The sequence below is a fragment of the Dermacentor albipictus genome, chromosome 10 (genome assembly GCF_038994185.2).
Source record: "Dermacentor albipictus isolate Rhodes 1998 colony chromosome 10, USDA_Dalb.pri_finalv2, whole genome shotgun sequence".
Taxonomy (NCBI): domain Eukaryota; kingdom Metazoa; phylum Arthropoda; class Arachnida; order Ixodida; family Ixodidae; genus Dermacentor; species Dermacentor albipictus.
Window position 1 is genome coordinate 20983116 of NC_091830.1, and position 288358 is coordinate 21271473.

At 47.1% G+C, this 288358-nt stretch overlaps 2 protein-coding genes across 6 annotated transcripts; both read right to left on the reverse strand.

The window, feature by feature from the left end:
* Nucleotides 1–3359: 3359 nt before the first annotated feature.
* LOC135919705 (inositol 1,4,5-triphosphate receptor associated 2-like) lies at nt 3360–225376 on the reverse strand. 5 transcript variants are annotated; one of them, XM_065453557.2, is made up of 36 exons: nt 225222–225376; nt 177615–177955; nt 176863–177029; nt 175886–176088; nt 171039–171114; nt 169483–169641; nt 167499–167667; nt 164626–164760; nt 164261–164320; nt 160689–160753; nt 155993–156248; nt 152580–152675; nt 150036–150082; nt 149068–149120; nt 148311–148384; nt 146391–146503; nt 131025–131065; nt 128859–128890; nt 128016–128060; nt 126404–126505; nt 124030–124126; nt 117363–117441; nt 113390–113734; nt 104276–104309; nt 102841–102931; nt 100956–101017; nt 58505–58644; nt 29180–29210; nt 26494–26634; nt 25516–25650; nt 22959–23114; nt 14214–14291; nt 10046–10245; nt 7420–7563; nt 5484–5729; nt 3360–5119 (listed from the first exon to the last, which is right to left on the reverse strand). In XM_065453557.2, the coding sequence occupies exons 2-36, from the start codon at nt 177912–177914 to the stop codon at nt 4852–4854; spliced, it is 4440 nt and encodes a 1479-aa protein (XP_065309629.1). In that variant the 5' UTR covers nt 177915–177955; nt 225222–225376; the 3' UTR covers nt 3360–4851. The 5 variants fall into 5 exon arrangements, with proteins under 5 accessions (XP_065309629.1, XP_065309630.1, XP_065309628.1 ...); XM_065453558.1 differs by lacking the exon at nt 225222–225376 and adding an exon at nt 180710–180948 and having other exon boundaries at nt 152580–152669; XM_065453556.1 differs by lacking the exon at nt 225222–225376 and adding an exon at nt 180710–180948.
* On the reverse strand, nt 205062–206301 carry LOC135919703 (microtubule-associated protein RP/EB family member 1-like). Its single transcript, XM_065453553.2, has one exon. It carries the CDS (start codon nt 206198–206200, stop codon nt 205247–205249), a length of 954 nt encoding a protein of 317 aa, XP_065309625.1. The 5' UTR covers nt 206201–206301; the 3' UTR covers nt 205062–205246.
* Nucleotides 225377–288358: the final 62982 nt, after the last annotated feature.

Consider the following 288358-nt stretch of genomic DNA (forward strand, 5'->3'; position numbering starts at 1 on the left):
GGGCGCCGTTTTACTCACCGACTGCAGTGAGGGGGGGGGGGGGTGATGGCGTATGCAGCGTCACCACACCTCCGGTTCGGTGGCAACAGAGTTGAATTTCGAAAACGGTATTCGGACCCTTCAGATGCGATTTTCTCAGAAACTATAAGTCTTCTTGGCATGAAACAAGTGTTGCGAGGTTTATGATGGTATTCAAACAATCCACGTCATCTTAGTATTTGCCTTTCATCATCACACTGGCTACGCCCACTGCAAGGCCAAAGGCCTCTCCCGTACTTCTCCAACTACCCCGATCATGCGCTAATTGTGGTCATGTTGTCCCTGCAATCTTCATCTCAACCGCCCACCTAACTTTCTGCCGCCACCTGCTACGCTTCCCTTCTCTTGGAATCCAGTCCGTAACCCTCAATGACCATCGGTTATCTACCCTCCTCATTAGATGTCCTGCCCATTTTTTTTTCTTGATTTCAACGCAGACGTCATTAACTCGCGTTTGTTCCCTCACCCAATCTGCTCCCTCACCCGATGCGTCGGGTGAGGGAGCAGTTCTTCTCAATTTGAGAAGAACCCTTTTCCTAAGCCTCCAGGTTTCTGCCCCGTACGCGAGTACTGGTAAGACGCAGCTGTTATACACTTTTCTCTTGAGGGATAACAGCAACCTGCTGTTCATGATCCGAGAATGTCTAGCAAACGCACCCCAGCCCATTCTTATTCTTCTGATTATTTCCGTCTCATGATCCGGATCCACGGTCACTAACTGCCCCAAGTAGACGTATTCCCTTAGCACTTCCAGAGCCTCGCTACCTATCGTAAACTGCTGTTCTCTTCGGAGACTGTTAAACATTAGTTTTCTGCAGATAAATTTTTAGACCCAACCTTCTGCTTTGCCTCTCCAGGTCAGTGAGCATGCATTGCAAGTGGTCCCCAGAGTTACTAAGCAAGACAGTATCAGCGAATCGCAAGTTATTAAGGTATTCTCCATTAACTCTTATCCCCAATTCTTCCCAATCCAGGTCTCTGAATGCCTCATGTAAACACGCTGTGAATAGCATGGAGATCGCATCTCCCTGCCTGACGCCTTTCTTTATTGGGATTTTGTAGCTTTCTTTAAGACTACGGTGGCTGTGGAGCCGCTATAGATATCTTTCAGTACTTTTACATATGACTCGTCTACACCCCGATTCCGTAATGCCTCCATGACTGCTGAGGTCTCGACAGAATCGAACGCTTTCTCGTAATCAATGAAAGCTATATATAAGGGTCGGTTATATTCGGCACATTTCTCCATCACCTGATTGATCGTGTGAATACTTGCCTCTAGTGTCCCTTTAATGGCGAACGTCAAAGCAGCTAGACCTAGCGTTGCCGCGGTGGTGGCTACGGTTGCTATCGGATCTGCGTGCGAGCGCCGGTTCGATGCGGCGAGATAATGCAAATGGCAGCGGTGGCGCCTTCGATTAGTGCCGTTTCGGACCAGCGGTCACGGCGAAAAGTATGGAAAATCAGACGGCGAAAGGTTCTTGCGTCCGAAATTTGAGACGTTTTTATACATTTACTCTATGGGGTACGTCACAGTGCTGCGAACCCTCCGAATTATCTTGCATGTCCCAAAACTCGGGTGTCTGAAAATCGGTCGTTGACAATGGCAACTCCTCCAGCCGACGACACGGTGTCAAAGACGATTCGTTACGATTCCTCTCCGTTATTCGAGTCAGCAATAGCGCGACTTGTGTTCCCTTTCAATAAAATTGCGGCTAATTTTCCTTTATTCCCTAGAGTAATTTCCTACTTTCCCAAGTTTCCCTAGAGTATTTCCAGACGACTGAAAATCCCCGAAAATTCCCCGTTTTCCCGGTCAGTAGACACCCTGAGGAGGCCTATGAGGCCAACAGGGAGACCTACATAAAGGTTTTGATATGGGTTGCCCTGGAGTATCAGTCGACTATAGGTCCATGTCCGTTCTACCTAATGAGCTGGCAGGCGTTTACCATCTGACATGACAAGTTCAGGTTAGGACAAAGTGCAAGAACGAATAATTTAAACCATAAGCAAGGTACTTAGACCATTCCTGATGGATCGACTTCCAGCAGAAACTTGAAAGGACACTATAGAGGGGCATTTAGTTTACCATAGCAAAGAATTTAAAAACCCGATTTGCATGTATTTGGCAAAATAAAGGTTGTTTACTAGCACAAGATATCAAAGGTGATGTCTCCCTTAAATATCGCACTCAAACCACAGCATGACATCGCAAGCTTTAGAAGTGTTTGGACGGTTTTGGCACAAAGTTCTCAAAACATCATTAAGATGCAAAAATTGCTGTTTACCCAGTATCTAGTAACAAGGCTCAGGCAGATGTCCAAATCTCATGACGTCACAAGGAGCTAGCCCACGAACTTCAAGCCAGTCTCATTCTAGCTATATTTTTTGGCATACCAAGATTCAACTCGCAAGACTGATGCATCAGGCATTGCAACACTGTAATTTGCCAATCCTGTATTACATGGACCGCCTTCTTTAGTGTCCCTGCAGATTTTTTAGCCAGGTGTGGAAATTTTGATACGCACCAATTTCAAGCTCCCAAATTAAGATGACACCCGTGAGACAAGGCCAGATTACAATATGTGCAGCTGCCAGACAAGTAATCATTGTGTCAACAGCTTACATTTCAAAAACCAAACAATGCACACAGAGATTCCAGTGACATTCACTCAGATGCACAATTTGCAGCCTTCATCACTGCAGTGTTAAGTGTTTCAGAAGGTGTCAAGAGCCGAACCAGTTCACTTGCCAAGTCGAAAGACCAATAGACAAAATGATATTGAAGCATGCTGTGCCACATGTACATTTGGGATCCTTGTGGCAGGTCCAAGAAGCTCTCCACAGAGCTGGGGAAGTGGTGTGAAAATAATTCGAAATACTTACCACATCATGCACACACATGCTCACACACGCACACGCACACAATTTCTTCCACAGTGTATGTGTTGTCGTATATATTATGCACGTTACTATTCTGTTTTATCCATGTCCGATGTGTGTCATGTGCCTTACATTATGTGCCAGCGCATATATTTATTACGCATGTCAATAAATTGTGTGTATATTCTACACAGTATGTGTCAATGCACACATTAACCATGCGTGTCAATAGGTGTTATTCAACCACATCAATGTTTTCACACAGCATTTGCTGTAACATTCGTAACTATGCATTTTAAGAGGTGTTTTTCTTACCGATGTCAATGTCCGATGTCCTCTGTTTGCACATGGGATAACAATATTAAAGCTAACCGTTGTCACGCTGGTCCCGGTCCTCTATAGAGTGTGTGGTGATGACTGTACTGGGAAGTCTGTCGTGCGAAACGCGAAACTAAATTTATTTTGAGCTAAAAGGAACAACATGAAGAACACAACACATCTAAAACATACTTTTCTACAATAGACTTTCCTTCTTGGAAAAGCCACACTTAACACTGGTTTGGTGTAATAAATCTTTACAAAACAAAAACATTCATTTTCAGCTAGGAGGTCTTTCCAGCATGAACATTGAAGTATAAAATATCATATCGAATAGACTTTTCGATCTGGAGAAGCCAAATTCAATATTTGTCATTTAATAAACCTTCACAAAAAAAGAAACATTCATAGAACTCGTAACAGTAATAAACAGAACTCTATTTAAATAGAAACTATAAACACTTGCGCATATGCAAAAAACTTCACTTATGTCACATGTCAACTTGCTGCAACAGGGTTACAATTGTCTAAAGAAGGTGTAGTCATAGCAAGCCTTGCAAAAAAAAAAGAACACATCTGCCCATCTCTTGCTCAAGATGACACAAAAGAAAGTAAGTATTGCACATGACACAGAATTATTACACGCGCATGGCACTCAGTTCGAGAGTCCTAAAAATAACAGTACAACAAACAGAAATGGAATCTAAGATGGCATTACAAGAACTGCCAGCAAACTCTGCCTATTTTCCAACGGCTGCACCCATTAGCGCAGCAGCAGTCTGCCTTAAGGTTGTTGTAGTTTGCAAACATTGTTCTCTCAAAACAGAACTCTCCTTCGAGTAGAGAGGACAGTTTGAAAGAACGCCAAAAGTGCCGGCAGATGGCAGCACTTTGGCGGCCTGACCATGCGAGCTTTGAACGAGACAGAACGTCCACCACAAAATCGCTTAACTGCCGACATGAGTACTTGCCAGGTTGCCGTGACTGCGTAGTGCGGCAAGACATTGAACTGTGCGCATTATGGCGTTCAAATAATGTGTGACCTGGATTAGCCGTGATCTTTCTCTGAAAGTCTTGAATTGTCTTGCAAGATGCGGGGGTGCCGCTCCATGAAAAATGCAACAGTCGGTGCTTAAAATGCAGTGTTGAGTGCCGTGGTAATATAGCACTTCCTCGCAATTTGAAACATTGCACCGCTGTCCTCATAAATGTGTCTTCGGAAAGGCCGTTTTCAGTTGCTTGCGAACGTTGCCAATGTAGTCTACAACCCATTGTTCGACCTTCCTTAAAGTGCCCCTAGAATGGCTGTTCTGAATGAAGAATCGATGGACACAGACGAAAAGAAAATGAAATTTCTGTAAAGATCACACCGCTACTTGTCCCTGACACTCTTTCTGTACCCATACACTCTCTGTGGAACAATCACGACCCGCCTGCCAATTATAATCCACAGCGCAACATTCTTATCCTACACACGTGCTAAGGAAAAAAGTTCCTGTAAAGATCACATCACAGGTGCCCATATCTTGACACTTTTGCAGCACCACACACGCTTTGTGGAACATCGAAGAGGGAGACACGGACAGAAAAATAAGTTTCAGCTGGTGCAAATCAAGTCGGTGGTGGCCGGTCACCCCGGTGCAGAGTTACAAAGTCCGGTCCCCAGAGGCACAGGTCGTGCCACAGCTGGATCACATTGGCACCTTCGTTCGTTGCGTGAGAGCATGGGGTCACGCCAGGGAGCAGCACGACGAGGGCAGTCACCAGGGCGGCGGTGACTAACAGACCACTGAGGAAATAGCGGGCGGTCGTGAAGCGCTGGACAGTGACTGGTGCCAGCCGCTTGCGGCCAGCCAGTACCTGGCGACTTCTGTTTAACCTGCATGAAAGTTGAAGTGGTGGAACCTCTTAGATGGTGAGACAACAAATTGACAAAATGTCATAATACAACTGAAAAATAATTTTTTCCTACATGATATAAACTTCGCTTGCACATGCCTTGCAAGCTTTTCTTCTACAAGATTGGTTCTTTCATGCGAGTTGTGCAAGATGAAGCAATGCATGCCCAGAGAACAGAAAGAAAATATAGTTATAAGAGTTCTAGAAAAGTAAATGTTTTGAGACAACGCACAAGTCGGCCATGACTACTTCTTCCACAAGACAAACATTTTGCCTGGACAGCTCAACATACAACTTCTCTTCCACATTAAGACTGGTTCTCCTGCGATGTCTGATGTACTCACCAGTACTTCATCCTGACGACCACATTGGCTGCCCAATGCAGCAAGTCGATGTTCGCGTAGTCCACCCTGGAGCTGTTGCCTTCCCTCTCTTCGCTGTCGAACTCCTGGTCGCCTTCCTCATCTTCGCGAGCCCGTAGCTCGTCAGCATCCATCTCCTCCATGCCATCCAGCCGATCCGACAGCTCCAGGGTATCCTGGACACTGGCGGCCACCAACTCCTCGAGCACGCCATTTTGGAGAGTCGGACTGTGGAAGAGAGCAGCATCAGTTCAGGGAAGAGGTTCAACTCTGTGTTGTGCCGATTACAGAGGGATAATGCTGGTCTTATTTCTTGGTTTACCAATGGTAATATAGCAGACTTTTGCTAATTCGACTCTGGATAATTTCATCCTGCCAGTGCCCATGCATTTCTTTAGGCCTCAACTTCCGTTATTTCGATCCCACAATTGGCCTACGCTGGGCAATTCAAACTGGAACAGTCAGCATGCATGCATCTGACAATTAAAGTGACTCCAATAGCAAACCCTTCAGTGGCAGCATCTGTCTCAGCGAAGCTTAGGAGACAGTGATGCCATTAAACACACGTCTTCTCTCTTTGAAAACCCTTACTATCGACCTGCCCTAGGAATATTTTTAAGCAATAGCTATGGATCAGTTTCAGTACAGTATTTACCTTATTATAATGTGCACCTTCTTTTTTTTCACAAGAATTTGGCTGGAAATAGCCTGCACAGTGCAACTGGATACGAAACTAAAATCACCTTTGTGACGTTCATATACTTCACCAGAGAATACAGATGCACTGCTGGAAAGCTGACTTTAAGAAAATCAGCCGACATTGTGCAACGCATAAGACTCTTGCCCATTTTGTGAGCTAAATGTTGAGTGTGCTTTCTACTTTGTTTAGTAGCTTTATATAATTTCTATGTTAGTTTTCTACTTTGGACACACAGAAGGTGGCCACGCTCTTGAATCATGGGCGTGTTAGAATCAGGAAAGTACTGCCAAATGAATCAGCAGCATGTTTTGACATTTTTTTCTGCCTTTTGTTTGATTCTATCAGCCGAAAAGTTCGATCTATTTCGTCAATCCCATCAGAATAGAATCAACTGAAGTCGACTGCAGTTGCAATCTGAACAGCAATATATCTAACATCCTGTGAAGCTTTGAAAAAATCCCTACTTTGGCTCCCTCTGTACATTTGGAGTAGGCAAGAGCCTAAGGCGTGTGTTGTCACTCACTTTGCCACAGGAAACAGTTATAGATGCCTTCGTTTGATGTTAAAGCAACAATATATATTAAAATAGAGACAGCCAGGACTGGAGTTCCATTCATCGTTTACATAAACTCTGATTATCCACGTTCAGCAGTGCTATACTTCTTTTTTTTGATGCACCATGCAGTCTACTTTCACTTTCAGTAGGTTCTTCATTGACACGTGTAACACCAGTGAACTGTCTGCTCTATAAATCACCAAAAGCGTGCGTCTCTGACACAACTGAACACTAATCACTCTCTCAACCGATCTGCTCTGATGCTGCTAACCATGAGCAGCCACCTCTATTCTTATTGGTATGTTTGAGCACTGCTTGTGGTGCCAAATTGCCCCTTTCTGTGGCTCAGGGCACAGAATCGATACTGTCTCTTGTAGACTTCCAAATAAAACTTAACACAGTGCACTCCATGTTTTCCTGCCAACATTTTAAACACAGTGCAAAATGTTACTGATAGGCATGCCGCTCGGGAATCGCCACGCTGACATGGGTCAAAGATACTGCTGATCTTTACAATATTGGAACTTGTGGTGGTTTCAGGACCCTTCGGCAACGAAACCTACAGGTAGAAGGGAAGGGCAGGTGGTGGCACAACAAACAATTTTTCACATCTTGTATGGCAACCCACAAACTTGTTGCCAATAGTAAATGATGCACCTCACCTTTCTTCAGTGATATGGCCACTGTGCTCGTGGGCAGAGAGGCTGGAGATTCCAACGTCCCCGTTGACGTCCCTCGCACCATGGTGGTGTGCGCCGTCGGTTTTGGCAGAGGATCCAACCACTTCCTCTTCCATGTGACATTCCCTGCCACGAAGTGCAGCCATTTTATTGACAATAATTGACGTGGCTTAGTAAAGTGGACAAGACCAATACCATGATGTCAAAGTAACACCCTTTAGTGGTGGCTCCCTTGGAGTAAGGGAGGCCTATCTAGAAGGCCATATGTTTGTGTGCTGCTAATGACAAAGGCAATTACAGGAGCCACGAACACATTACAGCTGCCATGTTTGGGCATCTGTAAGGAAAATGAATGCCTTCGTAGATAGCAGGCAAGCAGCAGACTAGAAAATAATTTTGCACTGCCAGCATCTGTGGCCAAGAATAATGCCTACCACATAAGCAAGGAACAAGAATGTGCCATGAAATTGGTGTAACAATGACTGTACCAGTTATAATTGCAATATATAAAAAACTGCTGGCATTGAAGACACTGTATATCTGAACCTACATCCTAGTGAATGATTGCAGTGACGTTTGTACACTCACACTCGTTGCACAGCTTTTGCAGTGCACCATCTGCATCGCAACTAACAGTGTGTCACAGAGAAGGCACAAGTATACAAACAATACATGATTCTGCACAATGTAAGCTTCATATTTTCAAATTATAATATATTTTAAGAAATTATTTACTACATTTCATGTCAAAAGCTAGTTCAGTATGAGTCAAGAGTTCTCTAGCTGCACCAGCTGAACAGCTTTACTCAATGTTTCCTCATCCACATTCCACATAGCTGCTGCTAAATTAGTGTGCCTATGTAAGACTAATGCTGCTACAGTGGTATTACCTTGGAACACCAATGTAATACTGGAACGCCATGTACAGGTGCAGACAAAGGTAACTGGAACACAGGAGCTGTGTCCAAACTGCAACCCAATTCCCTCTAGCAGCCTCAACAGGAAACAAGTGATTCGATTATGCATGTGCACGGGCCTGCGATAATGGAAGTCGAATACCAATCATTCTCTAGCTGCTGCAAGGCTGTTAGAGAGCATTGAGATTCAAGTTGATCAGAGCTTCCATGTTCCAGTTTTCTCCACAACTGCACAGAGGCATTCCACACATTTTCTCACCCGTGTTTAAGGAGGATTGTCTGGGAAAAAAACAAGTGGAACGCCCGTGCATTTGGTGGAAGGTTTGCACATTTCCTTTTGGTTATGCCTGTTGTCTATTATTGTGCCGATATATATCAAGTCTATGACTTCAAGACAGGCAACAAGTTTTATAAGGACACTAAAATAAAATAGTAAGTCTACTAGTCCAATAGATTGTTCCTACAGAAGTCTCTAGCTGCTTTTCTGTGTGCCAACATATCACTTTGTTGTACAGAACCTTGCTGCTGAAGGTCCTGCTGCTGCTCAATTCAAGACAAAACAGATGAGTCGACGTAATCTCCCCGCGACCTTCTTGTATGCCGTTCTCTTGTGAATCTGCAAGTGCTGACATCACATATGAGGTACCGTAGTAAACAACAGGTGGCGCCTCTTTAATTTTCCATTCTTGGGGTTTTCTCGCTTACAAATGACCTGTTCTCGCTATGAATAATTAGTTCATCATTATAAAAACATAACCTTTTCAATCTGGCTCGACTTAACTGTTTCCTATAGTGTCCCTTCAACGAACTGTCTGGCAAGTACAAGACGGAGTATAAAGTATGGGTGTCATTGCTGTGCTCATCATCATCATCATGAGCTTGGTTACTACCCCGGTCATGTACTAATTTTACCATGTTGGCAAACTTCTTAATCTCATCCCCCCACCTAACTTTCTGTCGTCCCCTGCTACGCTTCCCTTCCCTTGGAACCCAATCCATAACCTTTAATGACCATCGGTTATCTTCCCTCCTCATTACGTGTCCTGCCCATGCCCATTTCTTTTTCTTAATTTCAACTAAGATGTCATTAACTCGCACTCGTTCCCTCGCCCAATCTGCTCTTTTCTTATCCCTTAACGTTACACCTATCATTCTTTCCATAGCTCGTTGCGTCGTCCTCAATTTAAGTAGAACCCTTTTCGTAAGCCTCCATCCAGGTTTCTGCCCCGTACGTGAGCACTCGTAAGACGCAGCTATTATACACTTTTCTCTGGAGGGATAATGGCAACCTGCTGTTCACGATCTGAGAATGCCTGCCAAACGCCTCCTATATGGCTGGGCTAAATGGCTCAAAATGAGGAGCAATGGCGCTCATTCGCGCGATTCCCGAAACCTGTTCCAACGAGACAGTTTCAGTTTATTGAGCGTTTGAAATGTTTTACAGAAGTAACTCTAGGAGGCCCCATAGTCAAAGACTGAGGAGGGACCTCCAACAAAAAATACATAGAAAAAGTTTACTTAATGCGGTTAACAACAGCAGTAGCAATCCTAGGAACAGTAAGTATTAACAAACAAAGTCGAGTCACAGTAATAACAACAAAGTATAAACACGAAAAGCAGATCCAAGGAGTATTATTCGACATACAGAAGCGTAAAAATTATGCAGCCACAGTGGTGGTGGTGGTACGTACGCCTTGGCGCCGGCCGCGGCGTCAGCGGCTCGCGCCGCGTCGGCCTCGTGCGGCGGCGCGGGCAGAAGCACGGCGTGCGGAACCGGAAGCGAGCATCGCCGGGCGCCCGAGTTGAGGGCGCGTACGGCGCGCACGGGGCCCGGTGCCGACGAAGCGCCGGCCGAGCCGCCCGGTATGCTGAACAGCCGGCCCCGGGAATCCTGCGAGGGGTGGGGGGGGGGGGGGTGGGGGGCGGGGAACGCATTCCGGTCACGCTGGAAACGGCTAGGCCTACTCGATCAACGGAAACTGAATCCGAGCACAAACGTCGCCGACAAGCGTAGCCTGCAACAAGTAATCGTTGTGCGCCAAGCGGTAATGAGTTCGAAGACGTTAGCGACGAGCTGGCACCTAATGTGGGCAAAGCAGCGTGGCGGTAGGCGTTCATTACGTGAAGACATACTCGCCATTTCGTCCGTACGAGCCATGATACTTACGGTACGGTGAACTAGAACCGTACTTACCGCACGCATAAGATACTATTCAGCTGTTCGCAAAGCATCGTCGTTCTAGCTAATATAACTTCTACCTATTGTATATTCTACCTATTCTTCCCATTCCACCACCCATCTGCGCATGCGTAGTCGGTGGTTGGCAGTATAGTTAAAGGTAAAACAGTAACGCAATGATAAACTGTATTAAGAACTTCCTAGACTGCCTCAGGCAGTGTTCGACAGGTCCACCAACTGATGAATCAATCATCAACCATTAGAGAACGCTCCAAAGTATCGCCAGAGCTACCAAAGATGCCGTATAATCAGAATGACGAAAACGTCTATTTTAACTAGTGCTGCTAGTACAATATTAATATTCCCCTACCTCTACCACTGTTGCAACTATAACGTTCCCGATAGTTTAGAAACGCGTTCGTTGTTTCCTCGAGTGCGCTAAAGCGTCCCACTGCCACTGCACGCGAACTCCTCGCGCACGACACCCGGTTAATCCAGGTGGCGCCACTTACCGTTTCATTTCCTAGGCATCCGAAGGATGCCCTTCGGCATCTGGGGCAGCGTGTGTGAAAGTGAACAAGGAGAAAAAAAATGATAAGACCTCCATGAGTGCACAAAAAAAGAAACCAACACTGCACTTGCAGAGCCGGACACCAGATCTGGAAGGGCGTACATATAAAGGAGAGGGCGAGGGCAAAAAGGAGAAGGAAGGGACTACAACGACGCACACACTCACGCAGCCGAGGATATGGAACGAGCTGTTCTTGTGCTGTATAAACCGCAGCCTATTACAGCCCGCTCTCTCGTTAAAGCCTCCATTTATTTCCTCTTCTTTTTTCCAATCGACAGAATCTCATTATGCGCAGCGCTCTGCCGAATGCGGCGCGGCGATTTTCGATAAGGTGGGCAATTAAGCCCACCGGCAGCAACGACTCGGCGGTCACATAAGCTCGGTCGCGGAGGGAGGAAACATTTTTTTATCGGCGAACCAAATGGAGGCGCCAAGGGCGCAAGCACATTTCACGAGACTTCCGCTCAATCTGCCCCGCGACGGAAGCAACTACTACACCGATCGAGTACGCGTTTCTTTGTTGACTGGAATCCACACAGTTAGCGTTACCAGTGGTGCCCCTATAGATGATCGACGCTGTCACCGTGGCGTTACACAGGCACGCCAGTTCCGTCATTGCTGTCGCACGCATAGCTGGTGTTACGTTTGTGTTCTTATTCGGAGGACCAACACAGCTGTGCTGACCGAAACGCTGGCACATCACTCTTTTGTAGTTGTTGCGGTTACGGTGACCTCGCTGAAACTACGATGCGACTACGAGGCAAGCCGTAGTGGAAGAGTCCGGATTAACCGTAAACCACCTGGGGATGTTTAACGTGCACACCACAGAGTGCACGGTACACGAGCGGGCTTGCGTTACGCCGCAGACCGGAATGCGGCAGCCGCAAGCAGGCAGTGAGCCCGCGTCCTCGTGTGGAGAAGTGGCTCGCCATGGCCACTCAGCTACCACGCCTGATAGCGCTGTTACATTAGGACACCGGCGTAACACCAAATAAATTGTCGGTTCATCATTTGCCTCGTAATGCGTAAGTGAGGCCTCTTGGAGAAAGAAGCATTATGCGGAACGTGTTTGTAATCGGCGTCGTTTGACGCACACACGTTGAAATTGGCGGTAACTCCGGACTAGACCTGCCAAGTCTAAATCCGTTGACCAATGAGCGGCTTCGATTCCCCAATTGCAACGGGGCCGCTAAAGTAAGGCAATACCGGTGTGACGCAGCCACCTTCGATGGCGATAGAGCCCCGATGGCGATCGAATGTATCGACCGCGATTGGCTCCGCTTCCCTAGCTTGCGTAAGGAAATCAAATCACGATCGAGAAATTCGATCCCAGTTGGGCTCAATCGGGATCGAAAGTGCGCCGTGTCAAACCCGTACAAGATGTGCATCGCGAGATCTCACGTGAAAGATGCGAAATGACGATGACAGTAACTGATAAGGAGGCAGAGCAGGAGCAGCTAACGGGAAGGGCTGTCAATGACTCCGCTGTGCGCATGCACAGCACATATAAACCACAACGTGAAAGAACCATGCAGGCACCACGAACAATTCTGAATTTCAAAAAGGAAATGAAAAAAAAATCCACTGTAATGGGGTGGGTTAACGTCCCTTAGCTTAGTGACATGTCACGCGGTTGACACAAGTTAGAAGATAATGGCGGAGTGGTTAAAGCGAATGACTTCACGGAAGCTAAGCGTCACTAACGGGATCGATGCAGGCACACAAGGAGGTGAAGGCACGAAAGTTTCTGAGCACATTAGACGGTATCGATGGATTGACCTCATAAACAAGAAAACACTTAGAAGCATCTGCAAGCACCGAGACAGAGAGAAGATACGAGGGAAAGGCTGGGAGGATGGACGGAGTCTGCGCAAGCTTCCCCAGGCGAACATGAATTTTCAGTTATACTGATCTTTCCACGCCAAGTGTAAACTTGGCTAAGATAGGTGCTGGCCTTACTTGGCCACTCAGCTGCGGGCGTGCAGAGTGGGGGATGAAGTGAGAAATCATAAGGGTGTTGCGAAGATGATCTGTCCAAAGATATAACATACGGTTCCTCCGCCACGACGACAAGGCATGGCACTCGGAAACAGGTTGTAAAGGTCGAGAAAAACGTGACGCGAAGGTAATGAAACCAGAGTGTGTGATTGGACACCCGAGACAACATAAAACAAAATTTACACACTTAGGGGGTTACAGTAACCATGATCTATCTTGCGTGCATTTCTTTAAGACTCAGCACTCTTTACTGTCCCGTCAGACACGCTATCCCGTTTGGGGACAAGATGACCCCACAAGCCCTTAAATTGTACTGCCAGTCCAGCAGGGCGAATGAAGGGTGTTAAAGGTAAAGCAAAGTGTGAGCAAGCACTTTTTCTTAAAGATGGTAATGTCGGAAATGAAATAGGGGCGTGGTGGTGTTACGTGACAGCATACGCACACAAACTAAGGTATAAGACAAATGGTGTGGTGCCTCTACGAGAACAGAAAGGACAGAGGAACTAAAACCGACACGAGAGCAATGGGGAGAGACGAATACATAGGACCACTCGAGAGGATCGGCGTCTCACGCCGGCCTTCGCAATCAAACAAGTTGCCGTTGACGTGGTCGATGCGGCGACCATTTCAGAAGCAACTTCCAAATACAGACAGCTAGCTGGACGCACACTGAGACAAGGACGGACAGAAGTCAAACACAGTACACATGGAACTACACTAGACAATTTTGGCCACAGCGCACAGTAGCAACGTTAACCACATCAGCGAAATACTGGGACGTGAGCGGAAACAGCCGCGATGTCGACATCTAGTGACACGGCAATCAACCAAAACCGATGCGCTAAAATGTTATTGGCTTTCGTAGTTATTGACTCGAGAAAGTAATAATGAGATTTAGGAAGGTTACGTCATCGCTGACGACTTAACAAAAACCACGTAATCAGCAAATGTGCTGGGTCTAACTTATTCGCAATAGATATCGCTACTAGTGCTTTGTTCTTCGCTCCAATCAGAAGAAAAAAAAAGAGCTGGTAGTATGCGACATACACCGTACCGCACACAGCAGCCCTCCTCCCTTAGTTTTCCCACTTCGCTTGTTGAAGGAGCTTACTAAGTAGACCAGGTTTCCACGGGAGTCCTCCCCCGAAGGTCGGCGCACACAGGCAACGCTGGCCCTGCGACGGGCATCCTGGAGCAGAGAAGACGGACGAGGGTCCAAGTTCGATGGTCGGTTTTTGAAGAGAGTCAACAACGCCGTGCAGACCATGCCGACGAAAACACCTCGAAGAGGACGCAGACATGGGTAGCGGCACCGAAGGCAGTGAGGCGCAAGCGCAGCTACAGATTCTTACAACGAATCGAGGCCTCGGTAGTAATAATAATAATAATACTTGGGGTATTACGTGCCAAAACCACTTTCTGATTATGAGGCACGCCGTAGTGGAGGACTCCGGAAATTTTGACCAGCTGGGGTTCTTTAACGTGCACCTAAATCTAAGCACACGGGTGTTTTCGCATTTCGCCCCCATCGAAATGCGGCCGCCGTGGCCGGGATTCGATCCCGCGACCTCGTGCTCAGCAGCCCAACACCATAGCCACTGAGCAACCACGGCGGGTAAGAGGCCTCGGTAGCGATCGCACGTTCGGGTTAAGCCTGAACGGCCACAGTGCGCGCGGTGATATAATAACTGAAATTCGGTCCAAGCAATCATGAACTCCCTTTTGGCGCCTCGCAGTTTAAAGGTATACTGCAAGCGATGCCGCTACCCGCACGTCGTCCTCGAAGACGTGTTGGGCCATTTCCGCAGGGAGAGGGGGGTGGCACCGTAACCCATGCAGTTTAGTCGGGGAGGAAAGAAGCAATGGCGACGTGGATGCACCGACGATGCTCGAAGCGTGCGACGAAAGACCACTACAGCTTCTACCGCGTGTTAGTACCGCAAACGTCCCCATTTACACCACGAACTGGGATTCCCATGAGTAGACGCATTCCAGAGGTGTGGCACACTGGATGCTGCAGGAGAACGTTCCGTCAGGCTTCATGCTTACCGAGACAATAGAGAATTTCAGTGCGTCCGGTATTCCGTCAAGCGCGGGCGGTTTGCCGGATGAGCGGGGGCATAAGCGTGAGCGGCCAGATCGGTGGCGCCAGCTGGTGGTGCAAAGCTGAGCCACAAAAACACAGAGCTAATTACTACATTCCGCTTAGCTGCTGGTGAAAATTTTAGACAGTGGCGTAATCGTGTTCACAATAACGCTCCCGCCGCAAATTTGCACCAGCAGCGAAGCAGAATACAGTAGGTTACTGCAATTTTAGCACTGTGCTTGTCTGGTTGGGCTCTACGCCACCAGGCGGCTGCACCGCTCCGGCCACTCAGATTTACTGCCCCGCCCATCCGGCAATCCGCCCGAACCATTCCCGTTTGCCGGAATAGAGGACGAACTAAAGCTCCCTGATATCGTTGGTAGCGCGATCACTTGCACTTGTGTGACCGTATATCGCAGATACATGACACGTCGTAACCTTCGTGCAGTGAAAACTTGTCCCAAAGTAGGGGCCGACACGAAAGGAAACACCTGATGTGCTACTTCGCTACCTATCGACTGTCCCTGTTGCCATCTATATCGATGACGCACAAAGGGGCAGGCTCTTTGGCGGGAGTCACTCGGGAAACTTTAGAGTGGGATGCCTAAAGTTGCCATTTTGCGGCGATTGTTGTTTGAGTCGGATTAAGTGTTTCTTTCAATTGCGCGCCCTGTAAATATATATATGCACGCTCACGGAGCTACTAAGTGTCCGTGAGAGACGCTCTGGTAAAAACACAACCCCCGAAACAGCGCCGATATATAGTCGTACTGCATATTAACCAGTCACGTATTCTCTAGACGGACGCGAACGCTCGACATCGAATTGCACGCGCAGTTGCGCTGGGCCAATACAGATATGTATCCGCGTCCTTTAGCTCGTGCAAGTTCCTGCATCACGCACCAGGTGGCGGCAACCCCGTACACATTCCCCCCCCCTTTTTTTTTCTGCACTCGTGTGTTCGCGTGCGTACGGGTTGCCGTACGTTAAACTATTAAGTAACCTACACAGAAAGGTCCCGCTAATTGCACGTGTTTAACGTACGCAAGGTCACGCGTACACTATAATCTACAACTGTCTAGTAAGCTTTCGAGCGAAAAATGAGGTGTGTGTTTATGTACGAAAAGGGTAGGCGTGAAATTAGGGCTGAACATTCTACATTTGTTTGTCGACTCCGCGCTTGAAACCCCGGTCCCTCGCACAATGATATTTTTAACGTCCATTTTTCAAACTTAAACGCACGTAAAGTGTTTCATGGAAGTAGGCTCACGTCTCTATGAAGCCACCTTGCCAAAGCAAAAAAAAAAAAACTGTACAAAGCGTTTCCCCTCCCCCCCCCCCTCTTGTCGGGTATACCTTAAAAAAAAAAACAACGCGCAGCACAGCGGCCGTAACAGAAGAGGCTCCGGGAAAACAGGCGATATAGCAAAGGCGAAAGCGTTTATCTACGCTTATTCTTGTGTCTTTGCAGGACGTGCTGCGTCTGCAGGCCGGCGCGGGAGTGCCATCGGTGAAACGGATCACGCACAAGCCCGGCCCGGCCGCGGCGTCGTCTCCCCGAGCTTGGCGCTGCCGCCACCGCAACCAAGGTCGACGCCGCTGCTGCGACGGCGGCGATAAGCGCCACATCCTGAGCTGCCGCGTTGCGTCGCATACGCTAAGCCCCGTCCGGTTTTGCTGTCGCCACGCGACGATGAGAGATGCCCGAGGAATGCAGGGACAGCGCGGCGAGCATCGCGAGGGAAACAACACGCGCAGCACAGAGCATCGTCGCTCTACACCGAAAGAACGAACAAAGAAAAAAAGAATTGGCAGTGGCTTAGCTCGGCCATGCCAGGATATACGTGGCGAAAGCTAAGGCATAGCATGGTTAGCCTTGGTTAATCTTGATTGCAAGTCCGGGTTAGTCTGGTTGTCCAGCTATGTTGCGGGCGTTTAGCCAGTCGTTCGGCTCGCTGTTCGTCTGTTTCCTGGGCGATTCGTTTCCTCTTCACCTCGTTCCGATGTCGATTCCAGGCCTCCTCCTGCTTATCAGAATTGTCGCCATCCATACTGCCGCCTCAACTGTGGTTGCGGCGCACGCGAGCTCTCCTTTTCAGTCCTCCGACATGTTATCAGGCATGCGACACAGCTGGCGAAGCGAGCGGAGGCGAGCGCAACGACGAGGAACGCGGTGTGACGTCATGTGCCTCCTCGGAGCACGGCCACGGCGAAATCGCAAGTTCGCGGCCAGTAAAGCTTTCGCTTTAAAAACAAATTAAGGTCGGGAAGCTTTATGTGGCAAACCACGATACGATTGTGAGCCACGCCGGAGTGGGGGGACTCGGGATCAATTCCGACCACCTGGCGTTTACCAGCGTGCGCCTAAATCTAAGTAAACGAAGCGCCCTTTTGCGTTTCGCCGCCGCTGAAATGCGGCCGGATAGCGAACCTACGACCTCATGCCCGGCAGCAGACCGTTACGACGACTCCGTCACCGCGGTGGAGCGCGCGCCCTGTGTTTCAACCGCGAACAAGCCACTCAAGATGGCGAGTAAAGTCCTGGATCTGGAGTAAAATCCTCAACACTGCGAATGGCAAACGCTCTTTGCAGTCAGGCGTGCAGCGTCTCGTGACAAGGAACGTTGTGACGTCACAATTTGAGCTTGTGACGTCCCAACCACAGTTTATTTTTTCCCCAATCTGAAATTCAGCGCCCGGCGTTAACCGGTCGCGTCCACGAATATGTCGAAAATCACTATGCAAGCGGCCTTTTCCGTACGCAGTTCAAACATGCACAACGATTCCAGACTAGCATGCTCTGCTCTACTCGGTGCTCATTCTTTCACCCGTGCAAACTAAAACAGTGTCGATTAAGACGCTCACCACTACCCGCATGCAGCATAAGTACAAGTGCAGTGCAAACGAAATCGATGCAAAACCCGACACACACATATCGTTCGAATTTTTGAAAAATTCACGTATGTGAAAATTCATACAATAGCAAAATATTACAAGAATCATTTGATGAATGGCTGTGGTATTATACTATTCTCGGCAGGAGATGCAGAATGCAGCAAGCGCAAAGGCAGAAAAGAAAGCAGTGCAAGGCTTCTCGTCGAGGCGACATCAAGCAAGGCAGGTTTCTTTACACACACACACACACACACACACACACGCGTGCACGGTCAATGAGAACAATTCGCTGCTATAATTGACGTAAAGCTCGTTTCCCTCGTGCGCTATACCTAGCATCACGTTGAGTGACTCGACTCTGCATTCTACTCCGAACGAGGACGTTTTGATGCGATGGCACTGTACAGATCAAAAGTTGGCCTCCAACGACTTAGGACGTCCTCGGCGGAACAACCACAGAAGCGACGACGGAGCGAGGAAGGAGGAGCGGAGGGGTGTGACGTAAAGAGCCACGTGACCGGAGGGCGGAGCGACAGTGGTTACGCGGCCATGCTGGACTGAGTAACATGGCTTATCACACTGACCTGTATGGAGGGGGTGGTTGTAAATGAATAGCTGTGGTTTTCATGGGTTACGTTTGGTTCCGTGATTTACGTAGAATGGGTAGGGTTCGTGTGATGCTAATTCTACGGCGATAGCAGGGGTGCGTCTTGCTGTATCGTGTTTAAAAAACAACAAACAAAAAGCAATCATCGTGTGTTTCGGTCAACGATAGGTAGCGTTGTAGACTAGTATAGTAGATCGTGTCAAAACTCGCAGACGGCCGTGCGGTATAAGCAGTCATGTGGATGTCAATACATTGAATGGAAGGGTGTCATAACGCTATCGCATTACAGTTCCTAGAGCGAAGCGTGAGGACCTGACGTATCCTAGTTGCGCGGCCAGGACATAAGCATATTTGTAGGCCAATTACCTGCTGCACATGTTACTAACATGATTCACATTGTCGATGGGAGGTCCCCCGACGGCATTCACTCTGGGAGCTCCTAACTTATTCAAAGTACGTATGTATGCTCACGTTTTTTTGTACAAGCTAAAAAGAAAACGAACTTTAAACACAATCTGTTCCTAGTTACAGCTTACTCTCGCTAATGGCTGCATGTAAATATCACACGACACTATATGGTTTTCGCAGCTCCGCTGTCCGCCTACATTGCGTCACGCCGCGACCGAAAAAAAAATTAAATTATGGGGTTTTACGTGCCAAAACCACTTTCTGATTATGAGGCACGTCGTAGTGGAGGCCTCCGGAAATTTTGACCACCTGGGGTTCTTTAACGTGCACCTAAATCTAAGTACACGGGTCTTTTCGCATTTCGCCCCTATCGAAATGCGGCCGCCGTGGCCGGGATTCGATCCCGCGACCTCGTGCTCAGCAGCCTAACACCATAGCCACTGAGCAACGCCGCGACCGAGCCTTCAGAGTACCACTATAGCCTTGGTCGACCGAGGCGACCTCCAAGGACAATTTCTACGCGTAATTACGGCCTACAACGGAGTCGCATGCCTGTTACGAGAAAAATCCTAACAGTTATTCGCTTAACCACGACAACTGTCGTTATAGATGCTGCCAGTTTTTTCCCCCTCTAGTAACGCATAAGTTCGGTAGTCTGCGCCTGAGTCAAAAGCTTCCTGCAATTAGCGTGCCGGTCAAAGTATATGGTAGGCATTCGACGACGAAATATCCGCTCCTGGCTGGGGCGGGCAAGTTAGAATAGAAAGGAGCGCCCTTTCTTTTGCCACTAGACTTTTCGGTCCTCGAAGTACTAGGCACTACACAGATGTGAAGCTTCGATTACAGGAGCGAGGAACAAGAAAACACGCCCGAAGCGGATTCACGTTCGTTTGAGCCACGTTATGCAACGCTTACGAAGCTCCGTTGGAAACCGGTCACGCGCAAGCACCTGTACAGTAAAGTTTACCTCGTGACTAACCTTTACGCAAACGACCACAAACGCGAAATACAGAGAATCACCGATGCAGAGCGCCGTCGCATTTTCTGAGAAATCCGAGAGGCCCCCAACGTCAGCTCTGCAGGCAACCAAACCGAACTAACGCTTATAGGAGGAACATGCGCCGTCTGTTGTCGGCTCGTCTATAGCGCGTGCTTAAAGGGACACTAAAGGCAAATATTAGGTCAAGCTAAAGTGACGTAGTAGTGCTGGAGGACGTCTAAGGCGTCAATATCATTACGAACAGAGCTTTAGGAATCGAGAAATTGAGGTAAATGCAGGACGCGGTTAGAGACTCAAATCAAATCTTTATTTTCCACCGTGTACATCACAGATGGAGGACAACGGAAATAAAGCTCCCAGTAGGCGGCTTGACGCCTCCGCAGCCCCCTGGGACATTCAAGCATTAGCCCGATGACGAAGGCACTCCTCATGTCACTAGTGCTCAACCATTCTCAATAAAGAGATCACTGCATAGCATTATAAGAAGAGAGAAAATGCTGTCCAGTTCCATTTGACTTTTAGAGGGGGAAAAAGTCACCGATGTTACCCTTCACAATGCGTGCGTGCGGTCTCATGGTTTTGTTTTCTCCCACTCCGCGCCGCCCACGCTTTCAGGTTTCAGTAGTTTCGTTATCACGTAGTGCTGCGCTGGTTTTACTTGCTCACGAAACTAGCACAAACTGCAAGTAGCAGAGAGTGCTACGCCCACGCGATGTCGCCGGGTCCCCGAACAGTCCACGGCACTTGACCAAGAGCAGCTGCAGCGGCGAATCCAACGCTCTGTCCTGGCTCGGTTTCTCCATAGCCGTGCGTTCGCGTTTTGCTCGCAAACGGACCAACGACATGAAACGGCGGTGATGGCTAACGCAACGTGGCTAATGATGGCTAATGCAATTTCTAGAAAGGCGGATCTGTCGTGTGCCAGCGCACCTTCTGTTTTTCTGTCGTCCAAACAAACTTAAGTTTCTGAGCATGGCCACCTGATGTCGGCATTTCGGTCTTGTGACGTCATGAAGGAAAGTGTTCATATGATGCAATTTTGTAAACAACACGACCAGTTGGAAGTAAGCGCTTGTGTTGTCCGCTCCTCCCTTTGTCCTTGTTTGTGCGCGCTTTACCGTGATCTGCTCTGCTGCGAGGTTTCTGGAATGTTATTTTAACAGCCCAAATAGACTTTGTATTTACCTTTAGTGTGTCCTTAAAGCGCGTCAAGCGGCTAGCCGCTGCTGTTGCCGCCCAGCTACAGAAAAAAACGCCTAGGCAGAGACGCCTTTCCTCGGGCTGATTTCTCACGAAAACGCAGCTCGGAGAGCCGTGTTTAAGAACCTCGGCGACGTGACAAGAGTTCTTTTCGCCGAGTTACTCGCTTATCTCGTACGCTGGCACTTCTTGGAAGCGCTTCTTGCAAGCGGCGCATTTAAATTGAAGGGAATAGCGCGGCCGAGGTGCGAGATAGGCAAAGAAGTAAACATCAGCTTGGAGATGAAGCAACGCCGCAGGACCTGGCAGCGTTAGCGAGTCCGTATGGTGCAGCGAATCACAATGCATTCCGGTGCGCAGTCGTCTACACTGGCCTCGGGTTACCGGTCAAAGCAGGTTTCCAGCACGGTTTCGGGAAGCTATGCGGCCCGAGGAGAAGATGACAAAGCACCATGCTGGCAAACTCGAGCAAATGCAACGGTGATCGTACAACAGCCTTGAGCAGCATCAACACATCCAGCAAGGAAAGCGACAAGCGCTACATACTGCGGAGTTCGTCAAAAAAGTTTCGAAGCCGCGTCGCAAGTTACGAGAAGCCAGGCAGTTTCACGGTTCCAGTTACACGTCCAACACGCTTCCGAAGCTTAGGTGAAATGATACGTTAATTACATTTAAGTTCCCGGATTCTTAAGTGATAAAACCGCGATGTGAGTTATGAGGCACGCCGTAGTGGAGACTCAGTATTATTCTGATCGCTTGGGGTTCTTTAACGTGCGCCTAAATCAAACTATACGAGCGTTTTTTGCATTTCGCCCCCACCGAAATGCGATCGCCGCAGCCAGGATCGAACCAGTGGTTTCGAGCTTAGCGACGAAACTCCATAGCCACTATAGCTAACAAATTGAAACAAGGGAATGGCGCTGTATTGCTCCCATACATCGAAGTAAATATTCGAGGATGGGAGGTCTTAGGGCACATCACCTGTTAAAAACTCCTAGGTGGGTTCATTTTCATTTACAGTGCAAGCCACCGCGGTGGGCATGTGAGAATGTGAGAACATACAGTGCTGTCGGTACCACACCCTGGCTTCATTCTAATGTATTATACTATAACACCTGAATATTGGAACTTTAAGAATTAATATATGACGGATGACGCAGGTGGCGACGATAATTCTATGCACGTTAAAGTACACAACACCCAACGACAAGTCAGATCGCGAGCGACGTGGCTTCGCAGCTTTTTCGACAGTCGGGAGCACCAAGCACGAGCAAAAGCCAGATCTGGACAAGACGTGCGGGCAAGCCGTGCGCATCATCGGCTAAACACCGAAGCTCACAAGCATGCAACAAGCAGCAGCGGCGGCGGCGGTGGCAGCAGCAGCAGCAGCAACAGCAAACAGGAACCAGCGAAGCGGCAATGACAACAGCCTGAAGCTGCGAGGGAGGCAGTGGTCAGTCGCTCGCACGCGGTCGAAGCGGTGCCAGACGAACCGAAGCAAGTGCAGGCAGACGACACGACGTGGCGACAGACGATCCCTAACGGTGCAGCAGAGCAACAGACGTGCAGAAGGCAGGTGCGAGCCGCGTGCTTCTTGAAGCGGCGGCGACGTGAGACGTATACGGCAGCAGCGGCAGTAGGAGGGAGGGAGGCAGCGCACCTTTGCGGGCGTCACGGTGGCCACGTCGTGCATCAGCTGGCGGTCGAGCAGCAGCTTGCGGGCGTCCTCCAGTTCCCGGTGCTCCCGCTCGGAGGCGCGCTTGAGGTTCTCCACGTGCGCCACCATCACCTCGAACGCCCTGCTCATGCGCTCCTCCTGGAGGAGGAGGGGGAGGGGAGGAGCGGCGCCGCGGTCGGAGGCCGCGAGACGTTACGACGACGTCACAGTAAACGTCACGGCAGCGCGTGCCGCCTCCTGGCGGCACTGACGCGAACACAGCGCAGCGCACACAACGAAGACGTTTCGTCACAGGCGACGTGTGCTCACATTGACAGGATTGAGAGTGCCGGCGCACAGGTTGACCGCTGACCTGGCTTCACTATGTCACGTGACGTCAACTGGACAAGTGATTATAAGATGCTGCTCCGCACAAACACCGCAAATTCACTAAAAAGCAACAAGAGGCAATTACAGTGCGCATGGTGTTAAGACTCGCATGGTGTTAGGCCTGGTGTAGGCCTTGCGATAAAGCTGGCACTACACACGAACGCAAGGTTTAGACTTGCTCTGCAAGAATATCGCTAGAATAGCAGCTTGGGCTTGTTAGTTTTGCATCCTGGTGTTAACAGCTCAAAATGTAGACGAGACACGACACGAGAGGACGACACCACAAGCGCTTGTGGTGTCGTCCTCTCGTCTCGTGTCTCCTCTACGTTTGGCGCTGTTAACACCAGGTCTGCAAGAATACCTTCGCGGCGTCGATTGTGCAGTGGCGTCGAGCCACTTGCAAGTGTATGGCACACGCCTGACGCAGGTTTTGACTTTTACCTCAGAAGACTTGTAAGCCTTGTATATTGAACTTGGGATACTGCTAACGCTGCATCTTTCGAGGCAGTAGCAATATATAAGTAACTAGTGTGGGCATTCCTTAAGTTTCATTCCAGACAGTTGTTCTTGAAGAGCTTTATTTCTACCAAGCTGTTCATCGCTCCCTCCTCTCCCTCGAACAAAAAAAGAATAACTAAATACTAAGGAAGCATTCTCGCGCGGAACGGCAAACAAAACAGTTAGTAAAAACGCTAAACGGCCATTAGAAATAACTTTCTATATTTGGTTACCACTTAAAGCGGCGGTTTCTTCCACTTACACAAAAGAGCAACAGTTCCTTTCTATTCACCGAGAAGCACGCATACAAAAAAAAAAACGCCAGGAAAACCAGGGTCCAATTGCTTCTCAGAAACGCGGGCGGCGCTGCTAATCAGCCCACAACACTGGGATAATGACGCGCCTCGCACAAGTCACGTGGTCCCCCTCGCGGTAGCCTACACAGGGCAGTCGACATCTCGGGAGCCTGGCGGCGACCATAAAGTCGATTACGCCCACCTTTTCTGGCAAACTGAATTAAGGCGAGCTCGTTAGCATCGACGTCCGTCAGGCCCTGCGGTGCCTGAGGGCAACAGGCCAGCGATAAGCGGCAGCAAAACAGCAAAGCGTGCGTCCCAGTAAGATTTAACAACGCCTCCTTCCTTGTACACTGTGTGACCGCAGGGAAATTCTCCCACCGCCATTAATGAATGCCAATGGAGGAAGGTAACCGCCAGCAATTATAGACCGTCGGTGCGGGGGGCAAATGGACGCTGGTGTGTACGTGAACAACGAAATGCGGCGTTTCACACCCTTGAGCACGTGGCGCGCACACGCACGTCACGTGACACGTCACGTGACGTACCGGACGCAGCTTCTCACCGCGCTAGAGTAGGGAGGGAACACGGCGGCCACGATAACGTCGCAAACGCGTACAGTGTCTGGCTCTCTGACGGTCACCGCTTTTTCACCGGATCATCACCATTATATTATATTATATATATATATATATATATATATATATATATATATATATATATATATATATATATGTATATATATATACAGATTTGTGCTTCGGCGCAAGAAGCGCCCGTCGTACTGCCACGTTTACGTGTTTACCCGGCTTTTCGACGTGTAGTAGACCAAAGATGGCGGTCACAATGACGTCACTGCAAACCATCTACAACGGCGTATTGGACGCTGCCGGAAACTGCCGAAAGCGCAAACGCGATGAAAGTTTCGAGACATATCCGTCGGACGTTTGAACCGAAACAGCCGGTAAACCCCATGTATAGCCTACAAGCGCACTTTCATTGCTATGAAAGCATACACACATGCCAGCACTAGCAGTGTTTGCCTGCAAGTATCACCTGTATCACTACCTATAGCAGCTGGATGGCTTAAATACGTTTCTTTTCAGAAGGGATGAAGTCTGGGCCAGTTGGTACATACTTGAAGGAAAAAAAACCAGCAAAAAAACACAAGGACAAGAGGAGAGGAGAAGAGGAACCTCTCCTCTTGTCCTTGTGTTTTTTGATTGGTTTTTTCCTTCACGTTTCTTTTTTTTTCTGCCAGGCGATCAAAAAACATTCGCACGTTTTTTTTCTTTTACTTTACTTTACCTCGACTAAAATAGTGTTCACTCGTAATGAGAGCCTGTTACGTTGCTATGAGAGCACCGGGCACGTACCTGTTGGACGGCCCCGTACACCTCGGCCTGGCTGGACACTCGGTCGGTGGACTGCTGGATGACGTCGACGTGGTTGCGGATCTGCGCAACCACCTCCCGGACGCGCTCGTCGTCCGTGCACAGCGAGTCGAGGGTCTGCTTGAACACCGCAAGCGAGGTGGGGAGGTACGGAAAGTGGGAAGAGCAAGCTTCAATTATTGGCCTGTTTTGAGAGGTCCAATGATCGTAAACGGCTTTTACCACAACCCATTGTGCACACCCTGAGCGTCAATAAAATGCGACACAACAACGAAATCGTTGCTTCACGAACAGGTCAATGCGCCCGCGAATTTGAAACGATCGACGCGCCTCTTCACAAATAAACGCATTTCTTCGTGGAGCCCGTGGTGCGTGCGGGGGTGCTGCCGCACGCATATTTGCACTGCCGAAAGATGTGAACACGCAGAAGAGGCGCCAACCACAGCCTCCGAGATCGCACCGTCCGATCTCGAAGGCCATATCTTAACTGAGGAGCTTCCCACAAAAAAAATCACGAGAAGAAACGCGGGCGCTAGTGTCTACGGGAACCTGCAACCGTGGCGGCTCGGCTAGCACGGGAACGATGGTATATAATACACGGAGTAGCCTACTATTTGTCGTTCCATGTTCAAACGGCCTTGTCACATTGAACATTCTTGTTGTTGCTATAAATGCAACAATGTGTAATGATTATACATATACCCGGAGCATCTTCTAGCCATCTGCGCGTTCAGATAAACAGGATTGCTCCAATATTTAGATCAATAAAAGAGTACAAAGCGCGCTGGACAACAAGCCACAATAACGTCCGAAAGCCACAAGCACGAAGCTCAGACAAATCCCATTCACTAACCACCATTCCTATGCCAGCGAAACGATCGCAGCGCCAGAGATCTCTCTATAGTGTACGGGAGACTCTGCGGCGCCTGTAATACTATACACACACACACACACACACACCTGCGCGAGATCCCGAATGGCGTTGAGCTCGGCCTGGATGTTGCCCTCGGCGATGTCGCGGTGCCGCTGGTGCAGTTCGAGTCGCTTGGTCAGCGTCAGCCGGTCGGTCTTGAAGCCCAGGGAGAGAGTGGTGAACTTGTTCTGCGAAGCAGATACGCAGCATGCGAAATCGAAACTATGAGGGAAGCCTAATTCGTTGCGAGAAAAGAGCTAGCAGTAACAGCACTAGTTAGTAGTAGTAGTAGTAGTAGTAGTAGTAGTAGTAGTAGTAGTAGTAGTAGTAGTAGTACTAAAAAGTTCTGTATGAGCTCCAGTGATTCTACAAGTTATCCGTACGAATAGTGCGGAAATTACGCAGCTTTCTCTGGAGGCTGCAAGGAGGGCCTTGTGTGCTGTGCTGAACTCTACAACTGGGTGGATGCCTCATTTTCCCTCAATTAAAAAAAAATGTCTGAATGAACTTGTTTCAAGTAGGTACATCTCCGGTGTCCTTTCGCGAACAAGAATTCCAAAGCCATATGGTTGGAGATTGAAGAACTGAATGTTTTTGCAAACAGCAGTAATTTTCCGTAATACTAGACCAAACATCCGTAAAATCGTATAACGAGCCCGAATTCGGAAACATTACAAAAAATTCGGTTGAGTTTCCAAACTACGATTATCACGTAACAGCTGATAGGGTCGGCGCAGAAAGCAAGCGAATGCAGTCGAGCAGAAGCAGTAATTACTATAACAGTAAGATTGAGATTTGTACACGATATATAGCAGACGTATAGCCAGGGAAATTGGCGGTTAGATCACAGCATTTCGACATGAGGACTCGTCTTCGAAGGGAAAGGTACCTCGCATAAAACTGCACATCATCACGTTCTCACGCAGATACCCACAGACGGGCCTTGCTGGCACAGGTCTGGCGTTCTCGGTTCCTCGTCGAACTGACCGAGTCGTTTGTCTATGTAAACACAAACATCATGTCACCACCAACGAACACAAGAACAAAAGCTAAGCGTCGATCGACCCTGTATTTTCCGTCGAGGCCATTTCATCTGTAGGCATCGGTAATCCCCGGCTTAAAACAGCTTTCCAGTTCCGCGATAAGAAGCTTGTAGGACGACCACAATAGAGTGTTTTAGTTGAGCGTGTTTACGCTCCGCTAAGCAGCTGAGCGGAGCGGAAACGCGAATGCGCATGCGCCGTCCGCTTAGCCGTAAGCGGGCTAGCGGAGCGAAAACACAGTCCGCTAAGAAGCTGCCTGAGCGGAGCGTGCTGCGCAGCGGTTTGGCTAGCGTTGGTGTCAGAAAGGATTGGATTGGATGTTGAAAGCAAGCGCGCTGGCTATCACGTGACGTTCCCCAAGACGGCGCTTTATTTTTCATTGGATAAAATGGACCGGTAACGCAAATGCACGTCTATATACTTCATGGAGAAATAAGTTATATATATACATATATACGTTTTACTGTTTAAGAGTGATCTATATGTGTTTTTATTTTCTTTCATTACCCTGAATTCGGCCAGGGGGCGCTGCAACTACGAGAGGTCTGCTCCGCTACGCTAAACGTATAACTAAAACGTTAAAATTGCCCGCCGCTCCGCTGTGGCTTAGCGGGGCAGCTCGGAGCGGAGCGTACCGTAAAGACGCTCAACTAAAACACTCTAATAACACCACGCGCTCGCTGGCCGGAACCGGTTACCGACAGGTCGCGGTAAAGTGGTTAAGGCAAGGCGGCTAAGCAGGCTAGCATTTCTGTGATCGACGTCGAGGTGTGCAAGAGCTCCACAATTTGTACGCCGTTCCATTTCTGCATCGTGATAGACGTATCAATGCTGCACGCACAGCGGGGAGGGGGATGGGACGCGGCCATGCAACGTGCGCCAGGCGTGACGTCACGAAATGATGTCACGGTCACCGCCACGGGCGCAGAAGGTTATGCACACAAAGGCTGCGATTGTGCCCCAGCTATGCTGGCAACGTGTCATTAATAAGGCATGCGCGAGGTCGAAATACTTACTTCCGCTGAGCTAAACTGCCAGCAATAAAACTAAACGAGCTTCGGTCCTACGTTCTGTGTTACAGCGAAAACAGATCCAGCGCTCCCTTTTGTGTGCGAAAGAAATAAAGGAAGCGGCTTGCGTTTAGAGAAAGTAATATTCCAGTGACATACAGAAGTAAATCTCCTACATGCCCAGAAATTGTTGCCGAAACTTAAAAAAAACACATCTCTAAAAAAATAACGGCGCAGAATACTTCGAACCATACAACAGAATCAAACACCCGCGTCATCGCATTCGTGCATTACTGTGTTTCGTGGTAATTACATCTTTAGTAAATCCTAACTCGTCTAAACGGGAAAAAAATTCATAGGAGACCACATCGCTATTCCGTACGCTCTATATATTCCAAGATATAGCCTTTGAGACGCGTGAAGAACCAACACTTACCCTCGGAATAAAATTTCTTTCACGCGAGTTCTCTAGCAGCGTTATTCACAGAACATATTCAACTCTTTCCCAAGTCATCCGTAACACCACACTGTGTCAACTTGGAAGTTTAAGCGTGTTGTGAAAAGTCCTGCTAACGTTCGCGCTGTTCCTCCCTGTAAACTGCGGCAAGCGCACTCAGCGTGCAACCTTTCAAGGAGCGCGCCAACAAGCTTAGGCGCACAATAGTTGAAATGTGACTCACCTCGATCTCCTCTTCGGTCAGCTGGTCCGAACTGCACGAAAAGAAAGAACGTCAAAGGTTAAAAGAAGCGTAACCGAGTCTTAGCAACAAGCAACAAGGAATTCGACATTAATCCAGCTAATGCCACGCCATGGATAGGCTCCGAAATACACAGAGGAAGAGGTATGTAAGAAAATCACCGGAATGACGAATTCGCAGACAGCATATATGAACTTCGCGAAAAGCACAAGAGCCCCAACAGAGACAAAGCAAAACGGTAGGTTCATTGCAAAAGGTCCGAGTGCTCGTCAGAAAAGCATGCTGAAACAAAGCCGCACTCGATACATATGGTGGCCGTGCGACGGTGATAAAATTCTGCTCCGACGCCATTAGCAGCTGTAGACTTTGCCAACCTTAAAATCTGAGACACTACAGCCGAAGCCGAAACACAGCAAAACGTTGTAAAAATACAAAAAACAAATGTTTTACTGTTCAGGCTGTTCACTGATCACCAAAACATCCACAGACTTAGTTCTGTAGAATTGCTGCGAACAGGCACCGCTCTACTTCAAGGCCGCGCCGCCATACAGAACACCTTCACCACAGACACACCGAAATATTGATGAAATTCTTTCACGGAACATTCACACAACAGCGCCGAAATTTCCCACTGCTTGTATGGTGTTGGTGGCGCGACGCTGTGGGTAGGTCCGAACAATTCAGCAAGTAAGAAAAAAAAAATGAAGCTCTGAAAAATCGGTGAGTGGCCTGTGTTTCCACAAAATAAATTTTACATTGATCCCAATTGAAGGACACAGTGGTGAAATTACTGGTGGCATTGCGACGATTTGAATGCAAACTCTAAAAATTGGGCATCACTCGAAAAATCGTTAATGCTAATAGTCTAATATTATTTAATAATCTAAAAATGCTAATAATCGTTAAGCCACACTGCGGAATGACCTTCGGTAATTCCCTTTGCACTCCACTACCCCGCAGCCTTTCCCGCGTTTTCCGTGCCGTGCTTCCCCATTTGGGGAACATGCCCACCCGCCAAAATGTGAACGTGTTCAAAAAGAAAAAAAAAACGCAGTCAGCGTGAAAAGAAGCTATGCACGCGAAGAAAACAGCCGGAACTCGACGACACACGCTCTAGGTTGATGTTGGCTATCCTCGCGGCTTGCCTTCTGTGCCTCCTCCCCCGGCCATTTCTACAGTGGAATCGGATTTCCGCGCTAAACATCCCCAAATGCTTCCCCCACCACCCCCTGCCATACTGTCCTGTAGGAAAGGGCTTGCCATAAGGGACCGAAGGCTCGAAAGGCGCAAGTCGATGGATGCCTCTCTGTACTGTACTTTCCTGTCCCTGGAGTGACATCGGTATGGAAAGACACGAGAAAAACCTTCGTCTCAGCGCGTATACGAGACAGGGTCGTACAGAAGACAGCAAATCTGGACTACAGGGTTCTCTCTGCGCATGGGAGTGTGCTGGATTACTTCCTTTCGCAGCCTCGAAACTGGGCCTAGGCGTGTTCGACAGGTAGGACACACCAGTCTACAGAACGACGGCTTAGCGATCTCACTGAAAAGTACATGATTATTGCCTTCTGCGGACATTAGCCCATATAGGGCGGAATCAGTAGGAGCATGACGAGCAAGTTTGCAAAGAAGGAGCGCGAAGCGAGTGATGGAACGCGAAATGATATCCGTGTATGGTTGGCAAGACGATTGAAGCGTGGCTACGCGGAAGGTGCCCGCGAGGTAGAACGCCTTTTAGATAATTTTCTCTCGAGCCTTGACCCCCAGCAACATTAGTGTTTCATTTGCGCAGCTATGCAGGTGTGAACTACACCAACGACCGCAGATGGTATAAAGCAAGCAAAAACGTAATTTACTTTATTTTTCACTTACATTAAACGCATAATACGAGCTCTTCCGCTCGACTAGAGAACGGGGTTAGAAAATAAGAACAGTTCACAAGCAATATGCACCAGCAGAATTAATGATCACGTATCGCATCGCCGACGCCACTAAGCACGAGGACGCGAAAAGGACTCGCCCATAATTCACGTGGTCTATTCGTTACGCCAGCCGAGACAGCGCTCACTGTAGTGCCGGAAAAAAAAAGGCGAAATATAATACCAACAAGCCAGGAAAGGAAACCCGCGCTCGCGGTAACTAACCTAGCGTCACCACGCCTGACACCGGTAACGATACGCCTTGGCACAGCTAAGAGATGAGAAAAAAAAAATAGAAACGCCTCGCCTGAATGGATCCAACATGCTCGAAACGCGAGGCCACAGCTACACAGTCTTTCATTACACCGTCGCGTAAACACACGCCATCTCTCTCTCTCTTTCTCTCTCTCTCTCTCTCACATGCACGAAACGCTCGAAACACACACACACACACACACACACACACACACACACACACACACACACACACACACACACACACACACACACACACTATGTTGCCTACACGCTTCCTTATACGGCAAAGTCGTGAGTAGCCGTATTTCAAAGGTATCACCTCAAACTAAGAAAATGCTGGGAGTACGTTTCTGGCGAGATGGAAGCCTCTTCGTGCTCTTCATTAAAAATCTCCACGGTGACACAACGCGACAAATGTGAGGTTAGCTTCAGCGGCAGTTCTGCTGCAACCGTCGAAACAGCTGGCGGAAGCGCCAAGGCCGCGCCTGCAACCACGTCTCTAATCACGCGACGTCGGCCCGCAACCAAATACACAATGGGCACACAATACGTTTTGCTTTTCATAATGTTTCTTTCTCGTTTTTGCACCTCAAGGAGGACGCGTAAGACAAGGGAAAACGTCGCAGAAAAAACAATAGCAGTTTCACCCGAAAGGCGAAGCATCGATTGCGATAGCAAACAATTATCCAGCTATGCGAAGTAAGGGCAGCAAGTTCATCGGTCCTATACACTTGTGCACACGTTCGCTTACTAACTAAATTAACAAACCTGGTGCCATGCGCGCACACGCAAACATGAACACACGTCCCTCGATGACCACGGACACTCGCTGTCAAACCGCTGACGTGAGGAAGAGGTTTGACACCGCATTCACTAGAGGCGCTTTTGTACCGCTTTGAAGCATCTAACCCGTGGCTGAGTGGTAGCGTCTCCGTCTCACACTCCGGAGACCCTGGTTCGATTCCCGCCCAGTCCATCTTGCAAGTTGTTTTTATTCATGAAGTGCCTGCTGGGATTTATCGCTCACGGCCAACGCCGCCGACGCCGACGACACCGGCTTTTCTGCGACACGAGCTCCTTAACGCTATCGCGTTAAAATGTCGCCCTTGGACCTTATACAGAACGTCACGGCGGCGGCAGAAATGCGCTGGAGTGTCCATATAGTTGCTATCGCAATAACATTTTAGGCGCGTAACATTGGGACAGGAAGGCAGCGGTGAGCATTAGACAGCAAATGGGGCAGCCGATGTTCTATAGCTGGCATTAGGAGGTGGAAAGAAAATGGAACTGCGCCAGATATATGCAATGCGTGCAACACATAAGCGGTGGTCCATTATAGTAGCAGAAAGGGTGCCAAGGAAAGGGAAGCGTAGGAACGGCAGTGCGATGAACTCAAGAAACTTCCTGGCACTACTGGAGATCACCGGGAGAAGTCTTCGTCCTGCAGTGGACATAAATCCAGGCCGATAATTGATGACGGAATTGCAGTACGCACTCAGACAAGCCAACAAAAACTGTATGCAGGACAATAGAGCCTTCATCAGAGCTGCTGCACTTATTCGGACGTTACAGTACAAAACCCACACGGATCGTCACCTCGCAAACTCCCCGTACTGTCGCTCTCACTACAAAGCGATATTTTCCTGCAGTTGAAAGTGAGACGACTCCCTTCCCTCACGCACCCAACTCGCTATAAGCTGTTAAGCTCGATTCGTAGCGCAAGCGAAGCGATGCCCGCAGAACCGGCGGCAGTCGTGACAAGAGAGGATTAAGGACGGCGACCCAGTGCCACTCGTTCGGAGCTGCGCGATTGTCCTCGGCCGTCGTAATTGCCTGCTTTCGTATGCAGTGAAACGGGCTTGTTGGGAAAGCAGCGATTAAGGAAGCAAGCAGGAATGAACGGACAAAAAAAAAATTAGAGGAAGCGACGGAGCGAGATTGGGTTTTATCGCCCGTTCGCAGAGGCCACGCTGTGCCCTTCGCGACTTCGGCGCTGGAAGAGCGTTCGGAATCTCATCCGGCGCTGGCGGGAAGGAGCTCGGAAATACCGTTGCAGCCTCAGCGTCAAACACGCGTTTCAATTAAAACGCGAAAACATTCGCGAGGTTAGCATAGTGCATTGTCGTTGTTTGTAGGCTATGTTCAGCTTATAGCCGGTCGCGCGCATGGCAGTAATTTGGTGCAGAACGATCCAAACGTTCCGCAAGGCAAGTTTCACCGCAGACTAAACGGCCCATTCCACGCTCAAACGAAGACATACTGAACCATACGGTCGAGCATGTTCGCAAGAACAGCCAAGTTGGTTTTCTCTACTTTTTTTTTGTGCGTGTGAGAGTGTGTGTGTGTGTGGGGGGGGGGGGGGTTACAGCAAAGGAGTATTGCCAGAACGACACAACTAGATTGACGACGTATTTGCGAAAACCCCCTACAAAAGAAAGAGAAGGAAAATGAAGAGCACACATAGAAAGACGATAATCAATTCGCGACACGGGAGAGGTAATTAAGCAGGTCGGCCTATAATCCATAACATGCTCTACCATCCCACTCATGCACCAAAGGAAGACAAAAATGTGATTCCACCCGCAGGAGTAAGATTTTTTTTTTCTTTTTTTACTATACGCCAAGGCCCCTCGCACAAGCATACGTTGGTTACCTACACCAACCGTACACTCGTTCGTAACAGGTGAAAACAGGTTGGCCAACCTCGGAGGAAATGAGAGCCTGGCGTGCATAATATAGACTCGATAATTGGGCTTCGGAGGAACTCCTCCTCGGAATCAATTCGCTGCCGACGAACGATGCCAGAACAGGAAAGTAAAGCCGCGCGGGCTCATATCGCGGCGGTTCAAATAAACGGCGAGGAACACACGCTCAGCTCAACACGCACGCCCCATCACGCTGCCATGGTTACGCAAGTGGCGAAGGAAAGCGTGCGACGCGCGGAAGCTTTAATTATTATTAACGACCGTACATAACCACGCGCGACAACGCGGGTGTCGCTAAGCAGCGCAGCGGGACCGGTCGCGCGAAATGGGTGCCGTACACGAACGTGCGTAGATTGAGAAGGATTTCGGAGACGTGACTTACGACGCCCCGGGGCGTCATATATTATGCGTAATCTGTTCTTTCAATCAGGACGGAATGACGTCACGGTACACGCATACAAAAACCTCAGGGTATACACGCCACGCAGATTTGCCGCCTTACTACCGAAGAGGAAACCTCCCAGATTCACGGCTATACGCACGTAGGTTAATACGTCCCAGATTCACGGCTATAAAGTAGGCTAATAAATATTGTGATCGACAATAACGTTACTTATTCTTCGCTCCCGCACTTCGTAGCCGACCGAGTGCGATTCTAGCCTGTACAAACAAAACGTACAGTCCGGTACACCATTAAAGAAACACTAAAGAGGGACAACACGTCAGTATGCGAGAGTTTTAGAACGGCGTTTGCAGCCAAACGTAAACGCGCAATGCACGTAAATAAATAGCGTCGTCCTTACTGCGCATGCTCCGTACGTTACTGGGTTACTACTGTTCACGTACGCTATGATAAAGTGCACGCGTAAGCAGAACCATACGGACCAGGAATTTCCCGATAAAGGGGGGTTTTCTCCTTCCCCTACGAAGGTAACCCGAAATTGAGGACTGCGATCCAAGCTTGGGCCATTTGCGAACTTTCCAGTTGCGTCCTCAATTTCACTTTGTGCGTCTTCATTACAAATAAATCGGCTTTCTTTTAGCGAGCCTTTGGCCTGCATACTTGTGCTCACGGGTGTATGTTATTTGGCGAGCTTGACGCAAGTAATGTTGACGTACACTAAGAAATGTGATTGTCGAACATGGTGGCACCCGTGGATGCCGACCGTTTCAGTGTGTTCCGTTTAACGCACCTAAGGCGACAAACGGCATTCTAAACCTGTAGTATTTCGATACATAAAAGGTACACTGCAGTCCATTGTTAAATGAGGCACTAAAAAAAGAAGCAATAAATTAGTTTCGACAGATAAACGTATTACTTCGAAATTTTAGTTTCCTTAATTTTGTGGCGATAGGTTGATTATTGAAAGAGAAAATGGAGCTCGATGTTCGGTACTTTAAATTCCGCGCCCAAACACCAGCGCCGGTTCGTCACACTGACGTCATGCACTTCAAAGCGTGTTATATAAGGCTTGCTGCGACTCTGTAAAAGCTATTAACTGGCTAAGTTCCGTGTTTGGCTTTCTTTTTTTTTTAAACGGTACAACGAAGTCCATCTTTGCCGATGTAAATATTAACCAGTTCCAAGCATCCGCCGTCAAAACCCGTCACACTACAGCAAGCTGTGCGGGAACCTGTTTTGTGTTGTTCTCATTTTTGACGCGAACGTGTCTTGTTTTCTATTCTTGTTTTTGCACCCTGTCTGGCTCACAACACAACGCCTCCACTTTGTTTTGGTATCGTACAAGGATAATTCGTAAACACAGCTCAAATTATTTTTTTCCCTCTTTAGTGAAAAGAAACTCATTAGTGCAGAGCTCGTGCTACTCGTGCTACAGTAGGGCTGATTACAATTTTCATTTTAACAATATATAGCCCAGTCTAGAGGTGAGTGAGTGAGTGAGTGAGTGAGTGAGTGAGTGAGTGAGTGAGTGAGTGAGTGAGTGAGTGAGTGAGTGAGTGAGTGAGTGAGTGAGTGAGTGAGTGAGTGAGTGAGCGAGCGAGCGAGCGAGCGAGCGAGCGTGCGTGCGTGCGTGCGTGCGTGCGTGCATGCGAGCTAGTATATAATAACCAAACTCACAAAAGCTGCAAGAACTGTGCTACTTTCGAAGGAAATCAATGTATTACGAAGACCGTGCAATACTTATCGTTCCACTATACAGAGACGCTGTTTAAATAAAATTACCGTTAGCTCTCGTAAATAGGCGCCGGCCGGTGGTATACACATAAAACAAAGCGCGCCATACGTTTCGTACAGGCATGCTTGTGGTACAGCGCTTTCTAGTGGGCTTCACCGACGTTCCCATACAAGGCACGTAGCAATAGAAGCAATACAAATGTAGAGCAGACATGGCCCGACGTTAGGCCCGAACGACCTCACATTGAGTATAGACCAGTCCTGCTTTCATTGCTGCAGTTAAGATTGCTTACATTTGCGCAATTTTAAATGCCGGCGCATTGACACGAAATAAAACGCGGGACGCCTTCTAGGTTCGTTACATCCGAAAAGATACGGCAGGTCATAGAATATACGAAAAGACACACCGACATAATACAGGAGTCGTAGGAACTCTGGCTATCACACGCTTTTCACTGGTAAAAAGAAAAAAAAAAGGGGGGGGGGTGCCACTTGGCAAGTATCAAATGTTGGGGAAACTATTACAGGATATTTCAATTTTGACATTGAAGTGGGTCTAGCAACACTGTACCTGACGCGCCACGTTATCGTGACGCTATAGTGCCTAGAATATATTCTAGGCACTATAGCTTGACAGGCATATATTCTAGGCAGTATAGCGACGCCATGAAGCAGCAAAATTTGCGGACCTCTTGGAGCTATGAGGCGTATAGGAAGTGACGACACTGCTGGCACAGAAAAAGCTCAGAATGATGCCGGTGCCTCTTCCGGTTGCACTCTCGAGTGCCAGCCCCCAACAGTCGCAGTATAACGGGAGCGACCCAGTGTTTAGCGACGTCACCGACGCGTCCAAGCCACCTGTGTACCGAGACAGGTTGGCAGAAGCAAGTATCATATTGCTTACGGCTCTCTGACGCTTGTCAAGTTTTCTATATTTTTTTTCTCAGGGTCAGGAAGGTTGAACCTTTGCTTATGGCAAATAATGACAAGTCGAAAATGTCATGTCGCCTGTACGGTCGAAGTGGCTCCACGTCACGGCGACCAAAATATACCGCGTAAGTGATCGTAGCATTTTAAATAACGCCAGCCATCGTCGCAAGCAGGCTAATAAAATAAAATGAGAAGCTTATCAGACTTAGTGCTGCCGTATTTGAATTCGTAGACTAAGGTTGAATAAAAGCTTAGTCATACTGCGAGACTCGACCGGCGCAAAAAAATGCGGCGACGGTCCGCTAGTTCCCATATTTTGTGTATGTATCAGAACAACAAGAGAAGCAAAAAAAAATCGATAAAAGAAAACAAATTTCGCATTGAAAAGATTGCGCTGGGATGAGAAAGTCTGCGTGACAGGTTGGACAGGAACCTCGGATAAGGCCATCATGTCTAGGTGACCTTGGCTCATCGGACTGTGACCTGGGTACGTTGAACAAAATTGAAAGATGAAAAGCAATTTTGCTCGGTTTCAAAGAGGGACGGTTATTTGTCGCAATCATCCCTTTTAGTTTCAAGCAATTGATTCCCTCCCATCTCTGCAGCAACTACGCAGCTCACTCGATCACACTGCTACATAGAGCCGTTATCAAAATACATACTCTATATTTAACAAAATTTGCAGAGACATGATTTTCACACACTCATTTAGCCTGTATAAAGAAATGAATACCGATAACGGATTCCTTAATAAGTGCGCTTATGGCATGCTTTCATAAAAGCAAGTTTAGTCATGCAGACCTGGTTCACCATTATAAGCTTCAATGCTGTCTACAAAAAAAGAGTCGTTATAAAGTACGTTTTTTAAGCTAACGTATTCTGGTCCGCAAACTGCCAAAACTGGTTTTGCGGACAAAAATCCAACGCTATAATGTCGTCAGAAAAGCGTAACTAGATCACGTATCAAGCAAAACATAAAACCCTCTATTGAAATTTAGCGTACAGCGGGAGCGCGTATTGTACCCAGCGATAACATGAGAGCATAGATAACCTGGCGAAAAAGTAAAGGCGTAAAAAAAAAGGAAAGCTAGAAAGCTAGAAGTCCCCGGCAAGAAGTAGAACAATGCATACGCGTGTTTCCTCTGCCATGTCCACACGAAAGGAAACAATGCACGAAAACAAAGTGAGCACAGATCGAATCAGCGGTCTCGAGTCTCCCAGCCTTGTTAGGTTCAGCAAACGACTCAGTCTGGCTTGCGTCTACACGCATTCGTATAAAACAAATTGAGAAACAACGTCCTCCTTCTGAAGTGACACTGGCACATGTGCAAGGGTGATAAACCCCCTTGTATATATACCGGGTGTTTTATTTCAAGGTTAACATAATTTGCAAATGCCCCCTGTGGCATTTAGAAAAAAAAAAAAGGTCTACTTATTGAGCTGAAATACTCAATAATACGTGCTGGGGAAATAATTGAACATAGGCGCCACATCGCAAAGCTGCACCGGTAGGTGAGAAGCGCTACTATGCGTGCAATAATATGTTTCGTTATAACACAAGAAATTAAGATCCCGGTCTCTTCATGTCACACCCGCACCGTGGTAATGTCTGTATGCTTTTCTGAATTTAAAATTTTCCGTTACTTTTTGGAACAACTGGCATATTAAACATACCAAAAGATAAACGTTGGTACCTCCGTGCACAGCCAAGCCAAAATCTCGTATTAACTATTAAGATTACCGCCGTAAATTTTACAACGTTACTCCAATCAATGTTCGACCCCGACTCAAATAAAGTACACATCAGCACAATCCCCCGCGGCAGACCTCGGCAGAAGTGGTCACTGTTTCATTATCACACATGGCCTCCGAAATTGGAAGCCATATGTGTGATCACGAAGGCCACGTGTGATCTTCCACGGCCATTCTTGAGAACTGCGCAGCGTCTTCATGAGTCGAGGGACCACGCTGTGCTCAACGCGTTGGAGTGGGTTAATAGCTTCGAGTCGAGGACAGTTTGAGAATGTGGGGGGTGACAAAATCACCGAGAGATGACAACGATATTACATCCAACTCGGAACGGCAGCGACGCATTCCTTGGGTTTCGTCCAAGAACCGTGCCAGCGATTCCGTAAGCTAGAGAATGGCGGGCTTTCTCGTGACGTTGAAGCGGGTGGTTAAGACAACCTCGGGCACCGTTTGTAGGGCAAACATCGTAGACTACTAGCAAAGCACATGTAAGTATACGTACACACAAAAACAGAAAAGAAAGAAAGAAAGAAGGAAAGAAAGGAAGAAAGAAGGAAAGAAAGGAAGAAAGAAAGAAGGAAAGGAAGAAAAGAAAAGCAATACGCTCGCAAAATGCCCGTTCTTCCAACTCATCCGCCCGCCAGACTAGCGCCTATTACGGCCGCCGGAATAGACAGCACAGCTGTTGCGTGCCCTTATGTGGGGCACGGTCGGCGGCAGTCGCTGCCTGCACGTCGCCGGCCCGCAATCTTGCTAGAAAGCGCACGCGCGTGACCCGCTTTCTCTTTTGCTTTCGTTCGGAAGGCCGCGTTATATGCGACAGCACTCGAGCCCTTCCCGCCAATAGCACGTCGGGTTTTACGCCCTCACTATTGGCGTTTCTCAGAAGAAACCAACAGAACGAACGAGGAACTCAGTTTTTTTTGGGGGGGAGACATGTCGTACACGGAGAGAGCTAGCGCGCGGTCCAAACGAGAAAACGCCACACGCAGGTGCGTCTGGGAGGCTCGCAATGAATCGCGGCCTGCCTCCAAGGCGCGTCAACTACACGTGCCCGCGCTGCGGTCGCCAAGATGTCAGCGACGCTGGGCGCTCCGTCGTGGAGCCGCAACAGCCTGTTCACACTGGCGATTTCAGACGCGGAATCGCGAGTCGCCTCGCGATTCCGCGTGCGTAGGTGTGAACGCTAAAAATTCCGCGTCCATTCCGCGAGGTGAACGGGTACTACCGGAAAATTTTGACAAACTCCCTTACACACCGCTTAATAAATGAGGCAGATGAAAGTGTAAACGGTAAAAAGAATGTTTTTTCCGTAAATGTTAGCAGGCCTCTAAAGATAAGCTTATTTGTAAAGTTGTTGCTGCCCAATTGTGTAATGTGTAATATCTGTCCAGTGTGCACTTTTTACCCCTTTAATGACACTCTCCAATGGATAATTATTTCTCCACATAAATTATCTTAGCATACACAACACTCACGGTTCACGCCCAAATGTGTCACTGAACGGTAGCTGCAAAGCTAGTTACAGAGGCCAGCAAAATCCCAGCGTTGTTCCATGGCGCGTGAAACCAATTCATGCCTAATTAAGGCCTACCGGGACATTTCGCCAAGTTTATTTGCCCGCGCTGAATGTTTAGCGGTTTTGCTGCACGGGTGTCTACTTCGATTTCCGTTCTTTCTATAGCGCACCTATAAAAGCTGAAGATCCATTACCATCTTGCCCAAATAAGCGACCAGTGAAACTGCGGAGGTCACCAATGCTAATCTCTCCGAAAGGAGTGACGGGTGAAAAGTTGTAGACATTATGCCATTGAAAAATCCCGTATGCTCTACACATCCCCCGTATCCGCATAGTTCCTATATATATATATATATATATATATATATATATATATATATATATATATAGAGAGAGAGAGAGAGAGAGAGAGAGAGAGAGGATCCTCTATGGAAACTTCTGACTACATGACGTAAACAAGTGACGTGAGGATCGGCTTACGGATCTCAAGCGCCGCGAACAGTAACATACCGACAAAGAACCCCAACGTTGGGACTAGCGGAGAACTGAGCTCTAAAGCGGCGACTAGTCCGAGCCTGAATCTGGGCTTATTGAACACGACAAAAGTAACTGTCGCGCTGTTCCCACGTGGGCACACATGGAACGTATGCTTATTATGCTGTACCGAAACATACCTATATAGTCACAAGACACAGACCAGCATGCGAGTTGCAATCGCGCGCTCCCACCATTCATTGTGAATGTCAGTAGCGTGTATGCGGAACCGGCAGTAGGGCAAATCTATGGCTGCCCCTACACAAATGTCACACAGAGAAGACTGAACTTACGGTACCTTTAAGAGGCAGAAAATATTCTAGTATGGAGGACGCTATAAAACCTGTACAGTCAATTCTCGCGTTTGCACCCGACACGTACGATCAGACAGCTGCGAAAACTCCGGATTGCCAAGTGGGCAAAGCGCACTTTCCCAGGCGAAAGAGTGAGAGAGAAAGGCTCACCTGTTTCGTATGGCGACCATAAGGTCGTAGAAGCTTGTGATGGGCCCGGGAGGCGGCTCCATGGCGTACAAAAATCTACAACTTGTACAACAGCGTAACAGGCACTCGGCTTTCTCCTTCAACAGGTCATCCGCCAACTCTCTATCTGCGTCGGCAGTGTAGTTCCAGCGGGACAGCAGTTGCGTAGAGCAGGGTCTGGCGCCCGTGCATCAAGTCTTCGAACTCTTTCAACAACCTCTTCCTGAGTGTGTAACTTAGCCGAGCCCTTGCCGAGCGCGTCGCCTTCGGCGGGGCCCTTCTCCGACGAAGTGTAAACAACGTCCGCGCCTTCTTGCCCGCCTGTCTGTGAGAACGGCTTTAGCAAGCAACGAGCACGCACCGAGCGGCGCCGGCTAATTACTGCCGGGGCTCTCGTTTCGCGCGGCGCAACAGCGGTCGCTAGAAACCAGCTGCACGCGCGAGACCGCTGCCCGGTACGGGATGACGTCGCGACTGGACGCGTGACACACACAAACACGCGGCTGACGGAGAGACACGGTTCACATATCGGCGCGCAGCTCGGCGAACCGACAGGTATAAACATCCGACCGACGCGAAGTCGACACCCTCCACCTCGCTGCGGAAAAATACACGACGACGGTTTGTGAGGGTGACGTTGGCGCGATCTGACAAGTCGTCGTCAACTGTCCGTCTCTCCTTGTAATGAAAGCAGTAAGGAAAAGGCCTCGACGCGCAAAGCACGGCTACATACACAAGTCACTCGGGTGTCAAGTCTGAGCAATCGTGGCACCGTGGAAGGCCGGTACAGGCGGACGGACAGGAGTCGAGTCACCGTCGTATTCACACAATGCCTGTCAAGTCGACGACGGCGCGATGTAGGGATCAATCCTGCCTATGACGGGGCAAGGCCCGAACGCTGCTTCCGTCAATCGGTAAAGAGGGGGTGGTAAACGGGACCATAAGTTAGGTCAGATTAGTCGCTTCGCGGGTTTTGACTGGCGCCCTCCCACCGTTCCTCCTCTTTATTTCCCGGACATAGAAACACCACCCCCCTCCGTGGTCAGCCTTGTTAAGGTGACGGTGCCGGGGAAAGCGAGTGCAATATACAGCGCGCTCAGTCTGTTCTCCTTGTCCCAGTTACGAGTCGAAATCGAAAGTCGGCGATCAGGTAAGACCGAGCGCGCGGCAACCGGCACGAGGTCAAAGTTTGTTGCCTCAAACGAGGCACGGGCGAAGAAGAAAGCGACGGCAGTTCAGTGAAAGTCCCAAACGCCCACGATGACGTTGCGACAAAGTTGCTCGAGCAGCTTTTGACGATCCGTGTGTCTCGAATTCGTTGTACAATGAGACGCTCTCCTTCGCGAAGATCACGCAGCTCCACTTAGAAGGGAAGCACCGTTGGCGAACAAGAAGTGAATCCGTCCGTGAACCGCATTCGCATTGTGCAAGCTGCACTGTACCGGTTTTCATGGGAATGAAAAGCTACAACTCGGCAGAGATGGTAGGAGAAAGGCCACCGCATATGCCTCAAATGCAAACATCAGAATAGCGCAGCCAAACTTCAGGGAATCGTGCGCACACAACTACCAAACAGCCGCCTCCGTGGAAGATTAGACCCCTCTCGCGCGCCCGGTAGGGTAAAAGTGACGAGAGGCGTTCTTCTAGCGGGAAATCAATGCCGGCCGCTAGCCTTCGTTCTACGCGATGCTTGCCCTAGATCTACCGTTCCAGCTTCAAGGCGTCCAAGAACAAACAGTTCACTCGATAGAAGAGCTCACAGCAGCCGAACTGATGACGCACTTCCAACGGTGAAACGCATCCGTTCTTGAACGAACCACAGTGGTATTCCGAGTACACCCGAAGGTGGTCGCACAGGTGGCAAACCCAGAGTCCTGGCTGTAGTATTCGACGCCTGCCCGCCGAAGAAGGCTCTCGCAAACGCTGACACGCATACAGAGCCTCGCGGGCTGCCTTCAATTCACGGGTGTCACCGCACACACAAACACTTTTCACGACACTCCATAAACCAAAGAGCGGAAGGGGGATGGGGGGGGGGGGGAAGCTCCAATTCAGCCGAAGACGAACGACAGCGGCCTTTGATCAAGAGGCCACGCGTGGAGGGTCGCGATTCTCTTTCACAGCGCGAGAGAGACACCGCACGCAACCTGAGAACCGAATTCTCCTCGATGCCACCTGGCTTTCGTGAGAACGCGCCGGCGACACACCGAAGGATCTTCCACGAAACTTTGGAAAAGACTGCTGCCGCGTTTCCGAACGCGAGGAACGGTTGCGAGGTCTGCAACTCGTGTTTTCGCGATTCCGCGCTGCTCCTCCCGTCCGTTGGCAGGTGGGAAGACACAGGAACTCGAACAAAGAGGAACCGGATGTCACAAGCACACTGAGCAGCAGCAGTTCGCCGAAGTTCCGATAAGCAGACTTCCAGAACGACAGCCCCACCGGTTAAGAGGACGGGGAGAGCACGCCTGCCGCACGCAGAGGCGCCAGCGCGAATGGTTACAGACGCTGGCTCACGGCAGCAGCGGTAGTGGTGGTGCCTCGCCTCCGGCAAGTACTAGGGAGGAGAGAGGAGCGAGAGTCGAGCCGCGGAGGAGGAGAAGCCGAAGCCGAGGCAAGACAAGGCGCTCCCGCGCCGCTCGCGCCGTGTTGTGCCGGGTGGCACGGCGGGGGGGGGGGGGGGGGGGGGGGGGGAGAGAGAGAGATCGAGGTGGAGAGGGGGATTTCCGAGCAATAAAACGGACGCGTTAGGAAAACAAGCCCTCCCCCCTCCACTTATGACGACCTCATAACACAAGACGCGGCCACAGCGGCAGCACAAGCCGCCGACGCGAGTATCTGAAAACGCGTCGGGTCGGAACATCAAAGGGACGCCGCGCGATTCGACACGTCACGGAATAAGAGACAAACGAATCGACACACGGCTACCAGGGCAGGAGCGAGTAGGGACGGGCCGTAAATCAATTAAAACTTTCTTTCGGCGGCTTTAATTGGGCCACCGAGGCTCCGCGACGTCGTTCGAAAGGGGCCTGAAGAGCGTCCTGCAACTGAATGATCGCGGTGTGCCGGCGAAGCCTTTGTTCGAGCTAAACAGCTGTTCGTAAAAAAGCGAGCGTGCGCGACATACAAAGAGGAAACGCGGATCGAGGAAGTGAGACGTATATACCTCGCCGATGCAAGATCGCAATATCGCAAACCGGGACTGCAGCTCGTGAGAGGATGCGATTATCAAGAGGGGAAGTTACAAACCCGAGAGGAAAGGTTCGCGGTATAACGACAGCCTCATTGCTACACACAACTCAACAATGGCTGCGCAATGGCAATGATCGATTTTGTTATTGAAAACAGAACACTGCCACAGCTACCTCTGATAGAACAGCGCCAAACGAATGATAAGTGAAAATGGTAACAATATATGCTGCGCAGTCGAGAGGGAGAGAGAGAGAAACGAGAAGGGAAGGGTAGAGATGTTAACCAAGGACGTGCCCTAGAGACTTCTACGTACAAATGGGGTTACACAGAGAAGTTCACGAACAACGTCAGCGTAATCAAAGACCTGTTTTCCGCGTTTGACGACAGGGAAGACGCCAAACGACCTATTAGTGCAGTAACCGGCCGCTAGGTGGACTCGGTAGTTTCGTGAGAAAGTGTAGCCTGTTACTAAAGTACAAGAGCACTGTCCTTAGCGTTAATGAAAGGGGGTGACCAAATGCGGAGATAACGAACGCAAGCCTGAGCAAACCGACTGGCTGTCACGGCGTAGTTACAACAGCAACTATGAGCCAGCCACCGACACGGACTTCCGAGGGTCGAGGTAGTACACTTCGACCGATGAGCGGTGCCAACATCCCAGAAACCATCACGATGGTACAAGGTCGAAACCACGCGTCTCGGGACGTCTAGGACGTCGACAAAGAAAACAAAGGAAAGAAAACCAACCGTCCCAAGGGGCAAGACGACGGCGCGCGGCGAGAGATTTCGCCGCTGTCGAAAGCCCCTTTCAGCGCACTTCAAACCCACGGTCACAAAGACGACGACAACGACAACGCAATTTCAAGCACGCACCAAAGCGACTTAAGTCGGGAGGGAGCACAACAAACAAAGAGATCGAGAACGAGGGGGGAACCAGCGCGCCCACCGCGGGAAACACACCGAAGAAGTTACACGAGATACAAACAGAATGACGACGAACAAGAGAGACTCGGACGACCGCGCGACAAACAGCGCGGCAGGAGAAAAAAAAAAGAAAGAGAAATAATAGGGAGGCGTGCCCGCGAAAGAAAACTTACGCGCGCACACGCAACAACGTCCTTTTTCTCGCGCGCTCGACGATAAACAGCGCGAGCTGCCGGTCCGGCTTGGCTAGAGGAACGGACTGCGCCCAGTTCGCTTGCCGGCGCGGAGAATATACGGCGGGAACGCCAGCGCTCGCCGGAGTCACAGCGGAGGAACCCGTCAGATGCGGCGAAGGGAGCGCATACCGCATCTACGCGAATGTTAGCAACCTCCCGCCATAGAGTTTCTCGCTATACTACCTAGAGAAAAAATATTGGTGCTGCTGCGCTGTGGTGCACGCATGGGAATGCCGGTATATTGTGACTTTGGATTGGCATCGTTCTCGGAGAACTAGGCAAGCACCGTTCCGTCTGTCACAATGATTAATTTTCTACTAAAACAGCACGTCAAAAGCCGTTTTAGCTTTATTATTACACAAAAACGTGTTTTGCTTAAGTACGAGAACTTGTTATTGCATGTACAACTATATGAAACGTAAAAAGTATCAGCGGGCCGCTAAAACTGGCGGACAGACGACAAAATTCGTGCTCGCTTTGGAACAGTTTGTAGTCTGTTCTAGCTTTGGTCTTCGCTTCGTTATGCATTGTAGGTAAATAAACTTCACTGGAATATATAATATGCCTGAATTGAAACATTTCATGAAGTTTTTACTTTAAGAGCGCGTTATTTGTGTAGCCATATCCACGTTTTAGACGAAGCCTCTTACAACACCAACACAACCCTCGCAGACACATATACCGTCATTCCCATGACGGCACAGTGCCCCTAAGGAAACTCCCATAGACGGTGACGCCATATTTCCCTCTAGGTGTTACAGTGAGAAACTCTATGCCTCCCGCAGCCCTTATTCTCCAAACGGGTTGAACGTTCGCCTTGGTGTGGTGATTCGTGACCCTATATAGAGGTACAGTGCGAGGAAGAGAACACGGAAGCGTGTGCGTCTCCTCCTGTCGGTCTCGCCTGTAATACCACGAGCTGTACGAGTAGTCAACAGCTCTTTCTTTACTGCCTCTGACTCTCGTACTTCGCGGTTGTAGTTGTGCATATGGGTATATCCTAGACACTAAAATATCCCTAGCTCTGGTTCGCCGCTGCGACCTCTATGATTGTCTTAAAAACGCCGGCTGGAGGAACTGGACAGCGTTAAGAACATCCCAAATATATTTACAGATAATACAGCAAGCCCAAGTCGGGGCCCTTGAAAAGAGTGGAGCTTCCAAGGGGTGCTTGTAACAAACATGAAGTATATATAATGAAAGGGCAGCGTATGGTAATACACGAACGAAGTTATGTTTACGCAACGGCGACTGTCTAAAGTCATAGCTACAATCTATACGAGATAGTGAGTTACTCAGGAAACAAGCAGTGTCTGACTGGATGCATCTCTCCATACGTCGTGCCCCCCCCCCCCCCCCCCGAAAAAAAATAAAGGAAAAAAAAACGCGATGACAACAAACGATATACAATATAGCATACTGAAGAAACTTGGTGCTCAAAATTGAGGAAACACATATAGAAATTTAAGTACATGCAGCTGAACAACCTTGCGTCCCCATTCAAGCCTTTAGGTGGCGAGGATTTGTACAATGGGTTAGATAACATTATTTAAATTCTGGCGTTTTAGGTACCCAAATCACATCCTGATTATGAGTCACGCCGTAGTGGGAGACTCCAGAATAATTTCAACCACGTGATTTTTTTTTTTTTAACCGTGAAGCAACTGCAGGTTACACGGGTAGCTTTAACGTGATATTCTTAAGGGACTCGGTGTCGCAGAAAATAAGGCGTCGGCGACCCGCGTCCTGAGTCGGACGTCATTGCGACAAAATGAACTATGAACCACGTACACCCAACTACGACCCTGCATGCGGCGCAAGGAAGTTACTGAACTAATTGAATTTCTCAACGCAAAATACGCAGAAAAATCGTAAAGTATGACTTACACACAACCTACAGACATGATCGCGTCGGATTGTAATTTGAATGTACGAGAAAACATTCTGTCACGCAAAACCTAAAAAAAAAAAAATCTGGCAGAGTGACGTCGGCAATATGGTCGCTTGCAGCAGTTGTCACTATTGCAGCGGCCCAGGGTGGCCCCCCATCTCGTGAAGTTTCGTGCATACACCAAGCATAGCACTCGCCGTCACCGTTTCCCGGTGAACTTTACCGTTACGTAAGCTGCAGTTGCCGGGAGGCGTGACGAATCTGTCATGGATCGTTGAATGCTAGCGCGTTCCACTCTTAAAAAGGCGAAGCTTAAGCGTCCTCCAAATTTTGGCATTCTGCCCCACCCCCGGTCAAAATGCAGCCGAAGAGGCCACGATTTGATCCCGAGACTTCATGTTTACAGCAGCGTAACACCAAAGCCAGTACGCAACCATGGCGGGCAATGAGCTAGTTCGACGTTATATTCGCGTGTATTATTATTATTATTATTATTATTATTATTATTATTATTATTATTATTATTATATCGATTGTGCCGTGTCCCGTGCGGACGTAAACGGAGGCTGCTACATTCGAAAATTTACGGTCACCTCGCTTTCTAAACGCCAACAGCCGGCATCCGATCCCTGCTCGCCTCTCTACATTTACGACTCTTTTTCTTTTCTCTCTTTTTTTCCTGCTAAGTCGGGAGCCCGAGCGAATGAGCGTTTGTCGGTTTACGGTGTCGCCGCATACCGGTCCTCTGATAGAGATCGGACACGCCGCCGGGGTTAAGGTCACCAGCGCGCGCGCGGGGCTGGCGGGGGAAAAACGCGCGAATATCGGCCGGGACGAAGGACGCCTGTGCTGCGCAGGCGAAAGCGCGGGAAAAAAACGAGAAACAAAGGTATCGCAACACTAGTTGGACCGGTATACACTGGAGTTCGGACCCGCATGTCGCGAACCCGTGTCTCGGTGCGGCAGTCGTTCATAACGCGTTCCGGAAAAGCTCAGCGCCTGACTTCCCAACGCCATTACGATAACAGTGTTTCAGTCATTCATTGGTTCATTCGTTCTATCGATGAATGAATGAATGAATCAATCAATCAGTTCAAGTGTTTACGTGTACCGCAAACATGCTCTTTCTTCTTCGAGCAAATCTCGTATGGGTGGCGCTAAATATGCACTCATGAAAGCCAGGAATGCTCGGCCAATTCATTGTTACTCATTACGTCCCATTACTCAATGCGACGGCAAGACTAACTCAAGCCTATAACTTTCAGAAAGGAAAGAAACCAAACCACGATGACAAAAAGAAAAAGCTGGGCGGATCCCACGCACATGGCGGCGGGAATCCGTGTCAAGCGACGCTTTCTTCGACGCTTACGCAAAAGTGCGCGCGCGAAATTACCCACGTAGCAGCTGACCTCCGACACTCGGCTGCTTCTAATGCCGTCTTCGAGCCTCCGGTTGCAGCACTCCGCGAGAAACCAAAAGTTGCGACGGCACAGTGGCGCCTTCTAGGGGGGCGCTAGCATCGCATATGGGCAAGGGTAGTCGGTGGCGGCCTATTGTGTAGAGCGGTATAGTGGGCAACGGGTAACGACCTTGTGTGTTCTCGATAGGACACAGCAGCCAGCTGCAGACAAGCACTCGCAAAACGGAGGGGAGGGGGAGTGGGGCAGAGAAGACGCCCTTTCATAAAAGCGTGGGAAGTGAGACACCCAAGGCATTAGCGACGATCGTCGCTAACCATGGTCGCGTTCGTTTTGCGTTTTCCTGTGTTTTTTTCTCTCTCTCTCTCTCTTCGCTCCACCTCTCGTCGTGTCGTGGGCGGCTTCGTCGACGCTAATGTCTCGCCTCGGGCAATCGGTGTCACGGGCGCATTCCTAAGGCGCTCGCAAGACCCCAAGCGGTCGCGGAGTGAACTAAACGCCGGGGTGCGTGTAGTACCTACAAACAAACAAAACACAAAAAACTGCGAAGGGGGCACAAGCGCAGCTCTAGTGCGCATGCGCCTCCAGCACAGAACGGGGGCAGCCCCGGATCCATGGCCTCACCGAGGAAGCACAAACACCCACCTTACAAAAATGCTCCAGGCGATAACGCTGCTGTTTTTTGATCGGACAGGAAATTCCCCGAGGGGGAATGTCTCGTCTCTGCGAGTGTTTGCCACACCGCATACCTTAGCCACACCCACGGCTATTTGAGGAGGCTGCCGGTTTCTCTATGCGAAAAAACAATACAATTCTCCGGTTCTTACGTACCAAAGCAACAATCAGATTACGAGAAGGCAGGCCGTTTAGGTACTGGATTAATTTTGGCCGCCTAGGGCTCTGTAACGTGCTCCCAATGCACGATGCACAAACTTTTTTAAACCTTTTTTTCTTTTCTCCTTCCGGAGCTATCGGAATGCGGTGGCCGCGGTCGGGATCGAAGCCGAGACCTTGCTCTGGCTATGGCTATGGCTATGGCTATGGCCAACGTATGGCCATAGCCATTAAAGTACCGCGGCGGGTTTCTTACGCAAAAAAAAAAAATGTGCGCACGGAGAAATACCAACCACTCGCGACTAACACGTGCCTATGTTTTAGGAGGAGTTGCAGCCATGCGCCAATTCACCCAGCAAAAAGTTCTAAACTAGCACTAGTGCCTATCAGTTCCTACGGAGACAGGACAGATCTGTCGATGTATACGAATCGGAAAGGCCTCAGAGCGGGCCCCGCCTATTGCTGCTTGGAGATTAAAGAAATCGTCATCTTGTTTTCTTTTCGCCATCTTCCGCGTCCTTCTATACAACCCTCAATGTTTTCGAAAGAATGCGAATGCTGCTCCCACCAGTAAAGCATCTCATCGCCATGTCATCGTCGTTATGCCTTCATCAGTCATCTTTTTGGTCGTTCGCTTAAATATATCGCTTGTATTGAATCACACTGAGGGCTTTAGTGTTACATCTTACTATACAAACTTCCGCTACCATTCTCGTTAAATCATACGAAACCTGCACTATAGTGTAGAGGGCAAGATACCTTTTCAGAAAAGATCTTTTATCCACACTTCTCGCGAATAAAGACATAAACCGAGCGTACGTGTGCTATACTTTTCAAATCGGAAATACAACGAACGAAAGGTTTGGCGGACTGGTGCACGTTGCATATTCGGGCCGTTGATCCTGCGCCAGGATCGCGGGTGCGTCGCGCTACCCAGAAGCCAGAGCCCATCAGGAAGGAGCCACCCCGCTTTGCAACACCATTGATGCCATGGAAGGTAGATAAGCAAAAAAAAAAAAGCGGGGGAGGGGGGAGCGGTAATTAAGACTGCAGAGAGCGGAAGTGGACCAAAAGGTGTCTTGTGCCATTATGTTTTACTTCCGGCTTCGTTATATATATGGGCCCGGGGACCGGACGGTAATTAAACGTCTAAGCGACACTCTTTCTAGTTCGAGGCCGATCGATGTGACCCGGTGATCGGAGCCAGATGGGGGAGAAAAGGAGAAAAAAAAATATATGTACATGAAAGAAAGGCGGCAATATTTCATTCCTCTGCTTTCGATGCGCATTACTTTGCCTGCGCAGAAGCTTTGTTTATTATTAGTTCTTGTCATCATCCATACAAACTGCCGCCCAGTCCCCGCCAGATGCAAATGGCAGCCGAACCAAGGCATTGCGCTAGCAAAGCTCCGAGGACAGCCTAAAAAGACAACATAAAAAAAAAACACCGTCGAAAAGGAAAACAAAAGAAACCTAGGACCTAAATAATGTTTTAAGGAATGAGAAAAGGGTAAGCTCCTTTTTCCATTGTATTCGGAGTAAGAAGTAAAAAGCGCTCTCAGCTCCGTGTGCCCCCCTCCCCCTCTCCCTCTCCCTATGCGATCGATACTCCCAGAGTTCGGTTTTCGCGAAGGCAAAGGAGTGGTGCAGAATGAATCGCGGAAGAAAAGTGAACACCCAGATCAAATCTACGCTCAAGCACCGTGTAACCCCCATCCGAACAAAAGTGGAAGCACTTTACAGTAGCACTCTGCAGCAGCAGCAGCAGCGGCAGCAGCCAGAGAGAGAGAGAGAGAGAGAGAGAGAGCCGCCTACTCACAAATGGTGCATGCCCTGCACATGTCAGCGTCGCCTGCCTTCCCGCTCGCGGATAGAACCGCATATATCAAGGTCGAGGAATGGTAATCGGCCGCTTCGTAGAAGCGGATGTTACCAGACGCGCATACATACTGCCGCGGGCTGACCGCGGAGAGGAAGTTCTGGAAGGAAAGGGGAGACGCACATTATACTGTGAAATTTCGAGCAACCGGTTCGTATGTAATTTCGGGCTTTCGACTGGTACGTCCCTGCGCCCCTCGTGTATACGTTGTAGAGAAAGAGGAAAACCGCCGCCGACACATCCTTGGCCACAGGAATACAGTCCAACGCACCTGCAACGAAGATAGGTAGATAGTCTAAACTTTAATGTCCAACGGAAAAGGTGATCTACCCACCCCCCGACACGCAGGTCAGGGGGCGAGTGCCGCCGCCTCAGATGCAGGCTGGGAGGTCTTGGGTCCCAGCAGCCTCCTAAAAATCTGATTATCCCCCCCCCCCTGCCAAAAAACATGCAACGAAATGACCTGCGCAAAGAAACGACGTCCATAACGAAATCACGCGTATAACGAAGGATCCCGTTATGTCCCGGCTGATTTATATACTATTTAAGCCTCCGGACCTCGAACGGTTCCACACGGAATACCACGACAACACATCTGCCTGTACAACTAAAAAATATGTGTCCCCAAAGGCTGCTTTGTTGATTTACAAAAAGCGCACGTCGCGCCGCCACCGCTTGCCCCCGGAAACCGCGTCAGCAATCTGTCATGTCAGTATATACTCTAGGTCACTGCTGGCGCGAAGCAGCTAACCAGGTGTAACTTATCGCTCCAAATAAAAAGCTATATTTAGCGCTGCACTAGCTTCCGTCATCTTGTCCGAAGCCTCGTGTGAGTCACATGTCTAATCGCGCAAGAGAAAAAAAAAAGCGGTAAAACGCCAGGTGACGTCCCAAAGGCGTGCAGCGAAATCCTGGCGGCAAGAGTCGCCATTCGCACAGAGTGCAATGTAGATGGCGCCACGATATCGTCGTTGTTATTATAAACGAGGGAAAAGGGTGATATTCTAGTGGAGATGAAAAGCTGGGAGTAAAGCACGTCACGTAGAATGTCGGGCGGATAACCGGTGGCCTATCAGATCAACAGAATGCGTATCAACAGTAGGGAAACGAGCTCTATACGGCGGCGGAGTATTAGATTAAACGGAAAAAAAATGAGAAAATTAGCAAGCATACATAAAAGTCCACCCCACGTTCAGCGCGTTTACCGGCGTCTATCGGCGTCGGCGCTCAAACGGCGCCAGGGAGGGTGCCCAGCCGCACAAGAAGCGCGCAGATAATGCGTGTCACAGATTCAGATTCAGATTTATTGGTTCCAAAAAAAAAAAGAATTAATTACATGACAAATATGCAGACGAGGGTCCCAAAGTGAAAGAACTGTAGTGGGACCCTCGGTTAACGACCCTCGGTTAACGACCCTCGGTTAACGAGAACTGCTTTCTGGTATTTATCCGAGCATCGCGCGCATGCGTGAGTAGCAAGACGGACATCTCGGAACGTTTGTTGGAGACCTTTTGCAACGTCTGGGGACTTCCTTGCTGGGGACTCTTGCTTCGAATGTACGTTTGCTTGGGTAACTAGAGGGAGGACGGCACGCTTTGCTCCTCCATATAAGCGCCGCTTAATGTTCCGTCCAAACGGTATCATAACGACCGATACAGAGTCCGTAAGTGCGAAGCGGCCGTTGTTTGTCGTCGGTGGGTGGTCCGTGTCACTGTAGCGCACGTCGTATCAGCTTTGCCGCTTCGCATTGCGTCTTCGGCACACCCTGCCAGTGGCATGCCGGCGGAGACGGGAACAATACGTGCACATGAACACGCTCTGCGCATGCGCTCCTAGTCATGAACAAGAAAGTTAGTGTAACCTTCAAACGAATATTTTACAAAACGGATTCGCAGTAACGACGCTGTCTTTATTCAGTAGTCTGCGGCCGCTACAGCGGCGCACCAGGTGCGCTACCAGATCTCATTGCCACACATTACGAACGTTTGCTTCAGCGGCAGATGGCGCCAAAACCCACTGCGTCTAAAAGTAGGCGATTGGAATCTAACGCTTGCCCATCACATACGTGACGAGGGCCTATTTCTCCTTCATATTCGCCTATAATAATGCTACAATATGGTCACGTGAGGCTCCATTCTACTTCGTTTCTTCCTCCATGCTGAAGCTTCACCTGAACGATGAATGTGGGGCGGCCTTACGATGAGTTAAGCCGACGTAGAACAGGGTAACTGTTGATCTCTGGGAGAGAACTAATTCTTGATCTCTGGGAGAAAACTTCGTTTCGCAGTTGACTGAAGTATGGGTTTCCCCATCATCGAGTCCGCCATAGTGTGGTATAATAAGCACGTAGGAAAGGCTGGCAGTTATCTTGATCCGCTTACCTTGAGCGGTGCCTTTCAAGCTATGAACAGGTAAACCCGGCGTCCGAGACGACGTAGCTGCCTATACTACCTGTAGAGGCTGTCAATGATGGTCACATCAATGCCCCAGCAAAAAGGTCAGAAATAGAAGCAGAGCCTGGTTCAGCAACATCGCGTTGCAGTGATTACAACGTCATACAACTTAAAGTGAATGCGCTGAAAAGCTAATAGCCAAGTATAACATATTCCTAGGAGTGGGCTGCACGGCCCGAACGAAGGACAAAAGGAAGCGGACGATAAGAGCGCACTTCCTTTTGTCCTTTCATCCGGGTCACGCTGCCCACCCCTAGGAATACATTCAGTCACCAACTCGCCCAGCTTACTGTGTTAATCTAGCTATAATACCAGCTACAGGTTTCATTCAACCTATTTTGGACAATCATTGTCCACAAGCGTGGGGCCAAAAGGCTGCCTACTGTCTCGACGTGGTCCCGCGGGCCCCTGGCAACAGGCGCGTGTTACACAACTAGAAATACTAAATTTGACATGAGCATCACCAGGCGACATACACTGCAAGAACGTATCAATCTACCAGAAAGCAACAGTGATGAGATGATGAATCGAACAAACATTAATATCATAATATCCCAAGAAGGATCTCGCTGAAAAACTGAGAAACAGCAGCCAACGTAGCAGCCACGCGAAGCCCACGCTTTCACTCGTCGCAGAGCACGTGTCCATCCATTCCCTTTATCCGGGTACGGTGGCCAAGCATTGCTGCAATGCGTGTCACGTTCCCATGGGGGCAGGACCCCGCTAAGAGCGAAACACTGCTCCACGCCAGCGACGAGTGGGCAGCCGACCATTTTTTTTGCTTGAGTGTGTGTGTATTCTTTCTTCAAATCCCGGATCTCTCCACTTCACCAGTTTTCCTCGGCGTCGCTCATTCTTATTCTAAAGAGTCGCCCGGAGGAGGCTAAGCGGAAGGGGAGATAACTCGGCGAGCAGCTCTTTAGCTCAGCTAATCTCCCGGTACACGGGCAGGGAGGTGGCGTCGATGCCAATGTTTTAAGGCGGCATGCTGTTCTTTCTTTCTTTCTTTCTTTCTTGCTTCTTCTTTCTTTATTTATTTAAAACGCGAAACAACAATTAGAACGCATTCTGAGGCTTTTTAGTTCTCCTGATGCCAGCGCCAGATAGGCACAGTTTGAACGTTATCGTGGCTTTAAGGCATAAAAAGCTTACATTTGGGAAACAGAGGGGCTCGTTTGGTGTCCCGGGCACGGCGACGAGAATCCGTAAAGGAGAAAAAAATAACGTAAATAAGGGCAGCAAGATTACCAAAACACGACTAGGTTAGCTAGTAGGACGAACTAGTAGCCAGCAGCGCGTCCCATGTCTCCTTCGTCACGTGTTTACCGCTGTTAGCTCCCAAACCAAGGTTACGCTATGAATGTACACATGCGGTAAACAACACTTGCACTTTATAAAATAAAGAACCATTGCCTGGCACGCTGCTTAATGTCGACAAAGCTGCCACGAAAGCGCAGCAATTCCACTGAGACGTGACCGCTTGCCCATGAAGCCAAGCAGTAAGTATTCTTCTAGAACCGTCACAGATACTGACGCTAACTATACAACGGACGCCGTTCTGCCGTGCACTAACAACAGTACGAGAATAACTTGCCGTACGCCTTTTTCGAGCTCAACGGCGGCCCGCACCTGCAGTGCTATCGAACACTCTTTTCGGGAGCAGCCCGCGAGATTACCCCCCGACTGATGGTGCCCCGGAGAATTTCGTAGCCTCGTCCGCAGCGAGCGAATTCGGGCAAATGACAGGATGGCATGATTGTTCCTCCCGACTCCATGACGCTCTGTACACAGAAAGTCGCAAAGCGGGAAACCGCACAAGGCAAACGGTGAGCGTGGGACTAAAAGAGCAAACAGGAAAAGGAAGGAAAGAGAAAGAAAGAAAGTCAGCTTGGCTTGGAAGGGCGCGGGTCGACCAGATGAAAGTTTCTCAACCTCTGGTAACTTTCCCGGGAGAGAAAACGAAAATAAAGGCCCCAAACGAAGCGAAACTGCGCCCTATCGACCGGAGATAGTTTGCTCGGCCTCCCAAAAATGCCGCAGCGATGTAGCCTTCAACTTCATAGCCTCCCACGGCCACCCGGCCCCTCTCCCACTCTCTCTCTCTTTCTCTCTCCCACGTAAGGAAATACAATACTAAAGTGCTGTGAAACTCCCGGCGGTATCGGTATATACGCCGTGTGGCCAAATCACGGCCCGCGCAGTTTTCTCCAAGGCCGTTCCCTCTAAGCCTATAATCGACAAGCGAGCATATTACCAGAGTCCTTCCAAGGACTCTGGTATTACAGAAACACACACACAAACACACACACACACAGCTGGTGCATTGGCTCGAACGGCTTGCGCGACCGCACCGCCACCTGAATCCGCGAGCCACATTACAGCTAAGCGCTGTGTGCATACGCGCTGGGCCGCTGAAACCATACGCATAAAGGAAGCCTTATATACCTCATAAGGGCCGCGTTGCGCCGACGTTGGTTGCGCCCTCTGGTGGCATGCAGGGTAAACTCGCCTACGATGCGCGACGTACGGCGAATGACACCGCGACAAAGCCCAGTGAAAGCGGCACTTGTGCAATTGCAGAAGAGAGTGGGGGGGGGGGGGGGCAGCGCAAACGTACAAAGAATGCAGTCAAAAAGAGAGAAAAGACAAACATACACTAGCACTGTGCGTCTTTGCTTTCTGCATCTCTTGTACAGGTGCGCAGTTTCCTCTAAGAAAGCGTAACAAAGCAGACAGTGCAGCACGCACGCACGCGCCAGCCATTACGCCATAATTAACACGCGTTGTAACTGTGGCGTTTCGATGACAAGCATTCCCGCAAGACGCAAGCCTCTGAGAGACACTAAGCTATCTTGAGTTGACTCTAAATTAATAGCTCGAGTTCCCGGGATATCGAACATTTAAGGCGTGTTTTGTGTGTGCTTTTATTTCACTGTCATATGGTATGTTATACACCTGGAGTATAGCGTACCGGTTAGAGTAGTAGCTACAGGCTAACCTCTGCAGCTACCGTAAAGTTTCATTCTCCGGGAATTTCACTCGCCGTGTCCGTGCCAATGCGGGCCAGATTTATACAACCAGAGAGTGGAGAAATCTCGTCGAATTCTAGCGTATGAATTTACCACTATTAACAGTAAATTTCGTTACAAAAGTGGCAAGTATGCACGCCGGTATAGTGCGGCGAACTTGTATCAATACACTCGTTCATACCTTGTTCAAAAAATAGTTCATGGCATTAGGCAGTGTGAGGGTCAGCCACTCGTGGACGGCGTAAGTAGGAATGCAGGCCTGCCAACCTTAAAGTCAAATAATGTATAGTCGAAGCCTTACAATACTAAATTTTGATTACATGTACTATAAAACCGTTTTATGACTCCAGATGACTGCCTATTAAAATAACCCACAGACTGTTCCGTGGGGACGCCGTGAGCGAGCACTTCTAAAATGTTCGGCGTCATAAACCGAAATATCCACGTCGTTTATTCGTGAAATAGTAATGAGACGATGGCCGAAAATTCGGTTTACCGTCGTACAATGGTTGAGTGAAGCGAGCGCCCGTGCTGGGTGTGTACGTCCGAATAATCGAGCAGATCCGAAGAACCCAGCTCGTAACATCCGCCTGCGCGCCTGAATTTAGATATCTCGAAAAAGGCTTCTACTCTATATGATATGGACGTACATGAAAAATCGTGAAATCATCGGTCACTGAACGACAATCGCGAACGATGTCAAAAAAAAAAAGAAATCGGGAATTTTACGATAAGATCGTAAGGAAGGAAGGAAGGAAGGAAAAAGTGGAGAAGGAAAGACAGGGAGGTTAACCAGTTTAGCTCAACCGGTTTGTTACCCTACATATGGGAGCGGGATGGTCGGGCGACGAAAGATGGGGAGGAGAGAGAGAGAAAGAGAGCACAGCACACACATCGTCAGTTATAGTCCGTCACTCTTGCGTGGTACGTGACATCACTGCCACAGCCGCTTGTCCAAGCCCGTCTCTTTCAAAAACCGAAGTAGTCCCTTCGTCGCCTTCAGCTGCGATGTCTTCTGTTGGCGATATGTGAAAATCGTTTCAACTGACAATGGTCTATTGTCAAGGTGCGCTAGACTGGACGCCGGGGACTGTCTCTGAACATTATATTCAGGACAGTCGTAAAATCGTAAAAAATGGCAGGTACTAATTTTTCTGAAAGAAATACAAGCGAGCGATGCCGGGAGGGGAAAGGAGCCCAAAAGAAGAGGCCGCCACTGACCCTGGCGAGTCCTTGGAGACCCCCTGAGAGGCGAGCACCACGTCAGAGAAGGAGGGAAAGGCCTCCAGTCCCTCCAGGCTGCCCTGGGCGGACTCCGTCTCGGGTCGCTCCAGCATGAAGGTGGTCTTCTTCAGAGGAACCTGTGCGATTGCAAATGGAAGGAACAAAGGGGTAAATTATATGTTTTCCCCCTTTCTCGGCGGGATCGGGACGCGCACAGAAATGAGACGCGTGAGTTGTACGAGTGTTCAACACAACTGTACGGGCTTTAATGGGGCCAAGTTGGGGCGGAGAGTGTGGTTACGAGGCACAAACTACGCACGTGTCGTGGTGCCTAAACGTGATGTCTAAAGAACTAAAAAAAAATGCAAGCACTTCTCGTACTATCAACTGAGAGGCATGTATAACGGCGACAGCCTAAGCGGAATTTTATCGCTTGATCACCTCGCACCGGGAGAACCACCCACAGCGCCCCCTGTGGGTCGTTCTCGGGCTTCGCGTCGCCGGAACTTTGCGCGAACAATGTCGTTCTCGCGGTTACGTTGCATACTCACGTGACTGTTTGGATGCATCTAGCAGCAGTGACCGAGAATAAATTGAGTTAATCAGCTTTTAGTTCCGACGACGGAGGAGACCCGGGACAGGGCCACTTGGCAGAACACATTCTTTTTTGTGACTCGCGTTTCTTACGACCGTTGAAATTTTCACGTTATAGGCAATTGATTACTGTTGAAACGCCTCGTAGATCTAAAATTTTCTTCCCTTGTATCTTCGTGTGTTAACAACGCAACAATGCAAATGTTCTATCCAGTTATAATAAATTTTCTTCTTCACAAATATTACATATGCCCTAACATTTGGTTTTAAATTTAGAATCTTTAGAGCGTACACTTTAGCTTTGGATTGGTTTATAACACGACACTGTAACCATAATAATTGTAATAAAAAGTCGTTACTAACACCATCCAAAGGTGGCCGATTTTCCCATGGTAAAGAAAGTTGAAATCCTAAACATTATTCGAAAAGTATACTATCTTTACAGTTCTGTTTCCATCCTATTCTTACCCTTTATGGTCAAGTGTTCAACGAAAACTCGTCTGGCGAGGAAACATATCGGTGCCAAAAAACGTGCATTCGCCAAGAAAAATAAAGAACAGACGTTTCGGGCCCCATACAGGTCCCTTGATCACAATGAAGATATAAGCATGGGCGCGCTGCTAATGCATACATCGTCATTGTGATCAAGGGACCCGTACGGGGCCCGAAACGTCTGTTCTTTATTTTTATTTTATTCTTGACGAGTGCACGTTTTTTTGGCACCAATTCTTACACTTTATAAATGCGTGACCTGACGAAGATAAAGCAATTGTAAGTTTGGGCGCCATTCCTTTGCATGTGTCGCACATAGCGCAAGAAGAAAGTATGAGAAAATTACGCATTCAGACACATTTTTTTGCGCTTGTGCACTTGAGAGCTTCAATCGCTTCGAGGTCCAAGTTGTCACGAACTGAGTGCGTGTGCTGCCTTAAGCCACGACAATCCATGACAGTGACGAGCCGCCCGTGCGTTACCAAAAAAGATCTTATTTTCCCTCGATATCGAGAAGCAATTCCAAGGAGACCAAGATATGTATATGGGCCACAGATCCCGTCCTTTCGGGCGATGACGACGTATCTGTGAAACGGAAGTATACGCAGGAGACTTAGTAAAGGCAAGGCGCAGAAGACAAGGACTCAAGAAGAACACAAACGACAGAGCCGGCGCCTGGCGCTTGGCGAGCCGCGATTGGCGCCGGTCCTGTCGTTTGCGTTCTTCTTGAGTCCTGGTCTTCTGCGCCTTGCCTTTACTAATTCAAGCATGAACCAACTAGCCCAAGCAAGAGTTTTACTTGCCGCCGGAGACCTCAGGGCAAACCGCCACTGTGCTATAAACTGTATAGGAAAACGATGATTGCTCGTTCCTTTGATATGATGTCTGGAGGAGGGCCCCGTAAAACTTCACTCAACGGTAATTATAACTGTAACATATATAGTTGATACGACGTACAACCCAGTGAGACGTTTTCACTCAGCACTAACTTCAACTAACGGACCCGCTGCGGCAGCTCAGTGGCAATGACATCGCGCTGCTGAGCTCAAGATGGCGGATCCGATCTCCGCCGCGGCCTCCGCATTTCGATGGGTGCTAAGTGCAAATACGCTACAGTTGTGTATTTACACTTAGACGCATGTTCAAGAACTATAGGTGACCAGGTGACCGTCCCTGCCTCTCCCGATTCACGCTATATGCGTATCCACAGCGGAGCGTCCTACGCGGCGTGCCCATCCGGCAAGCCGCGGACGCCACAACGCCGGTATACGCTCTGCCGCCGCTGACAACTAAAGCCGAGCAACCTACACTGACACACCTGGCCGAGCAGTCACGCGTCCAGACCGTACGTATACCCGACGATCCGACACCGCGACGACAGACATCCGTCAACATGTAAGGCGGCGGCTCAACAAACGTATACAGAGCGCAGAGTTGGCCACTTGCAAGGAGCCCCCTAACGAAAGGCAAACACGGAACCATCCTCGTGACTGTAGACACGAGCGCGTGGATAAGTGACGGCCCACAACTGTGTCCCTTCCGCGAACACCGAGTAGAAACAGACCCTCGAAGCCACGTGACTTCTCGCCGCTGGCTGTAGGGCTACAGGCACGAAGTAAAGGAGACACAAGCGAGAGCGCTTGTTAACCGTGTTAGTCACAAGCGACCGTATTATACGATATACTACTCGTAGTGGCAACCACGCGAAACGCACTTCGGCATGCACGTCGTTGTCGGGAGTCGACGTGCGGCCCCCATTGTGTCGCGCGTAAGGCTTCCCGACGGCTAAACCTATGGAGACGATGGTTCGCGCATACGGATGTGTCTCGTTTTCGTACCTGTGGCTGCAAACGTTTCTTCTGACGTTACATACTGCGCTTTGTTTTCTTCCTCATTTCTACGCACTCGTACAGTTTTCTAAAAAAGGCAACTCACACTTCCGCGAACGTGCATAAGCGTTGTCTGAACAAGAAATAGACTAAGACTTAGACTAACTTATTTTAGATCCCCATTTTTAGGTATAATCGAGATCTAAAGAAGCGGCGCATTTTTCAAGGGGGTCGACTAACTGAACTGAACGCCACAAGTATCAGAAAGAAACACTGCTCAAAATGGCAAACCCGGTTGAAGGGCTGTCCCTAGATGCTGCTGAAGGGACACTAAAGGCAAATAATAAGTCGACGTGCACTGTTTAATACCACTCGAGAAATCTCGCCACGCTTGTTTCGTGCCAAAGAAAGACTTCGTTTACGAAAAAGCTGCATCTGACGGGACTGCATACCTTCGAAATTCAAATCTCCCGCCAACCAACCGGCGGAGTGATGACGTTGCATACGTCATCACCACCCTTTGCTGCCGTCGGTGAGTAAAACGGCTCTCGACAGACGGCGCCATCGAGCCAAGACAGAGCGGCGGATTCGCCGCTGCAGCTGCTCTTTAGTCCAGCGGCGTACACCGTTCGGGCATCCCGCGACATCACATGGAAGTTGAATTCTCTGCTACTTGCAGTTTGTGCGAGTTTCGCAAGCTAGCAAAACCTGCGCAGCACTACACGATAATGAAACTACTGAAGCGCGAAAGCGTGGGCTGCGCAGAGTCTAGCGAAAACGAAACCTTTCGACCACCCGCGTCGTTCTAAAGGGTAATTTCAATTACTTTCTTTTTCTCTAAAAATGAAATAGAACTCGACAAATAGAATTTTATTTCGTCTTATAGTACATTATACAAGGATGTTTTTGGAGCGAGTAGTTGAGTACTTGTGACAGAATTTAAATGAGGAGTGCTTTCGTCATCGGGCAAATACTAGAATGTCCCGCTGGATCTCCAATCATGTCCTACATTTACCTCAATTTCTCGGTTATTAAGGCTCTGTTCGCGATAATAGTGATGCCTTAGAGATTCACGAGCACTAGCCTATCTCTTTAGGTTGACTTAATATTTGCCTTTAGTGTCCCTTTAACCTTATGCCTTCTCCATCAATATGGTTAAAAAAGAAGTGGCGTTACCCACTGTTGTTGTTCACAGGTAACGTAACAGAGTCGATGCCCCCTTACATGATTTCTGCTAATTCTTGTGTACCGATTCTGAAACATAAACGTGGTTCGTTTCGCGGGTGGTATAATTCGGAAGCTATGCAATAGTGACAACTCCGTTCAACCAAAGCGTTTAGATCTGGAGCTGCAATCAGTGGCAATAGGGTCAGAGAATTAATCGGGCATTGTAATCATGGAACTTTTCGCGTTGATTACACGCGTACGTATGTACATACACGGCGGTTAGCCTGATCATTGCTGGTTCTGTACCAGCTACAGACAGCTTTGCGACTGTGTTCTGCATTTTGTCTTCACTTCATGATCAATGTGCCTAAGGACATATCTGTACAGCTTATATATATGTGTGACATCGTCACAAGTACTTCTGAGTAACTCTAGTCGAAGTAGACAATTAAACCTCACTGAAACATGACATTGCCCAAAACGCACCGCACAGCGGCATTTAACCGCAAAAGTTGAGCGCGAACAAGCCGGCGGTTTAGCCTTAAGAGGCATTCACACCTGTTCACTGGCAGAGCGACATTTAGTTCGACGCAAAAAAAAAGGACGCACAGATCTACACGTTCAGCTGTATACACTCGCGTGGGCAGCGTGTTAAGGGAAGCAAGCAAGCTGCTGGAGGGCACAAGCTCATCGAAATAACGCCGACAGTGCAGAACACACATCCCTAAACAAACAAACAAACAAACAAACAAAGAAACAAACTTTATTTTATGGCTACCGATGAGGTGCACGGCCAATAGCTATGTTGCCGCTTAGAACATTGAACCCAAAACAAACAAACAGTTTATTTTATGCCTACCGATGGAGGTGCACGGCCAATAGCTATCTTGCCGCTTAGAACATTGAAATGCTGGCCGTTCAGAGACCATTAGAATGCATCGGTCCGATACGGAAATATACACTGCCACGCAGGGCAGAGTCATTTGCTAACGCTTTACGAAAACTCGGCTCGGCCATTCTCCTAACGAGCACGGAGGCGTGAGAAATGGCCGACTCGATCCAGTCGCGCCAACGCTAAATGCTCGTGAATTTCTTTTAGTATTCTTTTCTTTTTTTCGTGCATATTTTATGGCTTTATCATGTCACCGCTGTCGGTTCATTCGATAATCAACTACTGTGAGAACGGCGGCAAAAAAGAACCCCGACTTCACTACAATTTCTGAGAAAACTTTTCCATTTGTTTTTCGGAACAGCGTCCGCTAAGTATACGTATTCGAAGGCAGCACTGGTACGAATGTGCGTTCTTCAAGCAGCTCATCGACGAATCACCCAGGACCGCTTATCTGATTTAGAGAATGAGCAGCGCTTTGGAAGAATGGATTCACTTCCTCCTTAGCCGAAACCCATTGCGCTCTTATATATATATCATATATTGAATCAATTATTGAATCGTTGAAAGGCTCCTTTGAACGATTCGGATGCATTTTGTTCGCTCATTTTATTCGTTTTTCATGTAAACGTATCTTCATTTGGTTGATAGGCACATGTATAGTAACTGTACTGACACCATGTAATGTATTCTCATGACGGCCGGACCCCGGCCGAAACGTCAATAAACCGCTTCATACGCGCGTCTACTTCACTGTGTGTGTGTGTGTGTGTGTATATATATATATATATATATATGCGCGTTGAAACTAAGTTGCTCAGATTCTGAGGCATGTGTTACGTGCCCAAGCCGCGATAGATTGAACAAGGCACGCCGCAATAGGACACTCCGGGTTCATGTAAACTACCCTCGGATTTTCTGACATGCACGAAATGCATGGCAAGTGAGCATATTTTCTTTGTATTTGTTTCTTTTTTTTGTTCATTCCCTCTCAATCGACATGCGGCCGCCCCGGCCAAGATCGAATCCGCGACCTCAAGCTGAGCAGCGCAACTCCATAGCCAACCCATATTACAACGCAATCAATTACATGCAATTAATTAGTTGTAACCAATTACATGCTTGTGGGGGCAGTTTTGTAACTGATCGATCATTTTCGCTAGGTAACGCTCATTGAAATTCCTTTTTTTTTCGTTCTTTCTAATCACCAATTACACGTAACCAGTTACTTTACTGACAAAACAAGCTGCATAGCGGGCGACCCGGCATTGCGCCTTTTCCAAGCCCCAACAGCAACGAAGAGCTGCGTTGCGTAGAGAACACCGTTGCGGAATTACACCACAATTTTCAAGCGCAAAAAAAAAAAAAAGAAACGATGCGTACATTACAATACCGCCCTTACTGCCACAACGCGCACACGGAGAAAGTTTCGAGCGTCGCTACTGGTCTGCTGCCCACGCGAGAACATCGGGGAATATGGCCGACGATAGTTTTGAAAAAAAAATTTATGAAGTGTGACAAGCTCAATGTGGGTACAAGGCCACCATCGGGAAATGACAGAGATGGAGGGGGAGGGGCTTGATGCACGGCGCACACCCGGTGTACCAAACGCAGCGAATGCGGTCGGAGTGAACATAAACGGAGCGTGATCATTATTCCGTTAAAAGTCGGTTTTAGAATTCAACGTGCACTACGTAAACAATCGAAAAAGACAGGCACGCGACAGTTACTGCGACAACATAGAAAAGCTACAGCTACAATAAGCGAAAGTGTTCACAGCGAAACATGCATACGGCAAACGGCGGAGCAGCGACAGTTCGTTCAATACGACGACGACGCACTAAGAGCGACCCTCGAACATTCTAGCCACCATACCTCAAAGACGGCGGTACTTTGGGGGCAGAGGGGCGCGGTCTCGTCAGAAGGATGCGGCGGCGGCTGCGGTACCCGGGAGTAGTTTCGCGCCAGTTCCCCCAAAAGCAGACTGACTATACAGTGCAAACGGATAGAAAGTTGGGCGAGTTGGTACGGTAACATATTACTGGATTGTAGCGCGAAGTGCCACACACAGATACTAGACAGAGCATTCGTCCAGTCTGCTTCTAGTCTGTCTGCGTCACTTCGCGCTACAGTCCAAGAATGACTAGACAGGCCTGATGGACTCCCTTTTAAGCTATCGCGTGTGCAGACCGGGTAATGGCTTCGGAGGGCTCACGGAGACAATCGCGACCACTGCAAGCGCGCGACGGGAGGGGGTGGGGGGGTGGGGGTGGGGAGGCCCTGACCACACACACGTAAACACGCTATCATGAAAGCGAGCACATACGTAAGTTCTGCAAGGCCGTCGGGCACAACTTAGAACGTGCCACTGAAGAAATAAAAAATCAGTCTTGCCATCAGGGCGAAGCAACGAATGCGACAGTAACGTATTAGACTACTAACACGAAGTGCAAGGCTCGAAGCTGTATAGTGGCAGTATAAATTGCAGTAAACGTAAGCTGACTAAGTGAATAGGCGTGGTGTTGCGTGTGTAGAAACATGAACAGAGAAAACTCGATGACCGTGAGCAGCATCGGTTAGAACTGCGGGGTCTTGTTGGCGTTGCCGCCTTGTGTCGACCTCGCATTACCGTACTGCGGCATGCTCACGGCGGTCCTGAATTAATTTCTGCCATTAAGTTTTTGTAACAATAATTCCCGCAAGGATGTCAGACCTAGCTGGTGCGAGCAACTTTCGTGACATAATGGTGTGGCAATATAACTCGCAAATACTGCATGCCATGTAGCATGACTTATAGTATAAGCATATACCTAAATATATGCGGAGCTTCGCGGCGACGCCATAAAGTGCTATCCCAATAGTCCATATAAGTCCATATAAGTGCTATCCCAATAAATATGTGTGTAAACAACAACAGCCCTTAAAACTTCAGCTGTCGTAGGCGTGACTTTGCACACAGGAAAAACAAAACGACCAAAACAACAGCCACGTAGGCTCACACTTTCGGCAAAGCAGGTAACTTTGAAGCAGGAAAAAAAAAAATAACCAACGCAGCAAACAACCTCAACTCTTAGGCTGCGCTTTGGGTAATCTTCATCACGAGAAACAAAACGGGAGACGCGTGCACAGTATTCGACGCGAACAGATGAACCACGTAAAACAGCATCGAATCTGTCACGACGCACCACTGTATATGCACACAAGAAAAACACATGGATACCGCCATCATGAAGTAAAACTAATGCCAAGGTATCATTCGTTAATAAGAGCAGACTTTAAAAAGTAATCAATGCGTATCTCTTTGGGTCAAAGGAACACATACAGAAACCGCCAATACAAGGACTGACGACAGGCACTGTGGCACGCGGATTGACTTCGAAACATTTGAAGAAAAAAAAACTGCAGCAATATGAAAATTCAAACTCGCAACGTTTAACGTCGTATCAATGCGTCTCTCGCCTCATGTTACGACAGGCGCGAAAATGAGATGACACAAGGGACGCATTTTGCGACGATCACTTCGGCGACGCTATCGCCTTCGCGTGACGTAATGCTCAACCGTGCCAATGAACTCGTCCGATTTTGCTCCCGCAGCCAATCAGCGCGCGCCTAACGGCCCATGCGATATACACTACCGCTGAAAACGATCGTCGGAGAACACGGGCTCGCTTTACGCGATCGCGTTAGCACACGTGAGAACGTTTTGAAAGAGAGTGTATTACGAAAGTAAACGTGAACGTTCCCCACAGGTTCCTGGGTCGTGATACACTTCTAACAAACTATACAGCTGATTGCGAGCGCTCAATCGGGCCAACGAATACTGCCTTGAGGAAACCGTCAAAGGCACGTACGTATCGGGCGCTTCGAATGAGCGCGTGTTCTTTCTTAACAGAATACATTATTGAACAATACTGGAAATGTATATCGCCGTTTCACAATTACATCTATACAGTGTTAATAGAGAACTCGGGGAATAAAGACTTGGCATTTTTTTTTTTAAACTACGCGTATAATGTCTGCAGGCCTACTACGAACTAACAACCAGCATGAAGTCAGTCAATTAGCTACAAGTATGCCGAATGATATGTCTGGCTTACTATTGTTTATACAAACATCTTGCATATACTTTGTGACAAACAAGACTACATAGTCTTAAATGCTTACGCAGAAGCAGTTTATCTGCCCTCTATGGAAGCACAAACATGTCTACATGCACTATTTGAAGGTTATTTGATCCATGCGCCGTGTCTGTCCAGTTTCGCCAAAGCAGCCTACACTCTATAGGTCTAGATTCATCCAGATTAAGGTCACAACGTGCTTCTTGTGATGTTCCCAATATAGGTACTACTCCCAATACAAGTAGAACATCTCAAAGCATCCGAAGAAGCCCCGAAAGATGAGGAAACGATCGCAGGCTGGGAGGCGGGAAAAGCTCGGTACACAACACTTGCGTTTCTTCAACAGAGGACGTTGCCGCCCAATCTGCCACTGCGCCGAATATACGGGCCCCCGTAACACGAAATCGCGTGACAGTTCGCTTTTGTGGACATTCGAGGGGGCGTCTGCTGCCCCTCAAGAAAAAGGAGACGACCACCGTTCCGCCTCGCCTGTGGCGCGCGGGCGCGTATCATCAGGGAGGGGCGGCCATTTTGTTTGCCGGCCGCTTTTGTGGCGACGCGTCGAGGCGAGACGGCGCAAGCGCGCATCACGGCCGCCATCTTTGCAAGGGTATGCGCAACAAAGCTGCTGCTGCGCGCAGGGCATGCCGGGAGTGAAGCGACAAAGAGGCGTGGCCGCCACTGTTATGGCGATTAGTTTCCTTATCGCTCCTCGAGATGAAGACGCCACAATGCGAGTCGAGAGCACGTGTTTACGCGGACTGTACGGCTAAAAAAAGAAACAAATGTCCAGAAACCCCGAAGGACGGCTCGAAGAATGAACGCGGCTATGAAGAATGGAAGCTCGGCCTCGTTGGTTTGGACATATTCCGTTCGATTCTGTATATTTCTGGCATACAATTTTCGTAGGTACCTATAGCTGAAGTTTCGAACAGACAAGACGCTTTTATTCAATGTGTCAAGCGTGTTTGTTTTTCATACGAGTGCTGCTTCTTGGGCGAGTTAGAAATGCATACTGTGTTGGGGTGAGCTTTGGTGAAACAGTACAATATGAGACGCGTCACGTAGCTGTAAGATGATATATATATATATATGAAAACGGGAACCTTCAATAAACGTTACTTTTTAGAGCGCTCACGCATATGTTTATGTGCCTTACGCTCGTCCTGGTCTTCAATGTGCACCGTAGCACCCGTTTTCCACACAAGTCGTTTGATAACCTGGTCGTTGTGCACTCTGCCCCGATATGAAAACGGTTCCTCCAAACTGTAAAAAGACTCATACTGACAGCTACTTGCCATGCGCAAGCTGTCGTGCGTTCTAAATCTTCTCACGAATCCTTATTAAAGGTCCGCAACAAGTAAATTTTACTAGTGGCTTTAAAATCAAACCCGGTGTTCCCATTCGAATTGGTACCAACCCACGACTTAAATTTTGGGCCTTAAACATCTGGAGGCTACGCGGAGTTACATAGGACAGGAAGGCGCAGTGGAGGGTCCAGATTATTTTGGACTACGTGGGGTTCTTTAACGCGCATCCAAAGCACCGGTATTAGTGCACGAGCGCTCTTGCATTACGCCCCCATCGGAATGCGGTTCTTGCGGGTCTGGAACCGAACCCGCAACCACGTGCTCATGCAGCAGTAGAACGTCGAGCTGCAGCGTGGCGGGTGGGCCGCCGTGAATATGCGTCTCCGGCAGAAACCGCGGGTGGGGAGGGGGGATGGAAGGGGGGGAAGAGCTGAATTTCCGTGCATGCGTTAACGTTTGCGCGTGCCAGAGGACACTTAATTATCATTCTTACAATTTATTTTCAAAGCTGATTGACTTTTCTTTTTGCACAAAAGAGAAACGCCGTTGCCGGAGGCTTATGCTGCTTCCAACCTCTCCACGCAATCTGACAAAAAAACAAGCGATACTGAAGAAGAAAGCTCCGCGAGAGGAAGTACCAAGAAATAAGAAATACCGAAGAGCGTCTGGCTATAACTGTGACGTCACAGCGCGAGCGGAGAACTGATGCACGCTGGTGACAAACGATGCGCTGTAGGCAACGCCTACACTCGCGTCCAGGCGGCTCGGCACATACCGAATTGGCCGGCCGCTTCCCGAATCAGCGGGACGTTACTTGAGGAAAACTTTCCCAACTCCGAAAGCACCAGCGACAATGCCGCGAACGAGAACTCCTCGCCGTGACAAATGTCCACACGATTGCTTTGTCACTTTTCTGCTAGAAAGAAAGAAAAAAAGAAAGAAAAAAAGAAAGAAAGAAAGAAAGAAAGAAAGAAAGAAAGAAAGAAAGAAAGAAAGAAAGAAAGAAAGAAAGAAAGAAAGAAAGAAAGAAAGAAAGAAACGCGATGACGCCACGTGTGCAAGAAACGGACAAAACGAGGCGCTTCACAGCGACTGTTTTTTGCCCTCTCAACGCGCTTTTCTTTTTTTTTATACAATGATTCAATAAGCTACGCATGCATGATTGAACAGTTGTTCAACCAACAGTGGTTGAACAAATATTGAACAACAGTTGAACAACTGTTGTTGAATTCAAAGGCCCCTTGTTCCTTCAGAAAAAAAGAATATGTATTGGCTCTAGTGTTGCTCCAGTGCTTTCCGAGATATTTTTAGCGAAATTTGACAGGAAACTTCAAGGCTTCCTTCAAAGCAAGCGTGTATGCAAAGTTTTTAGATATATGGATGATCTTTTAGTACTTTTAGAGCTTTTACCTAATGACACTCTGCCAGCAGCAGTAGGCGATGTATTGACTGCTTTTAAAGCTTCTTCACGCACTCTTAATTTTACTCGTGAACTTCCTATCAATCATTCCATCAGGTTCCTAGAAGTGCAACTGACGTTCTTTGATGACGGGCATTTATGTTGGATGTTTTCACCTAGGGGCACGAAACCTCTTTCACCATTTGGAATTGCACATTCAATGATTGTAAAAAGAGTGATTGCAATGAATTGTTTCCGCAATCCACTCGAAAGAAGCTGTCACCACGCTATTAAAAGTAGCTTTGACGCGCAATTCCAACGTTTAGATGCCGCAGGGTTCCCTCCGCCTCTTTTGAAAGCGGTGGCTGAATCGCTGCTTCAGAGGCTAAGGAAGGAACGTACGAAGCTGGTAGATGGTGGGGCAACTGAACGTCGGAAACTTGAGGCCATGCCGTATGTACATAAAGTGAGCCACAACATCAAGAAGGTTGCCACCAAGCAGGGTGTAAGTGTTGTGTTTTCTGCCCCTTGTAAGCTTTCGGGTCTGCGCTCGCGCATTTCTCGAGGCAGGGCAAGGAACCACGTTTGCACAACGCAGCATGAAAACCATTTTACGGCATGTGTCGCAGGGGCTGTGTATAAGTTCCCTCTCACATGCGAAAGATTTTACATAAGCCGAACCGGTCGATGTATTAATGACCGCCTGCGTGAGCACCACTCTTCCCTAGGGTCAGATAACGGTGAAAACTTGCCTCGCCATTGCAATGAGTGTGGTTGTTACCCTTTGTTCAGCAATGTAACGATTCTTGGTAGCGCAAGGGAAAAAAAGAGCGAGAAATCTTGGAAGGGTACTACATCAGTTTATTAGGTGACGACTGCACTAGCACAACCTCGGTGCGCTTACTTGAAAAAGAATTAGCATTTCTAGGTCGGTCACGATAGAAGCGATATCTTGTCTTTTCATGCTCTGTGATTAGCGATGATGCGGTTGCGCATGCCCTGCTGGTCTTGCTGGGACTACACCGATTCTAATAAAGCTCAGTTGACAGTCCAGTCGTTGTGGTGTGAACCTCTCCTCTGTGTTTTTTGACTGGTTTTTGCCTCCAAGTATGTACCAACTGGCCCGGATTTCAACCCTTTTGGCGCAATTGGCCGCAGCTGCTCCACCACTGCTGGACCTTTATCGTTGAAACAAAGTTGTCTTGAAAGGCGAATTCGACCGTTTAAATCGAATCGACTTTACACCTCCGGGCATTCCAGCCACAAACCTGTATGCGTACGCGACGATCGGGAGAACGAATAAAACGACGCTCAGTGTTGTTGTCTAGATGTGGCAAAATGGCTGCTTTTTTCTATCTTTTTTTCTAACGACCAGGAAAGAAGGGTGCATAGAGCATATGGGCGAACATTGCTTGAAAGCAGCCATGTGCGCATTGTCAATGCACAACAACTAGCTCGAATGAAATTGGCTAAAGCACGTTGGTAGCCAAATAGAGAACAACAAATAGAGAAACTGACAGACACGCACAGCGCTGTGCGTGTGTCATTTTCTTGCTCAGTCCTCGTCCAGTCGCGCTGCACAGCATAGTCATGAATTCATCGCAACGCTGCCAAGTCACCTTTGTACCCCCAAAGGCAAGATTCCTCAAACCGCCTTAACTCGTATATGTTAACCGCACGAAAATGAATGACCAATGTTGTTGCAATGACGTACGACAACTGCCTAGCTTTTCCCATCCTTCTAGCATAGCGCTGCCCACTCTGGGTGTTGAAAGTATAGTCCACAAGGAAGGCCCATGTGACTTATCGCCGTGACATTAGCCACAACGAAAGCACTGAGATTGGTAAATATGAACTCTGGGGTTTCACGTTCAATAACTATATACGACATGAGTATGGGGCACGGTGTAGCGTGGATGACTCGGAATTAATGTTGACCATCTGGGGGTTCTTCAACATGCACCCGATGTACTACGTAAACAAGAGTTTCGTTCTTATTTTTTGCATTTAACCCTCATCGAAATGCAGCCGGTAATCGAACCTGCAACCTCGTGCTTATGGTAGCGAAACGCCACAAGTGCTGTAAGCCCCCCCCCCCCCCCCCCTCTCCCCGTCCCCTCGGCAGGTACATACGGGGAATTGTGGGGCGCAGCTCTAAAACACACCTATTGCCGCATCAAACTTGCACGGCTAGTTGGACGTTCGTGTTAGCTGTCCGAGAGCATGCGAGGCAGGACAAACGGGCGATGGCACTTGATCTGTTTTGCTATGCGACTCGGCCAAGAAAACAATGCGCTCTTTCTTGAACGTGAGGTAGACTGATAATATACAGATAGGACATCACTCGAAGCGTATCCAAACACACTCGACTGGCACGACTGGCACACGTAGGACTATATGGGGATCGTGTATATCTGGAAGCACTTTCAAAAGCAAGAGGGCAGCATATAGAGTCGTGAGCATTACGAGATGGAAGACTCTTTAACGCGAAACTTTTCCTGTTCGCCGAGGTTCGGCGTTCGCTGTCGTTTCTCGCCGGTTATACTTGTGTACATAGTTTTTTTTTTTTTATAGCTGCACCGATGTTAAAAAAATTCGCCTGTGGCGTATAGCACAATTTTACCCTTTGAACAAGTGAATGACTCGATGAGGCGGGCCTTACCTTCACGAGCAATCAAGTGGGTAATCGAATAATTAACAAAAATGTCCCAATTAATTGTTTGTTCATTCATTCGCAGCCCATACTGCAATTTACGAATTGTAGCTAGTGAGTTGGTGAGCTAGCTTGTGCAATGCATACCAACTTGGAACGAATTCTGAGGATGGCAACGGTTTCAAGATACGCGCTGTCAAACGTGCGGTAAAAATGCACTGTTTAACTTTTTTGTGGGAACGTTGTTTTGTGCGTAACTGTAACGCTAACGTGCAACTTCGTCGCAGACTTTGAAAATGAATACATCGAAACTGGTGCCATCCTGAAAATTGGTGCAATTATGTTAGTTATTCAATTAAACATTTTGATTTCTCCTGTAGGAGTGATGCCCGCCTCACCGAGTAATCTTGTTCAAGCGTTAAAATTGTGTCATTTGCTACAAGTGATTCTTAAAAGTTTGGCGCAGCTAAAGAAAAGCACCTAGTTTACACAACTTGGGTGCCTGGGTACCAAATACCAAATAGACATCTTTCTGCTGTAAACAACCCAGGTCTCAGGGTATGTGCATCCAACTCGGTACGCGCCCATTCTTATCGGCCAATCCCCCACGGATGTGACACACAGGGTATGCAACCTTAAATGTATACACATAGATATGCGTCGTACTTCTCTGTGCATACCCCTTTGATCAAGATTTTCCCCTCAACAAGCATCATATATACATAGCCCTCGTAATGCAGGCAGCAAACATCTAAAATTGATGAGGCTGTTGCTTGCGTCATCTGTTATACTGCTGCTATATGTCGTAAGCTCAAACAAGCTTCGCGTCATTTTGATTTCGACACTGCGTTGGATCTGCGTGATCCTTTTTTTTCTCTCTAAGCGAGATTAGTCGTAATGTCTGGATTCAAGTGACATTATGATACCATCACCGTCATACCCGAATATGCATTGAAGCTCCTTTTGGTTCGCCCGCTATAGATGTGTCTTTGTTGTTCTGGTTAGGCATGACGTAAGGTTGTATATAAAAAAACAAGCTAGCTTTGGCGCGTTGGGGATCTATTCTCACAGAAGACCTTTACGTGGGGTCTGTGGTGATTATCTGCAGCAGCGTCTAGGAAAAAAAAAATTATTTCAATTGAATTCTGATGTCCTACGTGCCGAAATCCCCACCTCATTATGAGGCACGTCGTGGGGGGGAGGGGAGAGGGGGGGAGCTCCGGAACAAATTTTGACAAGCTGGGGTTTTTGAACGGGTACCCGACGCACGGGACACCGAAGAACACTATTGTGCGCCTTTCGCGTTCTTTCGTACACCTGGCCGATAGCGTCTCCCGACTCTGGACTCACGCGCTATTCCCGAAAACTCCCTACTATTTGGCGCACTCCAATTTTCGTTCGCATACTCTGATGGTCAGTTTCCCAGGACGGAACGATGCTCACCACCTGACCGCGGAGTGCGTTTCCGTACGACAACAGGGCACATGGGTAACACTATCAAATGCGAAGCGCGTGGGTGGAGACTACAAGCACGTACACACGCAAGACACACACCTCATACCTTTCGAGCGCTATATTCCACTCGGTTGAAGTCGACACGGCACGGCGTATCTGGCGTCGGCCGCTACCAAGTGGCGCCCCGCGTGCGTCGGTGCGTATAGTGTATACAACGGCGGGGCATGACTTTTTTTTCGCTTCGAAGCCGCCGGAAACGTTCGAACCGTCGTCGACAGGCCGCAACGCTCTCTCCCTCCCACCCTCCCCTTCTCGACCCCTCTCTTTCCTTTCATTTGTTTTTCGCCGCATTGTTTATCTTGTTTCGCTCGACGATCCCTTTTCTGTTTGCTATATCCCTTCTTTTTTTTCTTTTCCTAGCTCTCTGCTTCGGTAGCGGCGCCGATGAACGGGGAAAAAACAGAAAGCTGGAGAAAGAGGGAGAGAGTCGTCGGCACGTGGTCGGGCGCGCCGCTACTATAACCGTCACGCCTGGCGTAACATACGCGAGCGAGTACACGAGGGTTCGCGAGTGACGAGCTTTCGACCAACGGCAAATCGCGCCCTGGGGAAAACGGTGAAGGATGGTGGGAAGGGCGGTGGGAGGGGGAAGGGGGAGGTTTAGGCGTCCCGTAAACACTGCGCAAGATGCGGGCGGGTGACGCGCAGACGTAATGGCGAGGGGGCTAACCCCTTTTACATTCAGGCCATCACCTTCTCCACATCACCATCACCACAGTCACACATTGCGGAACGAATGAAGAGAGAAAGAGAGAGAGAGAGAGAGAAAAGAAATGCCGAAGCGGAATTTCCTGCTGCTGAATGTCTGCTGGGCACATAAAGAGCTTACATTGCATCTTCCTGCGGCGACTGTCTCTTGAATACAAGGGTTGAAGGGTCCTGCCTTGTCATAGGCAGGCAGAACGATTAAGGGGATATTGTACACGTAAAATATATGAAAGTTGAACCTCGATATAACGAAATCTCTAAACTCGGCAAATCTCTTCGTCACGTCGAAATTTCTATGTACCGACATTCCACTTTTTGTGCAAATAAGTATTCGCCCACTGATTTTTCTTACACGGTAGGGTCCTCAAAATTATGCAATCGGCAATTATGCAAAAATTATCGGGCAATCATAAAAAAAAGAAAGCGAACTTGAATGAGAAAAAAATTCATTTTGTTGAATTTGAGGTCCGGCGACGAAAGATGCGGTTTCATGACGCGTGTCGACGATATCTTCCCATCGGCGGTACGAAGGGAAGCCGCTGCAGCCACGATTTCGTGTCCACTCTGACCCCACGGCTAATAGTGTCGCCTGCAGCATGGGACGACGCTAACGTGAAAAGCGCCCGCAGGGCGAGGCAATGCTCAGTCTGCCTATCACTTCAAAGAGTCTACGAAACTCTAGATTACGCAAACTAGGGTATATTAAACGCGCGAAAATACAGCGCGCACGACACCACGCCATCTCGGCCCGCCCAGCCGTTGCACACGTAGCAGATTGCCATTAAAACAAAGCGCAGTTGGCTGCGTATTTACGGCCATACGAAGCCACGGTCGCGCTAAAACACGAGAGAAGTCCGTCCGTCCATCCGTCTGTCTACTCGACTGTGAATATGCAATAGGTTATCTTCGCGTAGAATGGCCCATCGTTTCTTAAGAACGCGATGCATGATAGCTGGGACACTGTATATACCACACGTAAGAAAAAAAAAAGGAGGCTGGTCGAGGGCGTGATAAACGGATGAAACTCACACACACCTCACGGCTGAATCAGTCGGGACGTTAACACCTCAACGTTTTAATACAATAAATAAATCTTAGTGTTCGAACCTGTAATATACGAAATAATAAGAGGCGTTGGTGGATAACATTGCCCCACTGAGCTAAAAAAAATTATTGCAATACATTTTCTTTCTGTTTTATAACATCTTACATATTTCATATGGTACTGTTGGATATGCGGAGAGTGGGGTATGCGGGTTCTCACGACAGGGCACGAACGCCCATGTGACCCGATATTGCGATTTCTCGACCTTCAAATGCTCTTGGAACGCGTTGTCTGCGAAAGACGGAGAGTGCGTGCACCTAATCACATATACGAAACATGCAGCGTACAGCAACCCTTTTCCAAACTCCTCAGACCAGACAGCTCGCTCGAATCGGCGAGCAAAGAAACGGATGTCATAATATACAAACCGCAGCGGCTCTGCAAAACGAAGCACCAAAACAACAAAAATAAAAAAAGTAAAAACGTGACCTGCCACTGGGGAAAATAAACCAACGTGAACTGCTTGCTTGCTCGCGAGCAGTTGGAAAGTTGTTTGCGCATAACGGAAACATTCAGAGCGAGACCCGACCGTTTCTCTGACTGGTTGAAAGATGGTGTTCGACGCCCCACGCCTCTACCCCTCGGGTGACGTCGCCGGTTTCCTCCTTTCTTTTATCCCTTCCCCTCCACAGTTACTTCCCTCGCTCGTGCGTTATCCAGCCACCAGCTATACTAGCCAAGAATAGCCGGGTTACGGCGCGTCCAAGCTGTTGTCCACAAGGCGGACAATGATATATCGCGAAGAGATAACAGAGCGCTGCTTTGTGGTGATGTGGAGTATTATACGAATGCTTCTCGAACGCCACGTTCTGGGTCAGTAGAGACTCAGCGCCGCAGTGCAAAGCTACGGCGACGCTTCAGAGTCGATTTATGGCACATTACACAACTCCATGCGAGTGAAGCGAGTGGGTGAATGAAGCGAGTGAATGAAGTGAGTGTGTGAGTGAAGCGATTGAGTGAGTGAAATTAGTGGGTGAATGAGAGTTAATTGAGCAGATAAAAGTGAAGTGAGTGATTGAAGCGATTGAATGCGTGAATGAGAGTGAAGAGTGATTGAAGCGTTTGATTGAGTGAGTGAATGGGAGTGAAGCGAGTGAGTGAATGAGGGTGAAGTGAGTGAGTGAAGTGAGTGAGTGAAGCAATTGAGTGAGTAAATGACAGTGAACTGAGAGAGTGGAGTGAGTGAGTGAATGAGAGTATAGAGAGTGAATGAAGTGAGTGAAGTGAGTGAACTGTAATTGAGCCCGTGGCGGTGTCTTTATGCTTTGTGTGCGTTGTGTTAGGCGCGCGATCTCGCTATTTAATGACGAACAAAAGTTTGGGAAGGAGTGGTTGTGTTGGTGAATGAGCGAGTGAGCTGGTGAGCCAACGAGTGATGCGGCGATTAACTGTACACTAAGCTTCAGCCACCAAATAAACTCGGGCCATATTTTTTTTTATAATGAACGCGTGTACCGATCTCGGCAATGATTGAGGCGCGTTTTCTTGGTGCCAAAAATCGGAAAATGGACTTAACCATTTACAAAATACAGCTCCAGGTAAAGTATTCTTTCGGAACCCCACTTTATCCACGTCATCGAAAAGCGTTGATTATTACCAGAAAATATGATGGTCAAACTTTTTTTCGCACCGCGATATATTAGTGTCGTTATAATGAAGACAGTGCGAAGCAGCGGATTTATAAGTATTGTCACATGTTTGTAATATCTTGAAATGAACCAACTGAAATATTTGCTGGAACATTTCAATTTGCTAAAAAGTACGCCAAGCTCTCATTGACCGTCTTTATTGGTCACGTATCTGCTCACTAGTTTTCACTAAGACCAATTCTTATAAGGCGTGACATTGCAGAAGCCTTTCATACTTTTTTGAAAAGCATGCGCAGTCTAGGGTGAGCCAGCCACCTATCACTCTAAATAGGCAGGAGCTTGATTCTTATGGCAAGGTCTTCTATGGAAGCCTTCAGATCGAACTGGGGTTCGTAGAATTTGGGTATATGGCCGCTTTCGCCTCGTGAAATTTGACGATTTGAGGCCTTCTATAGTGCACTAGGAGAACCAAAGAAGCGTCGAAATGAAGTTTTCAACGAAAAGGACGCATCAAGTTAGCGTAGGGATAACTTGATGCTAACTTGATGTAAGGAGCAGTAACAAAGACAACGCAAAACCGAAAAAGACCGAAATGAAACCAAGATGCGCTTGTACAACTGGCGCGCGCCTAAAAGCGGAACCGGAAGTGTGGCTTAACTCAGCGAAAAGTATGGGCCGATCCCGGAGATCGCGCAGTCTTTAAACATGTGGGCCGGTCCCGATGGTAACACAGTCTAAAGAACAAATTATATCCTGCCCTACAACCTCGCCTTTCTTCGACGTCTTCCCCTACTGACTCGCATTTTTCCCTAGATAATACATAACAACAACCCGCCCATGTGACCGCCGATGTTGTCTTGAATTATAACTGGCATTATTTTTTTCTTATCGATACTACAAAAACAAACATAAGAGATAATGTAAAGAAAAAGAAATTCGGACATCTCTTTCAATACATGCGATCCTACGCGGAGATCCGTTAAACTTGCCGTTTTTTATACAAATGTGAACAGTCAACCTAGAACTTACCATTGCCAATGTCACGTGACGCGTCCGCTGACATCACGTGCCATGTGCATCGCGGGAAAAGGAGGCATCAACGTTTCGCTCAGTGCCCGAGAGCGTTCTGCAAGTAATCTACACACGAACGTCATGCTCGGCCGAGGGGTCTTCGACCACGTGTTTGCGGGCCTGTTTTACCACAGCCCAAATTAGTGTTATTGCGCTCACATACGGCATCGGCGATCATAACCTATTAACAGCAAGGCCCGTGGCACAGTGACCCCTTCGCTTGGCCAGTTTGCCCAGTGCTTGTGGATAAACAACGCGGCGGCGTCAATGTTCGGTTCAACAGCCCTAACCGCAAGCAGCGGGAAGCCCGAGAAGTACAAAAACACGAGAGCCTCACGCAAGCAAGCCCAAAACGACGCCGTATTTGAACGAAAACTGACGTCATCAGCAGCAGGGCGAGTCCCGGGCAATTGATCACGCGCCGAAATTTCCGTGAATCAACGTGGACCCTCCGAAAGATCTTCACGAGCAAACACACACACACACACACACACACACACACACAGAGAGAGAGAGAGAGAGAGAGAGAAAAGAAATGATATTTCTGCATGAAAGGCAGGCCAAGGAGCTGCGAGCTAAACCCAAACACTCGCGCTCGATTCCACCAGGCGGTCACGCGACGCGAAAAAGCACCCCTCATTAGCAAATCGTGGGAGACCGTCCGGAGATCACATTCATTAGCGGGCGCAGTGGCCAAAGCTGCGCTTTGCTGGCTGCCTGGCGGAGCGGACCCTGCCAAGCTCGACGCGACAGCGCGGATTGTTCGAAGGCGGCGGGGAATCACTATCATTTACGCCGGTTAAATCACGGGGCCCCCGTATATACGCCTGGCATATAGCAGAAAGGTAGAATGGAGTCGGCATCTTCGTGCACTTTTTTTTTCTCTTTGTTTCGAACCAAATAACGACGGGCACGGCCGATTAATGCTCAATGGACAAAAGAGTAACTTTCCACGAGGTACTTTTCCACTTGAGTGCTACCAGAACCAGCATGAACGGCAACGAATTCACCGGAGTCTTTACGGGTGCATAACACGAATTGTCTTCTTTTTTTATTTAGTGATAAATTTTGTCAGTCAAGCGAAAATGCCGGTATAGCCTAAGCGAAAATTGCCGACATGGATCCCCGCAAGGAGAACTTGCTTCAAGGTTGCCCCATCGCAGTCCACGAAAGAAGATGGAGTTGCCAAATTGACACTACGCTGCCTATAAACAGGGCGTCCCACATAACTTGAGCCAAACATTAAAAATACGCAAATACCACGTAGATGAACAGAACAAAAGTAATGTTGTTTGCCGTCGCTTGGAGATACTAAGATTTCCACCTAATTAGATAATTAGACTTAAATATTAATCAGCTTCTCAAATATTATATTTACATTAAAAGTGTGAACGAGAAAATTGTAGAGCAACGTGAAAAATTCCCGATACAGCTTTCTGTTGCTCAATACATGCTGTATAAAAGTTTTCTCGAGCGTGAAAGGAGCCCGCAAATACACGAAAAATTACCGCGCGACTGGCCGCTTTGAAGCACTCGAGGGCTTCTTTCACGCTCGGAAAAACACATTTATGTAGCACGTATTGAGCAACAGAAAGCTGTATAGTTTTTCAAGTTTCTCTACCATTTTCTCAATGTCACTTTTCATCTAATTAATGTGAGAACTTGCGTAATTAATTAGGACTAATTATGTAATTATGTGGTAATCTGTGTATATCCAAGCGACGGTGAACAACATTATACCTTGGTTCTGCCCAGCTACGTGGCGTTTGCATATCTTTAATGTTTGGCTCAAGTTACGTGGGACCCGTACCCTGGAACACCCTGGCGACAGTACAGTACTTCGTAGTGACCCAATAAGTAAGAAAGAATCTGCGTAGTAGAAAAGATAAAATTCACGTAGTAAGAAGTCGTAAACATTATCCATAATGGCGCAGGGTAAGAAGTCAAACCTGGCAAAGTTGGCCAGCAGAGAGCATCAAAATCACATACACTTTTTCTTTCTTTCCTTCTTGTCTCTTTTTTTTAATGTTCATTGCGCGCTTTCGGTGATACAAGACAAAACCGACCACGGCCACCCCCTCACCCAAACATTCACGTCGTCGCGTTGGCTAGCCCAGACAACTGCGCAGTCTACTTCACAGTCTACTGCACAGACAGTCTACAGGAGGCGGCAAACAAAAGGAGAAGGCAGGGATTTTAACCATAAACGAGTCTGCTTGGCTGGCCTACCCTAGGGGAAGGGAAAGGCGAATAGAAAGATGAGAGCGACAGAAAGCTGAAATAAAGACGCGGTGAATTCACGCAGTGCGCGCGGAGGGCATCACTAAGTCCAAAGAGATCGCTGTATACCACAAGACCCCGGGACCTTCCGCCATTCCTGCCTGAAGCGTTGGCAAAACAACCCAACAAAATAAGATATGAAAGGACCGCACTTCCGCGGCGGCCTTCGGCGTCACGCGAGGCTGTTGGTCAATTCCCGCGGCGCATGACCATGAAAAACACGACGCGGCTGTCCCTTCCTCGTGGCTTTTATTGCGCAACAACACAATACAGCGTGTGTCGCTATGTAATCCCTGTGGGAAATTAAGAGCCGCAGAGGCGTTACAAACGCCTGCCGCAAGCTTTCAAGCGAGCTGTCAATTCGATCGAGCGGCAGGGGGAGTTCCGGGAGCGCAAGTCGCCTATAAGCCAGTTGAAGGAACGGCCGTGTCTCTGTGTGTGTGTTTGCGTGTGTGTGTTTGCGTGTGCGTGCGTGTGTGTGTTTGCGTGTGCGTGCGTGTGTGTGTTTGCGTGTGCGTGCGTGTGTGTGTTTGCGTGTGCGTGCGTGTGTGTTTGCGTGTGCGTGCGTGTGTGTTTGCGTGTGCGTGCGTGTGTGTGTGTGTTTGCGTGTGTGTGTTTGCGTGTGCGTGCGTGTGTGTTTGCGTGTGCGTGCGTGTGTGTTTGCGTGTGCGTGCGTGTGTTTGCGTGTGCGTGCGTGTGTCTGTGTGTTTGCGTGTGTGTGTTTGCGTGTGTGTGTTTGCGTGTGTGTGTTCGCGTGTGTGTTTTTGCGTGTGTTTGCGTGCGTGCGTGCGTGCGTGCGTGTGTTTGCGTGCGTGCGTGCGTGCGTGCGTGTGTGCGTGCGTGCGTGTGTATGTGTGTGTGTGTGTGTGTGTGTGTGTGTGTGTGTGTGTGTGTGTGTGTGTGTGTGTGTGTGTGTGTGTGTACACGCCTGTGAGCAAAAGTATACGGACCACAGGGTCGCCGAAAAATCTAAATTTCATTGTATTTAACATGCACAATGTGAAATTGACGAGTACACTAGTAAGTTCGCAATGCCAAGTTTGGCTTGCAGTCCTCAATTTCAAGTTGCATTCACAGGCAGAGGAAAAAAGTGGCTTTATCGCGCAATCCCTGGTCCGTATACTTTTGCTCACGGGTGTACGTTGTGTGCGTGTGTGTGTGCACTCAACCTGCTGGCAGAAGGCCCGAATGTTGTCACCACATGAGAACACCGCGTGTATACGCTACACAACGCACACAACTTTTGTTTCTCGAAGGGCGTGCAGTTCTGTCAAGAACGGCGTCCGCATGTTCAGCGTAACCTTGCCGCCGTCCGTCTCTGAATGCGTGGGAATTTGGCCAAGGGGGGATTCAACAATTGGCTGGCTCACTTCGACCCTCGGCAGACCAGCCCAGGTTTGAAGGATGCTTGTAGGCTTTGTATTCACCTGTCCATTTCGTTATTTCCAATGAAACGTTTTGCCACCCGAGGTGATGCCAAGCGAGTTGGTAATCTTCATCTGCACAAACATCGGACGTGCCAAAAATGGTTAAGGGGTTGGAGGAGGAGGAGGAGGGGGGCGTGAGCCTTGCTAAGATCCACCTGTGATGCTGCCCTATTAGCTACCTTTATATAAACTATCACAAAATCTGTCACGATTCACGTGGAACTTCAAGCCGCAAAACAAGCTGTTCCATTCGCGCCATTTAATTTTGCCGAGTCTCAACAAACTTCACGACAGCGAATGCTCTCTTCGCTGGAAGGCTACGCCTGCTAAAGGGAGGAACTGTCACAGCGAAGTGGAGCATTTATTAAGGCGAAAAATCCTTAAGTGGCCCATACCTCCGATGGTATGGAAAACTCGGCGTACGCTACAGGAAGTCACGTGAGCTAGCCTCGCACACACACACACATTCGTGCCCCTGCTCCTGCGTTCGTCCTCATCGTCGTTTTCTTCCACAACCGGCTCCGATGCCACTCATCACGCCAAAAAAAAAGGCAACGTTAACTAAGCTAGCGTTAATTCAGGCACTCGAACCCACGACTTTTGGTGGGAAAAGATAAGTAATAAGAAGCAACAACGCGCATTCGAATGAGAATGTCAAGTAATTTAATTGATGTCTCTTGAGCGCACAGGCTGTCGCCTTCACCCTGTTTGGCGTAAGCTAAAGTGACTGTCAATTTTATAGTTCCAAGCCACAGTTGTTCAAAGTGCTTCTACCCCATCCTGCGCTTTGTGAGATCTTAACACACCCGAAGCGGGGGCCCGCCGATATTCGTGCCGACAAGCTCGAGTTACTCTCGTGAATTTTCATCGGGTCAGTCGGTTAACCCTTCGCGGTCAACAATTCTCGTAGGAGTCCTATGCACCCTAAGAAAAACAAGATGTCGCCCCTATTTGTTACTTCGCCGGTTAAATTCAAAGGGATTATACGAAAGCTACCTCGCAGAGAATATTGTTATTGGTATTGAATATAATTAGAATGTTTTCTCTGCGGTATGAAAGGCGTGAAACGTGCATGTACGCGTATAACTTGCTATCCAACAGGAATCTGTTCGAAGCAGCGAAAGGCCGGCGCACCACAACGCAAGCGTCAACGCTTGGTCTCCCGATCTCTTTGCCTTTGATACCACGCCTGTTTGTTTACAAACACAGAGCTTGCCCTTCGAAGGCCAGAGTTGGACACGAGCCAATGGAGCACGTACAACTATACCATTGTGCGTAGACCCAAGTATAGGAGGATGCAGGAAGTTCCAACCACGTCGTCACAATGCGCAAGGTCCGTCTGCACAAAGCTGAATGCGGCACGTTGCCCCATTCTGCTCGAGAATCATTAGAGCGACTCAACACCTCACCCCGCCCTGCATTTTTCCGTTGAAAGAAGGCGAAGCACTCCAGGTGTGCCGCTCAAGGCAGTTCCATTCATACAGCCGTCGGCACGACGCAGAAGCACCAGCGCGAAGTCCTGGTCTTCTATGCGCCACATCTATACACGGCCTCAGAGGGGCGCTAAAAAGATTAAGATGCGTCAATAAACTACGCTTCTGTGATAGCGAAAAACGGTTGCTCCTAGCACAAGCAGACGCTTGGTAAGCCGGAAAAGACGGGGAGAAATACGATAGACGGGCGGCGAGGTCACCGTAAGATTCCAGCGTCAGCTCGCTGCATACTCGACCCCGTAAACTCGTTTCTGGCTAATTACGTATTGGTAAAGATGCGCTGCATCGAGGGCAACGAACTGGAACTGAACACCTTCCCCCCCCCCAAAAAAAAGAAAATAAGAAAAACGAGATTTTTACGCGAACCGGAACTAAACCGCGAAATGTTGGGGTTTCTTTTTTTTTTCGCTTTCCAATGAAACGGAAATTTAACACACAAAAAAAACACTTACGGTTCAGGTTGGCCGCTCTCACCGGAGCTTTTCATCCGTGCACTACCAAGCGCGTGTGGCTCAACCATGCTACCTGATTTGTAAACGCACACGATCGTGCTGTCGTTTTAGAAGTGGCAGTGCCATTAATGCGATTTTGCAACATGGCTTGTCGGTAGGAAAGGACGTTGTAGTAATACGCTCCTGAAAGTCTGAAAATGTTGACCGTAAAATATTCGAACAGCCGCGCGGCGACGAAAATGGGCGTCGCTATACTGAGAGGCACGAATTGCCGACCGTTATTACGGCGACCACGGAAGAAGGAAATAAACTATATGTATATATAGGAGGGGGCAGGTTACGTCACGGAAGGAGCATATCACGTCACGCAGCCGGCCTTGGCATGCGAGCTCTCCGCGAAGCCATTCCCTTCGCTTTTCTTCCTCGCAGTGTTGGCCCAACAGGTGACCACTGAGACTCAGTCTATTGACCGAGAACGTTTGGTTCCCTGTAGTTTTTAGTCGATGAGCATTAAATTTGTTCGGCTACCTTGCCGTATATAGTATACTATATACGTATATATATATACCGTATATATAGCAGTAAAACCTACCGCGCGCTCTGACGCGACGATCACATGTTCGGCCGACTCGTCTGGCTTCAATCGTGTCCGGACCGTCAAAACAGTTCCTCGTTGTTTATTCCGTCCTCTATACTACAGCGACACACTGGAGTGTTTGCAACCTATTCATCTGGTTAGTCGATGCCTCCTCCGTTATCGTTTCACACGAAACGCGGCTTTTGAAAACCCGGAGCACATCGACGAGGGTCGCAAAACCGGCCGCAATCAATTCTACATCGCCGATACGTGTTGCACTGCGCCAAAAGCTAACGACTGCAATCCGAATCCGTGCCTCGCATCCCGCATTCGGTTCGGCGGCGCGTTCCGTTGCAATACGCGTACTGCTTTTTTTCTTTTGCATTTGGTTTCTTTTTCGAATCTGATGAAACAAGGACTCCCGACAGCGAAGGTCTGCACCCGTGGGCTGCTGCAGAGCAAAATGCTGCCCTTTTACGACTGCAGGCACGATTGGAATCGATCGCATCCTCTTCGTAAGAAGGCCGCTTTAATGAACCTTGGCTCGTCCCGAACGCGAACATTCCGAGGCGTCGCTTCGAGTGGTCGGCACATTCCGGGAACCCTATGCACAACCAGCTTAGGCTGAAGACGTATCGGGAAAGATTTATTCCTGCCTCGCAGCTGAAAACTCCTAGAATAGATTGCGGCCGGACAACGGTAACTGCCGTCTCCTCGCGGTTAGCGTGAAGCTGCTTTGCGAGCGTCGCCATCGAAAGCCCGGCATGCGCCCTCAGCACAACGTTAAATGTGGAATGATTCGGAGGTGTCGCCCAAGAGGAAAACTTGAGCGTGCGTTACGGTGCTGCCGGCATCGATAACTGATGTGGGGAAAAGCGACAAAAGGAAGACTTCGACAGTGCTTAACGTCAGCCCATCTTAAAAGGCAGTGCTAATTAACGGACGGCATCACAGTTCCGCTTTTCCTTTTCTTTAGCTTTATCATCACTCATGCAACACCCGGCAATTACGAGGCATATGGTAACAAGTTTCGAGTACGTCAAAAAATTTCGTTGCACTGACAACGCTATCATGCGCGGAGAGCTTCGATCCTCGTCAAAAATCAATCCGCATTAAACTTTCCGAGGATGGTTTCGAGGATGATCGAGAAAGCGTCTCCTCCATTGTCAATGTTTTTTCGCCTCAATTCGGAAGCTAGGCTCCACCTTCATTGAATCTGCGTCATGACATGACGTCGTGTCTACTTCCGGTTGTTTTGGAGCCAGCGTGGGCGAAGCCTCTCCAAGCTCTCTGCTAGCTGCCTGGCCGAGGATCCCCAGCGAGAGCTATCCAAGGCAGCGTGCGTTGCGAGAGCTCTGTCGCAGCGCCGAGCGTACGTGCCCGGTAATCCGGCAAACGCAGGTGACCTGGGCGTTTTGATGGATGGGCGGAGGGCGTAAACGTGAGCGGCCTGCACGGTGCAGCCACCTGGTGGCGCAGAGCTCGACAGCCAAACACAGAGGCAATATTGCAGTAAACAAGTGTAGAATTTCTGAAACATTAAAAAAAGCCAACGTGTTCACGATTACGCCGCTGCCGAGAATTTGCACCAGCCGCAAAGTAGAATCCACTTGGCTACTGTTATATTAGCTCTGCGCCACCGGCTGGCAGCATCCTGCAGGTCGCTCACGTTTGCGCCTGCGCCCATCCGACAAAACGCCCAGTCAGCCTGTATTGAATGTCGGGGACAAAAAAAGTCCTAACATCTCGTATGTTAGGACTTTTGCGCATGCTTGCCATTTACCGCTAATTACTGCGGCCCTGATCAGACGATGCGGTACGTATGAACACATCAATCTCTGGGGCTTGGGAGATGGGGGCATTCAGCCTTCCTATTGGCTACAAAGCCCAGCAGTTTCCACAGTGCGGCAAACGACTTGTGAGCTTGAGTATAAGTTTTCCACGAGAACGTTTCCTTTTTCCTTCATGCTGTTTCTTCTTTACTTCGCCCTACTAACAAAGTCTGTTTGCTTGCATAAAATCAAAGCAAAGAAGTATAGCAACAGTAAAGCCAGTCGGTAGAGGAAACGACACAGCAAAAGCATTCGAAACACCACCCATTTCCGGTAACCCGTGCCGGTCCACTTGCTTTAGAACTCCCCTTCCGAAAAAAAGAAAGAAACGCTCCCCCAATTTCAAGGCAGTCCGTCACGTTTGCTCTGCACGCCTAGAGAGAATCCTCCACGCTCCAAGAAAGAAAGCGTCAACACAGTAATCGTCCAGCGAAAGGGGGGGTCCCAACAAGGCATGCACCGCTGCATCTCGCTTCACTGCAGTGCACGGATGCAATGGGAAAGACGCAGCCGCGTCGCGGGAAAAAGAAAAGTGGACCACCCCCGTCCACCGTCACACTATAGCCCTCTCAACCCTTTGCATTCGTATAAATAAGATCGGGAATTCCCCGGGCGTTTCCTTTGCAACGCCGACACGTTTTGCATGGGACTCGACGCCAGAGCAAACAAACACGCCGGAACACGTACGTGCGGGGCGAATAAAGGGGATACGCGCGAGCGGTGGAAGGAGTCGTCGTGGGGTGTGCACCTTGCGAAAAACCACCGGGCCGGGACGAAAACAACTTTCTCCATGCGAGAACCGAACGCCTCACTAGATAAAAATAGAAAATAAAAATCCAAACGGACGCTTGGACGGGACGATGGGCTTGTTTTCGCATTGCATATAAGATACGCAGCGACCGAGCGATGCGGAAAAGATATGACAATAAAAAAAATAAATAATAATAAAAAATCTATCTTTTTTTTAAGGAATCAATGTGATGTGCATTGCGAAGCCTGGAATAGCGCGCCAGACAACTAACGGGCCAAACTGGCACTGCATCTTGCACGCAGAAGCTGATTGCTGGAGCTCGCATAGATGTACGAAAAAAAGAAGGAAAAAGTACACTGGTGGAGCACTGGACGTCAACTGATTGATGAACTAGATGAGTTCACCGATGAGTTGGACGTCAGCTGATCACCCGAGCTGACGTGCAGCACCCCTTCAGTCTACTTATCGTTTATTTTTTTCTGTCACGCGCATGCAAACGCGACCGTTTTATAGACAGCGCTGGTCCTGTCTATTCCCTTTTTCTCAGTGCCTTCTATAGAGTTTGTAACACGTGCACAGTACAAGATACGGCGAACGCGTCCACAGGGAGGAGGAGGAGGGAGTGGAAGAGAAATGCACGTGGAAAAAAAAGCGCATTCATTGCAATGCAGCACAGCAATGGCTGGCGAAATAGTCGAGTACGCGACGCCGTGAATGCCAAGTAGTACATGGGCGTTGGCGACTTCGCGAAAAACAAAAACGAAACGTTAAAAAAAAGCACAGTAGACAAAAAAAGTAGAAAAGTAGACAAAGAAACCAGAAAAAAAAGTAGAAAAAAAAAGGTCTGCGGTGGCGTGAGTGTCATGTATGCGTGGCAGCACGCGTTCTACTGCTGGCGTGAAGGAGAAGCGAACGGATAAACCTGCGATGCAAGAAACCGCCTTGCAATGCTCGTGCCTTTTGCCCTTACAAAGTCAATATGGATACATTGAAGTTTGTATTGCGAACTCAGTGGCTAGTCAATGTACAGCCGATACAAACTTATAGCTTCGTAATTTTGTCCGAACGTCGATCGAGACTTTTGTGGCCGGGTGCACATGTTTTTTTTGTTTTTTTTTCGCTCCTGCGGGAGAATAAAACGCACCTCATTGATCGAAGAGAGTCGCGAGGTATAGCCCATGCAATCAGCAGTAGGCGGCGCAGCAAACAAGCGTGAGCAGACCACGTGACGCGGTGGCCTGCTGCAAGGCTGCGCCCCTGCAAGCTGTATAACAACTCCCATCTCGTGTTCCGACTCGAGCGGCACACACTTTTCAGAACTGGCTTCTCCAATCAATTAATGACGTCACCAGTCACCTTCGTGACGAACAAGCCTGCAGTAAAGACTTGTAATGAAAAGCGCGGACCGCCGACACATCATTACGGGGCAGGTTCCCACTGCCGTAAATACGACAATGCGGCGTGGCCGACGAGCTTCTTTTGACCACCGGTGGGTCTTTAACGTGCACGCAACGCATTGTAAGCTAGCGCATTTTTTTTTATTTATTTCGCCCTCATTGAAATGCGGCCGCCGCGGCCGGGATAATCTGATCCCGCGACCTCGTAGCCGTTAAAGCCGCCATGGCGGGTGCGACCGGAGTAATTTGGCAGTTTCACTGGAGGTACGGTTGGCAGAATGAAGCAGCGAAAGCGCTGCCGCTGAACTATAACGAGAAACCAACGAATGCAGCCGCTAACAGACGCCCAGAGGTCGGCTATTGAGTGTGACGCATTGCGTGCCAAGGAAACCGAGGGGCGACAAAGTGCCAAATAGGGCATAGGTAGTAATATATGTCATATAAGGCTCTAACAGGGTTCAAGGTAAAACGCGGGCATGCTTCCTACTACTGGACCAGCGAAAAGTAGAAGGCTCGTTTTTTGTTTTCTGTTAGCCACAACCAAATGAAGCAAGCCGACAATGGAGCGAGTGAAAACACAGAGCACCTGCTATGCTTAATTGATATGTTGAAATAATAAGCAAAATAGAAATAAAATGTGGACGTCCACTTTGCATTTTGCATATCGTTTTTACGATTTAATTAAAGCGTAATGCTAACTTCCATTACACTTTCTCGGTCCTCGTTGTCGCGGTTTCCTTCGTTCGGGTTTAACCGGTTACTCAACGTCGCTCACGGAGGGAATAATGTCAAAAACTGGCTGCAGACATCTCACGATGAGTGTCGATGGTAATGCGTTTAGCACTTAATTAGTATAGCCACACAACGTATTGCCACCGTATAAACGAGTTACGAACAGGGCGTTAACCCTACAGCGGGACTTCTGTTTCGCGCTTTGCTAACACTTGGCGCCACCTAGCGTCGCCGCCGCGAAGCCTGCGCGCGTGGTCTCCGAAAATGCATGGCGCGTCGGTGCGTGCTAACGCCGTGAAATTCGCCAGGGGGCCACCCAGATTATTTCTCGCGTTTCTTTCAGGACACGCTGCTCCACCTAGCGGCACAACCGAGAAGTACGCACGTTGTTTCCGAGACGAGAATCGTTGCCTCGCATGCGGCACACTCGGCGACCCACAGCGAACCCCAAAACAACAAATGCAAGTCGCCCTGTATTATACAGATACATTCGTATTACGATGAGCACGCTGAACTAGTAGCGTTCCACGGCTATGAAGGCTATCACTTAAGCGCGTTTGTTGATGGGTGGGTAGGCTGTTGGCTATGGGATAATGCCGTAGTGGAGGGCTAGAACCCACGATCTTCGAACCGACGAGCTCGTGCCCAGCAGTACTACGTTACATCCAACGAGCCTCCGCTGCCAAGGTTTTGAAATCGGATGGACTCGCGTGGCGGAGGCATGGATATCCTGGAGATCCTGTCCTGCCTTCGTCCGGCGATATATAGATTTCAAAAATGAAGATCCTGCGGTTTCACGTGCCAAAACCAAGATCTCACGCCTCGTAAGCAGCATCAATCCTCACCATCCGAAGAGACTCCGTGTGCGTGTATACACAAACTCTTCTTGCACTGCGCCCGAATCGGAATGTGGCCGGAATCGAAGACGCGACCTCGCGGTCAGCAGCGCAAGGCCACAACCGCTTATAGCTACACCACTCGGCGAGTTGGTAGAGACTTACATCGACCGAATAACATGTAGCGAAAATAAGCAGCAGCGAACGCGCAGTATAGGTTCGCTTTCAAACATCTGGAAAAGAAAGAAAGAGAAAAGGCAGTCGAGGCAAGACTGCGGGTACGCCAGCAACATCCGCGCTAGCAATCGCGCAACAGTGGGAACTGCAGACAGCCACGTTCTATACTTAAGTGGGAAAATGGGCCCTTCGGTGTATACGTTCCCACAAGCGGACCCGAAAGCGGTGCGGTTGCCAATGCGGTGTCGCTGCAAGTTCCCACGCTTTGCGGTCGGAAGAGTTGGCTATAGCGGCACTCGCAGCAAGGAGTTAGCAAAGAGCGGTAATGGCGAATAAACGAGACAACGAACGATGATGAAAGACCACAGCCTCAGCTACAGCCTAAAGCCCCTGCATCTACGCGCCACCGCCGGCCAAGCTAAGTACCGCCAACCTACCCTCCTCCTCCACGCTCCTCTCCTCTCACCCCCTTAGCTTCCGGCGTGAAGCGTGTGGGCGCAGCGTACGCAAAAAAGCGCGTAGATGCACGCGAATGGCGCTTGGTGGAATGGCTAGTGTGAGCAACTCAGATTTGCACCGGTTGCTTAGCACGGGCGCCTCACCATCGTCTGCAATGGGAGCGGAAATTCTGGCAGCGCAACTCCAGAAAGCGGAAACGCCGGAACCGGAAATACCGGAAGCGGAAATGCCGGAACCGGATTTGGTGTGAGGGGAAAAGGCGGCGCACACAAAGGTTGGCGCTACTTAAGAGAGCGGCGGTGGCGCGTAGATGCAGGGGCTTTACTACAGCCGAGAAGCGGCCTCCGCAGCGCTTGTATTGTCCCATCTATGTGGAATGGCTTGCAGAGGGTGTCGGGTACATAAGAGTTGCCTTGGGCTGCGCTTGCGTTTGGCGCAGCCACTGGCCAGCTGCGTCCGTAATGACCAGAAACCGACGGCCCCTTCAACTAGCAGGTACCGAACTGGGGTCGAAAAGAGAAATTAGGAGGAGATTTAGCGGTGAATGCGAGAGAAATGCGTTATATAGCATTACGCCACACCTCCTTGAGGTTCCAAATGGATGATTTAAACCACGTTCCCCACATTGCAAAGTGTTGTCAGGACCTCACTCGACACACGCATGCCCTGCCTCTTTGAGGAGCGAAGTGCAACTGACCGTGTTCTGGAGTAAGCTACTGCCATTGCACTACATATATATATATATATATATATATATATATATATATATATATATATATATATATATATATATATATATATATATATATATATATATATATATATACACACACACCTTTCGGCTATATATACAGTCGACCTCGCTACACAAACGTCGGCCACGAACTCACCGTTCACTCAGAGCTTCACCACCAGGGCGGCGCGACGGTCGCGAGCGTTAAGAAGCCATGGCGAACTTACACGAGGACATAGTCACTCCATCGCACCAGAAGGCAGCGCAGTCGAAGACACTTCGTTCGAGCACAGGCGCCCGGGAAAGCGATATGAAGTCACCACACACACGCACACGAGCTCCCTATCTCGAGAGAGAGTTCAGTTTCGCACCGAGCCTTCGCACTTCCGTACATCCGAGAATCAACCGCAGACCACGTGCGGACAAAAGGAACTTCCCGATCGCGCCGACAATACGCAGTTCCTCAGGCGCGCACATGGGGGGGGGGGGGGGGGGGGGTGTTTCAAAAGAGACAGCCGCGGCAGTAACGCTTAAAAAGGTTACACACACGATGGTTTTCTTTCGGCGAGACAGGCGGCGAGATCAAAGAGGCTTCGCGCACCGTAAAAGCGCGCCCAGACACTTTTTTTTTTCCGACACGCAAAGCACAGCCTGTGAATCCAAGATGCCCGCGCCTGTATGCATACACACACACACACCCGCCGTCTTAGCGAAGAGTCGACGCGCTCGTCCAAATACCGCGAAAGGGTCCAGAGAGAGCGATCGTGACGGAAGCGTTCGTCGCGAGCGAATACATGCGCGCGCGTGTACGCACAAAAGCGGACGCACTATATTGCGCGTCGAAAAAAGGCCCGAAGACGCGAAAAGCAGCGCCGCACTGCGACGATCTGTCGACTGCCTCTGCGCGGTCCGTTGCTTCTGCTGCTGCCGCTGCAGCGAAAAAAAAAGGGGGAGGAGGGTGGGCGGGTTGGGGGCGAGGAAATTCCCGGCCGTTTGCCCATGCAGTCCCTACAGACAAATAAATGCGCGCCCAAGCAGCGATAGGTTGTTCACTGGCGTACACCTCCTGCCACGCGTGAAATCGAGAAACGCCTTCGGCAGGGACCGGTAACGTCTCCGGGGGTGGGGGGGAAGGGGTCGAGTGGGTGCAATGGCGATATCGAATCAACTGTAGAAGGATAAGAACGCGGGCACGCAGAGGTAATGCGCCGTGTGTACATAGCCGCCGGCGATGTGAGCGGCGACAGATAGGGAGGTCACGAGCGCACGAGGAGGAGAGGGCATAAAAGCACCGATAATTGTAACGGTATATACAGGCGAGCTGTAATTGATGCCCAGCGCATTAAGCGAAAGCCATGGGCGGGCTTGGACGATGTATACCTGCACTGCCTACGGGGGGGGGGGGGGGGGGGGTGGACAGTGCAGAGAGACTACGTTTAGAGGGACCTGGCCCGCCGCCATGCGTAAGGTGTGCGCGTATACGTGTGCATGTTTAAGCTTGCGCGCAAAGTTGGTGTCAAACATTTAGAGGCTGCAGATATGGAGGCGGGGGGAGGGGCAGGATGTTGCGATATTCTGCGTTCTTTTTGGCTGCAGCCAATAAAGCAGTACAGGGCTGTGTTGGTCACACGTGCTAGTACGCGCTGCAGATCTAAATTATTACAAGCAGGCTCCAGAAACGTTCACGTTCTTCCTATTGATATCGTGGCCCGTTAACTTCTGACGCCAACTGCGCAAGCGCGGAAATGTGTGTGTGTGCGTTACAGCCTATATTCGCTAGCTGTACGCGCGTTCCAGTTACGGCGCATACGGAAAGAGAGAAAAATGAAAATAAAAATGCAGAATCGAGCGCGCGTATTGTACCTCGGGCACACGTAGCCGAATGATTACGTATACTGTTAAAAAAAATTATGGGCTTTTACGTGCCAAAACCACTTTCTGATTATGAGGCACGCCGTAGTGGGGGACTCCGGAAATGTCGACCACCTGGGGTTCTTTAACGTGCACCTAAATCTAAGTACACGGGTGTTTTCGCATTTCGCCCCCATCGAAATGCGGCCGCCGTGGCCGGGATTCGATCCCGCGACCTCGTGCTCAGCAGCCTAACACCATAGCCACTGAGCAACCACGGCGGGTGCCGTATACTGTGGCCAACTGACGCGCCAAGCACGATTTACACAGGACGTGGATCGTACCCGCGACCTCGCGCTCCGGCAGCGCTGAGCCACTGCCACGCGCTCTGACGTCGCGAACGGCACGTGCTTCCAAGCGTCGCAGGCATGCGCGCTTCGTGCACACATCACCCCCATCACGCGCACATCGCGCCGGCGTTGACGCAAGCGTTCCCGCTTAATTCGGTCACCGCCACCGACAAACACCACATGGCGCGATGCGTTTAAGGACCGCAACTGCATAAAAAAACGCGTCGCAGTTCCTCCCGCGCCAAGCGCAATCGCGCGCTACCAACGCCAATGCATCGAACCTGTGAAGTCTCGCGAAGGGGGGGGGGGGGGGTAGAGCATCACTGCTATGCAGACATAGCAGCCGCGATATCGACGCTATCAAAAAAAAAAAGAAAATGCTACGGATTGCGCATGCGCGAAGCCGCACCGGCGCTTTCCTTCGTAATAACGGAAACGCGCACCGGAGGTCGCAGCAACGGTTTCAGCACGACGGGCTCCTCGCACCCCCCCACCCACCGCCTCGCCCGCTTTTCTCGCACCGTGACACTCACGAGAGGCGGGGAGAGTGGTTTTAATCAAAGCTCCACGGTCACCCTCCACAACCGATCGACGTGGGACAACGGGACAACCAACAACAAAGCCTTCCCCTCCCCCTGCGTCCCCCCCCACCCCGGTTTCGGCCACTTGCAGTATATCGCACGCTCGCTTCCGAACAACGTTTTTTTCTGCGGAGCGACGAGAAAGCCACTTACCCCGCTCAGATCCACGGCGACCTGGTAGCGCACCCTGCTCTGCTTGCGGCGCGCCATGGTCGGGAAGGGTGACGAGAGACCGCCGGAGGGCGGCGGTGCCGGCGGCTGTCACCCGGCTTCGCCGCGTCTTCCAATCTCGGCGGGGCGAGGTGCCGCAAAGGGACGCGTTGGGCTGCCGCGTTAATGCGGCCTCACACCGTCGCGAAGCGGATGCGATTTGACGGGAGGAGACCGGACAGAAACGAAACACCTCGGCTGTTGCAAACGAATAAAAGAAAATATTGAGAGAGAGAGAGAGAGAGAGAGAAGGTAATCATCAGTGGGCACACACCCTACGGAGAGGAAGGAAAGAGAAAGATCGACGCGGCAGGTTCGACGGCGGTTGAGGCGACGACGACGCTTTCATCGCAGAACCGGGAGCAGCGAAGGCCGGCGCTTGCATGCCGAGTGACTGCCAAGGACGAGAGAGGATGCGTGTTTTCTGTTTTAATTTCGTGTGTTTTTTTCTTATTTTGAAATTGGTTTATCAAATGCCGCGTCTCTCGTACGTGAGAGCACGTCGCAGTCCGCAAACATATTAAAACGCCTACCCGTCACCAGCGCAGAGGCGGGGGGCGTTCGTGTGGCTGGTGACCACTGGACGATGCATGCGTGCAACTTGCGTGCACTGCGGCCAAGATTAGAGCTCGTGCAAACCAACATCAGTAACGACAGCCGACTATACGTGTTCGACACGGGGCACGAGGGCTCGCCCAATGTGCGCCACCGATCCTCACGTGGCGTTTCCAATCAGCGTCGTGACAAAGGCGGACGATGGAAGAGCCCTTGTGGTTCTGCTTTCTGGTTGGCCGACGCCTTGGCAGTAGCTGTCGCTGCACTGTACGGAATTGGTGAGACGGTCGGCTTGTTTTGCAGTGTTGCAACGTCGCGCCGCCGCTGTTGCTGCTGCTACTGCTCCTGCGGAGCGCAATCGACTACGTCTGGCTGGTCTCGCCACTTCCGTGCAGTGCAGCCGAAGCTACGGATCGCGTCAGCCAACTAGAAAAGAGAACCAGAAGGGCTCCTCCTCCTCTGATTGGCCACCGGGGCGACGCCGACCGAATGACGGGCAGCCTTCACGGAAGGATTAGTGCCGCACAATGGGCGATACCGCGTCCGTCCCGCACTACGCAACGCGCGGCCGGTTGATTGGCTGACGCGAGCCCTGCACAGCCCTCGCTGCCGCGCTGCACGGATGTCCGCGAGACGGAGTTGATGTTACATCGCTGCTTCTTGAAGAAGTTCGAGGTCGCCGTCGTCCAGCCGTCGCGCCGGCGTTGCGCCACGGGCAGTGAACGCGAGCGTGACCGCGATGGCGCCGATATCGACGCAAAACAAACTTATGGCAGTCCCACAGGCGCCGAAGCGAACGTTCAAAAGCGCTGGAAGGTTTCATACGCGCCTGATATGCAGTCGAGCTCTGCTAATATGACAAACGTAAACGAACGACTGCCGACGACTAACGCTGGAAACGCGGGTGACTTGAAGGTGAAAGTTGGACAAATCGGCACGCGCAGAATTCTGTTGAGACTCGGGTGCGAGATGTGCAAATAAGGATTTAGCCACTGTGTGTCGTATGCCCCACGCGTGCGACTGTTCGTCGGCGATGATTACAAAACAAACAGCCACCCGCAGGTAGTGTCCATCTTCTAGAAGCGTTGGGATTCAAAGAAGACGGAATAATTAACTGGACAGCAGTCTAGATTAGAAACGGTTAGAGTGTCGGTAGAAAAAAAAAGAAAAGCAGGGAAGAGATTGGCAGTATCGGATTAATTGCAAGCGTAGGTGTATGGTACAGTATAGTGATAGAGGTAGTAAATATGAACGTTACGATCGAGATCAGAAAGCTAAATAGCAAGCAATAGATGTAGAAAAACTTGATTAAATCAAGAAGGCTAGGTGACCCTTTGTCCCCGCCCCACTTCAAAGGGTGCACCAGTAAGCAAGCGGCAAGGGCGGTGGAGTAGCGGGGTATCAATTGTTTCCTTCCCGCGTGCTAATTCTCTATACTTGCACATAAGGACCCTCGGTTTGCGAGACATATCGCAGCTACAAAAGGCGACAGAAGCGCTGCTGCGATATTTGAAAGATACCAGATTGTGTCAGCGTCTGTGATCCGGACTGAGTGACCGACTCATATCCCCAGTGGACTTTCGCTTCTTTTAATCTTTCCGTCCCCCTTTCCTTTTCCCCAGGTGTAGGGTAGCCAACCGGGCTCAGTCCTGGTTAACCTCCCTACCTTTCATTTATCATTTTCTCTCTCTCTCAGTTTGCAAGAGCTAATCACTCTCTTAAACGAGCTAAAGAAATGTTCCATTAATAAGTGACATTGTGAATCCGCGTGATTTCCATGTAACGGAAATCAACACACATCAAACTGAGCGAATGCGAACAGTGCCGGGCATAGGATGCAAGAAGCGTTCAAGTACAACCAAAGAATGCAGCTGCAAATAGGCCTCAAGGGAAGTACGTAAACAAAGTGCACAAACAATGACTGTCGTGCATTTCTCTTCCTAGCTAGCTTGCAAACTTTGGCTCACTAGCCGACTCGCCACCCTCTCCCATCTGGGCCTGTGCATACCCCGTAATTGGGAGAGAAACTGCGCCACTTTCACGACACAGAGGGCGCAGACGAGGTTCAAGTTCAGAAGTTGGTTCAGCATGCTTGTTTCCAACAGGGTTGCATCATTTTTCTAGTACAGCCGAAACACGATATATCGAACACGGACATAACGAATCATGGAATATAAAGAACAGCAAATTCTGTTGGTCCTGTTAGAATTGATTGGAGTACTCCCCTATAACGAAATCAAAAATGCTGGATCCAACATGGTACCAGTTAAAGTGAAGGCAATTCTTTTTGTTTGCATGTGCCTCAAAACATATGTTCCGACAGGAAAAAAATCTGTAATACAGTCACCGACCAGCTTTCCAGACACACGAATTTTCATATCTGCACGATTATTCGGACTACCCTGTGGCATCGCCATCTACACCAAGGCAATAAGCAAAACTTCGGGCAGCGCTGACAAGGTGGCCTTGAACAAAGTTGCCACTATATCGGCTAGGCATGAAACCGCAGCTTTGGTTGCAGACTCGAAGGCGTGGAGCTGATTAGCCGTAGCAGCCTGAACAGTGCAGCCGGCAGAATGGCTGCCGATAAGCTGTCGCTGGAAGCTCTGCGTCAATACATTCGCACTCGTGGGATCGAGCATAAGGTTATACATGCCCTCGGCCGACGGACTTATAGTAGCAGAGTGCAGATCCACGTACGGTCCCCTCCGTATGTGAAAAGTCTGTTGGAAGTACAAGGGCTTGGTCGCATCGCCATCAGCAAGTCAACGCACTGATCCCGCACGACCGGTCACACGGTTTCGTCTTCGCAGTGGTGCTAAGTGCATGTGTGAAATATATTGTTGTTCCCATGTGTCGTATCGGCATGACATGATGCCGACAGGCCATCAAGGGACCCTTTGCTGGCCCGTCGGAGGGACCCCGCTTGCGTTTCTTTCGCATAGATCCGATCGTGATCTTTTCCCCGCCGATATCCATGTGTAACTTATAACGAAGCTATTTTCATGACCGATGAGACTGCAGTATAACGAGGTCCGACTGTATAGGGCACCATCCTATCGTAGAAATTACAACGGTCATAGTGAGAGTAATCCTAATCAGAAATGCAGGTAACGAATTGCATGTAATTCCTTATTTAAAATTACTTACGTTCTTCCTGGTTTTCTAATTGTTAGATTACTTTGTTACTAAGTAACTGACTGCAATTAGTGTACTTTTAGTGTACTTTTTTAGTTCTTTCTTTTAGTGCCTTTGTGGAAATATACTAAAAGAAAAGAAGAAAAGAAAATTGTGTAATAAAAATGTCTGTTAGGGGTGCAACAAATACGACAGGATTGCACACCACGATAGATAGGTACCATATCTCTGACGCCCGAGTATGTGCAGGCAAATTATTTTTTTAAAAATGCCTTCAATCTTGCCTTGAGTTTCTTCAACGTCTGAGGGTGCGCAGGTATATAAATATGAAGTATGTGTTCTGAAATAAAATAGTTGCGAGTGCAGTGAGTGTCGTCTTTTCTTGTGTGTCTTCACTGTGTCTGTGTCGGTGCACTGCTTCGCCAGAAAGGTATGATGATTAATCACCAACTAGCCCAACTTTGCACATTACCGAACTACGTGTAACCAGTTTCTTTATTGATTGGACAAGCTGTAACAAACGACACAGCTTTCAGCACTTGAATCTGCTGCGAACTATAGTAGAACAACCACGATCATGCTACACAGCAGCCTCATAGATGCTCGTAGACAGGCAAACCTCAACACTGAACGTTCATCTGAACATTCCAAAAGACACCACTTTGACTCAATAGCAGTAGTGGCTTCAGACGGTGCCAGTGAATCAGCTACAGATTACTCTTTTTCAGCTTTTCATTGGGACTGCAGGGAGCTTTCACGAGCACACTGCACATGCATGAACTTCGCAAATGATTTGCAAGTGTGCGAGATTCAGGGACAGGGTGCAAAATTAGTAGGTGTCATCTCGGCTGCGAAGCTACATTCAAAAACAATAGGACAGAGTATGCGGAATCGAACGGGTGCATTGTAGCTCTGCATGGTTTGGTTTCCGTGAACCAAAACTGAAATGGCGCCACAAAGTTGGGTGCAACTGCTAACTTTCACCAAGAACTTCATTTGGCGACCGCTATGCTGTTCACATTGAACAAGAAGACACCACAATCAAATTGATTCACGAGCATCGCGCACAAGGACGACTATCAACTGTGGCAAATCGGCGGTGCAGAAAAGAAGTTTCGTAGGCCACTTGCAGTCTGTGATAATGACAAAAAAACCTGAAGCTTCTATTGACAAGCGCCAGACCAAAACGAGTGAATGGCCAGCAGTCAAGCCAGCACGCCTACAGTTAGCTGCAATGATCGTCGAGTACATGACTGTTGTGCATGCCTCGATTGGACATCGCCGATTATGTGCTGTGGGATGTCATAAATGACTAACTGCCATCCCCCAATGAGAATCCTAACAGTCAACATTCAGCTTTCGTCTCTAACCACAAATGACTGTACTGATCAAAGAAAGTGTGTTCTTGTAGTTAACTGCAACGAGGATTTTTTTTTTCCAGTTTTATTCACCTCAAAGCCAGGGGTCGACCTATATTATGCATCGTCCTGTATTTCGGTAACACCAAACACCCGCTCTTGAGCACATTCAGACTTGCATGCAAAAAATAGTGTAGTTGATTACTTTCATTGAGACCCTTGTATTTGCATACATGCATCTGTTCATCAGATACAGCACCCTAGTATGTCACAGTAGCAGATGTGCTGCATCAACACGTGCACCGCATGATGCTTCTAGAGGCCAACTTCTCATTACCATTAGGCACAAATACATAAAGAAAAGACATCATACCATTCATCACTCCATGATCTAAAGTAAACATAGCCTTAGCTGAACGTCTACGAAGCATATGAAACTGGTGGTAATTACAGGCTGCTTTCCTGCAATCAAGACAGTGTTTAAAATACATACACATTGATTATGCAACGTAAGAGAAATTAAATTCTGGCGTATTAAGAGTCAGAGCCATGCCCTAATTGAGAACTGTAGTAGCGGGGAACGCTGGACTAATTTTGACCACCTGCGATTCTTTAATGTGCATCTAAATCAAAGTACAGAAGCGTTCTTACATTTCGCCCTTCGTCACAACGCAGCTGCTGCGGCCGGGATTTAACCGACGACCTTGACCTTAGCAGCGTGATGCCATGGCCACTAAACTACCGTGGCAAGTGATCAGGCGTATTGTTTGGCATTGCTAGATCAAACCCATAGAAAGGAAGACTGAAGTCCAACACATACCTGTGGAGAGCCCGCGGAGCCATCCGGCTGATCCAAGTCCATGGCCACACTGCGTCCCACCTCTGAAAAACAAGTGTTGACTCTGTATTAAGGTTGCCATATAAACATCGTGTCGAGTCCTGCAGGACAAACCACTCTCTAAGATAATCCTACCAAAAACTGTCTTACAGACAGCACTAAACCATTCACATTAAAAACAAAATAATAATCGACTCACGGCAAACCACAGTCAAGTACTGTGACGAAAGCTCACGTTTCACTGCAACACCCCAGGTATATTGCCTTCAAAAACCACTGTATCACTTATTTCTCTCCTACAAACAATACAGTACTTCAGCAATCACAGCTCTTTGGGTACCTTTTTATATCTTGTCGCAGTTCATCTACACCGAACCTACTCTATACACCCCAATGGCAACCCTTGATGACACCCGAGTTCGTCAAAGTGGTGCTTTTGACGTGCTCATAACACATACTCTTGTTAAGAGTACAGTGCACGTCCACTTTCTGAGCATCGGTGAACTGATGTGAAGGGCCTTGCCTAATCTTCATCAGGCTCCATTCATTTCCATTTAAACACGGACATCGCTGTTTTGCTACTGCCTCTTAGACAGGAGCACATTACAAGACACACAATCATCAGTGCAGTGAAACCTCGTTAAGCCATAGTTGGCCGGAGCTCGGAAAAAGTATGTACTGAATGATGGTACTGCTTAACCAAAACAGCATGAGATCCCCCACTTACCTATCAAAACCGGAGAGTGTGATGAAAGGGGAAAAAGCACGCAGTATTTATTTACTTTTTGCGACAAAAGTTACTTTCGTTTGATGCCGCGGCGGCCTAGCAGCGACGACAGCGGTCTCAAACTTACTGGAGCTACGAGCCAGCTTTTCAATACGCCCCCTCTTCTCGGCAAACACTCGCATTGCAGATTCCTCGTTAGTGTTGCATATTCTCCATGCGCAGCTGCGGTAGCGGTGCAGAAGTTGCAGGGAACCTTTTCATTGCGGAGTGCTGCTCTCGTCGCGACGATTGCATTCGTGAGGCTGATGTAACGCGCAGCGTCTGCCCGTCAGGCCTGAATGGCCTGTGCTGTCACTTTCTGTGTGATCCTTATCACTGTCGCTAGGCGACACTTTGCAAAACAGAGGCAACGATGGCAAAAAGTCGAACCTCGCAGCCGACATCTCTTCACGGTCGCAGCTGCGCTGCTGAGCAACTTCTTCACATTCCAAATGCCACACACCGTAGTCAACAGTAGACCCATGTCGCATGCCAGTGCTGACTTCTTCGTGTCACGTTTGACAGCACGAACAATGTCTAATTTTTCTTATATGCTGAGCACCCGGCGTCTTTTTTATCCGAGCTTCGGCATGGCGCCAGTCCTTGCTTACACGACGCCACAACACTCTCTGGGACAGCGCCGAAATGATATTGACGATGATGTGGCTTCACGCGCAAACACAAAGGGCGCTTGGAGGCCATTGTTCAGATCTCCGAGGCTTATTGTTCTGCCGGGCCGCCCGATAGAGACGAAGCACCGTCGCGCTTGCACGACGAAAAGTGGAACCACTACGTGTTAACCAATACGTACGCAATAAGCTGGTACGGTTTATGCGGACACAAAACACATTATGTTCAATGGTCGCTGAGTCGGAGATTTGCCTTTACTACTTTTAATACCTAACTACTGTTTAAGCGGGTATGGTTTAACGAGGTTTTACTGTATTCTGAAAGCTTTCCCACTGGCAAAACCTTACATTCTACGCCGAACGTCACCAAATGGGCGATGGAGAAAGCAAGAACCTCACATTCTTCAGCAGTTATCCCAGGCAAATAGGACTCTGTTATTGCAGGCAAGCTTCCATTTTTTTTTTTACTCACCAAGTAGGCATTTTCTGAAGGCTGCCTTCCGGGTCTGTGCATCGGGTTCTCTTCGCTGTGCATCGAAGTCTTCGAATATCAGCTTTGGCACCTGGGCAGTAATTACAAATGAAAACATTTACAAAAAACTTTCTTCTTTCATCTTTGTGGCTTGTCATTTTTTTACATCCTAAGCCATCGCTTTTCCTTCTTTTTATTTTCTACTTCTATGTTATCTTCTCTATCCAGATGAGCAGACAGTTCTTGTAACCCTTCTGGTGGCAGCTACCAGCCTGTTTTTCTTTACCATAGCTGTTTGTATGCCTTGAAACATAATAACAATAACATTATTCAAAAGAGGAATCTCCCACAAGCATTTAAGCTACTTTACGTGAAAATTGTAACCTCCGAGCAGCTCTAGTCATTTTAAACACAAATTGCTGAAGACTGTCCCCACTAAAGATACCTTTGTTTTCTGTTGATTTGGCTTATTGAGTCTTCATATCATGAAGAGGAAACAGTTAAACAGATAGAATTGCCTGAAAAGGTCCCGGCCTCTTGTACAGTTCAATGTTGGTAATACAAGCATGTTCACAGTAATTAAAAGAAACATGAATAACAATTCGATTTAGTTTTGTCAAAAGCACTTCACAACATAAGATACAATACAGAATTACAGTACAAGATCACTCATTCATTTTCGCGTGGTAATGCACCATATATCTTGGTTACAAAGAATGTGTGTACCTTTCCTAATCTCATGTACTCAAACAAAAAATTCAGCAGAATCTGTCTCACGATGACTGTCTACAGTAATGCGTTTAGCACTAAATCAATATAGCAACACAATGTACTGCCATCTCTGATACGAGTTATGTATGGGGCATGTACTGCATTGGGACTTTCAAGTTTCCATAAGAACACTCGGCATACCATGCAATGTTAAGAGTGTGGGCAAAGCGAGGACGAAGTAAAAGCAGGAGCCAACGTTTCGACATGTAGACTTGCTTTGAAAAAGACAAGTACACTTGTTCAAACGTTGGCTCCCACTTTTCCCTTGTTCCTGTTATGCTCATCATCTTAAATTTCCATCTCCCGCCTTCCCGTGTTTTCCCTGGGTTGATACCAACTAAGTAAGACAACTTTTACTGCACAACGACCCAAATGCTAGAGCAAAACAATGAAATTCTCGATGTCACATAAACATATTGATGATGCACATTCCATGCAAGATTCAAAACTTAGAAGTTTGGCCTTAATTTTTTTTTAGTAACGAACCTCTCACGGTGAAATCAACAAAAATAGAATTCTGAATGAATAGTTTCTCATTATGAACCGATTTAATGCTTCTCCTTAGTGCCTAACATTTATATGCTTTAGGCATAGAGAACTGTGCCATAATAGTGGAAATTCAGCAAAACAGAGCATGCTGCTATGAGACGGGAGTCACACTTACCGGTGGTTTGGCACTGCCACTGTCAACTGTACAACTGAAAGGAACAAAAAAAAAAAGGTATGCTGCATTTCAGCGAACAGTTATGATAGGATTTAGGATGGACATCAAGGCACCGCAGAGAGCAGTCACAAAACGTCGAGTCATGTGATTTTCGAAAATACCCACTGTGTCAGTCACAGCTGTCTCGAATTACTGACAAGAGGGAATTCGAGACAATAATTACGTTTTGCAGGGCAAGATTCGCAGCAAGAGCAGACAAAACAAAACTCCCTATGGGGTCTTACCTAAAGCCCCTCAATCTCCCAAAGTAGCGCCATTCACTTCTCTCCTCCTCCGCTCGGCGCGGCCTCGACGGTGGCGCCGCCGGCAGTGGGCCTGCCGTAGCAGACGACGGCTAACACGCTACGGGAGGAAATCCGCGGAAAAGTTCGTTCGAGTCCTGCGGAGCAGTTTTTTCAATCTAGATCTTGCTTTGTCAGTCGGTAACTGGCCTTAAGAATGTCGTGTCGGATTTGTGGAAGAAATAGAGAAAAGCACCATTATTCAAGGCGTATTTAAGGCGTAAAGCGCGCGCACGTTGAAAGTTCGTGTTGCTGAAACACGACACAAGCACGCGGTGTGCTCAGACACGCGAGTAATTACCAGAGTTTCAGGTTTTGACAGCGCGAAAGTATGTGCACGTGGTTTCGTAGGTTAATTTACGTACCTGCAGGATGCTTTTGTTCGGCCGGCGCGTGAGAGATTCCGACTGTCTGCGGTCAGCAATGCCTGGCAGCAGGGCCGTTTCTGTTCCGCGCCTTTTACAGATGTACGTAGCTCATGCACAGGTTGTGGTGGCCATGAGCAACGTTTTCACACATAGGCGGTATAGATAATTTTAACAACTTACCAGCATATGAAATCGTTATTTATTTATTACAGTGCAAATGGTTAGAATTTGATAGAAAAGAAAGAAGGAACTTGATGGGACAACTGGAAAGAGGTTCAGAAAATAATTATCCCCCTCCCTCATTGGCACCAGCAACACTTTTGTTGAAGTGCTAATTTTATCTCTGTATACTACGTGCGTCTGTATTCTTTTGCGTTGTAAGTTTTCACAAGGAAGCAGTGTTGCGTTAACTGGAACAGTCAAGGCACACAAGACAGAAGAAAAGTTGATTCTTGGGTTTTACATCCCAACACCACGATCTCATAAGGCACGCCATAATGGGGGCTCTGGATTAATTTTTTTTGCAGCTGGGGTTCTTTAACGCACCCCCAATGCACTGGACACGGGCCCGTTTTGACACGGGCGTCAAAAGAAGAGGTTGGAGGAGCCGTGTCACTTAACAAAGCCGCGCGTTCTTTGCCACTTGCTCGAAGTCAGCCCGCCCGATCTTGTGAATCCACACTTTTCTTCGTTTTGCGTTGCGCCCGGCGGATGGTAAAACAAAAAGCTTTTTGCCGTCACTGGGTCTGTTGTGGCAACCGTAGGCGCAGCAGCACGGCATCGCAATTAAGCACTCGGCCCTAACACATTGTATAAAACTACCGCGCTCCTTCAAACCGCCTGCCGTACTTCGTCGCGGAGGCCCAAAAATGGGGGTCGCAGGCCCAAGATTGGGGGTCGCAGCGCGCTGGAAAGAAAAGATATACAAAAGCGCGGCGCCTGCTCTGCGCCGGAAAGAAAAAAATCTACAAAAGCGCGGGGCCCGCTTTCACGTGACACAGATTGGCCAATGGGGCAGCGGAGGAGGCTGGGGCGACAGGAGGAGTGGAGGAGGAAGCGCCTGGGTGAGCGGGGTGGCGGAAAGATCTAAGAATGGCGCTACTTTTGGAAAATTGAGGGGCTTTAGTCTTACCAGCCTAATGAAACATTTTCTAATCAACTTTGTATTTATGAATTCAGCTCACCAATGCAAATTGGGGGTTTGTAGCTAATGGCAAACTCGTAACAAATGTGTTTTTCATACGAATCAAAAGCCCTTATTTAAGGCACACTGGCACACAGAGTTCAGTCTTGCTTTCAGGGCAAAAGAAAAACTGAATGCACCAGCAGCACACGTAAGCATGCCGTGACGTTGTGTCACATGGTGACGTGACTGGATCACATTGTGTCACATGGTGACGTGACTGGATATGTGACCTACCGTGGCATGCTAGCTACAACACCGAGCTTATCCACACGAGGTGATCTTGGGTGGTAGCCTGTGACTGGTTTGTGCTTCTCACAAGAAAAATGGAAACAAAGTCACAGGTGCTGATCAAGAGTGGGGTTCAATGGCTGTACATGGAGGTCCTACTTCTTTCAGCCAACAGCATTTAGTTGTTGCAAGGTTTCCTTGCTTGTGTTTCGGGGCATGGTTATGCACACTCCCGACGCACTCAGCTTTAGTTTCGCACTGAAAATGAGTCGAAACTGATCATCCCAGCATGCCTTAAGGGCTTTTGATCCGCAAAATATTTGTTATAAGCTCACCATTAGCTACAAACGTACCATTGGCATTGGTTACTTAGCAATGAGAATCAAGAAGGCACTTTGTGAATTTTAGTTAAATAGGTTGCTAAATGATATGACAAAGTCTCCTTTTATGCATTTTAGTTGAGGGTCTTGCAAAGTGCCTCGTGCGGCCAGTCGTGCGGCTGTTTTGCACCTATTCGTGGGCTTCTTTCACACTCAGAAAAACCCTTTTAAGTAGCACGTATTGAGCAACAGAAAGCTTTATCAGGAGTTTTTCATGTTGCTCTACAATTTTCTCATTTATACTTTTAATCTAACTAGAATATTTAGGAAGTTGATTAATTATTTGGACTATTTGTCTAATTAAGCAGAATGCAAAAATAATCTGAGTACCTCTAAGCGGCGACAAACAACATTGCCTTAGTTTGGTCCAGCTATGTGGCATTTGCATATTTTTAAAGTTAGGCTCAAGTTACACGGGACACCCTGTATATGCATTAAAAGTATGACAATGACTCTAGTGGGGTGTGCTATGAACATGAAAAAGATTCTACAAGGTGATAACATTTATGTGAATTTAGCCCTTTCAGTGTTATTGACATATGGGTATGTCGACATGCTTCTGTTCTGCCATGTCATTGACGTCAGATAGGCATGTGAGTATCATACCCTGAGGGAATTTGCTATTATCTGCTTCATTTTTATATCAGAGAAGACATTATGGCAAAAATATCACAGTGACTAAACAGTAGCACGAATAGCAATCAATCAATGTAGTGAGAAACCATGCGTCTAAAGCCACATTTATTTAACACTGGTAGTAATTCTGAGACTTTCGTTGCATCACCAAGTTGCCACATATTTTCATATTGTACCACTTTGCTATTGCACTCGCTTACCAACGTTGCCCATGAGCATGTAGGCACGACAACTGTATGATGCCAATGCTGTGACAATGGAATTACGAAGAAAAAAGGATATTAATGGAGCAATATAGGCATATAACGACAACGGCATGGAAATTCTTAAATTATGACGATGGTGCAACGATAATGTGACGACAGCATAGGACGATGAGATAGATGACTGTGTGATGCCAGTTGTATGACGTCAACCGGATGAAGTGGGAATAACGATGATGGCACGACGAATACGGAATGACAACAACGGTATGACAGCGGATGAATGATAGCGTCTGTGTGGCAACTCAAGGACAACATTGGTATAATCCCGATTCAATGACGACAGCACGGTAACAATGGAGTTATGAACAAGGAATGACGTATCAACAAAGGTGGTACGACGACAAGGGCATGACGACAATGGGATGACGACACTAAAGGGATGACAATGGTTAAATGACAGCATGACAATGATGGCACGACAACAACAGTATAACGATGACAGCATCTCATGAGCCGGAAGTCGTAGTTACAACAATGATGGAATGATCGTGACGGCATCCCGATGATGATATGACAACGTAGACATGAAAACTGTACGACGATGATGCAGTGATGACAATGGCCTAACAGCACAAAGACAATTGGATGACGACGAGTTTATAATGGCAATGGCGAGACGATGACTGTATCACAAAACTTGCATGAAGACAATGACATGACGAAGACGGCTTGATGAGTCGGATAATAAAGCCGAAGTCACGTTGATGGCACGACCACAACAGCATTACGACGATCTCATGACAAGGGCAGCATAATCGCGACTGAATGACAGTACGATTACAATACAATGACGAAGAAAGGCTGCTTTGATGGAACGACGAACACTGAATTACGGTGATGGCACGACATCAAAGGGATAACATTACTGAAGCGATGACAATGATAAAACAACAGCGTGATGACGACAGCATGACGACTGTGTGATGATGACTGTATGATGAGAGTCGTATGACAAATCCAAAATGGCGACAATGCGACGTCCGTGATGGCATCACAACTTCGAAAACGTACCTAAAGCCCCAAACTATTCGCTTTGTCCGTGCTTCGTCCTGTGCATTCTCTTTCGCTTCGCACTGCCCACTCTCTTTGTTCCTCGTCTTTGTGCGCTTTGACAGTTTCAAGATCCAAACTATTAGACAACTTGGACCACTGGTTCAGAATAGAAGGCGTGAGGACAACATGGCGAGAGTAAGATCACGAAGCTGGAATGACAACTGTAGCAGCGCGACTATTCCCTCCAAAGCCGGTGAAGAAGGAAGCGGCTCACATGCATGTAGCATGAGAATAGAACTCGCTTGCGAGCTCGACCCGAGTGGCCCGCTCCAGAGATCTCACGGCACCATCACCAGGCCGGCCTAAATATAAACTGAGGCCATGGCGGCTTCTTCATGCCGCCTCCCACAAGGACGATTGATCGACCACTACAGCATTCCTATGGCTTTGTGAAGACGAATGCACGGTGACTCTATGACAATGACGCAATGACCACGATGGCATCACGACCACAAGTTCATAGCTAGCGGTCCAAGCAGGTAGAGAACTTGGGTCACTAAGTTGGCATAAGAGGCTAGTATATAGATAGCCCAAAGGAGCTAAAGAAGGGAAAGAATGTTATTCTCATAAAACCCGATAGTGGAGGTGTGTTGCCTCCAAAAAAACCAAAAACTGTCAATGGGTTAATTAAAAATAGGGGTGTGCGAATAGTCGAATAACACCGAAGAGAATAGCCAATGTTTGAATAATTCAATTCACAAATCAAATATCTACTATTCTATTTTCCGATATATTTGATGTGGAGACCTAGGGATGTGGAGGCCGTTGAGCCCTCACACTCGATGCTGTGCAAGCGAGCATTTCAATTCGTTTTCGGCGCAAAAGGGGTACCAAGCAAGCTGCGGACGAGCTGCCTCGACTGATGCAGCCGTGGACTTTGTCACTACTAGTCCTCCACGACGTCGGCCCGACTTGAGGATCACACGCACTGTACTGGAACGCCACAATTCTCACTGGTGCTTTGGCCGGGGTCGCCTCTGTAGGTATGAGGTTCATCCTGGTTGACAGTACTGAACAAAATGACAATGCGACGTGAACAGAGGGATGGGCAACAAAAGCAGCTGCCGCCAGGCACGCCGAATGTGTTGGATACGCGGCGACGAACTCAGCACCGTTTCAACAGCTGTCAATTTAACCCACATGTGTGATTTCAAGGCCAATTCCCGATGAGCCACCTGTGCAAACATAATAGCAGCAAGCATTCCGCGATGGCTTGCAGCCCGTTACCACATCGGCCAGCAGCGAATTTTCACCAAAGCCACACTGCCGAGGCCCTTAGGCTTAAAATGCTGCTTTATCAGGCACCGGCAACCATAGTTACAGTTTGGTGTCAAATCGATGCAGATCTGCTCGCAGCAGTCACGGGACACTCGGGAAGCCGACTAACCCCCTCGCAAATGAAAGCGAGTGCACAGGATGTCAACAAAGTTATTGATGGCCGCCACCTTTGCGACACATCCCACGGCAGCCTTTCATTCCCAACAACGTTCATAGATGTACATCAGTCATTTTGGAGCTTCGATCAATCCACTACAGGCTCTGGATTTACATGGTGAGTGTGAAGGTGTCATGGCCTGTTTGCAAGCAGTTGCACAGACAGCGGACGAGCAGAGGGGGAAGAGGGGGATGTCGCACAAGCTTGCTGTCACCCTCCAGATTTTAATGTGAATAGCATTCTTTGGTTACTTCAGCCGTTTTGACCATGTCTGGTCTGTCTGTCTGTCTGGTCTGTCTGTCCGTCTGTCCGTCCGTCTGTCCGTCCGTCCGTCCGTCCGTCCGTCCGTCCGTCCTCTTGCACAGGCTCAGTGGCTCAAGTTGTCTACCTGCTTGAGCATGATTACCCTGACCCAGTGACCAAGTTGTCTAATTGCTTGGGCCACTAGGTTGCTATGAGATTGTGGTCGTGATGCTGTTATGCTCATTACATTGCCGCCATTCCAGCTTTGTCATCTGACTATCGTCATGCCATTGCCATTGTGCCACCGTAGTCACGCAGTTGTCGTTGCACTGTGGTCTTGTCATTGTAATCCCATCAGTAACGTCATCCCATTGTCATACTGCCTTTGGTGTTCCATTGACTTCAATCTTTCTTTATGATTTCAATGTAATCATACTATCATTATTCAATCGTTATTATGCTGCCCTTGTCCTTTTGTCATCATCAGAGTCGCCATCGTGCCTCCATTGGCAGACCATCAAGGTAATACGTCATGGTCATGCCATCATTGTCATTCCAGCTTAGTCATCCAACTCTCGTTCATCATGACGCCGTCAACACACCATTGTTGTCTACAGCGTTTGTGGTGCAGTCATTGTCAAGCTATTGCCATCATACACATGCCTTCGTCCTATTGTCCTAATGTTGTTGTCACTGCACTATTGTCATGCACTCTTTGTCATACTGTCGTCGGCATGCCATCACGATCATTCCATCGTGATCACCCAAACTTCAACATTGGACTCTTGTTGTGCCATAGTCATGCAGTTGTCGTCATGCTGTTGAATCACCATTGGCATCAGTTCAGTATCATCATTCTGTTGATGTCGTCATACTATTTTAGTTGATCCACTCTTTGTCCATCATTCTATTGTAACCATGCTGTCATTCAATAGTAATTAAGCTGTTGGGGTCAAGCCATCATCGTCATTGCGTCATCACACAGACACTATGATGCATTCGTTGTCATACCATTGTCGTCATGCCATTTGCACGTGCCAGTGTAGTCACTACAACTTCTTCATCCGGTTGTCTTACCGTTGTTGTCACGCCATCATAGTCATCTCATTGTCTTCATGTCATCGTCACATTATCATACCATTGTCATAATTTAATAATCCACATCTTTGTCATAATGCCGCCGTTGTTATATGCCATTGTTGTTCCACCAATATTGTTCCTTCTTCGACATTCTATTATTGCTGCGTCGACATAACTCCAACATCAGACTCTCGTCATGCCATCATACTGCTGTCATGCCGCTGTAGTCGCGCTGTCCTTTCACCATTGTCATCACTTCAGTATAGTCATTCCATTGCAGTCGTCGTCATACCACCTTCGTCGATCCACCGATGTCATGCAGTGCCAGTCATTTTATTGTAATCGTGCTGTCATTCAATAGTGATTAAGCCACCGTGGTCATGCCCTCATTGTCATTGCGTCATCACACAGACGCTATCATGCATTTGCTGTCATACCATTGACTTCATGCTGTCTTGGTTGTGCCATTGTCGTCATTCCCACTTCTTCATCCAGTTGTCATGCCATCGTCATCATGTTGTTGTCACACCATCATAGTTGTTATACCACTGTCACAAGTTAAGAATCCACATCTCAAAATCATGCCATCATATGCAACTTTCGTTCCATCAATTTCATTCCTTTGTCATTATATCCTCACTGTGTAGGCGTCATACAGTCGTCATCATGCCTCCATGTGCATGGGTGATTGCCAAGCGAGTGCCATAGCAAAATGGAACGATATATGAGCATCTGGTGTATAGCTGATGCAACAAGAGTCTCAGGAATGCCGCATGTTAAATAAAGGTGATATGAGGAATATGGTCTGTCGCTACATCGCTCAATCGCTATTTGCATTACTGTCAACAGTAATTGCGAGATGAGTTCTCCTGTAATTTTTAAATCTCTGACAGGTGGGAAATCATGCCGAACTTAATACAATAAAACAGACAGCACCTGCTCTCTACTGCCGGAACAGGCTACGTGCAGAACAGTGTTCTAGTTACGTGATGTGAAGTTCTTTCATCCATCACAAAGATTGGCCTTACGCTAACCCACCTGCTGTAAAGTTGGGATAGCCCTTCTGTCGTATGGAGAAAAAAGTGGAAAACAAGACTTTCTATGCAATAAATAAAACACTGCTGCGATGCACTGTCCCACTATTAAACTGAGAACCTCATTGATATTCAGTACAACAGAACATCACTAATTCATAAGCTTCAGAAGAAAAAGAAAGCCCTTGATTTTATTTAAAATTCATGCACAAAAAAAATCCAGCTATAATCAGTGTTAGCACACAGTGTTCTCTCTTTAATGCTAATCTCTTTAATCTTTAATAAATGATAATAAAGACTATACCGACTGTACATCTGTATATATAATTGTATTGAACTGTGTATCTGTATGTACTGCATATTTCTATATGCCTAAGTTTATGACAGCTTGCTACATTTTTGTTATGCAATGCTAGCAGACTCCCAAGCCTGTGGAGATATGTAATTTCTTGCCCAAAATCTGTAATCATTAAACTTTGTAAAAGATATTCTGATCTTCAATGTTTGAATTCACATTCTTTCTTTTTCTTGATTTGATTCGATATTCGTATCGAAATTCACACACCTCCTAGTTAAAGAGCATAAGTTGCGCTAGTCTGTAATTAGTACTACTCCCTTAGGGGGGCCCTTGAGTAAAAGGGCCCGGAGGTATGGCCAGTACTAAATGCAGCAGCAACAGCCTCTGTCAAGAGGCTGTGGTACATATCTGTTGGATGATAATGAGCAGTGTACAAATGTCACTAACAATTTTAGAACTGATTTGGCACTAACAAGGGCAACTCCTGCCAAAAAACTGGCCCCAGGCTGAGGCTTCCCTTGCTTGCCCACTAATAAAACATCAAGGAAGGAGCAGCTAATACTCACGTCTCTCTCGAAAGTGAACTGCCATCAGATGCCTCCACAGAAGCAACGTTTCCTCCTTGGATGGCACACACAAAACTGTTGCTCCGGTGTCTTGGAAATGCCAGCGACAAGTCTGGCACCACTGGGGTCCGAACCTCATCGGGCACCTCCTGCTCAACACTAACCCTGTCACACGACACATCGACAACAGCAAGGGGCTCTGTCTGACAGTCGCGGGACCTTGTCGATGCCGCCAGCTCGGTCTGCGTGCCCCTCGCCACAGGCGAGTCACGCGACAAGAGAGTGGGGCACGACAATGTGCTAGAGAAGCGGCCAGCATGACGACCTCGGCAGCGGCCGATGCACCTGCGAGCACGTCAGTAAATAAAGTCAGTTATTCAGGAAGTCAGGAAGGCAGGAAGGCATAATTGGTAACATAAATACAGCATTTACACGATTGTAAGTTGACTCAAATGCAAGTCAACCTCCTCGTATCGCGTGCGACAGGAAAAAAAAAAGCATAGCATACCCGAGAGCACATTCGATAACGAAAATTTATTAGTATCTGACATGGTCACTGGACTGCTCATCTTCACCAATGCTGCCGTCGTCATTCGCAGCTACTATTCCACAGCGCGTCGGCATCCAGCGAAATTCCACCTTTGGCAAACAACCACACCACGACATCTTGTGGAACAGCAGCCCACGCCGAATGCATTCAACTACAAGCAGCAGTCAGGGAGGCTCTTTTGACAGGTCCGATTGGTGTAAATTCTCGGTCTTCTGCTGACGGCCACTCGTACTCACGGCAGAGCAGGTCTTTAAAAGGCGAAGATCCGGGCTTGTTTCATGACCATGTCACATTTCACTGGCAGGGACCGATCATGCATTTCAGCGATGTACACCACAAGCTTGGCCTACAGCTCCGTAAAGCGTCCAGACTTCGGCACGTAGGAAATTCCTCACTTGCCGTTACAGATGAAAATTTCGCTTCGCTGAAGTCGCCACTCGCACCACTAGTTCAGAAACATCGAACTTGCGGCCCGCTGCACAGTGATTTGTTTCTTCGGCGTAAAGGATGGCAGCCCTCTTAAAAGCTGCTGTGAATGAGTGCCAAATGATTAGTGGACCTGGAGCACTCATAACAATTGAGGAAGCATGGAAATAGCACATAGCCGGCAATCAAGTCGAACGCGTCAAACCAATGCCTTTGGTCAAACTAAGAGCATAGAGAAAGCTAAGAGCTACAGGGAAAGAAAAACACGTGAGTGGTGTCTGCTCTTCCATGAACTACCGATACTCCCTGCAAGTGCTGCTGTTCTGAGGGTGCCGCCACGAATGGACCGGCGCTTCCATCAACTATCGACACCCCCCATGAGTCTTGCGTGCACTGTAAAACTCTCAGAAATGTTGAAAAACCTTTCCAAAAGGGAACAAACACGCGGGATAGCAAAAAGCTGTGGGTAGGGCCATAGAGCAAACAGAAAATTGTAACTACATTGTAGCTCCCGTTGATCGCGCTTTTTTGGTGGTGACGTGTTTTGCTTTAGATTGTAAGCTGACCCCCCCACTTCCGATTTTCAAATTAAAAAGATAGGTTGACTTACAATCGTGTAAATGCGGTACAAGAAAACCCATAAGGAATAATGCAAACAATACAAATCAAAAGAAACCAAAAGCACCAAAAAGGAAACTTTGTGCCAATTTGTAGATTCGGAGAGCGCACTGAGATGTTCCAGTCTTGACAGTTTTTCCAGTGACAGTTTTCATAAAAAAAAGCGCTGAAGACGAAGACGAAGTCGAAGGAACATGTACGACAGGACTTCCGTCGACTTCTTCTTCGTCTTTAGCGCTTTTTTATGAAAACTGTCAAGGTGAACCAACTCGCCCAAATCAAGGTATTGTTGCAACTTAAATGTTCTTGAGAAATATTGAGTTAACACTTGGGAAATATAGAGCATATGCTTGGCTTTGATAGTGTTGCTTAAAAATCAACTGTTGACTTGAACCTAATCGTTAATAAAATGAATTGCTGACCCAACGAAGCCCATAAAGTCAACAAGCGTAACAAATGTTTAACAAATGTCCAATATTTAACAAATGTGCAATGTTTAACAAAGTGCCATGAGGTATCACTACGAGAGTTGCCATTCATGTCCTTTGTTCTAATACACCCTTCGGACAATCACTTTCAGAGCGCTCACTCTCGCAAGATTTCATGCGACTAGCATCGTATTTATCGTTATGTGCAATCACCAGTGAAAGAATGCAAACATGCCATCTTATCACAGTGCCATGAACAGTGTTGCCCCCGCCAGTGTATCCAGCACTAGCCGCACAAATTTTCACGAAAATAAAAGTATCCCCTGAAGTGATAGTCTGAGAATACCGCTGCTGCAGGCATAAAGGTGCACAAATAACAAGCAATTTGAAGCAACTTTACGTCTAGAAGCTGTAGTTCCACATAGCACATGACCAACACTAGATTACACATGCCTTTTGCAGCATGATAAGTATGAAGCCATGCGATCAGTGCAATCACGCCAAATCGGCATGTTGGCTTGCCAGCCACAGGCTAGAAAAGCCAAGCCGTTGGCCCAGGTGCACACGCATGTCCAGAATGTGCCATTTCAAGTTGCTCTTGTCAAGTACAGTAGAACCTTGTCATACGTTTTGGAGAAAAAAAACAAGAGAAAGTACTAATCGGTGAAAGTTATGATCCAAAGCCTCAAAAACATCTGGCAGACTCAACTCTAGTTGACATCTACGTAATGCGATCGTTGCAACTTGGGATGCCGACACACGGTTCTGGTGGAGCCTGATTGGCTTGAGGTGCATGTTGTCGTTTTTGTGGCTCCGGCGAGCTTACGTTTGCATTCACCGAATTCTGCTTAGGCCAGCTGCTTCTTCGAGTGGAGAATTTCCGCTGGAAGTTATGATGTGCCCACTCGATGAGAAATGGCGCGGCATGAGACGCTGATGTGTGTTGAGCTCGTCGGGGCTGAGCGACCCGAGATGCATGCTGTCGTTTCCAGATGAAACCGAAACGAAATCGAGCTGACGAGGCAACACCAGACTACGATGTCACGATGCCACTAGAATGATACACGACGCTCACTTCATACCGCCTGCAGGCGGAAATGGCAGCGCTTTCGGGTTATCACCTATAAATGTGTGCAGTGCACTTCCGATGGTGGTATGCCACACACACTGTGAAACAGATAGGTTAAGATATTTATCCCAACTATTTATCGCAGCGACATCTGTGAATGGTGATGTGCAATTATTTGTGAGGAGATATGCAGGCACAAGAATATGAAGCCGAGTGTGTCGCACTATTTTCATGTGACACTGATAAGAAGCTGATAAGAAGCTGTCATGGGCGCCTACTTTTGTTGACATGTGCCTCTAACCTTTTTCTTTTTTTTTCGTCTACATAGAATCTAGCGGCTGGAAAATGTATCATATGATCGCTCTTGGGCAATATGCTAAACATTCGTGCCGGACGATGGCGTTTTCCAGGGACAAATAAACTGGTAAAAAAAGAAGACTAAGTGCATGGGGTCATTTCTTACATTTTCAATAGCAAAGTTTGGCGCCAGAACCTCATTGACGTGATGACTACAAACGAGGTTCTACTGTAGTTACCATTTTTACTACCAGAATACATACCTTGAGCTGCGAAGCAAACAAATATTATTCATTTTGCTAAAACTGGCATTGCCTCATATCTTGCATTTTCGGCTTCGTTAGATAACAGCAGAATACTCATTAAAGTCGAACACGGCCAACCAAATTTTATTTACTTTATTATATCCAGTAACTCATATCCACGTTCGCTTTACCAAGGTTGGACTGTATCATGAAAACAAGTCAACATAGGAAATCTACTCCATACAAGTAGTGCTAAAAATGTAGAAGTTCGTATTAAGGCACTCCTCAAGAACACTGCACTAAAAGGACTAACAAGAAAGCATATTTCCGGTCAGCTTACCCGCAAGTATTGCAACCCGAAGGCCTCCTGTTACGGTGCGTCTCTAAGGTGTCGTAGTGGCGGTCATCGGGGAGGACACCTGCGTGAGGAAAGCTGGCATTCAACATTCTCATCATCATCATCAGCCTGGTTACGCCCACTGCATGGGAGAGGTCGCTCCTTTACTTCTACAACTACCCCAGTCATGTACTAATTGTGGCCATGTTGTCCCTGCAAACTTCTTAATCTCATCCGCCCACCTAACTTTCTGCCGCCCTCTGCTACGCTTCCCTTCCCTTGGAATCCATTCCGCAACTCTTAATGACCATCGGTTATCTTCCCTCCTCATTACATGTCCTGCCCATGCCCATTTCTTTTTCTTGATTTCAACTAAAACATCAATAACTCGCGTTTGTTCCCTCACCCAATCTCACCTATTCCGCAATGCCTCCATGACTGCTGAGGTTTCGACTGAATCAAACGCTTTCTCGTAATCAATGAAAGCTATATATAAAGGTTGGTTATATTCCGCACATTTTTCTATCACCTGATTGATAGTGTGAATATGGTCTATTGTTGAGTAGCCTTTACGGAATCCTGCCTGGTCCTTTGGTTGACGGAAGTCTAAGGTGTTCCTGATTCTATTTGCAATTACTTTAGTAAATACTTTGTAGGCAACAGACAGTAAGCTGATCGGTCGATAATTTTACAAGTCTTTGGCGTTTCCTTTCTGATGGATTAGGATTATGTTAGCGTTTTTCCAAGATTCCGGTACGCTTGAAGTCACGAGGCATTGCGTATACAGGGTGGCCCGTTTCTCTAGAACAATCTGCCCACCATCCTTCAACAAATCTGCTGTTACCTGATCCTCCCCAGCTGCCTTCCCCCTTTGCATATCCCCCAAGGCTTTCTTTACTTCTTCCGGCGTTACCTGTGGGATTTCGAATTCCTCTAGACTATTTTCTCTTTCATTATTGTCGTGGGTGGCACTAGTACTGTATAAATCTCTATAGAACTCCTCAGCCACTTGTACTATCTCATCCATATTAGTAATGATATTGCCGGCTTTGTCTCTTAACGCATACATCTGATTCCTGCCAATTCCTAGTTTCTTCTTCACTGTTTTTAGGCTTCCTCCGTTCTTGAGAGCATGTTCAATTCTATCCATATTATACTTCCTTATGTCAGCTGTCTTACGCTTATTGATTAACTTCGAAAGTTCTGCCAGTTCTATTCTAGCTGTAGGGTTAGAGGCTTTCATACATTGGCGTTTCTTGATGAGATCTTTCGTCTCCTGCGATAGCTTACTGGTATCCTGTCTAGTGGAGTCACCACCGACTTCTATTGCACACTCCTTAATGATGCCCACAAGATTGTAGTTCATTGCTTCAACACTAAGGTCTTCTTCCTGAGTTAAACTGAATACCTGTTCTGTAGCTTGATCTGGAATTCCTCTACTTTTCCTCTTACCGCTAACTCATTTATTGGTATCTTATGTACCAGTTTCTTCCGTTCTCTCCTCAGGTCTAGGCTAACTCGAGTTCTTACCATCCTATGGTCACTGCAACGCACCTTGTTGAGCACGTCCACATCTTGTATGATGCCAGGGTTAGCGCAGAGTATGAAGTCTATTTCATTTCTAGTCTTGCCGTTCGGGCTCCTCCATGTCCACTTTCGGCTATCCCGCTTGCGGAAGAAGGTATTCATTATCCGCATATTATTCTGTTCTGCAAACTCTACTAATAACTCTGCCCTGCTATTCCTAGTGCCTATGCCATATTCCCCCACTGCCTTGTCTCCAGCCTGCTTCTTGCCTACCTTGGCATTGAAGTCGCCCATCAGTATAGTGTATTTTGTTTTGACTTTACTCATAGCCGATTCCACGTCTTCATAGAAGCTTTCGACTTCCTGGTCATCACGATTGGATGTAGGGGCGTAGACCTGTACAACCTTCATTTTGTACCTCTTATTGAGTTTCACAACAAGGCCTGCCACCCTCCTGCTAATGCTATAGCCTCCTGAGACCCCGCTATGGGGATTTGTCCAATATATTGGACATCAAGAAATAAGACAGCACTCCTGTGACAAGGCTTTCATCCTCATAAAACTGCACTGTCCAACTTATTGGACACCTGTTTGCGCCATCTATGCAGCATTGATGAAAATACATCGTTCAAATTCCTGCTGAAACAGTTCCACAATGGCGGCATTCAGCGGCGCGGCGTTTTACGGCAGCTGCCGGAGAAGTAAGCACTGTTTCTCGTATTTCTACCGGCTTTCAGGGCATATCTTTGATTTTATAATAAAGTCAATACAACAGCATAAGCGCAGAATACGAAATTTAAATTTTTGGTGCTCTTACTTTTTTTCACGCTTCCTTTGATTTCGCGTGTCCATTATGTTGGACGCTGGGACTCAACCCGGTTATTTTGACCGCGCTTTTAAGATGACCTTGTTATGAACAGCAGGCGAGCACTGTTGGCATTTAGCGGCTTGTGGACGAAATCGCGTCTCGTTTTTTTCTTTAGGGGACTGGCCTCGCGTGTCTGATGAATTAAGCGGATAACCTTTCTTTTTTCAATCCATGGCTAGGACCCGCAAGACACCTGTCGCAGGTGGTCTCGTAAGGTAAAGGACATATCGATGTCCCTCGACCAGATGTTGTGCGCATGTACAACGTCAACATGGGGGGTGTTGACAAGGCAGACCAAATGATAAGTTACTACAGGATAAAAGCACGCGTCAACAAGTGGATAGTCAGAGCCATCTTTCACCTCTTCTACATTGCCCTCAGCAACTCCTGGGTGCAGTACACGCGGCACATACCCTCCCTAAAGAAACAGCGGAAAGAAATACTCAAATCTATGCAGTTCCGCCAATCTGTTGCCGAGACTCTCGTGGCTCAAGGGAAGAAGCAGAATGAGTAGAAGAGTTAGAACAAAGCCGAGTGGCATCCGCCATCAAGGCAGGCTCGACTGTCTCCTCGAGAACCCCAAAAAAAGAGCACTACCCACTGCTCAATGCTGGCAGATACTGCAAACGCTGCCCGTTGCAGACTACATGGCTGTGACATGAAAACAAATATCTTTTTCACAAAATGTCGGCTCTTCTTCGGCTTCACCCAGGAAAAAAAGCGTTTTGAAGTTGCCCACAGGAAGTGAACACAAGAGCAAAATTTTTGTTGAGCAGAGGAATGCTCTTTTTTGTACTTTATTCGCTACTTTGCCTTTCGAGTTATTAAAATATTTTTGCACACGAGTTTGAGCGCAATATCTGCGGTATGGCATTACGTGCACGCTGGGTGAAAAAGACCGGGTAGCATCCCGGTGTCCAATATATTGGACATCGCGCTGAGCTGAAACTATCAGGGCTGTTAAAAAAATATTTAACACTTTTCATCTTCATAAACCTACTGACTTATTCTGAAAGTTTGGAAAAAATCTGTGCACCCAAATGCATCCCGGGTCTCAGGAGGATAGAGTTCCTGTATGTTACCGACTATATTCTTATTAATCAGGAATCCGACTCCTAGTTCTCGTCTCTCCGCTAAGCCCCGGTAGCACAGGACGTGCCCGCTTTTTAGCACTGTATATGCTTCTTTTGGCCCCCTAACTTCACTGAGCCCTATTATATCCCATTTACTGCCCTCTAATTCCTCCAATAGGACTGCTAGAATCGCCTCACTAGATAACGTTCTAGCGTTAAACGTTGCCAGGTTCATATTCCAATGGCGGCCTGTCTGGAGCCAGGGATTCTTAGCACCCTCTGCTGCGTCGCAGGTCTGACCGCCGCCGTGGTTAGTTGCTTCGCAGCTGCTGGGGACTGAGGGCCGGGGTTTGATTGTTGTGTTCATATAGGAGGTTGTGGCCAAGTACTGCACCAGGGTGGCCAATCCTGCTCTGGTGAGGGAGTGCATTACCGGTTCTGGTCACCTGGATCAGGTCAAACTCCAGGCCTGTTTTATGCAATTTTATCAACACGCGGATTTTTTTTTTTAATCCGGTGGAAAATTGTGCGGCACCGGGATTCGAACCACGAACCTCTTGCACGCGAGGCGGGTGTTCTACCTCTACGCCACCGCTGCATTCTTTCTTCAACATTCTCATTTTCTTCTTGTTCTAAGAACTACTCTCCCAGTCAGGACAGCAGAAAATAAAAACAAACAAGAACAGCCTCTCATATGTCACCAGGCAACACAAACATGGTGACAAAGCTGGCTGTTTGACATCAGCTCTCACATTCATGGCATTAATGGAAGTTTGGCACAGCGCATAGAGCATAGCATTGAATTCAAACATCCTTATATGAAGTTGCATTTGAAACAAAAATACATTCTTTACATATGAGATTCGCTATCAGCGTATAACTGACATGTGCTGATATTGGCACGAAACATAGTTTATTTTGTTAAATCTGATAATACATTTACCTACATTTGTTATAATCGAGGTTCAACTGTATTAAAAGAGTACTGACACGACATATGACATTACTTGTTATGAGTCTGCATTGTACGAGTTTAAACATGTCTAAACCTCAGAAGGAAAAAAAGAGAAAAAGTTGCAAGCTCCAAAGTAGCCTAAGCAGTTGACTGCTATTGCTTGTTCCTGCAAACAGGATTCACTTTCTGTACCAAGGAAGTGGACGTGTGATGACGTCGTGATACACTGACTCGCTTTGTCTATGTGATCACAGTGACAACCACATGAAAGTGCAACATGCGACCTCCCTATGCCAAGTCCCATCGTGACATAACGTCCCCAAATTTTGTTGTCACATCACAGTAATATGTTAGACTAACTTTAGTATCGCACGAAAAGGTCTTATAAGTGTTAGTAAACCCTCACGTTTGCTAAGTGTCATTCTTTTATAGACATGAGAAGCATTTGGTAAAGTTTCTAAATCTCCTTGAGAAAGGTGTGGAGTATGTCTAGTATTTAGAGCTTGAATTAGTAAACGCAAGGTGCAGAAGACCAGGACTTAAGAAGAAGAACACAAACGACAGGACCGGCGTCTTCTTGCGTTCTTCTTCACATTCTTCTTCTTGAGTCCTGGTCTTCTGCGCCTTGCCTTTACTAATTCAAACATGAACCAACTAGCCCAAGCAAGAGTTTTACTTGAGCATATTTAGAGCCACCTCCTCGCAAATGCTTTTTCTAAAAGCATGTTAAAGTTGCCTCTTTTCCTCCTTTTAGTCCCTCAAAGCAGTGCGCATTTAAGCATGCTCACCATGCTCTGCCCACCATTGCAGTGAGCTTCCACAATGGCATGACCTCAAGATCATGTGCTGCCATTCTCACCGCATCGCCCTATCCCACAGGTCATGGTATCAACAGAGTGGTTTCATTCCTTAGCACCAGATGGTACCACCACCCAATTGGTGCTGGTAACGTACACCTTCCAGAAGTGCTTGGATTTAAAGTGGACGGAAGGCACCAACTGGTCAGCAGTCAAGAGAAGCAAGGGATGTTAAGAGTATTGGAGGAAAAAATCACGGAAGCGATTGATACGACTGAATCGTTACAGGCATAAGTAGTGGTACAAGGTAGATACAAATTTTGAGGAAGAGAAAAAAAGATTAAGGCGACGTCTACAAAATTGCTAGGCTGAAAAGCATATATAAGATACTTGATCAACTCAAGCAGACTAGGCGACTGTCACTGACCGGTTTCAAAGGGGATGCCAATAAATCATCATCATCATGACACACTCTAATGATACCCTCCACTTGCCCCTTTAAATTTTGCCCAAAGCAACAATTCCTCATGACATCTGAAGAACTGTGCCAAAAGGCCTTCAGTGTTTATAGTATGTATCTTCCCATAAACATAAGGCAAACATTTTAAATATGAAATGGTGAGTGTATGAAAAGTTGGAGGGGAGAGAGCAGGCAGCCTTTCAAGTGAAGCTGTTGGCTTCCAGCTGCATGTAGAGAAAGTGCACAGCATAACCGACTGTGTGAATAAACAAAATATACAAGAAAGCATGAATAGGATGAGCCCACCAAGTTGTTCTAGTAGAAGTTTATGACGGCACTGTCTAGCAACTGTGCAAACTGATTTACTGTCATCAAAACTTACTGCAACACCCTTTGAAAGAAGCTTTAAAGAAGCTGTGAACTCTGTCACATGCATGTCGTATGTAAAACGACAACTCCTAGGGAGTAGAAAGGTTGGGAAACACTTCCAAGTTATGGTAATTTTATACTAAACTTAGTCTCAAAACAGCTGACCTGGCATTATTGACATTATCATAAAGTCATGACACAGAGCAATAGTGACTGACGTCACGTGGCAATTAGGCTGGCTATGACAAGGTAGCTCATAGAATACACACAAGAGTGCCGCATGTGTTTTGTATGGCTGCGCTTACCTGTGGCAGCCGCGGCAATTGCAAAAACAAAGCGAGCCAGGTCAGTATCATGACATCATAATGCATCCACATTCTGGATATCAAAACAAGTGTTATGGTAAGTGAATTAAGATGCTCTGACACCAGCATTTCTTCCCTCAGAATTTAGACTTTTAGAGGGTTCAAATCATTATTACCAAGTAAAAAAAATCACAAGTGCAAAATGTGATGGCTGCACTCATTGAAATATCCATGCCACACTGACAAGGTTAACAACATCAGTTACTGCACAACAGTATGCAGAATAGGTGTCAATGTCCTCCAATGACAGACTAACCTTCTTCAGAGTACCCACGGTGTGGAACTAGGGCCTTGCGATCGATGGTCGCACACTCAGACGATGGGTGCAGAGGTAACCTTGAACCACGGCTCTGCTACAAAGTGCAAAGGAAGGATTAAAGTGATTTGCCCAAAAGAGTGTCCAAACAACGAAGTCATGCAATGATACCTGAGGCAAATCTAAGAATGCAGAAAGTTGATTACAACTGTATGAAAAAAAAAAGCCAATGAAGCAAGATAAAACATAGGTGAAATCACTTATGCTCAACCAAAATGTAGAAGCATAAAAACAAATGTAAATAAATGAATAAAAAGCCAACTTGCTATACGTTGAAACCAAACCAACATCACCTGCATTACCCATGTAGTGCTTTACCAATAAAGCTATTGAAGCAGCCCTTCCTCCATTCATTTTCTTGTGTATTTGTGTATGCGTACCAGACAAGCCCTCCAGTGTGGAGCTGGTGAAATGTGACGCGATAAACAAAAAACTACCAATAACTCGCTAACATAGGTCTGTAAAGACGCTGTCTATTCGAGTAAGCTATGTGCTACCATAACATTTATTCTATAACTCTTGATAACTGGGTTTCAGAGCGAATTAAGAGCTTCGATGCAGGCTGCATTTCTGGCTCTTCTTTGACATTCATTTATTTATTTTAAAATACTGTTGCCCGTCTTGGCCGTATCAGGGTGGGTACAGCAAGATTACACATAGCGTAAAAAATGTAAACACCTTACAAACGTAAATAGGACATGAAGCACTGAATGTTGGAAATACGATGCAAAACAAATAACCAAATACAAATACAATATTCTGGCTAAGAAATACATGTGTGTAACATTGTGACAGTGATATCAGAAGAAGCATAAAAGAAAGACTATTGTATGTATTTCTAGAAAAGTGTGACAACGTTTGCACAACACTACTAATATTCAATTTCATACAAGGTTTTTAGCCCGTTTCTCAAAGATTTTAATGCTACTCAACTGCAAAACAGATGCCGGCAAACTATTCCATTCCTTAGTCGCTTGCGGAAAAAATGAATAAGCGTACATGTCCAGGTATGCTTTTGGAATAGCCTGCCTGGGAGCAAGATAGGGTGTGGTTTCAATATTGAAGTGGCCTTTTGATAACAAAAAAAGAAATTTAGGTCTAGCGAACTTCTGCCGTTGGGCCAGTGGAGGCAAATCAAGCAACCAAAGCATTTCAGAAACAGAGTCGGTACGATAATACCTGGAAAGAATGAACCTTGCAGATTTTCTCTATCTTCTCAATGCCGTTTATTAATCCTGATTGAAACAAATCCCAAATGACACTGGCATACTCTAACGTCGGTCTAATGTAAGTTAAATATGCAAGTAGTTTGATGGGCGTGGTTGCTAGCTTTGATTTTCGGTGAAGGAACCATATTTTTTTTTCTGCAGCTCCACAAATTCTGTCTATGTGTGATTTCCAACTTAAGTCTCTCAAAATTGTTAAACCTAGGTATTTTATCGTTTCAGCTTCGGTTAGAATTGTTGAGTTCATCTCATAATTACACTCAATAACATGCTTTGTTTTGTTTGTAACTCTGAGCATGACTGATTTAGATTCGTTAGTTTTCATTTTACTTTTTGTGGCCAGACTTCTACAGATTTAAGAGCTTGACTAAGTGACGCCTGATCGTTTTGGTTATTGATTTCACAATGTAATAAACAATCGTCTGCAAATAACCGGATGATTGTTACTTATGTGATGAGCAATATCATTTATGTAAACTAGAAAAAGAAGTGGTCCTAAAACGGATCCCTGTGGAACGCCTGAGGTTATTTTGAATTGGTTAGATTTGTTACAATTTATTTCAATGTATTGTGTCCGATCTGTAAGACATGAGCAGATCCACATAACAACATCATAATTTATATTCATCTCCATCAGTTTTTTAATTAATTCGTTATGTACGACCGGATCAAAAGCCTTCAAGCAATCTAAAAATATAGCGTCGACCTGCTTTCTATTGTTCAAGGAAGCTGTAAAATCATTGATCGTTTCTATCACCTGTGTGACAGTCGAAACGTGCTGCCAAAATCCATGCTGGTTGGGAAAAAAGCTTTCTTGTCTTCAAGGTAGGTGTAGATTGACTTTGAAACTATGTGTTCAAGTAGTTTGCAGCATGCACACGTAAGTGAAATTGGCCAATAGTTTCCAATATGTTGCCTTTCACCAAACTTGTGTACCGGAACCACATTTGAACCGGAATCGCCTTTCATGGTTGGTCAGCATGGTTAGTTGGTACTAACCATGCTGCCATCAGCCTTCATCACTGCTGCACAACTGTTGTGGAACTCCCCTTAACACCTTTGCTGTAAAAAAGAATAAATCAACTTACGAGGTAGGTGAGTACAGCCTGGCTCTTGGTGATCTGTACCCTGAGTGTCTGAAGCTCCAGCTGGATCTGCTCCCGGACCACATCCTCTGGGAACGAGTATGCCTGCAGAGCACAAACGACATGTCACTCCTGCATGTTTGGAGCTGGACTCGGGCCAGAAAGGTGCTTCAATGACAGCTTGAACGAACAGCATGTCATGACACAAACGTAGCTTAAAGCACACACCATCCGTGCCTCATTGCTGCATATCTGCCGTTTCTTGTCGACTAAAGACTAGCCAACACTTAGTCTCGATTTTGAGCAGCAGACTTTCACTGGTTCAGCACCGCAAAGAACTCAGTCTCGTGACGAGATTTTCATTGTCCAAACACTTGCCAGGCAGTTTTTCTTGCAGCTGTCCCCACCATTCCAAAGTCACAACGCTGTCCTGGGGAGCTTTAGGTTGGTTTTGAGTGACCACAGTCATCCAACATGCGAGCATGTCTCACTACACAAGTATTTCTACGTTTTGCCTCTTTTCAACATGGCAACCAGGGCTGGAAATTAAATGTGCTGGAGCAGAACAAATGCGTGCTGAAATGTTTCACAATGAAAACAGCACAAAAAATGTGACTATACTCCACCTCGCAAGTCATTTGCACAACTGCCAATGCCAAAGGTAGGAGGTGTACACAGGCAACATCATTGCACAGCAAAATATAATTCCCGAGATAATTGTACCACTACTGGCAGGATTATAGAATTGTTTTTGCTTGGAGCATGACACATTACAGCGATACGTAAGATGCCAAGACCTTTGCGCATGCCCGTCGTGTACCGAGAATTCAGGAGCCACTGCGCAGACAATACGAAGCTGATGAACACAGACTGAGGGGCACCCAGCCTTCCTGTTGGCTAAGCAGTCCCGCCGCTTCCACAGTGCTGCAAACGATTTGTACAATGGAGTATCGTGGGAAGACCAGCCCCAACAGCTGTTACAGCGTGAAAAGTACCAGGAGGCCAATTGCAATGAAATGCTCAATGCCTCTTCTCCAAGCGGTTGCACTACAGAATAGAGCCCCATTGCTTTCGTATTGCAATGTTCTCACAAGTTACAGAGAAAACTGCTGGAGTTGATAAGAGCTCGAATTTCGTTGTGTGCTTGCTTTTTCATGATGGTAGGTATGTCTCTTCTCGTTGTACCTTTGATGGACAGATGTGACACTCGGAGATCACAATGACGCAAGAAAGCAAAAAAAGAATAGGTCTTCATTTTCGGTTGGATTACACTGACATGTAGAAGTAAGAAAAGGGGGAAATTAAACGGGATGAAAAGGCAACTTGACACCTGTAGGAGCCAAACCCACATGTTCCACATTAGGCATGCAATGCTCTATGAATTGAGCTACGGTGACAGCTGCTTTGGTTTGGCACTTTTGTATGCATACAAGATCTGACCCTGGGAGCATTAGCCATCCATAGTCCCATAGTTTTAATTTAAACCACATTGTAATTTCCAATATGCTTTCCAAGGCTTCATTGTCTCTTGGCTTCATGTGGTTATGCATCTAAGAAGGTAGGAGGTATCAAGTTTGTTATGCAGTCTGAGAACAGATGGCGCTAGGGCACTTACCGACTCTGGGCTGATGTCCTCGAGGGCAGACACCAGCTGCCTATCCTGCAAACGGCACAAGGACAACACATGAAAGCGTAGTCAGGTTTAGACTTTAGGACCTCTGAACGGGCAGAAATAAAAGCAGCAGCAAATCAATCAATCAACCAACCAACAAAAGGCTTCAACTTTTTTACCATTTACACATATAAAAATTGCATAAATGTTATAACCAGTAACACCTCAGTGACAAGACATTGGAACTTAACAATACTATCTAAAGAAAAGTAATAAAGCCAACATCCACTGCATTTCTCCATGTTACTGTTAAGTTATGTTACGTTAAGTTATGTTAAGTTATGTTAAGTTATGCTACTGACACAGTAGTTTTATTCACCAGCAAATGGTGGCACTGCTGCATAAGCCTGGACATTTCAAATTTCTTAGCCTTGCCAAAGGCTATGTGACGTCTAAGCAAACCTAGTTATCAGCCAACATCAATATAAGGACACAACAATAATAATGAGAACTGACATGATTTAAAGAAGAGGAAGGAAAGGTCAGGTGCTCTCTCGAGCAATAATGTGAAGCTTGCTGTCACAGGTAAAGAAATTATATTTGCCGCATCTGTTTGCGAACGCAATGTCTAGGGCCTAGTTAGCAATGATTAGTTGGCAATGTTGAATAATTGTTTCATGGTTTCTACAAACGTGCGGCCAGTTGGTACAGAAAACAAGGGAACAGGGCTAGAAATGGCACATCTTGAAGCTACAGCTAGTTTCCAGCAGAGCAATTTCGCACAGGATGGACAAAACCAAAAATATATCGAACTACAAATTTAAAAAACATATGCAGCCAACATACCTGCTGTGCCAGAGCCAGCACAGACGCGGCTCCTGAAAAACATCACACAAGCCGAATTTGTGGACAAGCACATTGCAGCAGCATGCAATGCATTCTCACAGGCCAAGGGTAGATGCTGTCGGTACCCTGAACCACAGGAAAACCTTAACATGTCAATTTATGAAAGTGGGCCAACATCTTCGCGCTTCTCTGAAGAGGTTTTAAATGTGCAGCAACTATAAGGCTTCTATCAACTGCATCTTCCTAATACACAATAAATTCCCCTTAACATAAACAGCTAAATGAAGGTTTCGGATAAGGTGAACCCTTTGAGGGCACCTTTATTTATCTCTCTATAGGTTAAGCTAAATGTCTGGTAAGGTGAATATATATCTGAATTCAGCACAGAGAGGCCTCTGAATCAAAGGGGCAAAAAGCAATGGACAAACCCACAGCAATGCGAGCCAGTACATGCACACAAAGGCAGTTCCATGCGTGAACAATGTAATGCAACTTTCTCTCACGTTTTTCTTTCTTTTTTTTTGTGCTGCTCTGTCATCATATATTCCATCTCCTACCCAAAGCATCTTTTCAAAACCCTTCGTTCATGCTGTGAATAGGTTTACATGCTACTCAATCTATCGCTGCGATCTTCCACTCATGCTCTGGCATTTGAGATATCGTCATGCGTGGTAATTTCTGTAACGCAGAGCCAAACATTCTCCCTGCTCTTTCCTTCAAGTTTCTTGACCTCTTGCGTGTTCGACACCAGTGCTAAGTCTAAGTAGTATATAATCAGTCTCATACAAAGCAAACAACACTATGAAAGTAATGAGAGACTTCTTTCACTTTGCATTCACAACCAAAATATAGTGTGATGTGTGAAAGACTTTTCATGTATTTCAAGGTAACGTTAAGTCTCATTCTTTTACGTCACAATATACAATGTATTTATTAAATGGAAGACATCGCAGATATGAACCCATTAGACAGTTTTAGTTAAACGTACGCAACTTATAGCGTATGCTCTACGTTATAGTATAGCGTACGCTAAGCAGCACATGTTTGTTACAGTTTTAGTTGCCCTGCGAGATGTTCAGAACTCGGAGGCTATAAGCCGTCGTGCAGCTATCTTCTGACTGGAGCGATAGGTGGCGCTGACATCTCGAATGTATCTTTCGTTAGACTTCGACTCATTCAAAACGGGAAGCAATCTCGAAAACTGTGCAAGATTATCCACAATACTCTGTCGTCGAAGTGGCTTGAGACTAAGCGAAAGCCGTTTACACAGTCATTTGCTATGAACAGAGTGAATTTTACAAAGGCAACACCCAATTCAATTCGAAGCGGGCAGCTGGGACCGCCGCCATGTTTTCCGCAAACTATGCAAACGACGCAAGGACGCTAACACTAAATTTGAGAAATAGCATGCGTACGCTATACGCTATGGGTCGTTTAGCGTTCCGCGCATGCACAGTATCGACCTGCCATATTATAGTGTATGCAGTGCTATAGCGTACGCTAAACTAAAACTGTCTATTAACTTCCAAACAAGTGGAGTAATGTGTTTCTGCGACTAGATGCCACAGCACATTGCTTGTGCTCTTGGACCGCCGCCATGTTTTCCGCAAACTATGCAAACCACGCAAGCACGCTAACACTAAATTTGAGAAATAGCATGCGTACGCTATACGCTATGGGTCGTTTAGCATTCCGCACATGCACAGTATCGACCTGCCATATTATAGTGTATGCAATGCTATAGCGTACGCTAAACTAAAACTGTCTATTAACTGCCAAACAAGTGGAGTAACGTGTTTCTGCGACTAGATGCCACAGCACATTGCTTGTGCTCTCAAATGAAACATAGCATGTGGCATACTGAAAGCGTGAAGTTGGCTAAATAAGTTATTCGACGTAAATGGATGCCTAAAGGGTGTGGTCGCAGCATATGGAGTAGTTGGTTTGTTCGATTCAGAAAAAGTGCTTAGTTAATAGAACTAGCTATTCTATACAAAGTGTCACACGTGAGAAACACCTGCACTGTGAAATGCAGTGAGGGTGCGATGACCGCACTACTTTGTTAACTTCGTACCATTGCCTGCTGAGCACCGAACCCAGTTCAACGACCCTAAAAAGGCCATTATGCATTTAGAAATAAGAAGGATGCTGGAAAGTTGTGCTCACCGGCATGCGATTCCAGGACCCTGACAGCTTCATCGTTCAACCTGCAGAACGAGTTGTTGGAGACCAATTAAGTTTACCGGAGCTCGGAAGCATCGGGCACAAAACTTCAAACAAGTGCACAGTATGGTCCACTAATAAAGGGAACACTTAATTTGCATTCGATTCAACATAATTTGAATGCATTATCAACTGCATACAGTAAAATGCTTGATGTGATATATCAGGTCGACCTAGACTATATGGGTAAAAAAATTATGGCCAAGGCCTTCATTTCAAAAGTGAACAGTAACTGGTACCGCAATACTAATTTGTGGGTCTTTTTAACAGTGGGCAATACTGTACCGACTTTCCCAGCTAAATCGCTGGATGACTTCAATCAAAATTTCGTTTAAAGATAGGATTTCACAGTGAGCATGGTTTAACACCATGTTTTTTGGCATCACCACTTTCATCCACAAATAATAATCAGACAGCCCACATCATGCATGTTGTCTGTGGCAACACCACTCTGAAGCTTTCTATTTCACTGCAAAAGAACAGTGGGTCTTACTGTCACAGCTATAGAGGACATTTTTCTTGCCATAGCTGTGGCAGATGGTGTCGTCATTTTTATTCAGTCGAACAGTTTGAATTCATTGAGGACAAAGCTGGTACTAATGCCAGAAAATGTGGTACTAAACCAAATTTGCTGTAAAGTGCTACCATTAGGCAAAATTTGAGTGTTAATTTGCCAGCAGTTTAGCTACAAGAGTCATACTACTTGCTTGACTATGACTATGACAGTAAGACATAAGTTTGCGATTGGTCAGCCAGTGGGCAATGTGCAAATAAATGGTAGAGCTAATACATGCACAGACCTAGGTGCACTCTCAGTCAAGTTAGCCATGCAGGATGCACCAAAAGCACATAAATTAGTGCAGACTAATGCTTCCTAGACCATCACAGATATTACTAGACCTTGACCTTACAGCCTGTGTTTGTGGCTCAACAAAATGACTATCTAAGTTGTTAAAACTTAAGACACGAAGTGCGTCATTCAAACTTATTCACCAGCATAAGCTGACACATATAGCTCCGATGACCGTAGTGCAGGTTATGGTACATTCTCCAGGCTTCAAAAATGAGTGCCGACAAAATTTCTCATGTTCTCGCCTAAAGTGATGGCAGCGTTTGATATACAAGAATCTTGCTTGTAGGATGGAAATGTCACCTTCCATTTCCAATACTGCAAGCTGACTTTTCCCATGGCATCACATGTTCCTCAACCTTGGAGTACAATTAAAGTTAAAGCAGTGATTAACTGCAATGCCGAGATGCAAGTTGGCCTTCAATTATCACAACATCGCAAGTAAAATTTCAGTGTTTATGCATCACCTGGCAATAAAGGACATGAAAGTGCAACATTGCAATGCTGCTTTGATTGCACTACATTAGTGATTTCCAGTAAAGTTCCAGTAAACAAGTACCGTGCACCACACAGTTCACTGGTTGTGGCACTAGTCATACACCAATACTGAAAGCCCTTACATCAGCACTATGCATAGTCTTTCCTCTAGAATCATGCACACTACAGTCTCCAAGCAAACTTAATTCCATAATGAGCAATTAATGAACTTAAGATGAACACAGGAAACACACACGTATGCAGAAGTCTCATCAAAGCAACAATGGCATGGTGGGAATGTCCCTATTTCAACAGTCACGGTATACTGTACAGTGACACCTAGTCAGACTCCTGCAGGATCACTACCAGGAAAAAAGAATAATGCCCAGGAATGTCAACTCTCTACTATTATGGGCATCAATTTTCTTATCCACGAAGTCACAGAAGTGCTCAAGCAGCATGCTGCTACAAGCAAAAAAAAGGGTTGAGCAACGGGGAGCGTGCACTTCGCTGACAGGAGAGCACGGTGCATCTTGCACATGCATCACAATGCATCACGTGACATTGAGACAGAGGTGACTACTGCGTTTTTTTTACGAGCAGCAGGAAGAGATATTCGTTCTCAAACCTCTGGGGCTGCCGTGAGCCACACTGCGAAACGCAGCTGCCCATTGGCTAGCTCGCCGGATGGTGTAGTCTAGCTCTGGCCAATTGCCTTGTTTGTGCCACGGTGGCGGTGTCTTTCCCAAGGTCACCACACATTGTGGCTCACTGATAGGGCAACAGAAAGAAAAACAATGACAATGCCCAAGTGAGGTCACAGAAGAGGCAACCTGTAATTGACTGCAAAGCATAATAGTATGGTTTCTTCAGGTGGATGTGATATACAGCAGAGCGATCAGCACAAGAAGGACAAGAAAGAGAGAGACAGACAAGAGCACTACACCAGCAGACAAGATTTCCTTTATAGACGACTAAGGCTAATCTCTTCATTTTGGAAACTGGCTGTAGAATGAAGAACAAGGTAAAAATAGAAGACAGGACACATCCAGTCTTCCATCCTGTATTGACCATGTCCTCTGCTCAGTCTGTCTTTTCGTAACATGCACTGTTCACTGCTGTTCTATTCTATTGCTCCCTTGCCATTTTCCATGGCTTCTATATCTTGGCTTGAGGTACTGATAATCGCTCAAGTTCTTTCTATATTAAGGTGCCTGATATTACAAAAGATATTATAAAATAATAAGGAAACAACAAGGGCATTGCTACAGTACTTAAGGTCAACAGGTCTCTGCAACTGATTATAAAATTTGTGCGCACCTTCAACAGTGTGCCCAACAAGTGCTCTCTCTCTCTCTTCCATTCTCTCTTTTAACCCCCGTTTATCCCCTTTGCCTAGCAGAGGGTATCAAATTGACATGTGTCTAGTTCACCTCTATGCCTTTCATTGCCTGCACACTCTGTCTACCTATCAGTGCAGTGGCCCTCTCTGTGTCAAGTCTTCTTCTGCTGTTTCTTTGTCCCTAGCCCAATATTTCTTGCCTTGCTTCTTCAAGTAAGCGGTGTGTTTCTTCAGGTAGCTGTACAAAGTTTCAAGAAGACTTCTTCAATTACTAACAGGTTAAGGAGCCTTCCTCAAGCAAGATCAGAAACACGCACAAGACACAACATGTACGAAAAAACTCTGCTACGAAAGATTAAAGTACGAGCGTGCTTTTCATCCTTAGAATATGGGAATGTAGATGCCTTGTTTATCAAGCTGATGATGAATCACACCACTTTACGAAGACAGCACACAAGAATGTACAGCACATTTCACATAGGCACCCTTGGAAGACATCATCAAATGCCAGTCACCACCTGTTTACAAATACACGAAAGAAAATCTGAAAACAAAGTTGACAACCTGCACACACTGTGCAATCTTCAAAGGAGCGACCAGTGCCTTCATTCTCATTGCCTCACTAGTGATTACCTGGAGTGTCATCTCTTGAATGATTTGACTTGCACTAGAACATGCCATGACATTTATGCCATGACCTATCATTTATGTTTGCCACACACTATTGTCATACTATGCCAGTTTTGGTACATACTAAGTTAACCAAACGACTATGAGAGCACCAAGAGGTAGGTGGCTAGACAGATCGATACTGTAAAGGTGGCAAATGTTCACAAAGAGTTGCTTCACAATTAAAATGAAATATGACTTGGCCATGGACCAACTGCTACAGTTATTTTTATTGCTTGCTAATGCATGTTCCATACAGGCTTCAACTGGGAATTGGTGCAAGTCTTACTTCAATTCGCATATGTGTGCAGAAAAAAAGATCAGCTGATAGTCGGCACACATTGATGTTTTCTTGTCATCTTTTCACATTGCTGAATATATTCAAGAAGGAAAGAATGCTTTTACAGGAGAAATGTGTTCTAATAAGGACCCTGAGCTGCTGAATGCAAGGTGGCACACTTCACTGTCTTTATCGAAGATGCCTGCTTCCTAGGCCAATCGCACAAATCTCGTGCGATTTGTTGGTTTCAAAGACAATGTGAGAGATCAAACTAGTTGGTATTTAATGAACAAGATCTTTATGTGCAGAAACTATGGACATTAGAGTGGACAATCATAACCACCAGCGAAGTAAAATACACTTGGTTACAGCAATATTAGCTGTATTTTTCTGGTTGGGCTCTAAGCCACCAGGTGGCAGCACCATGCAGGCCATTCACGTTTGCACCTCGGCTGATCTGGTAAAATAGCAGCCCCGCTTGTGCTCACCCGAATACCGGACACGCCAAAACTCTCTACTGAAGAGATATGCCTCCTATGTGTGGCTCCTATGTGGGTTATACACATAGGAGCCACAAGGGAAAACAATCCACTAATCCAATAAACTAATAAACTAATCTGATCCAATAATCTAATCCAATCCAATCCACTACACTAATCCAATACACCCATCCACTAATCCAATACACAAGGGAAAACAAGCCGAGAGTTTTCAAAGTGATATAAAATCTAAATCAGCAGCTAGAAATTGAGGCATACATATCTCACGTCGGATAAAATGTCTTCTATGAAAGCATGTTCTCAATAGTAAAATTTGGTTGCAAATTAGTGGTTATGCTTGTCTTATTCCTTGTGTGTTTATGGTTTCTGCATGCTAAACAATTTCGGTTTTAAACCTCAAAAAGCACTGTACGAGTGACATAAGTACAGAAAATACTGACAGCCACACAAGTACACTGCCATAACCAAACCTTTGAGAGCTTTATCATAAAAGAGAGTTGCAAGCATACATATATGGAATGCCAGCTGGTATGCATATAATGTAATATCGGATTTCACATAATGGAATACCAGATGGGATATTATCAAACAAGCTGTATAGCAAAATACTATGAAAGAGAAAAAGTGTCATCCACTCGCATGTAGCGCAAAGCTACAAACGAAACCCATATACATTTCTGAAAAGTTTCGCATTCGAGAAAAAATTTGTCTTTGTAAGAGATTCAAACCCGGGACCAATGCCTTTCTAGAGCAGTCGCTCTACCATCTAGCTAGCCAGGAGGCTAGCAGATCGCAGTGCGAGGGCTAGCCCATACGGTTATCTGAGAAACCCAAATAGGTTTCCTTTGTAGCTTCGTGCTACATTTGGGTGCATGAGCATTTTCCCATTACATGAGATTTCCTCCACCTTGCAGGATTCCGCAGAACTGATTTGCCGTAACAGAATATCGGATGGCATATAAACAAATACCAGACAGTATATAAAAGAATACTGGAACATATTGAAGCAAGCACGGAAATTTGCTGCAACTTCCTCTCATACAGTTTAAAGAAAGAAACTTTGTCATAATCTTTGTTAACTGCATTGCATGAATATGCATGCTTAAACTTGATGATAGTGACAATCATCACAAAGGAATCTTCGCAAGATTTCATTTTTCAGAGATGTGCAGTGTCGGTTAATTTTGCAAGGCAAAGTCACCGTGTGGTGAAGATTATGACTTCCTCAGAATTCGGCATTAGGTTTTAATTGTTTTTAGAACTATTCCTTAAATTCTTAAACCATAGTTTTAAATCACCTTCTGTAAAGATGAGTCAATGGTGGGAACTTGAAAAGGGAAAACAATCCGAGAGTTTTCAAAGTGGTATCAAATCTAAATCAGCAGCTATAAATTGAGGCATAAATATCTGACGTTGGATAAAATGGGGGCAAAGACAGTGAACTTTGCCAAACTACCCTGACAAATTTTACCAGAGCTATATACATCCCTAAAAAGTCACTGAAGTAAGAGAAACTCCTAGATGGCAAAGTTGTTAAGATAAATAAAAATTTCTAAATTTAGCAAATTTCTTGCTAAGTTACCAACACTGGAGAGATGTCCAATTGAAGATCACTGCAAGCTCAACACAGTTGATAACAGGTTTACGACTGTCTTGCTACACTAAATCTCTCCGCTCAAAAAGCTCCCCAATAACTGTGGCAAAAGACACAAAACCGTTGTGGAAGAAGAAGATGACAAAGAAAGAAATAGTTGAGGCCATCAATTCCCAAACAGATAAATGTGGCCAAGAACAATATTCTGCAGGTTCCGACAGCGTCGAACAAGTGTCCCTTTTTGCCGTTCCAGAACAGCCAATGTGATAGGCAAAAGAGCACAACTCCCACAATTGGAGAAAACAACAATCTCAAAGGAAGAAAAAACAAGAAAGTGAAAAGAAAAAAATGCCAAGGAGCACAACCAAGCAGAAGGAGCATTCAAGCAGAACCCAGCTCTGGCACGCGAAGATCAACTTTCACGAGGCGTGCCCAAAAGGATTTGCTGGCGGAGACGAGGGTCCCAAAATAGCGAGTGGGGGAATCCAGCAGGCAGCGCTGCAGTCAGGCGAGAAGAAAAAAGCAAAACAACAGCCGATGAGGAAAATCGGGAAGCGGCACCCACGCACGGGCACCTGCAGCGGAATGCACGGCTGCCGGCTACCCTCCATAGCTACCACTCCGGCACAGTGTCGCCGTGTAGGACGTGTTTCATAACACGAGCGACGTGAGAAAAAGATTATGAGAAGGGCTTCGGGAAGGCGCGCGCGCGCGTGACCGTTTTATAAAACGCGCGCCACGGCCGCGGTTACAAACAACTGGCGCGGGTCAACCGAAACAAAGAAAAAGAAACGAAAAAATACAAAACAAGACACGCGCGCCAAGCCACGACAAGTCGTTGCGAAGTTTCGCCGCCGACGAAGACGACGCAACACACACCACCGACAAACTCGCACTTGCAAACGACTTCGCGACAAAAAGCGCGGAGAAGCAGCGCGGTCACCACATTGCAAACGGGTCGACGCCAACGTCCCGAACAGGGCAAACCGAAGGCACGCGGAAAGCGAAACCAGTTGCAGTTGCAGCCAAACGCACCACGCACCGGGGCGCAGCACGGCGCCGTCGACGTCGGCAAAGCAGCGTCAGGGCGACGGTGGTGCATTATCTCCCAGGAGATCGGGCACGGCGGAGGCGGCTTTGAACGTGCACGCCGCTCCCTACGCTGGCGGCGTCAGCATCACACCGGCCGGGAGCGAGTCCGCAGAGCGACAGGCTCACGCGGCCGTACGCAAGGCAGTTCCCTCAAGGACGACGACCTACTTTCCCGCCGGAGGAAGGGGAAAAGGGGAGACACCGGGATAAAGAGGGAGGAAAAGTCGGGAAGCCAGCGAAAAGGGGGGGGCGGTGAGCGAAAGCGGTGTGTCTGGGGATGGGCGCGATAGACTCCGTAGGGAAGGAAGAGGTCTGCGTGTAGCCAATTGAGGAAAGGAACGAGAGTGCGGCTGGGGTGGGACGGGGACGAGAACGGTATAGCGAAGTGGGGGGTAGGCAGGAAGGGTACGCGGAGAATCGAGAGGAAGGAAAGGAACGGGGGAGTGTGGGTGGGAGAGAGGTGTCCCTTGGCGAGAAGGCGAGTAAAGACAAAGAAACAGTGCCAGGGATGACGCGGCGAGCGCAATCGGATTGCGTCGGCGGCGACGACGCGCTGCGGCGGCCAAATCGGGAAGAGGAGCGCGCGTGCGCGCTCATGTTTCTTGGCTCTCCCGACGTTCCTTCCCTCTTCCGATCCCCATCCTCCCAGCTGGAAGAGAAAGGGGAAAATGGGGGAAGCGAAAGAAACGCGTCAGAGAAGGAGAAAGAAAGGGAACCCCAATCGATATCCTCCTGATACGCGCTCCCCATTTCACTCCACCTCCCGGGAGCGAAAGGGAAAGAGCGAAAGCCACGGAAAAGGTTTTCGGTGTCGTCTGTTATCGCTTTGTGCCTCGTCTGCCATGTCGTTTTGTGCGTCGTCTGCTAGCGCGTTCGAGCGTTACGTAAGAGGGAATTGTGGAGAAAAGGGGGAGAACACATGGACGGGAAAGAAGACTCCCGCTTGGTCCTGACGAAATGAAGCAAGCGTGAAGCGTATATATTTCGGCTCGCTCGCTCGCCGGCAGTCCCGTTTATGTAAAGTAGCCAATATAGTGGGGGCGGCCACTGCGGAAATGGTCCGTTTCTTTCAAAGTGCGTTCGCGTGTCGAAATGGAAAGGCGCCGGCAAAGCACATACAGCATTCGATCGAATCACTGGACGCAGGGACCGCGGAACGAGTTTGTACAGCTCGGAACTCATTGTCTGGACACGTAGGCGAATAAAGGGGGGCGGAGATTAACTGCAGTCGCATACGCAGCAGTGTACACGTCCCATTCCCGTCACCTCTCATGCCCTATTCCCTTTCTTTCCTCAACCCCAAAATAAAAAGGAAATGTCCCGGGATAGCGGGACGTCACGTGCACGCTGCCCACTGATCGCATAAATACAGCCATTCAGATATATTAGGCTCTTTTGGAAAACAGCGGGCTCTTAAATCGAGCCTGCGCACAAAACGACCCGAGAACAGAAAAAGAAGTCCACGGGATGGCAGCTTTCCAAAGTGGAAAACGGCGCTAGAATAGACGGGACGAAAAACGGTGCGTCGTCTCGCAGAGCTGTTTTTAACAGTGCAAAGAACTGAGAATGAGAAGTAGCACTATGAGGAAAGTGCTCTTTCTTGCGGACGCCAGGATGGAAGAAGTGCATGGCCTAGCTGACTCACTCTACTTTTTCTTTGAATCTCCGCAAGAATAATGTCAAGCACCTGCGCTTGCTGCTGTTCTAGAAACCATCGTAAACCACAAGAAAGCACTCTCGTTTGCTTACCATTCACTCTGCCACCTCGTCTACCTCGATATTACCGCAAATTATTTTCCGTTCGCTCCCCCCCCCCCCCACTCACTGCATTTTTAGGTATCGCTCTAATTTCGCCTCCCTAGGGTTGTTAAACTTGCCCCCAAGCGGGAATCGAACCTGGGGCCTCGTGCTCAGCACCAAAGCGACATATCCTATACTCCATATTACACAAGTCGCTTACAGCCCTGTGGAAGCTGCAGGACACCTTAGCCAATAGGATGGCCGAATGCTCGTCGAGATGCTTATTTTAGCGTCGAGTTGGGCTATGTTGGTCAAGGTTCGTGATTAGCGGTATAGCGCAGAGGGCAAGGACGAAGCGAGACGACCAACACGACGCTGATGATGTGTGTCGTTTCACTTTGTCCTTGTACTATGCATTGCCGCTAATCGTGAACCTCGAGATGTGTTCATCCGCGCCGCGTCCTCTGCTCCCCTCCCCCGTGATGCACTTCGCGGTATACGACGTGCACGCGCAAAGGTCCTAACATGTCGCGTGTCGCTGTAATGTATCGTGTACCAATCAAAAATAGAAGCTTTCTTATCCCGCCAAGAAGACGTGCAGTTACGTCCGGAATTATGTTCCGCTGCGCAAGGATATCGCCTGTGTGCAACTCGTACTTTCGGCAGTGCTGCCAAACATGTGAGCCATTTCGGTGGATGTAACATGCAATAAACGAGGTCAAGAGGAAGGGGGGAGCAACCCCCGCAGGGAAATCTCAACAGTTTTTGCGTGTGAACGTTTCCTGTAACATTATACAAGAACACCAACGCATGCGGACCAACAGCAGCGCATGCATTAATTCATACGCGATTCCCTCAAAAATGTACGGTACACAGTACAAGGACGCTGTACACAACCGTGTCTTTTTATTATTTTTTTGCATTCCGCCCCCACCTGAATGCAGCCGACGCGGTCGGAAATCGCGCCGCAGGTATCGACTCCGCAAGCCACGAAGCGGGTCCCTCAACAATCGCACAGTTAAAAAGTGTTGCTTAATATATGGGAGGCGGGGGGAAGCAACAGCTAAAACAACTGAAGAACGGCCTCCGCTGCAGGGCTCGATACCCGAGCGGCTGTTCACATGCATCGGCGTACGCTCCCTCCCTTCACTTCGTGCTCCTCTCGGACGTGCTGCTCCAGGCGAGCGTCTAAATATAGAACTGCGAGTCCGACCGCCTGCGGCTGCAAGAGACGCCGCAATCAGTTAACTTGGCCGCGAGACCGCATAATATGCCCACCGGACCGGGAGGACTTAGGGCGACGAGAAGACGTGCAGAACAAGCGTAACCTTACGAGAGCTGAAAAGGCGGTTTCGAAAAGGACGCTGGAGCGCGCGTATATATATACGTATAATTATATACTAGGCGGAATTACCTGCCCCTGCGGTAAACGAGTTTTAAGCGCCTCGTGGCTACGAAATTTAAAGACGAACTTTGAACACGACTCGCTCGCCCATTCTATAGAGCGCTGGGCTTTCTTTAAAGAGACTAACACACGCGGCCTAGGTTCGAAGTCGTACTGCACACCGGCAACTATAGGAGCCGCCCTGGAAACGTTCCACATCGAATTTTTATAAAGGGACGCTATAAAGACGTGTATTAGCTTAGGCTCTAAGAGGCGCAATGACGTAAGACGGATGCATGGCAACGCCGCGTTAAGTTATATATATTATACCTCTCATGGCGCGATGTAATTTGTGACGGTTGAACTCGTTCTTGGGCTGGTTATATATAGTTGGTGCATACAATTTTTTTTGCAATAAGTTAAGCACGAATTAAACGACCCCACATATAAAGCGCACTCGGCTTGTGTCTCTATGCATGTGCGATCGTTCGTTTAGCCAAGGCCCCTGGATAAAAAAATGGCTGCGGCTTTAGCTCAGCTAACCCTGGATATGCAAAGCGAAAGCGTCGTTGAGCCTGGTTAAGAATCGGTTTCACTTGGTTAACCTTTGATTTAGCGGCAATTATTCTACTTAGGCATACAATCATCGTTAAGCCACGTATGACGGCTGTGCCGAAGTCTGTGGCTAGACATGACTGCGATTAGGCTTGGGTAGACACGCATAGTTCGACGGTGCGACGCCTGTCGTGCCACAGGGCAAGCGCGAGTGCTAGATAGTAAGCAACCCCCCGTGGTTGCTTATTGGCTACGGCGTTGGAGTGCTAAGCACGAGGTCGCGGGATCGAATGCCGGCCACGGCGACCGCATTTCGATGCGGGCGGAATGCGAAAACACTCGTGTGCTTAGATTTCGGTGCACGTTAAAGGGCCCCTCACCAGGTCTGGCCATTTTGAGCTGACAAGCGCGGAGCATACATTGCGCTATAATAATCGTGTCTGCAAAGTATTACGTCGCTATGCGCGGCGGAAAAACCCGCAATTTCAATCCGAACGCAGTTTTCCTCTTCGCTCGCGGCCGCCGCGCTCCAAGCCGGACGGTGACGTAATCGTGCCCCTGCGCCTACGTAATCGTGTCCGCAGTATGACGTAGCTCGTGGTGACACGTGACTTCGAGAATTAGTCAAGACATCTGTTGTCTGTGCAATCTGTTGCTTGGATTGACGAATTCAAGTTTAGAGAAATAATAAAACACACAAAGGGAATGTGTGTTCTTTTTTTGTTTTACTTCGCACCGAAGCAAGGGAGATGTACTTCCGCTTCGTGTGCTTGTTCCCACGGTCATGCGGTCACGTACGCAGGTACCGAAACTGTGCCATTTTCTGCCGTGTTCCAGCGCGTGATCACGCTCTGCGATCCGCTTGTTTTGCCTCAGTATTCGTGTAGCATTGAATAATACTGCTGCTCATGTTTCCTTGTGCACAGCGCGCAAAAACGTGCGCTGCGCGAACGAAACTAGTGTTCCTGTATATGCTCCCGCAGGGAGCATATACAGGAAGACTAAACGAAACAGCTCGCGCGCGACACCGTCGGCGGAAGTGCGAAGCGCCGAAAAAAAGCAAGCAAAAAAACTGGAGGACGCTTAAGCTTCGCCTTCAAGAGTGGAACGCGACAGCGTTCCCGTCGACCCGCCAAGGGATGTAAGACAATGGGCTTCGGCGCAGCGACTACGCGCCCCGCATCGGACGCGGTGAGCGTCGAGCAACGCAGCGTTCGGCGCGGCAACGAAATGTGCGCCTGAGCAAGCGACGCACGCCTCTAAGGCAACACCGCATTCACTAGAGGCGCGTTTGTACCGCTTTGAAGCATGGAACTCGTGGCTCAGTGGTAGCGCCTCCGTCTCACACTCCGGAGACCCTGGTTCGATTCCCACCCAGCCCATCTTGCAAGTTGTTTTTTATTCATGAAGGACCTGCTGGGATTTATCGCTCACGGCCAACGCCGCCAACGCCGACACCGGCTTTTCTGCGACACGAGCTCCTTAACGCTGTCGCGTTAAAAATGAAAAAAATGTGACGTATGTGTCACTCGATCCTCGAGGTGCGGTATGGGAGAACGCATGGAAGGAAGTTCGCTTGCGAAGGAGACGGTGCGAGCGAAGAGAGACTCTCACTATGCAGTGGAGCCCGCCTGCGGAAATCATGGGTTCGCGGCACTCAAATATTTATATCTCGGCTATTAATGAGCCGACTTGGAAAATGTTAGCGGGAAATTTTTGAGCGCTCCCTAGAGGACACGTAATGACTTCCAGCGTATAACCAATATTTGCTACGGGGCCGGGTGACGGGCCCTTTAAGAACCCCGGCTAGTCCAAATTTCCGGTCAGGAAGTGGTTTTCGCACGTCAAACCCCATAATTTGCATAACATGCCCTGCGTCGAAGCACAAACGGACAGGGCGCGAACGTGGTCGCTATGTACATTAATCACGTCTGTTGCATTCCGGACCCTCTACAGTGAAGCAGCTCGATCGCCGGGCGATATCCGCGGGGTGGTCAGATGCCGCTTGGCGACGACGGCTCAAAGCCTCCCGCTCCCGCGCAACGCTCAGAGAAGACAGCCCGGCCTCGCTATCATCCCGGCCAGGCGAGTGCGGCGAGTCACGTGGTCAGGCGGCGACCCAGCTGCGGAGAGCGCATGCGCCAAGCCGGCGGCGGAGCTCGGCGCGGTGCTGCTGCGGTCAAATGAACGTAAAATTGCAGGGGACGACGCAACTCGGCTCGACACGGTTAGTATAAAGCTTTCCCTTCAAAAGGTGCGGCCTGCCACGTCAGACGGGCCGCAATGGGAGCGAATGTCTCAGCCATAGTTGCATTCTCGACCGCTTGGCTGACGGGACGCGTCGGTTTCCACGGGCGACGGCACTCGAAGCGCGTCCTTAATTCACGCACTTTGTATGCCGATCCCAGGCAACATTCCACGACTGGTGGCGCCGCGGCGGATGACGGCGTTTTCGATGCATGCGGCAGGCCGCACCTTCCCTTTTGTTTTATCCAGCGTCAGTGGTTTAGCACTGAAATTATAACGAAAACCGTCGCGGTTGCGGCAGGTTTAAACAAGCGCACAATTTGCACGAGATTGGAAGACAGACAAACATAGTATAAGCACTAAGCTCTAAAGTTTATTCGATGCAGGCAAGATACATTAAACAAGCGTGGAAGGTTTACCCAGAACGCCCCGCGCACAAGCAGAAATATATCCCGTCTGTGGTGCCGTGGATCTCCGAGTCAAGTCGCGGATCTCCCAGTCAATGTCTTGGGTTGTTAAAAGGATGGTGCAGTGCGTCTCTACCAACCATGCGACCACGTACGTGACGTAACGGTGCTTGGACTGTTGTCTATGGACTGTTCGGAGAATGACTTGAGGTGGGTTCTTCATAAAGACAACAATAAAGGTTGTCTGAGGCTGATGACGATGGACAATAAATAAGTATTTTCATTCAATGAAGGTGAATTTAGCTGGTTTCATCTTTTTCTGTTTGCCTTTGCTAGAATTGCATCATGCTAAGTTTAGCTTGCAAATAAAATCAGGTGTGTGCTCAACTTGCCCGTTGTTTAGGAACTGTAATAGAATTTTGACGTTACTTTCCCACTTTGAAAGTAAAAAAGTAAGCACACGTTTGAACCACGGACGTGTTAGAATCAGGGAAAGTACCGTTTCTTTTTGTCCTCTGATTTAATTCAACCTACCACATAATTCCAACAATTTTGTCAGTCCCATCAGGGTTGATTTAACAGAAGTTTAATGTATCTGTAAGAACAACCATGGACATGACAAAAATAGGTGGGTGAGGGCGAGAGGGAAGGGACCAGCACCCATTTTTGTTTACCATGAGCAGGCACTTCTTGTGCAATTAAGACACATCTTATTTACGATTACAGTCACACCCACTTATAACGATACCGGTTTTAACAATATATCGACTACAACAATAAGACGCTGCTGCACCGTCATCTTTTGTATGTTTTCTATGGTGAAATAACCCGCTTACTACAATGCCCCCATGCCGGATGATTATCGGTTATAACGATGAAGTCTGCCTGCAGGGTGTCTGTGCTAGAAGTAATGAAATGCAGACCCCTTGAAAAGAAGAAAGAAAAGGAAATTCGAGCCGCTCAATGATTGCCTGCCATCACAATGGATGCACGCTCATTTTCCAGCCTTCTCTGCATCACCAGCTTCGTGCCCCTCTCTGGTCACCCTTCCACCCCTTCGAACACGAACAGGCTGAGGCCATAGCTCTATGGCGCAGCTCGCTCCGAAACATGAATGGACCATGCCAACTGCACTGCTCCCAGATTGCTCGCTGGCCCTTCATTCTGTACAGTTCCGCCAATGGATGAAGGCTCTCAAGCTCGCTCGTCTTTGTTGGCTGCGTCGAAGTCGTTTCCGGTCACATGGTTTCTCAGCCTCGTTTCACTAGCCACCGAAACTGATCCGCCCACTGATCATCAGCAATGCGCGATGTTGCCGGTGAAAGAAAACACACTACGGCAGATTTGGAAGCGCAACCGAAAAGACAATCGCCGTGAACATGCTTGCATGGGATAGGAACGGCAACAGTGACAGCAACAATGGCAGCGATGACGCGGTAGGGCAGGCTCCCTCAACATTGTCCTCGCAAGAGACCCCGCAGATGATTCCCTCCCTCCAAGGCTTTGTCTTCGCGAAGGACCTTCTGCTACAGAAAGTGGAGCAACTGGAGGCCTTCTAGAAAAATGTCAGCAAACTTTGTGTAAAGCTAGCAAGGCTGACGAGCATGGGCTTTTCTGGCGCAAACCAATGAGAAGTACGTAGCAAGATGCGTGTGGCGATCTCACAAATTAGAAACCTAACACATACCAGATTTTTAGCAAGAAAAATGGGCAAGGGTCTAATATGTGTTGCACAATGGAGCCAAATGAACGGCAGTTAACTGTATATGCTCATAATGAATATCGGAGACAACGAAGAAAATTTCATGTCGGACGTGAGCTTTACAAGAAGGTTCGCATATACATATTCCATTGCTATCATTCATGTGAACAGGGTTTAACGACAGTACAACAGGGCAATGTGGGGGGCACAACTTTGGCGTGTCAGCGTCGGCAGAATTTACGTACAGGCCGATGCGTTTTTGCACATGCGTTCACTTCCACATAGGCGAAGTAAATGCAACAAGTGCATCTCAATACCAATAAGTGGCTCAGTCACAGCTGCTGCACCTAACTGTCAAACAGCTAACTGCCTTGTACTTTATTATAAGCAGGTTGGAGATCTACTGCCCGTCAGACGAAGACTTCAGGTGAAGACTCTGCGATGGAAACGCGAGAAAAGCCAACACTCACGCTTGGAGGTCGCAACGAATCGTCCTCAGCACAACTAGAGTGAGTCCGAGGAAACTGCATAGCTCAGCCTGACGTCGCTCCAGCGCCAAGTGCTCCTCCTTGTGCACCGCAATCTTCGAGGAGAGAGACAAAAGAAAGAATGACAAGTGCACAGATTATTCAATGTAGCACTAATGCTGAAAAATAAGACAAAGCAGTAAAGATGTGCGTAAAACATATACAGTGAAGTCCTGACAATTCAAAATCTCTTAATGCGAATTGAAGGATAATTGACAGATAATTGACGATAATCGATGGGTAATTGACGGATAATTGACAGATAGTAACTGCTCTGTTGGTACCAGCAAAGTCCTATGTATTTCAATAGAAAAAAAGCTCCCCCGAATTCAAACTCCAAAAACAGTGCAACGATGATTTCAAACAAGATCTCTCGTTCCTGAGCACCGCTTTTCATACAAACCCGAGATAACGGGTGAGGTTTGATGCTTCGGTAGCTATCGCGATGTCATGTACCACAAAAATGAGTAGGAAAGACTCATGGGGAGCTAAGGCTGAACCGGAGCAAGCAGAGTAGTGCACGACCTCCTTTCCTATCCAGCTTAAAAGGAGCAAGAAGGAGCCACCGGCCTGCGCTCAATCATGTTAACGCACGCTCACATAGACTTAACTACAGTTTTCATACCATTGTCATGCCCATCATCAGAAACATCATTCCACTGTCTTCAGGCCATTTGTCATCATCTATTTCCAATTCCAGAAATTTGTTGTTGTCACTACATTGCCCGAACGTTAATTGCATTACCGTCGACAGTCATCAAAAGATGGATTCTGCCGCAATTGTTTCTTGCTAAGAAATCGGGTACAAGTTCAGATTTTGCTTTCTTTAGTAGCATTAATGCCATTTCCATGTTAGTTTTCTACTTGGACAAATACAAAGTGGGCGCAGATTTGACTCGGGGGAATGTTAGACCAGCGCAAATACTTCCAAATGAATTCGCACAGGCTTTTGTCGTTTTTTTTTTCTGCATCCTGCTTAATTTGACCCGCCGGATAATTTGAACAATATCGTCGGTCCTGCCAGGGTCGAATTAACAGAGTTCAACTTTATATGCAGTAAAATGATGAAAATGACTCATGAGGTGTGCTATGAACGTAAACGACATGCTAGACAGGCATGATATACTAAAACTTGTGAGTTCTATAAAAAAAACACTGCCATGTTGGCACGTGCTGAACAAAAATGATCTTGTCGCAGCAGCAGTTTCTTCGACGATATGGAGAGAGGGGACGGTTCTGGAATAATTTTGACCACCTCGGTTTCTTCAATGCACATCTCCATTGTAATACAAATGTAATTGCAATTCCAACCCCATGGCAACGGAGTGGCTAAGGCTGGGAGTCATACCCACGACCTTGAGCTCGGCAGGGGAATGCTGCAACCACACAGGGGGGTGGATGCGCAAAATTGACCGCACCATTCGAAGCCATTCAGTGAAGTGAAAGCGACGCTTTAACGAACATGCGACACTGCAGAATAGAGTCTAATCTTACACTGTCAAACTTTGTTATACTGAACTCACATCTGACACAAAAATAACCTTGATACATCTGGTCTTCTTTATAAACATATATAACTGTTACACTAACACCATTTTATGTACTTCGTATTAGTTTGTTATAGTTAGGTTCGACTGTGGTAACGATGGTGTACCTGAATTGACAACGCCTTTATTATACCTGTTATTTGCAATAAGCATACACATTAATAACTCCCCCAAAAATCACTGATTTCAGATTTTTTTTTGTTAATCCGATACTTTGCTATATTTGTTCTTGTTATGTCAAGGATCAGCTGTATATAGCATGCAAATCCAACAACCAGCTAAGGATTCTTTATAATCTCAGCAGATCTCGCCTCACCTTTGCTTCCAGTTCCCTGATGACTTCCTCTTTCCTCTCCAGCTCTTGCTCAAGCCTTGCCCGCAAGGTTTCCTCTGAAAAATTTAGAGAGCGAAAGTAAACATTAGTCCATCGTTCGTCTTCAATTCAAGCATTGACAGACAGAAGCCTCCAGCAAAACAAGCAAGAATTTCGCACTTGCAATAAAGTCATTGAAACATAAGCTTTGGGAGTGTGCAATTAGACACATCCTGTTCAAGCAACAAGCACAATGTCCCAGGGCCTGATTTGTTTGCTCAGACCTGCAGTTTGAAGCTCTAGCCCAGCCCACTGTCACTACAGGTTGCTAGAGGATCGTAGATGACATGACTGATAACATGAGGAGGGAGAAGTTATTCACAGGAAAGAAACACACTCAAATACAGTAAGGTAGCTAAAAACACACTTTTATAAAGCTTTTATGATTGGGCAACGAGATAAAAAGAAGAGCACAGAAAATAAAAGGAGGAATTTTCGACCAGGCAACAATCACACAGTAGTCAGCCCTATCAGCAAGACAAACTAACAAACCTTCTTAAAGAACAAAAAAGTAATGAAGAAAAATAGATAACTCTTACAAACAGTTTTGATATCCGTATGATATATTGGTTACTCTGTATGACAGGAGTTTCGGCGGTTAAAATTTTTATCCCTGTAATAGTACTCCTTTGATAGCCTGCAGCAATGAGTTTGACAGTATACAAACAAAAAGAAAGCACGGAAAGAAAATGGAACACACCTCCAAAGCTGGCGAAGTTCTCCGGGACCAGGGCCGATATCCTCGGTGGAAGACTGCACAAAAAAAATAAAAAATAAGAAACTGAAGCTTTACATGTCAAAACCGCTATCTGAGAAGGAGGCGTGCTGTAACAAGAGACTCTGGATCGATTTTAACCACATGGGGTTTTTTAAATGCATTTAAATCCAAGTGCATAAGCTTTCTTTCTTTTACTACCCTTCTCCCCCCATTTTGCTCTCATCAAAATGTGCCTGCTGCAGCCAGGATGGAAGCAGCAACCTTGAGCTCGGTAGTGCAATGCCGCGCCTGCTAAGCTACCACCTTCCCACTCGGTAGCTTCTACATCATCATCATCAGCAGCAGCAGCAGCAGCAGCCTGGTTACGCCCACTGCAGGGCAAAGGCCTCTCCCATACTTCTCCAACTACCCCGGTCATGTACTAATTGCGGCCATGTTGTCCCTGCAAACTACTTAATCTCATCCGCCCACCTAACTTTCTGCCGCTCCCTGCTTCCCTTGGAATCCACTCCATAACCCTTAATGACCATCGGTTATCTTCCCTCCTCATTACGTGTCCTGCCCATGCCCCCCATTTCTTTTTCTTGATTTCAACTGAGATGTCATTAACTCGCGTTTGTTCCCTCACCCAAGCTGCTCTTTTCTTATCTCTTTACGTTACACCCATCATTCTTCTTTCCATAGCTCATTGCGTCGTCCTCAATTTAAGTAGAACCCTTTTCGTAAGCTTCCAGGTTTCTGCCCCACAATTTTCTACATACAATTGCAATATGCCCGATAAATAATTAGATTTAATTAGTGATTTTTTGTTAATTAGTCGCTTGTGCATGTCGATTTCTTCTGATTCCTGAATATCTAAGACTTCCGTTTCCACCACAAATATTGGCTTTTTAACGACCAGCAATACACGATGTCCTTGCATGTATACAATTTTTTTGGCAAGGGCTCACCTGCTGTGTCCTGATTGGTTCAGAAGGACAGAGTTGAAGACACCAGCCTGCACGAGTAAACCAGGGCAAAGGAAAAGGAGGGAAAGTGAGCAGGGCAGGTTAGGGAAGAACATTTCAGTCAGGCATAGCTGTGATTATTCAATTCACACACGACTGTCTTAAGGGGAAGTTTCACTTCAGGAGCTCCTGTCTAAATACATCGAGATGCAGATGTCGTTTTAATCAGTAACCACTGCACAGATTGTGAGGAGGTTTGTTGCAGCCAAAATAAACAATTATAAATCTATTAAATGTAGGCCGTGCATATTTAATTTACAGCATTAATTTTTCTAAATAAATATTTGCAACTATACCAAAATACATACTATAAAACCACGTTTTCAACTCGGTAATATTTACAACTTGGGTTCTAGCATGAAACGATCTGAAAAACAGCACTTCACAAAAAAAATTATGAATTGAGATATTCAACTGTATGGAAGGTCCGTCCAAAAAAAGGAAAATTTCATGCTTGCTTTCTGTTTCTTACTTTTAATTTTAAGATTTGGCAACTTCTGAGTATTGCATCAAGGCTTTATGCAAATCGCACAAGTATTCCATTCAAGATTATTTAACATTATAACTATTCTCTTCAACTTTGCTTCAAATGAAAAAGAAAAAGATTATTCATGCATGCCTAAGCACAATACTATTGCCAACCTACACAAACATTTTCTATCAACGTCTAGTGACGACAATTATGATCATGTTGGCTCGGATAACAGCCCATTGGCAACACTACAAACGCATCTCTGGTTTCAAAGCACTGGCAATTTTCAAGTAAAATGAAAGAACTGCACATGTTAGAATCCAGTAAACATGGTAGTCGTTTATCCTCAAAATGATAATCACTCTTCCTTCAAAATCTGCTGAAGGCAGGCCAAAACTCGTTTTGAACAGCAGATAACGCATATTTGACGTGTTTACTATCACCTAAGCATTGCCAAGACAGATGCTGATCATGACAGCATCTGTCATGATCGGAGTCCCCAATCATGACATGATCATCATGAGTTGGGGTCAGGCAAGTCAAGTTTGATTCGTCCAGCAAGGGCCAATTTCAAGATCAAAATACTGATTGTTCTGGTCATAGCAACACATGGATGCTAGCTGGGATTCCCGGTTGTGATTTAACTAAGTGAAAAATCCAATTAACTGGAAGTGAATTAACATTATTCTACCACATGATGCCTAACGCATTTATAACGACACCAGTTTTAACAATACATCAAATATAACAACGAGCAGCCGATGAAACATCAACTTTTGTATGTGTCCTACGGTTTAATAAACAGCTTACTACAATGCTCCCACGCTGCGTGGCTGGTTATGATAATTAAACCTGGCAACACAGTGTGTGCGCCAAAAGTATTTGTGCACCCTCTTTTTGGAGCCCTAAATAAGAAAAAAAAAAGATGCACAAACTACAAGAGTAAATATGTCACTTCTTTGGCTAGTTAAAATGCTTGAATGTTTGCCCCCTCTGCAATATTTTGTGCAACCCAGTTATAACAATTATCACTTATACTAATGATTTTATATGCCCTTGAACATTGCTATGTAGTGGACTACCAAAATACTCGCACCAAAATTTTAAAAGGTGGCTTCACGGCAGCGCGCACTGCGCTGCCATGAAGCCACACCTCCAGGCAAGGTTTTCTACTATTCAAAGTATCGTTATCTCCTAGGAAACCCCACCTTCTCACCCCTGCATGTTGAAGCTCACTTCTCCCCTATTTCCCGGTTGCCCATCCTTTTCTGCCTTACGGGGTGCCATTTTACGCTTAGTAGTTAGTGAATACTGCACACAGCACCAGCAAACTCATCATCCCTCGTTCCGGCGCCACTCCCTCAGTCTGCACGAAGCACTTCACGATATTGCGGTGGGCCAAATCACCGCTGAAATTTTCCGCTCGGTCCAACTTGCTTCATCGCCGTTGATGATGCGCGGGCTTCTCCGACGGCGCTGTTATCCGCTGTCGTGTGAGTGCTAGCTGCAAAGTGATCCGATTCACGTCACATATCACACGACTGATTCATCCGCAATAACGTCCCGACGTGTGAATCCAGCTTTTTCAGCATCGCCGAAGAATGGGGGGACAGAGCCGCTGGCCGAAGATACGACTTAGCAAGTCGTGCATCAGCAAATGGAGACTGTTTTTTGCAAAGATTTGAGCAGTGTTGCATGCAGTTACCTCTACGGATTATACGCGGTGATGTTTTTCTTTCTTTCTGGGCTGTTGTCTGCTGTAATTGCGGGCGCAGATTACACGTGCAAAAATACGGTAATGGCAAGGTGCGAGTGACAGAAGCTTGAAAGAAAACAACTTCACAGTGTCATGTTCAGGCAAATACATTATGTGGAGCATTTGTTTGCTGATGCGTCTGTGGTCCCTAACTATAGGAGACTGAAATCCTATAAAGTTTTGCAAAACACTGTCAATTTGCAGCCAAGGAGAGTAAGGCCATATGCCCCAGCTGCTACTGCTGAGTGAAACCACTTACATCGGAGTGCCGGCGCTGGATCATGGAGCAGTCCCAAGAGGGTAACCTCGGAATTCCACAGAATGGCATCCGCGGCCTCTTGGACAGGCTCTGATCCTGCCGCAACGGCAAGACAAAAGAAAGCAAGAACACGCATCAATCATTCCTGTCCGTTAAAAAATCACTCAACACGTTTTTATCTTTTTAACCCCTGATACTTGAAAAAGTTGCAGTATATTGCTTCAACATGCAAGCAGCGACCTATTAAGAAATTAAATTGAGTGTTTTAAATGCACAGAAAGTGTGCAGAGCGTCGAGGGATGATATAGAAGAGTGCTTTATATTAATTCTGACCGATCTGGGGTTCTTTGACACGCACCCAAAGCCTGGTACAAGAGCACTTTTGTATTCTGACCCCACTGGAGCCGAACCCCTGACCTTGTGCTTTGCAGCAGAATGCCTTCGACACCAGAAACAGATAATGAAAGTATCATAATTAGGCCGTTACATGTGCAGCAAGACTTGCACGGTTGTCAGCAGTGTCAGGCACATAAGAACAGTCTCACAGCAACAGCCAAAATGCATGGCAATCCAAAGGTAATAAAACTTCTATTATTAGGCCTCTGGACACCGCACGACCTTAGGTGGACAAAACACAATGAAATGGTAAACATCAAACGCCAAACTATACTTCCTTTGAAGAACACTACAGTTTTCAATCTTTCTGTGCAATTCGAAGCCTACAATTTCACTATCCTACTCTCATGTTGGACTATGGATCAATAACCTCAGACTAGTAAAGTGAAATGAACATTTGATAAACTTGAAGGAGTATAAAATATGCCTTCCACTGTAACACAGTTTCGGAGACACGTCAATAATTCAGCTACTGTCTTCAGACAAATCTAAACTGCAGCCTTTAACTGAAAGTATTTGCATGTTTTGACAAGAATTTCTTCTCCTTCAACAAATACAAGGAAACAGAATAGGTACCACATGAACAATCCCATTCACATTGAAATATGCCACCCAACCTCGCCAATGACTCCGTTTCATGAAGCAAATAATTCTTTTGAATATTTTCTTTCCTAAACAGTCAACTTGAGGTGATTTTCGAGCATGCTATCACCTTATTCGTTGCTTTTGCTGTATTTTTCCAGGTGCAATTTGTGCTTATGTTTGCTTTCTGATACTTATAGTACAGGAGAATTTTGTTTATCTGACTCATGTTCATTCTAATTTTCGGCTAATTCTATGGTCACCGAAGGCCCCAGCTGCTGTTTATGCATTTCAACGGGCCTGAACTTTTGTTATTTCGATCGTAAAATTAGCCTTTGACAAATAATTCGAACTTGCCAACTCAGTATGTGTGCGTGTGACCAAGATGTTGACCCTAATAGCAACCCGTTTAGTGGCAGCATGTATCACCAGAGCTTAGAAAACAGCGAACGTGTTGAGCAAATGTCATCTCCCATAGAAAACAACTATTTTTGGTTTGCCCTAGGAAGATTTTTAAGCAGTAACAGTAGCTCACAATGTCTGACTATGGTTTTTACCGAATTCTAATTAGCTGTTTTTCTTTCCAGGACAATTTGGCTGAAAATTGCTTGTGCTGTGCAAACAAATTTGAAACCCTAAATGCATTTACGACGTTTGTGTGCTTTAGTGCACAACGCGGATTCATCGCGGCGAAGCTGACTTTAGTTAATCAGTCACCTTTGGATCCCTGCTCATGTTTCTTGTTAAAAAATCAGGTGTGCATTACATTTCAGCTTTGTGTAGGAGCTTTATTGTCATTTCTGCATTGGTTTTTCTACTTTGGACACACAGAAAGCAGGCCCGCATTTTAATTGGGGGCATGTTAGGACCGGTCAAATAGTACGAAATGTATCAGCCCTGCGTTTTTCCATTTTTTCTGCATCTTCTGTCATTCGAACTGCCGGATAATTCGATCAGTTTCGTAGGTCGCGTCCGGGTCGAATTAAAGGATGTTGACTGTGCTTAAAAAATATTTGTCAATCTGTATTTCCACCCTGCTGAAATTCCCTACGAGGATCGCAGCATAAATAAATACATTCCACGCTGTGCGCCATGACTACAGCTTTGCGATTCAGTGATGCCCTTGGCGCTTACATATAACCAATGTTCTTAGTACTCGGACTTCACGAAGGCCAAATTTCAGTCTGGACAGATTTCTGCTGTAGCTGTATTAACTAGTGCACTTATAAACAAACGGCTCATGTATAACACCTGTATGCTTTCCTGAGCTAAGTATACATAGTGGCAACCTGATAAATTATCAGATAAAGTGAAGAAGTAAGCCTTGATATGTTTCTTACCAATATTAGTTTGTGAAGAATAATGCTTAAAACGTATAACAGATATAATGAATGTATTGTCACGTAGTAGTGATGGTGAAGAAGGTAGCAGAACTGTGATCGACGAAACTAGCTTTTTGTTCGGCGAACCTGTGCCCTCAAACGCAGGCTACACTCGTGTAGCCTGCTGGTGTATACGTGTATACGTGTGCTCATGTATACGTGTGCTAAACTTTCATACCTAAACTTTCATTATACTGATCCTGAAATTGGCCTTTGCCAGATAATTCGAGCTTTACCCACCAGCACGCAGACGCCTAACCGCCATGGTGACCCGCGGAGCTTAGGGATAGTTAATGCGTTGAACAAAAGTAATTTCCCCGCAGAAAACACTCATGTTTGGCCTGCCCTAGAAAAATCTTCAAGCAATAACTGTAGCTAACGTCTAATTATGGTATTTATGCGATTTTACTATGGGCCTTATTTTTTTACAGGAAAATTGGGCCGTGAATTGCCTGCGCATCAAACCAAAACCGCCTTCGCAACGTTCATATGCTTTCCCGCTTAATGTGGCAATGCTGACTTAAAAAAGAAAAACATGCCATGGAGTTGGCTTTAAAAACCATGCGGCGAAACTGACTTTAGGAAACCAGCAGCCACTGTGCAACACATATTAGGCCCTTGCCCATTTTTCTTGCTATGAGATCACATGCAGGATAGACTTCTACTTTGTTTAGAAGCTTTGTTGTCATTTCTACATTAGCTTTCTGCAAGTGGGTGCACGCTTCATTTGAGGATGCGTTGGTATCGGGCAAATGTTGCCAAATGAATCAGCGGCGTGTTTTGGAGTCTTTCTTTCTTCGCTCAGTTTTGCTTAATTCGACCCGCTGGATAATTTGATCACTTTTGTCAGTCCCAACGGGGCCGAATTGCCGGAAGTCACGTGTAATGAAGAACTCTACTACTGGCTCTCTTTTCAAACCTCTAGTGCAAATAACAAAAATATTTCGAGTAATATTCAATCAGCAAAACGTGCCCCTCGCTATAGTGACCTACAACATAGCAACGCAAAGTTTAAGGCACGTCGAAGCAGACATCGAGACGTTGCCAGCTCACCGGCGTGCTTGCACAAGGAAGGTCAAGCGCGCTGAAGAAGAGCTCATCACTGATGGGCTGCTGCAATGAGGATGGCGACAGGTCCAACAAGAAGGCGTTGGCCGGCGAGATGGAGCGGACGCCTTCGTCACTGTCCAGGTTGGCCTCGCCAGCGACGGCCATGGTTGCAGGGCTGCTGTCGTGCAACTCCGTGCCAGTGATCGTGCTGCCATCGCCGACAACCAGGGCGCTCCGCTCGAACAGCACTTCTCTCAGCCTGTGTCGGACAAGGTTTGGGTGTTGGACTTTTCTTTCGGTGATGGGTTTCTTAAAGGGACACTAAAGCGAAACAATAAATCAGTTTAGACTAATGAAACATTGTTTGAGGACCCTGCAGGCAGTCATTTGACAAAAATAGTTTGATTATTAGATGAGAAAATGAAGGTTCAAGTATCAGTATTTCAATTTCGCGCCGAAACCCCAGCGCCGGTACGTCAGCGTGACGTAGGGGATTCCAAAGTATGTTTTCGCATCTGGACCGCGTTGGCTGAATAAAGGTTCCCGAAACTTGCCATGTTTAATATTTGGTTCCTTTAGAACACAATGCAGTCAATCTGCACCGCTATATATACCGTATTTACTCGCATAATGATCGCACTTTTTTCGCCAGAAAAATTGACGCAAATTCAGGGGTGCGATCATTACGCGGGTTAAATTTCCCGCAAAAAAAAAAAAAATTTTTTTTCGTCCCGCGTTTGCTGCGGGATGCGGGTGCGGGACACCAAAACAAAAATGGCGGCCGGCAGAGCAAGCCGAATGCGCCGAACGCGATTTTTTTTTCTTCTCGTGAGTACATTACGTGCATTGAAACAGTTTCTTCCGTATCAGTGATGAATAATATCGTTAATATCAACAAATCTGCGGCTATAACGTAGCCATGTCCACTTTGAGGGGACAGAAACAGACGGGCGCACTTAGCTGACAGTGACAGGAACGCATGGCCGGTGTGCTGCGGAAACTGCGGCATCTGTCTTCACTACTATCCTAACACGGCACGTTTCCGCTAAAGGTGGGCGAATATCTTAGCTGTGTTACAAGCGTCGGTGTATGAATAGGGTACACATTTAACGTCTCCGTGTAAACGTGGCTACTATCATTGCCGCGCGCGATTTGTTGCGTGCTCACGAGTGCAGATGAAAAGAATCGAAAGGCGCCTATTTTGCTTTTGTTGACCACAACCATTATAAAGTCTACCCATAATAAAGGCAAGTTAGGTTGTACCTCTTTTTGTCATGGAAGATCGGAAAGTAATGAAATGAGGCATCTGCTTAAGAATGTTGGGTGCGTGCAGACGAGTCGTTGGCGTAGCATTCGACAGATTGTAAGCGCGATCATTATTAGCTAGACTTGGCACACGACATATCGCTGCGGCAAGTTCGGGGTGCGATCATTACACGGGAAACAAAAAAAATCGAATTTTGACGACAAAATTCAGGGGTGCGATCATTACGCGAGTGCGATCATTATGCGAGTAAATACGGTAATTAGTAGACCCTAGAAGATGCCACCAAAATCCAAGAAGTCACAGTCCCCAGGTGCGGGACGTCTTGGATTTCGTTCTTGCGTTTCTTCTGGCCTACCAAAAGTCTTATCATTGTAAGAGTGGTGTTTTTGGTGTTGTAGAACGGTAATTTACTGATGCAGAAGAAATCATTTTCCACTTTAGTGCCCCTTTAAACTCAACCACACCGACCGATTTCTGGGATTTAATGACCCGAAAAACAGAGCGAGAACCTTAATGACAGAGCATTCAGTCTGAAAGAACGTAGTTGAACCTCAACATAAAGAAGTCACATTAGGAACGAAATTTTGTTTGTTATATCTAACCTAGACTATAACAGAAATTGCAGTTTTGCCCCATAATGCGAAGCAGTGATGCGATAGCTAGCGCAATATTATTCAGAGAAAGTCTTGTGCAATTTCGTGCGGTATCGATGGGTGTAAACATTCGCCAATACGTACGGAGGAAACTACTGTCAACTGTCAAAAATAGCGCACGTGCGTCAGTCTTTCTTTTTGTCATTTGTGTAACAGTATAGCGCAGCAAACAGATCGATGTCATACGAACTAGCCCCAGTCAAAGCCTTATTGTAGAAGAAGGAGAAAACTTCATTCATTGTGGAGGTAGCATTCTTTAGCAGACTGACTGGAGAGACATGACCTATTTCTTCCTCTTATTTTGTCCCACTTTTTACACTTAGCCCCTGGCTTCCTTTCATTTCTTTCACCTCAATGCTGGTTTATAGGTGCGCTGCAGAGTGCCATATCAGCCAATTATGGCAGCTTCTGCCGTGACTGTACCATGACAATATTTTTCTCTGCTGTACCACCGGCAAATTGGCTGCGAGGTAGCCATCACCCTGTGGGACTGGAGTTCGAATCTACTTGAGACATTGCAAATTTTCTTTCTATACGTTTATGGCAAAGCAATTTGGGATCCTTGTGGCTGATACCGGTGAACCTCTCCGCACTCGATTAGATAATTTCTAACTTCGTGGTCAACAGAACATTCTGCCAGTTCACAATAGACATCACACAAAAAACATGGGTAGCATGTGGGAAAACAACAAAATGAAACAGACAGAGCAAATCTCCCCAAGCCACAAATGTGTGGGAAAGGGAGCCGACGGGAGACTCATTGACTGTGGGAACGAGTGCCGCGGGGCAGACCAAGATAATTTTTTGCAGGGGGGTGCCCAGGCCTGCACCCAGGCACAGCCGGGCTAAACCATTTTTTCTGAGGGAGTGTTGGCAGCTCGCCCGGTCGCCATGAAGCAAAACCAAGTTCTGGGGCAGTTTGCACAATCTGAAGTTAAATGTATCGGCAGTGGCTGCTATTTTTGTTCCCCAATGTAACCATAATTTTTCCTACGCATTCTCAGTGTAAACGTGACGGTGTTCAAAAATTTTTCCACACAAGGGAGAATCTGACATAAATAAGTTCAATATTGTCAGGTTTTACTCTATGCCAAGGACAGTAACTGAGAAGTAGACGCGTTTGAAGGCACGCATAAGCAAACACGTAACCCTGCCGAGGATGTGAAATAAGCACTGTGGAAGCGCGTTATAGGCATGCCATCTGCAGAAACCACTTGTGCGTCACAAGCGAGAAACAATGGCATGCAGCTTCGCAAGCACAATGACCCACAATAAACCACTCTGCTCGTTCCAAACAATGCATTCTTGTACACATGTTTTGCCTCAGCACTAGAATCCAAGTGACAACGAGAGAGCAGAAGAGCGAACAAGCTAACATGCACATGTACTCAAGACAACCAGAGACGCAGCTCTCGAGCTAACTAATCGCACAGTTATCACAAGAGAAACCCAACCTATTTTTCTCAAACAAGCTGACGCAAACGTTCTACGCAACCCTTGCCTTGGCTGCAGACACAGCAGTCAAAAGCAATAGTAGAGTGTAAACTAGACTAATTGATTGATTGATTAAACGTCGCAGAGCAACATGGGGACTGAATGGTTTCCGAGTGCTCTCGGACAGCTGGCGACATTTATTGGGTTATTTGGGAACTACTTAGTCGGTTTCAGTTTTCAGTTTTCTTCACCACCACGCAAAAATTTTCGAAGCGCCTTCGTAGAAGGAGCGTGGTGGGCACAATGAGTGCTTGCAGTTTCCAAGATGGAATCGGCATCGCGAGACGCTGCTCGTGCGCGAAAATGTCACATTGCTACCCAATTCAAATGCAGCTGTGGGAGAGTTTTTGGACATTGGAACCAGCACTGATGCGGAAGACAACATCGGTTCGTCAGATTTCAGAATGTTTTGCTTTGTTTGTCAAACTGTTTCAAAGCTGCTGTGCGTTGATATAAAAATATCCTGCATGTTCTAAGGTGACAGTTCTTATCTGCATCGTGCTAACATCCTTTGGCCAGGATCATTTGTTGGCGGCCGTGCAGGCAGTAGAGTTTCGCGTGGAAAGACGGTCGGAAGTCAGCCTCAGCATATTGCTGAGGTTGACTTTTTTTTCTATACCCCAAGAAATGTGTTACATATAAAGATTATATCTGTTGGAATATTTCCCAGGTCCTCGGTGTCGAAAATTTTAATTCTGCAACTTTAAAGGTTTTCTATGCAATGTAACAATGATATTCTTATATAACTTTCTTTTTTTGTGTCAAACTTTTGTGTAGATGTCTTTTTTTTTCTAATTCTTTTTAATAAGCAAGTTTGGGACTAATACCACTAGTAAGAGAATTTGTTGCTTTTTCAATTTGATTCTACACAATTTAGCCTCACACATGCTCTGTGGTAGGAAAAGAAATATTTACTAGACTACCCAAGAATTGCTGCTTTTCCCACAGGCAGGAAAGTGTTAAACGCTCAGTACATAAATTTTCTCATGGACAGCATCATCGGGATGTGGCCTTGGTGGCCAGTGTTGAAATGCATGACCTCTATGAATAGAAAAGAAAATGTTTTTTACGACTGTGGAGGAACAGCAAACAATAGTGCACCAGCCACGCGCACTGTATTATCAGCTATAAAACCAAAAGGCCCTCCTCTAGGCCTAACATGCACATGCAATTGAGGCACTCACGCAAGTTGCATGCCCAAATGCATATTATCGCAAAGACAGATTTTCAGAACAGCACAGTCGTGAGTGAAACGAACATTAACGAATGAAGCAAGCCCGCTCACCGGAGATTTTCCACACGCTTTAGCCGCAATTCGTCCTCCATGTCTTTCTGCCTCTGTTCCAGTGTCTGAAAGGAACGCAGCAACAGACAAGGGCACCGCTTTAACCGTATGACAATGTGCCAGTTCAGTATAAGCAGTGCTGAAAGGCTAAATCTCTTACACCAGAGTTACACGGGCATTTCGAAGGCCTTAAAACCTATAATTGACTTGACTCGACAGCGAAACAGGTTCTTCTATAAGGGCAGCTTCAGTGGACATCGAGTCAATCTTCTATCAAGTCGGCAAAGTTGCACGGACAGTTTGTCTCGTGCGGGACACAGCAAACGGAGCAAAGTGTGGCGTGACTGCCTCACTAATTGGGAGGCAGCGCGGGGGTGACGCATGGGCGTGATTCACAGCAGCCAGCAGAGACAGACCTCTACTCGTGCAACGCTTCGTTTCCATATATGGTAGCGGGCAACGCGCTCATTGCATGCCATCGACGAACCGATAACAGCGTGCTACTCTGGTGCCATCTCGTAGTGGTCGTCGCTGCAGTGCCTGCCTTGCGCGGCACTACACGCTTCCTTTCACGCTTTTACCGTACCCTCCTCCTTCACCTTCCTCCTTGCATTCTCTTCGCTATCACCAAATTTCATTCCCCGCTAGACTTTGTGCTCACTCTTTCGTCCTTCGCTGTGCTCGTTCACTCAAATACATCAAGGGACGACGCCGACGCGAAACACAAGAACGGGTGCCTAAGAGCCTGCGCTCTAAAACATTAAATCAGTTCAAATGATAAAATATTCTTTCCCAACTCCACATTTGTTCATTTTGTGATAATGGCTTGCATATCGAGGAAGAAAACGAAGGTAAAACTACGATTCCTTTAATTTCCTGCCAATACTCAAGCAATGGCACGTCATTGCGTCCTCACAGGTATGAAAAAAATTATTTTCTTCTTATTTGAAATGTTGGGGCTCAGTATACAGTCAAACCTCGATATATCGAACACGGATATATAGAATTATTGCGTATATCGAACACTTTCTATATCACGTGGAAAATCGCATGCATTTTTAATTTTTTATTTCGAACGGGGCCGGATGTAAAATGGATATATCGAACTCCGCCGCCCGGACCAAGTGCGCTCTGTTGACAAGAGGCGAGCTTTCCCGCAACACTCTCGAAGATAGCGGCGGCGTGATGGGCGTTTCGGACTGCTGCGTACGACAGCTGCCCACATCGGTTGCGCCGAGGGCGCCATTTGAACGTCGCGGCGTACACACACGGCGGCTTGGAGCCAGCACGGCCGCCTCGTGCGCCGTGCGTGCGTGATCGAGACGGCCGTGGAGCCAGTGGGAGCGCTTTGTCGGCGCTGAGCCACACACCATGTGCATTGAGGACTTCGTTGGCGGCACGGAGGAAGGAAACTAAGGAGAGGCCCTACCCCCTCCGCGCGCTAGGAGAAAAGTGTGGCCGAAATGACGTAGTAGGTTCTCATTTTTTTGCTGCTGCTTTATTTTTTTTTGCTGTATGGCCACGCCTTTTGGGCCACAATGGCGGCGTTCTGATTTTGAGCGCTCACATGTGTTGCTCTGGTAGGTTTCGTTCCGTGGCTAAGGCACTGTGTGGGCGGGTTTGCATTAGTCACCGTGTCTTGTTTCGCTGTGTTACCTGCACTGTGCTCTGCCGGATGTTGCGCGAGCGCTCTGCGCGCGAAACCACGCGCAGCGCGGCGTGGTTTCGCGAAACATATAAACAAGAGAGAAGGGTGGCACAAAAGGCGGAGCATCGCCATGAGCAACGCTAACTTCCGGCTTCACTTTTGCTTCACAAAGAGTGACGTCAGGGCCTCTCCTTAGTTTCCTTCCTCCGTGGTTGGCGGTGACGAGAGCACCGGAACAGTGGCGGAGTTTGCTCGAGCCGCCCATCGCCGCGAGCCGCACAGCACGCGTGCGGTCGCGCGAAATATTGCACGTATCAAACACTTGTGCACAAATTTCGGTTTACAATGTGTAAGGTATACACTGTGCACACAGTGTAAATCGTAATTTGTGCACAAGTGCTGGATAAGTGCAATTTTTCGTGCGACCGCAAGCGTGCGGTCGCACTTGAGATTGCGTCAGAAGTGACTGCTGAGCGGCCGAACGAAGACGCTACCGAGGCTGATCCAGCAAGCGCTGATGTTGCCCCGCTCCCGACTGCAACTGAGGCTGTAGCTGCTTTGGCCGTTGTACGCCGCTACTGCGGCGCAACAGAAGGCACTGGACCGTCTCTTCTGGACCGTTTGGACTATGTTGAGGACGCCGTGGTCAAGCTTGCGGTTGCCAATATAAAGCAGACTACGCTGCTTCAGTACTTTCAGCGAACGAAATAAATACTTTGTTTGAAGCTTCATGTGAGTATCTATTGCGCCACGATTGGTTCATTGATTGATTTGTGCTAGTTTTTCACGCGTTTTCTACGTGATTTTGTATATCGAATTCTGGCTATATCGAACTATTTTGCGATCACCGTGCTGTTCGATATATCGAGGTTCGACTGTAGATGTTTCAATTCCTGAAGTTCAGTCGTTGGACAATTCAGAATACGGCTTATTACATATCTGCAAATAAAGTCCTAGCCAGGACTACTCAGAAGCTGACAAAATTCATAAACAGCACACCTGGCTGGTGCAGTAACTTCAATGTGATGCTGTCACCTGGTCTTTAGTTTTTGCTCATTTACAAAGCCTTTTCTACCAGCAAGAGTGGCTTTCTTGGTATTTTAGAATATATTTTATAATTTCAGCTCCAATAATTTTTCTGCTTAGTGTCTGTTTGAATGAAACAATTCTTCAATCAGGTTTCATTAAATCGAGGTTCGACTATTGTAACTGTAGCACGATTTAGAACATGATGAGAGAAATTTAGGATAGGTGTTACTGCAAAAGAAGATATCTTGCACCATCGCGTCGGTTTTTATACATCAGTCGTCGAATGTTGCAGCGTAGTCGCTGGGACCTGCGTGCCTTCCACAAAATTCTACATGATTCGCGTTTCGCACACATGCAATCAGATTACGCAAGGTTCGGTTACAGACAGCGATTGAAACCATCAATAATATTCCAGAAACTTCCGATACATGCAGCTGCGTTCTGCGCTGTGCGATAACATTTGTTAGGCGTTGAAACGTGGTCACCTAATAAAGATAAAGAAGTACAAGTGTCAATATGATTGAAATAACGAAAGTATGGGCATAGGTGCCGGTCAGCACTAATCTAATTAAAGATTCGAATTAAATGGAGTCGGGTTAAAGGAAGTTGACAGTATCGAATATGGAAAATAAGTTGTGTCAAAGCCCGCATGGTCGAGGAAAGCTTGTGAAAGGGAAAAATTGTCGTCCATTTAAATTTTAGCGCGACGCTAGACAGGAAGCCCATATGGGTTTCTCAGAAAAAAAGCTTGACAGTTGAGGAATTCGCCCTGGTCCGGGATTCGAATCTGGGACCCAACACTTATCAGGGCAGCCGCTCTACCATCTGAGATAACCCGGAGACCAGCAGATCACAGAGCAAGGGCAAATGATTGACAAGTGTAACCAAGCCGTACCTCCAGTGTCTTGGACAAATCCTGGACCGCAGCTGTGCTCTCACCAAGTCTGCTGGACTCCTGCGCAACAAAATCACATAATATATCGTCGCAAACACATTGATGACTAGCTACAAGGTCAAATACAACAGAACAGTACCTTAAAAATAGAAAAGAAAATGTGATTTTGCTTGCAAAACCATGATCTGATAATGAGGCACGTCACATTGCGGGATTCCGGATTAAGGTTCAGCTGTAATGGGTGATAAGAATCCCTTCATCATCAGTCTACAAAAATGCCTGTGCACATCTTCATTCGACCATATTTCGCTGAAAGCCTGCAATGCTTCCCCTCAGTGCAACCCCTGCAGGTGAGCCCGCCGTACCTGCGACAGCTGCTCCTTGAGGCTGAGGTTGCGCTTCTCGAGCTCGCGCAGCCGCAGCCGGTTTTTGGCCACTGCCTCGGAAGCCTTCTTCTCGCGAACCTGGGACTTTGTCAGCCTCTCCTGCAGGCTGTCCACCTGGAAGGAACAATGACGAGGCAACTCTCAGCACTTTCTCAGTAGAGGTATGCGAATGCTCGAATATCACCGAATCAAACAGCAAACGTTCCAGTAATTCAATTGGCAAATCGGATATCCACTATTCGATTATTGGAATATTTGATTATGTGGAGTAGGGACCCGCACTGTGCTACATGTTACGTGGGCGGCAAAGCCTCTCGTGCTCGATGGTGGCCAAATAAGCATTTCACTTCGTTTCCGGCTCAAATGGGAAGCCAAGCGCATCACGGATGGGCTGTCCCAACTGACGCATCAGCAGAAGTCGCAGCAAGTCCTCGCTAGTGTCAACTCAATGTGGGGATCACAAACCCTTTGTTTGATCACAAACCACCTTTGTTGGGAGTGCCCCCTCTACATCCCACCAAGGCTTTGTGCCCTGGCCACCATACAGCGGGTACCCTGTCCTTCTTCTCTCCGGACTTGGGCTTGCCCGGATACCACGTCTCCGGACCATGACATCGAGCTCTGGCAAGCACTGTTGCTGTTCCTTCAGGACCCTGCAGCACCACCCGTCGGCGATCGGCTCCACAACAGCCACAAGCGTCATGCGGCCCCCACTTAGCTGCCTCCAGGACGTTCGTTAATAAAACGGAGGCAGCCTTACCCTTCCCCTTTTCAAACAACACCCCTCCTAATTCCACCGTAGCGTCTTCGACGCATTTCATGTGGAATAAACATGGTTTCATTCATTCATTCAAACCCAGCTAGCAGAACAGCCCAGCATCAACTGGGGTTACCTCTGTCGGTACAAGGTTCATCCGGGTTGGCAAGACCAATCGAAACGTTAACGCAACATGGACAGAGGGAACAGCAACAAGAGCAGCTGTAAGCATCGCACAAGCTTGCCGTGATCCTCCAGATTCCAGAATCTTTGACAGATCGGAAATCACGCTGAACCTGACAATGAAAAGGCACTTGTGTTTCACTGTCAGTGGGCGCCGGCTACACTCAATGCAGTGATCGAGTAGCATGGCATGTGGTCCTCGCTTCTGTCGCACAAACCAATCATATGACAACCCACCTGTGGTAAAGTTGAGATAGCTATTCTGTGATTCGGAGATATGGAAAGCAAAGCTTTCTATGCAATAAATAAAAGATTTGCGCAAAACACAAGTCCACCATGAAACTGAGTACCTCATTGGTGTTCAGCCCAACAGAATGTCACTAATTCATTCACTACAGAAGGAAAAAAAGCACTTGATTTTATTGAACAGAAATTATATTCTAGCAGAAGATTTATTTTTCGGACCTTCATATACTATAAATGAGCTGTAAGCAGTGCTGGCATGTTAATATGGTGTTCCCTTTAATAAGAGTTGACAGTACTGCATATCTTGATTTCTATGCACCTAAGTAACTGATAACTTGCTACATTCTTGCTATGCAATGCTAGGAGACTCCCAAGAATGTGTACTACTCTGTTTTCTTGCCCAAAATTTATAAGCAATAACTTTGGTGAAACATTTTTAATATTCTATATTCGATTTGATATCTGGCTTTCTTTCTTCAGATCGATTCTATATTTGATGTGAACTCTACTATTCGGTATTTATACCCCCCCTAATAAACACTACTCATGTACTGTAGACTTTCGTTAATTTGACTCTGGTTATATTGCGCTCAGTTTCACACAGACGATATTAAGTGAAGGACAAGACGTGGACGGACGTAGCGCAATTTGCGCAACGTCCGTCCACGTCCCGTCCTTCACTTAATATCGTCTGTGTAAAACTGAGCGCAATATAACCATGAACATTCACCAACTAGCCCCCTTCACTGCTTTACTGACTCTGGTTAATTCGATCCTGACCAAAGGTCCCGGCCTGTGCCAATGCATTTCTGTAAGCCCCAGCTTCCGTTACTGTGATCCTGAAATTAGCCTTTGCAGGATAATTCGAACTTGACCACACAGCACGCACACATGTGACCCCTACAGTCACCCCAACAGCAACCCCCTTAGTGGCAGCGCCTGTCTCAGCAGAGCTTAGGCGACAGTGTATGCATTGAACCTACATCATTTTTCAAGTCTTTGCCTATTTTCGGCCGACCCAAGGAAGATTGTCAAGCAATAACCGTAGCTCACAATCTTTGATTACGGTATTTACCCGATCGTAACGTGTGCCTTTCTTAAAAAAAAATTTGGGCAGAAAATTGCTTTTGTGATGCACGCGGACACGAAACCAAAACCATCTTCCCAATGTTTGTATGCTTTCCCACATAAACCGAATGCATTGCGGTGAAACTCACTTTTTAAGAAAAAAAAAACCTATGACGAAGCTAATTTTAGAAAACCGGCAGCAATAGTGGAATAATTTTTTCCTAGTAAAATATTGGGGGTGCGCGTTAGGTTTCTACTTTGCTTAGGAGCTTTAATGTCATTTCTACATTAGTTTACCACTCTGCACATACAGAAAGTGAGCGTGCATTTGATTCGGCAATGTGTTGAGATCGGGTAAAGACTGCCAAATGAATCAGCGGTGTGTTTCAGCATTTTCCCTGCATGCTGTTTAATTCAACCCGCCAGATAATTCAGTCTATCTGTCAGTCCCGTCAGGATCGAGTTAACGGAAGTTGTCCGTAATATTTTTTATAATACGGGTATACTGTTCAACTTGTTGGAACAAGAAAACTTCGTAAATTTGTGCACAATTTCACGAAAGAACCTGAGAGTTAAAGGGTTAATGACCGACTCCCACCTCGATAATTCTGCTCTCCAGCTGGCTCTGGAGCGCCGCCCGGGCCGCCCGGGCCTGGACAAGCTGCTGCTCGGCCTGCTCTCGGGCGGCACTGGTGGCCGCGAGAGCAGCCTTGGTCTCCTCCAGTTCCACACTGGCGCTCCTCAGGGCCTCCACTTCCTGGCACAGGCTGTGAGCGATCGGGTGGGGGCAACAAGTTTGTGACGTCAGTCGTTCCCGGTCATGTTCATTATTAGGGATGTATGAGTATTCAAAATTTTTAATATCAATTGTGAATAGTCATTGCTACAGTAGAACCTTGACCCAATTGAACCTCGATATGAAAACAGATGCAACAAATTATCGGGTACAATGAACTAAACGTAAAATATTTCTTGCAAATATCACCAAGCGACAAACATATTTTAATAACAAATATTGAAGACTGTAGAACCTCGTTGATATGATCCCGTTTCGTCCTATTTCCTAGTGCCAACATTTGCGATAAAGAAAACAAAAACAGCACAATACAGTTACGCTTATTTTTTACTCATTAATATGCTCTAGTAAAACATGGCTGTCCACTGTCCATAGAGATGCTACTGCAACAGCTTTGTTGTTGTTGACCACAACCATTACAAAGCCTACAAATCTTAAAGCCAAGGTAAGCATGGCAGTAGATATTTTTTTTTCTTCGAAGTACAGAAAGTGATCGAAGGAATGGAATGGGGCATCTGCTTAAGAATCTGTTCCGCGCGTGCAGGCCGCTGGGTAAATCTTGAAGAGCCCGCTGCGCAGCATTCGACAGGTGGTAAGCATGATCATCATCTGCTAGACTTGGCACACGAAATATCGCTGCGCCAAGTTCGGGGTGCAATCATTATGTGGGAAAGAAAAAAATATCATTTTCATGACAAAATTCAGGGGTGCGATCATTATGCAAATAAATACAGCACACTCGAGGCAAGTACCTTTGTCGTGTACGTCTCCCGCTGAGACAAAAGGGCACCATAGGCACGATCACAATTTCTTTTTTTGCATCTATTGCAATTATTCCACCTTCCCTTCTTTTGACCCCCTAAAGCTTTTTTTTTTTTTTGTAAACAGAACTTATTTTCAAAGAACCTGACTTATCAAAGAACTTGACAGACCATTCGTAGAATTGTAGAACAAGCTCAAATTTGTAAAACAGAAATGCCTAGCAACTTGGCAGATATGAATAATGCAACTAGTTAATTTTTTTTTACAGAGGACTCCGAGAAACCTCTATATTTTGTTTTGCTTGGAAAGAAAAATACTGACGGCAGACACGTACAGTCCTCAAACTATGTGCACCAGTTCATGGACCCCTCCGATGTACCAATGGCACATAGGAAAGACGTCACCGCAGATATGCACGAAAACATGCCACGTGCCATTGCTGCACGTGATCACATCATACAGTAACAGAAGGAAAAGAGAAGCAACCTTCGAGCGATTACAGCAGACTCTCGATCGCCGAGGACAAACGCTAGCTTACCACTTCACTTGTCGGAAACAAGTTCGCCCAGAGTAAGATAACTTGTTTTAAAGTAAATTAGCTTGAACTGTTCCTTACAATATTTATGTCTGACACAATTTTTCTAATTAAATCAATTAAACTCTGGGGTTTTACAGGCCAAAAGCATGATCTGATTACGAGGTACGCCATAGTGGAGGGACTGAGTTCTAATTTTGACCACCTTGGGTTTCTTGATGTGCAGCTAAATCTAAGTACACGAACATCTTTGCCTCTCTGCCCCGTCGAAGCAGGGCCACTGCAACCGGGATTGAGCCCACGACTTAGCTTAAAGCAGGACAATGCCGTAGCCACTAAGCTTCCGCGGCAGGTGGTTGTGTTTCTCAAGTTCGATTCAGAAATTTCCCTACTCCGAAAGTTCTTTGTTATTATCCACACACTTCTAGCCACATGTGCCCACTTTGCAAACTCGAAAAGGTGAAGTGAAGACGAGGCACGCATACGCACCTTCGCACCCGCTCGAGCAGGTCCTTGTTAGAGGCCGTGAGTGCCTGGTTGGCCTCTTCAACCTGCGACCACTGACGGAAGGCATCCTCCTTCTCCTTGGTCAGCCGCTGCACCGTGTGCTGGAACTGGGACCGCTCTGCCTCTATCTGGGCCACGTCCCTGGATCAACGGGCCAAATGAAGGGCCGCGTAATCAATACAATACAGTAGAAGTTTATTTCTCTTTGTGATGTAGTTTGAACATCACAATGCAGCTTAACGTGCAAGGTCAGGCTAGCTGGTACTCAAACCTCGGTACACGAACTTAACGAATGACTGGTTTAATGAATTATCGAATATAAGAGTAAATCTTAAACATCTTTTTCTATGTTATCAGTGTGCAACGAGTATATACAATAACAAATATCAGACATCCCAATAAGGAGTCAATTTCATCCATTGAGAATTCAGTTTCACCGTGCTTTTTACAACTTCAGAAACTTGAAAGTGCCCCACGGCAGAATGGATTATAAGGTTTCTATTCTTCAGAAAGTTTTGTTATGTTTACAGAATGTGGGCTCCATGCGAGTCAAATATGAGAGCATCAACTATTTCATGTCTAGCCCAGCTGAATGTAGCCTATCCAGCCACTTCAAAATTATGCATGGCGTAAAACATCCCGAAAAACAATGAAAAAAAAGAATGATCCCACACGATATTTCGAACCTCATTATATCGAACATGAATATATTGCATTGTTGCGCATGTCGAAGACTTTCTATATCACCTGGAAAATCGCATGCATTTTAAGTCTTTTATTTCGAACGAGGTCAGACGTAAAATGTAGATATAGTACTCTGCCACACCAGACCATGTGTGCTCTGTTGACAGGCGGCGAGCTTTCCTGCAACATCCTCGAAGATAGCAGTGGCGTGATGAGCATTCCCGACTGCTGCAAACTACAGCTGCACACATCAATTGCGCCAAGGGCGCCATTTGAACGTAGTGTCGTATGCATGCTGCATCTTGACTAGTTCGACACTGTCAACGACGCATTGCACTTGCCACACTGATTCCTCCTCGATGCCGCACTCAGTGCCTGCCGTGCCTCACAAGGAATGGCAGCTTGCTTCCACAAAGACGAGTAATAACAGCAAGCGTCCAATGGGCTCACTCATAGACACCATGGGAGAGGCCACTTAAGTTATGGACAGTGTTTCAAAATGCTTCAATGCACTGTCTTAGTGTACACATTTGTGCACATGACACTTGAAGGAGACCTAAAAGGCATTTTCATGTCTGATGCGACTTGGTTGCAACAAAATTTGACATCCATCATTACTCAGCTTCTGGCACAAAAAAAAAAAGAATTGCCAACAAAGCAAGATGTTACGCAGTTTAGCGCTCACGGAACACGGATCACGTGTGGCAGTACATGCCGTTTCCTCCAACGTCACTTTCAATCAAAAAACTTTGACAATTAGAGACCCTGCCGCGGAAAGAACATGCACAAAGCACTGATAAACAGCCACAGTGGCAACCCTGAAGAGAGCATGAACAGAGTTTCATTCGACTCACACGAAGCTGAAGTCGCCTGCGATGCCTTCTTTGCTTCCACAGCTGAACATGGACACCTCCAGGGATGCGAGGATTTCTAGGGGTATGCACGACACAGAGCTCTTGTGAAAACACCGTGCATGTCTACACACCAAAGCGAAGGTCATACATTGGCAAAAAATGACCGCCAGCTTCAGCCTACATTGCATGCTAGAATGCTTACTTAAAGGTAATTAGGCACTTTTCTGTTTTTTGCCAGAGTGCTCGGCAAATTATGGGAAAATGAGACATTATTACAGCACTGCATCACAACTGACAGAAGGATAAGTGAGTTATTATGAAAGGTAAGCAATAAAAAAGAAATATTGAAATGCCTCATACATAAACGGCAGTAATGGGTGGTGATAGTGCTTGCAATATCACAGCTCTCCGCTCGGATGCGTACAACTTGAGTTGCACTAGAGGTATGTGAATCTTACAGAGGCTGTTGGCTCTTAAACCAAGTTTTTTTTTTGGACAGAAGCAAGCGTTTCAAGGTTGCTGGAATGGTATTTCAACAATCCACACCGATTTAATATTTGCCTTTAGTGTACCCTTATTCTTGGTCCCGAAATGCTGCACCCGGCATCACCGACACTATCGTGATGTCATGTTGCAGAGCAAAGTTTGCCACCATTGTGAAACAATAAAGTTACATATAACAACATTACAGCTGACAACCGGGCTACTTGGCAATGATTCATTACAAGTATGGTAGCCCAGGGCAAAGAATGAGACAAGGAAGCACCCATTCCGTTTCTTTCCTTGTCTTTACTTTGTCTTGTGCTACCGTGCTCATAATGAATGACGATGCCACTCACAAAATTTTAACGAGTGTGCTCTACACATATTTTCTGGTTGCAATGGCGTGTGACTGCTGCAGTGATTGCAGAAATAAAGCAAGTTAACTCGTCATGACCAGAAGTGGGCAAATATTCACTTATTCCGAATATGAATTGAACACGAATGCAGTAGACTTCCATTAATTAAACTCCGGTTAATTCAATCCTGACCTAAGATCCCTACCAGCGCACATGCATATCTATGGGCCCAACTTGCATTATTTTCATCCTAAAATTGGTTTTCACTGGATAACTTGAACTGCACCAGTCGTGCTGACTGGTGCATGTGCCTAACCCCTATGGCACTCCTAAAAAAATCAGGCTGAGAGTTGCCTGTGCAGTGCACTTAAATACAAAACTAGAACCGCCTACACAGCGTTTGTGTGTTTTATCGCATAACACAAATGACTGCGGCAAAATTGACTCCGAGCCTTGCGGCAAAGCGAACTTTAGAAAACCGCCCCCAATGTGCAACACACATTAGACCATTGCCCATCTTTCCTGCTAAAAGATTGCTTGCCTGTTAGATTTGTTTTAATTAGGAGATTTAATGTCACTCCTACCTCAGTTTTCTGCTGTGTGCACACAGAAAGCGGGTGCGTGCGTGATTTGCGGGCTTGCTAGAATTGCATAAATGCTGACAAATAAATCAGCAGTGTGTTCTGACATTCTTTCTGCATCTTGTTTCATCCAACCTACCAGTTAATTCGATTAATTTTGTTGGTCCCATCAGGGTGAAATAAACAGAACTTAACTGCAGCGAGTACACAAGATGGAATAGTCTACTGAGGATGCCCATATTTACAGCAGGAATTTTTATTTCAGTATAATTATGTACCATGCTTGTAATGAGTACTGCAAAAGAGACAGCTAACTATCAGAGACGAAGCATCAATTTTAAACACAAGATCACTGATTGTCATTAAAGAAACTGCACAGACATCCCCACAAGCCTGGTTGCAAAGGAGCTTGTTCAAGAAAGAATGGCCGCTGTATGGCTAGACTTCCAAACAAACATGTTAAATAAATGACTGCAAAAGAAAAATCAGAAGCTGTAAAAAGGAAACAAATTCAGCAGAGACACTTATGACTACTTACATGTGAGAAAGCGAAAGCATTTAGTCCCCTTCGTGAAATTTTTTTTTTCTGCACGTTCCTTATCCACACAACTTCTCGTTTGTGGTTTAAGTGTGGCTCGGTAAGGTCAAACGAAAATGCGCCAAGCGTTTTAACGCACTCTCTTGCATGCAAGGAGTTCATAATTTGAAGGACCGCTCAGCGGCATTCAGTTGGACATTAATCCTTTTTATGTTATACACTCGTTTTATACACTCATGATGCGGCGCGAATTCCTACCCATCGGCTGCGCCAACACATGCCCAACCACGCACGCACTAGGCACAAATTTAGTAAATCTGAACCATGGAGCCGCCGTGGCTTCGAGAAAGTGTGCTCGTCGTGCACCGTGGAGGCCTGGGTTTGATTCCCACCCCAACTGAAATTTACCTAATATTCTTTGCAAAGCCATTAATTTACTTTGTTTACAGGAACCTCCCTGAGAAATCTGACTTCAATACGAGTATTTTTTACATACTTTTACTCTTTGCCGTCAGCCAATTTCGGTACCGTCTTTCGGTCAGGCCACTGACTACAACATCGGATTTTCGAGTAATGGGGCACATAATGCTTTCGTATTAAAAATAAGATGCTGAATTACTTGTGCCACAGGCACAAATTAAACAGCCTGTTGCTAGGAAAATATCGCAGGCTGCAGCGTAAAAAATAAAACTGCTACACGAATAGACTTAAAGACACAAAACGACCAACTACAAGGAAGAATCACAGGTTCTAATGTTGGATTCCACTGCAAAACCGAAGCTTGCCCATTTTGTATCGGCATTGCCTCAAATATTTTTATAGTCTTCTGATAACTTGAGACACTTTGTTTGGCAGACAGAGAACAGTAACCAGAGTTTAACATTCGATTGCTGCAAGATATTTTATTACTTTAGAGCATTCAAAAATGCTGAACAATTCCTTTTCGAATACGAATACAAAATAGTGTGCAGTATTCAATTCGTATTCGAAACGCAACATTTGTCCACCCCAATTCACGATGCAAATTTTGTTAGGGCTTAAAGGGTTTGATCTTTCATCTGGCACAAAAAGGTGCCAGGGTGAAACTGTCCCATCAGTACTCCTTTACGTCTCCCAACTTCCACCAAATGCACTTTGAGCAAATGTTAATGCACACGCCCACCCACACACAGTCATGCATTGCCTCCACCCAGAACACCGTGTATATACATGCATTCAGTCATTGAGACGAAGTATCATTACAACTGCACGACCAGCTCAATCACAACAGGTGAAAAAATCAGCGTGGAGGTCAGTGTGACAGCCAGTGCAAGAGTGTGACGGTCATGCTGCACGTGACACTTTTAGTGCAGCAGTCAGTGTAGCGGCTAGTGCAGGGATGCAGAAGCCAAAACTGAGAGGTGAAAGCGTAAGAAGCAAGAAGGCGGGCACTACAGTGACAGGTGGTTACAAATTTTAGTCGACCTGCAGGTGACGCGAATGTCAGACAGGCACTTACTATGGGCCAGGCACGCAGTCGCGCTGACTGTCACCGAGACGACCACCCGGGAAGTTGTTGGTCAGAAAGACACGACAGTTACTGAGCAAGCCCCAGTGCACGCCTTGGGTACTTCCAAAAATCCAGCACAGATCAGATGCTAGTACTTCATTTTGAATATTACAATACATTAATCATTTTTTTTTAAACAGAGGGGTGACGTGATTAAATCACTTGGCAAATTTTTGGAGCAGCAAAAAGGCAACACTGGGCGCTCTGTTAGTACACAGGCGTATTGCCCTCCGTGGAAAAAGTAGTGGCACATGTGCGACTGTTCGCAAACCCAATTTCGTGATGTTGCAGCACGCAAATGTTGCCTTTTAGGGCTTACCCGCAAGATATTTCTGTTTAACTTGACAATTTACGGCTGCAAATTGTAATGCATCACAAGTTTAAAAATTTTAGTATGGGTATATGCATAAAGTCTGCCTGTATACCAATATAGAACAAAATGAATTTAGGGCAACTGTTTTATCCAAACCTGTGGGAAATTTACGGTGGAAAATCGATGCCTAGCCACAAACCAGATTATAACTTGCACTTGGCTTGGCATGTTTCAGTTTGTGAACTAACAGCGAGCAATTATTACTTAAAGGACTTCCCATCAAATTAGGAGGGCACTGAAACACACACTTTAATAACATACAACTCATACTTCCCTGTTCATAGTGAAAACTTATGCGAGTATTTATCTTAATTTCAGCTGTTCGTAGCTTGAATATTCTGCACACGTGGACCACAGTGACTTTTCAATACTACATGTGCATCCGAAGGCAAGAATAATCACTGCCACATTGCACAAGAGGATGCAACTGCTTTTTACCAGGGAGGGCAAAGAAAAAAGAACAAAGGACTGCTCAGTCAAAACCTAAGCCAGCTCTACATGCTTTGAACAACGAGGCTCGACATTTAGGCATCTCATACTTCACGTATAAAGCGCTTGCAATACCATCTCTGGGCTATACGACTACAGTCAGATCTCACCACAACGAATTTGATGCGACTCAAACCATTTGAGGCTCCTTATCACCAATCAGTAGAGGAAAATCCACGAGTTATTGAAAGGGCTGAAAAATAGTTCTTGAGTGCTGCCGTGAAGGCTTTCTGCTTCTGCCTGCCTGTAGCAAAATCAGTATTCATGGCCTCGGGCCTCTGCTTCTGAGGCTACGTACCCTACGCGACTGGCATGCTGAAGTGAAGCGCACTGTAGTTTGCGCGACTCTCTTCGTCTACCAGTTCGCTACGGTTACCGCATCCCGACTGAGCAGACCTCTGCTTTTTTCCCTCGTCTTTTCTGTCAACCATGTTAGTGCCGAGAGAGAGATGAAGGAAGGGCCCCCCTCCACTCTCACCTGCCGAGGAGCAGGTAGACGGAGTTGAGCAACCCGATGCATGGCCACCACCCCTTCTAGTGCTACCAGCGCCATCATCACCACCACCGGTGCAGCAGTGAGGCGTTGAGAATAGGGGGCCTCCACCCCCGCCGGGAGTGGGTAACCCCCCGCCCGACTTACTTGAGTCCAGCAGCACTGACAGTCCGGGTTCCCAGATATCCCTGCACCAGGGTATGCCAGACAAATAAGAGTCAGCTAAACACCCTGCGACTGTCTTTGCACGGGGTGACCCGAAGGTAACGGAAAAAGTACAAGTGCAATAACTGAAAAAGTAGCGTAAACTAAACTAAACTAAATCGTAGCAATGATGCAATTTTGATAGAAAGACACAGAAAGAATGGTACATTTAAAAAAAAATAGAAATAATTGATTCACAGAACAGCTACATTTGCCGACCGGTGACGCTTCGGTTCTGCCAACAGCGCATAAACCACCACCTGTTGGTGACAAATGTAACTATTTTTACACAAAATTTCATAAGCAAGAAATTAATCATTCGTAAAGTATAAACTATAGGACAATGTACCTTTCCAAGAAATGCACAAAAGGACATATAATTTTCTTTAATGAAAAATATATCTTATTTGCCAGATTACTTATATCTGCCGCCAACAGGTGGTGCTTTGGTTGAGTCGGCAGTCCCAATAAATCACCATCAGCCGACACAAGCAAGAGACGATTAGAGCATTGGTGGGAAAAAATCCGGGAAGAGATTGATTGAACCAGAGCCACTGCAGGCACAGGTAATTGAACAATATAGTGACAGATGTTTTAAGTACGATAGTTAAGATCGAGATCAGGCAGGCAAAAGGCTAGACGGCTTGGAAAGAGCCAAGCTGCAAACAGCAACACCAAGGTACCACATCAGTAGCCACTCATACTTCACAGAGTATGTGAAATATTTTTCTCTCACTAAACAAAGCACGGGAACTCACTCGAGGTCTGCATTTCGCTGGTAGTCGTCGAGCAGGTTTCGAATCACCTTGGAGCCATGGATGTCAACGTGGACGTCCCGTTTTCCTGAGGTCCCGTTCGTCACCAGGCCCTTGGATTCGCTCTCTGCCCACAGCGCAGTGTACACTTGATTCAGGGACTGCTCGTCCTGCATGAACGTTATGCAGAGGAACCCTTAGCTAGCAAGTGGGTAAAACCCTACTTGAGTTGATGGACAGAATGTGCAGATATAACAGAAAACGCATGAGAAATAGACTGCTGTTTAAAAGAGGCCTATAACACTCTTGTAAGTAAGGTGTAAGATGTGCGACGGTAAAAAACACAACTTCGCTTATCTTGTCGAACACGAGTTTTTGAACACACTTCAGAGTGGAATTACCATTAAAGGCCAACTGCAACAAAATTTTATACCATGTAAAAGGCCCAATTCCTGTTGTGTAGAATGCACAATTCTACTCTTGACAAACCGAGTACACGTATCATGAAAAAAGGTCACAAATATAAACATTTTAGATTCCAAAATTTAAAAAAGAAAGCACAATTACCACTCGCCACAAAATACGAGCAATGCAGAATGTTGAGCCAGCGCAGCTTCACAACATGATCTCCAAGGTAAACAAGGGTCCACGGCACGCCGAGAATCACGATACACTCGATTGTGTCGCGCTCTCTGCACTGCGTCCGATTTTGGGCCAGTAAAGAGAAGCGATAACAACCCCAAGGGCCAACCCACCTGAGCAGAGCACTGAAACCCTTGGCTCTCAATCACAGCCATGAGCTTGTCCAGGGTGACCAGGCCACTCTCGGGTGCGTCGCACAGTTCGACAAGCCGGTGCAGAGCGTCTTGGACAGCACAGCCGACGAGCTTGTCTGCTTTGACGATCACCTCCTCGCTCCCCTCCCCTTCAAATGAGTCCTCAGTCTCTCCTCCGCTCCCATTCTCCAGCAGCGGGCTTTGAAGTCCGTCTGATGGCAGGATCATGCCCTCGGATGGCAGAAAATCCGACACGATCCGTTTGTCCTCGTCATCCATCCGGACATGCGAGCGTCACTGGGCAGGGTCGTAGCCCATGGCTGCAAGAAGAAAGGAGAGACAGACGAAACCATTTTAGCAGAGCCGTTATCAAACTTTGGTCCGCTACAAACTCACCAATGTATGCACAGGCCTATCAGTGATCCCTCTGAGTATGATTTTTCGCAGGTGCCAAATACGTACAGCAAAACAAAGTAACAGCACAAAGACAAAACTTGGGCAAAGAAAAAAAGTAAAAAGTGATGTTTGTTTTCCATATTCTTGCCCAAGTACTATCTTTGTACTGCAAGTTTAATCATGCCCAAGAAACATGCCAAAACCTTTGACTTGCACAGCAAGACAGGTAGGTTTGGAAATATAACTTGACAATGACTAGAAGGTTATCAGGCAATAGCACAGGCAGCCATCTTGGTGCATTGGTGCTGCCATTGCTGGCTTTTCCCTCCTACACTGTAGGGCAAAGTAGAACACCGATGTACTTTGTGACATATCTTGGGGATGGTGGAGACGGGCAACCTAAAGTTGATGCTAGCCCTGACAATTTGGCCTAAATAGATATGCACTAGAATAGAAAACTTGGCAAGTAGCATTTCATTCATGGTGCAGCAGCACAACAAACAGACACAGACAAGAATAGAAGGGATGACACAAGCACTGCGTTGTCCTTCCTTTTTCGTCTATGTCTCATTTGCACTGCTACATCGTTAAACCTTTCTTGACGAGAGTTGCTTACAGGCAGCATATCAGAAAAAGAATTTTTGCTTCCAGTGTTTCACTATTGAGTACAAAGTTTCTGACTAAATGTCCTCGGGCAACACTGAATTGCAGGCAGCAAGCATCATTTGTTGGTTTAAAGCAGGAACACAGGATGAGGAAAAAGCAGACTGGCCCACGACTCCCTTTCTTTTGAAAGCATGGTGGTCAGAGGAGGCAGACCAATGCAAGATCTCTGGCCGCAGTGGTGTGGCATTACAAACATGATGTAAAGCAAATGCTATGTGCACCTATGGTTCACATATGGCTAGATCTGTCTGCACTAGTCGAACCCGCTTCTAGTTTTTTGCCTGGTGTTTTCCCTCTGTTTCTGGAAAAGCTTACAGGAAATATTTTTCTTTTTGTTAATTGTGCTTGCTATCAATGTGTATTGCACACTGAGATAGAAAATAAACATTAATTTTTCAGGTATTATAAGTGCCATCATTATATCATTAAAAGGCCATAAACAGAAATATTAAGTTGAGCTATATTGATACGGAAGAAAAAAAAACATTTGAGGAATGCTTTGCCAGCGTCGCCATATATAGATAAGATTATTCGTCCAGAAGTTTACGATTGTTTTCTGGGTGTCGATGTGTATCCCTTTGTTGTGCAGAAAATTGTAGCAAAAGGTTCCGCCACTGCTCCTCAATGTGAACCGACCGCACCAAAATGGGCGAGTTGATTCACTTGCGCACAGGAAGGCTTTGCATTTACACACTTGCTCCTAGAGAACTGGAAGTACACAACATGACGTGCCATCACGACGCACAGCCAGTGAAGGCAGGGCTTAGCCCTGATCACTCCGCGAACAAGTTGAGAAAATTCATGGCTATGGAGGAGGGTAAGTTTTATTCCTCCATAACTCTCTTAATATGAGACGCTTTACACAAATTGTCGTGCCAATGATTAACTTTAGCTCTACCCTATGCATCTACAAAATTTGACCAAACCGTTCCAGGGGCCCTTTAAGGCGAGATTATATTTATGCGAACTTTAGGATTGAAACATACCTCAAATGCCAAAGAACCCATACAGCCCGAAAGAGCAATAGATAATTTTACAAGCAACTCGGCGAAAACAGCAGTCCATATTGCAACTGATTGTGCCATAACAAATGACGTTACCCCTGGCACACCCTAATATGCTTCATGTGTCAACCTAATGTGCAATAACGATAATCTCATTCTACTAAACCATGTTTCATGCTTCAATCGAGCGCGCAAAGTCCAGGGACAGACGCACAGTGCGTCAACAGGATCCGAAACTACCCATGTGACAGATAAATGTGAACAATGCACGCAGGACCAGGAGGTCCGCCGAGCCTGATGAGCGACGCCACGCATAACGTTTCGAAGTTCCGGATCTAATTAAGGCGACGGGTCGTGAATTAATTACCGCTGCGACGAAACATCGGTGGATTTGACGCGCGTCTACGTAGTACGCTGAACTTGTTCTTGTCACGGCAAATCGAACTGCTGAACAGCGCAGCGTTCCAGTCTTCACGTCGATGCAGCAACAGACTACTATAATATTGCACAACTCCGGCCGAACAGGCCGAGCGCACTGCGTGTGTAAAGACGCATGACACACGGCTCGTTCACCAGCAGACGAAACAGCCGCGTTTTATTGACTATAATTAGCCCAGGAATTAACATCCCGCAAATAAACCAACAAAGATGTGCGTGTTCTTTTAAACGTTTTCTCGAGCGATCCGCTTATTTACAAAGCAGACGACAACTCCCGCAGACCCTAAATCCGGCGAAACTACTAAAGCGAACGCCGCGGAGCGATCGAAAAAGAGAGGGGAGAAACCCAGCGGCGTACTACGGGCATGTTATACCAGGAGGTATGCGGGGCACTAGCCAAAAAGGACAAACAAGGCGAGGTGTATCCCAGCCGGTTTTCTTTCTTATGTTTTTTTTTTTTTCTGAACGGTACCTGTCACGCGGATGAATGCACGCCGGCAACACCCCTCCCTCCCTCATCAGGTGGCGGCGGCCATTGACACATGCCACTTCCTCGGCGGTAAAACTCACGCGGAGACGCCGCCGATGTTGTTGTTGAGCACGGACGATCCAAACGACACAGCGGTTCAGTGGTGCCAGATGCCGTCTTCGACGCCGGCGAGCAAGTTGGGCAGTCTGGACGCCCCGGTAAAAAGATTGCAGCAAACAGTGCACAAACGTGAGCGTGAACGCATGCGGTCAAACGAAGGCGAATGAACCGGTCGAAAGCCCCGCCAGCCACGCCGCTATCGCCGATCGCCAGTCGCCGTTGGTCGCGATCACGTGGTCACGACGTCGCTAGCATCCAGACGGTTTGTACCTAGCCTGGGGAGCGGCGGCGCAGCTAGGTGCTTTCGTTCTTTGAATTCCTCGTGAAAAGCCGGTTCGAGTGGCTAAAATAGCGCTTGTGCGTCAAACAGCGTCTTTTATTTGCGTTAATAATGCGCTATATTGAAGTAAGTTGTACTAGCACATTCTAGTACGGTTAGGGCCTTCATGCAATACCTAAACGATAGCTATTTTCTTTTTTTTTCGGTAGGTAAGGGGAATATACTCTTTCACTCTGTCGGCGCGACGAAGTGCCTTTGATTGATGGCGGACGATGAATCATCCCCGGGGTGAAATGTATGAGGCGCGAGCAGTTGTTTGAAAGGGCCTCAGAAGCAGACGTAATCCAGTATATGTTTGTGTGTGACGTAGAGAAGCCAATTGAGCGGTGATCAGATGTCAAGCAATGCTGACCATTCAGTACGTTGTATGATTAAAGAAGTTAAATTGTGCAGTTGTTTATTAAATGAGGAGTGAGTGAGAAAATAATCCATTAAAGGCAAGTCATCAAAATTTAACTCCAGTGACCAAGGAATGTAAGAGAAAACAAACAAAACAAAGGGGAAAAAGATAATAAAAATAGCGGAATAATAACCCATTTATTATCACGATTTCTCAACATAAGCAATGATCACCACACGCGCATGATCCCAACGTAGCTGTACTACATAACGCAAATATATGTAGTATCTACAATTGTGTAACGTCGACATAACGTCCACATTAACGGAGTCTACAAGAGCTCCATCAATTATCTCTACTCCTCTCTGCAATGCCTTCAGGCCTTGGGGACATAAAAAATAAATAAATAAACTAATCGAGCGCAGATTCCCGAGTGTGTGGGATCCGCATCATCTTTTGTAAGTTACGTTTTTGCAATGGCAGAACGGTGTACGCTTTTGCTCTGATCAGAGGCTTGGAAGCCAGAGACCATCCTGAATATCTCGCACCACCTATTTAAGCTACCAAGTTTCGGGAACTTTTGTGCCAAAATGACTAAAAGTAAAGGGGAAAAATATTGAACATGTGTGACGTTTCACTCACATACGGTCAAGCGTTGATACCGTCGCTCAGATTCTAGTGGGAAATTTCAAAAAGTTGAGTTTGGTCTTCCGAATCTCCACTAATAATCAGCCCTTTTCGATCTATAGTGAACATCGCATTTTGAAAGACCCATTACAAACTTTATCATCTCTCATTAGTGCCTCTTTAACGCACAAACCTGTCTCGCAGCAATTATACTAGCGCAAACCTTTTTGCAGCAATGTAAGTAGAGTGTACTAATGAAGGGGTGGAGCTTCTGAACACGTTACTGCGTGCAAAGTATAACGGCAGCGTTTACAGCGCTTTTGGTTTCGCATTCACTGAAGCATGCAAGCAAGAGAAATGCTGAAATATTAGTCAAATTTGACTCTATGTAGTGAATTATGTCTTATTCTGTTTTTGCTAATACGATGTTTATGGAATTCTCTTCCTCGGCTTCTATCTAAATACACGGGAAAGGAGAAATGGTTTTTCTCGGCAACCACTGCACCAAATTTGATTAGGTTCGTTGTATTTAAAAGAACATAGTTAAAAATCCGTTGACTGTAGAAGCGGAGCTATCATTTAGGCCGTCAATTATTTTGTGCAAATTGTTGACAACCGCTAATTTTGAGAAAACGAAATCATCAAGTTTACAACTCTGTAACTCAGCTATGAAAACTGATGTCACAATTATGCCAACAGGATCGAATAGTACATCCAAAGCGGACAAAATTGATGCATTGTGTATGGCTCTTAAGCACACCACCAATATGTGAGTAAGAATTTTACAAAAACCTTATAGAACAGCTACAAATTCCCATTAGATATAAATTATTACATCAACTTTGTCCCCTTTGGATATTCTAACGGATGCAGTGTAGCGAATTGCAATATCTGTTGGCGCAGAGTTACGGTTTTGTAAACTTCGTGCTTCATATTTATTTTTAATCTTACCGATATTTGGAAATTTCTGTAAAAAAGAGATAGCGTTCGGGCACTAAATGAAAATTCTGCTTCCAACAGTTGTTGGAATTGAACTTTCTATCTCAGATTCCACAAATTTCAACATAAGATATGCCCAGAGGTCACCCAGAAAAAAAAAGCATTTCTGCGTTTCACAGGTGTCTTAATTGGCTGCATCGGAGTTTGGCCCGAGCTAATTAGCTTGCATCCGAAACCCACGCCGCACCACAGGCCTGCCGCAGGGTGGAGAAAGGAGGAGTAGTATATTTTAATGAAGAGAAAGGAGGAGAGGTCGGCCTGAAGAGCGTGTCTATAGCCTTCTACTTCTCACTGGGGAAAGGGGAAGGGGGAAATACAAGGAAAAGTAGGGAAAGGTGGAGAAAACTTCACACGTCGCACATTGGCGCACGAATTTCGCTTTGCACTGCTTGTTGCAGATCCAGTGTGAACTGAATCTTGTGCACCAGTGTGGCGGCATGTGCACTTTTTCGCACGACCACACGCTTGCGGCCGGCGAGCGGTGCGGTTTGTTGGAGAATTAGACACTCTTTTCAGCTTAACGCTACTGCGTGCATTTTGCCACTGTAGCTTTCCCTTCAGGGCCGTACAAAGTTGTCCGTAGCCTACCAAGAGGATGCGTTAAGGTAAACCGTGTTACCTAGAGTTACTGCAAAGACAGGATATATAGAGTAGAGTTATTGCATGCGTGGATTCCTTTTAAAGGATTCTTATACTGTTACTCTAGGCAAGAGTGCCAGCTTCAAATGGAGACGCTAAGTTGCGCCACAATATGCGCAATAGTGTTGGAAATTCACCGAGAACTGAAGCAACGGCGTCCTCTGTCTCTATTGTTTACGCTTTGTGTTGAAAGCCGACGTGGAAGATAGTAAAGTAGGTTACGATTTTGTTACACACCTAAAGGGAACCTGGTGCAATGGTGCTTCCTTGAGCCATCGTATGCGGACGACAGAGTGCTGCTATAGTGCTTAATGCAGGGAATTTACAGAGACTGCCAAATGCGTGTGCTGACGAAGTGTCATATATCGGCCTTAATTTTAGCTTTTTTCACGGAGAAATCGGCAGTTGTAGTCTTTCATAAGGAAACGGGTAGTGAATTGGCATCAGTTCAACAGGAAGTCATACCCGTAGCCAAACCTGGGTGTACACACAAACGGGGGGAAACACCTATACTGAAACATCGTAAATAACTGAAACCAATCGTAAATAACTGAGAACAAACGGAAAGCGGAACGCAGCTATTATTAAACACCTGGGTCTGCAATAAATGTGTGTTGGTACGAGGCATTCGAAAAGCAGCAATGGTGATAATGCCTACTGACGCGATACGGTGCTTAAAGTCAGAGATCTTATCGGGGTTGAAAGTTCGCCAAACGGCGATTGGCCGATTGGCATTGTGGGCCGGCCCACGAGAAATCCCCAAATAAGGCAGTACAGGATGGCTAAGGTAAAGGAAGCGCGAAATTAGGTTTGAGCAACATATCAGTACCATGGGTGAAATTTAATAGGTGGCTACAGTGTACAAGTATCTGTACTTTAATAGCGCCGATACGGAAGGGCGGAAGAGGTTAAGAAAGCTGGCAAACAAGTATGGGGTAACTGAAGAACAAGTATAAAAACTCGGAGTCGACAAAAATAAAGTTAGAGAAACAAGAGACCGTAAGATGGATGGAGATTATGAGAAAAGAAAGGTCTATGGAGATTTACAAATAACGACAAGCAACATCTCAAGCAACAGCCAAGGAAGAAAAATTGTACAATCAAACAAAATGCGATTACTTGCTTCTTGAAGCTCGAGCAGGCACCATATAAGGGCAAAAACCTACGGGAACAAATATTTGCAACAGGGTGAGACGTGTCTGCCGCAGCAAAAACCAGAAACCGACTCGGCCAGAACCGTAGTGGACGTCCAGTCCACCATCCAGACAGGCTGGGTTTCAAAGCTGATGAAAGTGTCAGCTGGGGAGGTATTCTGTAAGAGTCCACCTAGTGAACATGTCCATTTCGTCTGCTCCTCTTGTGCTGATTGGCTCGGGTGAGCTGCGCGTGCACAGCCAATCAGCACTTGAGCAACAGACGAAATGGACATGTCCACTAGGTGGACTCTTAGAGAATACCTCCCCTGGTTAGAGACGAAGACAAGCAAGAGACGATTAGTGTATTGGTGTGAATAAAGGTGGAGAATAGATGGGGACGAGATCGTCACAGGCAGAGATATAGCAGATATATCCAGAATATGCTAGACTACGATATGGCAGTGAGTAAGTAGGTCACACAGGCTAGGTGAATATTTGTCGCCGCCATGATTCAAAGGGGCTGCCATTAGGGATTGTCGTCATCTTCACTGCCACTATCATCATCAGTTACTCCACCGCCTTACCGGTTGAAATAGCGGGAGAAGGGCTTTTTGACTGTCATGCACTTGCGATTCCGGCGGCGAGGGGTGTTTCTTTGTGTACTACTCGCCACCATAACTATCTTTCTGTAGTCTAAGGGGATTTGCTGACTGCGTGATCAAAGTACATTCATTTTTCATTTGCCGGATAGTGATCCGCATATTATAAGGTATACATAATAGGCATTATGAAATGACAGTAAGAACAGAACAAGTTTTCAATAATATGTAGCCCCAAATAAGGAAAAAAAAAGCAGATTTCTAAACAGCGGTCGTTCTTAAAACAAACAAACAAACAGTAATGGAGGTCAATGAACTTGCAAAGGTGGGAAACAAAAAAATGAATGGGTGGTTGCGATCATCAATGACTTATGCGGTATCGTCGCGAGCAAAAGGCACGGTGAAACTTCAGAAAAGCTTGCCGCTGCCTGCCTCTTTGCGCTCCAAGCACAGCCGTTTCATTGGACATAGGATCACCAAAACGAGCGGCTATTTTCGGCTCTTTGTCGACTACAGAGCAGACGACCGCACCAGGGAAGATTGAAACCGACGACAAAAACGTTTGGTTATGCCGACGGCTCCTGTGGGGGCTTGCGCGTTGCTTATGAGCCGTAAGCCAATGGAGAGTGGGGGGATAGAGGGAGAGAGAGATAGGCAAGCAAACAGAACGAAGTCGCAGCCGACGCGAGCCGCCTTGACTTGCGGCCCCGCTGGCCACAATGCCAGCAATCAACCAACAGCCTCCGTTTATGGCACGTGGCGGTTCTTTATTCGACTCTGTTTGTCCAAAGCGCGTGCACAGGTGGCAAGGTTACCTCCATAGTTCGCCAGCGCAGAATGCCTCTGTGGTGTTATTTATAACTTCCAGAAGTTCGCTCCGCGTTGGTAACGGTCTTCTGCTTTCAAGTTAACGCTTCGTGCCGAGTCTGACATCCGGTAAATTAACCCCGATGTGCATATATATAGGAGCGCTGATGTGTGAACGCGCAGACAGCGGCGGTGTTTGGAATGGCTAATCAGGCCAAAGACGGCAGATCGCGTTATTATATACGGAGCATTGTTCGGCGTCGCTGTTAATCAGTGCACCGTTACGAACGCGTCGTCTGCTACCGCTAAGCGAGCAGTGCATGGTGCGACGGACAATCAGATCGTCTGCTTGTGGATGACAGGGTGTGCCCTTTTACGGGCACGTACTATGCCGGCCTTGAAACACCGCCATGCCTGTTTTTCGCCTAGGGATACTGGAAGATTGATTGCGACCGCTAATGAACGTGCCCGTCTGTTCGCATTCTTGCATTAGTACTGTAGATTAAAGACACGCCGACAGCCAATTTAATTAGCTTTCTCCGGAATCCAGACCGACATCCGTAAGCCTTGCGGCCAATCACTTCCATGAACCAGATCGCGCTCCCCGCGTAGCCTTCATCGAAGCGTGCTTTAAGGTCCCCCAATGCCGCAGCCCGTTGTAACGAGATGTCGTCCACAAGGCGTTGTCTGCCAGACAATGCAGACCAAGTAATATGAGCGTGCCATATATGGTGGGTTGGTCGCAGGAATTTTTAAAAGGCATAGAAAGTGAATTGCGTGTATACTGTGGCAAGTTACGCAGCTCCTCGGAAGCCCCCAAGTTAGATGAAAGTTCCTGATTTGTTCTCTTTCACGAGCTTACATCCACCTCACGGGCTGCCGCAGAACTGATTTGCCATTATCAGTGTTCCAGTACTTCGAATTGTCGATAATTTCGCGCTTCCCCCTCCCCCCTCCCCTCTCTGTGATCTGCTAGCCTCCCGGTTAGCTCGGAACGACCGGCTTAGCTAGGTCCTTGCCTCAAAGCACGAACCATGACGAACTTTCTTATTCAATTGCGAACTTTCTTATTCTTCCCGAGAAACCAATACGGGTTTTCTTCGTAGCTTTATGCCACAGTCGGGTGCCTGACAATTATTCAATTTCATGTGCACAGTGTGATATGTACATCTTTTAATTGTTCTGCGGAGAATGCCACCCCCCCCCCCCAAAAAAAATATAAAGCGCAGCTCTGACGCTTCGAAATTTGTGCGGCGTTCTGCGTGCCATGCAGAAGACCCTGGGAGTGGTGGCGCGTGAATACATATTGGAGGCAAAATATATATATATATCAGTGGTGATTTAGCGTTAAAAAGCGATAGAAATCCGCTATAGAATTATGTCGCGCCTCTAGCTCTGAGGTCCAGGATCCATGATTTAAACAGTGTTCACCACATTGCAAAGTGTTGTTCAGGAGATACTCCATACACGTCCTGCCACATGGCACATGAAGGAGCAAAGTTCAACTATGGAGGAGATACGGAGGCGACCATCGTCAACTGAAACACACACACACACACACACACACACACACACACACACACACACACACACACACACACATATATATATATATATATATATATATATATATATATATATATATATATATATATATATATATATCGCTACCACACTTTACACACGCGCATACTTCTTCCACTTTGACAACTCCTAATGCTGACACAGTAAATACAGGTATACTACCAATAAGCTGAGGTAGACGAGGTTGCATGCATCGCAAAGGGTAAGCTGTTCTAGAAAAGATGGCGATCTCCTCTCTGAGCGGCCTGCTGCTGTCGCAGTAAATTGGTTCGCAGCCGAAGGAATCGCTCAAGGCTCCGCTGATTTTTTAAAAAGTCGTATATTCCGCCTCCACTGTTGGTGTATTTGTGGCCATCGTCCTCTTCGACGCGTGTATTTATATATATATATATATATATATATATATATATATATATATATATATATATATATATATATATATATATATATATATATATATATATATATATATATATATATATATATATATGTGTGTGTGTACTCCACAAAAGGGGAATTCAGGGCAACCCCCCCAAAGCGCCTCCCCGATTCTCCGAACGCGTTCCGGTTCCACTTCGAGACGCCTTCGAGGCCCGGCAGACTCACACACACACACACCGTTCTCGGGTCAAGGCTGAATCTACGACGCCTGTGAATTGGATTCCGCGTTATACGCCTGGCTGCACTCGGCAACGGTAACTGGGTGACCCGAGAAGAAGAAGAAGAACAAGAATAAAAATAAGCGATCGATCTCGTGGCTCGGCCTCTTCATTCATTCATCCACCGAACACAACGGTAGCCTCACTTCACGGCTCGCTGGAGTCGCGCAAGAACCCAGCGTGCGGTTTGGCTGCCCTTGGATCGGCGCTGTTCTTGCCACGCGCAGTCGTCTTGAATGCGTCGCGTAAACGGTATACACAGCATCGGAGCTGGTCGCATCGCACCGGGCCCGTGCGCCCCCGTGGTGTTTGTTTGAATAGAATTTATTGATAGGAAAGACAGAGAGGTCGACCTGAGCTATAGTCGGATACAACTTTAGAAAAAAGGGGGCGTCTACTCCTCCGAAGCGGATGCACACGAGCATCCACCAATGGGCGCGCACTCTGGACTGACGTCATGCGCCGGACGGCCGGTGACTTCACCGCTTCGGTCATCTGGGCGGGGCCTCCCCTTTTTTCTAAAGTTGTATCCGACTATAGTGCACTCTAGTCTGCTACTCTGCACTGGTGAAGAGGAAAGGGGAGTGCAAGTGTTGGGATGGATGATGATGATAAGAGAAGTGGTGAGTGCTTATGTACATGAGACAGTTGCCTCGCTAGAGCCGCTCGTCGAGCTTGGTGTCCTGCAGGAACTTCAACAATACTTTTTGTTGCACGCACTGAAATTGCAGTGTCAGGCCATGGGCCGAGGATGGTGTTTGTTACTCGCGCCTGTAAAGAGGGAAATGTGGCGCCAGCGTGCTCGCTGCGTTTAGACGCCCTGTAGTCCGGGGACGTGTGGGCTATATATACAGTCTGATTACAAACTTAATGAGCCTACTGGCGAGCCAGACAAGCAAGATGAAGGCGGCACGAACGGGGGTGCTTTGTAAGTGTACGTGCGAAACACACACAGACGCGGGCACGCGCAGCATACATACATACATACATACATACATACATACATACATACATACATACATACATACATACATACATACATACATACATACATACATACATACATACATACATACATACATACATACATACATACATACATACATACATACATACATACATACATACATACATACATACGTGCATGCATACAGCTACACCCCAAAGATATAGGCGAAGCGATTTGACTGGCAAATGTACAGCGATTTTCACGCATTCACATCCGACTTTACGGTCTGTGGCTTTACGCGCTTCTCTCACTTTTTTTTTCTTCTTTTGCGAACTATTTCTCTTCGACATTGCGAACGAAGCGTGACCATATACGTACGCACACCTGTCAGAGGTATAGTCTACATTTCGAAATGTTGTTGCTAGGACACGCGTCGTGATGGAAGCCTATACATGCACGCTCGTCCAACGCTTCCTTCGCATCTTCTCGGGTATAGTAACCAGGGGAATCATGTAGCCACAGGACAACGGCAAGTCTATTTTGGCCACCAAATGGGATATACACAGCTCGCAGATGCAGCCTAAACCAGCACAATAAGCCAGAAGTAGGAAGAAACCGCGCGACGTATGGTCGCGGCTATAGTGATTTCGCCCTTGTAGTGTGCACGCGATTTTCTGCCCACCCGCGCCTGCGCTTCCAGACTGCAATTTCTCCGCTTCTACGGTTTCTTTTACTCTGTTTCGTTCGTTTCTCGAGGGTGTGTGTCTTCGTTGTTGTAAATGATGGGTGGCTTTACGCACACTGCTATCGTTAGGCTTAGTTTCAAATCTTATACTGGTGAGGCAAGCGTCATAGTAGAAACGCGCCTACTAGTCTGCCTACTTCTTGCCTTTTTCTGGTAGAACAGCAGTGGATAAAACTGTGTCTAGGCACCAGTTTAGGTACCTCGCAGAAGCCGTCTAAACCAGCGCACTATATATACCAGAAGCAGGAAGAGATCCGCGCGTCATCATTTCGTCGGCGCGAAAGCGATTTCGCCGCCAGTGTGAACGCGATTTTTTTCGCCGTTCGTCCTCCTTCCACGGCGACCGCAGCTTTCTCCTCCGCTTCCATTGTTGCTTTCTCTTCTCCGCTCGCAAGCTGGATCACCGCGACAGTGCGAATACGCCGTTGCCATACACATTCGCGTAGGTGCGCTATACGGGCTTCTGAGCCGACACCAAGAGACCTATACGGACCGTCACGATCCGAGAAGACAGACGACGCGACTGTCGCGACATTGCTTTTGTTTGTTTGTTTTTTCTCGAGACGTGGGGTCGTGCGGGGTCTCCAGTAAAGAAAGAAAAAAAGTTAAGTCGCCCTATCCTCAGGACTTCGTGAGATCTCGCACGCAGCCGCAGACAGGATAGAAAAGTAAACATTGATGTCAGAGAAGGCAAGGACAAGAAGAACAAGTGGCGAAAAGAGAGAGAGAGAAAAAGAAGTTAGAAATGCGCGCGACGAAAGTAGCGACACTCAGTGGCGACTTCCAGTCCGGGCGCGGGATTCGTGCCGCAAAAATGGCGGAAACGTGACAGCGCACGCCTGCCGCTTTCTTGCGTCTATTTCTCCGCTCGTGTTGGACTATATATATATTTTTTTATTTGCCCACTTGTGTTTCTTTTCTTTTCTTTTCTTTTTTTTGTATCTGTCTCGGTGGAGGTTGTGGTCGGAGACACGAGTGCGGGGAAAGAGGGAGCTTTCGTCGGGCAACAATGAAGCCCGAGTAATCAAGTGCTTCGGGTTTAAGCATCCCTTCGCTCACAAAAGAAACAACGCGGACAGAGCTTGAGAAAGGTCGTTGGCCAAACCCGATCCCGACAGGGGTGAATGCTTTTGAAGCGCTGTAGTGATCTCGTCCACGCTTATTCGTACACTGTGTTCGAACATTCAATTAATGAGAAAGCAAAAAAAAAGAAGAAAGTGATAAGTGCAGCGCATGTTACATAGACATAAAATTCGTTATTTTAAATATTTCAAACAGACATATTCGTACACTGTGTTCTCACATTCAATTAATAAGAAAGCAAAAAATAATAAGTGCAGCACACGTTAAAGAGAAAAGTCAAAAGGAAGCGTGAACTTTGTTTTGTTTATTTAATATTGCGCGATTTTTCTAAGCTTCGATAAGAACGAAGGCTAATAGCGGTAAGAAGGCACGGATCGACGGATGAGCATCCCCGTTGAATCGGGGTGGTGGCGAATTCAACCGAACTCTCCAACTTAACCCTCATTTTGTGCTTATTGTTGGAACTTGGGGCCCATGCTTTGTGATAACAAACAATGAAACGTGGAACAAATATATCAGTCCAAGATATATTCGCTATGTTGATGATGATGATGAATTGTGTCAGAACCCTTTGCAACGAGCGGGCTGCTTTAAAGCGCCCTAGCCGGAGAAAATGCTATATACATGGCGATATATAAAGAAAAAGAAAAGAAGACTGAAATGAAAAAATAGATAGGTGGAGGAGGGACGTGGGGGTAAGGGATGACCCCAGCTCTTATGTATACACACAGCCCGACCTGGTGCACAGATATTTGACGTTGACGTTGAGGCACTGGAGTTCAGCCTGTTCCACTCAGAGTTTATCACTCTGCGCTGTTGCCAAGTCACACGCCACCACTGTGCCAGTCTGTCCTTCGTTAGGCGCACTGCGCTATTCATGATGATGATGATGATGATGGTGATTTAATGGCATCCCCTTTGGAATGCGGCGGTGACAAATAATAACCTAGCCTACTTTATTTATTCAGGTATGCTGTACATGTTTTGCATTCTAGCATTTTTGTATACATCGCCACAATCTGTATTTGTTCCCCACAGATCTTCCCTATCTACTTTGTATGGCTACCTATGCATGTAACGGATCCGGTTGTATCACTCTCGTCTCTGCTTCTTTTCTTTTTCCACTAGCACTCTAAACGCCTCTTGGGTATCTCGACTGCCGACCGGTTGATGCTTCAGTCCACTTTAAAATCCAAACGCTTCTGGTGTACGTTACCTCCGGTTCTCATTAAGTGAATCCCTTCGCAATCCATTAGGACATGCTGAGCGTTCTCCGTATTTTTGCTGCAGCCTACAGACGCCTCATCTTTTTGGAAGTATTTGTAATACTTGCAACGCTTCCCTGCTTTTCAATTTGCCATCTGCCGGTGTTGCAGCAAGCGCCGTTCGCCATTTTACCTATGCGGCAGGGTAAAACGAAACTATACAGCGACCACTCGCTGGACAGCATATATAGCTTCGTGCGTAGCTGGAGCTTTCGCATTTGTTCAGCGATGTCCTCCCTCTGCCATGCGCTGCTATCAGCTAAGCAAGACATCCATGGTAAAGCTGGCAACAAGTTGGGTCAGTTCTCTTCAGCAACGAGCGCAAGAAAATTAGGGAATAAATATACGCGCACGAGCAAAGCAGTGGCCCAGACGCAATCGGCGTTGCGAACGGGGCGCTGTTAGATTAGCGCGCAAAAAGTAGCATCTAATTTGAGATCATGTAGCCGCTTGCGTGGTTGTTTACTCTTATGCGTGTCATCCCAAAAAATACTGTTCCTGTGTAAGTTTTCACCAAGTAAGCTTCGTTGAAATTCGCGCTCGAAGCCGACGCTATAGTTCCCGTACGAAAAATTGGTTGACGAAGCGTGCGTTTGTAATATAATAAACTATAGCGTACGACTACTCTCTCTTTATATATATATATATATATATATATATATATATATATATATATATATATATATATATATATATATATATATATATATATATATATATATATGCTACTTTTACATACCAACGCATGCAGTGGAACATTTCTTTTTTTTAACATAAAAGAAAAGCGTAAACTGATCTTACATTCTCGCGTTTCAAAATATTGTTTCGCGAGTTGAATAAGAAAACAAGTGGCAGGTAGTTGGCGACACGAAGATCACTTAATTTTTTTTTTCGGGACCGCATCACAATTAAGACAATTAGGAACAGAGACTCATTTTTGCGTAAGTTGCCACTTTTCATTCATTATAAAGCACAAATGCTCTCTAGCCAATTTGCATAACAAGTACAATTGGTGTGTTTATAGTCGCCGTTTATTCGCTGAACAGTTAAGGCAGCAAAGTTCACGAAAGCAATTCCTTTCCAAAACGCGGCTAAAGGAAATGGAGGAGTGAAGTTAGTACCTGGATACACATGCTGCATCTCCACAGCAGCACCCCAGCGCTCGGGGCTCAAGCTGTCGCCGCTTCATCATGCAACGTGCTGCTAAATTGCACGTACGTTTGTTTTCTGTATTTTCCGTTTGGAACCTAGTTACCTTTTTTTTATCGGTGTGCGACTATGGTATGAAGACAGAGCCCTAGGGCGGAGCCGCATGTTTGCGCAATCTCTCTTGTTGCGCCATGTTCTTGCTGCCCAAGCGTCTGTAAATACAGCGAAGTCTTGTACTTAAATACGCCGGAAGCGCAAACTCAGTGCGAATAGCAGTAGTAGTAGTAGTAGTAGTAGTAGTAGTAGTAGTAGTAGTAGTAGTAGTAGTAGTAGTAGTAGCAGCAGCAGCAGCAGCAGCAGCAGCAGCAGCAGTAGTAGTAGTAGTAGTAAAGTTTGTTACACCTTGAAGAGGTAAGGAGAGCGGGTGGAGAAAGTGCTCTTCACCCGCTGGTGGGCAGATTCCTCGGTCCAGAAGTCCAGCAGCAACCACCGCCCGCGGCGCCCGCTCCGCCAGCCTCAGTTGGTCTTTCAAGCTCGAGCACAGACAGTGCCGCTTCCCACGGGTATAGGTTTAGAATTAGGAAAGAGTTGCTTGTCGAGTGAGCACTGCCCACGAAATGCGAGCGAGGGGAAAGCGCTCGCACCGGCGCTGTTTAATCCCGCAAGCGTACTGGCGGTGACGAAAACGTAACAGAAGCTTTCGCGTTCCATCACGCGAACACCTGCATGAACTGTCGTCGCAGCGAAAGTCGGTCAATGCTTTGTTGACCTTTTTTACGTGACAGTGGCCTATTAGAAAGACTATAATGATCCCATTCCGTCCCTTTTCATATATTTTCTTTCAAGCTTGATTTTGTCACGCTATTCTTTCCGTCTTTACTTCCTCTTTCCCTTCCCCTCGTGCAGGGTAGCAAACCGGAGGTTTTAACTCTAGTTAAACTACCTGCCTTTATCTCATTTGCATCTCTCTCTCTCTCTCTCCCTCTTTGCTGCGGCGAACGAACACGAGTACACAGTCGACTTGCCGGTCACCTCTGACCTCCGGGTTCGCAGCACATTGATGCACTGTCAAATTTTCCTCTGCACTATGGAACAAGTTGAGAACCCAAAGCGGAGGAAGAAACCGCAATGCTCATTAGTTGCGTGTATGGAGCATCGATTTCGAGACGCACGTGCGACACATGTTTCTTTTTTTTTGCGAACGCAACTATGTGATTTGCATGCTTGGTTGTGTTCCGACGCAAAGTTATTTTAGAAGCTTCACGCTGACACTTGAGAGCAAGAAGAAGAAGAAGAAGAAGAAGAATAAACTTTATTAAAAAGAATGGTCCGGCAGTTTTTTGTTGAGAGCAAATGAGCAATTTTTCGGCACACTAGTGCATGTCGAAGCGCATGCCACTGCGAGAAGTGGCTCGCCATGCAGTTACGATTTCGAAGCAGTCTACTATACACCCTCTCGCGACTGCCACCAGGGCCGATAACTTGATGCGCAAAAAAATATGTTACACCCTCTTCAGACTGCCACCAGGACAGGTAACTTGATGCGCAAAAAAATCTGTTAGCGCGGCTTCTTTGATTCGTGGCAACGCTTGACGTTCACTATTTGTGAATCACTTGACGACAAAGAGGATTTTTGCATTTCACAGAGGCCTGTGGAGCCGCACTGCAACGACGCCGAGCGTACCAGGATGCAGCCGTTTCGCAACTTCGCCGCAGGAAAGATGGCGGACGCGGATGGCGGACGTGGTTGCCAGATCACTGTCCCCAGTTAGGTTATTCAGGGTTTGACGGCACTGTGCACAAAATGTGCCAACGCTTGACAGGCATTAGCAATACCTCTCGAGCAAGCGAAACAAGTGCTATGTAGCTAACGCTTTGTTAATGTGTCGTATACACACAAAACACGTAGTGCCACACGCACAAAAAAGAGACAGTGTCTGAGAGCGTGACACCGTGTCATACTTCGGGATAATGTTATAAGCACGAAGTTTTATACGTTACAGCCGTAGCGTAAACACACAGTGACGCTGCATGAGATATCAGAATGATTTCATGACTGTTGTGGCCCTATATGACGGTTGTGTCACATTTCTCTTTCGCCAATGCAGGGTATGAACAACCGGGTATATCATAAGGCTAAATTCCCAGTGTTTCGTTCCTTTATCTTCTGTCTACTTCAACAGGCGCGTTTACGACTGGTCTGAACGCACCATTACTGCCGTATCCCTTATACGTTATAGTCCACACAATCGCTCGTTCAACACATTAGCTCATTGCTCTGTGTGTCAGCTATAACAACGGACCGCATGAAGACGATGGCAGTAAGGACGCCTCGTTGCCACGAGTTTCCGCATCTTATCTTCTCATTTATTTCAACTTGGCCGCGAGAACGACATAAAGTGAATGCGCTAGAGACTACAACGGCCCGCTCAGACACGGTTCCCAAGGGCATTACTGACTGGCGTAGCAAAACCGGCGGGAGTCGACGTGCCGTACAGGCCTCGGGGTTAGACAAAAACCGCAAAGCCCGCAGCTTCTTAGGCCTGTGTGTCGCAGTTAACTTGTTACCCGCCGGGGTTGCTCAGTGGCTATGGTGTTGGACTGCTGAGCACGAGGTCGCGGGATCGAATCCCGGCCACGGCGGCCGCATTTCTATGGGGGCGAAATGCGGAAACACCCGTGTGCTTAGATTTAGGTGCACGTTAAAGAACCCCAGCTGGTCGAAATTTCCGGAGTCCTCCACTACGGCGTGCCTCGTAATCAGAAAGTGGTTTTGGCACGTAAAAACCCATAACTTAATTTTTTTTAGTTAACTTGTTTTCTCCGTAGTCGGCATCACAGTGCCTCGCAGCATCGAGCTTCCCTATCAAAGCGCGAGTCCCTAATCCCGGTGTTTCGGACTCGCATGCGCGAAGGCTCCCTTATCAGCTCTTGTCACTCCGTCGTGCCGTAAGGAGCGGGGATCCGGTTGACGAGCCTTGCATAAGAGGCTAATAAAGATAAACGCATTGCACTTCCACGGTCAATGGGCCGTTCAAGAGGGAGCTCTTAGCTGACAGATAAGCGCCCACTCTGCGACCCTGCACATACACTGTATATTGGTTATCTCGAGCCTATGTTACGCGAGGCAAAGGATGCGTGATACAGTTGCGATTATACAGATAACGGAATGTAGACTGCTTTCTTTTTTAAAGTGATTTTTGTGGTGGCGTGGAAACGGAACCGCTTAACCCGGCACTCTGGACTGGCAGGTGCTTGGCGTGTAACGCTCCTTCAGGGTTATAATCTATGGCGCACAACTTATCACCGAACGCCTGAAAGACGCCTGTCGCGAGGAGCTACGGGCAGAGACTGTTGCACTATTAGACAGTTTTAGTACTGCGTACTATTGGCGTCGAATGAAACGCGATAGGCCCAATTGTGGCCGCCTGCCTGTCGCTACACTCTTAAAATGATTGCACCCTTTGAGGTGTATACTTGTCCCACAACAATAGTCATCTGCCTTGCTTGCGTTTCCTTTCTTGAAAACTCGGCGCTCACTACTTTCCTGTCGAGAATGCTGCGTCACACTGATAAGGCGCATGCCGTTCGTGACTGGAAAGTACCGGGCTCGCAGCGTTAAAGAAAGGAAACGCGGGCAGCATGGATGACGATTATTGTTGTGGGACAAGATACGCCCCAAAGGGTGTAAATTTTTCTAAGAGTGTATCAGAGAGAGGCGCGAATTTCCGGTTCGCGATAGTTCACTTCTATTTTCTTTGGCGTTCGTTTGCTTGCTTTGCCACTGGAGCGCCACGTTCACACTTACCACCGATTACACCTTGCACAGCGCTTTGATTTTGCTTCCACTGATGCCATGCTATCAGCATCTGGTTGCGATGCGAACAGCGCAGGGGGCCGATCGGTAACGGTCGGTGTGCGACGTTACGTTTTTATTCGCTCTTTTTTCTGAAAATGCGCACAACTTTAAAGCCACCAAAAAAGCTCGAATACGCTGGGGCCGATCACTTTTTTCACGCGTCATTTGAAACTGACAATGCCGAGTGTAAGCCCCAAAGAAAGAGCTCGAATCATTGCTCTTTGCAGTCGTGGTGTATACAACAACGTGGGGGTTGCGGAGAAAACAGGTCGTGCACTGTCTACAATTAATAGAATTTGCCAGGCCTATACCACGACGAGGGACGTACGGTTTGAAATCTTGCCTCGTGGGCACAGGCAGCGGGCTACAGGAAACGACGAACACCTACATACTGTGGCCGCGCTGCAGCAGATGCACCCAACATCCCTGCTAGCGAGATTAAGGACACTTTCGAATTGTCTGCCAACACGTCCACTATTAGGCGCCGTCTACACGAGGCTGATCTGCGAAGCCGCGTATACCGTCGCAGAAGCGGCCGCTGGTCTCAGCAGCTGATCGAAGCGCAAGACTCCCGTTTTCACAAAGCCATGCACAATGGCCTGCAGAGCACTGGTGCTGCGTTATGTTCTCCGATGAGTCTAAGTTTTCGACTCGTTCGGACCAGCGTCAGCGAATTTGAAGAGCTGAAAAAGGTGTGTCTTTCCTACCAAATACGCATGTTGACATTGCCGTATTTGATGTCGGGTTCCTTCGATGACGTGGCTAAAATATTACATATTGTGACGCGAAAAGAGAAAGGCTTTGCTGCGTGAAGTGAACGCGCAGAAGCCATTCCCGAACACAGCACGGTGGGAACGCATAGAAAAAAGTGGGAACTCTGTTTTCGAGAAAGTGTTCAGTGTGTGCGGTTTGCGCGAAAGGCTCGGCCTGCTTTTGGCGCAGTTCGTCGGAAATGACCGTGCCGGCCTCAGAAATCAAATGCTCGGTTTTTATTTTTCTCGATATGATTCGTGTATTTAATCCGTATTAAAGGTAGAATCTCCTAAAGGCCTAAATGTAGTTCGACGAAGCGGGAACGCGCCCGCACGTTAGATCACGTTAGCGAGGTCAACAGCGTCTAGTTCGACCGACGGTTCGACGTACTGGCGGACGCGACCAATGCGCTCCGACGCGCCTGGCGTCTAACGCTCGCCCGCTTACGTAGTACGTAGGCATTTCGCAGTACTAAAAGCCATAACGCGACACGCGCTCCTACATTCCGCAAAACACTTGCATGTTGCGTACGTATCGTCATGGCGCAGTACTAAAACTGCCTATTATCTTGTTCAAAAGACTTCTTACCACACGACCCTTTCAAGACATGAAGTACTATAGCGCCAAACAGACGACACAGGAAGAAGAGACACGGTGTCGTCTGTTTGGCGCTATAGTACTTCAGTAATGCACCAACTAGCCCAACAAAAAGTTTTGCTGGAATATCTTTCAAGACATATCATGCACATCCAGCCGCGCTTGTGTTTCACTATAGAGAAGGCGCTGAGGAGTGACGAACCCACTGAAGTATTGATACCATCGGTGGAGCTATATGGTTAATCTGAGAGATCCGCGTCTAAAATGACGTGTTTGCAGACGTTCAAGTTTAAAGGAGGTCTTGGTCAGGACAGCTACTAGACATCAACGTTACCCTTTCAATACATCTTTTAGACACCCAGTGGCTCATTTTTGTGATTCATTCGATGAAATATTAAGATACCATCAGCAGAGCTGTGTAATTAATCTGAGATATACCATTGTCTACACTGACGTATTTGTCGACGGCCAAATCTAAGGAAGGTCTTGGCCAGGACAGCTATTAGACATTAACGTTACTCATTCAATACATCTTTTATACATCCAGTTAGTTCTTTTTGTGATTCGCCCGCAGAAATATATAAATACCATCAGCAGAGCTCCACAGTTAATCTGAGCTATATCCGCGGCTACATTGACGTGTTCGCAGACGTCCAAGTCTAAAGAAGGTCTTGACCAAGACAGCTACTAGACGTTAACGTTACCCTTTCAGCGCATCCTTTACACGTCCAGTTTTTGTGATTCATGGGCGAAGACGCTCAGGAGTGACGGCCCCGTTACAATACTCAGTTGCCTATGGCAGCGCAGCGATGTTAGCCAGAGATATCCGAGGCAGGCTTCCTGACTTGAGGAGAACGGGGTAGCGGCGAGAAGAGAGCAATTCCCGCCTCCGAAACGTCCCAACGTGGGAGCGCTTCAGCTATGCAGCAAGCGTCCTGTGCGCGGCCTAAAAATACCCCAAGCGTCGGGGAGCGCTGCATTGTCAAGAAACCTGCAGTGTAGCCTGGCTGGCCATAAGGTGCGGCACACCCACACTGGCAGAAAAATGGATGCCGAAGATCGTGGCCGGGCTCTCGACCGGCCTTTTCCCTTTCATTAGCTCCCCCCCCCCCCCTCAGCTATTGCTTCGGCCCGAACGCGAAGGGAATACGTTGAGGCTGACGGCCTATTTTCGTCCTTTGGGCACGCTTCTCAGGTATCACTAAACGAGAAGCGAGCGATGGTGAAGGGCACGCTTAAAGGGCTTAGCGATGTTACAGTGTTTAGCGACAGATCATCAATCCAGGAGTGATCACGTGGCCGCGAGCGCGCGCACACACAAACACACGCGCGCGCGGGCGCACGCACGCTAACACACACACGCACACGCGCACACACACACGCACACACACACACACACACACACACACACACACACACACACACACACACACACACACACACACACACACACACACACCAAACGATGAATGGAGAGAAGCCACGATAAGGATACAGTGGCTACAGGCGTGCTAGAAGGCCGACTGGGGTCCTTATTTTGTTAATTTCAGGCTCAACTGTCTCCTTACGACTTGTCTTAACCTCACGAGATTCGAGCACAGCCAAGAAAAGATAGAAAGCTGTTTATTGAGACGCAGAGGATTCTTCCGGCGTCTATACTACTCTGCATAGGGAAGGGGATTGTGGACAGAAAAACAATATAGGAATCTTGCATCATGGCGCTGCGCTGCGGACGCCGAAATTCCGTCAGCTGTGCGCCAGTATTGAGGGTAGCTTAGGGCGATTGCTCAGGTGCACGGATCTAAACGAAATGTGTACCTTATTGTTGCCTAGGATGGTGAGTCTTTAAGAGAATTTTTATTGAAATGCTCTGGCATTGACATGGACAGTGACCAACAGATGTCTTCCAAGGTTTTGTTATTTGAATTATCTTGGAATTGAACAACCTTAGGCGTGACAGAATGGGCACATGAAATTCAAATCAATTACCTCCTTCAGGTTGTAAAATATCGCCCAAGTAACCGGATTTCAGTAGACGCCATATTAGCACGAGCGACTGTATACAGCTGTTCCCACTGCAGCTCGGAGCCGATGCTGCGAGTCAGACAACACTATCGGAAAGTGGTTAACGTTCGAAAGACAAGCTGCACACAAAGAGAACGGCTGCGGGAAACAAGCCCAGCTGCTCTATACGCGAGCGAAGGCAATCACGCGACTCCCGGAAACAAGCAAGGGAGCAGCTGCTGATTCGCGGCCGAGCCGCACACGTGCGATTCCAAATGCACGGCCCTGGGTGCACACATGGACCCTGTAATTTGCTATGTTGGCCTTCGACAAACTGAAGCAGGACAGCGAAGTGAAATTTGAGCGTGCTGAATTTAGCGATGTCACCTAAGAGATCATTCTGCGTACGCAGGTGCTGCTGGAACACCGCCCCCATCGCCCGTCGGCCCATAAAGCGGTGAAGGCGCTTTTGTGTTTCTTAAGGACGATGGGTTTGTGCGACCACCTGTGACTATTAATGCAATTTCTGTAAAACCACACGCGTCAGCGAACTTGCCGCAATTTCCTTCTTTCCTTCCCTCCTCTCTCTCCCTGTGATCCTTGCTTTCCCCTTTCCCATTCCCCCGGTGTAGGGTAGCCAACCGGACGTTATTCTGGTTAACCTCCCTGCCTTCTTTTCTCTTTCCTCCCTCCTCCACACGTGTCGCTTTCCTACTTTTGAAGAAAAAGACAAATTCGATGAGTTGGACGCCTTTGACATCCTTAAATCTTACGGTGCGCAATCTATAGTAAAGGCTCACTCACACTAGGCCGACATGCGGCACCGATTTCGGTCTGCCGACTGTCGGCAATAGCGTTTTTCACCTTCGTGTCGGCGCCTATGTCACACTCTGCCGACGCCGACAATCTGCCAGCGGTGTAGGCGGAGAGCTCGACGTCGGTACAGTGTGACAGAGGCACCCGCGACACGAAGGTAAAAAAAATGGCTGTGGCTTAGCTAAGGCTAAGCCCAGGATGCGAAGCATACTAGCCTTTATTTTAGTTGTTGAACCACTGTTTAGCCTGGCGAACTGCTGTTGCTTGGCTATATTTGGTTCGGCTAGACGAAGAAACAACTCATGCAGGCGAGCGCACGAGCTGAGACCCGGCTATGTATAGCTACGCGGCCGCAAGCGAGCGCACGAGTTGAGCCTCCGCTTTTGCAGCTGTTATGACGTCATATGGTAGCTACGCGGCCGCGCGCGGCGCAGCAAGGAAGAGCGTGGTTGTGCGGCTAGTATGCTTCGCATAAGAAACGATGTCGCCGACAGTCGGTAGACCGAAATTGGTGCCGCGGGTCGGCATAGGGTGACTGTGCCTTAATCAACACAACAACAACGAGAGGGCCACAGTGACGGGCGTGGAATTGATGGCGAGAAGGCACCACGACGTGAGTGACGTTGACAGCGACAGCGAGACCACGACAAAAGTGTGACAAGAACAGTATTTAAACTGACATCTATCACTCCATGAAGCGTTTGCCCCCTCTGGGGCTTATCTTATTCCTAAACGATAATAGTCATACATCTGGAGCCCCATTTCCTTTCTCCAACACCGCCTGCCCGGTACTGGCAGGGCACGAACGTTGTGCGCGTTATCATGCGTGACATAGCATTATTGACAGGAAATTAGTGAACAGACAAGAGTTTTCAAGAAAGAAGCGCAAGCAAGACAGATGACGAATATTGTTGTCTCTTTCATCGTTATTCCATCATTCCTCGTTATGTCATCGTTTCATCATTCCTTCGTCGTCACGCGTGGGATCCACAAGTTCGAGCGCCACAACTAGTTTCCCTGAGAAAATGCGTCCAGCACGGCCTTGTGCATGTACACTCGCAAATGGTCGTTAAAACAATAACAGCGTTCTTCGCCAACGCCAATGAACGCTTCGCTTTGTACCGATTTCCACAGCACGCATAAGATCTGCAATCTTTATTGCATCAAGAATTCCGGCAGCGTTCGACAGCGTTTCTTCTTTCTTTTGTCAATTTGTTGGAACAGATACGGAATCTGCCTACAGCTTCCAAACATCCAACGCAGGTTCTCCTCAAAGCACCAATGAAAGCTACGCGCAAACCGATTCCCACAGCGTGTGGGATCTGCGATTTTATGCGAAGCATATTACTAGAGCTCAACCCAGCTCCTCAGGCGCAGCGGTGTCGCCTTCAATACCACGTGACACCGTGACGTCATGACAGAGGAGAAACGGGGCTCCAACTCGCGCCGTCGCTCGCGGCGTCGCCTTCAAGGCTGACCACGTGACACCGTGACGTCACGACAGAGGAGAAACGGGGCTCCAACTCGCGCCGTCGCGGCGGTATATAAGCAGCTGCGCTTGCCTCTGCTAGACACTCACGAGGTGAGATGCCTCCTGGAGACAGAGCTGCTCGTTGGAATGAGAAGCGAAGGTTGTGGCGTGCTACAGAGACTGTTTCTAGGTGGCTTTGCTACGGCGCAGCGACTACGCGCCCCGCATCGGACGCAGTGAGCGTCGAGCAACGCAGCGTTCGGCGCGACAACGAAATGTGCGCCTGAGCAAGCGCCGCACGCCTGAGCCGACGCCGACGACACCGGCTTTTCTGCGACACGAGCTCCTTAACGCTTTCGCGTTAAAATAAAGGCTAGTATGCTTCGCATCCTGGGCTTAACCTTAGCTAAGCCACAGCCAGTTTTTTTATTGCACCAAGTATTCCGGCAGCGTCTAACAGCGTCTATATGCTACCTCGTGTAATTGTTTCTCAAGTTCCCCATAGGCGGCAGAGGAAAGCAGAGAAATGACTCAGATTTAACGCTCAGCTTTGCATATCGTCTTATTTCGCCATTCCCACCTAACCTGTTGCAATCTGCAAAATGCTGCATTATTTTACATTATTTTCTGTCAGTAATAATTATTCTTACGCATAATGATGCGTAAGAATAATTGGCATATTTGAGAATGAAGAGTTTTTTTTTCATTTTCCTGCGATGTACACGTTTTTCTATTTCTGTTTTCGGTTGTGTTTTATGCGAAGCATATTACTAGAGCTCAACCCAGCTCCTCAGGCGCGGCGGTGTCGCCTTCAATACCACGTGACACCGTGACGTCATGACAGAGGAGAAACGGGGCTCCAACTCGCGCCGTCGCTCGCGGCGTCGCGGAGCTGCGCTTGCCTCTGCTAGACACTCACGAGGTGAGATGCCTCCTGGAGACAGCTGCTCGTTGGAATGAGAAGCGAAGGTTGCGGCGTGCTACAGAGACTGTTTCTAGGTGGCTTTGCTACGGCGCAGCGACTACGCGCCCCGCATCGGACGCGGTGAGCGTCGAGCAACGCAGCGTTCGGCGCGACAACGAAATGTGCGCCTGAGCAAGCGCCGCACGCCTGAGCCGACGCCGACGACACCTGCTTTTCTGCGACACGGGCTCCTTAACGCTGTCGCGTTAAAATAAAGGCTAGTAAGCTTCGCATCCTGGGCTTAACCTTAGCTAAGCCACAGCCAGTTTTTATACAAAATTTCCCCGTAGAGCCCTATAATAATTAAGCAGAGTTGCAAAGCCCGTTTACGATGCCCACCGCTGACAGTCACGTATCGATTGTGAATAACAACAGTTACACGTAATAGCTATGCGGAAACCTGCAAGATGGAGAGAAGTAATGAAGTGAAACTGAGAGATCCACGCAATCGTAGAAAGTCTCATTTTCACATAATTACTTCTCTCCACCTGGCGGGTTTCCGCAGAACAAGTACGTCAAACTCTTGCCTTTGCTTCGAGTTGTTGACATATTCGACTTCGCCCTGCCATCTGCTAGCCGCCTGGTTAGCTGAAATTGTAGAGCCGCTGCCCCGAAAGGGGGTGGTCCCGGGTTTGAGTCCCGGACCAGGACGATTTTTTCTTTCTAGGAACCCGTATGGGTTTCCTTTGTAGTAAATGCCACGATTGCGTGGATGTCTCATTTTAACCTAACCACAGTTACAATAACACATTGAATAAGGCATTAAGGAGACTCGCAGGCTACGAACGAAGCTGGCAAGTTGAAGCACTACTGACGTGAGTCTTCGGGTTCGTTGTTTCTGCACTTGCTCACCGCTCCCTGTCGCTGCTAACTTTACTCATCAGGCACTCAAAGAAGCCAGTCACTCGATCACGCATGAGCGAGGACCGACGACTCAGTAAGCAAGCAAAACAGAAAAGGACCTTTATTGGAAAGCAAGCAAAAAAAAGTGTTTCTTTGAGAAAAACAAAAAAAAAGGAAGAAGAGAAAAAACGGAGAGCAAAGCGCCTTGTCGTCGCGAAGGAGCCGCCCTGCTGCAGCGGGCATCGGTCGGACGGGGGGTCGCAAAGGGACGTCGATGTGGGCTCCCCAGCTTAGCGCGGTTGCTCCTCGGCAGGCACCTCGGCCTCGAGCTCGCCACTCTGTGCGGTGTCGTCCTCTTCCTCGCCGTACCAGTCGTCGTCGTCGCTGGCGCGCATGAGGTCCAAGATCTGCTCGGTCACGTCGTCCTTCCCGTGCTCCCGCTCGTGCTCCCAGCAGAGCACCTCGATCTCGCACAGCTTGCTGTAGTAGAAGTTTCGCTCCAGCTCCAGCCAGTACAGGGCGTCCTTGAGCTCCGCGACCTGGCCCGCGAGCTCTTCGACGGTGTCCGAGAAGTCCCCGGCGCCGGCGCCGCCGCCGCCGCAAGTCGCAACCTTCGCCGCGACGCCAACGGACCTGGACGGCGGGAGACCGCGCCCGGGGCCGGCAGCTCCGGTCTCGTCCACGGCAGCGCGGGCATCCTCGGCGTTGCCACTGGCCCCGGTGAAGCGGTGCTCGTGCACGATGGTGTGGGACGCGAACGGTCCCGACGTGGCGATCACGAGCGGCGTCGCGTGGCCCGCGGCGGCATCCGCGGTTTCGACCGCGTACTGGGCGTCGAAGGACTCCTTGAACCACAGCGCCAGCTCCAGGTTGTCCCGGTAGTTCCCTCCGGCCAGACGCTCCACCGGCACTTCTCGGTCGACGCCGACTTCCTTGAAGACCTCTCGGAGCGCCTCGAAGTTCTGGACGGCCTCGCGTCCTCGCTTGGCCGCCCTCAGGTTCACCTTGTCCAGGTCGATGGTTCCGGGAAAGAGCATGTCCGCGAACTGGCAGTACGCCGCCCCGGAGCACAGGTCTTCTACCTTACCGTACCGGGTTCCCAGGTACCCGTTGATCCAGCGCAGGAGCGCCGTAGTGTCGGTCTTGTTCTCGGCCAGGGCGCTGGCGGGCGTACAACGGGCGGCACCGTCAGAGACGGCGCCGTCGCTACACTCCACTGCGCGCGACGCAGCCGAGTCTTCCATGGTTCGAACGAACAGTTCTCGGGCTCTTGCGGGACGATCGCCGGCGTTCGAAGCACGAGGCACGCGGGGCCGCAAGTGCGCGAGGAATGGCGCGAGCTCGTCGATCTTCGTCTTTGGCGAAACCGTAGGCAGGTGGTCCCCCCCTCGTCGCGGAGTGTTCGTTCTGGGGCAAAGCGCATTGGCCGACACTGAGTGCAACATCTCGCAGCTCGTGAAGCCTGAACGACGTCTTTTGCACATAATCTTTTTTTTTACAGTGAAGCTGTTTATGCGGACCCTGTGTCGTCGTTGTCGGAGTTCGCTGAAGCTATCATCATCAGCAACGGCTCGGGCGCCGACGTCGTCTTCTTCCGCAGCTGGCTCCGTAGGCGCTCTACCGCGTGAACGCGCTCGTGCCATAGAGTTTCATGCAATTATTGCATCAAACTCTATGGCTCGTGCCACACTGCTCCCGCGCTCTTCGTCGTCGTTGTCTTCCACAGCATGGCTCCGTTGCCGCTCGTCATTCCAGCGCATAATTTCACTTCTGTCGCCGTAACGGGGAGGCCGCGTTTACGGGGGTATGAGCCATTGCCGGGCGGATGCATTGGCGGGCGGCTGCGACGTCTCGAGCAAACTCGAGAGAGAGAGAAAAAAACGTTATTGCTCAGTTAATCGGAGTTATGGCAGGTCTGGGTGGGGCCCTCAGTCCAGGGCTCCACTGGCTCTTGCGGCTCGCTGAGCTTGGTCCAGGAGGGCCAACTGGCTCCCCTGATCCTCGCTTGCGAGTAGTGCCTCCCACTGCCGTACGAAGTCTGTGACGCTTAGAAAAGGTGAATTGACGTTGCTTGGCCGAGCCGTACATTCCCACGTTATGTGGGCCAGCGTGGGTTTCGCGCCGCACCACGGGCAGGTGTCTGTGTAATATGTCGGGTGCTGCTTGTGTAAGAGGTTTAGGTGCGGGTATGAATTGGTTTGCATGCGACGCCAGTCGTGGGCTTGTCTTCTATTTAGTTTGCAGTGCGGAGGGCCGTAGGTCCGTGTCTCCCTCCTCTGATTCTCTAAGCAAACTCGAGACGTCGAACGCAAGCGACAACGGCGGACTGCGGGCATGCCGTCACTGACGTCGTTCTATCCGTCGCAGCCGAACGTGTGCGTAACCACACAAAGAAACACAAAGACGTCAATGGTCAAGCCAATCAAATCAATCGTCAAAACAACTGCAGTGCCCACATCTCCAGTGGTGGGCCTTGCGCACAATGTACGGAGCATTAGCTCAGTGTTTACGCACATTCCGTCCCAGATACAACTATGGAAAGACCACGGGTAAGGCGTACTCCTAAGGTAGCAGCTGCCTACCGCGAGCGTCAGCAAGAGTTGGCTAGTGAACGGGCTCGTCGTCGTATAGGGCCTGCATCACGCGCAAAAAAAAAAATACACTGGGGGAATCGCAAAAAAAAAGCACTCATAAAGATTACTCACCACGCGAAGCAGGCAAAAGCGAAAATGAGGTGAAAGAATGGTGAAACAAAATATTTACAATACAGACTCCTTGCGAAGTTTGACTGGCATGGTGTATAACACTCGGTGTAACTAACACAGCTTTGCTGTTTGACCGTCTTTACTGACTGGAAGGGGCGGTGTTTTTTTTTTAATTATTATTGTTATTATGCCTGACCACAGATTTTCTGCGGGGAGACTTTCGTTTACATTATAAGACCGCACTCGGGAATTACTTGGAGCGCGTGCGTACACGTTACCTGAATCGTTGCGGGCGCTCGCGGGACGCGTTGCCATGGGTACGAACATGGCGTAGAAATGGTCGCTGGCCGCGATAGCAGTGGCTGATGTGCACAGAGCGTATAGGGACTTTTTTTCGCCGTTTAGGAAAAGGGATGTCTATTGATATATACGGCGATGCGGCTTGCACAGAAACTGGTCAACTCTGTAGGCGCTTAGTAAGGTCTTTGATCCACTTCACGTGGTCCTACTTTTCTCGCTGCACGCACTCCCATACCCACTGCTGGTCGCCCCACAATGATATCGTTTTTGTCCGAAAACTTTATCAAGTTGTGCTGAACGGGCAAAAAATGACAACGACAAGCCGCGGTAATGGACCAGCATGGAGAAGCCTGCAGGTTGTGAACTCATTTTGTGAGCAGCTATTGAAGCCTTAGAAATCAGGGGCCGAATTCACGAAATTTTTTTTTGCAAGACTTTCGTTCTACAGCGGACATATAGACAGACTGCAGCTGCTGCTGCTGCTGCTGCTGATGATGATGATGACGATGATGATTGAAGTGACGTTTGCCATTGGCCGACCGCTTCCGTTAACGATATGTCCATCACAAAGATAGGCTGAAATCTTTCCATACAATTCGAGCTTCAGAGCATAATCTCAACACGGGCCCAGCTTTGCCGGTAATTGCGCGAAATATGACGAATTCTTGTGCTTCACGCACTATGCCGGTTTATTTTGTTTGAAAGCGTAAAACAGAAGTCATATGCATTTACATCCATACATCCCATAAAAGTTACTACTACGTGTAAGTATTTTCTGCACAACGCCACTACTAGTTGACACTTTGTTAAATATGAGATTGTACACGTGCAGGCCTTACAGCTTTCTACAAAAATAACCAGCGAAAACTCTGACGCTAGAGTCAACGGGAGGCTGCATGTATGGACATTAAGTGGATTTGCCTAAAGTTGGCTTCAAACGGCTTCGTGACAATGCTAACTGAAGTTATTCAAGAAATGATACTTCATATATGCAAGAATTTCGCTTTTATGCATATGCGCAGATGCTTCTTGACTTCCAGCGGTTAGAAAAATAAGAGGACTAATTGCTTGAAAACTGAGAAACATAAAGCACAATAAGGAACGCCACAAGAACGTGTGAAGCAATAAGCACGAATACTAGACTAATCAATTTACCATGCATCATTCCCATATAGTGGCTGTGTGATTACAGTGCCGGGTTACCCTCTAGTGATTTTCCGGAAGAAATCCTATGGCGCAGACACCAAGAACCAGCACAGAAACCCTGTGACATTATTCTGCTATACCCTTTAGGCAGAAACACTGAACTTTCTCATGGCGCTGATTAATTTTCTGCTTGTACATCGCTCCATTGTCCGTCGCGAAACTGGAGAATGAGGTCTGCCGCAGCAACGACTCGCTGCCTGTCTGCGGGCTTACGTGTACAAGCTGTACAAGAGCTGGGTCATTCGGGATGCATTAGCGTGCGACCTCGGCGGGTCAGGCCTTCGGGCTGTGTCCCACCCGTGACAATCTACGCGTCCCGGAAGTTCAGTTCCATCGGCACTTTTCTCAAGCGTCGTTTTTTTGTGTGTTATTTCTTCTTTGGGACTTTCGTATTTCAAATGTCCACTGGCGACGGTCAGTCACTCTTCCGTCTGCTAGCTCAGTGCTAGCAGACGATGAACCGAAAGCGACGCTGCAGGCTTTGTCGCGTGGTCTTCAGCCGGCGTATTCTGACGACGCCACGGTCCAATGCCATTACCCTTCGCACGCCTTGGTCATTCCATTGTTCAGTGCCTCTCTCTACGAGTCACTGGCAGTGCCCTTTACTTTTTACGTTTGCCCCGGAAGAATCGAGCACGCAATGTATAAGCCCGCCAGGGGGCGCCACCTACGTGACAATGAACTCAGCGCCATCTTGGTTTCTCTCCGCGAGTCGGCGGGGAGCGAGCCTCAGTCGTTGTGAACACTCCGAGGGTGTCAATGGTACTACAAACCGAGGAAGACGGCGCATCCTACCTTGACAGCCCCTCCCTCGCTTTTATGGTAGTCGTTGAGTAAGGGGAGGTGCGACTACAAAACGCACGGGCAGGCACACACGAGGGAAACAAAGAGGGGAGTGTTGCTTTGTACAGCATTCTCTCTCTTTTAAGTCGCCTAATGTGCAAAACGGAGATTATTTCTATCCTCTCGGCGAATAGTGGGAGAAACCGAGCGACGCCTCTCTGCGAATGTAAGTTACAAGCCTCTGCCTAGGTGGACGGAACGTCCTAAAGAAGAAGCACATAACGCAATACGCTTTCTCTATGCTCTTGCAGGGCGACAGGTGGAAATCGTATTAGACCGCTACAAGTTCATTAAAAAACGCGCCCGTCCACTGGCCATTGTAGCAGCTGACTAAAGGAGCGACGGGCTGTTGTTGGTCTTTTCTGTGGCACAAGTCCACTATTGGAGGATGCAAAGCACCCAGCGACTGCATAGTTAAAAACAACGACGGAGGTAAGAACGAGTTCAAGGAGTAAGACTGCAGACGATAAGGTAACAACGGGACTGCGTATGTATGTGTGTCGAAAGATGTGCATGAACGTAGGCAAGAAAAGACTAAAAAGGAAGGAATGAAAGGACCCGACAAAGTTAATATTGAGCATTATAAAGCTTTAAAGCGACTTGTTGGGTTACTTTGCTGACACGTGAAGAGGACATCTGGCAAGAAATCAAACACCATACAGACCGCGTCCTTTCTTGCGCTCCTGCCACAGCAGTTCACGCTGGCAGGCGTGTACGGTAAGTGGATGATGATGATGATGAAAAACTTTATGCATCACTCATTAAAGGGAAAGAGGCAGCGGGATAGAGGGTGGGGGGAGGCGAGTTCGGAGGCCTCCGGAGGCGCGGAGTGCGCTAGGCAGCAACAGTGACGAAGGGGGCGCACCGTCAACGCTACGCCTTTAGGGTGCACCTCTTCGCCCATCGCTCCGCACGGAGCGGTGGGTGAGGAGGACATGTAGGCACCCTAGATGGCGGTGGCAGAACCAGGGCAGCGCTCTCCCTCGCGCTGCTGGCATCAGCGCTGTGTGCAGGCCACTGTACAAGCCCACTATATAGTGTTCCTCCTGAGCTGCTGTGTGTATGCAGTGATATGGGCGGAACGGTCAGCAAACGTTCAGCTAACGTTGTCCAACATTTCACTGGACGGTGCAGTGACTAACGGTTTCCCGACGGTCTCATCTCGCGCACCGGAGAGGTACAACGCCTACCACGCCACCTGGCGATGCTCCTGGTTATCGCCTGCGTTGTGAGACGCCTGGTAGCCTCCAGGGCACTGTTTCTTCTACGCTGCAGGAGTTGTCTTGCGCGCTACGTCGAGACAACTTGTCGCACCCGCATATAGTTATAACCCCGTCCGAGGTGTCCAAGCGCAGAGATAAATCGTGCTATAGTTGTCAATGTTTCCTTGTTTGAGCGAAACTGCCCATCTTTTATTTTGTCCCTGTGTTTGTGCATGCGGCGCTGAAAGCTACCGAGGATACCTTTCGCGGATGTTTTCCTTCAATCCCTCTATGGGACATTTTCGCGCAGTCTTATTGGCTCCGTGTATAGCACCTTGTTGACACCCCCTTGATACATTCCCGCGACTTATTCCCACGACACCTTTCCGACAACCTGCGCCGCCTCTTTGCACACTGATCGACGCCTCTTTGCACACTGATCGTTCACAGCGTTGTCTGCGCGACGAGGGGCTCCTCGACGGCTATCGTACCAGCTGTCGCCGGCAGACACTCCCCCTCTCACTTTCTTTTTTTTTCTATTCTGCACTTTCTCTCCCCCTACTTTCGTTCCCTACCCCCTGTGCAGCGCGGTTGAGGTGTCCTCTGCTGAGAGACAGTTACTGCGCTGCACTTTACCCCAACCCTTCCTTCCCAACAACAAGAATCTCCTTCTCTCTCACCCGCAGGCGCCGAGCTCTTTAAGGCACTGCGCGCGCGCAGCACTTTCCGGACTCGCTCGACCATATCGTCCCGCTTCGCGTCCGTCGCCGCGGCGACGTGACGGGACGTGTTGCAGAGCACGCGCCTGAATCTGTTACGCGGCCGGCAACACGTAATCCCTGACGTCACATCAATTCGACACGCTCGCCTTAAGAAAAGGACTACCAGGAAGCGTAGCGCAAGCATGAGGAAGTCTGGACTGGGCAACGAAATAATCGGCGGGCAAATAGAAACTACGAAAAAGCATCTCGAGCTGCAACTAATAAGAACAGAAACAGCGAAAGAAAGAAGGAAAGGAAGAAAAGAAAGAAAGAACGGGTAGCTCTGAAACACCTCGAAGCCTGGAAACTCGCTAGGGCAAAAGCGAGACCTCCATGTTTTGCCTTAGTTGTTTCCTTTTCTCTCTAAGACGGGCAAAAAAACGTAAGCCCGGGTGGTCTGGAGCTTCCTTTTATGTCGTACTGAGCAAAGGCGCAGGGTGGCTAAGCGCGCAGGTCCCCAGTAATAGCTGGCCGAACGCGCTCGCATGGAACGTTGAACGCTTCACAAATTTCTTTGCTCTTTTGTTCTGTTTCATTTTTTTTACGTCCTACGTCTCCCACCCAGCTCGTTACGGTAGTTCGAAAACAAAAGTGAAACGAGAGTCATTATCGTCCAGCTGCACACACGTAAAATAGAACGGGACGGTGCTTTACAAGGCAGTGTTACAAGAAGACCGAGCTTGCAAAGCGTCGGGGTGATCTGCACAGTCTGCAGTGTATATATACAATGTGTCTTTTCGTGGGAGCTCATGGGTAAACACCGCGATGACCTATCGCGGCCGCATATCCTGCTTCAACTTACATCCTAGAACCGACAGCACGGTAAAGGCGATCAACATTAACAGCACGTCGCAGTGTCTAGTCATGAGTGTCTCATTCGTGCGCCTGCTTAAAACTTACCATATACAGTCTACCTCTGACACCCCCGGCTTTTAAACTTTTTGTGGAGTCCTTCTGCCTTTGCGTTACTACATGTTTCTGTTTGTTTATCTACAGGAAGTGCAAGAAGTCGTATTATTTCTTTGTGCTTTAAATATTATTATCGCCTTCGCTCAGGTAAAAGGAGTAGCAGTCCCCTAGCATATAGGCAAAAAAATTCTATATTTATTTAAAAGAAAAATAACACCCAGCTAATGCTTTGATGATATTCACCGACTCGAGTGGAGCGCAAGCAGGAATAACTAGAGGCTGACTCAGCGGTGTCACCGGGAAAGTATTTTCTGGAAGAGGGAGAGGGCGGGGGAAGGGCACGCGCCACCTGACTGACCTCAACTCCCTTCCCGCAACATCCCGTAGTTGCGTAATCGCAGTATTGCGTTGTCAGTCTACTGCGGCATGGCGGGCAACGCGACAGCCGATCGAGCTGCGGGAACTGCCGCACGGTATATAGCTCCTCCGAGCCGATTCTCGCACGGTTTTCTCGGCTAGTGTTCCTGTATAGCCTAATACAGTAACTATATAGTATCGACCTGATGCCAGTGTCTGCCGCTGCGTGGCGCTCGCGGCGCGTTCCGCGTTGAAGGATGTGGAACGCCACTGCATACGGGCTCCATCGACATGCTGACTAGAACGGCAATTTTCGCATGCCTTGTGGCCTCTGCAGCAGTGATCGAGAGTAGTTGCACTGCAATGGCGCCAAAAGTCAACCTTCACCAATCCCTTCTTTATATAAAATGGAGCAGTGCAACACTCCAGTTGCTGTGTAAAAAAAAAATGTGGAAGTTCTCTGTTACGGACTACGAAGACATGATGGGAGCGGACAGATGGAAATACAATGTGGGATAAAAGTTGCGTAAACGTGGGACGTATAAATTGCCTCATGCAGGCTGGTCGACGTTTCGGTAGGTAGACTTATCTTTGTCAAAGGTGGCCCTGTCATCCTTGGCCTGTTAGCTACACTATATATACTAGCCCATTGAAACTAACAAGCCAAGGATGACGAGGCCGCATTTGACGAACGTAGACCTACCTTTCGGAACGTCGACAAGTTTGCCTGTGGCACTTTGCACTTGTTTATATAACTTTATAAAACACCCTGTGGCGGCCTCGATTGTTTCTACTGAACAACTAACGTACGGCGCAAGTTTCCACAACAAAGGACAGACGGAGATATGATGGAGCGCTCTGTCTTATTTCCCCTTCTGTCCTTTGTTTTTGAAATGTGCGCGGTATACGTTACCTGTTAAGTTTAATTTCTAGGGTTGATAACATCCTTAAGCCGCATAGAGGGACATAAGGGACGACGCAGTGGAGGGCAGCTGATCAATACTGACTCCTTGCGGGTTCAAACCGCCATAGTCCCAGACCGCCATAGTCACCAGCCGAGTCATCACGGCAGGTCTACGTAAAAATACGAGGCAGCTCAGAGAATACTAAAAAAAATTCTTAAATAAAGTGCTGGTAAACTCTATACGTATACAAACAAGCATACAGGAAGCGTTCTTCTTTCTCAGTGTGATATACAACCTTTGCATTTTTTCCCGAGCTCGGAACGGTCTGTTTTGGGAAAGCCTGCACGGGCATTGACTGACAAAGTGCGTAAGGCTGTCTGCAGATAGTCTGCGGCTGAGGAGGTCGCAGAAAATAGCGCCTCTATAGACTTTCGATGTAGACTGTTTAAATAAGCCCTCCTGAGGACGCAGTGAAGGCGTTTCTTCGAGATGACCTGTATATTTCCGTATAGCCGTTATACAGCACAACAGAAGATAGAAACAATGCGGCGTCTCTGGCGGGAGTATATAGTAAAACAAGGAAGAAAAGCGTGAGAAAAATAATTTCAAAAAAGTTCACGATAGCTATCACGCAATAAGGGGAAAAAACAACACTCGGCGACGACTGTCAACCTGGAACGTTTTATACGAAGCGCGCTTGCACATAAAAAGCCTTTTGTACAAAAAAACGAGGAAAACGACACCGTGTTCTTTGACGTCAACAAATGGTTGCAGTTCTACCTGTGGACGGCCTTCCACGGATGCTGGTTCGTCGATGGGCGTGTCCGAACCCTTCCTCGAATGTCTGCGACATGTCATGATCAGTGGTGCTCGCGCAGGGGATGGCGTGTGTACGCGAGCTTTGTAATCATGCCTCCCAATCATTCTGATTACGGTGAATCAACGACGGCGTTCGAGAAGGCATTCCTGAAAGCCCTGCACGCATTGCGAATCGATCATTTTTCGCTGTTGTTTCCTTGCCCCGGGAATCGGAACGGAAACACGGGTGCGTGCTTGGCCCACTACGCGAACTGGGGCCGAATTCCCCCCCCCCCCCAAAAAAAAGGAATAATTAATTAATTTAATATTTGGGGTTTTACGTGCCAAAACCACTTTCTGATTATGAGGCATGCCGTAGTGGAGGACTCCGGAAATTTTGACCACCTGGGGTTCTTTAACGTGCACCTAAATCTAAGTACACGGGTGTTTTCGCATTTCGCCCCCATCGAAATGCGGCCGCCGTGGCCGGGATTCGATCCCGCGACCTCTTGCTCAGCAGCCCAACACCATAGCCACTGAGCAACCACGGCGGGTCCCAAAAATAAAAAAAAAACAAGGAAGCTTTCCGTTCGAGGGGATCTTCTTTGCCCTTAGTTATAGGCACGCCGTAGTAAACTTGGCTGTTCTGCTGCGCGCATGACGTCATCCGCTTATTTTTCTACCATCTGTACACTTGTTTATCTTAGACTGATTCGGGGTCTTGCGTTCATACGTGTTCGGAAGTCATTATACGTCGTTGAGCGTCGTGACTCCGTATGTTGTGTGGCGTACCTGTACTCGGCTTCTTGTCTGTGAAATGTTCTAGTGCATCTAGGAATACACGGGAATTTAGTTTACCCTCATATTTATAACTCAGTTATTCCAGATGATCTGAATCTTTGAGGTCTCTCCTTACCTCGCGATATTTTTTCTTATTTTTGTTAATATTACGCGAAAAGGAGGAGCAATCACGATTGTAAGTAATTAAATCTCTTTTTTATTTCGACCCCCTCCTCCCACAAAAGAAGAAAGAAGGAATCATGCCCAACACATGTGGGTTTCATACAATTACTAGGTGGGACTGCGGCGCTAGTGTCTTCAGGAGATGCAAGCAGGGCAGTTCAATTAACATGATAATGAGGGGTAGCTAGAACATGCATTTGCCTCAACTTAGTCCTTTTGTCTTTAACTGGCTTCGCGAATTTGCAAAGTGATCATGTTTAAGGACGCACTGCGTTATATGTAATTAAATGAACATCACTAAAAAAATTGGCAGTGGCTTAGCTCGGCTATGCCAGGATATAACTAGCGAAAGCTAAAATATAGCATGGTTAGCCTCGGTTAATCTTGATTGCAAGTCCAGGTTAGTCTGGTTGTCTAGCTATGCTGCGGCGTTTAGCCAGTCGTTCGGCGCGCTGTTCGTTTGTTTCCTGGGCGATTCGTTTCCTCTTCATCTCTTTCCGATGTCGATTCCAGGCCTCCTCCGCCTGCTTATCAGAATTCGCCGTCCATACTGCCGCCTCAACTGTGGTTGTGGCGCACGCGAGCTCTCCTTTTCAAACCTCCGACATGTTATCCGGCATGCGACGCAGCTGGCGAAGCAAGCGGAGGCGAGCGCAACGAGGAGGAACGCGATGTGACGTCATACCGAACGGCGGGTGCGGAAAGGCGCGGCGCTGCGCAACGGCGGAACACCTGTGGCTCGGTGCTACTAGTGGCGCATGCGCAGTAGTGACTAGGGAGCGAGCGAGAGAGAGAAATATCCGCGGCGAGGCGCGCGTTGTGACGTCATGTGCCTCGTCGGAGCATCGCCATGGCAAAATCGCAAGTTCGCGGCCAGTAACGCTTTCGCATTAATTGTCCAAAGGCAGGAATCCAACACGGGACTTCTAGCACAGAAGCCCGATATTGAAACCATTACGCTACGGACGCCTGGACAAGCGGAACCACTGCAATTAGCAGCGATTATGCGTGCTTGCAGAGTGTTGTTACCTTCTGCATTAGAAAAAAAGTATAAACTGCTTTGAAATCTAGGCTTATTTAAGCCCGCAGAAAGCGTCATAAACGAATCCACAAGAACGTACGAAGCCCCAAGCACGAAGATGAGACAAATCCATGTACTACCCATCACTCCCATGATGGCTGAACAATCGCAACGGTCGAGTTCCCTCTAGTGATTATTGTAGGAAACTGTATAGCCCAACGTTACAAAAAGCTGGCGCTTTGTATTACGAAGAATTATATCGTAAGAGTGTTTTTTGAGAATACGTCGCCTGGTGCTCAAATGAATGTTTCACGTCAAATACACGTTTATCCATCGTTTAGATTTTTTTTTTCCTGCCGCGATTATTTTGCTAGCCGGAACCTAAGCTTCGGTAGGCGGTGCGGCGTGACTTGTGCTTGAATACTGTTATACGCCACAAAAGCGTCTCGACGTTCCCGAGCCCAAAGAAGACGTTCAATTAACTTGCATATGACGTATGTACGACCAACGTGACTTGGTCTGTTGAGAGTGTCCGTAATCTTGTATACGCTACAAGGACAGCTTCTGCAAGGACGCTTCACTGCCCGACTACACTACAGCAGAGTCGAAAGCAAACAAGGCGCGCTGTAGCATCTTCACTAGCGCCAACTGCCGCCGGCCTCGTGCGCAACTTCCAGGGCTATATAATATCGAATCAAAGGCAACGTGTCATTAAATTCCAATAACAGAGTGCCGAGGTTCGGAGGCTTCCACATTCGTGTTCGATTTTACACATCGTCACAGTAGGCACACAGACAGCCTATTCCGAAAGTTATATAAGTTCACCGGAGGTAGCGAGACCCGAAGATTTCGTCTTTGGAAAAGCAGAAGCCGCTGAGAAGGACCACGAAATGCCCCAATTTGACTTCCTTTACAGCATAACGTGATGGAAAGACTTGTTTATAATCAGTAAAACTGAGGTATGCAAAAATAAAATCATGTAACACGTAGAGGTCGACCAAGGACTTTTTCTGCACGCAGAACGCGCATAAAAATAATCGGCACAGAAACTCAACCATTCACAGTATCGCGGATTAGTGATTTCGTAATTCGCAGTAGCAGAAAAAAGTAAAGAAAAAAATGGAACGCTTGCTCGTTTGCTCACTCGTTCACTATCCGACTCACTCACTCACTGTCGGTTGGTCGGTCGGTCGGTCGGTGAGCAGTCAGTCAAATATTAAAGTTAACTCGGTGCCCCCATTGACAGGGCGAACGCAGCATGCAAGCTTTGTTTTAATTTTATTATTTCGTTTAACACTGAAAGAGAAAGACGGCAAATAACTCTCTCTACACTGTGTCCGGCAGCGCAAGATTGCACTTAGGCTGCTCGCTCCCGCGTTCTTCGCAGTTCGTTACACGCCGGAAAGAATGCCCGCGCCATTTGAGCCGTTTCTCCAAGCACGAGGGCGAGAGCAGAACAGGGTGTTTAAAAGCGGGCGGAAACGACGCTCGCAAGAAGGTCTCTGCGCGGACGATCAAGAAGGGGAGGAATTACACGCGAAGAAAGGGAGAACGCGCGGCAAACAGCTAGCTACGCGATAAACGGCTCGAGAGACAAGCGGCCGCGGAAACACAAACAACCGCCCCGCGCGTTCGCATCGCCTCTCAAACACAAACAACGCCTGCGCCCGGCCTCTCTCTCTCTACACACTCCAGTTTGCAGTCGCGGCCGAGCAAGCTCGCCGGCGGCACTTGTGTGCAAATCAGCCCCGACGCGGAGCAAGCCGGCTCGCTTTTATAATTGCGCGCGTAAGGGGACTCTCGACGACGAGACGTCGTGACGTCAGCGGCGTACATAGCCCCACCTGCTCTCTCTCCCCCTCGCCTCGTTAAAATTGTGCAGCGCTCTCCGAGTTGCAGACTCGCGGCCGCCTAAAGCAAGGGACTTTACGGCCGCCCGCGTGGAGGAATCACGTGACCGAGCGCGAAGTCACGTGCGTTGTTCCGCAGAGCGCGAGCGATCGTCTGCACTGAAACGGCTCGTTGTCTTTTGACGGCTGCCTTGACGTGTCCTCGAACTGCGCTCTCCAAAGCGAACATTATAACCAGCCTAAATTTTCTTTTTTAATTACAAATTGACGTCACATACATGACTAAACAAACAAAGTAAAAGAAAACAACTTTAAAGCGGAGAGAAACGTAAGGAAAATTGTATTGTTTCCCGATCTCTTATAGATGGGTTGGTGGGGAGGAATTAAACTTCAGCTCCATTTTTCTATACCGTACAGCAAAATAAAGAAAATGAATAGTCATAAGCAAGGTAAACATAATAAAGATAGGGATACTATGACGGGGATCTTAACTTATCAATTACTTTTGGCCATGTTCGACAGTGAAAGTAACTTCTGGCTCAGTGAAATGAAGTGCGGAAACCTAGATGGTAGATCCACTTCATTGTCTCCAACTTAACTCGTTATGTCCGTGATCGTTCTATCCGACAATATGCTAATAAACAGCCACATTCGATAAACCCTTTGCCGTCCCCGTACTGCAAGAAACAAGTTCCACAATGAGCCGAAAATGTGCGAACAGTTGGTTCTGTCTGCTGTTCAACAAATAAACTATTCATCGAATTTGACAATTCGGTCCCCATTGTCCTTTATTATTTCTGGCTCGCAGATAACGCGCTCGTCCTGTACGTAACCATAATCGACTTGTGCGATGGACTGTCCGATGTGAAGTAGTTTTGAAAGTAGTTAAGTTAAACAACCTTACTATACCCTTGAACAAACACTTAGCTATAGCTCCAAATATATGTGTCATCTGATATGTCATTCACACCGTCTGGAATGACGTGATCGTAGATGTTACGTTCGATTATCAGCCACATCATAAATAAACACCAAACTATACTTAAACCCCTTGTAGACTGAAAGCTTCTGTTATAGCGATCACCAGTCACGATGCGTCAGCCAACCACATACTTATCTCACTATTCCATATTCCTTTCGCCTAGGACCGCGATCAGCTTTTCTTGTAATCGACTGTGTTACTCTTTATTACTGTTTATCTGTTCTGTGCATTACACAACATACTTCTTCATGGGCGTGCCAACGGGAAATATACTCCGTGTTCGTAAGGCAAGAGTGATCTATCTATCTATCTATCTATCTATCTATCTATCTATCTATCTATCTATCTATCTATCTATCTATCTATCTATCTATCTATCTATCTATCTATCTATCTATCTATCTATCTATCTATCTATCTATCTATCTATCTATCTATCTATCTATCTATCTATCTATCTATCTATCAAGTGACAATATTTTGGCAGCACTTCCTCCGGCTCTCCAGGAACCAAACTAACGGATCTCATACATAACTCATACGGCACTGCACGCTATTAACGAGGCGGAGCACAAGGGTGTTGTAGACGAGCGGGTCGTGTATGTTAAATCGCTTTGCGCGGCCGCGTTCTGCGCGCGTCAGCGCCTCGTGGGAAACGGCGGCGAAAACACTTTCCTCTGATCCATCTGCAGACGTCATCAGAAGGTTACGGGTTACCTCGGCCTGTAGCTGCGGGCCTTTCCCTGTCGTCTGGCTCGTAGAAACCGAGCGACGGCTGAATTCCCGGAGCGACCGTTGGCTCACACCTGCTCGTTCTGAACAGCGTGCCGCGGGGGTAGCGATAACCTGATTCGTCGTAGGCGCTTCGACAAACACTGCTACAAACCGAACAAATGTCAACGTGCGCGCTTAGAGCAGGGACATTCCAAAGGGGATGCAGAGAAGAAGAAACCATTGGCTATCGCCATAAATTATAACATGCGTCAGGGCAAGCCTAAAGCGAGCCCAAAGGAGCCGGTATCTTCGCATTCATCAGTGTGTATGATACATAGTGACGCTTTAACGATCGTTTTTTCGAGCCTGCAGAATGTTAAGGGATATTTGGGGACTGCAGGACACATCGATATTACATTTATTCCTTTACTGTTACTAGTACTATATTACTACTACTTCTGAAATGGCTACCATCAGTACTGATATGCTAGGGCTGTACTTCTACTTGCTACGCTACTTCTACGGTTACTTCTACAACTACTAGTACGACTAACTGCTGATTTTACTGGTACCATTAGTGAACACCGAGGTTGCTACAATTGCCATCCCCACTACTATTATTACTATTACTACCACTATTTCTACTAGTACTACTACTAGCACTGTTACAATTGAAATTGCTACTACTACTAAAACTTCCACTACTACTGCTAACTACTATAGAGTATCAAGGTTGCGACCATCCCCATCTTCATCACGACTACTAGAACTACTACTGTTACTACAGCTACAACTACTGTTGCTAGAGCTGCTACTTCTCCTACCACAGCCACAATTGAATATTACTACTAGTACTACTACTGCTACAACTAATGCTGATAATGCTACTACTACTAAAACTGCTACTACTTCTGCTACTACCAATTAGGTGTGAGTACCAAGGTCGCTACCACTACCATCATCATCATACCTACTATTACTACTACTACTACTGAAGCTACTGCTACAACAAATACCGATAATACTACTACTGCTATACTACCACCCCCCACCCCTACTATTTCTACCATAGTGCTTCGGCCACTGCCACCCATTGAGACCCCACTTTTATGAATTCTTGCTACGACTATTTTTGTCACCGCTACCGCTATTTCAAATGTGAAACAACCTATATGAGAATAAATAAGATGGCACGCCGTGCAAGCAATCACAGGTAATACGTGTGACAACACACTTTTTTCCTGTTTGCGCCAGAGCTTGGGAGGGCATTGCGGGCAACGTACCTATAACGTAAACCGCAAAGTTCGCGTTTGGACCGGACGGAAGGCATGGCTGCTAATGACCCAGCCGGGGCCGCATATTTTCTAGCTTCGTTTATTTACAAACTCGGCTTGTTTGTGGCAATGTCGTTACAGGAAAACAACTCGAGGAAGGACCATTCCGGGAAACGACCACCGTTGGGGATAAATCATAATGGCTCGGCGCCATTCGCGTGGGACGAGCATTTTTTTTTTCGCTTAGAGGACTGCTGGCCCGTGCGTTACGATGGTACTTGTAGCGCTGCTCACCACCCGTAGGAAGAAAAAAAAACACAGCGGCGTTAAACGGCTGCTGCCATTTACGTCGCGCATGTTAAAGAGCTGTTGAGTATCGCATTAGTGGATGGACTGATTGCTGCGATTGCTAAGGAGATATCGGTGGGCTAGTCCATTGAGCGTTGTCAAGAACTGCAACAACCCTGGGACGATTTGCTTAACTTAGTTTTTTTTTATTATTTCTGCTCCGAACTATTGTCTACATGCCAGGAATGAAATTATTGAGTAGCTGAATTTATTGTTTGGCTTAATCATTAGAAAGTTCCAATTCTTTTGTACCAAATACTTCTCGCTAAGCAAAGTGCTGGTGGTCTTTTTATTTACGCGTTCCCAAATGTGAAGAAATAGAGAATTCCGGACGTGTCAGAGGCGGAAGAACTGAAGCACAGAGGCAGTAATGAGACAGTAAGAGCGCAACTACGGCGGATATAACATACAAAAAAGCTGTATGTACAATTTTGTATTAAAATTATTTAATAGCAAATATCGGATTTCTCGCGTGTCGCTTGGTCACTTACATATTCGTGAGCCAACTGATTTAGCTCTGAATATCCGCACTATTCCGAATATCCTGAATATCCGCCCAATAGGGCTATTCCACAACAAGCCCTCCCCCCACGCCGCATTTTTTTTTTTTGACGTCGATAGGTTTGTATTAGCATGCACTGAGGGACTGATGTCTAACGTCATTCACCTCTGGAGAAATGAAACAAGCGTGCTGCTTTATTTTGACTGCAGGAGTAAAAAAGAAAGGAAGTAAACGAAGCATTGAAAAGCTAAAGTACTTATGTTGAAAGTACACTTTAAGAAGCTAACAAAAGCAATAGAACCTTTAATGGCACTGAAAACGTCGTCGAACATCAGCTGTGTGAAAGTACTGCATGCGAGATGCTTTCGTGACGTCCGCATACAGGAAGCGAATGACTCAGGATAACGAACCCAGTAGCATAGCCTCACATCTACTCAAAAGTATGCATTTTAGCCTACGTATTTCAATTGCGACGCTTATGGTTTCAATAATTCAGTTGCGATCCTGGGTTCCTCATTGTCACTATTCTTGCGCTCGTCTTGTAAAAAAAAAAAATGCTGCGCAGTTTCCAAGGGTGCATATCCACTCGCCGTACTGGCTTTGTGGCCACGACGTTCTCTAATCGATTACGAGGTTGCGGGTTCGGTGCCCTGACCTGGCAGCCTCATTTCGATGGGATGCGATGTGTAGTTGCACTTGGACTGAAGTGCACGGTAAAGGACCTCGGGTGGTCGAAACTGACCATCCTCCACTACGGTATTTCCGCTATAAGCTTCACTGTTCCGCTTTCCAACGCAAATAACCAGCGACTATTGTTATTAATTGTATAAACTTCATAACACTCGGTCATGGTGAGAGAAAAAACAACATTTACCACACACACACATACATACAGTCGCAAAGACAGTCTTACTGTGAGGAACAGACAGTACTAGAACATCGCCCCCACCGATCATCGGCTCAGAAGGCACTTTTGTGCTTTCTGAGAACGTCGGCTTGTGCCATTGACTCTGTATTGGTGTCCGTGCATGCCTCTCTCACCCCTCTCTCTCTCTGGTCTTTCTATAACCCTTTTCCCTTCCCCTAGCCTAGGGTAGCCACGGACACTTGACTGGTTAACATCCCTTCCTTCCTTTTGTCTCTCTCTCTCTCTCTCCCTTTCTCTTACAGCGAGGGGAGCCTTGACAAACGAGCAAAAGAGGAAGAATGAAAGGCTGGCGGCGACGCCATCTCGAAGTTCCCGCAACACCTCTCGTTGACGTCACAGATTTTGACGCTGTCTGTTCGGGCCTCCGCTGACAAAGCCGGACTACACCGTATTCTGAATGAGTTAAATGCCGAACTTGAGAGAGTTTCGAGAACCTGTACTGCACCAACAGTGGTCCAAAAAAGAGGAGAAAAATACTTGAAAATCTCTGACGTCACAATGACGCGACGGCGCGAAATTGCAAAAAAAAAAGTGTAAGTTCGGCCCCTATTTACCATTCGAGTAATCGACATCTTACCGCGAAATCAGCGAAAAGTCGTGTTTTTAAGGATGCGTTATGAGCCTAAACTTCCTCAGCATATTTCTTTATTGCCCCTCTGAGAATGTTGTCGGGGTTAAAGTGCAGCCGATAATAACTTGCTTCACTGTTCTTGTTGTGATGATGACTTTTTTAATGGAGAACGCGTCTTACTGATGAAGCTGAGAGGCGCAAATGCACGGTACACGACCATCGTTCATCAAGCGCGATGGCCCCGTTAAGAGCCAGCAGCTGTACGACTATAGCTGCCGACGTTAAACGTGCCGGTGATAACAACCCTGCGTTCACAGCTGGCTGCAGTAGTTACATCGCAAAAATGAATTCAGACAATCTGTAGAGTGTCCGCTTGCCTTTATACCATGAATTATGATTTATTCTTTTCCTAGTTCGAACAGATTCTGAATAAGAAAATGTATTACGCGAAACATATAGCCCAATCTTGCCCGTTCAGGTGGATTACTTGAAGAGACTTAGGACAACTTGCACGAGAAATCGGAATGTCCAGGTAGCTAATGAAAAAGACTGACTAATTAAGCATTTTTGATTATTCCCAATAGGATACATGTAGAAATTGCGAAATTCAACCCGAGAGTGAAGTTGTGTCTGCACAGCAAAGATGGATACCTCAATTTTGCTACGATACATTAGCCTTAGGGTTTGACATTCTTTTAAAGGTCATTACGCTAGCAGTACTGGGTGATATTAACCGGAACGCTATGCGTTTGTTGTACTCTCGCAGCAATTTCTGGTTGTCACTTCCACACTATTAAACAGCAGAAATTTATCTGAACAGATCAAATGTCTGGTTCCCCACACACCCCTCCCTAAACCCACCCAGAAAAAAGAAAGAAACATTTGCGCTATCAGATATGACATTATACTTGGAAGATATAAATATCTTTGTATGCCTCGTGTCACACCTAGAACATGCGAACTACGTGAAACAACGCCGATACTGATGCGCTTCGCGCTAGTGCAGAAACGTGATCGGGAATCGCACCCGTGACCTCGTCCTCAGCTGCCGAATTTCATCCTAAGCAAGGCTGGCGCACCGGTATATATAGCGAAAAAAAAAAACCATACATCGAATGCAACTCACCTCACTGACGAGCAGAGATAATCCCAGCTCGTAGTGTAGATCCTGCAACCGGTGGTGACGGCGAAGTGTGTATATCCACAAGAGGGCACTTCACGACACAACCACACTGAACTCCGCGCCGACCTGTTCACGCCACCGGCAAATGCGCGACTGAGTGCGCCGGCGCGCGCGTGTGTTGGAGCGAGCAGCTGTGCGGCGGGATGCCGGGGAGAAAGCCGGTGGCCCCTAGGGAACGCCTTGGGGGCGCACGCTCCCCGTACCACGCCTCCTGGGCACTCGGCGTGGGGAAGGAATTTCCCTGGCTGCAGCGGACGGACGGTACCTAGGGAGAAGAACCACGCCTCCTGGGCACTTGTCGTGTAGAAGGAGTGCCCTTGGATACGGCGGACGGTACCTAGGGAGAAGAGCGGAAGGAATAGTTGAGACTTTTGCGACACAGTTCCCGCTCGTTTTCGGAATGCCTGATTCGTGAAGATGCGTGTTTCTTTAAAGCACCGTGCTTATTTATAAAGCGTCGATTCAGGCAGAAAGTTGGGCAAGTGACGCCATTTACTACAACGAGGTATCGGGAACGGACACATGAGATTTAGCGCCCACCCTGTATTCTTAGTGTTAGAATCATCATCCCTACCATCATGATCACCATCATCATCAGAAGCAGCAGTGAATTGATGTTCACAGCAGGACAAAGGTATCTCTGAGCGATCTCCGATTACCCCAGTGTTGTGAGCCCTGGACTGAGGGCCCCTCGTAGCCCAAGCAGCAAGATCACCTGCTTGTTCTTTTCTACTTTCTTCCTTCCTCCTCTTTCTTGTGATAGACAATGATAGCTTTCCAGATTTCCATGTCCGAATAGCCGCCACTACCACCAGACGGTTTAAAATTTGCAAGTTGTGACAGTGAATGTACTACAGCGTGCCCATTAAACTATAACTGGTACAATTATGAGACCTATAGTTCGTTAAGGAATTAGCAAGGAAATTTCGAAGCTTCGGTCAGTGCTGCACGAGTCGTCTCAGAGCATTCTCAGAGTCTCCAAGTGTTGATGCAGACCTATGCATATTTGAGTAACATTCGCAATGACTCCAGACTAGGCTAGAAATTGCGTTTACTTAAAGGTGTTTAGGAGTTTACTGAAATATGCTTTGACGCTGTTTTTATAAGGACTCTAAATTGCAACGTTTAGTATATTATAGGGCACCAAATTGGTCTCTCAAAACCCTCTCGTCATTCATTTATTTGTATAACGGTTTATTATTATAGAAGAAAATGGAACACAAACGTCTTTTCCGCGACAAAACCACAACACTACTTGCACACCAGTGTGACGTCACGAATTTCGAGAGAGCGATAGAGAGAGAGGAATAAACGGAAACGCAAGAATGTTTCAAAATATCTTGTCGTATATATGGGCTCTTTTGGCGCAGAAAACCTTCTCCGACCTTGCTAGGTTGACCATTTCGTTCATTTAGAATGTAATTCAGTTCTTCTTTAATAATGGAGAATTGACTGCAACCGAGCAATCCCCTTCAAAACCTATGACTTCACGATGAAGTGGTGCACAAACTTCAAGATGGCGCCGTCACCAGTGCATTGGTATTGCGTTTTTTTCTGGTTTAACGATGCTATTTTGATACTAAGAGCTTTTGTGTTGTTTTTCAGAAAGGTATATTATTTCAGAAGCGTGGCTAAACTTTTTCTCTTTGGTGACCCTTTAATGTAGTTTTACTTAGAGATTGCAGCGATCTACTTGCTTTACCATTTTTTCAGCACAGTGTGTTATTTCGGCACGAGCAACAGAGCATGTGACCTCTGTTGCGCGATGAAGAAATTTCTGTTTGTTATTATTCTGCTTCATTTGTGTGTCTGTTCTGTTTGTTTCAAGTTCATCACCATGCCTAACCCGTCGGGCTGGCTAAGTCGTTACGTGAATGTTTTCTTTGTTGCTTTGGGACGCTAAAATAAATAAATAAATGAATAAATAAATAAATAAATAAATAAATAAATAAATCACGCTGTCAAAAATACAGTGCCAATAATACCAACTTTCGATTGTTGCCACTGTCCCGCGCACACAACAAAATTCTTGTAATCTCAAGCATATGTATTCTGTCGTGACATACAGATTGCAAAACCGTCAGTCGATTGGTCAATGCTTCCGGCGTGCGCCGTGACCTGGCAAGTTAATGTTCCGAAGCTTCACGTGCCAAAACCACAATGTGATTACGAGGCATACCGTAGTGACAGACTTCAGATAAATAACAGTTCGGTTTTTTTTTAATGTGCACCTAAACCCAAGTGCACGAGCGTTTTTGTTTTCTCTTCATTTCGCCCCACATCGAAACGCTGCCGCCGCGGCCGCGATTCGAACGCGTGACCTCGTGCTTAGCTGCTCAACCTCATAACCATTAAGCCTGCACGACGGTTCGCATGGCCTGGGAATGCGTCCGAAAACGCCACCCGGCGAAACTACGAAGTTTGCGACATGGAAGGGGGGGGGGGGGTGACTGCTTGATTCGTTTTGTGCTGCTATATATTAGAAATGTTGGGAACTTCTGTTACGCGCTTTTTCACACCCAGCACAGATCTGTAAAATGAACAGAGAGAAATGAAACCTGAAAATTACAAAGCAAGAAAAAAAGAAAAACACATGCGGAGGGAAACCCTAAGGAAGTCGGACACTGATAAAGTGAAGACGAGAAGAAAGGGGGTTAACCAAGGGACCCGATTTTTATTAATCACATCATAAGAAACCAACAAACACTGACACCATGGACAACATAGGGGAGATCACTTGTGCTTAATAAATGAAATAAAGGTACGATAAATTAATGGAAAATGAAAGTGGATGAAAAAAATTGCCGCAGGTGGGGAACGATACCACAATCTTCGCACAACCTTCGTCAAAATGCATCATGATCATCATCAGCAGCAGCAGCAGCAGCAGCAGCAGCAGCAGCAGCAGCAGCAGCAGCAGCAGCAGCAGCCTGGCTACGCCCACTGCAAGGCAGAGGCCTCTCCCATACTTCTCCAACTACCCCGGTCATGTGCTTAAGCAAAATTACTTCTTGTCTAGAAAGTTGTAATGTTTACTAGTATCGATTATTAATTATCTCATTTATGCGAGGAGAGCTATCAGGCGTTGTCATCAAGTATGCAAGAATATTGTAGAAAACGTCCGTCATCAGAAACCAGACGTACAGCACCGCATCTCCAAAGCAGGCGTCGGCACACCGTACACAAAGCGGTTAACCGCTCCCTCACGAATGATACCGTTAAATATCAACACATTCTCTTGCGGCGTTCCAGGTTGCACTCAAAGGAAGCAATTTCGATCTCCTTGTGTAAGCGCTCGCCGCGGCAAAGATAAAACGCAAAACAAACTCACGCCAGCGGCATCAGCAAAGAGCCAGGAAGTCCCAGGCGGCCTTCGCGCTGGCACGCGGTAATTCACCCGCGAACTGCGCAGAGACGACGGCGCCACCTGAAAATGCCACTACGATAAGCTCCACAGGAAGTCGCAGGCGTTGGCTCTTTAGCAGACGACGGGCAGACGTACACGGTGAGCAAGGCGATCATTGCTTGCAGACGATCGATCTTGTGGAACGACCAGAAAAAAAACGTTCGGTCAAGTTGTTCCTTCCGAGACAATGTCCGTAGACACCTCAAAAAAACTAACGCGAAAGTTGGAATGCGACCTCCAGGAAGAAAAAAAAAGGAATAAGAAGACAGAGAGTGAGGGAGAAAAAGAAAACGACCGGTCAGCGTCGTGAAAACGCGGGTCGACAATGCGTTGGCGGTGCCCGGCCAGGTGAAAGCCACGGAGGGGGCGCAGCGGGACCGGTCTGGAAATGCCGCTCCGCTTCTGTGTCGTCTGCTACGAGTGTGTGTCGGTAACTGTAGGGATTGTTTGTCCCTAGCCTTATCAGTAGTTAACCTAGGGAACCAACGGAGCTGGAGCATCGTCTGTTAGCCCACGCTGTAGCAGCGTGTGAACGCAATTTGTCACCGGCATCCTTGCACTCCATTATTGACACAACTTTGTAGGGCAAATATTCAAAAAATGTCTGCATTCATTTTTGCAGAAATTGCATGACGAGAGTTCAGCAAGCGTACAAAAAAACGTGCACATGCAGAAAATGTGCATGTTCCGCTTAAACCACTGACATTGGTAACAGTGGACATGATATTTGCCTCGACTTATTATTAGCTAACCTATAGTGAACACCGCGGTGGGCGTCATCTGCTAGCCACATTGTAACGATGTGTGAGCAATTTTATTCCCTAGTACCTCCGAGTGATGCGATGTTGCAGGTAACGCAGCAATCGTGCGTTTGTAAAAGTGCATGCATGAACATGTATTCTGATTATGTGCTTTGGGGGCATTTCTGTCCTGCATTTGACAGCTGATTGCTTTAATGCTGTACCGAAATGCGAAGTGTAATTTTGTGGCATCATTGTTGATATTTGAATACGTCCATCTATAAATATGTTATGTTTGATGGATAGACAATAGGCAGGGGAAGAGATAGGAGAATGGCAGTATAAAGAGCGAACATGGGCAGCTGATAGTCTAGATCGAAAAGAAGTGGAGCCGAGCAGGTAATGTAATACGTAAGAAAAGATAATCGATAGCCTGTGAAACTAACAGAAGGGTGCCACGGGAAGGAAAACGCCATCAGAGATGGCAGAAGATTGGATTGCATGATATATAAGATTATGAACTTTCATTACGTAGTCCACAGACATAGGATGCAGTCGGATTATGCATTACTGGTGTAAATCGAGATCCCTGGAAAAGTTCTTTCTTGCAGTGGATTTAAAATATGCTGTTGACGACGACGGTTATGGTATGATGATGAATTCGCATATGAGAGAGAGATGCAGAACGCTTAATAAAGAAGATTAAATAATTAGAAGTCCACTAATCTACGGAGCTTCTAGTAGCATGCCTAGTTTAGGCTAAACAATGTTATTTCGCTTCGAAAGTGCACAATACTGTCGGCCAGTGCGCAACATCTTCCAAGTTTCTTTTAAAAGTATCCAGTACGTCAGCCAAAGAATACCAGATAATTTTATTCAACGACCTGTTTAACGACCCGGAATGCCGTCGCCAGGAAAGGGTTTTCCCTAGCCTCCTTGTACCTAGCCTCGGAAGCGTCCATGCGTTTCCTGGGCGGTTCATCGCAACGTGTTTTTGACCCCTGTGGTCGCCGCACTCCACGGCGCATGACCAACGCTATTCTGTCAGATGCACTTTTCTTTTTTTTTCGCGCGTCGTTTTTGTTTTGAAACGGCAGGGCAATCGCTCAAACGCGAATTCGTCTGTGACAGACTATGATGGATCGACGCATTGTGTCGATCGACAAAATGCAGCCTACGGATACAGATTACTCCAGAGCATTCTTTCGAACTCTACACGCTAGTAGATCGCGTTCCAATTTGTTTAATTTGACAGTGTTCGAGCGCCATCACAGCTTCGCCGTAGAGACGCCACGCTTTTATATCGACTTTGGTTGGGCGTTGCCTTTACTAAATAAAGCCTATGCCTTCCGCATAGGGATGACCGACACCCCAACCTGTGACCACTGCGGCCATGAAGAATCAATTGGCCATATTTTGTGCACCTGCCCGCAGTACAGTCCACAGAGGACATGCCTTAGCCGCGAACTTGACCAACTGGACGACCAACCGCTATCCGAAAAAAGAATTCTGCAACATCGAAAGGACACTACCGTCACAGAAGAAGGCCGTGCAAGCGCTCTTGCGCTTTTTGCGATCTACCGGCCTGTGTGAACGACTTTAACTGGAACGCCTTTTGTGTGTGTTTCTCCATGTGTGCGCGTTTTTTTTTCGTTTTCCTCTCTGTCATCTTTCTAACCCCTATCCCTAGTGTAGGGTAGCAAACCGGAGTCTCATATCTGGTTAACCTCCCTGCCTTTCCTCTTCATTCTCTCTCTCTCTTGACAGAGTGGTGTATGACCGTGCTGCGATCTTTGATTTAGGCACTCTCTGACAACATTATTTTAAAAAAATGAAAATGATGTTATCTTCCTGTTTACAGCTGCGAAACGTTCGCGTGATCGTCCACGTGATCAGCTTTTGAATTACTTTTTAACTCGACAACACTGGCGGGTTCACGCTTTGGTAGGTGGCACACGTGAAAGAAAAAAGTAAGTTTAGAGAGAAAATACACACGTCGCGCTATAGGTACAATAAATTGTGACGCCAGCGTGGGAGGGCGTGACGGGTAATACCAGAACTACTTATCAACCGATTCATTTTGCATCTGCAAGGTACACCAGCGTGTGGTACACCCCAGTAGAGGGCTCTTAAATAATATTTGCCACCTGGTGTTTTCTAAAGCTCCCCAATGCCTGAGTTTCGGGGCATTTTAGAGCGAAACTTTCTTTGTCTCTTCCCCCTCCTTTGCATAGAGTGCTGTGTGGGCCGACTAAACTGGGGCAATCCCGGAGACTGCGCAACCAAACGAATACGGCAAATCTTCCATCGGATTACCGGATTCTTCGATGATTGAAGGAAAACAACCCTTTGTGCAGGCTGATCCGACCAGGACTGATTGTTCTTCAAGTATGAAGCTTTCTTAGTCGCAAACCTGTATGAGACGGACAAATTTCCATCTGCAGGAAAGGCAGAGAGGTCCACCTGAGCTGGTGCGCTCTAGTCTGCTACTCTGCGCTGGGGAACAGGGAAAGGGGCGTATATATTGGGATTAATGATGAGGAGAAGAAGATAAGAGAAGGAGGTGATGCTTGTGTACATTAGACACTGGCCCTGCTGAAGCTGCTTGCCCAGTTACGTGTCAGGAACTTCAACAAAGGTTTTGTTAACACGCCTTGCAATTGAAGTGTCAGACAGTGGGCCGAGAACAGCGCCCTGTGACTGCCTGTCGACGCCGGTTAGGAAACTGTCCAGCGTCCGCTTCTTTAGCATACGTGCTGGGCAATGACGTAATATGTGTTCCGGCGTGTCATGCGTCTGACAGTGTTCACGATCAAGGCTATTCGACCGACCAGACGAACCTGTGTGGGTTTTCTTTGTAGCTTCGTGCTGCCTTCTGGTGGACGACACTTTCCCCCCCCCCCCCCCCCCCCCATTTCGTGTGATTGAACCAGTCGTTGAACTCTCTGCGTTGCTCGCATATCGAAGGCACTAAAACGAGGAGCGTGAAGAAAAGACGGCACGATGTGGGTTTCGCGCGCGGCCAACGTCAGAAACGAAAGCGATCGTGCAGCCAACGCCCTCACAGGATCCTCACGTTTTGCAAGCGACCTAGTGATCACTACTGAAGCCAGAAGCAATGAAAAATGTGCGCGCATATCTCGCTTTGTTTAAGAAGGCCAACTGCCTCAGAGGACGATGGTTTTTTGTTTTTGTTGAAATAACTTATTGATTCTTGCTAGCCATGGCGATCGCATGGAATCGATGAACGCAGGTAGCAATGCCCGACGTCAGTTACTTTATTTTTTGCACCTACTCAGCGATCTAATGGGGGCACTGCTTTAACTGGCTAGGCAAAACAGGTCACCATTATAGGTGCGGCTGGATGGGGCTGTTTTGACGTTGTGCTCACTGGCGTTTCTTTAATAGCCTCCATGCTCCCAAAGGAGAGCTTTCTTTTCTGCTGTGCGTCTGTCTTTCCGAAGTCTGCTGCTTAGCGGTAGATCGTCTGCCAAGCGCCAATGCCGTGTGGGTGCGTAAAAGTTCCCTTTTTCTTATCTTGTATGCGATCTTTACAGATGCGCCGAAATACGAGCGTGCAGAAGGGCCGTTTGACTGCGTGGCAAAGAAAAACAGGTCGTAAACGTAAGTGAAGCTATGGACGCGTTTGTCTTTTCGTGGTATTAGTTCTCTCTCCTTTAATAACCCGTCTGCTCAGAGAACGGAGTACCAGGTGGCAAACAATCCGATCGTCTGCTCCGATGCGCTGCCTGTCTTGCTGGCCCACTTCTGCTCGGGGATCCTCGAACAAGAGCAATTGCTATTGTTAACCTACATGCACGCCGGCAATTAAAGCGCCTTCGAGAAACTGCACTCACGGGTTAGATTGCATCTTCCGATTCCAGCAGGTGTCGCTTTCGGCCGCCACGGAATTCAGCGGAGCGTGAAATACTTGAAGGAATCGAATCACTTCTGCTGTTACAGTGTTCGTGCATAGTCGTGTTTATATAGCGAACGTGTGTGAAACTATATTTAGGACATACGTCGTGATTTCGCAGCTAGGAAGCTTGTTACACGCGTGGTATCAAGAGGAAGCCATTAATTTTTCCAGTTTCCCAATGAAGGTAGTAGAGCCGTAGGTATTTCAGAGAGGACGTAAAGTGGGCCTCCTCAGTATAGCATGGCAGCTGCGATATTGTACTGACAGCTCGCGTTTTTAAGAGCTGACCCGGCCCAGCTGAGAGAATTAAAATCGGAGGCGTGTCCTTTATTTAAACGCAACAGCCAGGTTACACGTTAACGCTTGTGGTATGCTACATGCTTAATCAGTGCTGTGACTTAATTTTCTTTATGCGATACAATTTGTCTCAGGCGGTGCGGTTGCTCTTTCCAACATTTTCTTATTTTTAGGGCAGTGGGAAATGCTCGAGGCTACAAGACACGTTGGCTCATTCATTCGTTCATTTTCAAACGGGAAATGTACCCAACTACATTGTTGCCGGCTTCTCCGCGAGCTATACGTTGGTGAATGAATAAAGAATGAGCAAAAAGTTCATGTGAGAGCGTACCAATAATAAAGCAGTTATGGCAAATATCCGTGGATAGTCACTTGAATATTGAAAACAAAACGGCACGTTCAGCAGTACCGACCCCTGTACATCGATCAAAAGGCGCCGACAATGAACAACAACACAAACAACAGAACAACAACACAAAGAGATTACCAGTCCAAAGAAGCGAAGTGCTTATAAATACACACACACCGCGTTGGAGTTGAAGACATCAGGCAGTTTTTTTCTTGTATATGTTAATATGCCACGCATCTTTCTTTCTTCGAATTAATTGGCTAAAAATATAATAAGCCAGAGGAAACGACAAAGTTTATAGTAATATAACCGCACACATAAGATAGGTGAAACAACTTAAGCATCATATTGCCATTCTGAAGCTTTTTATTCTCATCTTCCTTCCCACCCATAACTGTCTCGTGTTCTTCAGATAATCTTCTTCAGCCTTGGCATGTTTCACTGCACCCCACCTATGTTTTCATTCCTCCTGTGTGGTATATAAACACATTTGTTATGGAGAACAATTCTTCAGTTCCATTCACGCTGATAGACCAGACAGTTTTAAGTTGCCGTGCTGATTTGGGTGTTTTATACAGTCCTTTCATGTGTTTCTTTTCATACTGAGTCAGTGTGTGGTGGCCCCCTTTCTCAAGAGAACAAAGTACCCCACTTCCAGCACGGGCCACATTGTGTTTTACTTTTTCTCGAAAGTTATTTTCATTCTTTAACAGTAGTTGGCTTGGAGGTCTTCTCTCCTCATTGTTTCTCTGAACTTTACCACCTTGACGACTTCCAGAGACATGTCAGCTAGGTACATCGGTTTCCCAGTTGCAACAAAGAGTGGTGCACGCCCATGGCCAGTTGTTTGTGAGTGACTGTGATAAGCTACTACTGCTTCAAGGCAGCACTTCAACGCTCCCGGAAAATCTGGGTACTTGCTGATGTATTGGTTCAGGTCTCGAATAATTCGTTACACCAATAATCCATTAGCTGCTGAGTGGTACGGAGCGGTGAAACTGAGCGCTACTTCACGTCGTTCTGCCCATTCCTGTAGTCCGTGGCTTCGAAAAGCTGGACCAGTATCCGATGCCAAAACTTTCGGTCTGTCTAAACATTTTGCGGCTGAGCAGTGAGATCACGCGGTTGGCGTCCTCTCTTCCTTGCGTCGCTGCTACCATCCTTGTAAATTCGTCCCCGCACACAAGGAACACTTACGTTTTCCTCACCCCTTCAGACTTCTTTCATATCTCAGCGCGCCCAAGTGTGCAACCTTCGAATTGTGTCCCCGAGTGCTTCAGTATTGTCGTTTTGTCGTATTGGTTGTTTGAATTTCCTCTTATTCATTTGATGTTCGCGACATGACTGCTCATGTCTTTTGGTGTCTCCTTTCGTGTGTGGCCACGCTAACTGCTTCGTTAGATTCATATGCCTTCTCAAACATCATCATGTCAACTTAAATGAGCGCTTCATGGCTGAGGTTCAAGATTATTTAATACCAAGGTGGGATGCAAGGCAACTTTCCCCTTAAGTGTGGGCTGGAGTGCTTCTGTTCCTCCCCAAATCTTAACGGCGTCTATTGCTTCCTGGCGAACTGCAACAGGCGTGACCATTAACCTCGACATGGCAGCAGAGCCTTTCGTTGAAGCCACAAGGTGATGACTGACGTTGAAGTCAAAAGGGGGTTTAACTGAGCTTATTGATTCATTCTTCGAGGAATGTAGCAACAGAACTTATGGAACATGGACACAGAAGGAACGACTAACAGTTGCGTCCTCATCTAGTCGTTCTGTCTGTGTTCGCGTTCCATAATTTCTGCTGCTACAATCCCCGTCAAAGTCATATTGCTGAGGCTTGTTCACCCAGCGTGCGATTTTTCGTTTGGTTCCTCCAAAGTATGTGATTGCTTCAGGATTAGTATAAAGCTCGAATTTTGTTCCTTCTACGTATACACGGAAGTGCCGAATGGCTTTTAGGACAGCGATAGCTTATTTCCCAGTTGTTGTGTGAATTACTTCCGCTTTGGTTAAAGTGTAACTGCAGTAACCTACCACGCGAAGCTGCCGATTGGGCGTCCGGGTGGAATCTTGCTGATGCAGAACCAATTCCATTTCATAATGAGATGAATCTGTGTTGGGTATGAACGGAAGGGAAAAGCCAGGAAGGCTGAGCACAGGGTCAGAAGAAATCTGCATCAGCCCTTCCTATATATACGCGCAATCGCATTATTCTGTTCAGCTGAATCGTATATATTTTTGAGTCAGTCTTGTTTAGCACCTTGTCTCCACAGCGTAGTCTCGGATAAACACTCTGGAATGGCCGGCTTGTGTCAAAAACGCGTGAAGTGAGTGGACATCTAATGGTTTCACTAACTTAACGATGCTCGCCATGGGCGCCTCTTTGGTGTCCTTCTTACCTATTCTTACCTATTCTTCGCCTTTTCCCCCACCCGAAGAGTAGGGTAGCCAACCGGGTTAACTCCTAGGGTAGCATCCTTGGTTAACTTCCCTACGTTTACCTTTAGTTTCTATCTCTTTGTGGTACCATCCAATACTCGACCCAGAAAAGTGACTGGTTCGCCCCATATTCATGAGGGAGTCCAGATTTACCTTGAGATGAGAACTAAAGTTCGAGAACGTACTGTGGTAATCGGCTCTCACGTGTACACCGTAGCAGGGCGGACCTGTCTTTATAGTATACGTGTGGTTATAACAACATTTGCGATGCACGAGAAGCGTGATATCGCAAGCATATTTAGCGCGACGGCATCGATGTAATAGCCAGTGTCACGTTCGTTTAGTCTGACAATACCAACGCCATAATGTTAACCGGATCAGATACCCAAAAACAGCTGTACACTCTGCACCGTACGATCAGTTACGCTGGTCTTTGTGACAAAGAATAAATGCCGGAAGTAGTCACTTATCACCTCCGTAGGCATGGGATACTGACAACGGAAACCTTTTCCGTCGGTGTCTGCAAAGTACCTTGAGGGAGATCACGCTTAAACGTTTCAGCCTTCAGGCCTTGGTGGTAGCGTGGTTACATTGTTTGAGAGATACATATCACAACAGAAGCAAAACTATACTCCGATACGCTTCCTGGAAAAAGCCCATCAATAACGGCAATTAACACTTCGTTATCTTCGCATGTGACAAGGACAAACAACCGGCGAGGACCTATCCGTTATTGTCGAAAGACTATGTTTCTTTATATTAGCTTCGGCTACGTCTCACTTAGGGTAATAAGATAAAATAAAAGCCACACAACTAAATACCAAGACCACACAGACTCCATTAACAAATCAAAATTTTGATAATGGTGATGTCAAGGCGAAAACGCCCGGAAATATCTGACCATAGCTGCTGCTGCGGCTGCTTTTCATAATTTTACTCAGAAATGTTGAGATTGCGGCAATTAAACGAATAGAAATGTGACGTTTTGTTTTACTTTTTTCTTATGAGAAAGTTTTTATCAGAAAATGTTTTGTCTGCATCAAAACGAAACTGACGCATTGAGACGAGTATTCTCACAACGTCACGGAGGTAAAGTTGCGTTCACGCTTTTTCAGGCACAGACACTGTTCAGGCACAGACACTGTTCAGGCACAGACACTGTTCAGGCACAGACACCACGCGATATTGTTCGTTCATAACATCTCGCAGTGAAAAGAACAAAGCGCCTGGCTGCCCGATTCATTTGTTCGCACTACAGGGCGTCATCATTCGTCTTCCTTCTTTTTTCATTTTCACTTGATTACTCTCAGGGTCGGTCAGGGTTACAGAGAGGAGTAGGAAAAAATACATGAGAAAACAAACAAGAACAGGAAAGGCTACAACAGATAATTATGAGCAGCATCCTTAAGTTTCGCAAGATCGTTGATGGTGACGACAGAGGAGGGCAGGTGATTCCAGTCCGAAGCAGTTTTTGGGACGAAGGAATTCAAGTAATGGTGCGTCCAGCACTGTGGAGCACACAACTTTAGAGGGTGATCTCTGCGAGACGATATGTACACCGGAGGCATAAACAGGGGTTGCTTTATATAGGGTGCTGTTAGTGTAATATATATTATGAAACGCGCACAGGCGAGATATGCGACGTCGTATGGAAAGATCTATATAGAAGATTAAGTGTCTTTTTTTTATTCCTGAAACACTAGCATGACATAGTAATCAGATATTATATATCTATCAGAGCGATCCTGAACTGATTCGAGCATTGCAATGAGAAAACTATAGTGTATGGATAGCATACTGATGCCGCGTATTCAATCTTCGAACGCACTAGTGTTTTGTACAGCAGCAGGTTACAGCAGGTACAGCAGGTATAGCAGCAGGTTACAAACATGCTATGAAACCTTAAATTGAATTCGCTCAATGATTGTGAATGTGCTCCCGTAGAGTTGGCGCTTTCTTCCCGTTTCTAGCGTTTTCATTGGTCGCATTCCAATTTCAGGCGAGACAACCGCGTAGCGGTCCTAACCTCTCTCGTTCGCCATGTATTGTACAGCGCGGCCTACTGTTAAAAGGAACGCGAGTGTGTTGAACATCTGCGAACTCCTCCACCTGGCAAGCGTACAATTGCTCGGCCGCGCAAGTACGCAACTGCGGAATGAAGCGCTTGCCGCTGCCTCTTAGTGAGGAGGCCGCCTTATAGTGCCACACGTGCGCTTTCCATTGCGGCTCGCCATGTCTTGAAAAGAGGTCTAGCCCCTACTGCGTAGCCTAAAGGCTCAACCAGACGTACGCGTTCCAATGCGCCCGCACGCGCCGCACCACGCCTGGGAGCGTACGACGTCAGGCGCGGAGGCTGTTTCGCGTGTAGGCGCGCGGCGGCGTGGAGACCTACAACCGCTAGGTTTTTCGCGCCCGCGCCGGAAGCTGCCGCTCGCGTCAGTAGCATGACGCACCTCACATGAACACGGCAAGCCAACGTCACTTCCGGAACGACTGTTCGCGCGACGTTCAGGCAAGCCCGGGTAGGGTGGCTAGAATGGGAGGTGTCAGCATCGGCTGGGCTGCGCCGCGTATGGCGGTGCGGCATTTTGTCATGACAGCGACAGGTGGCGCGCTCGTCGTCTCCGAGATGCCTAGCGTGATGTGTTTGAGCAATCTCTCCGGCTCCACGCGCGCGTCGTGAAGTCTGTGGTGAAGTTAGCTTCGCCTTCCCCGCTTTTATTGTGTTTTCTTGCAATATGTAACACACATGCTTAACATGGCCGTTAAGCGAAGGCTAGACTGCCTTGAACATGGCAAGCTAGCAACACTGCGCCGCCGCGGCGAGACGCGCGGCAACTCGTGCATCGTTTGGGTGCGCGCCCTCTTCCTCCGTCGGGCGCGACGCGACGTCGAGTCAGTGCGGCGTGTGCGGACGCGTTGGAACGCGTACGTCTGGTTGAGCCTTTATGCGTTACCGGTATGTCTTACGGAGAAATCTAACCCCGATTCTGTAACTTCACGTGTTACCAAATGCGCAGCAGGCTTTCGCCTTCTTGTGTTACAAGAGTGTAACACCTGCCGAACTTCTCTGCATTACACATACCTTTACACCCTGCTTTAGCCTTCAGAGACGATCCATTACCTGACATGCTTAAATTTCTGCACGACATGGGACTTTTGCACAAGCTGCAGAGCAACACAGTGTTTGTTCAATAAAACTATACTTGGGCAAGTTGGTGCGACTTGGAAAACATGATTTAGGGCTCTAAAAGTGTGCCGGTGGGTCTCTCCCTTGCGTGTGTCCTTTCGGTGCCCTAAACTTATGTTTCGCGAAGGTGCACTTAAAGACGCGAAATTGAAGTGATCTAGTAATCAGACTGAAGACTATGAGGAATGTATTATGGACAACAGATTTTATAAGTCACTATATTGCAGTATGTCTCTATGAAGCGGGCCTGCATGCTTACATTTCAATACTGACGTTATGGCTCATGGCAACCTATAAGCGAAAAAAGAAACAATGTTTGAGGTTCTTGCTGTTGTTTAAATACGATTTTATAACACCTTGCTTTCGGCGCAGCATAACTTTCGCTGCTTTTGCGCCACTAAACTCAATTTAAGCAGCTAACCAACATTATAGTGTTTCATTCAACAGTGGACCCCACTTTACATCCGATGCACGTGTCTTCGTCTCGCGTTTACCGGGAAACGAATAAGCTTGAAGAGAGGGAAAGCAAAAAAAAAAAGAAAAGGAAACAACAGAAAAGACGACACCTGCCTGTCGAAACCTCACCGCAGCCACGCTTCACTTCAAAAGCGCTTCGCTCCTCTTGGAAGCGTTTACAAAATCTCGGAGCCACTGTGGTATACGGCAATCCCACGGGAGCGAGTGATAGCCGAATCACGCTTCAAATCGTTCGTCTCGGCACAAAGAGCGCGCAAGTAGGTGGCGGGAGCGTGAGAGATGTGAAATAAGGTAAGGGGCATCAACCTGGGGGCCGCCTCTTTGATTCGAGAAGCGCGCACTACGCAGCCCACACTTCGCGGCGGAAGACGCAACGCGTAGTCTTCTTGCTGCCGCTGTTACACCTATACCGTACCTCTGCCTGCGCCTCGTATAAACCACCGGCAGTGGCGTTACGCGAACCCAAATTCCTTAGTTACGCCAGTTGCAGAACTGACCGCATGCAGGTGCTTGTGTTTCGAATCAAGGGGCGATAACTACCGCAGAAGTGTGTGAGCACTGACGGCTGCAAAGATTTCAAGAAAGCGTGTCGTACCCCTCTCCCCCCCTCCCATACACCCCCCCCCCCCCCGGTTTGTAGGATATTACAAATTTTCAATCTGGCAGACCGCACTGTAAAATAATTTACACCCTTAAATGTGAAAAAAAGGGTGTAAATGTGTCATTACCTCGCACCCTTAGGGTGTTATCCACATAATGGACACCCTAAGGGTGTGAGTTATAGACACATTTACACCCTTTTTTCACTTTTTAGGGCGTAAATTAGCTCACAGTGCGCCGGACAAGCATAACAGATAGCTCTGCTCAGTCGTAAAACTTGCCGGCACCAAAAGATAAAGATATCACTCGTTGCGCGGTCTTTACATTCCCAAGTTTTCATTTGTTATCCTACAGCCTAACCTAACCTAACCTTAATCTAGTAATACCCTTTAATTGGGAAACGCTATGGCATTCAGTTTCAGCGCATCCGACGGCACCCGAGCGTGTCCGCGAAGACGCTCTCTCTTTTGCGGCGTCAAGCCGAGGTCAAGTGAGCAGGTAGTTACTTCACGCTACGGACACTTTCCTCGTTTCGCCCGAAGAAAGGTAGCGCCATTGTCGGTCACCGCTTACCCTTGTCGACCCGCTCATTTCCCTGAGCGGTCCCTGAAGTGTGTTGAAAGAGCCGGTTGTCGCGTGCTTACAAGGTTATCTGTCGTTCTTAAGGATTCTCACCTTTTAACTTTCTTCTTTCTCACTTTATTTTGACCGAGCTACACGGCTCCTCAGACAATCCCCCTGACTACAAGGGAAATTGAATCACATCTATCACATCTATACATCTGTGATAGCTAATAAAGGAGAAAAAGTAGAAGGAGATGTGGTCTCGTGTCACAGAGGTGTGTTTGAAGCTGGGTGTGATTTCACTGAAGACAGAAACGTTTGCCATGTGATTTCTCACTGAATTTACCAACCTTATCATAGTTCTTCGAAATTATTTCCGGTGTGAATCGCTCAACGGTTCCTCATTCTGTTTCTTTTAAATGCAATTGTCCGTTCATGTGGTCTGACCGCCGAATTAGGAAGGATACATGTATTCTCGGTTTAAACTTTTCTAGCTCTTTGCTTCGTTTTTGTATAGTCATTAATATCTGTGTGCACCCTACAACCACCCGAACCATGGTCGCGTCCTCAGTGTGGGTGCGGGTCACGTTTAAGGATCATCATCGTTATCTATCGTTGTTGCCACGCTATTTAGTTCGTTCATTTTATCCTAATTACATTAGGAGTGATCATACAGTCGACGTATTGAACAATATTGCGCTGCTGCGCCCCATGTCATCCGTTCGATCCTTCATGCGACAACCGCATTTCGACGGTGCCGAAATTCCAAAAATGCACGTGTACTATGTATCGGGTGCCAGTTAACCCTTTAATGAAGGCACATATGAGCACCGGGAAGGGTACTTATTTCCTATCTAAGTGCGCAAAACGCATCGAGAATAAGCATTGTCAACGAAAAGTGTAAAGATTGTAAGCACTATTTACGTACTTCGTCGTTTTCATTTGTATAAAGCGATCATAATCTTCCCTGTTCTTCTACTTCCTCACGCATATATATATATATATATATATATATATATATATATATATATATATATATATATATATATATATATATATATATATATATATGTGTGTGTGTGTGTGTGTGTGTGTGTGTGTGTGTGTGTGTGTCTAAGAGCACGCTCAAATGCAAAATAAACGCACAGTAAAGATCTACAAACGCAACAAATTGCTACAACACAAAATGTCATAATAGAGATGGCCGAACTTAAGATTTCTCAGACACTAATATTATTTAAAACATCTAATGTCATAACAAAGAAAAATTGACGCATAGCTTCAAAACAAAAATTAGATGCGACTGTCATTTCTCACCGTACATAAAAAACTCCAGACATTCACATCTTGCGTCATTATCATTGTCGGCCGCTGTCAAGTAAACCTTACAATCCCATGACTTCAGAAAAAGTCGGACCTGCCATCATGAGCGCTCAAGCAACTAACTTTACTTCTCTTGTACGAGAAATACAGCGACTGCACACACGTCTACACTGATGGATCAGCTACATCAACCAGTTACGGTGGCGCTGCAGTTATACTAACAATGAGAATAACCCAGCGGTTCAAGGCTTCCCATGTCACTACGTCTACAGCTGCAGAGCTCGCGGCCATCTGCGACGCGCGTGAAGTAATAAACGCTTAAAGTCCTAGAAAATGGGCAGTCTTCTGCGATTCAAGGCCGGCCTTGCAATGTGTGCAGTCATTTCTCCGACATGCAGCTCACGATCAGCTCACGTGCGAAATCGCGGAACTTGTCCATCACTTAAGAAAAAAAGGCCATGGTATCTCTTTTCAGTGGATACCAGGTCACTGCGGTGTCATTGGAAATGATGACGCCGATAAGGCAGCTCAGACGTCAAACCAAGAAGACCGCTGCGTCCCCATTCCTCTCTCAAGGACCGACGCCGCGAGACAACTTGGCATTCTAGCACGCACGATCTCCTTAGCAGAGTGGAATACCGTACATACAAGGCGCACAAGACTGCTCAGACTAAGCCCGTAACTTCAACTCGGACCTCCAGCCGGTCTGCACTGACGTGAAGCGTCTCTTCTGTGTCGGGTATGGCTTGGAGTTGCCTTCACGAATACCTACTCAGCACTAATTGGAATGACTGATAGTCCTGCATGTGATGTTTGCGGATGCGAAGAGAACATTGACCCTTTATTGTGCCATTGTCCTCAGTTTCAAACACAAAGACAATCTTTGTCCAACACATTGAGAAAATTAGATGATCGTCCTCTGAGTGAACAGACAATTCTAGAGCACCGCCCCGACCGATCCTCAGCTCAGAAGAAGGCAGTGAAGGCACTTTTGTGCTTTCTCAGAACTTCTGGCTTGCGCGAGCGGCTTTAACTCAAGTGGTGTCCGTACACGTACCTACACCTTCTCTCTCCCTTCTCTCTCTTGCCCTTTTCCCAGTCCCCAGCGTAGGGTAGCCAACCAGGCTATTGACTGGTTAACATCCCTGCCTTCCTGTATTCCTCTCTTTCTCTGTTCTTCCATGTTGACGGCTTTCCTTTAACTTTCGGGTTAATCTTAAATTATTCGCGTACGCTGGATTTGGTATGCTTGAAAAGTGTTCTGCTGCTTGCTGCATTCAGAAGGTTTCCTCTGTCGTTTAATTAATCCCTTGTATGCAAAGCATTCTGACGAATTCCCACTGCTTGATTGTGAGCAGCGTTCTTTTTTGTTTATTTTACTCCTTTGTTAAGGCATGAGCACAGCGTTCATTAAGCCTATGTCGTCCGACGACCCCTGGGAGAATCGTATTTACCCTAAGAGGAATTCAGTTACACAGCGAACAAAAAATCTGCGGATACCACGCATATGAGGAAATCAGGCAACGGTAAAACTCTGTTCTTTTTTTTTTACTCAAACGTTTTCACTTCTCCCATTTTATTCACTTTTACGTAGCTTAACGCTCCACGCGCAATGATGGTTGACAATTCGAACGGTGACAAAGGACAGCGAGAGAGGCGGCAAGCGAAGACAAGCACTGATGTTCGCGCTGTCAACATCCGGCATCAATACCAACCAGCGCGGTCGCATACCGTGCCCCCTCAGTCGTCGTCGTCGTCGGAGTCATCATCATCATCATCATCATCATCATCATTATTATTATTATTATTATTATTATTATTCCTCATTAAACGCCTGCTTTGGTCCCCTTTTGTGCACCTACCTTCTTTCTGCGCACCCAGTTTCTTTTGTTGCTGATATTTTCGCTTCTTTGTAAGCCTTCAATTTTGCTGGGGACAAATGCAGTTTTATTTTTTTTGGGGGGGGGGAACTTTCTGTGACAAGTAAACGTGACAATGGCGCTGACATGCGACACGAAGACCGCATGAAATAAGCTTTAACAGCTATGGCTGTCGAACACTCGTGTGAGATGCCTTGGCACGCGCCAGAGCGTCCCGAGTCATTACACAGTTTCCAAATTTGCGCCTTCTCTCATCGCAAGTGTAGTTTGATATCGCTGTACAGTATATATATATATAAATAAAACTTTTTGTATGTGTCTTTACAGCCTTGATATATATATATATATATATATATATATATATATATATATATATATATATATATATATATATATATATATAAGCGTGCAATGAAGATTTTGCACCCTTCATAAGGGTGATGGTTTGTCCCACGGTGAGCACGCTTAGTTTCAAGGCTGTAAAGACACATACAAAAAAAAGTTTTATTTATATATATATATACTGTACAGCGATCTCAAACTACACTTGCGATGAGAGAAGCCGCAAATTTGGAAACTGTGTAATGACTCGGGACGATCTGGCGCGTGCCAAGCCATCTCACACGAATGACATGTACGTTATAAGCGTGACTTTCATTCTTCACCGGAGAGTTTGCAAGTGCAGTGTTTTTAAGAAGGCAAACGCAAACAAGACAAATGATGATTTTTTAGAGATAACCGATTTTTGAACTTTCCGAATATCGTGCTATAACGCCTTAAATTTCTAAACAGCATTCTCCTGATTCACTATAAAAATAGCCTTTTCTTATCAATGCACAAAATTTAACCTAACTCAGATGGGCTGGGCGTTTACCAAATTACAACATTTTTCTTTACCTCAAAGCGCTTACTCATATTTCTCTCTCTCTTTTTCAATGCGAAATAGTTCAAAGCGCCTACAACTATGCGAGATGATTCAGCTGCTTTCTTTGGATTCGTGCTCAAGCTGGCCGCTCAGCTGCCCGTATTTTGTGAGTCGCTGCCGCAAAAGACCCATTTCTTTAGACTGCCTAACAAGAGGAAATCGAGGAGGCCGCTGACTCATGGGCCCGAAAACAATCGTTGCCTCTCGCAAAAGACCGCGACTTCTAGCAGGCCACATAGGACGAAGGGAGGCGCGCTTTGCTCTAAAGCCATTGAGTGAGTCAGCACAATGCGCCTGCAGGTTGTTCACGGCGCCTAGCGGTCGCATTTCAGAAGGCAGGAAAGGACCTCGTATTGAAAGAAAGAAAAAAAAGGACAAAGCAGCAAAACAAGTTGTCTTGAAGGCAACGTTGCGAGAACAAAGAACAATCAAAAGCACAGGGTGTCACTTTAATACAAAGAAGTAAAATACTGACGGCCGCTCAGACTAAAGCATTAGGTGCCACGTAAAAAAAACTGTGCTCCAAGGCGGTCTCGCATCTTATGGCAGCATGCAAAACAACTATAGTATTGCAGAGGCGACGGCCTCACCGGTCCAAGTGTTCTTTCTGCTAAATTACTGACTGAGACAGGCCAGCATTTTTTGTTGTTGTTGTACAACTACGTGTGACGTCAAAATATGGCTTTCTCTCCAATGTGGGTGCTCGCAAACGGTATACCGGGAAATCGTGCGAACTCCTTTACGTCACCACGCAGAGGGTGGTCACATGGAAAGAGAACGTCGCGACATTTTGGTCCTTGCGCCTGGTCGCTCGGGAGTCTGTTATATGCTGCCACACCGGGCAGTGCAACGAATTTCAGCATGCGAGGCGCTCGAGCAAGCAGGAGCAACACCACCTAGATATCACAAGGCCTGTTCACTCCGATCCATGACATCATGCTACTGTCCAGAAATTTCCATTGCCAAGGCTGCCGTGACGAAAGCGGTGACGTCAAAATCACAGCGGCTTACTCAGGAGCATACCCATTAGATTCTATGGCAGTCGGGCCAGTAGGATGACGTCATGGATGGGAGTGAACAGGCCTTGTGCTATCTAGGTGGCGTTGGCTGGAGCGAGTGCCAGGACGTCACGATGTTCTCTTCTCACGTGAGCACCTTCTGTATCGTGACGTCACGAAACGTACACTTATTTTGTATGAAAGTAAAGCGAAACTGGCTCGTAGAAAAGCTGTGGCATCAAATTATGTAAGGTGCTCCGAGGCCTTTCAGTAGCTTTGCTGGACTTCCGAGATCGCGCTCCTTCATTCAACGACAACAACAACAACAACAACAACAACAACAACAACAACAACAACAACAACCACAACAAGAACATTTTGTACGCCTTTTAACGCAGTCGAGCGTATACTCGTAGCCGACTTTACTCATTGATCGATCAATGTATATCTCCTCAAGTGTGCCTATTTAAAGGTGTTCCTGGCCGGCCACTGTTCTTTTACCAACCATCCTTGCACGTACGAAAGGTCCCGTGAAACGGGTCCCCAGATTGACACGCCGTCTGAGCACGTGCTACTAGCTGACTTTCCACATGCGAAGCGTCCCCCGCAGTGGCGTTCGAAGCGTCGCACGAGAATATCAAAAGAGCCCCCTGCTCCTGCGGACGCCGCAAGATTTTCGGCATTTCCTCATAAAGCAGGTCGTTCACTTTTGGCCGCCGCTTATAGTTTACAACGCTACACGCGTAGAAATGGCGGTTAAGCCGCGGTACAGAGCATCTGAACCACAACACAGCGTATATGCAGTGCGTTTCCTCTACCGGGAATGCGTGCGACCAGAAGAAAGCGACAATAATAACGTAAAAAGAGAAAAAGAAAAGAAAGCGCCAGATAGAGGGAGAGCAGTAGCCAGGTCCGAAACGTCCTTAGCGCGTGCGCGCCCAGGGGCAGCTGGAGCAGAGGCGGCGGTCATGCGAAACGTTGCGGATAACCGAGTCTTACGGTTATGCTTGCCGAGCGGGCCTTGCCTGCTAAAAATACTGTGCACACGTGAACCAGGGGTGCGCATGCGTCGTTAAGCCTGTTTACCGGCAGCCGCTCGGCGAGCCAAAGTCAAAGTCGAGGAGAATTCCGGATCCCATCTTGCGTTGCGGATTCTTCATCTCTTGTTTTGCTCGAGAGTGCTGTATGCGCGATGGAATAAGTTCTTGGTTTTCCATTACTATTTTTTCTCTCTTGCGTGGTTGGAAAATGAGGAAAATAATTGAGGAGGCTCCTCCGAGCTAATCATTGACCGAGTGCGTCGAAAATGTCCCGGCGACGAAGATTGCACATCGTATGCTGTAGTGCTTTGTTTAAATTGGGAATCGTGCAATCAGGAAAAAAAAAGGTATAGTTGAAGCTAGCGCTCTATGTTCTCGGTCTCTTCTTCTATTTTATCTTTCCTCGTCACCTAATTGCGTCTCAGCCATGATAGCCAAAAAGATTGCACGAGTACCGACACATCCTCTTGAACAGAAACAATTTCTCGTCACAGTCAGAATACGAATACTTCGTTGAAGCGAAGGTACACTCACAAACAAGTTGTGTATACGAATGACATCGCCACGCTCACAGATGTCACAGAGTTGGGCTGTTGGCCATGCCGATGACAAAGAACGCTATATTTGGCCAACGTAACCAGCCAGCTAAAAAAATATTCAACGCTTCGAAAAGCGCAGACAGTATGCATCTTGTTTTTGCGAACGCATACAACTCAATTTCGAAAAGAGCATGTAGGAAGCCCGTCGTGTTTTTTTGAACGTGCATAAATGTGTGTTCCGTCAACACAAATGAAGCATCGTGACTCTTAAACGAGCAGGTGTCCGCGGTTGCTGACTTGCGAATGAGTCACGTCTGCATGGACAGTTACGTGTTTGAGTTATGAAGCACTGCGTGCTTCCAGCAAAACAGCAAAACATCGTATATCTAGATGACACGTTGCTGCGGACGACAATAACGAGAAGGAGTTGCGAGGAGCGTGAGCACACCGGACAGCAAAAATCAACGATGACTAAGCAAACCAAACCAAACCAAACAAATAAACAAACAAATCAACAGAGAAGCAAACACAGTATTGTGCGTTTGAAACCTTTATGAAGCCACATCATATAATTTTCTTTTTTCTAATGTTAGTATTAGTATTGTTATAACTATTATAAAATCAATTGATCGATAGCTTGATTGATCGAATGATTAATTGATTGATTGACTGACTGCCCAATCGATTGATTATACCGAATCGTACTACCAACGTCGCATTTTCTGCTTTTATGATTGTTCTGCAATCTGCGCTCACTCCTATATATGTCTTGCAATGCAATATTGTAGCACTTTCAAATAAATAGGTAAACAAAGATAAAAACGAGCACGAAAACAAACACGAAGTGCGCTAACGGTACCACGATCACCTATTGCGGACCCTTTGTTTTCACCACCAAGTGAAACGGCTTTGACAGAGCTGAGTCCCTCTGACTTCCTCACTAGTCATTTAGATGATATTGAACTATATTGACGTGCGTTGGAGGCCCCCGTAGACGCCAATCAATCACGTGCCGCGCGCAGTGCGGTGTTGAAACTGCTCATATGCGAAGCGCCGTAACTTGCGTTCACGTCGCTTTCGCTGTGACAGATGTTGGAAAACTCCACACTGCTTTTGTCATTTCCTTCCGCTGCGCCGACGAGCATCATCGTCGTCAAGCGACTACTTCTTTCAACGTCACCGTGGCCATAAAAGCGCAGAGCAATTAACAATAAACTCCCAGCCACCGTTACGGCGATCCTAACTCACGTTTCACTGACGTTGCCAGTTGGAGGCGCCAGCGATTTCGCTCACCTTCGACACTTGGCAAGTTGGGCGCAGTGTTGCGCGAACACACGGACTGCGAGAGCTGTGGCATATGTACGTGTATTTCGGAGGCCAGAACAGTTACTGCTGTAGGGGAGGACGATGTCATTCTGTGCATCGCAAATAAATTGTTCTAGGAAGGATATGGTGGTAACACCTTATGCGATAGCGTGCTGCTGGCGTACAAAAGCAGTTCAAAGCAGGACGAAACCCTTAAATATATACGTCTTTTTTTACTGACTCAAACTGTACTTTGTTCTGTGCAGAGTACAAACAGCCACTTGTGTCCAATAGCGGGCTTCCTTTCATGCTACAAATATTTTCACGCGTAAGGTTATAATCATTACGCTATGACGGCTGTCGCTTCGTAAGTGGGTCCCTAAGACCTGCTTTGAGAAATCAGGTTTCTTGAAACCAGTCGCTAATGTGTACCCAGAGTATTTTTGAACGAAAAACATACACGAAATAAAGAACACTGCGTTGCTACTAATAAATGTTTTACAATTGTAACGCTGAAGATCCGTTGGCATATGGAGAGATTCGGAGACGACACATTAAGCATTTCTGCATGGTTGAGAATGGGACCGGTAATCGAGAGCAGTCGACTGGAGATTACCTTTGGACGTTTAACTGACGTCTAAGGTCCTTGCTTCAGGTTAAGCTCAATAATATTCGATTTGTGCAACCCGAACAAAATGCACGAAAATCAGGCTAAGCCCGATTCCTCCCCGGAGCTTGCCCTTTCCTGAAATAATAGTAATAATAAATACAGGTGTTATGAAACTAATAAACGCTGCCCACCTTTTGTGAACAAGTGGTCAGGACTCATCATAGTGATTAAATTATTATATAATTATGATATGTGCCTCCTCACTACCTAGCACTCTAGCAATAACTGACATACGTAAAACTATAACTTATTCAGCGCCTACCGGCGTCGAGTCAACGAAAGCTTGTTGCTTTTTGGTGCTGTCGTTTAATTGAATACTACAGTGGTTGCACTGCACCACGCTTACCATGCAGCTCACACACATGTAAACGGTGATAATACGTTAATCTGTTAAAGATCCCCAGGTGGTCAAGAGTAATCCGGAGTTGTCCCGCCCGGCGTGCCTCATAATGAAATCGTTGCTTTGACACGTAAAACACCAGAATGAATAATAAACTGCAACTTTGTTGACGTAGGAAGGACCGCCGAGAGAATGCTACCAGCGTCTAAAAACCCCCGGGAACCGGATTTTTTCACGAAAGTGCGCCCAAACCTCTCAAACGAACCTCGCCAAAGGAATACAATGTATTCCGCTATCTCCCTCGCTCCTCTTTCTGAAAACTCACCCTTCTTTTATCTCTTCGACGTTATTTTTTTTTCCTGCCAGCATTTGCCAGCGCCAACCGGTTTCCGTCTGCTAGGTTTCCCTCGCAGACGACGTAAAACCCGAAAACGACGCGTCCGAGCCTCGAAAAAGGCAGACGACGCCGGCTGAATACCATTAACCTTCAGACGCCTCGGACCGTCCGTCTCCATTGTTCGCAAATCTGTTGTCCAACCTGCGGAGGCGCCTCTGGCGCGCCCCTCAAGTCACGTGCTCTGCCGCGGCCATCTTCCCCCTCCCACGTGACAATGAATTCTTCGCGCGCGTCTGCTTTATGCCCAAGTCCACGCGCCCATGCTTGCGCAAGCGAGCTTGGCGCTGGCACGAACCCACGGCGACAAAGGAAGCCTCGCCCCGCTGCCATGCACCACCGCTTACAAAGTGAATGAAGACGGCGCAGATTGTGCCATTTGCCTTTGCCATGCGCACCGCCAACAAACGGGGCCCTCCGGATTTCATGGCGGCCGCAGCAGAGGGCCACGAGTATGCGATCGCGCGTCCTCATTTGATATCACATTACGCCATTGTTGCTTCCTTTTCTTCACAGCTTCTAATGTGTGCGACTATACCACGTCTATGCTGTCAAGCAGAGACGGGGGTTGAACAGAAGTCTTTTATATAACACTCAGGCTTAGTGACTTTGAGCCTCGGTAATAGCAGATGCCGTCAGAAGGAGGTCTGATACCACTCGGGCGCGCGTCCATCGGTCGCGATGACTCTGCGTTTTCTCTTTCTTTTTTTTTTTTTTGAAGGGGCACTTGCAGAGAGCTAGATTGCGGCCTGTTTATCGGCGTTGTGTATCTTGAGTCGATGCCTAAGAAGCGCCGAGGTCAGGCACGAACGCCTATACGCTGTAGAAAAGGGTCATCGGCGAGGTTAGGTGTTTCGTGGTCATTAGGGAGTTTTCTCGCGTATAGCTCAGCACGTGACTCGGTAGCAAATTTCCGAATACGCGAGACGCCACACGCATGTTCATTCGCCCTTAGTCGACTGCTCACTTTCTTCCAAGCCTTTGCGAAGTGCGGTGTTCTCAGCAGTTCGTTGCGTTCTGTGCCCTGGCGACAGCACTAATCATCGGTATGTCGTCGCTAAATTGCAACCCCTGGCGTGTAACGTTATTACGTGCAATAAAGAATTAGACTCGCATTAATATAGCTGCTGTATAGTTACGACATTACGATTGTGGATACATTGGGCCACTTTAGAGGTTTGGAAGTCACTGTCGACAAGCAAGGGTGGGCGCGGTTTGAAATCAGGTACAGCGAGCACATCATCACCGTTAAGTTCCTCGTCCACCCGCCGTGGTTGCTCAGTGGCTATGGTGTTGGGCTGCTGAGCGCGAGGTCGCGGGATCGAATCCCGGCCACGGCGGCCGCATTTCGATGGGGGCGAAATGCGAAAACAGCCGTGTACTTAGATTTAGGTGCACGTTAAAGAACCCCCAGGTGGTCGAAATTTCCGGAGTCCTCCACTACGGCGCGCCTCATAATCAGAAAGTGGTTTTGGCACGTAAAACCCCATAATTTATTCTTTCTATAAGTTCCTCGTTCGACAGCTGTACTTTCGGAATTACGTGCAGCCCAGAGCCATAGGCGACCGGACGCAGCAAGTGCGGGAACACGAGGTCGAGGCAAGGGCGCCCGGACCCTGCAGTTCAGAGCCAGGACGTTGACGCCTGCTATGTGCCAGGAGGCTGCCATGCCCGTAAAATACATACGAGCCTTACTTCGTGTACTATTACGATACCGTGCTGTCGCTGGCGACGTTTCATCCCCTCGTTGAAAACTGTCGTATTTGTGTGTTTTCCTATCCCTTCCGAAGTGGGAGACTTCAGGGTAGCACGAAAAAAACTTAGCTAAGGGTCAGAACCTATGTATAACCGCATTGAACAAACTGTGCCTTTGAGCCTCCCTATTAGGGGTGCCAGAATACTCGGAGTTTCGAATACGCATCGAGGAGTCTTTCATATTCCATTCGTATTCGATTAGAGAATTGACTATACGCAGTTCAATAAACTGAGGACTGCTACGAGTGGTTCTGGGACAGAAGAGCCATGGTTTCTGTACAGAGGTGCCAGTTGCTGAGCGAATGCACAGAGGGGATAACGGCTGCTCGATTATCTTAAACCATTAACTATGAATCTTCATTTTAAGGCAGTGTATTTGCGAAATCGTTGTCTAAACTTAGGCAGAACAGTTAGCCATTTGACCATTCGCACCATGTTCGGATGCTCTTAAAACAATGAGTGGTGCGTAGTAGCGCACTTCTCTCTTTGAACTAACTCAACGCTCTATGCGCATCTGGTCGCTTGTTCTCCTTTTTCCCCAATAATTTTAATGTCATGGTGCACGAGGTAACTGAACGTAGTTGTTTCTCATTCAGAAGCTCCGTAGTTGACCGGATGTTCAATTGCGAATGACATTGCATGCACCTAAATGTAACTGTAAAGGCCATGTAAGTAATGTCAATGCGCACCATTTTTTGGTAAGAGGGGACTCCCTGCAAACTTTATGTTTCACTGTGCTCGGGAATAAAATCTTCGATATCTTATTCGATATTCACAGGTCGCTTATCTAAAACATTGGTGTTCGATTCGACTCGAAAATCTTGCTATTCGAAAAACCCTTGCTCAATAAAGTAACCACATGTGGCCATTCGGTGTCCGGCATACCCCATATCGCCATTCGGTGTCCCGCATAAGAATCCGTGTAACTCCACGTAATAGCATGGGATTATTGGGTATCTACGTCGTAGGACGTGCGGAATGTTGCAATAGAAAGCGTTTGTGATGCATCACACGGTTATTGTAGCATGCCGGTCGAATTTATCCATGCGTAAACCCACTGACAACTCCACTGTCGTTTAAAACACTGCAGCCTTTGCCGTTTTCTTCGGAATGTAACTTCTTGGGTCTCATGCCTGCACTTACTCCATCCACTGTGTTGTGCACTCAATAAAGCTTTTTCTCTTTTCCGGTTTATGCCGGGCTGAGGGCCACAAGAACCATGCTGCCCCACTGCCTTAATGACGTCACGCTTGCAGAGCGTAACCGTCGACGTCATCGCAGTTTACTTCACGCTGCGCTGTTACAAGGAAGGAAGCAATGAGGCTATAAATAGGACTAAGCGTGTAAGGGTCATAATTGTCAAATGTAGCACAGCAAACAAAACGAAAGAGACCGCAATAATGTATGCGGTATGAAAAGGTGCAGGAAACTCGATTGCTTACAATCTGACACTTACAACGCTTGTAAACAATCTTGAATGACATTTTGTCGAAAGTCGGTACAGAACTTGTGTTTGATGTCTGCAGCTAAATCACACACGCGCACACGCACATACACACACGCACACGCAACGGAGGTAATGTTCTTTCTCAGACTTTAATTTTTCTTTTCCACAATTAAGAATATGAAGATTATGGTAAATTTAACGCTCTTGTTGAATAATGCAGGCAGTAAAAAAGAAACAATTACTTTCATCAATTATTTTCGTGGCTTGACTTTCTGTTGCCTTTTCTCATGGTTATAGCTGTCTCCCCTAGTACTTCTTGACCACTGAATTCGTGCTTGCGGAAGTAAAGGGGAAACCACTTGGGCACTGCACAGAGCTATTCCGAGGTGCACCGGGCCCCTACCTTCCCAACATTTGTCCCGAGTCTATAAGAAATGAGAACTTATCAAGCTGGCATGCCTAGTTGTGCTGTCCTTGTACAATGCACCCAGTGCAGCAAAAGGAAGTCACCGACATCTGTACCCACGATGTCGTCAAGCGCCCGGCATTTCCTGACGTGACCCTGTGTGCCGTTGTTGCATCTGGAGCTTGGAGGAAAAAAAGTCAGATGAGTGAAGAGATAGTGCGTCGAGCATATGGTTTGGTCACGTGACCCATTGTGTATATATGGCTGGCCAGAAGGAACCGAGAGTTGACCGTTGTCAGTGTGGCTCGATTTGGCTCGAACCACTGACGGGTGATGATCCATAAATGAACTACAGATGAATGGGACGTGCCTCGCTTGCTTCCGCGACCGAAGAGACTGTGAGGTTAATCTAGAACTCATATGTAGCGTAGGCTCCTTTGATGGTGTATGAGATCGTGCACGCACTGGGCAAGACGAAGGATGTATAGAGAGGCGATTGGTCTGGCGGAACTGCAGGCATCTTGAATGGCCCAAGAAGACTCTGAGAGTCTTCTTGGGCCATTCGATCACGTTCTCTGCATTTATGGCAAGAAAGTGATGAGAGCGTAGGAGGCAGCGAAATGCGACTGGTGAAGGTGACAAGCACGTGACAGTCTGTGACAGTCTGCGACATGTGACAATCAATGGTAATGACGACGGACACGAAAAGCGGTGAATGGGATGCCGGGAAGTCATCGCTAGAAAAAAAAGAAGATCGGCTAGCTTTGCACTGCACCGCTAACAAAGGTTTCTTACTCGGATTGAAGAAAAACACATTCTCCAACTTCCGTAACACTGCACCGAATTTGCAGAGAACGCAGTCAGTTGCAACTACAGGCGTCCCAGCATCAGGGAGTCGTGCATGACCCACTGCACTGGCGAGTTAATCCAGTTTTTTGCGATGCCGGAGACTATGTAAAAGAAGGAAGCGACACAAAATTTCCCCTCCAGGGGGGTCCGGCGTTAGTCCTTCATATGTACAGAGCGTTCGTTTTGTCCGGATCGTCCCGTGTTTGTCCCAAAAGTGTAACCAAGCGAGAAACAGAAGAAGAAACGGTTCATGTACCGGAAGAAAGCGGATTACGATGCTGCACCGGAATACATTAAGGGAGTCCACTGTGTGCCGACGCGTTTGGATGTGTAGCCTGTGTACATGCAACATCCATTCTATCCTGATCATCTACTCTTTACGATTCCGGATTTCAGCGAAGCAAGAAGCGGGATGGCAAATACACAAAAAAAGAAGAAAAAAAGTCAAAAGAGAACGTCAGCACGCACGGAGACTTAGGAAGAAAGCGTACTCACGAAACGCAGTTATACTTTGGCATACACGAAAAAAACGACTATTCCTGTTTCTGGTTCGTCCTACATTTGGACGAGCCCGCGGGGGCCGGGAGGATGGACCATCTGCCGTATAGGAACGTGACGGCGTAATCGTTTCTAAGCGGGACATTATACTGCGAGCGTTTGTCGCTGTATAGCCGGCGGAAACACGAAGGCAACAGCGGGCAACAGAAGCGCCGCAAATAAACCGAATAAAAAAAAAATTGCTGTGGCTTAGGTAAGGTTAAGCCCAGGATGCGAAGCATACTAGCCTTTATTTTAGTTGTTGAACCACTGTTTAGCCTGGTGAACTGCTGTTGCTTGGCTATATTTGGTTCGGCTAGACGAAGAAACAACTCATGCATTACTTCTTCGCCTTCAAGAGTGGAACGCGACAGCGTTCCCGTCGACCCGCCAAGGGGTGTAAGACAATGGGCTACAGGGCAGCGACTACGCGTCCCGCATTGGACGCGGTGAGCGTCGAGCAAAGCAGCGTTCGGCGCGGCAACGAAATGTGCGCCTGAGCAAGAGACGCACGCCTTAGAAACAGCGCGTTTCTAAGGCAACACCGCATTCACTAGAGGCGCTTTTGTACCGCTTTGAAGCGTTGTACTCGTGGCTCAGTGGTAGCGTCTCCGTCCCACACTCCGGAGACCCTGGTTCGATTCCCACCCAGCCCGTCTTGCAAGAGTTGAGCCAAAGCCACTTCTCCTCTGTCGTGACGTCACGGTGTCACGTGATTTCATGGTCACCGCCGCGCCTGAGGAGCTGGGTTGAGCCCTCGTAATATGCTTCGCATGAAAGATAATAAACATACAAAATAAAGTTTGGTTCCGCCGCCAAGATGGATTCAGTGGGGGTGCGAGGGGGGCGGGGTGAGGGGGCTACATTTTGCTATTCCGCCGGTTGCTGATCTTTTGTATTTGCAAGTGCACTACCGCGCACCATACCCTCGCCGAAAACGGGGTGAAATTGATTCCCTATACGTCACTCAAGACTCACTACTGCCCACGCCTTTGCACGAGCAGCTGCGTAGACACGGTAATTGCGATTTCACTTTGGGGCGCGCTGGTTGAACGTAGTGTCGCAAGAAAGCGCCACCAGCGGTCCGCGGTTCTGCTATTCCGGGTGTACGGTATAACGGCGTATACGGTCCGTGGACTCATTAACGACAAGGGATTCGGTTTGTTGGCTCTGCGCGATCCGAAACCCAATACCTCGACTTTGGATAAGGGCACAAAACCGGAAGCAGACACTGCGACAAGCACTGTGTCTCAACTGACAGCCCCTGTCAACCAGCCGCTGCGGTGGGACTGTGGCTGCGGTCTCCCGACACCCCGAGCACGAGGTCGCGGGCTCGAGTGCGGCATTTCGGTGGAGGCGAAATGCAACAACACTCGAGTGTTCATATATATATAGGTGGACGTTATAAAGTACCCCAAGTCATTCGAAAATACTGCGGAGCCCGTTTCACTGCGGCCTCCTTCATCCCCCACTCTGCAGTTTCACTTACTTTCATTTTATTCGTTTGTTCATTTTTTGTTTGCACAATACAAGGTATTGCCCGCGGGTCGGGATAAGAGAAGGAGATAAACCACCCGACGAGGCCCTGTTCGCGCTGGGCGCATGAGCAGCAACAGTGCTCATGCCACAAAATAAAGAAAGAAAACATACGAACGTGACAAACTAGTTCTGTCGCACAATTTCAAAATTACATAATGATGATGATGTTGAGAATAATAATACTAATAATAATTTGGGACTTTAAACCCTAAAACCTAACTTTCGTCTTCAGTTGAAGTCCTCAGTTAAGTCACAGCGTTTGTCAACGTCTGCTTTCGACTTATGTCATCGTTTCGAGTACAGCGCTGTTACGTCTCGGATCTATAGGCTATAGAAGTCTCTATTATTGTTTCGTGCATAGAAGAGCGGCCTCTCCGGAGAAGGACCAAAGCGGGCCTCGAGCCTCAGCGTCCGTAATGCTGCACGCTTTTACTGAACCGGGGGCAACCAGCGAGGCGTTAAACGCGAAATATCCGATGTGTTCGGTGCGGTGACGCTTTAATTCGGTCGCTGCTTGGGGAATTGCTAGTCTTGCGTCACCGCGTTGTCGGGCCAGGCTTGGAATGAGCAATAGTCGTAGAAGGCAAACCGAAATAACGTCAATAAAAATAAAATTAAAATAAAAGAAAACCAAATAGGGGGACAGAGGAGAGACATAGAAGTAATTTACGTAGCCTCGTTGTTATCGGCCTAACGGACATTTCTCTTCTTATTTCATTCTTCTTTCTTTCTTTCTTTCTTTCTTTCTTTCTTTCTTTCTTTCTTTCTTTCTTTCTTTCTTTCTTTCTTTCTTTCTTTCTTTCTTTCTTTCTTTTTCATGCCGCTTCGAAAGGCAGAGTTGCACAATTGGGGCATTGCATCACTTATTCGCCCTGTATATACATACATATGTAGAGAACACTCAGTGATGTCAACATCAGCGCGCTCTAGACATGCGTGAAAGAAAAATGGCGGCACCGCTTTGACAGGTGAGATTGCGATAGCGCGCGAGTAGACGCAGCTACTGTGCATAGTGCGCAGGAACGCGGCAAGTGGCTGGGAAAGTTCATTTCGGAGGGAGGGGGTCGGGGGGCTTAAGGTAGCGGCTAGGTGGGTGTCCATGTGAATATTCGAAATTTCGCGTACGAATCGAAAATTCCCTGCTGTATTCGATTCGCGTTCGATTCGAGAATGTACTATTCTAAAACGTCGAATATTCGTTTCTGATTCAATATACGGAATGACAACGTTTATGGCAGTCTCGAGGACCAGAGATGTATGCAAGCGAGGAATGCTTCGATGGACTCTGCTTCATAGTTGAAGGAAAGAAACCAGTCACAAAAGACAAAATACAAGAAAAGACAGTTCAGCACAATGCGTTGGCGGGCTAGTTGGTGCGAATCCATGAATACTTTGTTTAGCGCAAAACGACGCCCTGTCGTCTTTCTTGTGTTTGTCGTTTTGCGCTAAACAAAGTATTCATACAAGAAAAGACGTTCACACCACAAGGACTGGTTCTTTTTTTTAGAAAGACGCCCACAGAAGAAGAAATGCTTTGCAGAAGGGTTGAAATCTGGGCCAGTTGGTACATAGTTGAAGAAAAAAAAAACCAGTCACAAAAGACAAAGGAAAAGAAAAGAGGTTCACACTACAACGACTGGTGGTGTGAACCAGTCGTTGTGGCGTGAACCTCTTTTCTTGCCTTTTGTGACTGGTTTTCCTTTTCTTCAACTATGTACCAACTGGCCCGGATTTCGACCCTTCTGCTTCATAGGTTGCAGTCGTTCAGGAAGAATGTATTGCACTTAAGCAGCGTGTAAGCGAATTTTTTGTTTCTATTTAGGCAAAGCAACTTATGATTCAACCAATGTAGCAACTTTCCCGTCCCTCAAAAAAAAAAAAAACGAAAAAGAAAGAAAGGAAAAAAGGTGCGATGCACTAGTGTCACACTTGTCCGCTCCAACTGACGCAACACTTACGGTCTTCTGGTAATCTACTACTGCCTTATTTTATCCCCGTCATTGCCACAGTGCGCCAGATAACTGAAGCCATTTTCACACGTACAAGCACCTCAGTTGACCGGCCGTCCAGTTGGGAATGCCCTTACTTGCATCTATTCAATAATGTAAACAAGCTTCTTATTTTTCTTGTTCTTTTTTTAATAAGCAGCCTGTACGCATACTCTGTATTGTACAACCTTCATAAACGTGAAAATGTTCGCTATTCGATTAGATTCCGAAATTTCGCTATTCGAGCCAACGCTTGCTGGGATTCGAGCGTCTGACTTCATACTGCGATCAAATGTGATAAGTTCTTCCCCTCATGATAGTAGTGGTCTACCTTGATATTTTTTTTTTACACGTCCCATTTATCGGATTTCATTACTTCGTTTTAATATTGTCCAAAGCGCCGTTTCGTGCCCCCACTTTTTCTTTAAAAAAAAAAAGAAAGCGGCATGCGCACAGATCATTACTTGAAGGCGTCCTTGCGCATTACCCGTGCTAGGAAAGCGAGGGAATGAAGGGGGCGATTCTTGGCAGGCCTAGTTTAATCCACCATCGTACGCGTTCCGACCCTCGTATGTGGAACGGCGGTCGTGGGTGGTGACCGCGATTTAAGTGTACAGCTCTTGAGGCATGCTCGAAATGGCTTGCGTCGATCTTGCATTAAGTGAACATGTTACACGACCAAGGTCTCCGTTCATTTGGCAGCTGAATTGCATTCCGCAGGCAGGTTCTAAAAGGAACTGATAGGACTCTTTCGATTTTATTTGTTTAATAACAGATCACGTGCAAATCGGAAGAAGAAGGGCTTCTATAGACGAAATTTATGTCTAAAGATTATTTGTCTAGAGAAGGCAAGCCGACAGAGCTTGGGTACTCGAGGTATGTACACACTAAGCAATCAGGTGACGTTTCCCTCAATTTTAGCAGTGTAGTTTAGGCATATTAAGGCTGCTCGAAAAGTATATCACGTACAGCACGCTCACTGTAGCGTGGATGCGCCACTAGTGCTCTAAAATAAGCCTACGTGCTTCAGCCTCTGGCGGTCCGAGTGCGATTAGACGCCGGCTTCTGCGTAGCACGCTCCTCGAAGTGACGAGTTAATCTTGGCAAGGTCCTCGTTCCGAAAACAAAATGCGAATCAGCCGGGAAATCGTCTGTAGCCGCTGCCTTAACTGAGCGGTGAACCGGTTTGTTAGAGGCTGCACAAAACAGTATGCGAACGTTAAGGATAAAGATCAGGCGAAAGTGACAAGTCCGTGTTCTCCGACGCCGCCACACCCTGGCTGCCTACTTAGTTTCTTCGTAATTTATTTACATGTTTCGAGACTCGACGCTGCAGCGACCTTGGCCGTGATTGCTGGCATACCTCTACACCCAACAAATCCCACGCAAGCCTATTTGACCTCCGAGCGCTCCGGGCGGAGAACACCAAGTTGGCTAACGCTGCTCTGTCCTTGTGTCCTTGAGGCGACCGTGTCACTGTTCGCATATATATATATATATATATATATATATATATAGATGCATTTCATTTACCTTGCGCTATACGCAGTCTTTCAGCTCCTGCTATCTCCGTGTCGTTAAGAACAGGGTACTGAATGAAATGGGATAAAGCTGAATTTCCGTTTAATTTCGTGTGTGATACCAGCTTCGATTACCACAATGAAAACACTTCGTCCCTAGGATATCCAAATTTTGTCTCAATATCCAAGCGTGGTTTCAGAGACAAATAGGACATCCGTCGAACGCCCAGTTTTGAATATCCTACCAGGGACGCCCGCAGTATATTGTATCTGGACCTTGTATCTGGATATTGTATCTGGACCACAGTGGCTTTGCTGTTCAGTTTCCTCTCGACAGAAATATGTTTTCTGACGTGTGTTTGGACCATGGCCTGAAGGAATCATGTATGCAGCTAGCTCATGTGTATATATATCATGCGCACCGTATTTTCTGACACAATTTACGTTAAACTTCAGTTAGTTCAGGGTGAGACTTGTAGTTGACGGAAGGCGCAGGAAAATAAAGATCACACTGCACCACCACGCATACATGCGCACGCGCCATGCATGGTTCTGCGCATGACAGAAAAAAAAAGTTTCATCTGTCACACAGTGTCCGCTGCAAATGTAACCTTCATTGCAGTAAATGGTTCAAAAGGCTCTGAAGTGTCCATGCAATGCATTCAGCATTGCTCGGACACTTCAGATGTGCCGTCCTTCACGAGTGTGCAAGGATTATTCGGAGGACTCCGAAAGCTTGGCCGAATGGTCGAACGAGCGGCATCCGTTATGCGTGTTGAGCACGTGCCAAGGATATCCACATCCTTGCAGTAAGATGCAGTATATCAAGTGGGACGTCACTGCGGTCGCTGGTGTAGAAGAAAAAGCGGCAATGAGGCATCTAGACTATAGCTCTCACCACCTGTCACGTGGGCAAAGACAGCCACGCAGAACGGAGTTAAAACGTATTTTTTTTTTTTTGCTGGCGAAGACTCATAGCAGCGGCGGATAGCAGAAATTGTGTCGTAGTCGCGAGCAAGATGATAGAATAACCAGATAATTAAACTTTACAAATTAGCCTTCTAATGAACAATTCGAGCGGTAGCGTTATAGCTGCCGGCTAGAAGCCGGTCGGTGCATTGACGGCATGTTCGCATACGAGTCATGCAGGCTAGCGCTAGTTTCAGGTAAGACATATTCTTTCTTTTTTTTTACGCTGGAAATGGAACCACATTGACAGACACTCCAAATAGAGATTTTTTTCGATTGCCCTACAGTGTTTCGTCGAGGACAACAACTCAATCGATTTACTTTGATTCGTGTATGTAGATGCCATTGCGAACTATGCTAACTGGGCTTGCTCAAGGCTTCCTTGAACAATACGACATTTGCACATGTGTATAAGCTACCGTTTTAATTGCGAAGTGTTTAATGTTCCATTACTTTGCTCGTATGTATAAGGAACGTCTCCGTGTTTCGTTGTAGTTCTTTGTATTGATTTTTTTTGTCTAGGCACGTAGTGTGTTCTTATACCATTCTGGAGTGGCAGTTATTCATTATGTGGGGAGACTGGCACCGTTGATTTCTAAACAATTTTTTTTCATAGCCGTCTCTAAGGTATCCAATTATCCTGCTGGTGTACCATTAACAAAAGCTGCCTGGGTCGTTGAAGTTTGCGTTTCAGAAAGGAATCGTTGCGTACTTTGAAAGGTCAGAACGCTCCTGGCTATTAAAGAAGAAGGGGATCAAAACAGTCTGACCTTTGAGAAACATCGTTCGTATCTGTCTCGTGGCTTCGCAAAACGAAGTTGTATATACATATGGGGGTTGGGATTACAAGGCAAGGCGACTAGCGGATGCCAAAAGGTTAGCTCTTATCCGAGTCGTCCGGAAATGCTGTACGCCACTTGATAACAACGCGTGTTTTGCGTTGACTGCGTAGTTTTTTACACGACAAAGTAAAAAGAAAAGAACAGTATCGTATTGTACAAGTGCCTCAGGCGGCGCCAAATGAATCTACGTTAACAAATACTGAACACTAAAAAAAACAGAAAAAGAAAGAGCAAATTCTCAACGGTAACGTTTCCACCTTCACGCCTAACTTCACGCCTCGGTCAATTGTGCTTTGTTTTGTGCACTCCTTTGGCTTTGCTCTCCAGCCACGTTCCCACCATGAATTGTTTTGGGAGGGGGAAGGGGAATTAGGCAAGTTTCTCTGGCATTCCGCCTTCACACAGTGTAGTGTCCCTGTATATGCAGGAACGCTAACACAGTGGATCGGATTCTTCGTTTTGAATGATTGCCTTCACTTCCTTTGATATTTTGTTGGGTGTCCTTTTCAATCAACCCAGTGTGGCCAATTCCCCTCGCGGGTACGAGCAATGTTTAGAGGCAACGACAACGACGCGCGCTCGTACCCTACGTCGCCATGGCAACCGGTGAATACGTAGCGCTGCCATCCCGCAGCTTACTTGTTTCTCGTAAATACATTGCGGCCCGAGCGTACAGGTGTTAGCACACGATGGTGCAGGTGTTGGAACGTTGATAGAACGCCGCTCTTTCGTACGTGGTAACAGCCAGAGCAGCCGGTTCCGGAGCAGACGGCACTTCTTGTCGTCTGGTCGTGCGCTCGCATGATTCACCGCACGACTGACTCGCGCCGTACGACCGCGCAGACGGCCTTTTGATTAAGCCATGCATCAGGACGTCCTTTTTTGCGTGTTCAGTGCGCGTAACACTTGAAGAGAACGCGCCTAATTGGCCCTTCCCGTGGTTTGGCGTCAGCTCCTTGTCAGCTCTCTGAACATGAGTTGAGGCTGCTCGCAAGTCGTACTCTGTCATTTCTGTATTGCCTCTTGTAAGTCTACGGTCCTGCCTTACTTGTCTTGTCTTTGTATGTTTCTTGTCGGCGAACCTTTGATATTATAGTAGACAGTGTGTGAGCTGTTTGGTTAGTTCATTCCGATTTTCTTTTTCTAGTTTAGAGCTTGAATATTTTAGGTCTAATTAGAGCGCGGCAGGCTCTTTAGCAGACAAATTTCCAGTTTTCTTCCTGCTAATAAGCAACAAATAAATCGGCTCTTCTAAAAGGTAAACTGAGACGTAAGTTATAAGAATGATAATAAAAAGGAATATGAACAGAAGAAGAAACTTCCCCGGTGATCTCTGTCTCATTCTATCAGTTTAGCAATATTTTTTTAGTCACTGGGATTAATAATGAAACAAAATGCACTGCTATTGTCTTGGATATCTCTCCACAGCGTCATAGCGGCTAAAAGCGTCACAGCGGCTAAACCTGTCGAAGAACAACAACAAGATTAGGGAACAGAATCATGATGCTGCGGTTGCTTCCAATCGGAAGTTCGTTAGGCTCTATCTCTAAATGTGAGGCTATGTACTTGGTGTTTAAATACCATACAAGCCTCGGTTCGAGGCCTAATGAAATAAATATTGATCGGTAAGCACTTAATACGGTGCACACACAAGAGAAAGATTAATGAAAGACAGGAAGGTTAACTAGGACGGAGTCCGGTTTGCTACAGGCACCGAAGGAAGGGAAAAGGGGAGGGAAAGATTAAGAGAAGAGCAAGCCCACTGTGGATAGCATCGATGTAGTAGAAGTTTTCTGTTCTATACATAGTATGCACGTACGTCATTCAACGATACTCCACGACTTCCGGTTTACAGCAGCGCCATCTTGGGAAACCTATAGGCCTATGCGCGCGCCTGTTGATAAGGTACCCCAAGATGGCGGAAGCAGACGACAGCAGCGGATGTGACGTCACGTGCATACTATGTATATCACAGACAGTCATCAGTCCGGATCACAGACCTCGACATAAACTTCGAAGTGCCCACATACCTTCGCTAGCTTTAAAATAACAGGTATCTAACAGTGGTCTAATAATATCTACTTTTTCCAATACGAATAGTAACTATCGAATACTGAATCGAATATCAAATGTCCAAGCGCAGACGCATATATTTACAGCAATAATAATAATTTTTGTAGAACTACGCGTACAACTCCTGTACTGACTTCCGCAAGAAAGACGGCTACCTATGAGGGACAAAGGATTAGTGTTGAACCAAAGATCACTGATTGTAATTAAAGAAACTACACGAATAGCCTGTCAGTGACTTATGATTCTGATTGCAAAAATATTTTCAGAAACATATGGCTGCTGTTTGACCTACTGTAAAAAGTAACCACCAAATAAATGGCTGCAGAAAAAAAATACAAGCTGTGGAAAAATAATTAAAATGGTACTGACGGATTTGCATGCCGTGGAGACACATGTAAAAGGGCCGGTGACAAGAAAAACATGAGAAGTTGTAGCTTAAAATATAAGACTGCTACGCGACTAGGCTGCCAATAACAAAAAAAAAATGGCACGGTACAAGAAAGCAGTTGTCAAGTAGACTTCCCTCGCGAAACGAAAAACAAATCTTGGTTTACTGATTTTATTTCTGGATTGCTCAGAAGACTGCCGTTGACTACCGATAATTTACGATACTAAGTTTAGGAGACGGAGAGCGGTAACAAGACGTGACACATTCTGTTTAAGATATTCGAAAACAGCCAATCGAATCCTTTTCGAATACGATTAGATAGTGTACAGTATTTGATTCGTGTTATAAACTTCGGACATTCGCCCACCCCTAATTTATAGTTTTTGCCCTGAGCATATCTTGGATTGATTGTTCAAATCAGGTTAACTGCCACTGCGTTATTCATTAACGTTTTGCAAGCTTGCTGATTAGTTTAAAATGATGGCTTTGTGAAAGTGTACAGCCATGTGAACTAAGTGTGTGCCTCTGCTGCTGTCTTTGCCAGTATGGAGGCGAAGAAATCCCTCAAGCCATCCTTGAATGGCTTTTCCCTTTGCCTCCCATCCCATGTATATGTGATCAATCAATCAATCAATCAATCAATCAATCAATCAATCAATCAATCAATCAATCAATCAATCAATCAATCAATCAATCAATCAATCAATCAATCAATCAATCAATCAATCAATCAATCAATCAGCTGAAATCGCGAGGTGAAAGCCGGGCGAACATGTTCGTTAGAAATTATTTGTGCTATCGAGCGATAATCTTTGATTTGCGTTCGGGCTGTGCGGTGGACAGTTTACATGGTACATCCATTTATTTTGCGCACATTCATCAGCATAGTATATACCAGAAGTCTTCAAACAATCCTAACGAAATTTTTGAGAATTGCTTGCGGCAGACAGCTGATTTCTCCTCCGTGAGCTCCATTAACGGAAGGGGTGGACATTGCCAGCACGAGAAGTCTAAATGCACAATTAAATATATATAAAGAAGTCTTAGCTAAATAGCTTTCACAACTAGCCATCTTGGTGGGCAAATTTGAATTACGAATAGGAACCGGTGTGCTTGTATCGCATGTCTAGTTGAAGGAATTTGAAGGCTGGCAACAATATTGAGATATGGGGAACCTGAAGTGCCCGACAAAGTGCACTGGTGTTTTACATAACTGCGTCCTACGGTGCTTACAGATGCATTTTGTTAAGTAAGGGAAACAACCGTACATCATGCCGCAAGTTTTCTTGCACTTTTCTTAAAACTGGTACTAGTTTCGAAATTCATTCCAAGTGCATCTGCTTTGTGCACACTCAACGGCTTCAAGTCACTAATCGCACTGTGTGCGGGCGATTTCTTTAAAAAGTTAATTGATAAAGCTTTGTTGAGTTGGTAAACATTTGGCTGGAATTTTTCATGTAACTCATATTCACCTATTCGAGTAATTTACCTCAAACTGCAGGGCTGCGCTATACTCTCTGATATTATATTGATGAATTGATAAATATTATTGACATTTATATTGATGAAAGGCATTGCATACTGCATATTGTAGACACGATGCAATTACTGTCCTTTTTTCAACCCCTCCTTCCTTCTCCTCGCCGACTTTTCATTTAATTACCTTCTCTCTTAAGCAGCAGTTCAAAGTTGAGCTCTACGCACATAGTAATCATTTTGTCTCCTTCAGAGTATCACAACATATAGTACCATAATGTAGATACTATATTAGTATACTCATGCCCAATGTATTTCCACAGGATAACGTACGCACACTTGTCCTTATTGCATTTTTTTACTGGCAGCACAATCTGAAAATACCATAAATGCGCAGGCCTGAATTCCTAGAAAAGAGAGAGAGAGTAATGTAGTTCACGTAAAGGTTTACATATGATTGCACAAGGGCGCGGTCAATTTCAAGTTGACAATGTTGCAATGCCTGAACGTCCGCAATGAAATGTCGGTAAAACGAGGTGTTCAACGCAAAATAAACTTTTCTTTCTGCCTTTTTTTTTAGATCTCATGTCGTATAACAAAGCGGTTATAGTCAATGACGCACGTGATTCCGGGCTAAAAAAGTATGCGGAGTATAAGTTGCCTGGTGCACGTGCATGGAGGGTTAAGCGGAATGAAAGTTTTGTTTACGAGCTCCTTTCTAAATACGTGGAAACGGATAAAGATATTTCTTCTGGGCACAACTACACCAATCTTAATCATATTTTGTTGCATTTAAAGTAAAAAGTTCGCATCTGCATACAGACCCTAGGAAGCAGATTTTTTTTTTTCGTGTAAGGCGTCAAATTTTCGAAGTAAGCTATCGAAAAGTCGAGGCCACAGATCAAGACTTTCCTGCCAGCAGTTGGCAGAATTTAGTTTCATTCTCTTAACTGCAACACATTTATCGAGATGAGTTGGGTGCATATGGTTATCTAATCTCCACCTTTCCGCGTTTCATACGTATTTGGACAGATGAGTTGGAGTTTGGCCTGAGTTATAGCTTCCTCTTGGGTGGTGCTTCATGCGAAAACAGACTCCAACTGTAACAGAGGTCAAGAGTATTGCGATCGAAACGTTCGCACCCATTGCTTGCCTAAACGCTTCTTAGAAATCCGCTACGATAAATTATTGCTACTGCAGATTTTCATCCCGACTAGCGTTTGCGACTTCCACGATCTCTTTCCCGAGTTCAGAAAAATCGCTTGTGTATTGTCGTATCGACTTCAGACAAGGAATGCAATCGACACAGTGCCTATACAAAGTGTCAAACACTGCTCTGCGTTCGTTATCTTCGTTTTATCGGACAACAGGAGCAAAGTCTGGCAGAAAGACTGATGATAAAAGAAAACAACAACGGAATATGAAAACAGAGTGCCAGGGTTGAAGTGAGCTTCTTCAGCAATCCCGTGACATGCCGCAGGTTTACAGGTACCATCACTGGAAGGCACTTGATTGTTCGATTTGAAGGCTGCAAAACAGAGGGCCACGAAGAGTCTGACAGGCGAGTTTGTTATTTTAAATTGGAAAAAGAAGGCTGCAATGCTCGCGCACAGTTTTCTGTGCCAATGAAATTAAAGCTACGGAGTCAAAGCGCATCCACGTGAGGGTGCTTCTGAAGAAATAGTCGTCACATTATCGCACACGCTACCTAAAGATGGGAAAGCGCAAACACGAGCACCTCTATTGCAACAGCAGAATAAGGCAAAACACGCCACTGTGAGTGTGGTAGTTTACTTATATTTTGAGACTTGTCCCTTTCGCGTCTGGTCAAACGAGAAACCAACAGACGTGGAAGCTGCGTCGATTCGCACCGGCGTCTGTTTCCGAAAAACTAAGAGCGCTGCCAAGCGCCGTCGGACTACTTGGCGTAGTAACACATGTGGCCGAAGCTCCGCCTTCGTAGTTTTTGCTTCATTGCCACAGAAAATAGTCCGTTAGTCTACGCCTGCTCCGTCTACTTGACAATTTCTTTGTGGTCGTCTGTTCTGCGTTCAGTCCTAGCAATTTACTCTAACACACAGATAAGCAAAGCAACTTCTTGTTCTTGCCAGCGGAGGTTTCAGAACAAACAACTGGGGTTTTGTGTTCCTACATCCACGATCTTATTACGACAGACGCCGCAGTGGGCTACTCCGGACTAATTTTGACCACCTGGGGTTCCCTAATGTGCGCACAAAAAGTGCATGGCATACACGAGCGTTCTTGCATTTCTGGCACCAGGCGGCCGTCCTAAGGCGCCAGTGGTGCATCTGAGAGCATAGAGTTTCTCACTACATTACCTAAAGGGAAATCTGGCGCTGCTGCGCTGTGGCATGCATGGGAATGTCGTTATATTGTGACTTCGGATTGGCATCGTTCTCGTAGAGACAGGACACCTTGAAGACGCGCTTGGCAAGTACCGTTCCGTCTGTCACAATGATTCATTTTCTACTAAAACAGCACCTGAAAAGCTGTTTTAGCTTTATTATTACGCGAAAACATGTTTTGTTTAACTATGGGAACTCGTTATTGTGTGTACGACTACATGTTGCGTAAAAAGTATCAGCGGGCCGCTAAAGTTGGCGGACAGACGATAAGGTTCGCGCTCGCTTTGAAACAGTTGGTCGTCTGTTCTTGCTTTTCCTCGCTTGGTCATGCATCGTGGGTGAGTAAAGATGTAATATGCGTGAATGGAGTCATTTATGAAGATTTTACTTTGAGAACGCGTTATTTACGTAGCCATATCCACGTTTTAGACGAAGCCTCTTACAACACCAGCCAACACGAGCCTCGCCGACACATATACCGTCATTCCCATGACGGCACGGTGCCCCCTTAAGAAACTCCCATAGACGGTGGCGCCAGATTACGCTCTAGGTGTTATAGTGAGAAACTCTATGTCTGAGAGGTGCTAAGGTCCCTAGATTGTTTTATCTAGGGGCCTTACGACGTGCTGGCGAACAGCGCCACTAACGGCAGAAGTCAAAGCACTTGCATGTGAAGCAGACGACGAGACGAAAATGCCCACGGTGCTGCTAGTGATTTCGCACTGCGGGTTTGAAGGCCTGGCGTACCGGAAAACGCATTCCCGTGTGTCTGCCTTTGAGAAAGGTCGCCACTTGTACCAGGCAAGCCACATTCGTGGCACCTGGTAATATATAAAGCAGAAAACCAGTGAGAATTTTGATGCGAATGCATCCCGCCAACAGAGCTCACCGCGGTAAGCTAAGACGTGGAGCTCCACCATTTATACGCCAGATGTTATTTTGCTGTGTACGTTAATATTGCCGTGTACTTAATCATATATAAACAGGGGAAGAGGACAAAAAATGCATAGAATAAAATGTGTAAAATACATATCATTGGGTGTGTATGATGCGGCCGCTGTGTGTGCGCCATTGGGTATGTGCCCCAGGAGGCGACGGGCATCTGCCGTTCTTCAATTAATCTTTCTTGACGTCAGCTTGGGTCGCTGCAAACATCACAACCTCACACCTCGATGGTGACGTTCAGGTGATGCGATATTTCTTAATGCGGGCGACGTTGATGTTGTAGGCTTTACTTTTTGGGTTCTCAAAAAGCGCGTTCTTGCCAAATATGACCTCCAACATCGCGTTCGGGCTCTTTAAGGGCTTTGCACGGGCTATACGGCGCTAAGGGTCTTTTGCTGCTACCGAGGTTGCGCACGAATAATGTTTTGATTTTCTCGCGGATCATACCATGACGAAGTATTTGTCAGAAGACTACAAAGATTGCCAGAGTAACTCCTGTGGTTTTGAGTGATAACGCATAGGTTTGCACGTCTGTCGTTCGGCTCCAATGGCGCCTCCCCAATCCCATGTATACATGTATATAGTGTTCTGATGCACCACGCACCGTAGCATAGAGAGTGTGACCCAAGTAATTTCGAGCATCGCGTTATAGAACGCAGTGACTTGTTCTTGTGGGAGCTGGTGCGCCGCGCGACGTTTACACTGGAGTGCCCTGTATAACGAAGGATTTCGGACGCCCCACGCGCTTCGTCGTAAAGGCGTTCGACTACATTACACTTCTTTCACACCTCAGGCACGTATACGTCACGTTCCACGCAGCACGAGCTAGAACACTCGTGTGCGCTCTACCTTTCGTTCGGCCACTAGCATTAATAGATAGCTTTAGAATTGGGGACACAGGACTATGGATATTGTTTGATAGGCTGTTCTTGGGTTTAGAAGAGAGCAGAGTTTGAGAATTGGGCCAAACGCAGACCGCTCTGCGATCGTGTGCTCGGGACGCTGCAGTGGGGAAAATAAAGAGGTGCTCAAAAAAAAAAAGCTCTTATTACAAGTGAAAACGAACAGAATGCATTTCGAGCGAGAAGGGCAAGCAATAAACTGTAATAAGCGCAATGGCTGTGTTAGTACTACGAATTAAGCATAGTTACTATACTGACTCTAGAGGACAAGCTACCATAGGGCCCATGCATTAAAATCGGGAACCACAAGAGCGCCGCCATGTTGCTACGCGCCGAGGTTGCCAGCTCCTGAGACGCTTGCTAGACTTGGTGACAGTAGTCAGTTTTAATCCGGCAACAGTAGCAGCGTAGCAGCATGGCGTCTCGCATGAAGTGTTGTGATGTGTGCGTGCAGCCGTGTGTTTGGGCTTTATAATTCGGTTCTTTATTCTACGTTGCGGGATGGTGTGGGTGTGGTCCATGTTGGCCGTACAGCTGGCAATTATGCAACTGAGGGATGATCCTGTTCAAGTTTCTGGCGGTATGCGGTTTTCAGCGGTCACGCCTGTTGCAGGAGTGTCACTCGACGACGTTACGAGCTCGAAGCTGTGGTCAGATTCCTCGTTGGCGTTCCGTAATTCTCTTCGCACGGGCGCGGTATGTTGCAAAAGCCGCTTTCGCGATCTATCGTCGTGACGATAGATCGGGTTTTTTATTATTATAAGTAATGATCCAGCTGTAGGGCACATGTAACCGACAAACGGAAGTCTCAGGAGAGCACCTGAGATGATAGTAGAGCAGGCGGCGCAGGAACTCCAGGGCACCCGAGGGACAGTGGGGGGATCAAACCTCGAAGCAGAACGGTACGTAGGTTGGGGCCGCCGAGGCAGGTGTGCGCCAGGGAGTGTTCGCACGGACAGCTCCCCTGGCACGCGCAGCAGTGCCTCGCAAGGTCGAGATACTTTAAAGGCACCTGCGTCCATGATCTTTCTTTTGCCTCAGCGCAGTGAGCACGATTAACGAGAATAATGTGGAGGGCATCCGGTGCAGTCGCGAATGCCTCATGACAAATGTAGCTCGCGTCGCCTGGCGTCTGTAGTAATATCAGAGTTGGTTGTATGAACTTAATGCATAATACGCTTTGTTACGGTACCTTAACGGAATGGGTCTAGAGGACGGTGTCGGTACATTTTTTTCGTACCGCCCTAGTCCTATACCCCCCACTACAAACACACACACATACCCCCTTTCTTTATGTATACATACAATTCCTTGCCATGACGTATCATAGCCTGCTTTATTTTTGAAAAATAGAGGAGGCTATGGACCGATTGACCAGTTCAGTATGTCAACTTGTCAGTAACTGCCATAGGAATCACTGTAATAAACACAATTCCACAATCGAATTGTTTACTTTCAGTTTTTATTGTAACACTGAGGACTACATAGAACCTTATTTTGTATATGTGAGAGAAGTATGTGGATATCACGAGCTTAAGCCAATGTGCGATACACAGACAAAGCAGCTGCTACAACATGAACTGCACTGAGGGCCACACAATGCATACGTAATTAAAGGTGCAAAATATAGGGGGAAGCTTCAAAATACGTTCTGTAGCACTGCAAAGTATAACATATATTGTATGTGTACAATAAATGTTCAAAAATACAATGCATCAATGTCCCATTTGCCTTCAAGTTTATTATGAGGTTCAAGTTTACTGAAGTTTATTATGAGCATATGTACAACAGGAATCTACTAACACACCCGCAGTCAAGGTGGCTGTTCGAGGTGTGCTGGCTGCCTCAGTGTAAGAAAAAGAAATTGGGTAAATGTCGACACCAGTGCCACTGCTTCTTGCCTCTGACCTGCACGTGCCTCTGCGGCATCTTTGTGCACAAGTGTGCTGGCGTGGCGAGGCGTAGGAGTCATCCGAGAGAACGAGTATTGTTTACATGGAGAAGTGGCTGTTCACATTGCCTGTCACTTTCCCTCAAATGTTTCCTTGGCATCTAGGGTGACACACCCGCAGTCAAGGTGGCTGTTCGAGGTGTGCTGGCTGCCTAAACGAAAGAAAAAGAAATAAATTAGATGAATGTCGATACCAGTGCTATTGCTTCTTGCCTCTTACCTGCATTTGCCTCCACGGCCTCTTGGCTTGCAGAGTCTGTATGAGGGAGCTGCTGTGGCTAGGCGTAGGCATTGTCTAAGCAAAAAGAAAAGGCCATTTAAATGGGGAATTGTGGAAATAAATGCAGTTATGTCTGCTTCTTGCACTCTTCTTGCCTAAAAGTTTTCAAACATAGTGTCCAGAACACGCCAGCACTATGACTGCTTCTGCTTTTTACCTGCAGGTGTTGCTGCGAGATCCTTAGTATGGCTGCGTGCAGCATTGTAACACTTGGTGGAGGCATTTGAAGTGGTAGCCAAAAATATAAAGAATCATCCTTGTCTGCACGAATGCTTTCAATTTCTAAATGCAGTGGTAACTATCACTATTGGTGCAAGGCCCCCCCCACATCTATGCGGCAAGTGCCATAGCTCGAAACTGAATTGTTCTTTTAGTGTTTCACAAGGCATCTGATATGTCCACATTAGATGTGATGTGTTTGTTTTTATTTATCCCAGTGTGGAGAGAGCATCATTATATGGCTGAAGTACTATAGCGCCAAACAGACGACACAAGAAGAAGAGACACGGAAGAACGCTTATGTCCGAGTCTCTTCTTCTTGTGTCGTCTGTTTGGCGCTATAGTACTTCAGTAATATGCACCAACTAGCCCAACAAAAAGTTCTGCTGGAAAATCATTAAATGTTTTTTTAAATTTTTGCGTGTCTTGTTTTTTGGTTTATTTCTGAATTTATCATGATGCTAAAGTGACTTATGTAATGGCAATCAGCTTTTATTTTGCAGAAAAACAATGCATTTCCTTACCCATTGTTTGACATCCCCTCACTCGCATAATTTTGCAGAGTATTCTACCTATATTGACTTGCTTGACCTCCACTAAAGGGTCTTGCATTTTCAAAGGCGACTCTTTCCTTAAAATCATTCGACACTTCTCATAATTTCTGTACCTTGGGCTTCTGATACTCTGCAGTCACCATTTTTTCTTGTTTCTGACTAGAAATATCTTCTTTAATTTAGAGCTTAAATTTTACTTTGGGAACACATGGAAGGGCTTGCCATTACATATCTGCATAAAAGGGAAACATGTTTCATTAAACATTTGCAAAATCCAATTGAAGATTGATGAATGCAGCTTGCAGTGTGATATGACTGAATTAGTCATAAAAGACTCATCTCACTTGGTAAATGAAAGCACATATTAGTGTGATGCACAAGATACGTTACACTAACGTGGTGGGTTCTCTTGCTTATACAGCAAAATAATCGGTGCGCGAGAAAATTTTTTTTTTGCATAACCCTTGTACACAGTGACTTAAGGGAAATGAGCTGGAGCTGTCCACATGATGTACTTATTTTACCTGCGAGTATGGTCAACAAAAATGTGTCCCAGCTGCTTAGTGGTATTCGGGATTATGTCAGTATTGCATATGTGCCTGTTGTCGAAAATAATTGAATTTTGAAAATGCTCGCAGGGATCTGATGTGCATATCTGCAGTTTATGGATACATGTAAAAGACTCAGCATCAAGTGCAAGTGAACGGTCCTACAGGCCCGGAGTCGATCATGCAAATAGATTCGCTGCACAAAATTGTGACCAGGAAAGATATTCCACATAAAATGGCATGCAAGGAAATGTTGAAAATATTGCGCAGTTAATAAAACGCCTAAGCTATTAATATGTGGGTTGATGCACTCGTTATGCAAAACGGCCGTGAGGCGTGCAGACAGGAAACAAGAGTAGAGTATTTACAAGCAAACAACACGAGCGCCGCCCACTTCTCTACTCTTGTGTTCTGTCTGCACGCCTCACCTCTGTTTTGCATAATGAATCCTTACGAACTAGCTTAGCTTTCTGTCATTCTAAGTCTCGATGCACTCGATTTCGTCCGCATTAGGCACTCGCCTCTTGATTACTTCGTGGCACAAAAATACTCGGCATCAGGCTGTTTTTCTGCTGTGGCCTTTGTAGAAGCATGATTGTTCAAAGTGCAACAATTAAACAGATTCTTTGAGTTGCTTGTGGCTTCGCCAGTACAATTCCGGTGCGCTGGTCCGCCTGTCCAGCAATTTCCTACTGAAGGGAAACCTGCAAATAAAAACACCGCTCCGCATGCAGAAAAATGCTCTACTGTGACGCTTCTCGAACGATTGTGATGTACCACAAGAGCTGCCTGCTCGCGTGATATTCTCAACAAGGAGATACATTCGTTTACTTACATGTGAAGGTATATGCCAGACCACTTCGGGGCTTCGGTGGCACATAAGGCACGAGTGTGCCATAGCGTCCGATGTCGACGCGCGATCGCATGTCAAACGAAACTACTACGCATCCAAAAAACAGATTCGAAATCGAAATTCGCGTCATCCTTTACTGCATGAATGCGTACATCGTGATTTACATAAGTCACGGACTTATCAATTGCTTTTTGTAAACTTAATATTAATGTACCACCATAGAGAAAGATATTCAGAAATTACTTTCTCTATGGTACCACCTTCATAAAGCCATCAGGTATGCGTTTTTAGATGACAAAGCATAAGGTGACCTGTACTTGTTCTCAGCTCTTTCAATAGTAATTGCGCTGGCCACATTGACCAGTAGCAACAGGGCGGCGCCCTAGAGGTTCCCACTTTTCCGGCCCAGCTTTTCCTCTAGAGTTGTTCTACTAACTCTATGGAATTAAGAACGCTGTTTTTAACCCAGGAAAGCTTGGGGACCCGCGATACTTTCCGATTTTTTTTTTATATTGTGGCGTAAAGCTACACTACGTGGGTTGGAGCCGAGCTTCGCGTGCGTGTGCGCCTGCCATACTGCGCATGCGTCGCCCTCGCCGCCGCCGACTGCGGTGCATTCCAGAGGTGTGACGTCACAGTCTCCGCAGACGCACCGGCGCCGTGTGCGTCAGCTGCTTCATTTGAGGCCTAAACAGGCACGTACCAGGATTTTTATTCGGGGGGGGGGAGGGGGGGGGCAACCCAAGGTAACTTCTATGCATATGAGGGGAGAGGTGTACGTTTACTAGTACAAATTTGAATAACGTCCACCATTCGCAAAAAAAAACGCGTAAACCCACAAAAGAGAAATGAAATAAGGTGTATTTTAGAGGTACGCTTGTGCGATACACCTCTCCTTCACTTGGCAGACAAGCTACTACGTCAAATAGACTTGCGCAGGAAAGAAGCGCAGGAAGAACACTGCCAAGAAGAAGTAAAGAAGCCAAAGTGTAAAATAAAGATTACTTTAGTAGAACACAACTTAAAAAAAAACAGCAGTTGGCAACCAAGACACACAAACCGCGCAGGGTAGTGTTACTTCGTCAGCCATTCACAGCAGCAAGCAAAATTGTCGTCATGCGGCCTTTTCAAAGTGGCGTCGTACTTGATTCCTCCGGAGCATCGATCTGCTGTTTTTGAAGAGCCTTTTCATCGGCGGAAGCAATGAGATGTGCAACAGACATGGACAAAGTGTACGGAGTCCGAGCATTTCACGCTTGAAAAGTCTGCGGTGCCGTCCATTTCACTGCTGAGCGCGTTTTACTCTTGAAACTTCACTGTCAACTAAAGTGAAACTTGACAATAAATAGTTGTTATTTCAAGCATGTTATTTCAGTTCGATAAAGAATTAGGCCTTGCCATTCCACTATAATAAACGAGGGAAAATGCACAAAGTTACTCCTTAATATTTTCATTTTTGTGGTTACCGCCTTATTTGGGTAACAGGAAAAGTTTGAAGCACGAATTATTTGCAGCCCCGCGGAGGAACAGTGGCTGGCGGTTATGAGGGCGTGGGCGGGGCTTCGCTGCAGACTTAATTTGCATTCGACAATAGTAGCATTCTTGAATTAGCTCTGGAAGATTTATATAGAAATATATATTTGCGGAACAATCACAGTTCTTTTGGATCCCTCGTTTACTGCTCTACCAAGTTAAGTGCCACAACCGACTCGTATTGTTACTTTGGAAGTTACGTAACAATGCGGGGCTTCCAGTCCCGTACAACCGCGCAGGGCGCAGGACGCGGCGATTTTAGACTACTACGCCCACCCCGGAAGGTTAGAGGGAGGGCCTTGGGTACGTGCCTGGGCCTAATATAGTCTGACGTAGCGTGAACGTGCGCACACGCTACGTCACGTTGGCGAGAACAATAGTGCCTATAGTTCGGCCCATGGTTCGACGCACTGGCGCCGCCAACGTAACCAGACGCGGCCAACCAGGCCAACGCGCTCCGACGCCCACGGCGTCTAACGACGCTCGCCCGCGCGCCGATAACGTCGGACAACGCGCCTTTATGATCGCGGCGTCTCGTGGCACTGCGCATGCGCGAGGAGAGCGCACCATGCGTATAAATGCGCGGGAGAGAGGGTTGATGCAACGCGCTCGACATGGAGGTTAAGGAGAGTCGAGCCGCTGCCAGTCGGCGCAAAAGACTGGAAAATTAACCAAACATAACCGTACCTTTACGCTGCGTATATCCTGGCATAACTGAGCTAAGGTACTGCCAATTTTTCGGTCAACCCCAACGCAACAAACCAAGACTGGCATAGGTGATGCGTATGCGCATTTGCGGTCCACAATGTTCTTGGGTCCTCATTTCCAAAACTCTGTAATGATTTTCTTCCCTTGCGTCACGATCGGGAGCGTCTCAGTTTGTCCCAGTCTTGCTTCTTGGCAGCTAAATCTTTCGGACGCTGTGTTAGACCTGCGCAGCTGTCTTCGGAATTTGATCTCGTTCCGCAGTGCTTTCCTCGTAGCTTCGAAGACGCTAGGAAGATGCTGCGAGACATTGTACAGCCTTCGGATTTAGCACAGGTTGTACCGTTTCTTTCCGGAGTAAAACAAAAAAATAATCGCCGGCAATTTAGATACTCCCTAATGCCAAATCTGTACGCGTTTTCATTTTGCGATATACTGTATTGGCTGGCACGGACAATCTGTCTCGGGCGGCACATTGCAAACGGAGCCAAGTGTGGTGCGACTGCCTCGCTAATCGAGGGATCCCGAGAGGCAGCGCGTGGGTCACGCGTGGGCGCGATTCACAGCAGCCGCCGCAGACAGACTTCCGCTTCATGCAGCGCTTTGTTTCCATATATGGTATCGGCGGATGCTATCTCCCCCTGCCATCGGTGAACAGACGAGGGCGCGCTTCTCTGGCGCCATCTGGTAGCGGTCGCCGTCGCAGGGGGCCCGTCTTGCGCGGCACTAAGCTTTTCTTCTCACGTTTTATACATACCATCCTCCTCCACTTTCCTCCTCCGCTTTCCTCCTCGCACTGTCCTCGCTATCGCCTTCTTTCAAGCCCCACTGCGCTCTGCGCTCGCTCTTTCATGCTTCGCTGTGTTCGTTCGCTCGGTTACGCCGACGCCGACGCTCAACGCAGGAACGGGCGCCTAAGAGCTGAGCTCTGAAACTATGATGAAAAAAATGGTGAGGTATGGTGTGGTATCGTAAATCTTTAATGAAGGTCCGGCAGATCGTGAGTCTTCACAAGCGGACCGCTCCCACGTAGGAACCGGAAGGCCGAGCCTCTCGGCCGCATCGTGGGCCTGCTGGACAGCCCAGAGTTGGTCAGCCAGAAGAGGGCTGCGGAGAACCGCCTCCCATCTGGCCTAGCTGTTAGCGATGATAGAGCGTGACCGGGCACACCGCCAGAGCATATGGTCTAACGTATGTCTCTCTTTTATTTTGTTTCTTGAGCTGCTTGGCCGATCGCACATGTGGCGGCAAGTTCCCGCTTTCTGTCCGTTGTTGTTGTTGATGATGATGAAATAGGCTTCCTTTAAAAATTGTTGTAATTATATTTATCTTTGCAATGCTTCGCCATTCTTAATGTGTTAGAAACTTGCCCAATCGACGGTGGTGGTCCCTTTCACACAGCTTAGCGCGACGAGAGCCGTCGGTGGCGGAAAGTGTGAGCACGCTGGTAGGTTTGCCTTCGCCGTCGATGCACAGCACATAGTCATGTGCTGGGCACAGCTGGAGTTGGGAAGCGCGAGGAAGGGATATATACCATGTGTAACGAAGCTATTAAAGAAAGGAGTACTGATGGACTGATAAGACGGAAAAATGGAGACTACAGATCTGAGTGTTCGCCTTCGTATCCCAAGCTCCGAGACGTTACAGCTGCGGAGTTTTGTGAATACGGGCTAAGACAGGCATCTCCCGTGGGACACGAATCTCTTGCGTACGAATTGCTCCTTTATCGATGTTTGAACTACTAGACCACAGCAAAGTAGCGTCGGAAATATACAGTGCTCTGAGATTGAAACGCAATTCTCGGAGCATGCGGCTGCCACCGTCTTCTCATTTTCTTTTTTTTTTGAGCCACAGGTGAGCTCTAAATGAGCGCCGTGGGAGCAGATGCAGCCACAATGCGTCACGAAGGTTCTCGTTCTCACTGTATGCCACGATGCATCAGCTCGGTGGCCCCAGCGCTAACAGTCGGTGCAACAAACGCCGGCGACAACTCCCTTCGATTATCGCGCTTCAAATGCTGAGCGCATTAGGCACTGTTGCCTACAGGCCGCGCGTATCCAGTCTTTCCGCCGTTCCATCTGGTGAGGCCGCAGTGAAAAACGATGGAAGCGAATGGCCTAACCAGGTTCAGTCATGTTTCAGTAACTGTTGGTGCAACGAAAAACGCAGCATGTTTGATCAGATCGGGTTTCGAACAGCGTTTCGGCAAACGCAAAACAGAAAAAAAAGGTAAAGCCTGTTCCGCGCAGTGAAAGCTGTGAAAACAGCGAAGCTGGTGCTTGGTTTCTCATGTTTGAACTCCTGTTTATCGGGATTTATTTTAACGTCTTTTGTCTCGTTGCCGTCGTTTTGTCGGCGTTTTCCGGATTGCATACACTGTTCTGTCACGTAAGGGTGTGCCCAAACCGCACTCTATCACACACCTTGCAGCTGTGGTCGCACTCATGGTCGAGGAATTCTCTCTTGAACTCTCCATCGGCACCCTCCATGGGAGGAATCTCTATGCGTCGACGTCTCTGCTCGGCGTCCTGCTCCGGGCCAACGGCGTCCAATGGCGTCCGCCGTTGGACGCCGTTGGCCGTTGGCCCGTTACGGTGGTCCGTTTCATGTCCGCCTACACGTGCGTGCAGCACATATATTTTTATGCGAAGCATATTACTAGGGCTCAACCCAGCTCCTCAGGCGTGGCGGTGTCGCCTTCAATACCACGTGACACCATGACGTCACGACAGAGGAAAAACGGGGCTCCAACTCGCGCCGTCGCTCGCGGCGTCGCCTTCAAGGCTGACCACGTGCCACCGTGACGTCACGACAGAGGAGAAATGGGGCTCCAACTCGCGCCGTCGCTCGCGGCGTCGCGGCGGTATATGAGCAGCTGCGCTTGCCTCTGCTAGACACTCACGAGGTGAGATGCCTCCTGGAGACAGAGCTGCTCGTTGGAATGAGAAGCGAAGGTTGCGGCGTGCTGCAGAGACTGTTTCTAGGTGGCTTTTTTAAACACCATGTCCTCTTGGCGTGATGAGCAGGTTTTTGATTTTGTATCCCTCGTTGAGCAGTTCCTGGCTTTGTGGGACTCGAGCCGGAATGATTACAATGATAACGCGAAAAAGCGTTAGTGTAGCTGGTTGGTCTGCTCTGCCGTCTGCTATGGCGGTCGGCCATGTGGATGTGCTCCGAGCCGGACCGGACCGCGGCGGGCGGTGACGTCGCATCATGTGACCTATCGGCCCGCAGTCTTGGTCCGTCGTGTGGATCGGCCTTTATACGCTGCGTGCGTTCCGAGACTGAGTCCAGAGGGAACGGTGACATATGCGTGATTTCATATTAAAGAACAACGGAAAAAAAAAAGTCCATGCTCAAGCAAAGGAGAACGCACGTCAACAGATAAAAAGAGAGGCACTGGTCCACCAAACAGATTCTGCTTGTGCCTGCGCTTTTGTGTTCTATATTCTAATTTCAATCAAATCACTCATGTGTCTGCCGTGCTGCTCGATATCATATAGATTGTTGGCCAGGTGATCGCCAAATCTAAGCTAGTTCTATGGATTATCAGTGGTATACGGTACGTGATGGTATCGGTATACCGGCCTGACACGCACGCACGCACGCAAGTACATAAAAAGAAACGAGCGCGCGCACAGGCACACACATGCACGCGTACAAAACACACGCACACACACAGGTGCACGCACTTATGCGCTAGCGTCCCTGAGGCTAGAAATAGGGTCACATCGCACACAAAAAAGAAACACGCATGATTCACCGCTACACGACTTGTTGACAAGCCATTACAAGGCAACCGGTGCACTTTCTGTAGCGGTCACTTTCTCCTTTTAGTGTTTGACCTTCGAGTTGAACGAACTCCGATAACGCGCGCGGTATAGGAAGAAAAAAAAAGCGTTAAAAAAAGAAGCCGAGGCAGAGAGGCCGACTGCCGTGCACTTCTTTATTTTAAATGCCCACGAGTGAATAACGCAGCTGCTACCTGTCAGGCCACCGACTTGGCGGTGTGTGTACGTTTTAGTCCTCATATGCGGAGCTGTGCCGTTCGTCGACCACCCATTTACCAAAGCCGGTTACCGAATTATAGCCGCCCTGCACTTGCGTCAGTGCGCGGTTCACGAGCAAATCAATGTGACCTTGGGTTCATCGCGAGTGCATCCCGAAATAAGGCGGTTCTGTATATATATGCACGTGCATTTACAAACATATCGTTACCCGCCGTGGTTGCTCAGTGGCTATGGTGTTGGGCTGCTGAGCACGAGGTCGCGGGATCGAATCCCGGCCACGGCGGCCGCATTTCGATGGGGGCGAAATGCGAAAACACCCGTGTGCTTAGATTTAGGTGCACGTTAAAGAACCCCAGGTGGTCAAAATTTCCGGAGTCCTCCACTACGGCGTGCCTCATAATCAGAAAGTGGTTTTGGCACGTAAAACCCCAAATATTATTATAAACATATCGTTGTGGATTACTTCGAGGCATTCGTAGTTGTCCGAGTTCTCTGCTTGTGTTGTGTATCTCTGACGTGCGCTAGTCAGCACCAGTTCGTTGCTCACCCTAACCGTCTGAAGTAGCATGCTATGGGCATGCAGTTCGCTTCCAATTTACGAGGCGAGTGTGGAATTGTGCGTTGGTATTTTTTTTGTTGCGTTATCAGTTTGGCGGACCACTGAATACACGGCACATTGTGTATTACTGAATAGCGTAAACTAAAGAGTGTCAACTAGTTGCGGCATTTGAGCAAGAAAAAAATAATAAAAAAATTAACGTGGCCGCTAAATCTTTCAGTGTTGTTGTATTAAAAACGCAGCCTATTGCACACAACAAGAGGGACAGCCACTTTCTTTTCCGTTTTTGACACTGCCTTCCTGCATATTTCGTTAACCGGCGGCCATCTTGCAGACTATTGATGACCGCGTACACAGAACTGAGTTTCACGTTATGAGTGATGTAGTTGTACAACCTTCTTCATAGGGCCCTTTTATTAGCCGCTGTTCTGAAAGCTACGTAAAGCTTTGTATAATATTGCAGATGCTAGAACACCATGTGTCTATTTTGAGAGCTCGCTAAACTTTATTCTCATATTCTAGTGTGACCAACGAGCTAAATATAATTTTTTTCCTCCGTGATAGCGAAGGTTAGTTGAGTGCATTATCTATGTTATCGATTTTTGCTGCAGAACCACCTCTGTAATACTTCTTGATTAACGACTGTGATTCTGAAATAGGGAGAAAGAAGTAGTAGTTAGCTGGCTGTCTGTTTCACGTATAGGCAATGAAAATTAATTAAATTGTGGAGTTTCACGTGCCGAAACCACTTTCTGATTATGAGGCACGCCGTATTGAAGGACTCCGGAAGTTTCGACCACCTGGGGTTCTTTAACGCGCACTTAAATCTAAGTACACGGGTGTTTTCGCAATGCGCCCCCATCGAAATGAGGCCGCCGTGGGTGTAGGCAATTGAAGCGTGTCGACGCTGATTGTTTGTTATTGCGCGAGCGCGTGTGAGTGATGTGTGTTTTTGGCAGATGCCGAGGTAGGGCAATGACCCGGACCATCCGCAGTCACCTTCAGAGGTGAAATCTTATGCATGTTCGAGGGAGGTAACTCCAAATGTCCATCACCTCGTGTGGGAATGTGAAGGACTGAAAGACATTTTGGGACAGGTATCGACCTAAGGAGGCGACATCGTTTGAAGACTCGCTCCAACCATGGAACAACGACAAAGAGGCACCGAACCCACTAAGGAGCTTCGCGTGTGAAGCTTCCTTAGCGAGCCATACCCGCGGCCCCTCCTTCCCCTCACCCACTTCCCGAAGTAGCCCTCGAACCATCGAGCAAATTATCCTCCCTCTCTTTCTGTGTATGTATGCCTTTTATTTCCTTATTTCATCATGTCTGTTCCGTCTGTCCATTTACGATCATTTTTTGTCGAAAACTCGCGACGAAAGTTGTCTACGTTGCCGGTATCAGCAGAATGAATCAAATCAACCAATCGATCGACTCATCTTACCGAAGACAGGCGAGCCCAGCTCGGAGGAAGAATCTGGGGACGGTCCTAACAAAACTAGTATTCTCGAACGACCGCGCCGCAAACCCGCTGGAGTGTCAATCCAATAGCGCACCATCACCAAAAGAGTGCAGCTGCACACCGGCAACGCACTTCTGCCAACAGCTGCGAGAACGCATGCTGTCGGTGCTAGCGGGAGCTAGGGAAACCCCTAGGGAATGTTTTGTAATCTAAGTTTCCCTATTTGGAGAGTTGATAGCCAACCTCGGGGAACGAGAGTCTCTAAGCGCTCTTGCTTTAGTACCTAGCTCTCGAGAGTTGAGGATAAAGGGTGCCCAGGCAAGGAATTCCCGCGTAGTTTCAAATGCAGAACGACCTCGTTTCCTAGTGCGACCGTTTGCCGCAGCAACCTAGCTGTAGCCGAAAACGAAGCGCATAAATTCCTGAAACACTATAGTTCGATGACGGGAAAGGAATCACGAGGTTGATAATTTCAGCAACAGGCCAGAAACAGAAAAGTGGGAGAGAGAGAGAAAATAATGCAGAGAATAGCAGGGAGGGAACTGCTTTAGTAGCCATAGGAGCACTGGAATAATAGTATTCCCGAATCAAATCCAATAGAAATATTCCAGAGAAATGGCCTTTGAGTATTCAAATGCCGAACATTTTCACATTCCAAAACAATGAGAAATATAACTTTTTGGGACTTCGGATCAACTGAGGATCTTTGTAGGCACGAAACAACTGCTTTAAGTTGTGCGGCGCGTCTTGACGATTACAGCGATGAAACAAGGGTACAGCAATTCACCAGATGTAAGTATAGAGTGTTGTGTTCAATAAAAGAGAGGTGTGTGATGCTACAGCACCGCTCATTGAGCCGAAATGATGCAATTGTGGGGATACCGGTTGAATAAAGCGACGTGTCTCCTAACAACAATTTCGTATACAAGTAGGGAAATGACAACGCATTCTTATGGAATGATTGCAGGTTTCTGAGCTGAACTCCATTTATTTTATTTACACATCCTTGCTATGCTAATACACGGCGACAATCGCAGGAGCGGGTGCCGCTTAATATAACTCAAACAAAATAACAAGAAAAGATTCGGCATATTTTGTCAATTCCTGCGTGCACTGCGCACAGTGTGATTGGTTTATTACACTGTCTAAGCAATTAGAGAATGCACAATAACAAAAAAAAAAATGCAGTAAAGAACGTAGGTAGGCGCTCCGCGCACCAAGTTGTCGTAAAGCGATTTCCGCAACCAATAACCTCAGCTATTTAGCGTTAATGGTTAACGGCTAGAAAGGAAATATAAAACAATTCAGAAAAACGCATAAACGAAGCGATATTCAACGTTTGAGTGTGACCAAGTGGCTCGGGCTGAAGAGCTCTGGACGCAGATTTGTGCATAAATATTATTCGGATTGCAAACGATTTCGGCAGGAGAAAAAATTCGCACAAGCGTGCGCCTGGAGTTCTAGTGCGTCAATCGATAGGTTACTTTCATAAACTCGGCGCTAGAGAGTTAGACATTATTCTTCACATACAAAGATATACACGTTATTGCTTTCTTTCGAGCTCTTTGGAGTTGAGCAACGGCATAGGCGCTGCTCAGCGATCATACAAATGAGGCCAATTGAAAGTTAGTTCGCACTAAAGAGGCGTAGACTGCAAGCTTGCCACTCATGCGTATAGCTCCTCCTAATGTTCTCCTAAAATATCCCAATTTTTCTGAAAGCCTCAGCACAAAGTAAGTCGAAGTGCTTATGGAAGTTCAGGTGAGAGCAAAACGTCACACCGAGGTGGCAAAATTCACCTCCCTCCCGCATGGTTTACGGGATGCCAGTCACGGGGACGGGATGACCGCCGCAGGAGTTACCTGCTCCGTGCGTTCGCCTTAGAGCATCGAGCATTAGGGCATCGAGCATTAGGGCATCGCACGCGTAATGCGAATTCGCGGGATAGTCCCCTACCTGCGGCAAGTTCTTTTTTGCATCCACTTTCATTGCCATTCAATTTATCGTTTCATTAATGCAACTGTAAGTACAAGTAATTTCCCCTATGTTGTCCTTGGTGTCTTTGTTTGTTGGCTTCACATGATGTGCATTCGCCCAATGTCTTTGCAAATCAGTTGCGTCCGTCGTGAAGTAGAATCAATCGAAATAGCTCGAAATCATTCGCCACTCCAATAAGTGCCGTCTCTCGTATTCGATCAGAATCGAACATTCGACAATTTATTAGAGGGAACTCCAGAACTCTCGAATAGAAGAACACGGAATATTCCGATTCATATTTAAAATTTCGCATATTCGCAAGCTTCTAGTTTTTTCTTTTTTCTTTTTATTTTATGCAAGTGTTCTATAGCTTGCGATCATCCCTCTTTTCTTAGAAGTTACCCCCTCTCTATCAAAACCTTTATAGCACCGGACAGTTGGTGGGTTTTAGCTGTTCCATAAATATTACCGCAGTCTGTCACCGAGCGTCTGCATATTGCACGCCGGTACCGGCCGCTTTAGCAACCGCAGCTCGAATTTGTTGTTGCTTCACTACCTTCACCTTCGCACTATCATTATGCTCGCGTGGTCTTCTGAATTCGTCAAGGGAGAAAGATACGATTCTTACTTCAAGCTTTGTAAGAGTATTTCAATACTTCCTGTTGTAAAACAGCAAACGTTTTTCCCACGCACCATTACAAGGAAGGGAACTATGAGATAAAAAGTTTGCTGAGAAATGACAGAAAAAGCCACGAAATTTTTTTTGGGGATACTAGTGAAAAAATAAAATATAAACAACAGAGGAAAACAGGATAAAGTATGAAACTGAAATTGCCTAAATTTTGTCAGTTTCTTTTTCAGATTTTTTTTACAGTCCATAAGAAATGCTTGCGCTTTAGCAGAGCTTGCGCTATAGCGTTTTGCGCGCCCATATTAACTCCCCGTTTTCTCCAGCTCTTGCTCATCATTCCTTTTCGCTCAATGTTTGCGCGCGGAGCAAATAAAGAGCCTTCCCACGCCAGCAACTGGGTCTTCCCTGTCCGTAATTTCTCTTTGTGCAAACTAAACCAAATCAAACGCGCCGCCAACATTGACAGACCACTGGGCGCTGCCTTTGGAGAGGGCCACTTCGGTAACGGTGCCGTGAGAGAATGGCGCTGCAGGTATCAAAGAGAGAGAGGAGGAATGAGCGAGACTGAACTTGTCATCGGGTGCGCGTCTCGAGGACAAGGCGTGGCGTCATTCAAGCTGCCCCGATCACGGGTGGTGGGTCCGTTCAAACATTTAGGGTGGGAACCGTTTAAGAACGCGAGCCAAATGATAGATAGACATGACTCTATCAGACGTTCTTCTTTCCTCTACGCAACACTTTGGGTCCGGGATCGAAGTGTGATGCATGCGTTTTATACTCTGCGTGTGTACCGATGGCGTCCCTGGAGTGAACTAATGCAGCGCGATATACCGTCTTTACGATTCATATCCTCTGGGCATACGCCCAGTTCACGAATGGGGCCGACTGGCCATTATAAGGCGAAGCCAACGTGCACAAACAGACCTCGAGCAAGACCTGGTGGAAACTGTCAATTGGGCACTGGAAGACCGACTCATCAAAGCCAGACTAAGCATCTGTCGCAACTCCTTGCGCACAAAGGACATTCCCTTTTCCGCAATACTGGACCTTGTGTTCTCAACTGTTTTAAGGAGTTCGCACTTATTGGCGCAATTATAAGTTCAAGAAGTGAGAGCCCGATTTAAGAAATCCTAATAGCGTTTTATTTATGCATCGTTCATTTACAAAAGATGCGCATCGCAATCAAGGCCTCGCTGATTGTCAACACAGAAGATGGTGCGCTTTTAGAACAGTTGTCCAGCGCGATCGACTACAGCTCATAAGTGTTTTTTTTTATTTTGCGTCAGTTTTGTTCTCATTCTCTCTATATTTTACCCTCCCTTTGCGCCTCTTCTCTGATGGGCAGCAAACTGAATTTCCCCATTTGTTTAACCTCCCTAGCTTTCCTCGCTCGGACCCGGGCCGTGACTGTGCTGCTGACCGATTGGTGGTGCTTGACGCACAAAAGAAAGCCGAGTGCTATCAGAGACACCGTTCATGTGGGCTGTGGACGAATCTTTAATTTCCAAGCAACCAAGGACTAACCAGATTTTCTAATAGCTTTCTTCGAGGATACGTTGACGTCGGCTTCTCTTCATCTCGTACATGACGAATTTGCGCAAGACGCAACAAAAGTCACGAACAAAAATGAAAGAAACAAAGGAGGAATGAAAGAAAAGAAAGAAAGAAAGAAAGAAAGAAAGAAAGAAAGAAAGAAAGAAAGAAAGAAAGAAAGAAAGAAAGAAAGGAAGGAAAAGATTCCGGAAGAACCGAACTCACGTTGAATGTCGACGTTAATGCGATTAGCGCAAAAGCAATGTACCGACACACCGCATCGCCTCCACCGGAATGCGTCATGCATGAGGCTACCTGCTGCAGCCGGGCTCCTCTATGGCTCGTTCCTCTGGGCACGTCTAGCAGCGCCGATACTCTCTGACGCCCTGACTCGCGAAGAGTGCGTGAATTACCTTGAGAATGTAACTCGCAGTGAAAGCAGCGACACCAGTTGCATAGCTTACTAAATACAAATATCCGTGGATCGGGTGCTGACGAGGTCCACGATGAATGTCACATGGCAAACGCAATACTCGCGAAGTCCGTAGAAAGTGCTCCTTTCTCAAAACAGAAAAGACTGACAGAGCTGTGTGTTCGAGTGAAAAGGCAAGCGAAGACCCTCCCCACATTTTTCTTTACACTGCGATGAATATGAAACTCACCGTAAGATGCCTTCGGGGATAAAAGGTACGTGTTTGTAAGCGTGTTATAAGTTGTAGAAGCTACTACAGATGTCATGTATTGCGCACTATCACATTCGATTTTCTTGAGTACCTCGCTTGCGTCATGTATATATGTACGTATAAACTCACGTTCCGACCATCAGTTTATTAAAACAAATTCTTTTAACTTGTGTCTTTCACATCACCATC

Coding starts and splice junctions, on each gene's coding strand:
- LOC135919705 (XM_065453557.2), bottom strand. CDS start 177,914: ATGGATGACGAGGACAAACGGATCGTGTCGGATTTTCTGCCATCCGAG. Junction 176,089..176,862: donor CAGCGAAATGCAGACCTCGA/GTGAGTTCCCGT, acceptor ACCCTGGTGCAG/GGATATCTGGGAACCCGGAC. Junction 169,642..171,038: donor GCAGGCGACTTCAGCTTCGT/GTGAGTCGAATG, acceptor CCGTTGATCCAG/GGACGTGGCCCAGATAGAGG.
- LOC135919703 (XM_065453553.2), bottom strand. CDS start 206,200: ATGGAAGACTCGGCTGCGTCGCGCGCAGTGGAGTGTAGCGACGGCGCC.